The sequence below is a fragment of the Anser anser genome (genome assembly GCF_964211835.1).
Source record: "Anser anser genome assembly, chromosome: 5".
Taxonomy (NCBI): Eukaryota; Metazoa; Chordata; class Aves; order Anseriformes; family Anatidae; genus Anser; species Anser anser.
In genome coordinates, this window is record NC_139725.1 from 12580541 (window position 1) to 12846986 (window position 266446).

Here is a 266446-nt window from a genome sequence, read left to right on the forward strand (position 1 = left end):
CTTGAAGGTCTTTTCCAAACAAAATGATTCTTTGAGTCTATAATTAATTTCATAGTTACTTCCTTTAAGTGATCAGTAGAGTAACAGCAAGACTGGAGCCTTTAAACACTCAAACTTCAGTTCTCTGTGAGGCTGTGATGCCCCATGTCCCTTTCAATGCCTTACTGCCACCAAGTGGCTGTTTTGCAGTGCTTAGGTTCTGTGTTTCATGTATGAATTGAAAGGGATTCCACTAAATGGCAAATTTGTGTCCCTAAATTGTGTATTCCAGTGCACGTTCCGAGAAACTGAAAGGGGTTTGCGACTTGCACTTTGATATTGTAAAACTTCAATATCAAATGTCTCAGAGTAATCTGCCACTGCGGAATTTAAACAGCCAAGACTGATCACAAAAATTGAAGAGTTGTCATAGACCTTATTTATCCACTTAAGCTGTCTTGGATTGTTTCTAGCCAATTCAGTGTATGCAGAACTACTTATCTTGATTCAGCTTCCCTTTTGGTCTTACCCTTTTGGATGTGAATCAGTTCATCCTGTTATTTTCCCTGGTTAGTTGGGCAATTGATTTACTGTATTGTGGACGTTTCCTCTTTACAGGGACAGAGAAGACAAAAGAGCCTCCAAAGTCTTAGGCACTAAATGGAACTTAGGCATATTGCTGTCTTCAAAGCTGTTAATTCTTAGGTCATCCTAGCCCCGGGAGTAGCTTAAATTGATTTGAATTTTCAAAATTAAACATCCAGATAATAATGTTCTGACTCTGGGCATTCAAGATAAAAAGCCACGTGCTGGGCAACACCAGCACTTCAACATTGGTGAAACTTGACATACAAGCACATTTTTTTTCCTACTTACCTCTCTTGTCACAATCCATCTGATAAGTACTTTCAAAGCTTCATGTACTGAGCTGAAGCCTCCAAAACATGCTGGAAGTACTCACATCCTTATAAAGTATATATTTGACTAGAACACACTATCCAGCAACGAGAGAAACATAAGGTCAGGTCCCTCTTTCGTCAAAGATCAAAAATTTGTCCTGACAAAAAAGGAAAAGTTCCTTTCTTGCCTCTTGAAACCATCCTACTTACATATCTGAATTAAAGATTCACTGGTCCCCAGAAAAAAGCAGAAGTGAACTTTACTTCCAAACCTGTTAATTACAGCCAAAATACAAGACATAGCATTCTAGCTCCACTTGCTACCAGGATTATCTGTGTGGTTCATCCAATAGTCAAAATTCAGTGGTGTGAAACTTGAGTTAGGGAGATGCAATCCCTCTAGAGGATCTTCAGAAAACATCCTTGTCCAACTTCTTCCACGTGCATGAAGAGCCTAGCCCGGGATATTCCATTATAGAGCTGAGACATTAAACAATAGCTGTCCTAACATAACAAGACTTTTGTCTTTTGTGGCCTATGGCCAACATTCCAAGGTCAGAGAAAACTTTTGGCAGTGCTCAGTAACACAGATCTTTAAAAATGACTTCTTACGCGCTGAAATGATTTAAAATGCAGTCAAACACCAGTATTTCACCCACTCTCCATTCCACAACTGGGTGATCCTGCCCAGGAAATAAAGAACAGCCAAAGCCATGAGGCTTGCTCCTGCTGCTGAGATAAACAGAGCCACTCTGAAGTTTCACCTGAGACCTAACAGCCTGTTGAAGGAAAGTCCTTAAAACAGCTCTTGATTTCGTAAAACATGTACATTGCTACATATATAGTAGTGCAACTTCTAGGAGTCAGGAATCATTTTTACTTCTCACCATCCTGGTGGAAAAACTGGTATGTTTGTTTTTTGTTTTGTTTTTTTTATAAGATTCATTTTGGTCTATTATTTGTACTGCATACTTCACACAAGTTACAAAGGACAAAGCTAATTAAGTGTTCCCTTCCTCTGAAATATAAACGCTGAGTTTTATGACAGTTCTCTTTCTGCAGCTGTGGACATTTATTCCACATTTTAAGGAGTGATGAATCTTGCACAAATATATTTTACAGTGATGGCAGAAGTAATTAGTAAGATAAGGAATTTTATTATTTCCTCCATCAATAGTTCTAATAAGAAGAGGGAGAAAAACACACAAGGAAAAACAAGGTAAAAGAGTTGTGGGGCCTCAGTTGGGCCTTTGTTGGCCCTTTTTTTTTTTATAGTTTTTTAATCAACCTTTATCAATGATTTAATGATATTTTTATTTTTTCCATTACAATTTTATTCTGCATTTAACAATAACCTTAGCCTGAAGAGATGCATTTCTTCTATTCCCTCACAAGCCATACTCCTTTTTGACACTGACCAGGGAAGGCACCGTTATCTTCCTCAGAATCAACCCCTTTTGGACACTAACCCACTGTTACTGAGGTAACAGGTCATGGAAAGCTGTCAGGCACACTGTATTAACAGTTAGTAGATTGGCAAAGAAGAGAACACCAAACAGGTGGAAAATTACCTTGTTTATCTACACGAGAGACAATAGAAAAAAAAGGATTGGTCCCAGAACACACAGAGAAAAAAGCTAAAGGCTTAAAGACAAAAAGGTAATGAAGACATCTTCATTACTGGTATGCCAAGAGCTATATCCCATTTGGTGTAGTAAAGGAAAAGACACCAGGGAAGGCACTAAGGCTAATTACAATAGATCACATAGTGCATGTCTTTGTGAGGTGTATTTTGAATGCGCATCATCCAACAGAGAAAGTTCAGTAATATTTTGGCTGATGTGTGCCTAAGGGCATGCAGCCTGCTGACTTTTGCTGGTTGAAAAGTTAAAAATAATTTAAACAGTATCCTAAACCCTAACATTTTTACAACTCAATTAAATTTGTCTGCAGGTAAGACAGAAACACCTCATACTCCCTGGTCCAGAAGTTCCGAGTTCTCTCTGCTTAACAAGTCATCCATTTGACCAGAGTTTCAAATATACGTGAAGCTTCAGGTGGCCAACAGACTGATTATCCTTTTGTTTCCTTAGGGATCCCTACATGGGCTGAGTTGTGAGCATGGACGTTCCATATTTCTGTTGTCTCTTCTCACTTTTAGTAATTGGTTCAGTGACACGAAAGTATGGCACTGTGAAGGACACTTGCAGAGACTCCGTGGGAAATTACACGTGGGCAAATAACTCAGAGGCCTTCAGCACAGAAGAGATGTGCAGGGGAGCATTCCCACAGACAAGGGCATGCCCAGCTCTCACATTTACAGGCCTGGGGAATAACCTGTTCTTTCCTGTTTCTCTGCCTTAGTTAGGTCTCTAATTTCTTCATGCTTATTCCTACAGAACTGCTGCCTGCACCTTTTTTTCCTCCTCACCCATGCACATACATATTGGCATGAGCTCTCATATGCTCTGTACTGTCCCCTTGGTTTGGGTACTTCCATTGCCATTGCTAATTGCACGTGGGTTTTTGAAAGTGTAGCACCTACACAATTTTTTCTTTTTGCCTCCACATTTCAGTAACTCCCATCGCATGCTGTCTCAACTTTCTTACTACATTCATAATGAAAGCCACCTCACTATGTTACTTAAGAGACTTCCCTACTATATACTCAGTAAATGCAGTATCAGCAGATAGAAGGCAATCTGTTCCCAGTCCCAAAGAAGCCTCTCCAGCTTGATGGAACATAAGCTCCTCCGTTCTACTTTTCCTTGTAACTCAACCCCAGAGAAGAGAAATCAAAAAAGCACAAGAAGAATTAAGAACACACCTTTTTAAAAAAGTCCATTAAATCACATTCATCACTAGAATTAAGCTGTGTCACCTCCCCACCTCTGGCTTAGCCAGCTCTCTCTCCTTTGTGCAGTATCTTCCAGGTGATCACCACAGGAGGCACCAAGGGTGGGGAATTCCTCTGGAAGGATCCTCTGCTTCTTATTTATGTAGATAGGCATCTAGCCAGAGCTCCCCTGAATCTTTCAAAGAGCTGCCAAGAGAGAACCACATTTCCTTAGAAACAAGATAATAAAATATAGCATCCAGGGAACATAACCTTGTGGGACGAATTCCCATCTATAAATTAAGTAAAAGAAATCCTTAGAGACAAGGCAACGTAGTCTACAGCTCCTTGGAAAACATGAAGAAGAAACAAACCACATGGTCTACATCAGACAAAGACTGGAAGGTTAAAGCAAACAACTTAAGTAGAATTAAGACTAAAGGAGCAAGCATGGCAGAAGAGAAACACATGCTATTGAAGGACAGGGGAAAGGAGGCGGGTTCCCCTCTTCAGGCTTTGTTGAGCACCAGCGTGGCCTCAGAATGTTTTAAGAATGTTTTTCTTTGCTGAGAGGGTGGTCAGGCACTGGAACAGCCTCCCCAAGGAAGAGGTCGCAGCACTGAGCCTCGAAGAGTTCAGGAAGCGTTTGGACAATGCTCTCAGACATATGGTCTGATTTTTGAGTGGTCCTGTGCAGAGCCACTAGTTGTCTTCTATGATCCTTGTGGGTCTCTTCCAACGCAGGATATTCTATTATTTTATGACTTTTCAAGTGAAAAAGAAATATCTGGGAGGATGAGGGAGGGAAAGAAAGGATAACAAAAGAGTATGAATGACAGTTGAAACTCATCTATCTGAAAACATCTCTTTCCCCGGAGCATACTCTGAGATAGAGGCACTAGATCTGGCATCCTACTGACTGAAAGCAGAAGTGAAGAAAAGGGACTCTCCGTTAGGTCATTAATACTGATACCTTCTCCTGCTGCTACTGAAACCAATGCCATGACTGAACAGTTTTCCAGTCCCTTTCACAGCCAGCCATACTGTCTACAGCTATTCACAGGACTTCTGTGATTCAAGTTGGCTGCCTCTTCGCTTCCCACGTGTCTCGTTTGTTCACTCTATAATAATTGGACAGCCCTTCACCTAGGGAATGCATTGGGTTGATACATACTGCACTATATCTGCAAAGGCGGTGAGCAGTGGCTTGCAGTGGTACTCAATGCCATGTTTGGCACACAGGGACTTCACCAAAGGGGCCACCTTCCAGTAATTGTGTCGAGGCATTGTAGGAAAAAGGCTGTGGAAGAGAATATGGTGATTTCAGTGGCATCCATTGCCCCACAGAATTCCTACACCTCTTCTGTACCTAAGCTTAGGATGCACACTCAACCTCCCTCTGTGCCTATAGCCATTAGTGCTCTGTAGCGGTCCCTCTCACACCACTTCACTCAACATCAGCACTAACCAGGAAGCTGGCAATTCTCAATCACTCCTGTGCCATGCTACTCATATTCAAAGTGGTATTTGGTATTTGGTACTCCTCAGTGCTCCAAAAAGTTTATGACCATCATTTGGATTTCCCATTTCCTCCCCACATGAAGAGCACAAAATTTACCCTCATTTTCCTTTGTTCTTGTCTTAGCTGATAGAGAGAGATGGCCCTTGTAGGCTCTTTAGATCTACTATAACGAGCGCTCCCCCAAATTCTCTCACAACCCCAGCCCATGCTTCAACTCACTGGTGCTCAATTTGGAAATTCAGATGTCCACTAAACCAGTCGTTGAATAAGGACTGATGAACATTACAGGTTGCCTGGAGCTGAGAGGAAAATAAAAAAAAGATAACGTTTAAGTGTTATTTTAGGAACGCGCCTTCTCTTACATTTGTCAGACAACAGTAAGCAGGCACAAGTTTCTTATCATCACATGCCTCCTGATTGAATATAGCAACTCTAAGAGCCATCTCTAGTCAACATAGATGGTCATGATGTGGTATATGATTATTAGGGACATAATCTAGGAGAACAGACGACTTCCCCAGTAAGATAAGCAACCAGAACTCACTGTACAGGTTCCTTCACATCTCTCACTTTAAAAAACTGTGTAATGCCTTCAGAGCTGAAATGAGACAGAGCACAGAGAAAGAGAGATCCATCTTTCACACGTGGGAAGATCTCCATCTGAAGACCACTGTAGCGTCTCTGGTTCTTTTCCTTGAGAGATCTGTTTAGCATCTGAAGCTTCCATCCCACTTCCGCCTACTTTCTTTGAACATATCACTCACTTCACACAGTGAGAAGAAAACATAAGCAGCTTGTCTATCAGCTCTCACCCCTGCTATGATCAACTCTCTTGGGCATTACATACCCCAATCAATAACCTCTGTCATTCAAAGTCACAGCTCCCTGGAAATAAGGTCTTACCTGGGTAGAGAACCAGTCCACGTTCTTATCATAATCAATATGCATTGGGATGTGATTCATTTGTGTGATCCAGACAAACCAGTTACTCTCTATGAACCTGTGCACACAAAACACACAAAAAACATCACTAATCTCACGCCTGTGCCATAACAAGTCAGTACAAAACACCTTTATTCATTTAAGATGGTCATCGTTTGATCAAGTTAACACCAGGAACCCCAAACATCTTATCAGTAGATGAGGCCTATGCAGACCTTCTACAGGCACAAACCAAACCAACCACCTCCATCTTGCTGAAAGGAGTAAGGGTGCAGAAGAATAGAGAGCAGATGGACAAGATAACCAGGAGGCTGAAGAGCTGACATGAAGGGAACCGAGTAGAAGAAATGAAGGAATTTGAAGTTGAATGATACCTGACTAACAGATGAAGCCCCAGGATACCCTTCACACCCAGCAAGGGCAGGTAGGTGAGAAAGAATCGGATGTAGAAGGTCAGCATCCAGGCCAGGTCCTGTAACAAAGGAACAGATAAAACTTCATTAATAAAGATATTAAATAGTACTGGTCCCAGTATGGACCCCAGAGGGACAGCACTCATCACTGATCTCCCCCTGGAGGTTTAGCCTTTGACTGCACCTCTCTGGATGCAGCCATCCAGCCAACTCCTTATCCACCAAATACCCCACCCTTCAAAGCCATATCTCTCCAATTTAGGGACAAGACTGTTGTATGGGACCATGTCAAAGAAGTCCAGGTAGATGACATCAGTTGTTCTTCCGTTGTCCACTGATGCAGTCAGTCCATCACAGAAGGCCACTACATTGGTCAGGAACTATTTGCCCTTGGGGAAGCCATGCTGACTCTCTCAAATCACCTCCCTGTCTTCCATATGCCTCAACATAGCTTCATGGAGGATCTGTTCCATGATCTTTTCAGGCTCAGAGGCGTGGCTGACCAGTCTATAGTTCCCAGGGTCCTCCTTTCCACCCTTTTTAAAAATGGGAGTGATGTTTCCCCTTTTCCAGTCAGCAGGGACTTTATGTGGCAGCCAGGACTTTTCAAATATGATGGAGAGAGATTTGGCAGCTACATCAGTCAGTTCCCTCTGGGAACACGTTTTGTTACCCAGCTATGAATGGATCTTTATAGAAGAGAAGGGCTGCATGGGCGGTAGGCTCTCTCCCCGAGCAAACATTATTTCCCTGATCACATACCCCACCTCCTTGACACAGAGACAAACAGCTCAGAGTTGCTCCCAGTAATGCCTCATTTCCTACGCTGAAATGTATGCACTGAACTAGGAAAAGTCACCGCTGGCAAAGTGGAGCTAACTTACCACCCACTGTTTCCTCTGTACCACAAAGTAGAATATGTACCACTGGAAGTAAAGAGGCACCAGAGCTGGGGGACCAACTATAATGAAGAAAGAGATTGCGGAGACGTTAACCATGCCAGTGTGATAAAAACATTGAGATAAACTGGAAAATTATGGGCTTGAGCAAATACTGTCCATAGAACTGCATAAAGGTAGGGTTACTCACTGATGAAGAAGTACTTGTGCTGGTGGTTATAAGGCATGAATTTCTTCTTTTGGACACCAAGCTGTTAAAACAAGTAAACTATTCAGGCCACAAAGACATCTAAAGACATTTGTGTATACACTCCTATCTACTTTTTCAAAGAAGTGTATGCTTAGATACCTCCTAACCTTTAAAACAGCTATCCTACCAAATTGTACCAGCATCCACCATGCCACTGGCTTCATTTTTCACTGGTACTTCAGTCTATGACTATGATATGTTTTCCAAAAAGAACCTCCTCACCACGCGTTGGATGCACAATCGGTTGGGTAGTCCCTTGCACCACAAACAGCAAAGTGCACTGGAAGCTCTTTCCCTACAGAGGGCACAGTTGCTTAACAACATTCACATCAAAAACCACACAAGGCACAGAGAACAGTTTGCTGCCAGGACAGAGCTCCATTAAAAAGAAGAACCTATGATACTATTAACAAAGACAGCGTGTCGAACTCCCACCTACTTACAATTGGTCTCCAAAGCACAGAAATTTGCATCTAGACATTAAACTGTGTCTACAGGAACATGGGTGAACAGATTATCCTCCCTCTAAGACTGCTAATTTTTCAGTGTTCACTGTATAAACGTAACAGATCACATCACTGACTTCCCCGAGGGACTCCAGTACATCCCTGCACATGTCCAAACTCATTCTGAACAGCAGCCCTCTTTTCAACATTTGTGTAGCTGCTACCAGCAGCCACATGTTCCTGCCTCTTCTTTTGTGGTGGTTCTAGTGATCACTTTGATTATGATCCCAATTTGAATTAATCATGAAGACAGGAGGGTTATGTTCTGATTCAGAAAGCATTTTTACAGCTCTGTTGTCAGGTATATACATCACTGTGCTGGCTTTAATGTACTTAACTTAGAGTGTGTAAGGATTCACCTAAAGTTATACACATGCCTGAAGTATTTATCCACATAATGCAAAGCTAAGAACTAAAATGTGATACACATCATATTTTCAGACCCTTAATTTCAATGCAAATCAGAGAATTTAAGCCAGGTGACAATATGCATTCAAATAACTTTTTTTTTTTTTTAAGAAAAATAAAAAAAAAAAAAAAAGGACCAGCGAATGCTAAAACCATTCAACTGATTTCAGAGTTGCACTAGAAATAGAGTTGGACTCCAGGTCGGACCCAGTCTGACACTCACTGAGAGACTGAAACCACTGAAATAGCTTCTTTGATCAGTAAGTGTAAATGTTCCAAATAATCCTTGGTTGTGAACTGGTGCTTCATCTCCCAAAAAAGCTACAATTAGTCAATCTGATCTGGTTAAAGAGAAAAACTTGCAACTTTATCTCCATGCAATTGCAGGTCTCTCATCAGAGATGTATGAACTTGTCATTATGACAAATATTTCACCTCATTTTAAAACAGTTACTTTTACTGAAATTTTAAGACTATAAAAATCTTAGAAGGATTACTAAGGAATATTAGGGACTAGTGGAAGGCAAAGTAGTACTATATAAAAAAGCAGGTCAACTCTAACAGTGTTAATTATATTACAAAAGCCATTTTCTGGATGTACTCATTTTACAGAAGCATGTGGTTTTTTAAAACCTTCAGAGAAAATTTGGAAGATTTCAACCCACAGCAAGAATGTATTAAGGAAAAAAAAAAAACATAGAAAACTGCTGCAGCATTAAGTATATGGAAGTTACTGATGCATCAGTTTCTTCTTGTTTTTCAAAGACCACTAAAGCCAAGACGCACTCTCAACAAATTCCTGAAATACTGAGACCAAACCAACAGGTCACTAGTCTCCCAGCTCTCTGCAGCTTTCCAGAGCTGCATGCTGCAACCTCGCAGACTCTGCCACGTCTCACCTCTACAGAGAGTGTTTTTCCCAAAGCAAAAAATAAGGGGTGCATGTTAACATCAGGGTCCTTTCGGAAGCAGTTGGGTTTAGCATGGTGCTGGAAGTGGAGGTGATTCCACCAGCTGGCTGGTGCTCCCTGCAGGAAGGGATGAGAATATAATACCATTAAAAAAAAATGTATCTTCTGCCCTTAGTCCGCCCTCCCAAGTAGTTCCTTGCATTTCCTTCCTTCTTGTACTGAGATTGTTTTTGACTGTAGAGACTCCTCGGCTAGTCTCTGGCAGTCACTCTCAGCACTGGCTGCTCACCTTCAGATGGCCAATCACAAATTTATGCACCAAGTGGTTCCATCTGGATTCGCTGAAGACTGAAAGATGTCCAAAATCATGCTGGAGCCAGCCAGCCTGGGCCTGGAAGGGGAAGAAAAAAAAAGAAACAAACAAACAAAAAAAACAGTGCTGCCAGGAAAAAAGAAGAGTTGGAAACTTCTGAAAACGGGGCTCTCTTCACTTACTATTCCCACTCTCCTCATGACTTTATCACTGGTTAACAAGAGCACACTGTCACAGAGAAGCATTTCCATTACTAATACCCCATCCAAACAATTATCAATTACTGTATACCAGTGCAGTCCAGACTCTGCCTAATGACTTTTGCTCACAGACAGTTGTTTTCACGAGGAAAGAAAAATCACAAAAAATGTAACGCAGCTAAGAAACAGCTTTTATTCTCTTACAAAACTGCACTGGAATTGGCAACGAAGTTTCCTTTAAGGAACAGCTTGCTGCTGCCTCCTCTGAGTAGTTGTAATTCCAAGAGGATCAGCTGGCCACAGAAGAAATAGCTGGGGCTTTCAGAGCAGTTCTGCTCTCTCTCTAATTCACTGTAGGTTCCCATGGGAACACAGCAACTTGGCTCATGCACAGTTCCTTAGAGTTCTGACACAAGGGACCTCAGAAGTGTAGCATGGCTTACACAGAATGAAGAAGGCTGGGAATAAGGAGGGCTTTGACAGACTACGGAAAGCAAAAAGCAGTGGGAAGCCCACTCTACCTAAAAATCACGTCATGGTACTGTAACTTAGCCCCCTCCGTGGAACTCAGGGAGAAGCAGAATTTTGAGAAGTCCACAAAGATCAAGATTTCCCCTGTGCTTACGGCAACGTGGTCCTCATTCTCAAAGACTAGCTTTTGGTGTTTCTGGGGCTGTTTTTTTTTTTCCCCTCCATTTCAGTGCCTAGTTGCTTACCTGGACAGTGCCTAGAAGCACTGCAGAGATGAGGAAAGGCACTGTGGATGATCCAAAATACCAGATGGTGAGCCAAGCTGCAACATCCAACAACAAGATGTGACAGAGATGCAGCATGAAAAAGGTGCGGTTGGGTTTGAGAAGTCCCATCTTCTCAACAGTTGCACGGAGTTCACGGAAATCTTCTACCAGCTTTTTCTGTAGGGAGAGCCAAGAGTGAGCGTGTGCTGGCCTGGAAGTGCCTCAGGAACCCTAAGAGGAGCTCTGTTTCCCCTCTCAAGGAGCAATGTGGCCGTGGGTTAAAGCTGAGAGTCAGTCACTTAAGAGACAAACCTTCAGTAGCTATTTTATGACCCCTGAGTATGCAAGCACCTCTGTGACAATGCATAGTTTCTTTAGCTGACTGTATTTACCCTCTCAATTCCTACCCACAGGTGACAGATACTGAAATAATAAAGGAAATCCTCTGCCAGTCTGATTTTCCTTTACATACCTGTGATTCTGAGCACAGCTCCTCTGCCACTCTGCAACAGGAAAGCTGCCTAAGAACGTGGCTAAGAGGCCCCAAAACTCTAGGCCATTAATAATGACATTAGGTCAAGGGGAAGCCTCAAACTGATAACGATTCCACAAGACACTATCAATATTATTAGTGATGAAGTATCACTATTTTATGTACAGGGATCTCAGGCTGCCAATAAGAGAAAGTAAACAGCAGAGTTTTGACACAAATAACAGGTTTTTAAGATACTTACATTCTTGCTGGGCTCAAAGCTGGGTTGATCTGGTGCCAACTCCCCAATCAAGAGGGGGCTCATGTACTTTCTCACCAGTGCCTTGTCAGGATGAAATGCTATGAAAGGATCCTGAAATACAGATACAGGAAGAGGATGAGAAAAACATCACTTCAGGTGATAGCAAAAGAAAGGTATTTCATGACGTTTAGTAGAAAGCAACCCAACTAATGGATCTGGCTGGACCAGATATTTCTGCCACAAATTGTACTGCTTTATTCACACCATAAATGACCACTTGTAGCTGAATTCTCTGTATCTGCTTCTATGTGAATGCTGTGATTATGGATGACAGGGCCCCCAGCACAAGACATGGACATACTAGAACAAGTCCAGAGGAGGGCCGTGAAAATGACCAAAGGGCTGGAGCACCACTCCTTATGAAGACAGGCTGAGGGAGCTGGGGTTGTTCAGCCCGGAGAAGAAAAGGCTCCAGGGAGACCTTATAGCAGTCTTTTCCAGTACCTAAAGGGGACTACAGGAAGGTTGAGGAGGAACTCTTTGTCAGGAAGTGCAGTGATAGGACAAGGGGGAATGGCTTTAAACTAAAAGAGGGTAGGTTTAGATCAGATATTAGGAATAACTTCTTTACATTGCGGGTGGTAAGGCACTGGCACAGGTTGCCCAGAGAAGCTGTGGGTGCCCCATCCCTGGCAGTGTTTGATGACAGGCTAGATGGGGCTTTGGGCAACCTGGTCTGGTGGGAGGTGTTCCTGCCCATGGCACAAGGTTGGAGTTAGATAGTCTTTAAGGTCCCTTCCAACCCAAACCATCTGTGCACAGGTCACCAAGAAACATCAGCTCACTTCCATCTAACTTCTGAATCTTAAAATTTCATGTCCTGTTGAATCTCAAGATCATCTCAACCACATACTCCTGTCTCTCTTTCGCCTTAAGTGTCTGTCTTATTTGTACTCACACTACATACCATGAAAAAAAGATCAGATCACAGAGAAGGGGAAAATATTAGCACAAAAACTCAAGTAGCTAGCTGAACTGGGAAGAATAATGGAACAAGCAGGGCACAGATGGTCCTGATAACCCACACCAGTCTCTCAGAAGCCCCACGTTGCTCCAAACGTGCTTTCTTGGCAATCTCCAACGCCCATCCTTCCTTTAAAAGATCTCTAAGAAATGGGTTCAAAAGGAGGCTGATGCGGCTAGCTCCAGGTCAGCTCTGTTGCACTTCAGATGTACCATCACATATGCAAATAAAGAAGGAAAAGAAGTGAATAAGGGAGGAAATGTGAATAAAGGAGGGAAAGAAGAGAGAGGAATGTTCATTTGCATTTTCTCACTGAAAGAGAAAAAAAAAGGGAGGTGTATGTGGGCCGGCCAGAGAAGGATGGTACCACACATTTAGACCAATCATTACAATCAGTGCAGGCTGTAAAACCTGGCAGAGCAGTCTCAATGGGAGGCTGAGAAACGGACCACTACATTCTAGAAATCAGAGCACTGCAGTAGCACTTGGCAAACTAGAAGGAAAAGTGTTCTTTCTTTACTTGTTTTTCAGTGTGTTTTTTTTTTTAAGGGGGGAGATAGCTTTTTGTGTTGTTTTTTTTAATGGAATTTACTTGGCTCAGGTTCCTGAGAGGACAGCAGTTCAATTGCACCCAGCAGCGACACAGATCATAATGCCTAAAGAATGCAGTCGGCTACAATCATACCACCCGGCTGCGTTCAGCCCTACATGCTGGCAGCCAGTACGAGCAACGCGTTTCTGATCACACAACGGCAACGGAGCTTACAAAATGCATGTGCACGTCCTGACCTCGTGAAGTATGTGCAAATTCACATATTATCTTTGGCTTTACGCTACAAAGATATTAAGGAGTGAAGGAAAGCACTAGGTCTCAAGTGCCATCCTTTTCTACTCAGTGCCTAGTGTTAAAAGGGACAAAAAGGAATTGAAAAGTAGTCCAGAAAAGCACTCGAGATGGAGCTTCACATCCCATACCTGCCCCAGGGTCCAGTTACTTACACCTGGAGAAATGCACGCTTCTTTTATTCTGGGGGGGAAAGACAAGCAGACAAACAGAGGAACCACACAGACAGTCTACCACACGCCCCACTTTCAACTCTAACAATGATTACTCACCGTTGGCATTCAGACAAAAACGATTTTTCAAAAAGATTTCGCCCACTTGTAATCTCGTGGAAACACTGTGCTGGCTTTTTGAAGCTAGGGGCTTACCGTGCTCCTACAGTCGCAAGGAATAATTCTTCGAGGAGCTAGGTCTTAGACTTGCAAGGAATAATTCTTCAAAAGCTAAGTCTTATAGCTGCAAAGCACATAGCGGCAAGCTCAGGTGTTTCTTTTCAGATCTGGTCTGTGGCTAGGTGTGTATAAAGTGGGAGCATTTCTACCGTCTGTCTGTGTCCTAAAACCGACTGTTTCTCCCTGGATTTACACAGCCAGCCACAGACACCGTACCTGCACACATCTCAGTTACTCCTTTAGAAGGGAAGGAGTGATGCCAGCCCTTCCACAGCCCCAGCAGCACCCTGCACCCTCGGTGCCTCCAGAGAGGAATCACAGAGTCATTAAGGCTGGGAAAGCCCTCCAGGATCACCTGGCCCCACCATCCCCTACCACTGATGTCACCCACTGACCCATGTCCCTAAGCACCACATCCAACCTCTCCTTGAACACCCCCAGGGATGGTGACTCCCCCACCTCCCTGGGCAACCCGTCCCAACGCCTGACTGCTCTCTGAGCAGAAATGTCTCCTCGTTTCCAACCTGAACCTCCCCTGGTGCAACTTGAGGCCATTCCCTCTGGTCCTATCACCGGTTACCTGTGAGCAGCGGCCGACCCCAGCTCCCCACGCTCCCTCCAGGCAGCTGCAGAGAGCAGCAAGGTCCCCCCCAGCCTCCCCGTCCCCGGACCAAGCACCCTCGGGACGCCCCTCACCGTGGCGTCCTGCCCGGCGTAGTGGCTGATGACCCGCGAGCCGCCGGGGTGCCGCCGGTGGAAGCGGCTGATGTCGTACACCTTCCTGTCGATCACCAGCCACCGCTCCTGCGGCGGCGGCCCGCGGGCCGAGCGCTGCGCGATCTCCTCCCAGGTGAAGCGGCGGGGCTGCGGGGCCGGCCCGGGGGCCTCCATCTTGGGGCGCGATCGCGGCTCCGGGCCCGCCTGGGCTCGGCCACCTCCGAACCCCTCGCCCCGTCCCGCTAGCCCGCCCCCCATTGGCTGCCTACGCGCCGAAGCCCCGCCTCCTCCACGCTCATTGGTCCGCTCCCGCGGTGCGCCCGCCCCTTTTCGCGCCCCGCCCCGCCCCGCGGCCGTTCTGCCCCCTCAGGCACAGGGGGCAGCACCCCGGGGGCTGCTCTGGGGAGCCCGGGGACTGGGGAAAATGGGCCCAAAACTGCTGCCAGCCCGGAGCTTAAAACCACCTCAGGGCTATCGCGTGCTGCTGCTGCGCTGCAGCTGGGGGAGAAATAATTCGGAATGTATTATATGTAACATAAAGTATAACATTAATATTGGTGTTGGTTATCGATATAATTGGTAATTAATAGTAATAATTATCGATATAATTGGTTATAATTTATATTAATTATCAATTATAATTGTTTATATATCAATATATGATTACAATAGAATGTATTGTATGGTTATGTATCATAATATATGTGTAATAATATAATATGTAATAATATAGTTTATGATATTGATAATAGTAATTATTATATAGTATATGCTATATTGTATCATGTATTATTTTATTTTATATATTATATATTACATGGTGTATTATATTATTTTATATAATGTATTGCATAATTATATATATATAAAATACTCAGAATATATTATTTACCTAATAATTTTGGCTTGCTTAAGGACTGGTTGGCTGCAAGTCGCATTCCTCGAGGTGTCGGTACTGGCGCGAGTGCTGTTCGTCTGCCTCTGCCTACAATCAGGAAAATGGGAGAGATGCAGCTTGATCAAATTTGCTGGTTGTGTCGCATCATATCGAGGTGATACGGGGGGTAGGAAAGGGCCCTCCGCAAGCCACAAGGGCAGGCTGGCAAGAACAGCAGGTAGTTTCACACGAGCAAGTGCAGAGTTCTGCACTGCCAGGTAAAAAGCATGGGGAAAGGATCAAAATAGGATCAAAAGGATCAAAGTCCTACACTACTTACTAGTTGGAAAGGACAGAGGCTGGGTGGTCAACGTTATATGCCAGGTAAAGACACAGAAACTGATATTATTTGCTCATTTGAGAAAATACCACGGATAGGATTCGGAGAAAGCAGAAAAGACCAAGGAGCCACGCCAGATGCACAGACTGTGCGGCGCTACCTACACCCAAGTTGCTTCCTAAAAGGAAGGACAATTTTTTAACCTGTTTCTCATCACTTCTGGACTGAGGACACCTCATCACTCCTGCTCCTGCTCGGTTTTGTTTCCCCTTCCCAGCACATCTGTCTCTCTCTTCTGTCTCTCCTGCCTCCCCCTTCAGCCCGTCTCGTCCCCACGGCTAGATGTGCCACGTATCACATTATATCAGATAATATCCCTGCTTGCACAGCTGAGAATGAGTCTTCAAACAAACACCCCCAGCAGCAGACTATTGAATAATCGTGGGAATTCATACATATACATTGCATATACATTGAAACGACTGCCTCCACGTTCAGCTCCCTAATTGCCTTCCCTCGCAAGCCTTCTCTCTGAACTCTCATTGCTGATTCCAAATTTCTTTGTTTTCACTCACACCTTCCCATCTGACCTAGATAGAGCAGTTACTGTTGTCTGTAACCATAGAAACAAGGGATCACTAGGCTGCATCCCCTCATTCTGAACATCACCCTGTTACTACACCAAGTCTTTCCAGCTTGGAATTCTGTGCCTGCACAAAACACTAGATCAAATATCTGTTTTTTCTTCTTTTTTTTCCTTCCTTTAGCAATGCCATGGCTAATACCTCAAGTTAGGCATCTCTGTTTATACACATCTGCGCTGTTGTCCTTGAAGGAAAAGGTTCTCTCCTAATCTCAGCAAAAAACAAATGTCTTTTTTTTAATATGTTGACTGCTGACAGTCTTGCAAACATAACCATAAAAGCATTGATAAATGATGTTTAGTATCTTCTTAAATTCAACCATTATATTCAAAATGGTGCAGGAATAATTTCTACTTCTTTATGATTATCTATTGCACAAATGAATAATTGTCACAAATTTAGTTAATATTTTCAGTTTGGCTTCTCGTTATGAATATGGGTGGCACAGTTTTCTTTTCCTTATATACCACAACTGAAAAGAAAAAAAAAAAGAAAAGAAAAAAAAAAGATTGTTCTTCTTATACAAGTCAAGCCTTGGGAAATTTGTTTTAAGGGATCTTAACAGTTATAAAAAAAATACAACTGAGTTTGATAAAGTGCACTCTTGTTCCCCTTACAGGGCTCCTCTGATTTCAGGAGGACCAGAAGCTAATAGTGACGTTAACAACTTATTTACAGATTTTCCCAGACAAATTATGTAATGGAATTAACATTAAAGCTTTTTCTGATATAAAATCCGTGGCTTTGTTTGTTCCCGCAGTAAATGATTCAGTCCAAGACATCTTGCAGGCTACTTGAACCATCCAAGTGTAGGCAGCGAGGGGTTCAATGTCCTGCTACAAGCTGCCATTTGTCAGCAGTGGCTGGTTCTCTTGCACTTGCCATACCCAGGATCTCAATGGGCCTCACATAGGCAAGAATGAAGTCTTTGTAATAAAGAGTGCAAGGAAAAAAAAGCTGCCATTATACACTTACTAACATCCTACATCCAGCTGTGACTACCTGCATTAACAGTCAGTCTTATATTTAATTTAATTGCTTTTCACCTAGGTAAAAACAGACCTGGCTGCTCCGTTCTTCCAGCAGCATTCCCTCTTTTCAGAGCTCTAACTTGTTTTACCTCCACTACTCCCATCTTCATTTCTCCTTATTGTCATGTTCTAGCCATGACCCAGCTTCCCAGACTATCAAGGACCACTGAACACCCGTGGGAAGATAGATGATCTTTGTTTCAGTCTTCTGACCTGGCTGCAATTCATTCCTAACAGCCTAGATGGCTGGGGATCACCGCAAGTCAGAGAGATATTAAAACTCCTCGTGTCCCTACAATCATGTGGCTGTAGCAGTTTCAGATACCCAGGTGACCTCGGTGATAAGGGATCACTAAGTACATGCATGTGCGCTGTGGCATGTCAGCAAAGAGGCTGAGAACAGGATCAAGGTGTTAAAGGAGAAAATGTTAGGATCAGGAGCAGCTCCTGTTTGAACAGAATGAAAAGCTGAAGATTTACATGATGCAGACCATAACCAGTGCAATTAAAACAGTTACTCTGATGAAGCATATGCAGGAGGAAAGCATCAACTTTAGCATCGCTTTCCTTGCAGGGGAGAGCTTGAAACTCAGGAGTTTCAGATCACTCCGTTACAGCTGACTGTAGCACCCCTCTGCCACCAGGCTTAGAACCCACAGGAACATTGGAAGGATTAGCATAACCCCAGAAAATGGGGTAGATACTAGAAAGATTTCCTTTTTCATTGTCAACTGTACCATTATTGGAAATGAGCTGTAATAGTAGAATAATTTGGGCTAGAAAAAATAGTATTGGACCTGGAACTACTCGTTTGGCTTGCTAAGACTTTAATTATACTGACAATAAATCCTTGGTTTTGCATATAAACAGCGTTTATATGTCCATGTTAATTGCATGGAATATTGCTCTGGTACTCTGCCCTATGAAATATTAAAATTTAAATGCAACAGTTATGCATAACAGAGGGAAAAAATGGATATATTACAGCAGGGACTATTGGAGGAAAGCAGTGATCTGGGAGAAGTTTATATCTTGCCAGAAAAATCATCCAGAAATAAGTATTTATAAGGATGGAAGAGCCAAGATAAAAGTGTGCTTTTGTCCTTCAAAATATGTAAATTATGATTAGTAACTGAGGGAGTAAGACAGTAATTGTTTAGTTTTTCACATTTCAAAGCAAAATCTGAGGAAAGAGAAAATGAAAGAATCCAGCGCTGCTAGCAGGAGAACATCAGTAGGATGGCCTCTTCATTATAAATTATTACAAATTAATTTATACTGATAAGGCAGCACTAAAAACAGAACATTTATTTCCTCTTTCTCATCCTGATGGGTATTTGCAATGCCTGCTGCTTCCCATACCAATTAAGGGTGATTATGTAGTCTGCTTCCTTGGCATGCGGACCAGCGTGTGCCCTGACCTGACAGTCCCACATGGCCAGTCCAAGATCCACTGCAGAAGGTGAAATTGATGCCAGTGCTGGCAGTATAACAGGAGCTTCTGGATTTTTTTGTTTGTTTGCCTTGTAAAGTTAGACAGCTCTCAGCCAAGACAAGAAAAAGTGTCACCAACTCTCTTCAAAATGCTAGCATATGTCAATGGAAATACTAATCATTTTTCTTTTTGTATCCTAAAAATTGCAGTCAGACTGCATATTATGCAACAGTGGAAATCTTTCAGGGTGGTGGTGTTCCTTGCTCTTCAGCACTGTGTATCCTATGCCCATGCTTCATTCTGAAGCTCACACATCCCCAGTCTTTATTCAGCTATAACCAAACATCCTCTGTGCCCTTCAAACGCCTGCTCCATGTTCCTCCCACACGCCCTTCACTCACTGCTCTCTCCTGTCTGCTCCATTTCCCACCAGTTGTTGTGGAGCCTACCAGACTTAATAATTGGCCAGTGATGGATCTCATGCTCTTTGTGTTGGGGGAAAGGAGTTTTCCCAACATCTCTGAGGGCCACTGCACAACTGCAGTGCACTCGTGTGCGCTCATGCCAGGCTGGGTGCTGCTATGCGCCACTGCCAGCCACTCTCAGTGCCAGGAAAATACTAGTAGGGCACTACCAAAGCCATCCTCCAGGCACCCTAATCCTTTCTAAAAGGCAAATTAAAAATATATTATTTAACTTCTCCACTGAGCTCTGTAAAGGGACAAGACAACCAACACAAAACATGTATTTTCTAATATTTTAATTCCTCAGAATCTCAGTTTCTTTCCTTTACACCAGCAAATCAATGCACAACACAGAGCAGATACCTAAACTACCATTCTCTTTCCCCTTTCCATGATAGCTCAGCAAGATGGCCTTCACTTACTCGTTAGCTTATACATTTCTATATTACTCTGAAGAACAGATGTACCCCATCTATGTGTTTCTCCTACAAAAACTTTGCACTCCTCCATATCCCAATTTCCATGCTCTATTGCCTGTTGTGTTTCTCACCATCTTTGCCCCTCTTTTCTGACTACTCTCATCAAACTCAGGGCCTTTGTGTCCACTGCACAAATTCTCCATGCTGTTAAAGCTGCACCACACAACAAATGCAGCCTTTCACCTAGTTGGCCACAGAACAACCCATTCTCTCATTGCCTTGGCTGGTTTTGTGCCCCATGAGCCAAACAAACCCTAGAGCAAGTGCCACATAAAGCCTTGCCAACGTTACAGGCTGTGCTACAGACAGATGATATCACCGGGTTTTTCTGTTTGTTTGGTGGTGGTTTTCTTGTTTAGTTGGTGGTTGTTTGTTTTGTTTTTTTGATAGGAACCTTTCAACAATTTGCCATTAAGTTATTACACAATTATCTGTGAAATATCCAGGGCATCAAATGAAGAGATCAGTATGCAGACTTCGTATCAATGTCCATCTCACAGATACGACAGCCAATTCCAAAATGTACCTACCTTCTTATCAATTCATTTCTCCCAGTGGAGGACGTGCTTAGGTAAATCTACACTTCAAGCCCAGAGTTTCCATCTGTAGCCAGCCCTGCTTTGATCATCCACTGCTTAAAGTCTTCAACTCTGAAGTATGAACTTCCATGGACTACCTGGAAAAGCTTTACATAAACAGAATAATGACTAATAATAAATAGCCACCAAAATACTCTAATACCTTTCTTTTATTGACTAGTCATCTGATGGACTATGACCATCAGTTCACGCTGTGAGCTACAAACAATCCATATCTTTATCTCTACAAGGTCAAAAGAAACCGTGACTTTGAAACCACTTTTGGATACAGAGGACATAACCTTTAATTAGGACACGGAACGAGGAAAAATATTTCATGAGTCTGCAAATGTAAATTCCTTTTAAAAAATCTGGCTTTGTAGTGGATTTCCCCACACACTCTTTCTTTCTAACAATAAAATAACCTTAGGGAAGTCTGAAGAAATGTATCCTAAGATAATTAATCATAGTGTGTTTTCTTATTTCTTTTTTTGGGTTGCACAATGGCCCTCTTATTCTTGTTTGACATCACTATCTTCTTCAGCTTTGCAATTTTCTGTACAGAATTATAAAATAATATAGGTTAGAGAGGAGCTCTGGAGGGCTGCAGTCCAACCTCCTGGCTCAAAGGAGAGCTACTGTCCCTCAGCAGAGTCAAAGAATCTACAAAATCAGATCTTGAGTTGCTATTAACAGGAAAATCATTTGGATTCATTAATTTAAAGCTGTGCAAAATCTCATTCTGCAGAAGCAGCAGGGCAAGAGGTGCTGCAGATCTCTGTTCTGAACTGCTACCTCAAGTGGAAGTGTTAAAGTAATTCAAATGACCCCACAGATACGCTATAAATTAGAGATGAAAACCAAAAATGAATTTTCATATGCACGAAAAAGGTCATTTCATGGTGTGGGGGCTGTACTACCATATTTCTTAGCAAACAACACTTACAACAACCTGACTTTTACAGTTAGTGCCCTGTTTCAGAGCTATAGCCCGAAAATTCAAAAATCCATAGAGAAATTACATTATACTCCCAAGCAGAAACTCAGAATATCAGTAGATACGTCACACAACAGCATCAAAGTAATAAGAGAATAGAGGTGTCTCAGAGTTGCTCCCAAATAAAACATTCAGACATGTTACCTGCCCCTACCTCTTTCTATTCGCCTTCCATGGTGGAGCTCTCTTTTAAAAGATCAGCAGAATGCAAAAGGTGAAAAAGTGTTGACCTGAAAAAAAAAAAAAGCAGGAATATATATTAATGAAAAAAGTATGTGACTCTCACTGCTGATAAAAGCTTATGTTTCTTTATACATAATTTCTCATTTCATTACATTTGGAGTTCTTTAAGTGCAACTTCAATACTAAATTCCTCTATGCTCTATCAGGCAGGGTTCACTAAAAAACATTTTTAAGCCCCCATCCAAAAACACGAGAAAACAAACTAACATGTCTCTGTGCGTTTGATTGACTGATTTGCTGCATTTGCAAATAATTATCAAGCCACTTTATCAATAGGAGAAAGGACAAGAATAAGAGGAAGACAAAGAGGCTAATAGCTTGATAGTTATTCCTTTCACAGAAGTACACCAATATTATTTTTAATGACTACCCCTTCCGACTTCCCAAAGAGGCAATTGCTGGGATATTTGGTTGCTCTCCCCCTCCTGCAGCGACATCCCATTGACTGCACGTAGTTATCAAGTCCCAGCTCTCCCTCACTTACCCTGCTGTGTACCAAAGCACCAGACAAGCTGGTATGAAATCCCATACTTCACAACACTGCTCCTGATCTTTACTGATTCCTGTTGCAAACTCTCAAATAAATGGTGTGCTTCAAATACAGAGAAAAATTTGGGCACATTAACCTAGCCTATGGCATTCCCACGACATCCTTTCCATTTTATATATTTCCTTTTACTAAACAGAAACATTCTGAGGATGATAGCACCTAAATGCAAAATGAATATATCTGAAGTGTTTCTGTTTGTCCCTTTCATTCAGTTCCACTTTTACCACCAGACTCCATCACTTTTTTTCACGTTTCTTTCCCTCTGGATTTTTCTGGGCGAGGGTGCTCTTTTCCTGCAGTCTCAGTCCACCTGTCTAACCCAGGCTTCAGGATCCATTATTTGCTATACAAGTCATTACAGCCCCTGTAATCGGTCATTGAGGCTGCTCAACATCTCACATCACCAAGCCCCAAATCCTCCAGGCTGGATGGATAAATTATTTGCTGGCAGGGTTTCTTCCTAGGAAACAACAATGATTAATTTTGTTTATAGCATCATTTTACAAAGAATGGTGAACGAGGAAAGCTAAGATGGGGTTATGTGCACAGTTTATTTATTCTTAACTAGATCCAAAATGCACAGCATACATGGACCTCAAAGTTACATAAGGGAAAAAAAGAAAAAAGATTGAAGAAGAAAGAGAGAGAAGGAAAACCATATTCTTAATGACCAGACAAGGACAGAAGCAATGGGGTCTTCCAGACAATTGTCTTCTTCTGGACATCCTCTCTGGGAACCTGCTTGGTTTTTAAACAACAGTTTTCAATCAAAGCCACTTAAACCGGTGATCCTGCCTAAGAAGATGTTAGCACTGGTTGAAGCACACTTCATGAGGTCGGGAGCTGCATGCCCAACGCACATGTACACGCACATACAAGCCTTCTTGACGTATGTTGCAGAGTGATATTTATTGGATTTATAAATGATTTACCTACTATATTATCTAGCAGGCTCTGAAGTTATAAACTAAAAGCTACAAGGTAAAAGTTTTTTTTTTTTAAAAAAGGGGAGGGGGGGTAAGAAGAATGAATCACTTATCAATGGCATTTAGTTCCCAGGAGAAACCAGAAATAACAGAAAGAACAAGGTTTTAGAATGCACCTGTGCAAGGTCGCAAAGATAGAAGCACGTGGACTCCACCGAAAAACCACGGCGACGGCAGCCTCCAGGTGCATGATTACGAGCAAAAGGCAGGCTGTGAGGGCACACCCTTAGCACTACAAGGCTTAAAGCATCCAGCGTGCTGTTCGACAAAACCGGTGGGATTGGAATCCTGAAATTCAAAGAACACAGCACAAAAATTAATGGGGAAAACTTTTCCCACGTGACATGCAGCAAGCTTCAGCTCCATTTAAATAGCGTCCTTCTGACATGAATAAATGTCAGAGGTCTATTTTGAACCAAACTAAATAAAACTAGCAAGTCTTAGGAAAACATTCCTTTCATTTCTGACTTCCATTATCCCACACCACAGAAAAGACTGCTTGATAGTCTGAGGTTCTCATGCAGCAATAAGACCAGGCAGAAGCGGAAGAAACCTACAGCATGCCTTGGCACGAGGACAGCACCAAGTGATTCCCACTGGTATAGAAGCGATGCGTGTGTTTTCACTTCAGTTTCCATTCCTATAGCCCATGTAGGGAGTGTAGGTGGGAAGAAGGAGAGGAGAAAAAGATTTTTAATTATTTGGTCACTGTTCCCAGCTTCTTCAAGCCCATGGCAGCAGGCAAAACCAGAGCACTCTTATCTGTGCCTGCTCTAAACTAAGGCTGGTTCTGGACAGGAGCACAACAGCACCATGGCTGGAGATGTATCCTGAAGTTTCACTGAAGGAGGTGGTCTCTTATCGTATGTATAAGCCCCCTCTTTCAGCAGAGACATGGAGTAGAAGGCTAAAGAGTAAATAAATACATAGAATTAAAACATTTAATAGTTTACCATATGGTTTTTTCCTCCTACTTTTGCAGACACGGGGCTACTGAAACACAAGACAAATGAAGGTCCAAGCTACCGAACCCAGCATTGCTCTTGTCCTAAGATTTGATCATACAGCAGAAAAACACTTCCATGCTGTAACTTAAGACGGGCAATCTGTAGCCTAAAACATTTGAACAGCTTGTGTATGAAGTCTGCTTGAAATCAGCTAGTGCCTCTAGAGAAAGGAATAATAAGCCTTCCACTTACTAAAGCAAACAGTCACAAGTAAGGATACTTATTGCCAGGAAAGCTGCGGATCATGACTGCCTTGCCCTGGAGAGCAGCCACGGATATCCCCAGACGTGAGATAGACATCAGCAAAAATGCTGGTCCATTGTTTTTGCTCTTGCACTGCAACGCCTTGCATAACCTAACGGCAAGGCTTATTTTATTATAAAGCGCCCCACGGCAAAGAAAAGACAGCGCTTTCTCCCCTGTTAATAAAGCATTGCCCTGAGCAGGGGATCGTTAGCCGAGCCTGTTGCGAGCAGAACAAACAGGTCTCCTGTGATGGAAGAAACTGTTGAGTCTGACAGCCCCTGAGTCTGTAAGGCAGCATGTCCAAACGGAGGTAAACAACGTACATTTCAGGCAGCATACCAAAATCTCCCTATACCGAAAATCCCCTTTCTAAGTGCACCGCTAGCTAAGAAACAAGGCAGTGATTCTCGGGGGGGAAAAAATAAAAAAAAAAAAAAAAATGAGGGGGAAAAAACGCTCTTTAAAGCAGGAGCCAAAGTCCTGACGAAAAGAAAACAAACAGGAAAAAAAAAAAGGAGCTTTGGGGAGGGGAAGAGGGGGGCGCCGGCCCCACCGCTGCTCGCCCCCCGGAGCGGGCGGGCGGCGCAGGCTGGCCGGCAGCCGGCTTTTCCCTTCGAAAGATCGCCCGGGACCAATGGCAGGGCCCAGCCCGGCCTCGGGAGGGCCGGGATTGGTGCAGGAGCTCTGCTGATGCCTGGGGAAACCTCACCGGTACTGAACGCGGGAGGATGCGGGGGGTGCGGGGGGAATGGGCCGAGCCTCCCACGAAAGGAGGCTACGCGCGAGGTGAAAGTACATCAGCGCCGGGGAAATTAGCCTAGGGGGCACTTCCGAGCAAGCGACGGAGCCGAGAGATCGTAAGGGGCAGGCAGCGGGAGACAAAGAGGAGGGAGGACATGAGCAAAAGGAGAGGGAGAGGACAGGGGATCAGCTGAGGGGAACCGAGCGAGAAAAGCCCTTCCCCTGCCGGCACGTCCCTGGGCAGCGCAGACAGGTCCCCCCCCCCGTTGGCCAGAAGACAAAGAAGCAGCCAGCCCCATGGGGAAAGGGGGGGAGAAAGGCGAGGAGTCGGGGGAGTGCAAGGCGCAGATCCCCCTCTACACCTGGGAGGAGATCCAGAAGCACAACCTGAGGACGGACATGTGGCTGGTGATAGAGCGCAAGGTGTACAATGTCACCCGGTGGGCAAACAGGCACCCGGGGGGCCACCGAGTGATCAGCCACTGCGCCGGGGAAGATGCCACGGTAAGCACCCCCCGCACGGACACACGCGTGGCTGCCTCCGAGCTCCACCAGCAGCCTCTGACAGGTCATTTCCACCCTCACGGTTACTGAGAAGGAGCTTTTATTGCCTTTTTTTTTTTTTTTCCCTGCACAGCCGGCTGCCTGCCGCCCTCTCCCCCCCCTCTCTAACACCTGCAGCTCATCTCTGCTCTAGCACCGAGGAGCAGGGCGCTCGGCGCGCACTGATGCGACTCCTTGGCAGCCAACCCCCCCGAGCCAGGGCAATAACAGCTGGAAGAGCGGGGTGGTAAACATTGCTCGGCTCTGCTTAAGCCCTGCCGCTTGTCTCTGTCTCTTTTTTGCGCTGTCTTTCGACGCCTCGTAACCAAAGTGTCGGGAGTCTTCCCCTCTGCAGTGCATAGTTATGCGAGCTACACCGAAAGCAAACACAAGAAAGGGTTAAAAGAGGCCGGTCCGCGTTTCAAAGATGCTTCTGTTGAACAGGGTGAGCTTGAGGCTTTAAAACAAGGAGCTTTTTAGCTTTTTCCCCGTGGAGAATTCTCGAGAAAATGTTGTTGCAGGTTTCTACAGGGCACAAAAAAAAAAAAAAGTTTGCTGCCACTACAGCTGCTCCTACGCTTCATAGCTGGCTTGTTTCAGCTCCCTCTCGTGTTTCAGCAACTTTTAAAAACAAAAAAAAAAGGAACAAAGTGTTTCAGAAAGTGTTGTCTGCAGTTTCTCCCAAAGCCACCTACTTCAGAAATGCATACAGGGAGCGTGTTCTCACCCCCAATGCCGGCCCTGAGTTAACAAATTTAAACTGCCTCAGAGCTTTTCCATGGGCATGGTAAGCAGCAGAAGGGATCGAGCTGTAACTTTAACTGTTTATCTGCCACGGCTCTTAACACTTTTAGCAAGGAGGCTGTGCATGTGACAGAATTAATCGGCAAGAATTACCTACGTTTTCCTTTCCTTCTCCATTTGCCTGAGGTCTGTGGTTATTTTCCACTGGTTTCCTTGAAGCAGTGAGATGCATTTTGGTGTTCCTGTCCCCTTCCAGTAAAACCTCTGAATGAAAAGCTTTCTCCCTCTAAAAGAAGTAACTGGGTGAGGATTTCCTCTGGGCTACATAAGTGCAGGGACTGCTGAAATCAGAGGAGCTGGGCTCCTGTCCCCAAGAATTTACTTTAATACCTCCACTAGAAATCAAAAAGCATCTGCTATTGTGTTTGTCTCTGATCTTTGCAAGGGAAACTGAAACAGATTTGTGAGTCTGCTACTGCCGATCCTTTTAACTTCTCTTACCACCTCTCCAGAGTACCTTGCATCCCACTATACTCAGAGCATACTCCAACAAGACACAGTCTTAAGAGTGCTCTGAAATTGTCCCTTCCATCCCGAGCACTAAAATGGAATTGGTATCTAGATTCCAACTTCTCTATGGCGAATCACATTTTAATACCAAAAAAAAATCTCGCATTCAGAGTGAGAAATCCTTGTCCTTGAGTCTGTCAAGGCTTTACTAACACGTCTCATTTTGAGTTGCGAGATATCACAAATGGAAGAGCTTAGGAGGAGGAAAAGGCAATGATAAAAACTCAGTTCAAGGTGTTTGCATTCCTAGTTCTCGAATGGCTCTGGCTTTCTGGAATTCCCCTTAGCATTACATGCAGTTAGGACCTACGGTCCACCAAAGGAACTTCAGCCACTTCTCCATTTATCTTTTACCAATGCTCTAGAGGATCAGGCGTACCAATCTATCACAAACTGCCCACAGACAGACTCACTGAACTCTACGCCCACGTTCTTAAATAACTCGGTTGGTGATGCGTGAGCTAATTCATTTCAGGATGCTCACAAGATAGCTGACTGAAAAGCTCCATGACAGCTTTTATGCTCAGCTGATGCTGATCAAGTCAAGAGTGCCCAGGCTAGCTTACACATGAATTTCCCCTACAAGTACTAACAATATTAGGCATTCATTCATTTTAGGCCATACTTTAGGATACTGGTACAGCACACCAGACTGGGAGAACATGTTCTGACATCACATCATGCACAGTTGCTTTCAGTAAATGAACAAGACTTAAAATGTGAGCAGGCACCTTCCAGCCTCTCTGTTTTAGAAAGGTTCAAGGATGTGAAAAAATGTCTTTGCACTGACTGCACTGAGTGCTTCAATGCTTATGTACAGCTCATACCTCAACAAAAGTAAAGCTTTTTTCACAAAAACAGCTGGGATAATTCCCACTTCTCATAAGACACATCAGTTTATCTGGACAATAGACCACCAAACTGAGAGGTCAGGTGTAAATATCTCGTGGCATTTTCCAGAGTCTATCTTACAGCATTTGCTCTCTATCTCCCTCCAATACAGATTTGAGGACAATTCCAAATTTCAGGACCTATTTGTAAAGGAGACACCTGAGATATAGCAAATCAAAAAGCAATTTTTCCTTCACTATAGCTTTCTCTCTGATGATGGTAAGAATATTAGGATATGTTATTCTCTCTCCTGCTTGGAGACTATACTGAAAAATCCCATTCTCTACCCAATATTACTTTTCAGCCACCTCCAGTAAAGGTGAAACTTTCCTACTAACAGCACTTTCGACATGGAATAGGTTCAAGAGGGCAGGGAAGTAGAAGATCGTATATAGTATATACATGTGTATATAGTTTTACGTAACAACCGTGCTCTGACATGCATGCTTACATCTCTGACCAGTTTCAACCTTTACTTTTCATCCAACCAAGGAAGAAGGGTTCAGAGATGGAAGAGACCTCTCCCCAGAAAAGTCATGACAGAGCATGTTTAGAAAACAGATGTGCTACTGCCGGGGAAGCCTTAGGTGAACAGAAATACCTTCTAGGCAGTGAGGCAGAAGCTGCTGTTCTGAGTCACCCTGCCGCTAACACTACACAAACCTGAGTGATCTCCATCACAGAGATAAAGAGGTAGCCAGCCAGACCTCCAAAGATTGTTTTCCTCCATTAACTTGAACAATACTGAGACAATATTCTTCAATGCTTCCTAAGTGTTCACCCTCTCCCTCTTTACCCTTCTCCTTTTTTCCACCTGTCATACTTTTCATCTCAAAATGGTACAACCTTGTAGCAGGCACAGTCAGATACTCACTTCCCCACTATTCTGGTCTTCCCTCCCCTTTCACATCTTCTGCAAATTATACCAGGGAAACTCAAATTGTCTGCAGAACAGGGCTGTAAGTATCAGCTTTGCTGGCCCTGGAGTTTTACCTTCATTTTGGCACCAGTAAGGTAAAACCAATAGACAACAGTGCAGTCAGAAAGCACTGGTCTCACTCATGCTTGAAATTGGGGTAAGTTTTGCCAGTGTGGCAGTCTTCCTGAGTAGAACAGGGCAAACTGATCCAAATTTTCCCCCGTGATAACAGATATCGCTTTGTTTCTGAAATTGTTTCCGAATGGGATGGTTTGGACACTTAGCAATGTCATGAGAGCTGAGAGTAACTAGAAAAGTCCAGTACATTTCAGTTTGCCTCCCCCATGTGCTGTAATGACATTTTTTCTCCTCTTTGCATCTTCCCCCATAGCCTCTGGCATTTTAAGGCTTTTCTAATCTTTATAAATTTTATATATATATATATATATATATAAATAAATAAACCTGTTCTCCCCATCCTTCTGTTGCTCCTCTTCTCATATATTATTTCTTTAACTTCAAGCTAAATGGCAGAGACCAGCTTTCACTCTCCTGCCTCGTACAAGTGAAATGTCTATGGTCCAAGTATTACTTTGAAGCTCAGTGCCAAATCTTGGAATAAGCTGAAAGTTTCAGAGGACTTTGGAACCAAAGTTGCTGGTGGTAATTATGAACACCAGAGCTGGCCTATTAATGGAATTCAGCTCACAGGAAGGTCAGCTAGAAACAATGAGCACTTTCCAATCTGTCTTTCCCATTCAGAACAAGGGGTGAGATTTTAGCTGGTCCTTGGTTAGAAAATGGGACAAAAGAAGAAAGGCTGAAGCATGGTACTCCTGACTTCTTTTTTTGACCATACTTCAGTTCTATTTTACTTACTCATAAAATGAACAACACAGGGATTTCAATACAATGAGAAAAGGAGGTCATAATAGCACAAATCATTAGCCAAGCTGTTTGATGAACCCGTACTTTCTTGAACTACCCCTCCTTTAAAATCATGGGCTTTCTGGACTCCATGAGGTCCATCGGTTTGCGCCTCTATGAGAAATGAAAGATGTCAATGTTTCAACAGATGTGATTGAATCTTACTTGTAGAAGGAGCACAGTGAGCAAAAGAAAATAAGCCTTCCTCATAGCTGGAGCTGTCCTGCCAAAGACCATCTCACAGAGGAGGGCTGTGGTTTAACGTGGGGACCCAGAGAGCAGGCAGTCATAAAACAGCATGGAATTACATCTTTACAGTTCTTCTAGGTTCTAGAGTTAATTCCAGTTCTGTGCAGTAAGGATCGTGTAAGGGTTTCTGACGTTGGTGAACTTTCTGTCCCTGCTGCTACCTTTGGAGTTAAAATCCAAGCCATGCCACGTGAAAGGAGAGATGTGCAAGACTTCACTACTAGCAGCAAATGCATCAAATATATGCTCCCAAGAGGTATCTGCAGGACACAGATACACAAGAAGATACAGAATGAGGAAGGAATAGAAAAAAAAAGATATGGTTAATGCACCAGACTCATAAATGATGTTGCATGGAATAATCAGGGTCTGAGATGATCAATTTTAGAAAATTTAGATGTGAAGAAAAGGAATTAAAAATAATACATAACAGTACCTCGATAGGTTTAAGCTTTTTTTTTTTTTTTTCTGATTTCAGTACAAAAGGACTTACACTTATTATCAATACCCTTGAGGGTATGTAAAAGCACTTGTTCTGTAAAACCAAAACCTATAGTGATCTATTAGACGAATTCATTCTCCGCTTTGCAGTATGCTCTGGGTGAACATCAAATCAAACACACTATAAAAAACACCTCTCCTGAATTGCCTCCAGGCAGCAGACTTTCAAAGGGAATTTATATCCTAGAGGGGATTTGCACAAACTCCTGTTGGCCTGCCTTCCAAGGGAATTAGCAGGACTTAGGTATTTAGGTGCTTAGGAAGTTTCCTGAGGTGCCTTTCTCTATCTGTCTAGATAGCATCCCAGTTCTCGCCGTTTATTTTCTACCAGGTAAGCAAATTCAGCAGCCTCTAGCAGATATCTTCTCTACTAGCAGTACTGCATTGAATCCCAGAGATGGAAGTCAGTCCAGCTAGTCCTCAATCTCACATTTACTCACATTTCTATTCCAGGATGCGTTCCAGGCCTTCCATATCAATCCCACCTTGGTGCAAAAGTTTCTCAAGCCGTTACTTATCGGAGAGCTTGCTCCAGGGGAACCCAGCCAAGACCGAGATAAAAATGTGAGTATTTTTCTGAGCTGGGGTTTATTGTGGGCATGCTCCACCATTTTTTTTCCCTCTCAGGATGTCCTCCAGGACGTGGAAAAAACACCAGACAGATTGTGCAGATGTCTTCACTACAGGCAGCTCCAGAGAAAGGTGCTCTGTTGCTGAACACCTCTGTGCAGCAATGTGCATAGATAAAAATGTGTGTGAGAGGGAGTTGAAACATTCAGACTTCTGTACAAGCATTTGTGCCATGAGTGGCAGAGCAATAGGTACGCGTAGGTGAGGTGAAACAGATGTCTCATTTCACTGGGGTTGCTTAAAAGGAGCAACCCAGCAAGCACCTTTTCCATCCGCTCCATATCCTCAAGCCAGCCCCTGTACCCCTCCCAGACAGTTCATTTATTCATTATTCAGGCATTGTGTGTAGCATGACTGGTTCCTGCTACAAAACTCAATCCTGTTGCTTATGGCTGATCATGATTATCGATATATGTGTATCACTCACAACAGAAGAGACAATGCTAAGCAGTATTAACCCTGGAAGGCTCTTGATGAACAGTTGCATGCCAGCTAACCCACGTATTGAATAGACCACAGGTGCTCTGATATTGGGTGCTCATCACAGAAGGTTTGGAATTATGCTTAAGTAATAGGACTGAATTCTCTCATTCTCCAGCTGTCTCTAATACTTGCATAGCTCATTCAGACTAGAGTCATCAACAGATATGACTCTCCACATAGCAAGGTAGTGCTGCTGATTCACAGAATTCTCCTAGCTCAGGGTGCAAAAGGTCAGGACACAGGCTGAGGCCAGCCAGGGTGTTTATTCATAGGAAAGTACTCTGAAAAGCTAGAAAGCAGTGTGAATACGGAGATTAGAACTTCCTTACTTCTGGAGTAGCCAACCAAAGCAAGAAACAGCCAAGGTCCTTAGGATGGAGCCTTCCCTGGACACATTCAGACTTACTCACAAGCTGCATGCTGTGTCTTACGTGTCCATTTGCAGTCCCAGCTGGTGGAGGATTTCCGGACCCTGAGGAAGACAGCGGAGGACATGAATTTATTCAGAGCAAGCCCTTTGTTCTTCTCTCTTTACTTGGCCCATATCATTGCAATGGAAGCTTTGGCTTGGCTACTGGTTTCATACTTCGGTACCGGGTGGATCACAACTCTCTTCCTTGCGTTCATCCTTGCAACTTCCCAGGTAAGAAGCAGTAGGCACAGAGCATACCGGGTACTCAGTGAGGTCAACGTGCACTGAACTTTTCTTATTAGACCAATACAAATAGGAAAAACATCCACATCTTCCCCCACGGTGCCTTCTGGCTGCCCCTGGTGATTTTTGCATCACACGTTTTTTTTGCCTCTTGGGCCTTTTGTTCTCTAGGAGATGGAGGCACTGATCTCTTCTCCCTGAAGACCATCTATGACACCTCATGCTAGACGTTAGGAAAAGGTTCTTCACTGAGAGGGTGGTCGAGCACTCGGGCTCCCAAGGGATGTGGTCTCAGCACTGAGCCTGCCAACATTCAAACACTTCTCTAACTGATTTATTTTCCATCATCCCAGGCCCAGGCAGGGTGGCTGCAACATGACTTTGGACACCTGTCTGTCTTTAAGAAGTCTTCCTGGAACCATCTTGTCCACAAGTTTGTGATTGGACACCTGAAGGTAAAGGTCACTGGGGACACAGGGCACTGTGGAAATAGCTGCAGTCGCTTTGACTACATCAAAGCAGGAAACTGCAGCTCTTAGCCTTTCCACAGCGAGCAGATGCAGGGAGGAGAAGTTAGGGAGCAATTGCACATGGAGCTGTTGCATAGAAGAGAGAGATACGAGAGCACAACTACAGCTGTTACAGAACACAGTAATTCCACAAACCTCAGTAGAACTGCTCTAATTTATAGCAGCTGAGGACAGAGCTCATTAAATTGCATAAAACACTATTTTAACACCGTCATATTTTCCACATGCTTCCCACTACGGTTTAGTATTTTTTAAGTGTCCCATCCTGATATATCCCATCCATTCAAGGTATTATCAGAATTATATCATGGGCAAGGTCCAAAGCAGACAAGCATTTCAGCACCTACTTGCAGTAGGAACTTAAGCGGGGTAGGACATACCTTTGCCCATTCTCCCAAACCTACTTTGCATTGCCTGGCTCCTCCTGCGCAGTAGAGGGAAAGCAGCATCAACAATCAGTAAGACACCAAGTGGAAATAGCCTACCATTCAGCTACTCATAACAACCTCACTTGTAGGAAGATATTGTGAGATGCAAGTCACCGAGTGTATATTTATGGCCTGTTCTTTCAAATTATTTGATCTTTAGTGAGGGCAAAACAGCCTGGCATAGCTGACATGGGCCCTCTGAAACCAGCAGTCTCATAGTAACTGCCACCATAGCCACCTACTGCTATTATAAAAGCAAATATTAGTTTGGGCACAATCAGAGTGGCACTGTTTTAACGCAACTGCCACTAGAGGAACTGCGCTTTTGCATGGATTAACTCCTTGTATCTGCCCAGGGCGCCTCTGCAAACTGGTGGAACCACCGTCACTTCCAACACCATGCCAAGCCCAACATATTCAAGAAAGACCCAGATGTGAACATGCTGCATGTTTTTGTCCTTGGAGATACACAGCCTGTTGAGGTAAGGCAAAGGGGGAAAAAAGTGGAAAACTATTGTCCTAAAGGGCTTCAGAGAATGCTTGTGCAAAACCAGGAATTTGTCAGCGTTGCTGGACATGACTTACAGAGTCAAGACTTCCAGCAATGCTGAAGAAGGACGTGCTTCTCCCAGGGACTTCATCTATCTATTGGTTTCTGACAGGAGTTTGGCCTTTACACCCTCCCAAACCTTGGGTTGAAGAGCAATATTGACTGTATAATTCCCTATCCATTTCCTACGCTGACCACAGGAAAAAATATCTGGGGATATCTTGGGAAAAGCAAATGAAGATGGGACCATAAAGAAAGTAGAAAGCTGAAAAAGAAAACTTTCTTCTGCATAGAAATATCGACATAAGGGGAAAATGTGGTGTTTCTCAGTACTTCATCAAGAATATTTCAAAACTGATCTTCCATTTCCACATAAAATATCTTCCAATATTACTCCAGTTGTGCTCCAGACAGTCTTGACAACGTCCTCTCCACTGGAGCCTTTGCCATGCATGTGCGGGGATATTGTATTGCTTGCATACACACAGAAATTTCCTCCTGCTTTTTTTTCCCCTTTCCTTTCCTCTTTTTTCCCTTCTTCTATATGAAGCACAATCTGTGGAGATTTTGACTTGATCTGAGAGTGTAAGACACCAAAGCTAATCTGATTTGGGCAGGTGAAGTATACGGAAAGTTTCTGCTGGTATAAGCTAGTCACAAATGATCACACTCCCACCTCACTGTGGAGATGTTCAGACATCATCTAGCCCTGAATTTTAAAATTTACACAAAGACTGGGGTCAGAGCCCAACCAAACGTGAACTCTTCGGGTTAATCTAGGTTACTGCAGTCATCAGCCAGAACCGTTTTCTTACACTATGTACCAACATGCTGCACAATGAATAACAGGCCGTGTTAAGGTATTTTGATTCCACCTGTCCACTCCTAGAGCCAAAATACTTACCGTCTATTTTATAAAAACCTACACAAAGAAAAAAAAACGTTGGTCTTTAAAAAAAATTGAACAAGCATTTCTACCTAAAACAAAACCAACACATCTGCAGTAAGTACAGCACAGGGAAATATAAAATGAAAAAAAAAACTAATGCTTTCTCAGCTTTTACCCTATTAAGAAAGTAACCCCAGACATATGCTGGGGACATACGTGCTGGTGTATGGTCATGTATAGAGAATGTCTTACACACACAATTTTTAAGAGGCATAAAGGTCTCTTGTATATGACTAAAATGGAAGACTTCTGGAGTATACAAAAGCCACTATCTAGAAAATGTAAATCAGTATTAAGCTCTTCACTGTATTGGTACATCCCATTGGAAAATGTTGTGCCTGATAACTGTTTTTTAAAGTAGACTGTGAGTCTACCACTTAAAGGAAGAACTGAGGATGTAGACATTTGTAACAACAAAGAAAACTGGATCTCTCTCCTACAAAATATCAGAAATGTTAGGTCTGTGTATCTCAATATTCTTTCACACTTGCACATAATCTTTTTCTAGAATAAGCCTAGCACACAGCCTTTTAGAGTTCAGAACACAGTGAATTCCTTTTTCAGTAATCTTGTAGTGCCCAAAGTTACTGTTGCCTGCAGGCTACAAGATTTTAGTGGTCACGAATAGACTTAGAATAGAGAGAGACATGGGAAAACAGAATGGAGGAGAATGGACATCATAGAACTGGTGATCAGCCCAGGGAGAAGGATCTGACAAGTGGAGAGGGAAGCAATAGGAGAAGCAAGTCAGAGGCCAAAAGTAAAAATAAAATAAAAACGTCAGGGAGCTCTGCTAGACAATAACACAGTTCAGGTGACTTGAAGTCTGAGGACAGCAGGCAAAACTCATAGGGCCTCCCTGTGCGGGAGACCCACAAGGGCAATGCATGTCAGAGGGCAAACGCAAAAAAGAGAAGCAGCACAGGGACTGTCAGAAACACCAGAGGGGTCAGTTATGTAGTTATCTGCACAGACACTCAGGGAACAGCCAGCTGTTTTGCTTCAGATGGCCAGGAGGTCACCATGACCTTGGCTTTGGAGATGTAGCATAAGTGGAAAGAGTACTGTTTATAGTCCCTGTTCTTTCGGTCTGCTCTGACCAGCAAGCATATTGGAAATTCACTGGGCACTCCAGTCCCACGCTCAACCCCCAAGATTATAAGGAAGCTCTTTCTACTGTATGACCAGAATATCCCATCCCGAAGTTTAATGTGACAGTTGCAGCTGTTCACTAGGAACTATGGGGAGAAATTCAATTCCTCTTCAGTCAGCCATCCCTACTCAGACTTAATCTTTTACATACTTGTTTTCCTGCCACTCTTCCTAGTAGTATATCTTTACTTCCAAAATCTACTGATACCAGTAACCTCCTGATTGCAGCAGACTTCCAGCACAATGCATTACACGATGCAGGCACCTGAATGCACTGCTCTAAGTTCCACATGCTACTGCTTATTTATTGGTGCTACGAGGCTTACATTCACTGCAAGCTGTTATGCTGGAAGCAAAAAATGTGAGCTCACAGCAAATTAGTTCCTTGTATGGACATTGTTAGAGCTCAAAAAAAGACACTTCTGTGTAGCTCTAGATAAGAAGGTTAGGAGACCAGATGCTCTTGGCTCCTTGTTTTCACTGAAGAGAAATGGGCACCTGCAAGAATGCAACAAAGGTCTAAACCTGCCTTTGGGGGCACTTCTCTGCATCTGCTGCCCATAGGTGAACCACAGTAACACAGCAAGCTGCAGAACAGCTCTCAGTGACAGCACTGTAATTCTTATATCAAACTATTGATGCAGACATTGTAGATTTAAACACATCCGTTTGAATTATTGTCATATGAGCAAAGGGCCACACTAGTTTTCCCACTGCTGTTAAAGTAAGGTTTTACAAGCCACCAGGGCTCGCGGGGCTGATGGCTGCAGAAGCCAAAATGGATCAGTGCAGGACATCTGCATGGAAGACTAGCCAAGGTTCACTGCCTTGCTCTGCCGTTGGTATCCTGCATAATGACTTACTAAAGGTCATATTTCTTTATGCCTTACATTTGTGTTGTTAATAACGAAGACAATAGCAGCTCTTAGCACAGCCACAGGCATGGCAGAAGGTGTAGAAATGCATGAAAATGCCCCCAGGCTCACAACAAGAAGTTATCTGAATATCAAGACAGGAGGCTTTAAAAAGGAATTTACACGTAGCACTATTATGAAGTCACGATATTTAACCATAGCAAAACACTTCCTAGCTTTACTGGTGTGGGAGTTCAATCAGAACTCTCCAGACAATAAAGAAGTATTGCACAGAATCTTCTCTTACATGTGGGGGTCATAGTCCAAGACTGAACTTTCTTATCTGTGTCCTGCAGTATGGCAAGAAGAAGCTGAAGTACCTGCCTTACAACCACCAGCATGAGTACTTCTTCCTCAGTGAGTATCTGCACTGTGCTCCTCCTTTTTCCCTTTGGTGAAGGGAGCCTGAAAGTCTGTTGAACTTTCCAGCCCCTCCTGTGTTAGCAGAGCAACTCCTTAAAGTCTCAACTCGTCTTGCCCTTCCTAAGACCTCCAGTCTCATTAATGGTCTACCTGCGCGGGTCTCTAAATCAGTTGGGAATTTCTCACTGATATCCAAGCATCCTTCATGTTGCCAGCAAGGCAAGCAATTGAGACTGGGAAGTAATCTCTGTGTGAGAGGCTCAATGTAATGACTGCATGTGGTCTGTCGATGCTCTTTGATAAGTCAAGATGAACACTTGTGAACCAGAGCCTCCTTTCTTCACCAGAAAGCAACTGCCCCCATCACCAGTACATCACCTCTCTTACCAGTGCTAGGACTTCCCTCGAAACAGTTCCTAAATCACTCAGTCACTCTCATGTCATGCGCTTTTCTGCCTCTCTGATGTCCAAAATATTTCCCTTTGCTTTGCAGTCTTCCCACCTCTGCTCATCCCTGTGTATTTCCAAATCCAAATCATCTCAACCATGATCAAGCGCAGGTTCTGGGCGGTGAGTGAAATGTTCTCTCAGTGTTTGTGGGGTCCAGCTGACTCGTAGGAAATTACACTTGAGTAGGGAGAGAGGCCAGTCATCTCTCCACCACAAAGAGGCCTGGTAAAGGGAGGGTGTGAAGGGATCACACTTTTTTCTGCTAATTTCCCAGAGTCTTCTCCATTACCAGCAAAGCCATGTTATGTGAAATAGCCTAAGAGATGCCTGATGTTTTCTCTCTTCCCCTAGGACCTAGCCTGGGCCTTCAGCTACTACATGCGCTATTTCATCACATACATCCCATTCTATGGCGTTCTGGGATCCCTGTCTCTCCTCACTTTTGTCAGGTAGGAGATACAGGAGCTCCCTGCTGCTCTCCCCTCCCTCCAGCGTTGGGCTAACCAAGTCTCAGCTCTGCTGTGGGGCCCCATGCCTTCCCTGTTTAGGTTCTTTGCAGTCATTTACCTCACTGTGCATTATCCTGAGTATTCCCACTGCCTCATGTTCTCCCTATCATCTCCCAGTGCTACTTCCTCTCAGCAGAGCTGGAGCTGGTGCTCAGCACTTTTGATGGTTCAGCCAGGATTCTCCTTTCTTTCCTCATTCCCCATGATGCCTGATTCCAACACTTCCATGCATTTTCCACATCGTCTGAGGCTGGATAAAGTGCCTCAAGCCTCCCCCTTCCCAGCTCACTGGGAAGGTAATTCACGGGCCCTCTCCTGAGCACTGTAAGTGAAATGCTCACCATTTCTCCCAGTGCAGGAGAGTGCATGGCCTGTACGTTACATGCATACATCATTGCTTCTTCACAGAGGTCACGGCCTCTGGAAGCTGTTTCACACCACAGATCAGTGTTCCTGCCCCTACGCTCCAGTCTGACCCCTTCAAAGCTGCCTCTCACCCCTCAGTATATCTATGGAGAAGTGCTTGCTGTGTATCTTGATTTTTGGCTGGTCTTCTGGCCATTTATCATTAGCAGATCTCATGAAGAGCTGCTCTTAGTATAGAAACAGTATTAATTTGATTACTGCTGTATGACTGATGAATGGAAAATTCAGTGAGAGACACAAAAACATGAACTGCCAAAATGAATCAGGCATGGCAGAACTTTGGAAGCTTACTCACTGGATGGTTACGCTATTCCAGATAGCAGCACTGAATACATATCTCTGTCTTGTATGTAATATCTGCAACTCTTCTGGCTAATACCAAAGAATGGTATTTAGTCCCACAGTCAGTATTAGTATTAGCAAAACATTTCATCACAGTGAACAACATTTTCTAAAAAAAAAAAAAAAAAGTAAAAAGAAATAGCAGCAGATGCACAAAAACCTTCACAAAACATGAAGATTTGCCTCAAAAAAATTTAATGTCACTGTTCATGACTTAAGTTTTCATAGCTTCAAAACACTTCAGTCCTAAGAAAAACAGGAACTACAAAAGATACACATTTGTGTAAATGCATAGCCAACATTTTTGGTCTGGAATCAAGCTGACAAATTGACAACAACTGACCTATTACTTCAAAAATGTTAATGTTTTGATTAAGCTAAAAATGCAAGAAGGAATATATTTCCCCTTGCAAAATTGTTTCTAATTCATCATGAAGATTCATCAGGAGATAGTTCCCTGTTAATAATAGCTCTGTTATACTTGAGTCAGGAAGAGAAGAGCCCCAGGAGCTTTAGGAAACAATGTTCCTTTGTACTCAGCTCTCCCATTGCTCAGAGAAATAAGGATACGTAAGGAGGGTCATCACTTTCAATCAAAATATGTAAGGCATAAAGTTAAACAAAAACATGTCGTTTTGTTTTGACCCTAGACACAAGTAGTTTGTAGAAAGTTAAGATTGTTCTAAATAGCTGATACATGACATAAACAGTCTCATTCATCCTCTAGAAGCTAGACTGAAATACTGAGGAAAAACAAATACCCATCAAAATCCAGACTTCCAAACATTTCCGAAACCACTCTCTTTAATTAGCTTACTCCAGTCTGTGATTATATGCAATTACTGCTGGTGAAAGCAGAGATTCAGATCATCTGCTATTTCAGAAATCAAGCCTAAAGACTAGAACAAAGATGCTCCTGGATAACTACCTTGCCAACATACACCTCAGCCTCAGCATAGAAAACCTGCATTGGATAAAGTGCATTGCTGCAGACTGTTCTACAAGGGCTAAAAATGTAGTTTTAATACCATAAGCAACAAATAAGCCACTTTAAAGTGATTGCCAGCCCAGGTCAGACTTCAGAATTACAGTAAAGGTACAGAGAGAGCAAAGGTGGGACCCCCTAGTGTGATAAAGTTAACACCAATGGGCAGGTGAATTTTGAAAATAATCTGTATCCAGCAAGCAACTGGAAAAATAAAAACAGTTCAGAGAACTTCTAATCAGGGCTCGGTTGTTTTGTTTTGTTTTCAAGTACTTGGATCATCCTTATTTACAGAAAGGCAAAATTAGCAAGATCGATCAATCTACTTCTGAGGAAGGAGAGGGATAGCTCAGTAGGATGTCCTTCTGTAAAGGTAATCATAATTACATTAGTCCCAGAGTTATAAAGACAGACAGAAATTCATTGCAGAAGTGATTCTCTGTAGTTTCCCTAGGTAGAGAGTTGTTTACTTCCATACCTTGGAGTAATACTTTCCTCACATGCAGTATCTCCTGCTGCTCCCTGTAAACCCCAGATTACCTCAGATCCTGGTCTGCAATATAAATTGTTGTGCTTTTTCTCTGTTTGTTTCTATAGGTTTCTGGAGAGTCACTGGTTTGTGTGGGTCACCCAGATGAATCACATTCCAATGGAAATTGATTTTGAGAAACACAAAGATTGGCTCAGCTCCCAGGTAACTAACTGGGAGGGAAAAGAATATCTCTACCTCCACTCACCCCAAACTGGATTAGAAATTTACTCAAAACAATGGATGGATTACCACTATTTCCAAGTAATTCCCCCCCCCCCAAAAAAAAAAATACAAAATACTAGTATAGAGTCTCTATCCATGAACTGTCCCATAAAGTTGTTCTCCCAGAGTCAATAATGCTGATTCAAGACATGAAAGCCCAAACTTCTGTTTTAGCTTTGACAATCAAAAGATTTCTTTGTTGTTCTTTCTCATTTGAGGCAGTATCAGGTTCAAGCACGATTTGACCTTCCTGTGGTATTTGTGGGCACACACATGAGCAAGTAGAAGAGCCTCAATGAAAATCAACTGTTAACTCTAAATGCTGTCTTTGGCTGCTGTAAATCAACGTGTTATCCCTGTGCTGAAAATATAGCAACCCCAGTTGAAGAGACAGCTCAGTATATTTCTAAAGTTTATAGTTTTCTAAGGGAATAAGGACTGAAATAAAAACCAGCTGCTTTCTGAATCTCTTTAACGCCTGGTAAGATAAATGCACTGAAAGTATACTTCTTACTGTAGTGGACCAAGTCCCATTCAGACCCAGAGGACAGTGGCAGTAACTTTGACACTGGCTATATGAATTTGGTATAATTGAGCTGAGAGAAGAAATAACCTCACGTTAATTAGTATAAGCAGTAATTGTAGCTGTTAGTGGGGCCCTGAATACGGGCTTTCAAAGTCTGCCAGGCAATTTCATAGAATTACAGAATCATAGAATCATTTATGTCGGAAAAGACTTGTCAGATCACCTGGTCCAACCTTTAACCTAGCACTGCCAAGTCTGCCATTAAACCATGTCAGTATGCACTATATCTGCATGTTTTTTGAAGACCTCCGGGATGGTGACTCAACTACGTCCCCGGGCAGCCTGTTCCAATAATTCACAGTCCTTTCAGTGAATGATTTTTTCCTAATAACCAACCTTATCCTCAGCTGACACAACTTAAGGCCATTACTTCCTGTCTGATCACTTGGTGGTTGGGAGAAGAGACCAGTCCCCACCTCACTACCTTAAAGCCTCCTTTCAGGTACCTGTAGAGAGCAATAAGGTCTCCCCTGAGCCTCCTCTTCTCCAGACTAAACAACCCCAACTCCCTCAGCCACTCCTCGTAAGACTTGTTCTCCAGACCCAGACCCCTCACCAGCTTCGTTGCCCTTCTCTGGACTCTCTCGAGCACCTCCATGTCTTTCTTGTAGTGAGGGGCCCAAAACTGAACACAGTGCTCGAGGTGCGGCCTCACCAGAGCCGAGTACAGGGGCACAATCACTTCCCTAGACCTGCTGGCCACACTGCTTCTTATACAGGCCAGGATGCTGTTGGCCTTCTTGGCCACCTGAGCACACTGCTGGCTCATATTCAGCCGACTATCAACCAATACTCCCAGGTCCTTCTCTGCCAGGCAGCTTTCCAACCGCTCATCTCCCAGCCTGTAGCTCTGCTTGGGGTTGTTGTGCCCCAGGTGCAGGACCTGGCCCTTGCCCTTGCTGAATGTCATCCCGTAGGCCTCGGCCCATCAGCCCAGCCTGTCCAGATGCCTCCGTATAGCCTTCCCACCCCTATCTTTCCTTCCCTTATGCCATGATTCACTAAAACACCTAAGCAAATTTTAAATTAAGTATGTAAATCATGTAAATCTTAGTAGATTATATACTTATGGAAAGAAAGAGTGATGGGGTGGGCGGTATTATGAAAGCAAAAGATTATGAACAAGAGAAATGTGGCAGGGAGCAAATGCAGGTATGACCAAAAAAAAGAAAAAGAAACAGAAAGAGATAAACCTTTTTGACACTGACGCAATTTTATGAGAACTTCAGGGGTGAGGAGAATATATCTCCTGTGGTAACCATGTAGAAGTCACAGCTTAGCCAGTTAGAAGTCCAAGAGGATTTTAAGAAAGACTACCTAACTTGACAATCAAAGGTATTTTTACAATAGCAGGGGTAGCTAAGAAATATTTCTCTATTATTCAGATCTTACGCTTAAAGCACACTGGACAATAACTAGATGGGATGCGGAAAGTAGGCTTCCTGCGTCCATGTTTTTTTCTTCCTCAGTTTCCCATCCTGGTACTGTTTTTAACCATCTGATCTTCAACTAGACAGGCTGATTTAGGAGCCTCTAGTTGGGCTGATGTGTCACCAAATGGGACTGTCTCCCTGTATTGTCCCTTGACCACTGTTCAAACCTGTAAAGGCACTGTCAGCACAACAGCTGACAGCAATCCCTGAAGGAGGATTAAAGCTCCCCTTGCTGCGATCAGCTAGCTCAGAAGGACAGCCTGCTGCACTCTGACAGCTCAGCAGTGGAGTAAGACACACTTCATTCTCTTACCTGGCACAGAGAAGAGGAGCTTTGTGCTGATTTCAGGGTTAGGCTTCACTAATATTCACAGCTGCTTTCTTGCCTTCACAGTTGGCAGCCACTTGCAACATCGAGCAGTCCTTTTTCAATGACTGGTTCACCGGGCACCTGAATTTTCAAATTGAGCACCAGTGAGTATGGACCCAGAATCATTTGGTCATTACCAGATTGTCACAACACTGTACTTGAGGCAAGGAAAACTCTGCTAAAGACATGTGTGAGATGAGACAGAATCATAGGAAAGCCCAGGTTGTAAGGGCTCAGAGATCATCTGCTCCAACCCTTCACGGTAAAAGCAGGGCCTGGACAAGATCGTCCAGCACCTTCTCTAGCCAAACCTTAAAAGTCTCAGGTGTTGGAGAATCCACCACATCCCTGGGAGGTTATTCCAATGATTGATTGTTCTCACAGTAAAAAATTTTCATCTGATGTCCAATCAGAGTCTCCCCATGTGCAACTTGTACCCATTGCTCCTTGTCTTTTCCACAAGGCTCCTAGTAAAAAGAGAGTCTCTGTCTTCTTTGTAGCCTCCCTTTAGATGCCAGAACACCACAGTCTGTACTACACTCTTGGATTATGTGGCCCCAGGTGCAGGACCTTATATTTGCCTGTATTGGACTAAAAGGACTTCAGTGTTTCATAGCTGGAGGCAGCTGTGTAGGACTGCACACGCTGCTGAGTACTAGGTTTCAGGAAAGATATTAAAACCAGGGCCATGCCTGGTCTTCCCATTACCAGTGACAAATCAAAATATAAAAGAGATGTCTTCTAGGATAAAGCTGACTGTTTTGGAAGCCAACTTAGGAAATCTTCATTGAAAAGCACAGGGCAAGGTGATCCCAGATTCTAATACCTGCTTCTCTGTTCCATAAGCTTCCAGAGGTGGAAAACAGGTTCACTGACTATCCGATTTGGCAAGAAGAATGAGTTCTGCCCAAAGGAAATGGACAGCTATCTCAACAGTCTGGGGCTGTTTCCTCATTCCTGCTCCCCTCGCATTCCAGCTGTGTCCTTTTCTCATAAACTGACTTCCATTATCTCTCTTGAACACAGCTTTGTTCTGAGACACACCAGCAGCAGAATGAATGCATTCAGTTTTCACAAGCTACTTGGAAGCAGAGGACTATAAAGCACGGATCTCTCTCTGCCTCTTTTGTCTATTTGTACAGCTTGAGGAGGAGGCATTAATAATTAGCCCCTATGAGGAGGCAGACAAAGATGCCCATCCCTTGGGATTAGTCTCTAGAGTTTTCTCAGGTTTGTTTTCTCTTTCTCTATTCAAGCCTGTTTCCAACAATGCCACGGCACAATTTCTGGAAAGTTAAACCTTTGGTGAAGTCATTATGTGCCAAGTACGGAGTCCAATATGAAGAGAAGCCTCTTGGAAAAGCATTTGTAGACATAATTGGGTAAGGTCCTTTTAACACCATCTGCAGCCTGCAATTCATTGCTACATAAACATCCTGTGTATTTTCCTACAGAGAATTCAGGACACTATAGATCCTTGAAAGACAGCATGTCAGTATTTTGTAACCTCGTTTCACTAGGGCAATAACCTTCGTAACACAATCCAAGGAATACCTGCAGAAATGTTTTTCAGCAGAAGTGACACAGCTCCACTGATATAGTGGAGCAATGTTAGCTGACAGCAGCTGGGAAGCTGCGTCACTACATCATGGGAGAAGAAAGAAGTAGCCCCCAGAGCAGCTTCTGCAACCAGAGCACTTCTGTCAAAGTGCTTAGTGAAACCAGCGATTAGATCAGCACTAAACTGATTTAATAGGGACTTTTTAAATCATATCCTTTTTAAATGTTGTTCTGACAGCTGGTGATTCTTGCCTTTGGAAGATGGCAGCACATCTTCAGGCTGCAAACTGAGGTGACTCAAAGGGGAATGAATCAGGTTACAGCCCGTACCATTTCCTATTTGAGCCACGCTAGCAGCAAAGGCCTGTTCCCTAAAAGCATGGAGATTAGTCTAATTGAGCATTGTCAGGCCCCAACAGAACTGGAATAGGAGGAACTGCAGATAGTACAATGGGCATCACCTGAAGATCTTGCTCTTTGAGTCTGAAACTTTTTGGGGGCTAAAGAGCAAAATAGCTAGCTCCTCTTACTCTATCTGATATACTGAGGAAAGACATTTAGTATCCTAAGGATTCATGCCCAGATTCAGTAACAGACTAATCCTTTGTAGGAACAAAACGACAGAGGCAAGATCCACAAGCCAAGCAAATTTCTCTTCGTTTTTTTCTTCCCACAGGTCCCTAAAGAAATCTGGAGATCTATGGCTGGACGCTTACCTCTATAAGTGAACATGAATCTTAACGGGGGGTGTGAGTGACTGGGAGGGCTGGGGTGGGTGGTGAGGGGGGGGGGAGAAATCACATTTGTCTTTTACTGCTAGATTTCAGTCTGTATCCACAAGCACAGTTTGAGTGGAGTTTCCTGTCTTGTGAGCTGCTACTGGCATGAGCTCAGGCAATTTGTTAAACCCAGACAGATTTAAAACGTGCTCGGCATAGTCTTCAGAGGATGAGACCCAGTGCCTGTATTGCACAAAAGGGAAGGCTAGGGTAGAATGGAGAGGGGGATTTAAAAAGGGGGCGTTTAACATCTGCCCTCCACCTTCTCCTCACTAAAGATTCATTCTAGCTCTACCTAAAACACACAAGGCCTGATTTACAGACACATATGACTTGCTAGGCTTCAGCGAGTGTTTGCAATCCAAGGACGCTCGTGTCAGCTCGTGCCTTTTTTTAATCCATGTTTGTGCAAAAGAGGCACTCAGAAGAGAGTTTCACTTAAAAATAACACGGTCTGTGATCACCATCACAACAGGAGCTCAGGCGGGCTGTGTTCCCTGCCAGCTCTGCCTGCAGGAATCACACTCCGTGGGGACCAGCAGCTGCTGGATGGTGTGGCTTTCAGTCCTGCTCAGAGCCCTACTGTGCCTTTGTTGGTTTCTCTGTTTTCTCTCCCGCCTTTCTTTCTCTAATCATAGCATCACCTCAGTAAAAGCTGTGATATTGACCCTGAACCATTAACGTCTCAGCACCTTTCGGTCAGGGTTCTTAATACAGGACTGCGTCTGTATTTTTTTTGACTAGCCCTGATTTCCAAGTGTCCGTGAAAGACCTCTGGGCTTACACGGTATAATATCTCCTTTTGGTAGAGGGTCTATTTTCTTTCTTTAATGAGCAACAGGCCTGGCAGAGCATTATAATTGTCAGTAACTTACTCAAAAACAATCAAACTGGAAATAAGACACAAAACTTACTAATTGCCACCCATGCCCCACTGTAACCACAAATGATCTTTTCACCTGCAAGAGCAGCTGGGCAGTGTACTTCAGCAACACCCAGTTCTGCCTGTCTGCACGTGCCTGACACATAGCAAGACTGTTTCTGCTGGTCAGAGGCCCGGACCGTGTATCCTTATCCTGAGACCAAGAAGGAGCTGCCCAACCCCTCGACCTGCTCCCCCCCAGGCCTTCTGGGGAGGGGCATGAAAACAGAATTGACCAGGCTGTGTCGGTGATGTGAAATCTTCTACAGAAAGCTCTTACAACATTTTCTGTCCAACATCTAGTTGCCAAAATCCATGAATGGCTTAACCAGAGGTGTGGTTGAACACCTTCCAGGTGCTTCACTAACAGACAACGAAGCCCACTGCAGAGAAGTCAAGGGCTTTTGATTCAGTTGTAATACAACAGAAGAGATGTATGCTCTAGTTTATGATAAAGGGCCATGGTTTCAAAAGCAGCATTCCAGTTCCAACAGCTTGTCTCAGCTCAAAGCAGTTTCCTAGTACAATAGGGATACAGTAATTATTTGCATGTGTCATTATTTTGTTCAATTCTGAATCTCGATTCTATCAAGTCCTTCAATGCTAATAAAGTCCCACAAAACCAGCAAGGTTCTGCACACAGAGACAACTCCAGGACTGTGGCCAGACACTTCCAAAACCATGTTCTCACCTCCCACTTTGGAGAACAAGATGAGATTCCTGTGCTTACAGAAAGGAAATGCATAGGTAGGACTGCAACCTAACCCAGCTACTAATGGGCTTACTTTCATGTTCTTGTCGCCCCTTACTTGAGTATCACCATGAATAGTTAAGACAAAACCTCGCTGGTGCCTAAAACTTGAAAAGAATTTGAGGAGTTTTTATAGCTGATTTCTAACAGCGTACGCAGTAACATCCTTCTGGCCGCTGTAACTTCTCAGACAGGCAGTAACAGGCAATTGTGGTTAGCTGTATTAAGGCTGCCTTACTATGTCCATTTGTTTCTGACTCCTTGAATGTATCTCACTGCCTCTGCTCCAGCAGGGAGAACCACAAACACACTGTAGCACCAGCGGTGCAATCTTTTAAACACTCAGCTTATTATTCTGATAGCTTGTATTTTTTTTTTGCTCATTCAGTTCTTGTTTCCAAAGCAGATGTTTCCTGAGTACAGATGCTTCCTCCTCCTTAGCTCTGTCCTCTTTTGTCTATCTTACCTTTCGTCCTGGGGAAACCATTTGCTCTTTAACACCTAGAAACTTTCCCGCAGGGAACTTGTATCTCTGCCTAGGTAAATAGTGCTGCTTTAGCAGTTTGGCTTCTGACCTGCCCGCTGGAAGGACTGTTTTTCTGCTAAAAATCCAAAGTACTTCCAACCTAACAGCCTGGCCTAACAGTGCCTAGCAGACAGCAGCTACAACTGATGATGGCTGAAGGAACCTGAGAGGTTCTAGGAGAGCAACCATGCTGCAACAGTCTACAGGACGGACCTTAGGCAAACGGGCTTCAGCCCCCCCAAAGACCTTAGGGCAAGGTACAAAAGAGAAGAACGGAGGGACAGGATAGATCTTGATATTAGCTTTTCTCCCTGCTACTTGATTTTTTCAGACCCTCTAAAATTCCCCTTTCATGGAAAAAAAAAATTGTTCAGTTGCTCAAATCCAAAAATAAAAATAATAAAAAATAAAAAATAAAAGCATAATGTTATAATCAGAAGTGATGTCCAAGTCTCATGCACTGTTCTTGCTATTGCAAGAACAAAGGGTCTGCTCTGCAAAGAACAGGTCACCAACGCTTTTTAACCAGCAGTTTGTTCTTTTATTTATTGTACTCACATGTTCAGAAAGTTTGTCTTGTGAAAACATAAGAAGCTGGTGACTATGTCAAGCAAAGCCTCTCTGGCAGCATTACTCATGTAGTTTCTTCCCCTCCCTCCAAGAAATCCCAGCCCACTATCATGGAAGTCAAACTGTGATATAAGCACATTAACGTACGAGTTCTCTGTCTGTTAGTCAGATCAAACAGACCCCTGACAAAAAAAAAAAAAAAAAAAGGACATCTGGAGAAATCTGCCTTGTTAAAATTGAAAGTAGCACCAAAGTGAAATCTGATCTACAGATGTTTGAGAAGTTTCAGTAAAACTGCAAACTTGGGCTGTGGATGGATGTAAACTTCACATGGCCTTGCATGGCTTTGTCCCCAGGGCAAAAATGCAGCAATCCTGGATGAGCTTCCCTCTGCAGTTTCCAATTAGCCATCAAAATTATATAATCGCTGCAATTTAAGCACAGTTTTGCTCCAGCTGAGGACTAAAACTAACCAGTTTCTCTAAAAATGAGTGGATTTCATTTCTCTCTCGAAAAACCTGCAAAGACTTGCCGATAAAGTCATCTGAGCCACGTCGCTGGCTACAGGAGCACTTGCCAGCATACGGAAGCTGTGAGTCAGAAACACAGCTTGTCTCAGGTCCAGTAACAAAACAATAGTCAGGAACTGACTGGCTTCGCTTCTCTTCAGTCACTTGTTAGCAGGGCCTGGCATACAAGTGGGAGCACCAGCACGTTCAGAGAGGCTTGGAAGAGAAAGGCATTACCTAAAGCAAGTGCAGGGAAGGCAAAAGAAACCTCTGGGCAGGAGGGATATGGGCATGTATTTTGGAAGGAGTAGTACGGAGCTGGGAGAAACGTGTGAAGGGAGCAGGCTCGGCAGCAGTGCATGAGTGGGAGAAAAAGCACCAAGGAGGTGGACAGAGAAGAAAAGGCGACTTGAAACCCGGTGCCCAGTATTCTCCCACTAATTGCTAGTATCTGACTGGCTACAGACACTGGTTCTGCATGGATGCACAAGGTGAGAAACGACTGAGCACAGGCACGAAGAAAATGCTGGAGCCTGGCTGCAGCAGAGGCAGTCGGCATCACTGGACGTCTCGTAGGGAACTGGGTCTTGCACTGAGCTTGTCCTCCCCCAGCTGTGGGAGCAGGGACAGTACAGGGGTAACACACGCTGTGCCCTTACTGGCGTGCCTCCTTCCCCCACAAAGCATCCTGGCTAAGCTTGGTTAAAACCGTGACCTAGATCTTCAGCAAACAGAAATTAATTCTACCCAAGGCCATGGGTCAGCGCCAGCTCTGTGAACTAACAAGGAATGTAGCCCCACGTTTTCAGGGAGAGGCACGATGGGAATGAGGGTACTCACACTGAGATTTTCCTTTAAGCAAGAATTTAACGAGTCTAAGATCCCAACTTTTTACTGAAAAAAAGCTTGGGAGGCTCAGAGCACCAGCAGAGCCTCATCAGGACACAGCTTCAGGCACCATCTCCTTGCTACAGGGGATGTAGAGGATGCAATCTCTTCCCTGATCACACTGACTGAATTTTAGCTCTTCGTTAGGGCAAAGACATCCTTTTCTTTCTGTAAAAATGGCCACGTTCCAGCCATGGCCTCTTCCAGTAGATGCTTTCCTAAGTCCTAACATCTCAAATGTTCTTTAGAAGTTGTTAAAAAAAAAAAAAAAAAAATCAAACCCACATTCCTTGTATGATGGCTCCTGATTATTTCACTCTTCAAAAAACACATTTCAGTAACTCAAAATGAACTATTCTTTTTTTTTCTGGCATATTCTACGGCTCATTAAAATCATAACCATTTGTTGACCATAAAAAATGCTCTATGTGGTTTTTTCAGTCGTGTCCAGAGTCACTGCAGCGCTGTTGTGGAAAGCCTCTTTTCCATTGCACGGGGTGAAATTAATGAAATTACTTTTATGGCATTGACAATAGACAGATTTCTTTGCTACCCTTCACAAAGCCCAGGAACAGTAGCAATGTCTTGGGAACAGTCACCAAATAAAATGATTTATTTCCATTGAGAAAGATTTGTCCGAACATTCGAATACAGTCTCCAGACACTTCAGGGAGGCAGAGGAGGAAAAAATAATTACACGAAAACTTCTGTAGAAGCTTCTTGCAATTTGTCTGAAAGCCATTTTTTTCCTACCCCCTAATGGCTTACTACAGTGTTGTAGCAAGCAGCCTGCAGTGGCTTTTCTAACTGGCAGCTTGATCGAATGGAATCAGTGGGCTTCAGGTCAGCCCAGGGGCTTCAACGCAGTCACGTTTAATGGAACTGGGAGCCTGTCCTTGCAAATAAACCTGCCTGAACTGAATCGCCAGCTGCAGAGGCACATAACAATGGACAAAGTCTGTGAGTAGGAACCACATAGGCTGTCCCAGATCAGACGACAAAGTGATAAGTCAGGGGAGGACAGTCCGTGGTTACCTGTTACATTAAATCAATACCCCTTTCCCAGAGTACACATTAATTGCTTCATAGGTAAACTCATTCTGCAGAGAAAGCACTCCATGAGAAGTCATAGAACTCAAAACAGAAAGTGACCCCACCTTGCTCGATTATTAGGACTTCTATTTGATCCTAGAGTAAACACAATCCCCTAATACAAACAGAAGAAGCTCTTACACAAAAGCAAACTGTTGCAAATTGATACACCATCTGGCTTTTCTCCCTGGTGCAACTGTTCCCAGAACCTCCGAGCATCCCTACGCAGCATAGTTTGAAGGGGAACAAGGACCTGATAATTCTGAGTGCACACCCTGGATTAAGATGCCTACGCTCAAGCCACCTGTGCCAGCCATACTAAAACACTTCCTGATTTTATGCAGTGCTTGTATCTCTGCTGGGAATCCGCAAGCATTAGCTGAAGTGTGGCAAGCTATCCACTTTTCCAAATTTTAGCTTTCACAGACTTCAGCTCTGCTTGTCCAAAGTTCACCTCCTCACTTGTGACTGACTAAACTTTCCCCAGGTTAGCTGAAATTAAGCCTTTCAATTTCTTCCCTCCCTTGCAATGCACGTGCATGGTAAGCAATCTAAGGCACGAAATCAACATAAAACATGCCTAAAACTCTTATGTTAAATACTCGTACGCCAGGCAACCAGATCTTCAGTTCCAGCTCTCTTTAAGCTGCTTAATGTCCTAAGAATAGAGAGATTTATAATTGGCAAGGTCTAAAAAGAAGTTTGTCATGCTGCTCAGCCTCTTGCTGAAGTAGAACCATTACAAGACAGCTGAATGACACAGGGAGGAGAAGATAATTATGAAAAGGACTCATTTATGTACAGAAGTTAATATTTTTACATTTTACTTGCTGACAGAATTAGGATGGGTGTGGATAGACACTAACCAGAAACAACATGAAAACAATTACACAGATAAGAGCTACAGGATAAACTCACTTATTTCCCATTTCAGAGCGAGAAATCTACTGAGTTAAATGTAAATACACAGCTGAGATTGCAGTGTAGGTGATTTATCTTTTCTGTAAAGGAATCGTTTCTACATGTCTTATAGACTGAGCCATGAATTGTCTCAATTCATTTTGTCTGAGCAATAGCAGTGTACTCAAGCTGAAAATCTGAGTCATTCAAAAGGTTTGATTTAAAAATAGTCATCTGTAATCCTGAATAAAGATAGCAGACATCTATTTTTATATGGGTTTATAGGAAAATATTAGTGATGCTAGTCCAACAGTTCAAAGATACAGACCAAGGGCTGCAATATTTACTACATACTTCACTTTTCCCTATAAATATAATGTAAAACAGCCATAGTGCCATTCCAATTATTACTATAGCGTATCAGTTACATTAAGAAACACGTAACTCTACCTCTGGGAACATTAAACTCTCTCTGCTAAAAAACAGACATATCTGTGTTAAACAACGCAGTTTACTACTAGAAACAGGAACAAAGACAAGAAATTTGTTGGCAAGCCTAACTCGAAGGAAACGACTACTAAAATGCATTCCAGCAAAAACACACACCCTGATGTGACCAGCAAGATGAAATGCAGAAAAAAATCTCATAACTGGGACCCTGTTCAAAGATACGCAGGCCGACTCATGACGTGTAAGGAAAGTTAAGTTTGTTTCTTGAAATATCTTGGTGCAAGTCCAGTGATTATGGGTAGGATAAGTTAGCTTTTACGGTAACAAGTGCTATGTGTAAACAGCAATATAAAATGGAACCATAAAATTAATGTTATCCAACTTTTTACCTTTAGTTAATGTGTGTTTTTTTTTTTCTGGACTCATTGAGAGAATGGAGTGCCTGTCAATCAGGCATTAAATTCAAAGCCTTCTCTGATCACTGAACAAATCCTAAATTACAGCTTTGTTCTGTATCAAAAAGCCTTTCCTAGCACCCCAAAGAGCCAGGGGTCCAACAGCCAGCTACAGAATTAGACAGCACGTGTATCCATTTCCAGATGGCCAGCAAGAAGCTGAGAACAAATGTGGAGCCCAAAGCCCAGTTTTGCTGGAGACATTTTTTGCGCAAGCCCACAATAACTTGTACTGCACTTGTTGATCAGAATTAGCCACTTAGTTCAGAGGAATTTCACTCCTGCCTGGGGTTAATTGTGAGATACTAAGAGATAAGGGTATCCAGCATTCAAGACTTTACTGTGAATAACAATACCTTGGCTTCAATCAAGATCCAAAGTCAGCAATCTCTTTTATAAATCAAGGTGCCATCTAACCCCTGCAGAGGTTGCTTGGTTGCAAATATGAGGAAGATCTGCTGATGTGAATGACGGCTTTTTGCTCCACTGAATTGAATGATGGCTTTTTGCCTTAAAGACCGTGCAATTTTGTAGCAGAGCTCTCCCATTGACAGCTCACAACTGATGTTTGAACGTCAAACAGATTACTCAGGTCAAGCCAAAAAAGACAAGGAAGGCTCAGCAGAAATTCAAGACTCAAGAAATGAGTGGGAAAACGGCAAATGAAAGGGAACCTTACACAGAAGCATAACCCTTGCCTGAGGCATCATCCTTAGCACAGACAACTACGCACATTACTGGCCAGGTGCTGAATTTATATGACAATGAGAAGATTAATCACAGTAATTGCTTGTAATTGCACATGTCCTAGTTGTAATGGGTGTAGCCGAAGTTAATGAATGAATCAGACAAGCAAAACAACTATCTTGTGCCCAGATCCACACTCCTCTGTGGCACTGAGCAGTGACCCATCTCATGTAAAACACAACCACCCTACTGTACTGTCTCTCCTGTGATTTTGGCTTACTATCAGTGACCAGTGACCATAACAAAGCCAGAGCCTCTGTGCATGGGTCCTGGGTATTGCACATTTGTGTAACATACAAATAACATCCAATAACTGCACATTTGTATAATATACAAATAATGCTTTACAACTTTTCGGTCTGGCCTGAATCAACCTACTTCACTGGGAATCTTCATATGAGCCCTTCTCTGTGCCATTTTACCGCCCTCTCAGCATAAGTCCATATTGCAGCTTATGAAATCATTTCAGCCCTCTTCTGTGCCAAGAAACATCCCAGATCAGGAAAGCATATCATCTCCAGTGAAGAGGTTTCTGAGTGATTTTGGAAGTCACTGCCATTGTGATGTAAATGTGTCAGCTGAGACGAGAAGAACATGCTTAGGAGAGTAATTAGACTGATTATAATAACAATTAGAATAGTTAAAAAAACTATACTAATAAATAAATGAATCATTGCTTACAGATGCTTGAAGAAGCCTGAAAATTTGATTCCTGAATCTGTAGAAAACACTGTTGGTTTCTCAGCAGGGAGCTGTGCAGAACGGCCAGTTCCTCCTGCCTGGTCCTATAAGTAACTCCAGATCAGGCACTCTGACTTGAAATTATAGCCCCTTGCAAGTCAACAGACCTTTGGGCCATATTCATGACCCCAAATGGACATAAGCAGCAAAGTCTAGGCTTCACCATCAATCCAGGGGAGCAAAAAAGCACAGGCATACTTGAAGGTTCAGCTGCTAATACTGATTCAAATCACTTGCTCGTTCTTGTACCCAGATCATGGTTAAGTTCACATAATATTAACAAAAATACATTTGGTAATGCATGTAACTGAAATTCAGTGCAACATGGCTAGAGGGCAAAACACCTTCAGGATGACTTCAGAATTAGTGCATTCATTTTTCATGACAGCATTCCTCCGTGACCCCTTTCGTATCCCTGCAAAAATCAACAATTTGCCTGAAAACAATGTCTGGGCTTGAATTCTGCAGCATCAGATTCTGCCTTTGACCTTGGACAAGTCACCTGTTCTTCCCTGTTTTGTTTCCCCAGTTCCCATTTAAATATCATCCACTATGGCATTAGTTGGGACTATTTGTTTAAGCTGTGATGGACTTGGGTTTTTTTTGTTGTTTGGTAGTGGTGGTGGTGTTTGTTTTAAATAACTTACCGCAAAAAAAAAAAAAAAAAAAAAAAACTTTTCAGTGATGCCTGATCCTGGCCCATGGAAAACGAGGAAAAAAAGCAAAAGAAATTATAGGTTTCTCTTTTCTGTTTCTTCTCTTTTCTTTATCCCATTAACATTTCTGTCTGTTTAACTGGAAATCCATAAACAGAAAGCAAAGACATGTTTCACCAGTCTACACCGCGGTATGAAATTGAATCACACACAAAACAGGGAGGAGAGATCGGGCCAAAAGGGTGTGTGAGCAAGAGTCAGACTGCTGAGGCAACTCCCTGCCATGCCTGCGGGAAAGGCACTGGGGCGATATACCCCAAATATTGGGGGACACCCTGCCCTGTCACTGTCAGGCAGACAGACAGAGGGGACCTGGGAGATGGGGAGGAATGGAAACAGGTCCCTGCTCGGTGTCACAGGCGAGCCCCCTCCCTACCTGCCTCACCTCCCCAGGTGCCCTTACTCAATAGGTTTGAGGCCCTGGAGCTCCAGGGACAGGATGGTGAGGATGTGGGAGAAAGTCCATACAGAAGGCTGTCTAGGGAAAGGAGGTCAACTGGAAGTTGACTCCACACCTCAAGACTGCCTCCACCAAGAAGGAAAGAAGGGTAATGGTCATAGGCAACTCCCTTCTGAGGGGAACAGAGGGCCCCATATGTCGGCCATAAGTCTGCTGCCTACCTGGGGCCCGCGTCAGGGACATTACCAGGAAACTTCCTGGCCTGGTTCACCCCTCCGATTATTACCCCTTGGTGATAATTCAGGCTGGCAGTTATGAAATTGCTGAGAGAAGCCTGAAGGCTGTCAAAAGGGACTTCAGGGGATTGGGGCAGTTACTGGATGGAGTGGGAGCACCGATGGTATTTCCTCTAGCTTCTGAGCTCCCTTTAATGAGCTGTTTTGGGGGCTTTCTGCTGTTCCACAAATGGCTGTGAACAACTCTTCTGTCTTTGAAGTTACTTACAAGTAACCAGACGTGTACCAACAAGTCAACTTTACCCATTCATCTAACCCAATCTGATAGCTTCTTCTGCATGGGGAATCATTTCAGTTTCTACCTGGCCAAAAGGAAGTTAAAAATTAACATCTCCTTCCCAGACTTTCATCATTATCAGAGTTGCCCTTATTCCCCTCACACCTGTCTACCTTCCTGCTAATCTTTCTTATGAGAAGAGGACACATCTTTTGGTGCTTAGCCAACCTGCCTGCTGCATATGCTTTGCAGTTGTTTTTTTTTTTTTTTTTACCACAGCCCATTCTCAGGCGTTATGCGTGGGCTACAGTACCTCAATTCCTTGTGGCTCACATCAGCTCTTCTAGAAGGGGCTTCACTGCTCACCAAGCCCATTCAACCTCACTATAAAGCACATAACGGCACACTTGAGCCTTCTGCTGGACCCACTCCACAAGAAACAGGCACACAAATGTAGCATTTCACTGGTGACCAAAATCCAAAGGGTATCATTAAAGTCACAGAGCAAGCAGGGCCACAAAGCATCCTGTTATCTGACTTACCTCTTACAGTGAGGGGAATTACACGGGGGCTTATTTTGGCTTCTGACAAGCCTGCAAAATTATGTAAGACAGCACAAAGTCCATCTTAAACAGGCTGACTAAAGTCAGCATTCCAGCTCCTTTCAGTTCAGCCCAATAGCCCTTACTCAAACATGGAAATACTGACGTGATGGATAGCAAAACTGACCTCTTGGCACCCAGCACCAGTGGCACCACAGGGACTGCTCCTATTAGGAACGTGTTGGCTTGGCAGAGCTGATCAGCCCCAGTTCACTGTGCCACGTGCAACTTCAGAGTTGTGCCAGGATATTGACTTCTTCCTGGCAGGGCCACACTACCCAGATACCCAGAATAACTGGAATTTCTCCATGGCTTACAGAACACTGCCTATCAGCAATAATTTTCACTGTTTTAACATATTTGTCACAAAGGAAACTTACTAGTCATCATGAAAGCATTGAAATAGTAGGCTTTTATGAGCAGTTGAGGCCACCTGCTTACCTCCTCCCTTCTCCTTGACTGCACCTGAAACTAGTAGAAAGCGTTTAATTTGTTCGTTCCCAGAAACCTTCATTTCAAAGTGTATTTGAGGACAGCCTGACCTCCCGTGCAAAGGCAGCCTGATTTACGGTCCTTTGCAAACCCTGAGTAACCTCGAAGGAAAGGTAAAGGACAAGAGGCGCAATTCCAGGGAATTCCCAAGAGCAACCATATCTCTAGGCTCCCGATCCCGGTATCTCTCTTCTTGCCATTCAAAGTCCGCTAAATTCTGCACTTAAATGTGTATTAACATCTAAGTGCCAAAAAAAGCACCTCATTGTGCACAACCCTAACCTCCGATATTAACCGACATTAGAGGCTGACGATGAAGATGCTGGTGGCACAATGGACATACTATCAAGGTATGAGTACGTTTGTACTTGTAAATCTACATATTTAAAATACTGCTACAAAACTTCATCACTCAAGTTGGCTAAGGCTCTGCGTGAATCGTCACAAGGACCACTGTTCTTCACAGCACACCCTTCTCTGGTGCACTTGTTATCAGGGCATCTCCAGGACAAATAGACATCCTGCTCCCACCTGTCCTCTTCCCCAACAGCTCTAAGAAGAGATTGAGGTCAAACATGCTTTTCTGTTTACAGAGCATGATAAAGTAAAGGGAATTACACAAAGGCAGATTTGTGGATACAGACCTCCAGATATAAAAACTTCTTTCTTCTTTATTGCAAGGAAAAAGGATTTAGGAGGGAAAGAGGAAGAGAAACGATGGTTTCCTCTCCAGTGGTTTTGCTCACTGTCCTTCAAGCAAGGCAAACACATCTACATAGACAAATGTCTACTACTATCCCTTTGAAGCTGTTTTTTTTTTTTAGCTCAGGACAGACTAGCAGAGGTTGTCGATGCAGATGGACACAACGAGAAATGCTATTCATACAGCAGCTTGCACAAAAGGACCTGGAGACTCTGCCCAAAGGACACAGAAAGCCTGTCCTGCCTTTGAGACTGAATTACATTTAATGCAGCCACCAGACTGTGTAGAAAGCACTGTCAATAAGACTGCAAGGTCAAACCATCCTGTGCAGGACGTGGGATTGGTTGGAGGACCAAGGAAACAAATCCCAGAGAGGAACAAACTTCTCCATAGCATTGAAGAGTTGGGCTCTGGAAGATGGTATTAGAGAAAGGAAAAGGGGATCAAAGGAGGCTCTTAAGGTCAAGACCCAAATTCAAAGCAGTGTGATGGCTGAAGGCCATGGGAGCACAATCTGATGACTGTGCCAAAAAGCTCAGTCTGCTTGCACAGGGAGAGAGGTGTCAGGCATGCGGTTTCATGCCGTTCTGCAGGCACGTTCCTGCAGCCCTGCCCTGCGGAGGGTGGGAGACCATGGGACTCTCTCGTCTCTGACTGTCTGCTTGTGAATTCTGCAGAGTCAGGGCGAGAAATAATACTGAGAGGATGGCCCTGGGCCAGGCAGACACCACAGGTAACAGGCATCGCATACTGCTGCCTAGCTGCTACCTCCCCACAACCATTTTGCCGAAGACATAGCAGCCTGCCCAAAACACAATGAGGAAAAAGGACATTTAGGTGATTCTACTCCTTACCTTCTGTTCTCCACTAGGGAGAGGGTGAGGGCTCTTTATTTCAGTGCTCTTCATCTCAGTAACAGAGGCCTGACAACTAGCTTAATAATACCCTCTCAAGTGTCCCTCAGCAGGACACAACATGGCTTTGGGCACGACAGCAGTGAAGGGGAACCCAGGTGTTGTGAGGCACTCCTGACAAAGCACACTTCAGCAAGGCATTTCAATACTACTGAAGGGTTGGTACTGAATACACAAGAACCCAAAATCAGCTGGGTGCTGTTCTCCTGGGCTAACACCAACTCTTACTGCTGGCAGGGAAGGAAGGCTACAGAAGCACACCTGCCAAGAGGCTGCAGAAGCCAAGCCTGCAGGCACAAAACCTTCTCCAAGGCAGGAAGAGAAGGGAGAAAGGCTCCGAGGATGCTCCTTGCTCGCAGGGAAGCTCTCTGCCCGCCAAGGCAGGGTGCACAGGGGTGGAGGACGGCCCTGCCTGGGCTGCCTCTGCCCTCTTGTGGCTGCCTGACAGAACACCAAGGCCACGCTGCACTGGGAGGGCCAATTACATTACTTTTTAAACACAGAATCCGTAAGATTATTTACAGATCTCCCACTCTGGAGACAGCTCTCAATCCAAACTGCACCCGCTTTAACACAGGACAGAAGTTGAAAAGCACAGAGCAGCCGAGCAGGGCAGCACCACAGGGCTATGGCAGGAGGAGGCCAGCCCTCCCAACTACTCCATCGTACCTGCTGCTGGCCTCAGGGCCAGGCAAGCGTCACTGCTACCTGTCGGTGTTCTCCACGTCTCAGAGGTGGCAGGTCCTTCCCTCTGGGTGACTCTGGAAACTGAGCTGCCTCTGGTGGCTCTCCCTCCCTCCCATGAGATCTGATGCCAATGAGAGTGAATCCAGTCAGGGTAAATCTTACCCTCACCAGCCTAAACTGATCAGAGAAGCCTGAGAGCTGTGGTAATAGACCACTCCTCCTATTAAAGGAAGGCAACACCCCCGTTTATACAAGATTGTAGAAGGATTTTACAAGGAGTAAAGGATGGCAGGGTTATTTGGAGGCCTCACCAAGTGTTACTAATGTGAGGCCTAATGCTGTTTTCTGCTCTGTACCTCTGTTTCGTTTCCCAAAGGCCTTTGATCTCCTGTTTTCCCCTCCACAGTCATCACAGCAATACAAGAGATCTTCCTTGTTAACTTCCACAGGTAAAGAGGAGAGCAAATGATTTTACTGAAGCCAGAGCAGCCTCACTTCCCAACCTGAGAAGTCTGAGGGCTGCTGCCACAGGTCAGGCACACACTGCGACAGCAACCAGCTGCCACCTATCACTTGTGCCTGCCTCTTCTGTACCACAGAGAGCTGCCTGTCATGTGTGTCCACAAATAATGATGACCCAGCCACAGTCCCCCTTCTCCTAGAAGGTTATGAAGGACAAGAAAGGGTCTGCAGGAGCTGTATTTATTTGGAAACGTAAAGCAGGCTCCAGGTAAAGTCTGAGTGGCCTCTCATTTCAACTAATTTCATAGAATGGTTTGGGTTGGAAAGGACCTAAAGACCATCTAGCTCAAACCCCCCTGCCATGGGCAGTGGACACCTCCCACCCAAAAGCCCCATCCAGCCTGGCCTTGGGCACCTCCAGGGATGGGGCAACCACAGCTTCTCTGGGCAGCCTGTGCCAGTGCCTCACCACACACATAGTAAAGAATTTCTTCCTAATATCTGGTCTAAACCTATCCTCTTTTAGTTTAAAGCCATTACTCCTTGTCCTATCACCACTCCCTGACAAGCGCCCCTCCAGATTTCCTGTAGGCATCCTTTAGGTAACAGAAAGCCACTATGAAGTCTCCCCAAAGCCATCTCTTCTCTAAACTGAAGAAACCCCAACTATCTCAGCCTCTCCTCGAAGAATTAATAAATCCCAGCAGCTGGTTCTAGTGGGGATAAAACTGCATTTGGTGTTTGAGTTACCTTTTGGCCCTCCCCAACCTCACAGGATGAAAAGTCACCTCAGCATTCAAGTTAAATCACAGCTCAGCAGGGGAAGGAAACTGAGAAGTCCACTGGGAAAAACACAAGTTATTTCTGCGTCAGCTCTGTGAAGTATTTTGCTGCCCAGTCTCCTGCTCATCAGACTTAAAAACTGCTTAGTGGATGTTTATCCTTGAGAGCCACAGCACCTTTCCAGCTGCTGCACCACACAAGGGCAAGCCAGGCACAGCTAGAAAAGTTAAACATGAACTAGAAAGCTGTGGAGTCCATAGGCCAAAAACCTACCCAGCCAAGTCTTCATGCTATATCATTAAGGGTGCATTTGTAATAGCAGCCTCTGAAACGCACCCATCAGTTCTGTCTTCACTTGGTGCTAGGAAAAGCAGGAGACTGCTCTGCAAGGAAGGAGGAAGATCCTTGAATTAACCAGCCTTTGGGATAGCCAGGGTAACCCATGCAGTGCTTCAGGCCAGTAAAAGAGACCACAGCTGAGCAGACCTCAGTCTCACTTAGCAAGAACCACACAGGCCTGCCTTGTAATAAGAAATGCCTGTGAAAAACACTGCTTGTTACCAAAATACTGTCACTTAGCCTCCTGCTGAAGTCAAGAAACAAACAGCTACAGGAGTAGGCAGACTGATAACAAAAACTGTTGAAAACCTAGTCCCTTAAGAGGCACACTGGCAAAAGAAACAGAGCATATAGCTGCCTGACTGCTGCTTTCAGAGGATCTTCGAGCTCAGCAGCCCTGATAGAAGGCTCTTCGTCACTTTCTTTGGCTGCTGGTATACCATTAAGTCCAGAAGGAAAAGCTAAGTCCTCCCACAACTTCAAGATTGAAGTCAACACATCCCCACACCCCCTCCCCACAATGCCATGCCTTTAGCCATGTTCTAGCACAAGACCTCCCCAGTAAACATGCAGCACAGGGCTTGCCACCATGTCAGCCTTTCCCCTTGGCCTTACTGTGAATACAATCAACCCCCAGCCTGCCCAAATGAGGCAAGGTTTTGGGGGGGGGGGAGAACTCAATACCTTCCCCAAAAACTCCAGCCCGTCATTCTAGATCAAACCACTCAGTCATGAGCCAGCCAAATTTGATTTTTCTTTTGGCTCCTGAGCTCCCACAGACACATGCTCCTCAACCAACCTACCCCTAGAACTGCAACCAGACCTTTAATGAGGTTAATATCAAACGTTTATTTTTCCTTTATTAAAGAGCAGGGTGCACCCATCCTGCTGTTAATGGAGTGACTTCATATTAATTTTCAAGTTGTTCTCTATGCTTTAAATGTAAGTCAACTAAATACATTTCTCTAATTCCTTTTATCTCAAAGTGCTTTACATAGTGACACTGGGAGGGGGGCTGTCCTACAAGCCATTTCCTACATGGAGATCATCTCATTCCCAGTGCTGTAACGTAGGCACATCTGGTGTGCAATGTAGCAGCTCATGGCACAGGATGACATGCAGAGATCAAAAGCTCAGGTAGAACAGATACAAGGAGAAATTACCAGGGCTAGAACTGACCTGAAATCTGCAGCTGGTGAAAGATATTATTATCTTCTCCTCTGCAAAAGCTGACGCCAAATTACATCAAGTCTGCAGACACCAACAAAAGAAACGTAGGGTATCATTGCCTCAAGACCCAGCCACATTCTCACCCGAAGATATATTGTCCAGGCTTTTACTCCACATTTGAAACACATTTCCTCAGCCAAGAGTAGCTGATGCAGGCACTCATCTAGTTAGGGTGATCAGCACGAGTCAGAGGCAGCTCAGCTGTGTTAAGTGAAAACAGAACCAGGGTGATAACAACTGGCACCTGCAGGTCAGCCTTTTCTGAGCTGAAGGAGGTGGATTCAAAGCTATTTGATTATTTTTAGAATGTGTTCTTCCAGCTCTTGGGACAATGAGGACTCAGGTGTCACGTAGCTACCAACCCCTAGCAAATAATACCATTTGTGCTATAAGGAAAGGAGCCCCCTGAGGAGCAACTCAGTGGCATATAGGAAGTGTCTGCTCAGTGACAGGAAAACCTGTGCTCACTAGGGGTCTTCCACAGGAAGGTTTTCTTGGATGTGTCGTGAAGTCACCCTTCCAAACCAAAGCCTGTGTTCCCCAATCTATTCCTCCCTCCCATGGACAAAACCACAGCAGCTCAGATTTCTTACAGCAAAGATACAAAATTCCTACTGCAGCATCTCCCAGGAGAGGATGAAACTTAATGGAGTTGAGGAGAGCAACCTGGTTCTGGGAACCAACATGCTAACACAGCAGTTATGATGACAGCAGAGACAGGGTGACACGCCAGAGTGCAGAAACTCCAGGTGAGATGAAAAGTGATATCCTTCCCAGTGGATTTTGAAACATACAGTCGCATCCCTCACGTGTACATGCAGAAACATCTCAAATTTCCTCATTGGGGATGGCAGCCTGAGAGATGCTGGGTTTCCCAAAGGGACATGCATCTCTAGGTCTGCTGTTATATTAAGGAGGAAATTTTGGCCTCAAGACTATGCCCAGCCTGGGCAGGCTCTTTCTGGAGACAAAGAACCTGTCCTGGAACTGTGATTTCTATCCAAAGTGTGAACAGTGCCCAGAGTAGTAACAAACCAAAGGCATTTGTCTGTGAGTGACATATGTACCTAGGAGCACCATGGGGAAATTCTGCACCAAGGATTGTCACATGGCAACATTTTCCAAGGTCTCCATCTGCCTGCTACAACTACAGCAAATTGTCAAGGCCAGGAGAAAACATCCTGCACTGACTGCAGCCAAGCTGCAGCCAGCTGCAAGTTATACAATTTTCCTTCTTGCTTTCTTCTCCCAAAGGTCCCAGGTGCTCAGCTCTGGTTGTTCCCCCAGCCTGGATTACAAGTTCCCAGTGCCAAATCCCCAGCTAAAAACAGAAACAAACCCCTCTTGTGACTCATCTGGCAGAAAGCTTCTTTTGCAGGCTTCTTTAAAAGGAGCATGGATGAACTTGGAAACAGGTAGTTCATGGTTCTCCATAAGATTATTTTGTGCTGCTGGAATCTATAGGGCTGTTAAAGGAGTAAGTTGTCAGCAGAACCTATGTGTATGGCTAGGCAACAGCACCCTCTGCCCCAAAGAATGAGTGGAATAGACAAACGGACAGACAGCCAGCATCTGTCCTGAAAGACTTGCTTACAAAGAAGGGAGCCCAGGACTCCTGCCTCGCACATGGCTGGCCTCAGACTATGCCAAAGCAGATTGCATATAAAAACAGAAGTTTAAAAACAATGGGTATACACTGCGTGTCTCCGTAGAGGACAGTCTGTAGACAGTCACCCAGGACCAGCAGCCAGGACCAGCCCAGCTCTCAAGGGGTAGCTTCGCAGCTGCACTCCAGTCACAGCTGGAGAAGCGGGACAGCTGGAGGTGGAACTTGTGCTTTTTGCTCCATGATCAGCATCAGGCATAGGGAGGTAGGGGAGGGAACAAGGCCACTGCTGGAGAGGCACCTCATTCTTCTGTTCGGCAGGCTGCATTTGACAAGTCATTCACTCAGGAGCAGTTTCCTTCCAAGCTCCAGGCATCTGCTTATATCTCGTTGGGATAAAACCCAAGTTTGGCCAGAGACATCTCTCTCCGGAGTCGCATAACCTCCCAGAACATCAGCTCCACTACAAAGCAAAAAGTGGGTGGGGAAGAAGAAAAGAAAGAAAAATCAGTAAGAAAGGTATAACTAAACACCACCTCGTGTCACACTGTGCAGCCCCACCAGGCTCATCCCACAACTGAGGGAGGCAGGCATGCTGGAGGGTCCAGCAGGACTGGCCCATCGGGTCACCCCTAACCAGCTCCACCCCAGGGCAATGCTCCCAAGGAGCCAAAGGGCAAGGAATAGGTGCACTTATCCCTTCTACTCGTGCCTCTCTTTTGTCATTTAGCTGTTTCTCAAAGATCCAGGGAGATCCCAAGCTGGCCCCGTTCCTGTCATGCTGAATAGGGCCTCAGAATTGCCCCAAGTGGCTCACAGAAGGCCCCCACTGCACCCAGCTACCTTCCCCTCTTACCGTCCTGCCTCACCAAGCCCTGCTGGATATAGCGAATGTACGTGAAAAAGTTGCACGCTGCTGTGATCTGAGGAAGAGAGAAAGAAAAGGGAGTCAGATACAGAACTGCTTTGCCTGTCAAGGGGCCTGCCACCTGAGAAATAGTACCACGTATCACCAGACAGAAAGACATAGGAAGAAAGCTGATAAAAATATCCAAGTTCTGGGCATCTGCAATACCATACCAGGATATTGCACTACCCACAACACACAGTGTGGGAATTTCTACTGCAGGTTTAAGACGTAACTGGTCACTAACTAATGTGGCAGCAAAGTCTACAAGCTCCCTTCTAAAGCGCTGCTCTCTGACTCAGTGAAAATCTCTGGAGTTAAAAGTTTGTGCAGGAAGTCTGCATGCAGGGAGGTAGGGGAGTTTCTGACACATTATGGTGTGACGAAAATTAAATCAAGCTAAGTCCATGTGTTGCAGGATTGGCTCTTCTGATATACAACTCAAGAAAGCAAGAACTTTTAAATGCTATGTTGAATTACAGCCCTAGTGGCAGCATTAATAAATCATTCACCTTCTCCTTTCCCTCTAAAGGAAAGGACAGTGTGTTCTCATAACAATTTGAGTCAATAATCCGTACCAGAACAGTAACAAAAGCCAGCATTTAAAGAGCAGAAAATCATGGTGTTTTATAAAGGAGAATGATAAATAAATAAATAAAAACCAAATTCCTGTAATGAATCAAACCATGGAAGTGAACACACTGAAGACAGGTTGCCTGAATGAGCATAACCCAGAGCACCAGGGCCTGAGACAGGTCTGGAAACCTCCGCATTAGCCACTCTGATCAAGAGCCACCACAGCTCTGAGAACAAACTCAAGCCCCACAGATCTCTGTCAGTTTGAGGGCTGACACAAGAGCTCCTCCACCTCAAGGCCTGGAACAATTTTGGAGGGCTGACGCACCCTGGGCAGGCGGAAGACTCACCCTGGCCCTGCAGGATGGTGAAATGTAGTAGTAATTTCCAGAATCCCCCAGCATGATGCGGTGCTTGCAGGTCCTGGGGAGGCCGCTTAGAGCACACTTCCTGCAGGGAGAGAAAACACCACTTCAGCCTAGAGCAATCCAGAGGCACAGCAGAACACAGCAATGCCACAACCTCAAGACTACCCCCAGGAGATGGAAGAGGGAGCTCAGAAGCCAGACCCATGTCAGTGAGCATTAAGAAGGAAAAAACACGGCTGATAATGAGCCTTTTGCACCTAGGAAGATCCTATAAATGGTGAGGCTAGGAGGCTAAATATCTGCTACCATAAATTATTCCATGCCCAAGGAAACCAAGGAATTACCCTTCCATGGCAGACAGCCTATGACAGAACCACAGAAAGTATGAAAGAGGTAAAGCTGAAGCATAGTATAACAAGTGTCATCCGGGCTCCTCTTCAACATCCTCTAACATGACGTGCAAGATGTCCCATGAGGTGTCCCTGCTTGGACTTTTTCCATGCACCAAGCCAGCAGCAAACCTCTAAGTCTGCCACACTGCAGGAAAACACATTTAAGGGCAGCCGATAACCCTGAAAGCATTACACGGGAACTCTGAAAGAAAGATTGTAAAAATAAAGCCTCCTCTGATGGAAAACAGAAAGCTATCAGGTATTCTGTATGGCCTAAGGCTTTCACATCACACTTTATCACCACCAAGTGGCACAAACCCTGTTGTCACCAGCTACTCGTACTGAGAACTCAAAACGAGCTACACTGCAGCCTCTATGCTAGGCTCCCCTTCATTAATTTACACCTGATCTGAAGCCTCTCTACTTGAAGCCACATGGGGTGACTTTGTGCTGACTTCAGGGGGCTCTGATAAAGCTTGATGTCCCTAAGAACAAGCCCATCCCTTCCTGTGCTGACAGGGAAAAAGGTTGACTTCACAATTGGAAAGAAATTTCAGACAAAGTGAAGCAAAGTATAATCCTTTCAAGACAATACAGCTCCCAGAAAGATCACAAAAAGATGTGACCAGCAAGGGTGCAGCATGCCTCTACGCTCTTGCCATTTCCTTCCATTATTCTCAAGATGAATGGTTCCCAGTACCAGCCAGTGGTCCCTCCTTTACCATCACTTAAAGCAGTGAAGCAGAATTTTCTGCTGCACAGTCATTACCACGTTTCCCCAGAAGAAGCAGCATGAGGTGGGAAGAGGGACATCATTCCCCAGCTGCACAGATTACTCTGAGAGCCATGAAAGGTGACAACACACACAGGAGCAGATGTGCCAGAGAGCTTCTGAGCATGTCTTGGTGCTAGCTTTCCACTGCTACCAAGAAAATATTAGCTGCAAATATTAGCTAGGAGTGGAAGCATGGGTTGTGAGTGTTCAGATGCATAAGAAGCAATCATTGCCCAAATATTAACACAACTTAAAGGGATTAAATTCTCACAACGTGCAGGATGACCGATACCTTTGTAAACAAGATACCTTTAAGAAATCCTCAGTTGGAGCACTTCAGCATACTAGAAAAAAGAGAATCCCGCTGGTCACTCCCAGCTTGCTTGGTACCACTTCGTGTGACACCAGCTCTCACAACCCTAGCTAGCAGTAACCTAAACCACAGCGTTTGTACCTACGCCCTTAAGCACTCTGTACACCTCAGGGCACTCTGCTGGGCATGCCATCACAAAAGCCAGTTATCCTCAGCGCCTCCTGGCCAGCATTTTGCTTTGATGCTGTGTGGGCAACGTGGCCAACGCAGTCCCTGTCTGTCTAGACTCCTGAAAGCCTTGCACTGAAGTCTGTACAGTAGGGTGGCAAGGACCCAAGCTTTCTCCTTTTTGCTCCACGGCATGACCAAAAGTGCCATAAAAATCTGTATTTTGCATCTGGGGGACAAAGAGGGACAAATCAAATCCCTTTTGGGGCATTTATTACCAACAGCAAGATTCCTTACCACCTTGTCTGGGTGGAAATTAAACATGGTTAAAAGGTTAGCTTAGTTCAGCTCTAGCCTCAAAGCTGCTAAATCACACTAAATTAGTAACTTGTTAATGGATTAGAGATCCTTGATCACTGCCTAATACTTCACTTACATTACAATTTGTGACTGGAACCCACTGCAAAGAGAAAAAAAATAGAAAGGAAGCCGACGAGGATAAATACGGGATGGGTTGTTACGGGCACGTCTGACACGTGCTCTTGGAATAATTTATCTAGAGATGAGAGAAAATGCAGAAGAGAGTGGTAGGAAGCCTGTATGTGAGCAACATTTACTGTTGCAGGAACATCTTTGCCTAGAAGGTGCTCTGCTTGAAGGGAAGGGGGGGAAGGACAGAGAGAGAGAGCGCTGACTGAAATTGAACTCACTAATTGAATAAAGACCCCTATCTTAGTTTGGAAGATCATGTCACTCCTGCTAGAGTTCCTCTTCCCTGAGGCAATCTAAGTTATCTGTCACATCAGACATGGTCACGCAGCTCTGGAGCCATGCCCCCATTCCAATGGCATGGTGAGAGCATCAGGTGGGAAAGATGACACGCAGCAAGACGGGATCTCTTCTGATCTACGCTCAAATCCACCCGAAGCACCAGCAATGTCAATAGTGCAAGGTGAGCTCAAAGGTCTCGCAATTCAAGAACATGAGATAACGCAGCTCCGATTTAACCCTTTCACCCTAGGTTACGCACAAACCTTCAGAGAACATTAAAAGTTTCTTTCTTAAGAGGGAAAAAAACCTTTTCCAAGCTGAAGGTACTAACACATCACTAAGCTATCCCCCAAGCACTCAATTAGAGTAGATCAGCTCAGTTGATCTAATCCTTCTCGCATAAATAAGCTGACCTTCATCACCACTGATCATAGGCTAGTGGCACACTCAGCTGAGCCCTCGTAACTGACTGAGGCAGGCCTGGCCAAACTCTGCTAGGCAGCCAGAAAACACCATTGGCAAAAAAAAAAGCAAGGGAGCATAAGAAAGGTTCCTTACTTTGGCCCACCGCAGTCTTCTGCTGACCCTTTCACCACAGACAGCGCCTGGGAAGCAACCGGCTCAATGGTGAGTGTATTCTGCTCCACGGCCGCTCGTACCAGCTCGGACAGCTGCAGCAAAGAGAAGTGACTGAAGATACAGATGCACAAAGCTCACTTCCCTAAATGTGCCCTTTTAGGTCTGTCAGACCGTGCAGTTTTTTGTCTTCAGTTTCCAGCACTCACCTCCTGCTTACTGAAGTCCAGACAAGGTCCCACATCTTCGCGGTAAATTCTGTCCAGGAAGGAGCAGGATTTATCCAAAGTTGGAGATTCCTTCCAGGACTGGAACTCAGCAAATAAAACGGAGTCGACCTGCAGCAAACATCCAAGAGGAGAAGGAAGACGGAAGGTGGAGGGAGGGAAAGATACCATATCAAAAGGTATCTGTTACTGTGCAGGTAGTGTAACTACAGAACATCTACATTGGCATCTGGAAAGGCTACCACAGAAGTGTTTCAGGGAAGCTGGCGTACTCTGATGATCTTTTGTCTCTCACCCATCTGCAGTTCTGTGGCAGACCCATACAAAGGGCTTCTTCTGCCAGAAACCTGCAGACCCCTCTCTCTCCCACCTTCCTCCAGGACAGGACAGCATCCCTGCTGAAGGAAAGCCACCACACAGCCGCTGAACTGACCGAGCGCCCACTGCAGAAATGAGAGCAGCTGAATGGCAAAGCACAGCAGCAACGACACACAGGACAAAGAACACTTCTGTAAGGAAAGGACTGCTATAGAAAAGGATGAATTGGGAAAAAAAAAACACTATTAATAGCCATCAACAGGTCTACATTCAGTGAGCCCAAGTAACAGGGTATGCCAGCCCTTTAAAGGCCACTCCAAGTCCAGAGCTCTGCTGTCTGGGGGAGCTGCAGATGTAATGGGAATACTGGGCAATCACACAGGCTCGCAGGGACAAGCTGAACATCAAACTCAGCTTTCCCAATATAATAGGAATACCTTTCCCAATTCCAATGCCTGCTCATTGCCTTTTACAGATGGGCTTGCAAGAATTACCACTCCTCAGCAACAAGGGACCCAAGAGTCTGCTCCCACCCCTTGACCAGCAGGAAGGTTGCTCCCTCCAATGCTGCCTGGCTGAAAATTCTTCAGTCCTTGAGACTCTCTGGGACCTGACACTTAAACCTCAGACAGCCACCACCGAACTGAGAGGGCGCATCCTTAAAAGGCCAGCAAATCCTGTTAAAGGTGCTGAAAGGAAAAACAAAACTAAGAAACTACGCTGAGCAGTACAAAGGAGACGAGTGAACAAAACTGGAAAAGGTCTGAGTTCTATCACACTTGCTGTATGCTACGGAGACTGCTTACCTCGCCCCAGAAGAGAGCTCCAGAGCCACAAGACGGAAAACCAAATTCAGAAAAACAAAGCAAAAACGGAGGTTAACATAAAATGAAACTAGAACTGAAAGGCTAGAAGTGTGAGAGGCCGATGGGTCCCTCCCCTCCCCGATCCTGACCAGAAAGGTTACCTGCCGCAAGGACGAGCAAGCCTCTGCCCCCAGTGCCTGCCAGCCTGGCTCACAGGTGATGCGGACAGCCTTCCCGGGGGTGACACAGAGGAGCAGAGAGAGGGCAGCAGGTACCCCAGACTTTGAGGCAAGAAGAAGAGACAGACAGGAAAGGAAAAGGTTTGAGAGAGACAGGCAAGAAAGGGAGGTAAAAATACACAAGACAAAACAAAAGATACAAACAAAGGCTCAAGGCCTCTCTTCCAGGGAATTAAGCATGCTGCTCAAGACATCACACGGTCACAAACCACAGCTTCTGACTTCAGCTTGAGGTACAGAAAGGGAACAAAAACTATTTAAGTTTTAGGCACAATTCAGGATGGGACGTGTTTTCCATAAAGCACCACGTATTTACTCTCTGAATGCCAAGTTCTGCCTTATCACCTCTCATCGCCTCTCAACCAGGCCTTTAAAGAACTCAAGGGACAGAAATGAGTAAATTAGCAAAAATCACCCCACTCCTGATACATAAACCTACTAGTCACTTCAGAAGCTGTAGCCCCAGGACTTTAAACTCCAGGATATTTGCACAATGTGGAAGTTGTTTACACAAATAAATGGAATTGAAAGCATTGACAGGTCCACCTCTTTAACAAGCAAGTCATTTATAAGAGCTAGCATTTCTCTACACATCATCAACACAGGTTTTGCTGAGACTGAGCTAAGAACAGTAAAAATGAACTAACCAGTCAGCAATAAAATTCTCTCTGCTTACAGTAGGCAGAGAGTAACTTCTACCATGTAATCAGCGGTTCACCTAACTGGGTTCTCAGTCTGGAACTCCTCTGTCCTGACTGGAGGAATGGTTAGCATTAGGAGAGGTCACAGGACCTTTAAAAAAAAAAAAAATTAAAACCTTTTTCTTCCTGGCCCTCAAATTAGCTTCTAGCCAACTACGTGTTTGACTCCAACTCCCAGCATATCTCTGAATGACCAAGAGAAACCAGTACAGCAGGGCTTTACATTTACTGAACTCATTTTTTTCCTTTATTTTTTTTCCTCTGACATAGCCTTTGTTCCTCTCTGCCTGTGAAACAGACTTAAAGGTCTTCATCTCTCATTGCTACTGCTCTCAGGGCAATTGTTATAGCCAATGCTGCCTGAAGCATTTCGTTCAAACTAGCAACAAGAGCACCACATAGAAGCTGACAAGGTATAGCCATTGAATTTACTGCCAAAAAGCGAGGTTACCAGTGCTGCCAGCACAGTCCTGTTTGGTGAAAGTATTAGTTTCATTAGCAGCCCTTCTGCATATACGTTCTCCCACAAGCCAAGTGACAAAGTTTCTCCATGTTCTCTTAACAATTTTTTATGACAGAAGCCACAGCTCCAAAAAAATCACTAAGGAGACATGTTCCCCCACCACATTCTCACTCATTTTCTTTCTTACTGATCAAGTGCCACAACTTGCACCCTTTCTGCTCTTCAGGGTAGCTGTGCATACATCTGGCTAGTGGAAAGGTCCCAGCCAGAAAAGTCCTGCTAGCAGAAAAGCATTACACTCATGGTCACAGCAGGCAGATGACTATTAAACGATCATTGAAGGGAATTAAATATAGTTTGGTCCAAAGATATTCACAAATGCTTTGTAGGCTTCTCTGCCCAGTCCTCCCAGTGAGAAAGATAAACATTAAATATACGCTCTGCAAAGAGGAAGAAGTACAGTGACAGGCCCAAGAGCACAGAACAAGAGACTAAAAGTTGATGGAGGAGTCCTGGAGTGCAAATCCAGCTGTGATCATTAAAAGCCAAACTAGTTAAGAGAAAAGGAACAAAAGCAAATCATGCCAGAACAGATAGTGGACTCAACTGCCAAGATGCAGCAGAATAAACTGGCTTCCGCTCAGCAACTGCTGGCAGCAGTGGCTCCATGGCTGATGCAGTGCATGGCCCTCACCCACCTCTTTGCACTCACGACTGACTGGCTCTGGAGTCGCGTTGTGGCTGGCAGCTGTGAAGATTGCACTGCTGGTGCTCTTGTTTCGCGCATGGCCTTTCCTGAAGACAGCTTTAGAAGGGCTCTGGAGCTGAGGGTGTAGCTCCCAGTTTGGAGATGAAGGTGTGGATGTGATCACAAGCGTCTTCAGAGCTGTCACCTCTGCCTGCAGCATGTCAATCTGCGAGAGACAAGGCAAGAGTCAACAGCACCAATCCAGCACAGAGATCAAGTCACAGACAGCACAGTTCTCACCTTTCCCCGTGCCTCCTTCAGCTGTTTCTCTGACGCCGCCTGTTTCGTGTTCGCTTCTCTCACCATCTTGTGTGCTTCCTAGACCAGAAAGAGTTTTAGTCTGTCTGTTGCAGTTCCACCTCAAAAAGCCACCAGGGCAGGCCAAAGCTCTGCCATATCACAAGCAAGCAGAGGGACAGACATCACTGCCACATCCAAGGGTTTTACTCTATTAGATGTGAAGAGTTTTCCCCCAGAATTTCCCAGAAAAAGGGTCTCAGGTCCTGGAGTGCATCCCCCTTCTAGGAGTATACTTGACTAATTTGGCTAAGAGTTTAGCTGGCCAAGTCCAAGGTCGTAATCTTCACTGATAAAAGGTGCTGTGAAGAAAGCTAGAAGCAAGGGCCTGCCCCTCCTTGCCCTTGGGATTTGCTTTAAGGCTGATGCTTCACCATTGGCACCCACCCGTGCTACATCTCAGCCGTGTAGCAGCTGTGTCTGCACCCAGTCCAGTGCTCCTGCAATCCTGACCCTAAGCCAGCGGGTTTGTTTCCTGGCTTGACCTCAGACGTGTGTCATCACTGCAGGCTTGCTGGCTGATCACTGGACTGTTTCTCACCCTGATCACCATCTCTGGCAAAGATCCTGATCCAGACTCCACATCCTTGCTCCTCCGCGGGTGAGGTCACTGCTCTCCTGCTCTCGCCTGACTTGTTATTGCACGCTGCTCCCACTTCCTTCGTGGCGTGGCCAGCCCTCTCTGCTCTGGGCATGGCTGCAACGCAGCAGCGGTAGCTCAGGTGGGGACTAAACAAGACTAGCCTGAAAGCATCTCCCACAGGAAGGGTGAGGTGGGTGGTGTCAGTCTCAGCTGAGGCCACCCCACAGGACTGCCTGACAGCACTTTGTCCCAGGCCACCGAAGGAAGAAATCCCTCGGGTGTGCTGTCTCTACGTTCACTCTGAGCCCGGGCAGCCAGCTGTCCGGAAGGGGGATGCTCTCTGGGCGCTCACACTCAGCACCAGCCTGTGCTTCAAAGCTGCTGTTGGGCTCTGGCTACCCTCACTGTGCAGTCAGATCTAGAGATCAGAGCTGTTGGCAATGGGATCTTGTCAGGATAGAGCTTGACAAGAACCACATCACCAAAAAAAAACAAACTAAAGCAAAACACCACCACCGCAAACAGACCTGAACACTCACTGGAGCTGAGCGTACAGAGGACATCCAACTTGCTCCTACCCCAAGCAAGGGCTGACACGAGCCAGGGTCTCGTCTCTGCTACACAGCAGCTGCTGCTCAGATTGCAAAGCAGGCACAGGACAGGGAGCCATGCTCACCTCCAGTTCTGGGCATCCCCATGTCTGGTTTCGCTTGGGTTTGCAACCATGGACCCACACCTGCTGTGCTATTTATGTCACCATACAGATGTTAGGAGGGGAAAGGAGTGCACGCAAACCCTCCCCAGGAGCAGGTGCCAGCTCCTGTGAGGCTCTGCTTGCAGCTCTGCGCAGCTTTCCAATGAGAAAGAACAACAGAGGGAAGGAGGAAGCTGTGGGAGGTGATACGGGTGTGGAATTCCTTTGAGGTAGACTTGGAGTTGGAAGCGAGCTTAGTTTAAGAAATGATGGGAAAAGGAAGAGGGTGGTACCTCAAACAGGCTTGCTGTTAACTCCTCTAGTTCCTGCTCCAGTTGCTCCCTGACTTTTGACAGTCTCTCACATTCTTTGTCCTTCAGCTTCAGCTCCTGTTGAGGAAGACAAGAGGAATGCACGAGCTCCTAGCAGGCCCCAGCAGTGCTGATGCCTGCCTGCCTGGCCCCACCTATCAATCGCAGCCCTTCTTCCCTACCCCTGCATGGATCACAGGCCCAAGACTCCTGTCGCAGCACTCAGTGCCACCCAAGGGACCCCTCCACAAGTCGTGGTGGGCTTTTCAGGTTGGCATTGCTCGTTTGCCATCAGCAATGTGGCTGCACGGTAAGCACTGCCCCCCTCAAGCTGCTTTCCGCATATCAGAGACCCCTGTAGCAGGTTTCTGGGACTAGTTTGGACATTGGCCCAGGGACTTTGGACCACCCTAGTAACTGCTGTCCCATTCCAAAGCACTTTATGACCACCTCAATCTCTCTTCTGCCTACTCCAGATTCCTGCAGTCACATTCAGACCTTGCTCCCCCACGACCTCTACAACACCCCCCCACTGCTCAAGTCTGTGCCTCCATCCTCAGCTCTTCTCACAAGCTCCAGGCTTTACCTTTTGCGCTTTGTGCAGCTCCTCTTTCAGGAACTCAGATCCCTTTTCACGGATCTCCACCGAGGAGCTGCGGAGACGTGAGACGTTGCACTGCTCAGCGGACTGGCTCTCGCCCCCAGTTCCAGCATCCTGGCACCCAGTCTCTGGCTCCTCCTTGCTGCCTTTGGATGGCATTAGTGGCTTCCAGTACCCCACAGCTGGCTGCTTCTGGCTGCCTTCCTCCAAATGGGTCTGGCTGTAGGGGACCAGCACAGTCGAACTTTATATGGGGGTTATCAGCAAACCTGCCAGGCTGAGAGGGAGCCCCAGAGGCAACATTAAGACACACCAGGCTGGGTTTCCGCAATATTTCAAGAAGGCTGAGCAGTATTGCACCAAACAGGGCATTCAGTAGCGTGCTCTGCTTGCTGGTGGAGCTGCAGCGGGCACTCAAAAGGTTGTGGGCCTCTGTGCTGCAGGAATTTGACTCTCAAAACTGAGACCTGATTCAAAACCAGGACTAGGAGGTGATTCGCAGCCCCCCTCTAACACTGCCAGCACACCTGCCACCAGCCTCCTTTACCCCTAGGCTGGGCTTGCTCACCCTCAGCACAAGACTTTCCAGGGAGGGAAAGTCCTAAACGAACCATTTTCTCACAACCAGTCTTTCAAACGGGAACTGAAAGAACCACCAGGGACACGGCACAGAGCCCAGGAGCCTGTTAGGTAAGACCAAACCACCCAGAAGCACGCACAGCTCTGAAGGACAATCAGAAACCTCCTTTCACAAGGGTACAACTTGTAAACCTAGCAAACACCCAGTCGGCCTAAGTTCAGGGACACTGCTTCCCCAGCTAAGGGGAGTAGCAAGACAAAGACAGCACAGCTCCCACATTCCCGAGCAATACACAGACCCTTCACGGCAAACCCAGCGTTCACCCCCACTCCTCTTTAAACTGTTGTTTTTCCACCAAAGCCCTCCACAGTGGCGCCAAAAGCAGTGTATCCTCACTGAGCAGGGATGAAGCCCTACGTCCTAGCTCCAAAGGCTGGCACGTACAGATGTAACAGAGACAGGAAATCAGAAAAGTCACCCAGGACGCGGCTCCCCAGAGCTCAGTAGGACTTTGTCAGTTGTTGGCAAGCTAACACAGACCAAGACTGATGAATCCAGCAGGCTTTGCAGCTGCTGGGGTCTTACGGGAGGAAAAAGCAGACTTGGATGTCCACGTGGCAGGGCGCTGCAATCACGGGGCTGCCTGGAGCACGTGCATCACTCCTCCTGCACAGAGCTGTCCTCACACGGTCACCTGCCACTTGAAGCCCGAGGGAGTGCAATCAAGCCTTGTGTACGTGGAAGCCTTCTATCATGTCCAGCCACTCGGCAGCACTCGCACACTGCTCTGCAGATTAACCAGCTGCCAGTTATCTGTAACAAGCCTCAGCTGAGCTGTGGAGCCATCCTTTTGCATGCACAGCATCAGTCCCTCCTCCTGCATGCTTCCTGGCTGCTGCCTCTTGCCCACTACCTTCTGGTGCAAAGAAGCCATCATCTCTTCACGTGTAGGGTCACCTACTGTCCTTCCCTTTTTCCAATCTCTACTTCTCTCTCCTGGTCTTGCTCCACCTCCTGCATTCCAACCAGGCCCCGCTCTTTCCCCAGCCCCATACTGTACATCAGAGCACAGACCACAGAGAGCAAGCTTGTGTCCTCAGCCATGCACAGCTCAACACAACCTTGATCTCTTTCATCTCACCTAAATATAGAAAGGCAGTCGAATCATGAGGCCCACCCATGATGCCATGCCATGCAAACTGGGCAGCGTTTTTACTACAGAACTGGAAAAGGGGACATGGCAGTCAGAACCACAGATTTTTGTGGCCTAATTGTAGAGCAAGAACAAGTGAGAATATCAACAGTGCTGGAAGGTAGGAAAGGATACAGAAGGAAATGGGGTCCTGTTGACTTCACCTGTTTTTTTCCTGAACTTTCGCTGGGAAGATCTAGGAGGGGAGGCTCATTCTCGTAATAATACTAAATTTAGAAGTGTAGAAAATAACGTGGGGAAAGGGCACGAAAATAAAAATAATTTTGGTCAGAGGGAAAAAGGACAGAGTGCTGCCACGCAAAGATAATTCATCTCAAGCTATCCATCACACTGGAACTGCTAGATAAAAAACAATACACACAAATGCATACACCTGAGTGAGTGACCCATGACCAACAGGAATTCCCATACTGTGCATGCTTCTACTCCTTTAGGTGCAAGAGAGCAGACAAGTGTGCATTACACAGTGTTCAGACTGTGCAGCACTTGTTTTATCCAGTTTGGCTGCTCTGTTGACACGTTTGGTTCATCAGAGGAAAGGCAAAACTGCACAGAAGAAATAAAATGGTTTAGAAAGGTCAAGATTAGCTAACGTGTATCACGTACCTAAACAGCAACATTGCTAATGGAATAAGTAGGTCTCCAAAGGCTTCACTCAGGAAGGGGAGGTACCAAGCAAAAGAATGACCCAATGGAAAGGAATGAAACCCGTTACAGGAGGAAGACGGAGAGTTGATGAAAACAACTCATCCTTGCCACACAAAAATCAGGGGAGGTTTTCTGCAGTGGATTTGCCATGAAGCAGGGAGAGCATTCCAAACAAAACGGTTTGTTCGACAGTTAAACCATTTCTCAGATGGCAGTGAAAGCCCATTCTGCCATGGACTTCTGAGATTAGGTTGGGCAAATGACAGGGACCACGTCTCCCAAGGCACTCCTGCATTGGACCCAAAACTCACTAGAAGGACCCCAGCTCCTGTGATCAGAAGACAACAAAAAACAAAGCAGAGAGGAAAAACTAAATTCAAACCCAAATGCCTGGAAAAAAAGATGAGGATACTTCAACAATCCACTTAACTACTAAGAGTTAACCTATCCCATATATAACAAGGGGAAAAAAATTGTTTCCTTATGACTTAAGTTCTCAGTTGAAAGTTATCTGTCTCGGAAGACACGTATGCTTCTGTATATACAAGCAGGATGGAAGAAAACTGGAATACAGGCAGGAATAGAACAAGCCCCATCTACACCATCTCCATAATGCCAAGGGACCTAAAAACCTACCCCGAAAAATCATCTCATCTTCTATAATGGAACAGCACATTCTCCACATTGTGCAAACAGAACTGCCAAGAAAGCCTTGGTTATGCTGACTTCTGCCCAGCCAAGCCTTTATCTCCATTCTCCAGCTGGGGTTTGAAATACACACCCTGAGCCACCAAAGGACCACATACACTTGTGCTCTCCTGCCATTGCTGGCCTGACTGGTGGCTGTATTCCTCAGAAAAACGTATCGTATCCTAACGGTCCCCCACATACACAAGAAATGCAAAAATCAGGGGGAAAAAATCCCCAACAAACAAGCAAATAAAAAAAAAAAACTAACAAAACATACATAAAAAAAAAAAAAAGCCACACGCACCACAACCTTCTAAAGTTGGATTCTGTAGAAAAAGCAAAAAAATGTGCAGGATCCGCAGTTTTTCCAGCAGGCCCCACGTTTCCTGCAGTGCTGATTTGACAGGGTTATTTCCTGTACGAACAGCCTGCGGGTCCCTCCAGGTTAAACTCCGGCCCGCAGCCTGGCGAGGAGGACTCGAGCGTGCCGTGCGGGTGGGAGCAGCCCGGCAGCCACTGCGCTGTGCTGCCACGAACCAAAATCAGCCCACGGAGAAGCGCTCGCCTGCCCCACCGGGCGCTCGGCAGCTCGCCCTCTGAAGCTTTAGCCCGGGCGAAACTTGCGGGAGCGGTGTATTGAAATGTAACACACAACTCCTACTTCTTACGTTGGCCTCAGCGGACAGCAATCAGCCACTGCGTTCTTGTGTCTGAGCTGGGGAATGCTCTCGTGTCTGAGCTGGGGAATGCTCTCGTGTCTGAGCTGGGGAATGCTCTCGTGTCTGAGCTGGGGAGCGCTCGCTATCAGCCTTCTGCCTCCTTACGTGAATCTCATCTCGCTATCTGCGCCCCGAGCTGCGTCTCACCGCCTGCGCTAAGGCTTGGCTGCACTCTTTGGACTCGCCCGAGGCTCGACGCTTCCCGCTGCAGGGACACAAGGCGTTAACGGCTCCGGGCGAGCCAGCCGAATGGAAAACCGGTGGGAAACCCAACCCCGATCCCACCGGCCAGCGGGCAGAGCTCGGCAGCCCCGCTGCGACCCCAGCCCGGACCCAGACCCCAACCCCGACCCCGGACCCAGACCCCGGAGCGCCGAGGGCTCCCCCGCCGCCCTGCCAGCCCCACGGCCGCCCGCCGAGAGCCTCGGAAGCCCCCCGGGGCCGCGGCTCCCCGGCACCTACCCCCGCCTCATGCCGCGTCCCCCCGGCCGTGCCGCGCCGCTCCTCACGGCGGTGGCGGCGACGCAGGAAGAGGAGGAAGAGGAGGAGGAGGAGGAGCGGCCGCTGCCCCCATGGCCCCGAGCCCACCCGGGCCCGCCTCAAGGGCCTCGCTCCCGCCTGCGGGGAGGGGACGGGCCGGGAGGGGAGGAGGAGGAGGAGAAGGGAGGACCGGGGGGGCCCCGCACGATTCCGGCAGCGGCGGGAGGAGCGACTGCGCGTTACCGCCCCGCGCCGGGGCTCTGACGGGGCGGGCTCGGCCCGCCCTGAGGGGACGGTGCCGCAGGGGAAAGCGGCGCCGCGGCGGCCCCGGCTGACGGGGGGGGTCTCGTCCTGCAGCCCGGGACCCCCGGGAAGGGTTCGGCCCCGAGGGGTCGTGGAGTGGCGTGGGGGAGCCGTCAGTGCTGAGCCGGGCTCTGTGGCCCCGGAGTGTCATGGGTTTTATCGTCGGTTTTGTGATATGTAATATTTTCGTCAGAGGTCCAGCTTCCAGGGCTGCAAACCGTGCCAGTTACAATAAAAACATGGAATGGAATCACAGAGTCGTTAAGGTTGGGAAAGCCCTCCAAGATCATCTGGTCCAACTGCACCCCTTCCACCAGTATCCCCCACTGACCCATGTCCCTAAGCACCACGTCCAACCTTCCCTTGAACACCCCCAGGGACGATGACTCCCCCACCTCCCTGGGCAACCCGTCCCAACGCCTGGCTGCTCTTTCTGAGAAGAAACATCTCCTCATTTCCAACCCGAACCCCCCTGGCACAACTTGAGGCCATTCCCTCTAGTCCCATCACTAGTTATCTGCAAGAAGATGCCAACCCCCAGCTCCCCACACCTTCCTTTCAGGGAGTTGCAGAGAGATAGATACAATCCTGGACCTTGTGATTATGTGGAAGAGCCTGGAAGTCATGTGGAAGGCCTAGAGGATAGATAAAAGATAAACACTAATTTCAGAGCTTCTGTCAGTGTCCTGATTTGGAGTTCCTGAGTCCGGATGTCAGAGGTCTGCGCTGCTGGGGTTAGCTAAGGTTTGCAGAGGGACAACCTCTGCTGTGATGCTGGCACAGAGGAAGCAGCTGTAAGCAAGTTTAGGTCACTGCAGTTTACATACTGCACGACTGGAGGGCTCCTTGAGGGTTGGTGTGTGCTCAGCGGGGGATTCAAACTGGTACCAGCGACTGCTACCACCCTTACACTGCACTTAAACACATCATCGCTCCCTGGCACAGAGCATGCCCTCGGAGTCTTGCTGAAACAGCTATATGGGCTCAGTAGGAAAGCCAGGGATTTAAAGAAGCCAAAATGTACAGGAAAGTGAAAGGATATGGATTTTTAAATTCAGCATTCAGAGAAAGCACTGGAGTTCCTGTACCCTTACCTGAGTGACTTGAGTTGGTCTCATTGTTACTGAGCTTTGGGCTTTGGATATCAAGGCTCCAGTTTTTAGCTAGCTCATCCTTGTACTTGTCAGCCCCGGGAGGCTGAGGGAGCACGGCTGCTCTCCCGGTAGATGAGAGCAGCCTTGTAGCCACAGATTTACATCCTCTCTGCCAAGCAGCGGGAACACACTGTTCTCTGTCCACTCCTTCTCCTCCCCCTGCATCACCACATGTGCACAGAGGAGCCCTTGTACCCAGGACATTACTGATCTGGAAAGCTTTTTCCTCTCTTGGGCCTGGTCTACAAGCACAGAGGGGCGAAAAGGGTCAGCCCCAGAAGTGAGCAGGTGATGCCTGGGGCATTCGGAAATGACCAATCCACTACCCAGCCAGCCACTGAAATCAAGAGGAGCTACATTTCCAGGAAGTTTACCCTCTCTCTGGGGCATTAACTACAGGCAGAAAGACAGCTGTCACTTAGAGCGTTCCCCAGCAAGGTGCCCAAAAAGGTGCACAGCCCATCGTCCAAGTCACTGAGGGTATGTCTGCCTGCTAGGAACAAAAAGGGCAAAGCATTCCTGCTGTTACCCCAGGACACAATTAAGTCCACAACAGCCTCTGGATTGACAGCACTGCAGTTTTGGCAAGCAGCGCCTGCCCCTGCTCTCATAGGCCACCCTCAGAGCATGTTCTCCAGATCAGTCTTTCCTCCACTTTTCCCATTGCTACCTACCTTGCCATTGCCCAAGGCTCTCCTCCAGGCAGTGGTACCCTCCCAAAACCTTTGAATGCTGTGGATACCACACAGGGGGAAATTCCACGTCCCAGTATCTCCTGATTGTCCATGTCACCTACAGCCCTGCCCTTGGTATCTTCAGGGAACATTTGGAAGGAGGGGGAAGATCTTCAGCTTTGCGAGGCAGCACCAGAACTAATCAGTCAGCACTATTATCTCCCAAGGCCTGGCTGGGAGGGATGGAGGGTCCTCAGATTAGAAAGGCAGAATTGCTTCCAAGACCCAACAAAGGCAGGAAGAGAACTGATAATGCAGTCAGGAAGCACTAAGAGAGGATGTACTGGGGATGCAGAATCCCAGCTCTTTGCAGAAATACTTGTCACAAGGTAGAAGTGGCATGTGTCCTGCCTCACTCCCAGCCCCAAAGGACAGGCAGTTCTGTGGAGGAAGCGTGGACAGACCCTGAGACTTCCCAATGCCCAGATGAATGGGGTGGCCCAGCAGAGCAAAACGCAGCACGTATCACTGCCAAACTGTGGGTTATCATCTGAGCTGCCTTGAGGCAGCAAAAAATGCTGCCTTCCCACAGCTTCTGAGCAAGGCTATCTGTCCCCCAGGCAGTGCTGTGAAGTGTTCCTAAGTGTTTAATTCAGCAGCAAGTGAGACACACAGAGCTGGCTCCCACCTGTGGCTTAAAGAGAAGCCAGCAAACCACCAGACAACCTTGAAGTCTCAGCATAGTTGGAAGCTCTAACCCTCATCTCACACTGTGCAAGTACATTGCTCTCTCCCAATTTGTTTCCCATTTACATTTCATTGAAATTGAAAAATCACTGGCCTCTGGGTCATCCATGTAAGGGTATGTAAAAGGAGAGTGCTGCTTTAAGGGTATCTGGTCAAGGGCCTCTTCCCAAGGCAACAAGGGGTAATAAGAACGGGAAGAAGTGATGAGAACCAAATCTGGTCAGTCACACTAATTTCTGAGAGCATGCAAGCAGTGTTCTTCCAGCTGGGTTATCTGATGGATGACTTCTAAGCTGGGAGGCAATCACAAGAAACAAACCTCCCAGCCACACTAATTGGTGGGCTAACGAGCTACAGGTACCACTTCCAGGAAGGATGAACCTTGCATCTGATAAGATTGTGAAGCAAGGGGCCCCAGGCTGGGAAGGTGCAGAAACTGCAGAGCTCTGCAAACCCATGGGGAAGAGCAAAGAGGAGGGGGTAGGTATAAAAAGGGTTTAAGAGAACCAGTTGCATGTGAAAAGGGACTGGTCAGTATGCTTGTCTGGCTGCACCTGATAGACTGCAGTCTGTCCTATCTTCTTATATCTTTCATTAAATTATTTTCTTAAGTATCTCTCTGTGTCTTTGCACTCTCCTATGTGTACGTGAGCTGCAAGGTTTAAGTGCTAGCTAGAGCTGAGGGACCGTGCAGGCATTTGAGGGATCCCTGTAGGGGGTGCTGGATGGAGACAGGGGCCATGCCAGTACCTGTGGGATCTGGGAAGGATCTGGACAGAGAGAGGGGCTGTGCCTGGTACTCAAAGGATCTGTGAAAGTGTGTGCGCCTGTGAATCTCTAGAGTCATGTCTGTGTGCCTTCACTAATTAACTTCTGTCTCTCCCAGAGGAGGAAGATGTCTCAGCTTTCTGTGTCTGTTTTACATGTGTCCTGTGTGTAAGTGCTGCTGAAGGCATCCCTCGACCAGCGCAGCCTTTATGGCTCGTAGTGTCAGTGCTGTGTCTCTGGGATATGTGGTTTGCTTTGCTACCAGCTGAACCTGCAAATGGCAAAGTGGCAGCCTGGGCAGGGACCCTGGGTCTCTGGGCTGGGTTCAAGTAGCTGGGCAGGAGCAGTCCTGGGACACAGTAGCTGGAGGAGGAAGCCACTGGCTTGTTGCTCTTTACCTCCCTTAACAATAAATTCTACTTTGTCTACTGAAAGTCTCCCAGCAAGGTACATTCCTGTTGTGAAGGCCCTGAAATAGTACCTCCCCGCTGTCGCACATCTTTGGTCACACATTTTATTCCCCATATCTTATCCTTCCCACTTCCACTGCCCCTACTCCCTCACCTGCATCCACTCGTCCCCAGCCACCCACATCGCTCCCCGCAGATCCAGCTCACCTGGCTACTGAACCCCAACTCTTCCCTCCCTGGCCTCCCCTATCAAATGCCTCTCATCCTCTCTGCTGGTATCCAGCCCTGTACAATCCTCCTTCTTTTGTTTCTTGTCCTTCCATCTCATCCAGACAAAGAAACATCTCGCTAATGCTCTCTATATCCTCTTGAGAGTCAGGTCCACTCATGACCCTTGCTCCCACAGCTTCACTTTCACAAAGGAAAGGACCCCCACCTCCTCCCAGATCCTACCTTTGAGTTTCTCAGACCCGGGGATACTCTTGCAGCACCACACTGAGGCCCCACAGAAGGAATTATCTGCCCCAGCTCGGTATCTCCAGCCCGAGCACCACCTCATTTGCCCCGTCCACTTGCACAGCAGACCTCTGTCATTCAGAGGCCCCTACACACCATTTCTTAGTGACCTGCTCTCAGCCCAGGCTGTGTGGTTACCCAGAGGCAGATGCTAACACACATTTACTGGGCAACTATGGAACCACCAGGGCAAAGCAGAAATTCCCCCTTTTTTTGGATGGGAGGTGGGTCGGTGGGTCTGTTTCCAGTGGTCCTGGTTCCTTCGTGTAGACAGCAAGCTCTCTACCTCCACGTCATCCCAACCCCCCATAGTTCCTCCCAGAGTGCTCACATCTACCTCTGAATAGATCATAAATGCAGAATAGGACTCAAAATCCTGAGTTTGATTTAAACAAGTTAAAGGGCTGCCCTACAAAGCAAAAGCTAGGACACCCTGCCAGCACACGTGCTGTCTAGTCGTAGGAGGGGGTTCAAGCCCCACTCCTGGCTGCCTTGTCTGCTCAGGGATTCAGATTTTACCACTAAAAAAATAAAAATGAGAAGGGCAGGAGGGAAAAGGATTGTTTTAGAGGATAGAAAGCAGGACTACATCCCAGACCCAGCAAACCCAGACCAGATGTTAACGCCATGAAATTGAGAACGAAAACAAGGGCCTAACGCTCCAGAATTCATCCACCCACACACTCCCTTCCCTCAAGCCTGTGTCAGAAGGGCTTCAGCAAGGGGACTCCGGAATCCCTGGGTCTAAGACCTCTGATTTTGTGGATGGGATTTGCCTTCACCATCAAACAAACTGTTGCCTGTTTTCCAGGGCAAGAGGGTGAAAGAAGGAGATTGAAAAAGCGTGAGGTACTGCTCACACAATGCTGATTGGGAAGAGACACATCTAGATATATCATGGAATGAGAGCAAGAAAGTCCATTGTGCTACAATCAAAGTACTGAGCTCTTTGTCCAGGGTTCCCAGGCATCCTGCAGTTTGCAGCATCCCAAAAGGCACAGGACCGGGGAGCCTGGTGCTGCCAGATTAGCCACAGAGATGGAAAAAAAGGCTAGACAACTGTAAAAATCTGTAGGGTTGGCAGGGACACGGCTCCCTCCGCTGCAGCAGCGAGCTGCTCCCTCCCTCCGTCAGAAGAGCACACGGTCCATAAAGAAAGAAATTACCACGCCGAGCACGCAGGGAGCAGGCAGCACCCTTAATGCGCCCTCAGCTCTCAGGGTCCTCCCCGAGATGGATTTTGGTGATGAATCCTGCAACATTAAGGGGAAGAGACCTGGGAGGGGGGTCACAAAAGTGAGGCACTGCATCCCTTCCAAAGGTTCACAAACAGCTCAAATCTCAGAGTCTGTCCTGTCCATGAAAAGCAGCACTTCCTCAGATACTTTGTTTTGTTTTTTCCTCATCAGGCTCCAAGGCAGAGTGCCACTTTGAAAGACACCCTTGATGTCTTGCAGCTACATCTGCATTTTTCTTGGCACTGAAGCCGCAGAGGGGAGAGGGATTTCACCAGGCGCTGGCACCCACGGCCTCCTGAGAAAAGCACTTGTTTTCTGGGAGGCTGCCGGGCGGGCACTGCCCCTTTCCCAGAGACAGCTGCGGCTCACAAATTGCATTCAGCACAGGGAAGGGGCCTCTGTGATCCCCACAGGGAGGGATTCGCTTCCTGCCGCAGCAATTCAAGCTCCACATCTGTAAAATGGAGAAGATTGGAAGGCTTCCAGGGCCTGCTAGGAGGCTAGAAAGGCAGCGAGGCTGGGCACGGGTGTCAGCGTCTCCGTGCTTCCCCCTCTGCTGCTGTGTAAGGCAAGCTTTCAGGCAGGCATCTCGCTCCAGACCTGGAGGGACTGAGGCCACGGGGAAGGTGAAGAGATATCCAAGTACTGCTGCCACACTGGTAGCCCCTCAGTTACTGACTTCCATATTAAATTCCACAAATATTTTATACTGTCACAGTAGTTCCTCAGAGCCACATGAACTGCCAGATGAGCTGCTCTCAGAGGAGGGCAGCAGAGCGCCTCAGATGCCAGCATATCCCTCTGTCAAGAGCTGGCCACTTGAGATTTTGCTGTTTCATTTTAGAACCACCTAAACAACTCCCAACAGCTCCAAAAAATCTCACAAGAAGCATTTTTGTCCCCCTGTCATGTAAGGGGACAAGGGCTCGGGCACTGTGGCCTGCTTACTAACTCCTTCTCTCCCAAAACCCATCGAAGGGGGTGCCCAAACCCCAGTTCCTTGCGTGGACAACCCTGCCTTCAGAGATAATCAGTCCATCCCTCTGCTGACCCAGGTCTTCCACATTCACAGAACGTTTTGGGTGTTTTGAGACATTTTCATGATCCTGAGCAGTTACGGGTTTCCGTTGGGACAACAGCCCTGTGATCCTGGCCATAAAAGCACTTTGGGAGCTGCTGCCATTTAGCAGAAGTGTTTCAGGGACCTCGCAGCGAGCTCAGCCCCATAACAAAGCAGTAAGACAGGCAGTGCAATGCACCTTTCAGGAATGATGCAGGCCTGGAGCTGCAGAACCCCACGGGCTGTCCTGGACAGATGCCACCCACACAGGGACAGTAGCCACACCAGGGCCAGAAACAGCCACCCTGCGTCATTGCTGGCCAGTGGTAAGGCTTCAGAAAGGAAGGACAGCTGGGGTGTTTAGGTCCTGGTGACCACTTCTCTTTCCCCTGAGCTGACGTGGTGTTACAACTTTTAGGGACAGGGTAAGTGCAAAGCTGTGTGTTGTATCAGTCAGTCTGACGGCTTTGCTGTGGTTGGGCCAGTGAAACAACCCCTCAGTCGCCAGCGTCTGGCCACTGATAAGAGCCCTATCTAGTTCCACACCTCGAACGGGAGGCTCTCCCAGTGGCCCTCCCTGTGCCTGTGCTCCTCCTGCCAGGTCTGTATCGCACGCAGCAGAAGCACCGTGCTGCCTCTTCCTATCTGCCATGCCTCCCTCCTGCCCAAAGCAGTCGTCCATGGTAGGGGCGCCAGGGCTGTAACGCACCCAGGGATGCAATTGTTTCCACCAAAGGAATCAGGGCCAGAGGTAATTGAACACACCACAGTCGACGCCAGAACTAAAACCTCAGATACTGGCACTGAATTCCGTGCTTTAAACCATCACCTACCCACCGCTGACAGCAACTCCCAGAACTGCACCAGAAATCCCACATCAGACAGCTGCCAGGTAGCAACAGCTTCTGAGAAGAAGCCAAACACCGCCCTCCTCTTGTTGAGGCTCAGCCTCATGGAAAGGAGAAACCCACAGTTTGGACAAATTAACCCCTGCTGATGACACTAAGCAAGTGTTGAAGACATAGGCAAAGACCAGCATAAAAAAAAAGTAGGTTACTACAGGGAACTACCTTCTTCACCTAACTTCACTGAAGCCTTTGCAGCTTTCTTGCAGGAAAGAGCAGTGACAAAACACGCATTGCAATCACGCAGAGCATCCCAAAGGAGACTGGGCCTCCAGGTGCACTGGTCACTGCTAAGCCCACAGAGGTATCACAGCCTGCGCTGTTAGCTCAGCACAGAGGAAGCAGGGTAAGACCAGCAGCGGCTGACCACACACCTGGGGCTGCCTGGGTGCAGGAGAGAGCTGGTTCTCCACAGTCACGCAGCACATTGCACACAGGGGACTCCAGCTCCTGCCTTGCAGAGCAGTCAGCCCTGGGGAAAGGAAAACACACGGCTCTTCTGTATCTGAACAGCATTTAGACCCAAGGACTAGGCTTTCAGAAGCTTAGACAGAGCACTGTCAAAACTGGGGAGCAGTGAAATGCCAAGAAAGAGAGTATTAGAAGTTAAAAGCAACTTGCCCGGTATATTAAGGCAGCATGTTTCCCAGTTGGATCCACCGTAGCCTGCAGAGCAATCCCAGGCAGGCCAGCTCAGCACCTTCCCTCTCAGCTCCTCTCCCCCAGTTAGCCAAACCCCCTGCAGGTATGGTGACAGACCTGTGCTCCCCCTCTATAATGGCCTATAAATGGCTAAATGATGGAAGTCAGGAGGGCCAGAGCCCATTTATGAAATTGGGTCTAGCTGATGAGACAGAGCCACGACTTGGCTTAAGGCTCAGAGCAGCTGTTTGTCTCCAGGACACCGAATGTTGTAAGGGGGTGGCAAAAATTGACAGGGAATAAATGACAGATGCTATTACCTTGGACAACAGAGACAAATTCCCAAAGGAGTGAGCAGAAGAGAGATGGGAGAGCAGACCTCAGGCTGCTGGAAACTAGTTAGTAAGCTCCCCTGGGGATCTGCTTTTGGAGGTATTGGGGACCATCAGTGCTGGTCACTTTTTAAGTGCCATCTTTTAGGAGAATAGGAGCAGGCAATGCTAAAGCGTTGGAAGTAAAGCAGGTGGGGCAGAAGGACAACTTGGCTGAGCAGAGATCTTCTGGAGCTTAGGCAGAAAAGGAAAGTATATGGCCACTGCAAGCAAGGCCGGGTGACACAGGATGCTGTTCACCGTTGTAGGGGGAAAATTCGTGGGGCCAAAGCTCAAGTAGAGTTGAAGCTGGCCGGTACCGTGGGGGACAATAAAAAAGGCTTTTTCAAGTAAAAAGCAAAAAGAGAAAACTTTTATCCATTCCTTGATGAGGTTGGTCACCTCACAGAGAGGGACATAGACAAAATGAGACATTTAATGCCTCTGCCTTCAACACTGATGATGGGCTCTGGGGCTTAGTCCTGAGTGAGAGGGCTGTGGCTGCAGGAACAGTAAACGGAACTCGTATGGGAGCAGAAAAGGGAACAAAGGCCTGAGGGCAGTCCTGCGACTGCCAGCCCTGCAGAGACAGAGGTGACGTGTTCTCTGTCTTGCAAAAGGCTTGAAGGCAAAGGTAAGGAGCTGTGCTTCCCAGGTTGGCATGCAAAAAAGGAGGCTGACAGCCCAGGAGCACTGCTGGAGAAACAAGTAGAAAAAAAAAGTGAACACATGGAAAGAGTCTCAGGGAGCCAGTGGCAGGGTGGAAGTCCCCAGCATCAAAACCACAGCTGGAAGAGACAGTGAGAAGGGAGAGGGATGGCAGAGAAACCTCTGCTGAGAGCCAGGCAGCTCTGGGCCAGGTGTTTCCCAAACCTAGGGAGCTAACACCCAGGGAAGAGGGACCTGCACGGGCTCTGAAGGGGGACACGTTTATAGCACTTGTGGAAAATTCCAGCCCTACTTAATCTCCTGGGGCTTCTGCAAGATCATGACACAGAGAAAGGTACCAAACAGGAAAGAATTAGAGGAAAATGCCTCTCCTCTGGCAGCCACTATGGCTGTGCCAGGAATTAGCAGCAGCTGTGGAGCAGCCAGCCCTGCCTCCCCTCCTCCGGCCGCCTCTATAAACACCCAGAGCTTACTCAGAAGATTAGAAGGGAACGGGGCAAAAGACAACAGAGTCTCTTTTGTAATGAGGAAGGATTATGGCATCAAGTGACCGGCTGCGGCTCCCAAGTGGGTTTCAGGCTCCTTAGCACACCGTGTCTGCCAGGTTCAATCCCCCCACGAGCCAAGAGGAGGCGGGTTGTGGCGCTGGCCACAAAGGACCCAGCAAGGACACGTGCAGGACCAAACCTTCACCGTCTCCGGTGCAGCCCAGGAGCCCATGACTGTGAGTATCTAGCCCTCACAGGATCAGGTAGATTCCTTCAAAGACTAGCCGATCAATCTGCCTGTCTCGTGAACTCATCGCTCCTCTCACTCTATCTGTCCTCTGTATCTGTTCTCTGCATCTGCAGGAGGCGTTTGTGTCTGTTTCCAGTGTTACACGGTGGGTAACACACCTTATACAGGCAAATCTGGCTTGCTACTGTGAGATCTTGATCATTGTGAACTCCATTTGTCTGATTAGTGTCAGTTGATCCCCAGGTGCAACAGCTAGATCGGATGGATCAGCCAGGGTGATGTAGGATCAGGCACAGGGATGGCAGCACCACGCTCTCCTGTGGCCCTATGGGTGGCGTTGGGTTGTGTGGGATCTGCACAGGGATGGCTCTTCGTCCCCAGACTGACCACTTTGCCACCGCCAGTGCTGCAGCAAACTGCCTCACACCATGAATCTCAACCCCAGTCGGTGCCGTGAGTGTGCCAGCTGCCAAGTGACAACCGGGGACGTCCTGCATAGACCAGCAGGCGGGCAGGGAGCGGCCTTAACCACGCAGAGCTGAAGGCAAAATCAGTAGGAAAATCCCCATATCCTGCGCCCGAGCAGGACTGCACAGAGGTGGTGTCCATTATTTACGTGGACAAGAGCTGAAGTTTTCCATGTTTGGTAAAAAGTGGCTCTGTATCTGAATTACGCAACGAGGAGTCTCCCTCAGCAATTTCAAGACCCAAAGCACAGAGCAAACAGTCTGCTTCCTGCAAGCAGCCCCCAACAAATTTATGGGTGCTCCCATACATTTCTCATCTGTATAGCCCGTGTGCGTATAGGGTCTAGGGCGCTTAAAAACCACTATTCACAGTCCTGTGCGCTGGGCAAAAATACACACGGAAAGGACACAAACGCACATGAATCTCTAGTTAAAGGTGCATCTGTGCAGCTCTCAACAGGGTGGGTGCCAGCTCTGTCCCTCCGGTATAATCTGTAAGAGGGGACTCAGGCAGAGTTAGGACAGGGAAACACAAAGGAGGTGCAGCACCGAGAAGCCAAATTCAGAACGAAGCCTGCTGTTTGTTGAAGCAGCCAACAAATTTTGCAGTTTCTCTTCACAGAGCCAGCTCACTGGGAGCTGAGTTTTCTCCACCTAACTGTAGGTCTTTCACTGAGATGCTTAAATAAGGAGGATGGACACAAACTCACCTCTGCAGACCAGTAAGGTCTGAATCATCCCTGGAAGCACTTCTTTGTCTCCGTCATTCAGACAAGAGCCCAAGACCTTGGTGTTATTAACATCAGTGTCACTGCAATGTCTATGTAACATCTGGCGATGTGTTTTGGCTTAGAAATTCCAACAGTTTTCACATTGGATAATTATTCGTGAAACGATCTGTGCTTGCCTGGCACGGATTACAGTGGCTTGTGTTTTTTTACAGCTTCAGGTTTACGTGAGTCTGACAATTAATTATGATTAATAATTATCTATTTAGGGCTAGACAAGAAGTGCAGCAGGGATGCTGCATGATTGGGAAGCATTTCATGAGCCTGAATGCCTTCTTCCTTTCGGCATGATTTATTGTGCAATGTATGGTTGAAAGAGTGGGGAGGTGAAGTTGCTGGAATTTGAGCTCTGTGAGCCTGGCCAAACTCCAAACCCCATCCCTCGGGTCTCTAACAGGGAAAGCTGTTCTGCCTGCAGGATCGGGACCGGCACAGGCCAGATATGCCCCCCAGCCCAAATTTAAAGACAGCAATATTTGTTGGACGAGTGCTACAAAACCCGTGAAATCTCCAGAGGTACCTTCATCTGGATCTGCACCAAGAAATCTCCCCATAAACTTCTTCATGGTTTCCTACCTTAATGACTTCATCTGACCTGTCTTTTGGTCTCAGCTCAGTCTTTCTCTCCTCCTTCCTTCGATCTTGTTTGCCTGCTGGGACACTTGAGGTTTCTCTGCCTCCTGCCCCTGTTCAGGCTTGCTGGCAGCTTCAATATCTGCCCATTTTGTGTTTCTGCCAGGATCTGTGATGACAGTGACATACACCAACCGCGTGGCCGATGCCCGCCTAGGCACCTTCTCCCAACTCCTGCTCCAGTGGAAAGGCAGTATCTACAAGCTCCTCTACTCCGAGTTCCTTATTTTCATCTCCCTCTACTTCGCCATCAGTCTTGTCTACAGGTGGGCATCCTTGCAGCAGCACTAACACAACCCCCCACTCTCAGCCTGTCCCAGAGCATGACAACTGAGCAATACAGTCCTGATAAAAAGGAACTGGCCAGACTCTTGGCAGCCTCTGTTCAGAGGAGGAAAGGAAAGGTCCTTCCTCACCGCACCAGTACGGCTTAGCAGCTGACGGATTTCCTTTTTCTGGCCTGGAGAGGAACAGTTCCTCTTTCTGGGGATGAAGATTTGCATTTGGTGACTACCTGAGAAGAATGGTATGTAGACACCAAGGCTGAACCAGTACTGGAAGTACTAGTAATAGCAGGAAGCATTAGGAGAGAATTTCCCTCATGTACACAGCAAGCAACGCTTCTGAGAGCAGACATCAGCCCTGGGGCTGCAGACCCGTGATAAGGCAACCGTACTCTGTGGCTGGTCTGGTTTTAACGAGGAAAGTCAGGGACCTCCCCTAGCTGGGTCAACGTGCACGGATAGAGCACGGCGGGAGGAAAGCAGCTCTGAGACAGAGGCAGGAACACATGTCAGAACAGCCACTGCTGGCAGGAGCAGAGCTGGGGCTGACGTCAGGCAGGCTGATGCCCTAGGCTGCTCACCCACATCATCGTCAGGCTCACAGAGCGGCCGTGTTGTGGCTGCACATCCTCACCTTCCCTTGCCAGGTTCCTATCCCAGCAGGCCTGGGTCTCTTATGTGAGGCTGATGACTCTCTTTCTCCCTTTTAGGCTGATCCTCAGTGAAAGCCAAAGGCTGATGTTTGAGAAGCTGGCGCTCTACTGCAACAGCTATGCTGAGCTAATCCCCGTGTCCTTTGTGCTGGGTAAGGAGCTCTGACCGTGAGTGTGCAGGGAGGGGAACGGGGCAGCATTTGTCTCCCTGCTTTGTCATAGCTCTGCGGGTAGGCAGGATTCACCAAGCAGTTCCCTCACCCTGCCTCTGTAAAACCCCCAGGCAGAGAGCATCATCCCATGACGGAGCTGTGAGCTACGCACACAGCTTTCACCATCTGGCTGTACTGGCACCTTCTGGGTTCTCCCAGGAGGGCAGGGACCAAGTATCTCCAAACAAACTGAAAGGCAGGCTCTAGCTTTATCACGGAGATCTCAATTGCCTTGCAAGGCGTGCCTTCGCTCATCACCCAGTGACACGAGCACGTACACCTCCTGCTCCTTCAGGGCGGCTAACGTGGTCAGCTCCCCTCTAGGTTTCTACGTGGCCCTGGTGGTGTCCCGCTGGTGGGCTCAGTACGAGAGCATCCCGTGGCCTGACCGCATCATGAACCTGGTCTCCTGCAACGTGGACGGGGAGGACGAGTACGGGCGGCTCCTGCGCCGCACGCTGATGCGCTACAGCAACCTGTGCAGCGTGCTGATCCTGCGCTCCGTCAGCACCGCCGTCTACAAGCGCTTCCCCAGCATGGAGCACGTCGTGAGGGCAGGTCAGTGCTGGCACTGCCTCCTGCACAGCTCTGGCCCCAGGCAGGCAGCACCTTGCTGCTGGGTTTGGGGCCAGGAGCTCTGTAAATGGCCCCTTGACCTCTATATTGGAGTAGAGAAAGTGCTACTACATGCTCTGCTGTCGGTCCTCACCATCTGCTCGTGCACTATCCCTGCTCCTCTGAAATAACTGTTTACGTTTCCCTATTTCACAGCATGCTTGTTCCTACTTGTGGCTGCAGTGCCTATTTGAAACGTGAAGCATCTCTGCTCACTTTTTTTTTTTTTGTGTAAGGGGAGTGGAACTAGCAGGTGTGTGAATGGAGATATGCTGCAGGTCACGGGACATCCCTGACTGATCAGATTCCTGTAACTGTGGTGCAGCGACTTCCCTAGCAGCTGCTCTGCAGTAAGTGACCCTGTGCACAGGCCTACAGCAGAGCGTGAGCAGACCCCTGCCAAGTTTTAAGTTTATCCTCTCAGGGTAAGAGTTTTCCACTGGGCAGGTGAGAATTGGGAGACTCTGACCTAAACAGACCTCAAATGCACGGCTCCCTGAATTCTCTCTGAAGATGCTCCTCACGGTACAACATTTTCCAGTCTGCCCACAGGGAGATGTCTGCAACTGCCCTAGTCATCTGGACTCCCTTCTCAATCCAGGCAGTTCTAGGACACAAGTCATCACGTTCTCTAGGCATTTGCACCCTCAGCAGTACTATATTTCCCCAATGGTGGATGCTCTCAGACATATAGTCTGATTTTCGGGTGGTCCTGGGCAGAGCCAGGAGCTGGACTCAGAAAGGACTCACAGGAATCATCAACTCAGTATATTCTATGAAATGAGATAAATCCTGCTTCTTACACTTCTACAGATCACAGTTTTAACAAGACTTGTTGTCCTTTTATGTCCCCCCCAAAGGTGAGTGCCCAAATCTTTCCTGCAATTATAAGGAGAGTTGAGGCGACCACCAGAAATTTAGATGTTTCTGTTTCCTACCAGATCAGCTCCTTTCCACTCTCTATGGACGTTCCTCTCCCATCTACTCTTTCCCACCCAGGTCTCATGACCCCAGAAGAGCACAAGAAGTTTGAGAGTTTGAATTCCCCCCACAACAAGTTTTGGATCCCTTGCGTGTGGTTCTCCAACCTAGCGGTGAAGGCAAGGAACGAGGGGAGGATCCGTGACAGCGTGCTGCTCCAGGGCATCCTGAACGTGAGTGACAGAGCCAGCAGGCAACTGCTGGAGATCCTTATCCAGTTCTCTGGGAAGAACCACAGGGATTTTCAGAGGTCATGCAAGGAATACTGAAGTAGGAGTGCAGACAGTGAGCCAGGCCTGTCCCTGGGGATATTGCATTCATTTTGATGGGAAATACCTTCACTGCAGCTCTCCCACTCATGACAGGACAGAGCTTTTCATGGCCTGGTGACAGGTTAGCAATGGCACACACAAGAGGAGAGAGGAACGCGACACCTTTCTCAAAACTAGGATGGGAAGGAGCCATGTGGCTCTTATCTAGGAGTAGTTATGGCACAAGGAAGCAGAACACGTATCTGGAAGGGACCATCAGAAGTCAAAAGCACCTTCAACAACCACGGTCCATGGGGAGAACTTCACTATCGACAACCCTTGGATAGTCCTGGGAAGCAGGCAGTGCTCCGCAGGCAGGACCTGGCAGTGATCCCTGCGCAGCTGTAGATTAAAAGAGGCTCCAGAGCAGCTCATCCTCCCTGGTATTTGCGTGCAGAGAACTGCATTGCCTCTGCTGCCTGGAGTGAAATTCATCCCTCTGGGCTATATTTGTCTAGACTCACCATATAATCAGGAGGGAGAGATGGATACTTCTAAGACATTATTTGCCTAACCTGATGAGCTGCTCGCTTTTTGAAGAGAGAAATTCTGCTGTGAAGTGAGCTAGGAAGGGACCCTGGTCTCAAATGCGGACATCCAGGCGGCTTGCCCTCCAGGGAAGCATGAGACCCTGCTGGTTGTCTGGTGGGGATAGGCTGGACATCAGTGGAGCAGGAGTCCCAGCTGAGTCCTACCTACCAGGGGAGGTGTGAGCAGGAGGGGATGGGCTAGAGAACGCCAGGAAAGGACACACAAAGTTGGTACCAACAACATGTTCCTTTTCCCCACTGCAGGAACTCAACACTCTGCGTAGCCAGTGCGGGCGGCTCTATGGCTACGACTGGATCAGCATCCCTCTGGTCTACACGCAGGTGAGAAGGGATCCCCCCACACCTGTGCATGCTACAAGGGAACCCCCACTGACACCCACCCATACCCATCCTACACAAGGACCTTGTAGATGCTCCGTTCACTTCTACCCCTCGCCCACACCTGCACACATAGCCTGTGCTGGCTCTCCTGCATGCGAAACCCAGCAGCACACGCTCAGCCCAGCCTCATTTCTGTAACTCAGGCACAGCCACCTCTACAGAAACACACAGGGTAATTATTTACCCGTGATGTGCTCCACTTGGACACACAGCAAACCCAGATACGTGCAGATCCAACACTGCAGAGCTGAAAGCTGTCTGCCAGCAAATCTGCTCCAGCACACAGGGCAGCTGTGATGCAGTTATGCCACATGCGTGAAAGAGAGCTTTGTGCATGTGCTCAGCTGCCTGAGTTCCCCCAACACAACTCCAGACAGAACCTTTAGTACTAATTTGCTCCTTTGTCTCAAACATACAGCTGCTCAGGTAACACTAACACACGCCACCATGAAAAGGGAGCTGCTTCCATTCCTGCAGTGCTGAAGGTTAACAAGGCACACATTAGGAAACTACATCCCTGCACAGACCCCGCTGCCCTGAAAACTAGGAGCAAAAGCAATACCATAACATGTTGCACCAGCATCCCAAATTTACTTTTGGGGCAGAATACTTTGTGACCCTGACACAGTGCTGCAGCCCCCACCAAGACGCCCATAGGAAGAAGACCTCAGCTCCACCAAAGCCTTACCCCAAGCACAGGAAAGAGAGTCTCAGCTACTGAGATGATCAGGAAGAAGTGACAGAGCCACGTCAGGCTGTAGAAAAGGCTGGCCCCAAATTGGCAGCTGCTCCAGGAGCAACATTCGGGTCTTGAAGTTGTGAGCAGGATTTGCCAGATAGTCTGGACAGGGTCTCTGCCCCCTCTGCAGTGCACAACCCATTTTTCTACAGATGCGCATCCAGATTGCAAAGTCTGCCATTTCAAGTAACCTGCCCACTATGGAACAACCCCCAGCTGCTCACTGCAGGGACAGCTTAAATCTTGTGGTGCTGGGTGTTTGTTTTGACCCCTCCCTGATTGCTGGATGGCAATGAGCCTCAGCTGCTAGTAATTTGCAAAGGGGAAGTTTCCAGTCCCATGATTACTCATTATAGCCTGAAAATCTGGGCAAGCAAGCAGGCACATATAAAAAAAATCCACCATTAGGACCAAAAAGGAGTCAGTCCAGAGCTGGCAGCTATGCTCAGAGTTCCCCTCACAAATTTAACAGGGGCCTGCTGGCGTGGACCGAGCCGTGAGGGGCTCAAGAGAAATACCAGGAGAGGCAAACACACCTTAAATTATCAGCAAATCAACCATGCTGCCATGTGTCAGTGCTGTAAGCTCCTTCCACCCAGGATGTCAAGTGCCACCTTCTCTCTGTGATGCCTACATGCATGGCATTCCAGGGGCAGAGTGGCTTTTCCATTCCATGCAATGTACAAAACAGATGAAGGGCAAAGGGCATAATTAAAGCTTTCTGCAGCAGAAATGCATCTTCCTGGGGGGGGGGGGGGGAAAAAAGCAGAGGAGAAGTATGTTGTAACTGAATACATGGCTTTCAAAATGCTACAGAGCCAGAACATCTGCAGCAGCTCGCTGCTGTTTGGGGTGGAACTAGGAGAGGGATGCTGAGAAAGCAAGTTGGGAACTCAAGGGCCTCTGCTGTGTCCCTTGGCACCTTTCCCAGGTGGTGACCGTGGCTGTTTACAGCTTCTTCCTGGCCTGTCTGATCGGGCGGCAGTTCCTGGATCCGGAAAAAGCATATCCTGGCCACGAGCTAGATCTCTTCGTGCCAGTCTTTACGTTTCTGCAGTTCTTCTTTTATGCTGGCTGGTTAAAGGTAAGTCCAAGAAAACATGCCTGGAACTGGAATCTGACCCAAACACGGGTTTTTCCCTGGTTTGTGCCAGCAGGGGCTGAGCTGTGGGCAACGTGCCAGGTGCTGGGACCCAACAGGGACTGAGGGCACTGCCAAGACCTTCAGTTTCTGAGCACCTCATTCTGAAGACCCACTCCACCTTTGCTTAGTTTGGGGAAAAGAGAGGCAGTGGGCTGCACTTTATCTGCAGAGTTTTGCACGTGGTCTGCAGCAAGCACGGGGCAGTTCCTGTGTGTACCGATGCCTCCTAACAACCGGAAAGGTTCTGGTTTTAACCCACCCCTTTTGGGGGGAAACAGCATTGCTCCAAATTCAGGACACATCACCCTTGAGGGTAGTTCTGGATTGAGCCCCGTGGCCCTTCCTCCTGCAGGGAAAAGGGTGGGTACGACCGTGACCCTTGCTGTGTGCTCTCCACGTGCAGGTGGCCGAACAGCTCATCAACCCTTTTGGGGAGGATGATGATGACTTTGAGACCAACTGGCTCATCGACAGGAACCTGCAGGTACGGTGAAGGCAGGAGCCTCCTGGCCCACAGAGGCAGGAGAGCACCTGAGGGCTCAGCATAGTCGTGATGTTCTGTAGCACTTCTGCCTGCAGTGGGGCAGAGAAGCAGTCCATGACCCTTGTGCTTATCTGAGGTTTCGGTGGCTGTATATTAAGAAGGGGCTCAGGATCTCCAAAAAGAGACAGCTAGGAAAGCAGGAGGAGAGCATAAGGTTCCCCAGCGGATACAAGGGTGAAGGCAACCAGCTCAGTGTTCCTTCTCAGCAGCCAGGGAAACATCCCAGGCTCCAGGAAAACTAGGGCAAGGTGTGTGCCAGGAAGACACACACACACCAAGCAACACAGGGCTTTTGGCACATAGAGCTACATTTGGTACACAGAGACCAGCAGCAGTTCCACCCGGCCCCCTTAGCCCATATTTTGGCACACATGATGGATCCTGACTTGTTTCAGACCCTCGCTGCCTTTCGATGACAAATAATTCCTGCCTCTTCCTGTCTTTTCCCACCCTATGTCTGTACCTAAAACTGCCTCCTCTGGTTTCTTCCATGCAGTTACTCTCCACCTTCAGTCCTTCCTAACATTAAGCTTGTCTGTTCTAGCGAGTGTGTTGCTTTCATGTTCCCTTCAGAATCACCTTCCTTTTAATTAATCAAATCTCTCCATGTGAAAAATAAAAAATAAAAATAAAATAAAAACACATATCAAAGCTAGCCACTCATCTCACCCCTGGGCTACATTGCTCCCTCCTGCATTATTTGTCCACTGACAATAGGCACATGCAACGCCACTCACTGACACTGCTGCTGTCCCGGCAGGTGTCCCTTATGGCAGTGGACGAGATGCATCAGGATTTGCCCATCCTGGAGAAGGACCTATACTGGAACGAGCCCGACCCCCAGCCACCTTACACCGCAGCCACTGCTGAGTACAAGCGCCCCTCCTTCCTTGGCTCTACTTTTGATATCAGGTGGGTGCAACTGCAGGGCGTCAGAGCAGACCACATTTACGCCTCAGATCAGGTGTTGCGCAGGATATTGTGCTTAAGGAGTAAGAGAGCAATAACATCTTCCCCCACGGTCTGTGAAATCCTGCTCCAGTATATTTCAGGCTCATCCAAAGATGACAGCCGATAACTTTCTTGGCAAAGGATGCCTCTGACCTCTCGCTGCCCTCCTCTACTATGAGCACCGCTATTTCGGGGGGACTAACACACAATTAATGGCAACACAGGAGGAGAGGCTTGCCACAGGCAGCAACATTCCCGTGCTGCCAGCCTCCCCACCAAAACACTGCCTGTCGTGGCCACGTTACAGCCTGTCCTGCCTTTCCCCAGCATGCAGAAAGAAGAGATGGAGTTCCAGCCCCTGGAGCAAATTAAAGAGAACGAGGAGGCGAACCACTCCACGCCACTGCTGGGACACCTGGGCCGTCTCCTTGGTGTCCAGTCACCCACCTTCTCCAGGTCCTCCTCCCGGATGAACCTGCTGCGCCGGCGAGGGGAGCCCACCTCCCCCTTCTCCCACTACGCCTACCAAGACACAGGCAAGGCTGTCCCCTCCCCGAGGGGGGACACCACCTCACAGGAGCAGTGGGACGGCGACGATGGAAAGCTAAGGGAGTTTGATGCCTTCATGTCAACCCCGTTTTACGAGAGACCCGGTTTCTACAGCGCTCCACAGACGCCGATCAGCTCCATCCCCATGATCTTCCCTTCCCGGCGCCAGGGCCGCAAGAAGCCCCCTGCGCTCTCCAGCATTGCTGCGTGCTCCAATTCCCTCAGGGACGTCATCACCAACTCCTCGCCTTCCAGGACGAGCGATATGTACAAAAGCCAGAGCTCCCTTGGCTCAGGTACCAAGGAAACGTTTATTTGGCCAACGGAAAGGAACAAAGGTCCTGACTCGCTGGTTGTAACGGTGGAAGAAAAACCCAACTCTAACAGTAGAGGCAGAGAAGCTGCCACCACGGGGAGTCCAGAACCTCTGTCCACAGCATCAGACAGCCCTAAATTCCCCCTCCTGGCAGAGTCCCCGAACCACGAGAAGCAGGGCAACTTCAAGAGCCTGAAGAGCTCGAAAGGCTCCCAGCCACCCTGGCTAACTCTGGAGAACACGACAGCCAGCCCTGGTTCTGAGCAGCTGAGCTCCCTGCACCCCCCTGGCATCAAAGCGCCCACCAGCAGCCCCCCTCCCTGCTTCTCCTTCACTCCTGTAACATCTCCAGCGCTGGAGAGGTCCCCCGTGGGGAATGCAGGCCCCGACAGCCTAAGTTCAGAAGACACAAGCAGCGCGCCAGACCCGTACCCGTCAGAGGTTTCTGGGACAAGAGATTCAGGAAACAGAAGCAGCAATAATCCCCCAACAAGAGAGACAAGACCAGTGGAGAGCCCGTCCCCAAACGATTCTGGCATCTCCCTCGGTGACGGTGACTACGTGGGGCTGATGGAGGTGATCATGGAGACTAGTGAGAGCACATGTGAAGATCTGATGGATCAGTACAGCTAAAGGAGACCAAAAGACACAGAGGTCTGTTAAAATACCTGCCATACAAGTGATACTGCAATATCTTTACACCTGGGCCAACAGAAGAGCAGTGCAGCCAAACCCCAAGCTGCTGGAGCATTCACCAAGAGCCCAGCCCAGGTGACTCAACACTCCTGCCCTCAGGTACAGTAGCAGGCACATGATTTCAGTGTTGCAACAAGAAAAAAAGTGAGGAAAAACCCTACACTTTAGCAAAACCAACAAGACTTTTAGTGTTAGGCATTACAGATGCCTAACAGCAGAACAGTAGCTGAGCTGACAGCATCCTGACGACCCTGGAATTCAGGCGTAGCCCAAAGCAGAAGAATACAGCCAGTGACACCTCCTCACAGCAGGAATTAGAACCCCAAGTTTACATTATTTGCCACAAGGCCCACTACATGTCTCATGCAGGACTTGCACTACTGACAGATACTCCAGGGAAAGAAAGGGACTGAGTCACAGCACCCGTGATACAGACCCACAGTGCCTCACGGAGCCCTACCTACCTGGTACTCCCCCATACTGGGAAAGCCATGGGATAAGGCTCTTGAACAGGTGGCTACAGGCAAAGGTGTTCATGTTGCTTCCATTTCCCCATCGCATCTGCCACTGACCTGAAAGCTCTCAAGGAAGTCTTGTCAATGGCAGCAGACACCACTAAGGTAAGATTTCTAACTATCCTCCCTGAAAACAACAATAAAAAAAGCAAGGCTGAAGTCCAGGACCACTTGTTTCCTCATTTCAGTTTCTGTGCAATAGAAATTTAAAGTGTTAAAGAAAAGCGTTCCTCTTTTCAGATCTTCAGGAACAGCTGCGGAACTCCCCACACCACAGGGAACAGAACAAATTCAGTCCACCTCACGTACTCCCCCCCCCTCTGCCTTTCAGATAGTTTGGCCTCAGCTGGTGTCACCAGCACCCCCAACTCCCAGCATTGTCTTTCGAGGTAGTTCCTGAATCACCACTGTTTGTCTAGCTTAGAGCACACAGACAGCTCTTTACTCACAGTAAGTTTTCTTTACAGACAAGTGCAGTCCCAGTTGCCAGGCAGGCATGATGCTCGGTGAGGCATTAATCCCACCCTTCAGCAACTCAGGAAGCCCAGAGATACCAAAGCCTCCCTTTCCTTGCATTAAAGCACAAGTTGTAGTGGCAAAAGCATTTTAAAACAGCTTTAGTCCCTGAGCAATTCCTGCAGTGGATACTACTGGATAGAAAAAAAGCTAATTTATAAAAGTGTTAAGCAAGAAAAAGTACAACTTGACCCCCCTTATGCATTTCTTCATGCCCAGCTTAAGATAAAATTCTCCCAGTGGAGACTAGGGAGCACAATCCTTTCCTTTCAAGAAAAAGGGAACAAACCACTTTGAACCAAGTCACTTTATTGGATGGAAGGCGATACACAAAACACAAGAGAAAAGAAGGCTGATATTTGGTACAGAGTAAGAGAACTGTTTATCTAGATAGCTGAAGATGCATGCACTGCTGGACAGTAAAGCAGGAATCTTCCTGAAACCCACAGGGTGGTGTTCGTGGCAAGACTTCAGCTCTCATTGTCACTGTGCCCTAGGGTGTGCTTGTCGAAGAGGTACTCTGCCATGCCATACTTGGGTGCCCCCATCTTGCGCAGGTTGGTCACATGGTCGCCCAGCTCCTTGATGGCCTTCACCTGCTCATCCAGGTAGTGAGTTTCAATGAAGTCACACAGCTGAAATGGAGATGAAAAAGAGTTTAGGTCTGCACATGGCTCATCCTGCTGAAACAGGATCTGAAATCATTCTAACTCTGCCTAGTGAAAGATGATATACAAGGACAATTTTAAAGCTGCAGAAGCTATCTGAGAAGTAGCCTTTGATCTTGTTCTTGCATTACTGAGGCAAAACTAAAGTGAGGCACGCCTATCCAGGCACACTTGCTCCAGGAACCTCCATTACGATATCATCATGTTCAGGAAACATTCTTTTCTTCACCACAAGAAAGTTCCTGAACACATTTAGAGCACTGTATAGCCCTTCACGGTAACTAACACCTGTTGCCCAGCATGTTACTCCTTTTAGAGGAACTTTAGCTTGCAGACATTTTCAGAAGTACTCTGAAACCACAGGTTTATTCACACTTGGGAATTGCTTAATACACTTCTCTGAAGTGTTGCCCACATGCCTTCTGTTCTGAAGAAGAGCATCAGGAGGGGCTGAACACAGCCATACACCCACTGCTCTGTAAGGACAGCTGTAACCACCCAAACACAACATAACTGGTCCTTTGCAAGAAGAAAAAAGCACAATAACCCCACCAAATGGGTGCAGTAGGTGCTGACACCTGTGCCCTTCCCTTTGGGAGGGCCGCACAGCTTGTCCATCCCTTTTCTCACCAGTAGGACCAGCAGGTACCCCCAGCTCACCTCCCACCCAGTCACATACACTCCCTGCACAGTTACGTTCTCGCTTCAGTGGCCACTTACATGCGGGTCGTTCTTTTCAGTTGCCAATTTGTGCAGCTCCAACAGCGACTGGTTCACGTTCTTCTCCAGGTGCAGGGCGCACTCCATTGCTGTCAGTCCATTCTCCCAGTCATCACGATCTGGTTTCTACAGGGGAAAGCCCATGACCATATTTTAAGTAACCAAGGACCAATAGAGATCTAAAATGCTTTGCTCTGTCTCAGACTCTGCTTAGAAAAGCAACTTGCTGCATCCTGCAGCTTTCCAGTAAGGGTCTTATACTGGAAGTTTTGAGCACAACCAAGTTCAGGCATTTTGATGTTTTGAAAAGCTTGATAGTGCACACTGAACAGAACTGAATGCATGCTGAAGTCACAGAACAGAGATGCCTGTTCCCTAAGTCCTTCTGTTATGCTCAGTGAAATCTTGCAGGGTAAGACTTAACAGAGCTGCTTTCTTCCTCCTCCCACCCTTGTAATCTAACAGCCTAAGCAAGCAGGTGCCCTGGTTTCAGCTGAGATAAGGTTTATTTACTCAGAGTGGCTGATATGGTGCCATGTTTTGGATGTAGGAGAAAGTGTTGATAACATACTGGTGTTTAGTTGTTGCAGAGCAGTGCTTACATCAGCTCATGGACTTTCCAGCTCCTCATACCGCCCTGCCAGCAAGGAGGCTGGGGGTGCACAAGGAGCTGGGAAGGGACACAACCATGACAGCTGACCCCAACTGGCCAAGGGGATATCCCACACCATATGGCATCACATTGAACAATAAAAAAAGGGGGAGTCAGCCAGGGAGAGACAACAGAACTGCTTGGGGACAAGCTGGGCATTGGTCTGTGAGTCGTAAGCAACTGCACTGTGCATCACTTGCTTTGTATGTTTTGTTATTGTTTCACTTTCCTTTTCTGTCCACTGGAGTATACAAGCAGCTGCTGCTGCTCTCCAAGATCCCTAGGGAATTCCTTCCCTTCCAGCCTGGAGACAGGCCCCGAGTCTAGTTCTGCATTAGACAGGACAACCCAAAGCACTAGTCCTCACCTTGATGTCCTGCAAGAAGATGCGGCCGCCCCGCTGATTCTGCAGCTTCATCAGCTTCTCAGCATGCTCACGTTCCTCGTGGGACTGGTGCAGGAAGTACTTGGCAAAGTTTTTCAGAGCCACATCATCCCGGTCAAAGTAGTAGGACTGAAAAGAAAGAATGCACATGCTCAGAAGCCTAATACTCACTCCAGCAGGCACACAAAGCAAAGCTCATACTGTGACTTCGGACATGTCTGCAGTCAGCCCTACTTCAAGACAGCAAGAGTCCAAGCTAGGGCTAGCCAGCAGCACAACAGACAGCAAGGCAATATGGCAGAGCTCTTCCCTTCATAAGAAGTTCAATTTTCCCAGCCTAGATTAAGTTTTAACCTGCATCCCAATCATTAACACAAATAAATGGTATTTGCAGTTCACTCCTAAATATACAAAAACCCATGCCCCACTGTGTTTGCTCTTCTGCTGCCTTAAACACAGGCTCTAAATGCCTCGCTGTAAACAAGGATGAGTTTTCCCTGTGTTCTTTGTTTACAATGATCACTGGTCAAGGTTCTGACTCATAACACTAGTTCAGAGGGCAAAGAACTTGAAGATAATTCTACAGAAAAGCCCTCATGAGTGTTTCACCAGGTTTACTGGGGAATAGACTAGTAAATACACTTTCTACTTCTGAAAAATCTTCGGTATCACTTTTTAAAAACAGAAGTTTAACTGAAGTGCATGTTCAACAACAAATACAAAGTCATCTCTTGAAAAACAGAATATGTAATAGCTGTTAGAAGTCACAGCTTATTTGTATTTTGGTCTTAAGGAGACTTCAATAGAAAGCTTTGTATCAACTACCAGTTATTTCCAAGATGAGACAGCATGGAATTCTCTGCTCTTTAACCAGCAGTTTGGAGGTTTCATGGCAAGACAATGGTGCTTGTGTGTCACTACTACCACCAACAGTTACATTTGGCTTGCAGCTGAGGTTCAATCCTCCACAGTAACCCAGAAAGAAGCTTTAACTGTACACTTAGGTGCCCCAACTTACTACAGTGTCACTATGAAGTCTCAAGTTACCTGCAAATCTAAGTCACCCGGATTGCTGCAGAGGTCAGAGCCGTGCTCATACCGAGTTACTCAACTCAGCTACGGCTAAAATCGGAGTCTCTTGCCAAGTACAAGAGGCACAGGGCCAAGAAACCCCTGGATTCCTAATTCACTTCACAACTAGGAAGAACCGTGCCTGCGAGAGGAGAACGCCCGCGGGAGAGGCGCCAATCACCTCGTTAGGCAATCCCAGCCATCCAGCCCTGCCCCAAGGGCAGAGGCGCTCGGAGGCTGCTGAGCTGCGCTGATAACGAGGCCGCCCGGGGCGGCGAACAAAGAGCAGTTAACGTGTAACCGGCCCCCGCCCGAGATAAGCGCCTCACCTACGGAAAACCGGCGCAAATAAGCGGCTGTCGCCGTCCCCGGGCGGAGCAAGGAGGCTGCGCGGGGAGGGCCGCCCCTGCCTCCCCGGCGGGGCTGGGGCACCCCGCGGCTCTCACGCCCTCCCTGCCCCCTTCCTTCAGGGGAAAGCCTCCCCCGGGGGCGGCGGGATTTCTCCCTTTAGCTCGACCCCGCGAAGCCCTCGGCGAGGAGGAGGAGGAGGCGGCCCCGCCGCGAAGGCCCGCCTTCCCCCGAGGCTGGCCTCCTCGGGGAGGCCAAACCACAACACCCCCCACAGGCCCCACATCACCAGGGCCTAGAGACCCCCGAGCCCCCCCCCCCCCAAACGCAGCCCCCACCCCCTCCCCCGAAAGCGGCCTTCCCCCCCTCACCATGCTGAGGTACACGTAGGACGCGTAGAGCTCCAGGTTGATCTGGCGGTTGACGGCCGCTTCGCAGTCCTGGTGGTAGTTCTGGCGCACCTGGGAGAGAGGGGTAGCCATCGCGCTGCCGTGAGAGGAGAGGCTGCGGTGTCGGTGTGCGGCTGGTGGTGGTAGTGAGGCGGCGGGCCCGAGCGCGGCCGGTTCCGTCCAAGCACTGTTGACGCAGGAACCCGCTCCGCTCCGCCTCGCCGACGCACTCTGGGCCTGCTCCCTTCGACGCCGTGCCTTTTATAGCGTCGCCGGCGTCACCGCGCGCATGCGCGCCGGCGTGGCGGGAAACGGGGGGGGGGGGGCGAGGAGGCGGGGACTGGCGGCGCTGCCCGCCGCGCTTCTGCTGGCCCAGCGTGACTCAGCACCTCCCCCGCGGCGCGTGACCGGCGGCCACGCCCCTTACCCTGGCCACGCCCCCGCCTCCTCCCGGTCCCCCTCCCCTCGCTGTCCCCCCCCCGCCCGCCCCAGTGCTCGGGGCCGGGCCCAGTTGGGGCGGTTTGGGCCTGAATCCTAGAGTCATTCATGTTGGAAAAGGCCCCCAAAATGACCTGGTCCAACCGTCCCCTACCACCGATGTCACCCACTGACCCGTGTCCCTCAGCACCACGTCCAACCTTCCCTTGAACACCCCCAGGGACGGTGACTCCCCCACCTCCCTGGGCAACCCGTCCCAATACCTAACCCCTCGCTTTGAGAAGAAATGTCCCCTAATTTCCACCTTGGAGCAACTTGAAGCCATTCCCCCTAGTCCTATTGCTAGCTACCTGCAAGAAGATGCCGACCCCAGCTCTCCACACCCTCCCTTCAGGGAGTTGTAGAGAGTGGAAGGAGACCCTGGGGGTAAAGGAGGCCCTGAGAGTAAAGGATTCCCTGAGGATGAAGCAGGTCCTGGGGATGAAGCAGGTCCTGGGGATGAAGGAGGCCCATGGGATGAAGGAGGCCCGTGGGATGAAGGAGGCCCTGCCATGGATGAAGCAGGCCCTGCCATTCTGCCCCCACAGGAGCACAGCCATTTGTGCCTACGCTCCGTAGCCCTGACAATAAAACACACTTGTTTGTCCCCAGAAAACAGCATGCAGCTTTGTAACTTCAACAGGAACGGCTTGAGCTGCTTAGGACAGCGTCAGGAGGAAGAAATCTGTGCCATAGTAGATACTTTCTTCCCGCTTTCGTGTACTCTCCTGGAGCGGAACATCAAGTTCTAGCTCTGGCTTTCCACACCAGCAAACATCGGTGACTCAGAGACGAGGCCCAGTAAGCTTTCAGACTTCCTCCTTTCAGTGACCAGGCCCAGCTTCGGATAGATACCGCCACAAAAATGCAGTGAAGAAATGCAAGTAACCATTAAATAAGGGCCAAAATCCTTGGTTAATCTGGTGAGCCAACCCAAGAAGAAAGAACACAGCTGAGGGGCACCATCTTTCCTCGGAGCTGCTACAAGATAGGGACAGGCACATGCAACAATCACCGCTGGTGTTTGCGTGTGACCTTGGGAAAGAAACTCACTGTGCGTTAGCACGGTTGTCCAGTGATGACTAAAGGCACCGCAAACAAGAAAGACGGCGAGAAACCAAACATTTCCTGCCCTCTGATGTTCGATTTACTCGATGGTGAGATTTAGGACAGGGGCCCGTAAGCATTTCAAGCATAATGCCAAATAATAAAGAGGTAATTGAGAAATCAAAGGTCAAACGGAACAAGCTGAGCCTTCTGATATCGGGACGGTTATTTCAGCTGCTTTTGTTACTACAGTCATTCAGTTTGGTCGTTTATTTTCAACAAATATTGGATTCTTTTACTTTCTGGTTTCTGATCTTTCAAGCAGATTGTAAACACAACTTTGAAGGCTTAGAAATGTCCTATGAGATCATCCCTTAACATCGGGCTCCCAAAATCTTGGCTTTTGTTCAGGAAAACAGAAAATGTTGAAATTAGTCAGAAATATTACAAGTACTGGAACATGGATTACTGAGCCTGCAAACTCTGCTTAAGTTAATTTTTCCTCTAACTTGTCCTTTCAACAAAGTTTCATTTGGTCTTTGAACTTCCTTGTTCTGAAGGCAATGTCTGATTTCCCACGTGTGACTGCTTTCGGGTCGGTCTGCATCAGCACAACAGCACTTTCAGCAGCGTACTGAGTGTCTTAAAGAAACAGCCAACGTCTTCCTTTGACTTAAAGTTTTCTCTTGATTCTGTCAGTTAACCATCAGAAGTAATTAAGATCTGTAAATTAATATGGATCATACTTAGCACTTCTGCAGGCTGCCAGGTACATTTGAAACCCTCATGTTCCCCTCCCACACAAATGCTTATGTAAAAAAAAAAAAAAAAAAGGTGGTAACTTGGTAACTGCTGGGCAGATTTGCATTACTGTTTTCATACTGTAGTATTTTCAACAGTTTGAGGTTACTTCAAAAAAACAAACCTCACATTTAGCTGAAAAGGTTTGTCAAACATTAGTGGTTGTCCTCCTGAAGCATATATACTCTTATATAGCTTTACACTCAGGCAGGCCTCTATATTTGCAGGTAATTGCAGAGTACGATTCAGTATTCCAGAAAGATTAACTTTGAACCTACTACTAAACTTTTTTTTTTTTTATCTTTATTTACATCATGTTCTTTGCTCTTTGTGCTCTCCTTCCACCCTTATGCCTGTGACTGACAAAGGCTCGCTTGGAACTATGAAAAGAAAGTTACCCAGCAGTTTATAGATTGCAAACAATTGTTTATTTTTTTTCCAATCTCCTCATGACCAAAGCTGCATAAATCCTCATTACATTGTTCCATGAAAGGCTGTGCAACATCACAGTTTGTAAACAACTGAGCAAATAGTCTATTAATAGTGGGAATATTTCCTCTGTAGTTTGGACACTGTGCCACCGATGATTAAATGTCAATAAGATTAGTAAAGTGCTACATTCTGCTTTCTAGATCGATAACAAGTTGCACAAACATACACATTAACAGTGATGACAGCAGATTTATTTGGCCAGAAAAGTAAATATTGGGTTGTACACTCATTCGTCATAGCATCTTGGTGACAAATACAAAGATTGTCTAACACTCTGGTCTTAGGATTGTTTAGTTTTAGCTATAACTACAAGTTTTAGGTTGATGGTGCAACTGACTCTCTAAAACTACTGTCACAGTGTCTTAAGTTTTACTATTTTGTACTGTTTTTCTGTGGCTTGGGTCAAGCCCTCTTTTATCTTGTGCCTTTCCTCATCAAGAATGAGCATTCTTGGGAAGCAGCCTGCAAGAAGCATTATCATACTCGGGCTGGACTTCACGTCAAATGGCATTCACATTTGCTAACTGCAAGCTCGTATTTTGGATCTGACAATGCTTTGCAGACTACTTTCTATCATGTAGCTTTCAGTAGCTAGTAGTTAATGGCATGCCTGACCATTATTCATGCAACTGTCCAAAGCAGTAGGGAGATCCTGGCATTTTTCATTCAAATCCAATAGATGAAAGATCTCAGTGCAGTCAGGAAGAGCCTGGTAGTGCAAACTATTTCCTCCAGTACACTTTTGCACACACACATCATAGTGGCCCGTGGACTGATCCGTCATCTTAGCTGAGTGCATGCGCAGCCTTGCTTTGCATCTGTGTCAGCTCTTGGCTGCTTTGTTGATCTAAATCAGAGGCATTCTTCATGCTGCCCACAGGCAAGAGGCGATGTATTGTCTGCCTACACAAGCTTCAGATTGTTGAAGACAATCTCTGTTTTCCCTTGGACTAGATCCCATCTGAAACAATGGAGCAAGATCTCATTTGTTTACAGCTGAGATGTAAACATGCTATGTAGAGCACAGATCTGAAACTCAGCCAAATCAAGGACAGTAACGCTTCGGTTCCTTATATGACAACTCAAGACTTCAATTCAAGTTTGCAAAAATTTGAGCTTTTTTGCTCATAAAAATTAAATGCAAAATAAAATGAGCTTCTTTCCATAGATATACAGAAGGTGGTTAAGTCAGAGAACTGGTTGACACAGCTCAAGGTGTAGCAGGAAAAAAAAACACCAAGGTTCTGTTTTCACACACCTCGAAGTATCTCAATGAGGTGTGACACCCATTGCGTGTGACGCACACACATAGTCTCAGGAAAAAGGAGTCCAACCCCAGGCCAAGGGTAAATCGCTGTTAGATTGGAAGCCCTGAGCAGGTTTTTAAGAGGGCATGACACATAGTTACAGCAAATTTGGACAGACAGGGCCACGGGTAGCATTTGAAGTTGGCAAGGACTTTGCATAGGGTAAGGCTTGGATACGGTGTTAAAAATTTGAAAGTTTCCGTGTCCCTTACACACACTTTACAATCATTCATATTGACTCAACCTGTGCCATTCTTCTGTACAACCTTCCAAATTATGGCAGTGATCTTACTGTGGGATGAAAAATGACTGGACAGTACTTGCAAAAGTAAATTCTAAGCTTGTAAAAATGGAAGTCAGATTTTTTGCTGATAGACTGCCTCAGCAAAAACTTAGTATATGACTTAGGCATCCAGCTAGACCTCCAACAAAAGGGCTCGCTTCACGTGAGCAGAGTTCACTGCAGTTGGGCAAGCCAGATTGTTCAGGAATGCATGTGTCATTTATCATCTGTAGAAACGGTTCCCATCTCGCTTTAAAATGCTTTCTTGCCCTGATATTTTAATAGCTAGAATAATAACAGATCTGAGTTAAAATGCAACACCGCTTCTAAATCCAGTGAGCAAGAGGGAGCTGAATATACTTCAAATATTACACCAACAAAAATACAGTAACCTTTTTTTCAAAGCTCAAAGTCCTGCAAATAAGATAAACCATGTGTCCAGTCAAATATTTGTTATGGAGAACTTCATTCCACCCCCAAACTTCAGTGTAATTCAGCACACAGACTTTCGGTAAATACGAAAGCAACCCCAAAGTTGACTCCAAGCTCGATCACATGTCTGGAAATTTGACACTGATCTCAACTGTTTTGAAAGCCGTTTACTGAAAACATCTGGGCTCCACTTGTGCTGTAAGATATCCTATAAATGGAATTCCAATTGATTGCAAAATCCTCCTGTAGCTCCTTGGGTAAAACACTGCTTAAATTCTTCAGTCGTTTCTTTCAGGTGCCCAGTTTTCTGGGGAAACCCAGGTTTTAGGCGACGGGATTCACTGAGTACTTCCAATTCAGTATGCAAACGCTGGTCAGACAGAACTGCTAATTCCTGGAAACACAGTCCTAGGGCAGAAAAACAAAGGGTGTTGGAAGTTACTCTAGTAAATTTGCTTAGGAGACAGCAAACTGTTCTGCTATGGAAAAAAAATGTCACAACGACAAAATAATCTGTAACAGTCTGTACTATAGGACTTTGTAGGCAAATAACATAACATATATTTCGGACAGACAAACATTTTCTAAGTACTAACAGCTTTTTTTTCTCTCTGTGAAACATTTCTGCACATAGACAGTTTAAACTAAATGCCCCAGGAGATTACAGTTCTCTAATTTGTTCAGAATATCCTTTTAATTAATCTTTTCTTCTTTGGCATGTGTTTGCTTAAAAAGGAAATTAAAAAAAAAAAAGTGCTTAGAGGCATGAGAATGAGGAAGAACAATGTTAATAACACAATAGTTCTGTCTGTTCAGCGCAGCCAGAAGCAGTATTTGCTGAATTTACTGACATGTACCAGTCCCATTTAACCTAATTTGAAGACTGACTCCACCACCTGTGAGTCAAAAGCTCTAGATTTTATTCCAATGACAGCCTGAGCACTAGGTGGGCATAGAGAGATTTGCCTGGTTGCAAAATCCAGAATTAGTTTAACGTTAACAGTCTTCCACAGTTAACACAGGCCACAACATTTGCTATACTGGCATTATCCTCTTCTAGTGTGATCAACTTCTCTCCCCTTTCAGATTTACAAAATCTTTAAAAACTATTCTACTTAATAACTTTTAGCATTTGAGTAAAACGTTGGGAAAAAAAAAATGACTTGTAAATAAAACCACCCTGCTAAAGTCAACAAACATTGGAAAATTTCTCAATAGACCAAAAATCATCAACTTCCTATCACAAATTCCCCTGCAAACCACTTTGAAGTATTCAAGTCTTCACGAATGATCAGGCAGCTCTCATTCTGAGTAGGATGCACAGGCCGTGTCCTTTATCAAAGGTCAGATTTCATTTGGGAATCCATCACAGAGAGAAACTTTAAAGCATATACCTGCCAGCTGAGGCTATCGTTATTTTTGTGAGGATGCCCAACAGCGTGTTTTGGGCACACAGCTGGAACTGGCATGCTTGCAGCACGATGTCTGGCCCCACATGTGACACTGGGATCCCACATGCTCCCAACACACAGTGCATTATAGGCTTTTCATACAGAAATAAGCTGTGGCACTGCACGTGGTCAGCGGGACACAGAGACCAGTGGGGGAAGTGAGACATCAGTGCAGCAGATCTGAGGTGGAGCCATGTAGCTCTCCAAAAGCTTCCCTATCCCATGGCTATGCCCCCAAAACCAGGCTATCCACCTGCCCATGCATGCTCGTATTGGTAGTTACATTTCATCCCTGAGATGCCATTTTGGCAGTCTGCGTAGCATCAAGTTTGAACAGACATGATATAGCATTAAGCCTAAAGTGCTCTTTGCTTTTATATGTAGCCACCCAAAAAGGGGCAGGCAGGCAAATGCGTTCGAGCATGATGAGAAGAAACAAGCTTTTACAGGGAACTGGCCATTAAACACCAGCTTAAAGAACATGCACCGGCCCGATAAAACATCAGCTCTACCACAAAAACAAGCACCAGCCCACATCAAGATCGCTCGGGCAGGGCATGCTGATAGGGGAGGACACTTCTGGACTGCTGTTCTTGAGCAGGTCTCTCCAGGACTTCATTTCATGTATTTTTCTTAGGAATTGAAGAGATTAGGTCTTACTGGCTTAGAAGACCTGGAGGAATTTTCTTTACTGAAGTGAAGCAAAGGTTGGCAAGGTCAAGTGGAAAGTAGAGGCAATTTTCTGGGTCTGGGGGCAAAGATGGTTCCTTCTCTGCTGCTCTGAAACGGGACACTGAAAACATCAATGCCATTTATGCAACTGAGATGCAGCCACAATTCCACAGGCTCCACCTGCACACCCACTTGCCCACTTCTCCCGCTGGCTGTAATTTACTCCTAAGCCATGCCCAGCCTCTCACCATCAGGATAAAAATATTTAAAAGCAGTTCAAAAGGATGAAGGGGGACCTGCTCCTGCATGTACTATCCGTGGAGCAGTCAGCCAGTATTGCAGTGCAGTGCATTTGTGCCTGTACAGTTGCCTCTGAATGAGCTGGACACAACACCAGCAGCAACTGGAGGGGAAGCTGCTTTCCCTGTGTCATAACCGCTTTTGCCCCACTTGCTGAACAAACTGGGCAAAAGGGGAGCCAAGGGCTTAGGAACGGCTTCACCCTTTTCAAACAGTCCAGCACAGCATTTGTGAGGAAAAAAATAAATAAATAAAAAATCAGTGAAACTGGGCAGAGGGAGAAATAAAATGGGGAAAAGACATCAGCAGCCTCTGTTGGGGTGAGACACAACGTGGTATCAATACATAGGATTGGATACGAGGACCATGCATAAGTCTTCTTCTTAAATTCAGCAAATGGTATCTGTGGGCATGGTCCAGTGTTTCAGCAACCGATAAAATGCTTTCAGAACAGGCCACCCTGCCCTTGCAGTCAGCTACACGGAAAGGCATCTACAGGAGCATGTGTTGCTATAGAAAAGAGTATATAAACTCCTTCGCAATCACATCTGTCTATTCCAAGCCATAGCACTTGCTGTGTTGAGAGTTTCTTTGAAAAAACAGACTAGGAAGAATCATTAAACCTAGGTAGACCACTAGACTCTCAAACCTTGGCTTATGTTGTCCTGTTGCTGGAAAGAGACCCCAGCCAAAATCTTTACTACCAGTCTCACGAGGTAGCAAAAACTGTCAGTCTGCAAGGCTCTCAGACTTCTCCAGGGTAGTAGCCATCTTCATTTCAGGTTTAAGAAGGCTGGTGGAACGCTCCACCTGACCTAACGAATCTGTCCCTCAGTCACTCTGTTATGAGTAGGTCTGCTCGGTCATGCATAGCCACACTGCCCCATTGTCTAAATTAGCTGTGATGACCAAGACCGAAACCAGTCAAATCAGGAACTTCCCAGTCAGACAAGAAAACAGATTTCCATTCCTCACTTATTTAGCACAAGCTGGACTCCTTGCCTTCTGTTTGATGGACTTGTTTGCTTCTGAAAGGCATCCTGAAGGGTCATAACCCACAGGACAGCAGTAGGCTGAGCGTAAAGGCATTCACACAAGGTAAGGCTGTCAATAAGGAGAGACTGCATTTCTCACACGTACATCACACACCTGCCCTGTCCCATTATTTTCCTCTTTTCTCTGTCCCCAGCCACTCTGCTTACCCCACACTAGCTTCAATGTTCATCAGGGCATCTATGAGCCAGTTCAGCTCATGAACTTAGTAGAAAACAGAAGAGGAAACGTGAACCTTTTTTGTCTAATTTCCAGGGTTGGATTGCCTGATGGACAGATCTAGCAAGCTCCACAGTCAGAAGCAGCGTGACATGACAGCAGCTCAAGCACTCAGTTTATGTCTCCATGCTGAGGGGGATAAGGGGTGCTGGCCAAGCTCAACAGCAGTGGGAAGCCAGAAGTCCAGGGGATATGGAAGTGAATTGCTTCCAATGCCACTGCCAGATCTTGAGAGCTAGAATACACCCCCAGGACAGTGGAGAGTGATTCCCCCCTAAAAGCTTAGATCCCGTCATGATCCCACCGTAACACCTCTGCAAATGAACTGAAAGTTTCACTCTCTGTGTGTGTGTGTGCAGGCAAAAAAGGGGGGAAAAGCAACAACAAAATGGGAGGCAATTCCAACCTTGCTCTACAAGTCAGTCCATGCAGGTATGATACTTTCTGATGGCAGGAGGGCACTGAGCGCTTTGTGGCAGCAGGGTTAGGATCTTCAGTGTGGCAGGGAATGGAGATAAGACAGCGAGGAGACAGCTCACAGACAGGCATTCGTCAGGGACTCATGCTGGAGTGGCAAAGGCTGAACACTTCAGGAACAAAACAAGGGGACTGAAGATATTCCCATGTGGCAGCTCCTTTCTGCCCTACAGGGACCTTTTTTAGAGGTGACCATTGCAGATATTCATGTGCTGTGCACGTTCTTCCACCATGACCAGAGTTCGCTTACCCATTCATGCCACAAAACAGCCTTTCCCAATGCCATTTCCCTTGTATAATGACAGAATACATATCTTTCCGTGGGTCTAAGTGGATTTCTTGGGCAGCTCCTCCTTGCCCATTGAACACCTAAGATTTAGCCAAGATTTCAGGAGATTAAGCTGTGAAGATGTTAAATCAGGCACAAAACAGAAGTGACTGCAATCAGTTTTCTTACAAAGCATTTCTCCAGTCAGGAGGTGCAGATTGAGCAACAGGCTGACATCAGCTAAAAAAACAGGGTGGTGGCGGGAGCGGCTCAGATGCTAAACCATGCGGATGTTACTTAGGTCATCGTGCATTTCTCCGATTGAGAAGAAAAATAAGCCAGAATTGCAGCATTGTTACTTAATCCAGGAAACTCTGGCAGTAAACTCAGCTGTAGGAACTAGCTCAGCATGACCACACAAAAAAGCCACCAGTCTTTTACTGGAATTCGTAAGTGCCTGCATCCCTGGCCAGAGTGAAGCTTAACTAGCAGTGAATACTATCTGACGTAGGCAATTCCTACTGCTTTCCCTGCCCCTAATACCGTTGCTATAGCAGAGGCTCCCTTGGGAAGACTGCTGTACTGAGTCCAGATCCTTGCCCAGCACACCAGCCCTTTGCTCACTCATTATCTCGAGTGCCTCATTTTCAAAAGGAAGGGTCACACAGATTTGCCATCAAACCTTGTTCTAATTTAACTCCCGCTCCAGTATCACATGCCTCACTGATCAGTCAATTCAGACCCACAGACAAGGAACAGGCTGTCTTGTTGCCCTGTTAAAAACAATTTTGTATTTAAGAAACCTAATGAGCCAGTTGTATTTAAGAAACCTAATGAACCAGAACCATCTGTATATACTTCGCTAGCAATTTTGACTGGTCTAAAAAGAGGACAAGTAACATTTGCTGATCCTACTGTTGAGCCATAGAGTGGCATTAAGGCAGAGCATGAGTCCCGGCAAAATATCTCCACCATTTCTCAGCCTTCTTTATTTGCCCAGAAGCTCACTCGTTAAAAAAATAAATGTTTACAGTGCAGGTCCTCTTTGGTTTCTTCATCTTTTCATATTAATAGAGGAGAAAGGAATAGTTCCTAAACTACTTCAACCTAAACTGGCCTTCAGTCACATCACAGTAACACACCACACAGAGACCTACAAAAACACACCTGAAAAGCCAGGACCAAAGCTGTAAATTCAGGGGACTGAAAAGGAGGAAGAAAGGGGACTGAGGATTGATCTGTTTCTACAGCCACATTCAGCTTAACAAACACCACTGCACAGAAAGGCTGAGGAACTAGAAGAAAAAGTGACACAGCTTTTACTTTAGATCAACTGGAAAACTTCTTTTTGCACCAAGTCCATGAGAAGTGCTTTCTTCTGGAAAGAACTGGTAGGAATATTTCTACTGCTCACCCCATATCACCTCCAACGCAGGACTTTTCATATCAGACAGACCTCTTTTTATCTCAGTCAATTTCTGTTTTCCTCTTAGGTGGGAATATCGAGATTGAGCAACGGCACCTACGAAAGCAACCAGACCCTAAGGGCTAGGAAGTGGGAAGCAGACAGAGGCTCTTCTTCACCAGCATGTGACCTTTATTCATTTTCCTGCTTGAGAAAGAATTAACATTTCATTTTTAGGCAAAATGTTTTGCCTGACGTCTGCAATAACCAAACTAAGAAAGTCACTATTCATTTACTAAGAGCAAATTTTAAAAAGCATTTCCTTTTACCTTTGAAAACTAGTGAGGTTTCCTTACTTTATACCGCAGGTCAGAGGATATATGAAAGCTTACAGCACTTATCTTTAATTTCAGAGTTCAGTTGTCTTGCAAAGAATCCTTTCTAGTACAGCTGTTCCTAGGATGATTTCAGAAACTTTCTATCATTCCCACTTGCTTACACCACCAGGATTACAATCAACAGCTAGCACACTGAGAAATTTGTCAGGAATCCCAGCGCCCCTCATCCTCACATTTCCACCCCTTGCCCTCAAAACACAGAGATTTAAGAGAGTTTGGGAGAGGGAGGGAAGAAGGACAACAAAATGCTGCTGACTGCCAGCGGTGCCCTCCAGTATCATTACCGTTTGCATTGCTAACACACCTGCCTAATCCTGTCATCGTAAAGCAAGAATTTTTCTATAAGTGCTTTCCACTTTGTTGGACTTCATATACATTAGCTCTGCTTCCTCAGGCTGTACTGCTGTGTCATAACTTATCTGACTCTTTCCCATAGCAGAACCAATCTCAGTGACACTTGCAATTCATCTAACTGCCTAAGGCTACCTGTAACGTCAGGGCATTTCCCCACTCCCAAACCTATCCAGCCTGTGACTTACGGCTTTCCCAGCTCAGCATGGCCTCAAATTGCGAAGTGCTGCAAGCAAGCACTTTCCACCTGCCAGCAGGGTCACAGAATCATAAAATCATTAAGGCTGGAAAGCCCTTTAAGATCATCTGGTCCAACAATCCCCATACCACCAATATCCCCCACTAAACCTTGTCCCTAAGCACCACGTGCAAACTTCCCTTGAACACCCCCAGGGACAATGACTCCACCACCTCCCTAGGCAACTCGTCCCAATGCCTGACTGCTCTTTCTGAGAGGAAATTTCTCCTAATTTCCAACCTGAACCTCCCCTGGTACAACTCAAGGCCATTCAAGTCACCGTGCAACCACTTCGCCATCAGAACCAGGCCATGTAAGTGCTCGTGTCTCCACCTGAGCACCGCTGTGGAAGAAGAAAACGTGGGTGAGAGCCAGCCTGAGGAAGGAGGAAATACGCATTTTTGTGCTGTGCTGGTGCCAAACACATTTGTTCCTGAAGTCGGAGAGAGAGGACTGAGGGGACCACAGGCATAGCCAGCTCCTGGGCTGAGTTCTCCAAGTTCTTGAGGTGAGGGCCTCAGCAGCAGCCTCAGAGCCTCCCTCAGGGCTGCCCTGTGCTGAGCAAGGGGGCTGTGGCCCACACATTGCAGCTACTGTGTATGCTTTTCACTAGTGTACCTGTGCAAGTGACAGGCAGGATTTAATAAGGTCCAGATGGAGTGTTTGCATAGGTACTACTGTGGTAGGACACAGAGGAGACTGCTGACCAGGCAGGCCTTGGCCTCTGCCTCCTCCCTGGAACAGATGGGTGCTGCTGGCAAGCTGCCGTCATCCACCAAACCGAACACCAAAATGCTGTTGACAACAGTTCACCGATGACTGGCAGACTAATTCCCTGTTTTCTTTCTGTTTGAGTGTAATTCTTTCTGTGCTGGTATTTTTCCTCTCTTCCACTAACTGATTGTGAACTACAAGTTACTAGCAACCCCAGACTGAAAAGTCTAGCTCCGCCTGTAGTTGTACCATAGCTTTCTATAGACCTTCTCACAGCTCTTTCTGTAAATTAGCTTTCTTTGCAATTCGGGCCAGGCTTACACAGCTCGGCTGTGTTGTAGTTGGACTTTGGACTCCTGACACAGAGGGAAGCTGAAAACTGGGGAAAGGATGAAAGGAGGAGGGTTATAGAGAGTCATTTACAATCTCTAGGAGGAAGGTAGTGCACTTGACTTACCTTCTTCATGGAAACATAACAGTCAGAATATTCTATTTCTCTGAAGTTGCAAGCCTAAGAAAGGTACTTTACCTAAGTAAAGATCTTAAGAAAGATGAGGTAAAGATCATGGCCAGACCTGTCAGGCTGCTGGGGCCCATCCCAGTTCCTGGGCACCTGGGGTCTCTGCGCAGGCTGGGGGACGTGGCTGTTGCTTTCCCCTTTGCAGGTTCAACCAACAAAAAAGCTTAGTACATACCCCAAAGACATACAGACACACAGAGAGAGTTGCTCCACACTTGCCTCACTCACACCAGTCCCTCCCAGGAGCTGATTTGGACACACACGGCTCCCACACCATGTCTGGGAGCAGAAGACCCCCACGTGCTCCACTAGCTGATGCTGGGACCCCACTCGCTCCAGTAGCTGGCACCACAGGCTGGAGGCTCTTACACCCCTAGTCTGACTCCAGTAGTTGGCACCCAGTTCACTCACAGAAGCTGGCATGCATCCTTTAGCATGCATACACAGGGGAGAGAATGTGAAAACACAGATAGTTAAGAAAAAACAATCAGAAAATGTAATATAAAAAAGATAGAACAGCCTATGATAATCAAGCACAGGGTTCAGCCAGTGCAAGAGCACTGGCCAGACTCATTTGACATGTGACTGGCACTTTTATACCCTTTTTTACCTATGCCCTGTCTTGTTCCTCTTGTTCCCCCTTCCACCTGCACATTTCTTGTGGTTTTGCAGAGCTCTGCAGTTTCCTGCACCCCTCCCAGTCTAATCCCTGCCCCTGTTCACAGTCTTACCAGTTGCAAAGTCCAGGTTGATCTTCTTGGACGTGGCGCCTGATGTTTGATAGCCATCAAATTAGCGTGACTAGGTTTGTTTCTTCTTGTTTCCATTTTTGCTTTGTCGGGTCTGCATCCCAGCATTTTGCTTATGGTTCCCCTGTCTTTTCTTCTTGTCATCCCAGTTCAGAAGTCCTCCATCGGATAACCCAGCTGGAATAAACATTCCCACATTGTCACATGCCCTCATTGATTACTGTGACTGATCAGACTTGATTCCCATCACTTCATCCCTTTCTTATTCATTGTAGGATTGGAAAAGGCCCTTTACCAGATACCTTTTAAGAAGCAGACACTCTCCTTCTACATATACGTACATCCAGCCTTTGTGGCTATGAACTGCTCCCTCCCTTCCCTGTTTACCATTATCAGCAGGCTTGCTGAGGAGCCTTCTGTCTCTTTGTGTTGGTCAGTGATGATGGTGATGCTGAACAGCCCCAGCGTTGTTCCTTGAGTGATGCCACCCATAATTCACTCCCCCTGGACTCCAAGGTGTTGACTACTGCACTTTTACGTTCACCTTTACCTTGCCTACCTAGCAGGGGGGCAGCTGCCATGCCCCTCCTCTTCTTGGGCCTTTCTCTAATTTGGTCTGAACGAATCAGTGCTGCCACAGAGGCACCACCACTGCTTCTGCCAAGCCTGAAGGGCTGCTGGTGTCAGCGTCTGATTCTTAATCAGTCATATCCTCTCTACTACCACTCTGCAAGAACAGGTTGCCAAGGGCCAAAGCAAATACAGGAGCATTTCTTGGGCTTACAAGGGATGGGATTAAGAAATCCATCACTTGGCTGCAGATTAGAGTGACAAGGGATGTACAAGGACAAATAGGAGGGGTTCTGAAGATAGCAGCAAGCATAAAACCAGCAAAAAAGTGTTCGGTGCTGAAATGATATGAAATGCTGTGCAGCCAAAGCAGAACCCACTTCACCCATGATGTACTATTATATTCAGCAGGATATAATTACTATTGGCTTGTCCTGAAAGCAGACACCAGTATGGTACAACGCTGCACCTTGACATTGGAGTATTTGTTATGTAAGATCGTATCACTGCTGATTGCATAACTGTTGGGAGGAATGGGTTAAAAGATTGGCGAGGAGGATGGTATCAGAAGGGAAGACCGTGGAGGATTGTAAATACACCCAAGTGACCTTGCAGGTGGGAATGAGTAAAGTCTGGCAAGTAGTAATGTAGAAAAGTACATAAACTGCTGCTGTTTGTGCTCTCTGTGTTTGGCAAGTAGCACATCTGTGTCGAGGTAACAGGTGTTTGGTAGATGTGGAGGTGCCCCGTTGGACACATGAGCTCCTGGCCTTGGTACAGAGAAGATAAAAGCAGCACAGCGAGGATCACAGTATGCTAGTAAAAACAGAGCCCTTGGTAAACAAGTGTAAAGAGCAGGCGGTGAGCTTCTGGCAGGAGCTGAGCTTGGCAGTGCCTGCGTCTCCACTGGTGTGCCTCTGCCCAGGTGCTGCTTTGGGGATCCCCAAGCTGGCGAGGTAACGAGCAGAAATCTACTCTTAGCATTTTAGCTGTGGGGCTGGGGTTGCTCCCGCTGCCTGTGCCAACTCACACAAAACAAAACATCAATAACGTGAGCTGAAAAAACATGACTTTCTGGTGCATTTTGAGATAGAGTGCCTTTATGGACATTGAGGAGAAAGAGATCTTTCCAGGGTGATTCATCTGACCTGGGTATATATTTTATGGTAAGGTGAATATATATTTTATGATAGTGAATCACCTCCAAATTTGACTATTTTTTCCCTATGAATACAAAAATGACCTGGGAAGCTAGTTTAGATGTAGATATTCCTAACAAGTCATCTATGTTTAGTCAAGTGGATCCTATCACTTGTGTTTTTAATATATATTGTACCAGAAACACATTGTATCTTTCTTCAGCATTGAAGAAAATAAGTGAGAAAACACTCAACAACGTCTCTGTTTTTCTCCTTAGGGCTCCCTTCACCTCTTTTTCCTCAGGGCCTAAACCAAGGGGGTGCAGCAGGGGAAAGACAACAATATAAAATGTAGAGATCACTTTGTCTGTGTCCAGAGACTACCTGGAGTCGGGCAGCAAATATGGGAAGAGGAAGGAGCTGTAGAATAACTCAGCAGCAGCCAGAGGGCAGGTGCAGGTGGATTAAACCTTGTGCCTGCAGTCTGCCGCGTGGATCCAGAGGATGGTGCCAAGGATGCAGGTACTGATCAGAAATGGTGACCAGAAAGGCTCTGGTTTGTATAAAGCCACAGAAGGCGAAGAGGAGGACCTTGCTGACATGTGTTGTAGCAGGGGAGCTCCAGGGGTGGGAGAATGTCACATACAAAATGGTTGATAGCGTTGGAGCCACAGAATGGCAGGCTGGATGTGAAAAACGTGTACTAGTGAGGTCAGGCCCCTGCTGAGACAAGACCTGGTTACCATGGAGGGCCCTCGGATACATGGCGACAGCATAGGGAAGAGATCATTTCTCTGAGATCATCCTCATCTCTAAACCTGTTCTTGAAGCATTTGAAACCAGTTCAACCTGATGTTGTCTTTATCCCTGATAAGGACGTAGCCTATCTACCATCAAAAGCTACAAACAGGAGCTTAGGCGTAAAAGCTTCAATTAGACTGCACAAAATCCCACATAATAAAAAATTAAAACACCATAGCTGTGCAGCTGTCCCAATCCCTGCCTGTACTTTGCTTTACAAAAGACCTTTTTGGCCCCTAAGAAGATGGCCAAAGTCTAAACGATAGCTGTGCTTGAAACTAGAAAAATATTGCATGATTGCAAAAGAACATCACACCAAGCAATTCAGCCAGAAGATCATAATGGGAGTAGACAAGTAACTGAAGCTTAACGTAGAATGCATTATTCTGCATTAATGTATTTAGGAAATATGTTATCCATATTATTCAGCTGGTTTTATTTGCTACATGTATGCATATATGTGCACATACATATACGTGTGGAAACACATTTATAACGTCTCATAAATTTCCCAGAGAGCTCATCTCACAACACCTCCTTTCTGTCAAGAAGAATCATGTTGCATGGTTTTGTTTTGTTGTTTGTTTTTTTTGGTCTAGTTTTAGATGGCAGATTACAACAGTCGTACTAACCATGATATTCTGTTTTGAAATAAAAAGAATATGAGCGTTGGAGAGGAGGATTTCCAGAGATGAGGGCAAACCAACAACAGCAGCAAAAAGAAATAGCACAAGATTTAGTAATAGGTTAGTGTTCAGGCTCAAGTTAGGTTACCTTTTGGGTTTGGGTTAGGTTTAAGGTTAGTATTAGTTAAGGTTTGTTTCAGTTAGCAATAAAGTTTATCTTTAGGTCTGGGGAGAGGGTTAAAATTAGGGTGTTGCTAGAGCTGGGGCACTGTTTGTGGATAAGGGTTATTCTTAGAACTTATGATTTGGGTTAGGTTTAGTGTTAGTGTTACTGCTACAGAACACATTTAGATTAGGGGTGAGGTCAAGGTTATAGATTAAGTTAAGGTAAGGCTTCAGTTTATGGCTTAGGTTGTGATTGTCTGATTGTCTTAAGGTTAGATTTCATGGTTCTGTTTCAGTTTAGTGTTTGGGTTCCAAGTTCTGGTTCTGTCTCAAGTTAGAATTAGGGTTCAAGTTGTGGTTATAGGGTTTAGTGTTAGTGTTCACGGAAACAGGCTAAGATTAGAGCTTAGGGTTTATGGTTGTTAGTGTTAGGGTTAAGTTTTAGGACTATGTTTAAGGTTTGGCTTTAGGTTTACAGTTAAAGGTATGGGTTAGGGCTGGATTTAGGGATTGTTCAAGATAAGGTTTTGTTTAGGGTTATGGTTAGGTATGGCTGGGGGGGGATTATGGTTAGGGATTCAGGTAAGGGTTAGTGGAGAGGGTTGGTTTATGATGAAGTCAGAGAGAGAGAGAATGCGCAGTCTTTTTCTGAGCGGGGTTATGGAAGGACTGTCAAAGGATGTTGAGGGCTACCAAAATTTTTCCATTGTGAGAATTATTTCATGGGAGCTCTAAACTGGGTGGGTGTTGGACCTTGGTACTCTCTAGGGTCAGTGTTTGCTTTAGGGGAGTGCTTTAAGTTTACAGTCAGGGTTCAGTTTCAGATCCAGATTAGTGCTCGTGTTTGGCTTCTGGAACAGTCTCAGATTATTGATTAGGGTTTAAGTTTGTTATAATTAAAAACAGGAATAGTAGACAGGGTCAGGCTTGGTATATACAGGTTAGGGATTCAGGGTAGATCTACAGTGAGGTTTCAGTTGACAGATAGGATTAGGGTTAGGCTAAGGAGGGTCAAGGTACAGCATAGGGTTTTGCATTAAGGTTATTCTTAGGACTGAGTTTTAACCATAAGGTTAGAGTTAGTGTTTAAGGCTTGAAGCTTATGTTTGCTGGTCAGGTTCAGTGTTAGGGTATGGGGAGTTTGTTAGGGTTAGATTTATGGTTTGTGGTAAGCATCCTTACACAGAAAAGAACTGCTGCCAGAGAGGAAGCTGGGGATTGCACAAGAAGCTGGGAGAGAACAGAACCAGGATGGATGAGCAAAGGGAGCAAAGGGATATTCCACACCCTGTGACGCCCTTCTCAGCAATAACAGCCAGAGTAACGAAGGAGGAAGGGCAAAGAGTGATCACGTTCATCTTCCCAAGAAACCCTTACACACAATGAGAGTGTACACTTGGGGAGAGTAAGAGAGCCACTCTGTGGTGCTTAGCTGCCTGCCACGGTTAAGCTACAGTGCTCACCACACTCCAGCTGATGCCCAGCAGGTTCCTGAGCAGCCCCTGCAGCCAGCTCCCTCGGGGAGGTGTTGGCTTTGCACAGCCAAATGCCAACGGCTTCATTCAGTAGCAAAAAGAAAGCTGCAAAAGAAGAGAGAAAGCAGGACAGTGAACTGCAGCTGGGTCTGTCTGGACTCTAGCCCAAGTTTTCTAGGAAGAGTTCCCATAATAGAAAGTCTGTTTTCAGAGCTTTGTAGCTGCAGACAAGCAATATGCTGACAGCAACGTCATACCTGGATTTCTTCTACTCACAAAAGATGGAGAAATAAACAGTATTTGGGGTACAAAAATGTACCAAATGTCTTCTCTGCCATACCGTAACATCTTACTGTGTAAGTACACGAACAAGCAAGGAACCTCGTATCACCAAGCCACGGAGCGGGGCCGCATCCTGGCTGGGGACCCTTCGGCACAGGGAGTTTGCAGGAGAATTGAGTCAGCGATGCTGCTGACTGCAGGGGGTTGGGTGGGCATTGCCACCACGTCCAAGATGCAGGTCCTGGTCTCCACACAGAAAACTACATTGGCAAAGCTGGTCCAGAAGTGGAGTGGCTGGGGGATGGAGGTGTCCCAGGTGCATAAATGTCACCTGGGCTGAAAGCAAGGCAGGTGGGAAGCTGCTGAGGACAGAAGATGCGATCACTGACCAGAGATTTGCCTTTGTTTTTTTCTCTTTCTTGTTAAACTGTCCCTTTATCTCAACCATGAATTCTCACAATTTTTTCATTTCTCTCCCCCACTCTCAGGGAGAGTGAGAGACCAGCTGTGTCGTGTTCAGCTGCCTGCTGGGTTAAACCACAAGACCACACCAGCAGGGAACAAGGCTGGGCCCAGCTCTGAATCCTTCCACTCCCTCCACAACCTCATCTTCTAGGGACAACAGTTTTCTTCGCATGGAAGACATAAATAGCACAGGCAGACTTTTCATGGGCACTCTCTCATGCTGGCACAAAGGTGGCCAGAGCGTACTGCCAGTATTACGAGTTGCAATTCATCCAGGGCTTCTCTGTGGTATTTCTTCCCTTTTTTTGTCTGCCTTGGGCCATGGTTTGTAAAGGGGAGCAGTTATTTGTCTCTCAGCTTCACCAGAACAAGCTCCTGCGGCTTTCTTTAGCTGCAAGGCACTATCCTACAGAAAGGAAACAGCAGGTGAAAGAATGGACAGGTATCACCTGAGATGTTAAGGCACGAGGTACGGTAAGCATAAAACACCTTATGGGCCACAAAGCAGCTCCATCCTGAAACTGCTGTGCTGTATTCGTGCCAGCAGAGAGCAGTGGCAGTACAGCAAAGCATCCTGCCTGGTTCTGGCGATGTACCAGTGCATCGTATTCAATATCTTGGCTGGTTTAACATTAATGTCTCCAAGTCACACGTGGAGGCTTAAGCAACGTTTTTGGCTCTTCAGCATACTCAGGCACGACCATAAAATCAGCCTGCTCACAAAACAGTTAGGAAGGTATCTTAGGATGTCTGTATGCAAGCCTCAACAGGTTCAATATCCTGGTTAGGGACAGGGATTCTCCATTTTCTTGGACACCTCCAGGGACAGAGGCTGCACAGCTTTGCTTCCAGGCACCTCTTCCAGCATCTTACCGTCCTCTGAGGGAAAAAAACACTTTTTCTGCATCATGACAAACCCACCCTTTTCAGTTTATGACCACATCCCTCACCTCATTGCTGCTTACCTCAGTAAGGCACCTGTTTTTGGCTTCTTGATAGTCTGTGTGTACCTTCACTGCTGTAGTGTTGCCAAGCTTCTTCTCACCAGCTGAGTGCCCCTGCACCAAACCTTCTTGGTGGTAACTGCTGAGCTTGCTCGAGGTGAGGGCGTGCAAGGCTGATTACAGCTATTACAGCCTATTGCTGCCCGCAGGTCTGTGACACAGACAAGCTCCTGACAAATCCCATTTGCAAGGAGGCTCTAAGCTAATTAGAAATAATTAACCACTCTCCTTTAAGCCTAGTGACCTAGTCACCTACTGTGGTGACAGTATTTTCTAATGGCACTGAATTATTTCAGGGTAAGGTCTGAAATTAAGGTCTGAATGAGAAAAGCAAGGCTCAAGTGGTTAATCAAGCTCTGCCAGGCTTCCCAGCTGGTGGTGATAGCCTCCACTGCAAAGGTGCTTGCAGCAGCATCTTCACCTACATTGGGTGACCCCTGAACCAGGGTTTTCAGGTCTTACTAAATAGCTGGCCTGTGGTCCTACTTGCCATCTCCAGGGCATGGGTTATCTTTTTTTTTTTTTATTTATTTTAAACTCTGCACATTTTTTTTCCCATCTTTTAAATGCAGATTGTGTTTTGTGTCACATTTCAGCATCTGCAGGAACACTTTCTGCTGACTGCTTGAAATATCTTACCCGCATCCAGTTGGGTCAATCCTGCAGCAGGACCAGCACGCTCCCACCCAGGATATTAATTAACATGTCGAGGCATACAAATACTGCCTATGTGCTGACCTCAGCGCAGGAGATGGCCAGAGGATTGTCTGAGATGGTCCAAAATCCCAACCAGGAGACCTGCTACAACAGGTAGTGGCTTTGTGCAAAGCCAGGTAGAGGCTGAAGCCATGCAGCTCCTCTGATCCATCTTCCCTCAGTCCACACTCTCATCTCTACATCTCAGTCCCTCGACCACTCTGGAAACTGAAGACAAAGTGTCCTCAGTATGCACACAGACACAGCCTCTATGCACAACAATACCTTAATTTTAAGTATATCCAACCTGAATTTCACCCTTACACCTCAATTATCACTCAAATGCCATAGATCATGCCACAGACCAGGAACGAGCAAACTCCTTTTTACTTACCCTGTGTTTGCTAGATGTTTATTCTCTCATCCCATGGTCCCATTGGTGGTGTCACAGGAAAGAAAACCGATCCCTTCTCTATATGGCAGATCTGGCAACATTAACTCAATGCCCACCAATGTTCAAATTATGGGAGCCATATCCCAAGTTGCAATGGCAAACTGGTGGGCATAGCAGAGAACAGTTTTTACACACCCAAATAAATGCATATAAAGAAAAGAGAAAACCTAGATACTCTTGTCCCCCATCTCTCTTTTCATACGTACAGTAAAATCAGAAGAAATATAGAAACTAGCAATTTGGCAGAAGGAAAAAGCAGTTTTCTCCTGGTGTAGCCCACCTGTAACTAGTTTCTCAGCTTTTGCAAGAGGCAGGTGGACATCTGTAGAATTGAAAACCTTTGCGTGGAAAAAAGTTGTTAACCTTGATAATAGTTATCCACTATTTCTCACAAATCTGTGAAAGATTTGGGTGGGGATACTTTGGAGGAAGCTAAAAAACAAAACAAAAAAAAAAACCACAGTGTTTCAAAGAATCAAAGTCAGCAGCAGAACTTGGCACTAAGGATGGACAGAGAGGGTACTAAACAGAGATATCTCAACCAGTTCAGAAAGACCTTTTTCATTTTCAATGTAGAAAAATGTGGAGCTATTTCATTTTGACACAAAACACCTGGCCCATTTTGTCTGCACTAGAAATTTAAACTTTGGTCTAAAATAATTAATTTTAAGTTGCAAGTGAAAGAAGTTTGGTTTGGATTCATAGAAATGCTCTAGAAATAGATCTTAGTGCAAGTCCCTGCTCAGCAAAGGTATTTGGAACCAGTTTGGGGCCAAGCAGTTTCTCTCACTGAGACAAATCTTTTGCAGCTCTTCTCTTGCAGAGCCCCATGCGGTTCCTGCAAGAAGCACTTCCATTTGCACATGCTCTTCCTGAGCATCTGAAGTGGCCCTTACTCTGTACCAGGTGCACAGTAACCTGTCTGAAATACGTGTTTGTTTTTCCAAAGCTACTTGTGTTACTAGTTTTTCTTCTTCACTTGTGATTGAGGCTGTTAAAAAATAAAATCAGCAGCAACTGAGATCCCCATTAGCTCTAATTTTGTAACCTCACTGATCCTGCCTTTTTTTTGTAGAAACGTGCTCCCTTTAACACCAGGATGAACTTGTTATTTCTGCAGCATTGTCCTAGTTTCGCCTGGGATCAAGTTAATTTTCTTCCTAGTAGCTGACGTGGTGCTGTTTTCAATTTAGGATGAGAACAGTGCTGATGACACACCGATGTTTCAGCTGCTGCTGGGGACTCCTTACACGAAGCCAAGGACTTTCCAGGTTCTCACCCTGCCCTGCCAGCGAGGAGGCTGGGGGTGCACAAGCAGCTGGGAGGGGACACGACCAGGACAGCTGACCCCAAACTGGCCAAAGGAATATCGCACATCATATGCTGCCATTCAGAGCAATAAAACGGGGGCAAGTTGGCTCGGGGGCTGCTGTTGATTAGGGACAGGCTGGTTATCAGTTGGTGGTGAGCAATTGCATTGTGCATCACTTGTTTTGTTTCTTATTTTGTGGTTAGGTTTTTTTTTTTCTTTTCTTTTCCTTTTTTTTTTTTTCCCTCCTTCTTATTAAACTGTCCTTTTATCTCAACCATGAATTCTCACGCTTTTTTGATTCTCTCCCCCACTCTCAGGGAGAGTGAGAGACCAGCTGTGTCGTGTTCAGCTGCCTGCTGGGTTAAACCACAAGACCACACCAGCAGGGAACAAGGCTGGGCCCAGCTCTGAATCCTTCCACTCCCTCCACGACCTCATCTTCTAGGGACAACAGTTTTCTTCACATGGAAAACATAAATAGCACAGGCAGACTTTTCATGGGCACTATCTCACTGCCAGCACAAAGGTGGCCAGAGCGCACTGCCAGTATTACAAGTTAAAATTCATCCAGGGTTTCTTTTCTGTTCCTTTTTTCCTCTTTGTTCTGCATCATTTGTTTTTGTTTGTTTTCCTTTTCTCTTTCTTATTAAGCTATACTTATCTCAAGCCACAATTTCTCACGCTTTTTCTTATTTCAGTTCTCTTCCCCCATCCCACTCAGCCATGCAGGGAGTGAGTCAATGGCCCTGTGGTGTTTAGTGGCCTAACAGGATAAACCACAGAAGACATCTCATACACAAGGTACACTTCATGTGATTTTTTTTTTTTGGCTAAGAATCATGAATTTGTATTTATGTGAATCCTGCAATCTAGTCCAGATCTCACCTGTCTTGACAAAGAGTCATTTCTATTGATCCTAACCCTTCTTAGCTCATTCAGCAAAGTCAAATAGCAACAGGTATGTGAGAACGTAATGGATGAATCACTTAGGAACCCATATATCTTAGGGTTTTATTTTTCCTCAAAGTGTTTCAACTAAGAGCTGTAGCCAGTTTAATCCTTCTTTGGTTGTGGGGTCACCTAAAAGCCCCCCGCTTGGACGACAAAAGATCTCTAAAGCCATTTGTAACCGCCTGCTTTAAAGAAACACTCGAGACAATTTTAAGTAGTCCCTTGATGATCATGAAATAGTAAAAATTGCAGGAGAATGCCCCAGAATGACAAGAGCTGATTAAAGTAAAATAAATAAGCAAAATGAAATGTTTCAAGAACTAAAATTAATTGCAAATTGTTTCATTTGCTTTAAAGGATTATCTTCACTTGCTTTCTTTGTAAGCCTCCAGGCTTTCTGTGCAAAACTTGAGTATAACTTTTCACAATAAATTAAAATAGAGAATTTATTTTCACTTACAGTGACATGGCTCCCTGAATCAATGCCATGGGAAACAAGTTCCAAGAACTGCAGGCCTTATTATTGCCGTGGGTACTACGACAGCCACTCCCTGATATGGGCACTGAGCAGCGCTCACCTTATCCATCAAGCAGCATCTCCTCTCTCTGCTGGCATCTGAGGGCTAAGAATAGCACCACCTGAGGGCTATCTTCACATCTTCGGTTTCCCCTTCTGCATTTCTGGCAGAAGGCTTCTCCTGGCCATTTCCCAGGCTTTATTCTAGGCTTCCTCGCCATGCTGTTTTTCACCATCCTCACTCTCTTACAACGCACCTTGTTACAAGCCAAACACCAAAAGGCAGAGGGGCAGATGAAAGATTCAGATGTAGAGCCAAGAGAGAGAGAAAAAAAATGAGTAGCAGATTCATTTGGAAAACGCAACTTAAAAAAAAAAAAAGGAGCTCAGTTTAAGGGATGTCGTCATGTTGAGAAGAACATTTCCTGATTCAACAGAAGAAAAGCGGGCTGTGGTCCAGAGCAACCCAGATTTCTCTGCTTCTGTCCGCTGAGCCCAGCACATGCGGCACCATCCTTTTGCCAGGCATTTCAGGCTTGTTTTGGCCTCATGCGGGCAAAATGAAAACATCTTTCTTGCTCACTCTTCATTCTGTAAATCACATGCTAAGCTTCCATGAGTCTTTTGTGCCATGCCCTGGTAGTCACCATATCTGGCACATTTCAGTCCAAATAAAGAAGAAAATTTTTGAGAAATCATTAAAAAATAATAAAATGGCAAGCCAGTCTTCATTTTCCATTAAAAACAGCATCTGTTACTGTGTTTGGTGTTGCAATATATTGGCCCATTAACCAGGTCCTCTGTGAGCATCTGCTCATAGTAAAAGATCTTGGCAACTTGTAGCTACAAAAGGTCTAGTTTGCAGGCTGCACAAAGCTTTGGGATCAGAAAAAAAAAATAGTAAAAGCTTGTGGGTTGAGATAAAGACAGTTTAACAGGGCAGAAAAGAAAGAGAAGTCATAATAATAACAGTAGTAATAATAAAAATATGTACAAAGCAAGGGATGCACAATGCAATTGCTCGCCATCCACTGACTGATGCCCAGCCTGTCCCCGAGCAGCAAACCCCAGCCACCCCATATTAATTGCTCAGTGGAATTGCTTAATATGGTATGGGATATCCCTGTGGCCACTTGGGGTCAGCTGTCCTGGTTCTGTCCCCTCCCAGCTCGTTGTGCACCCCCAGCCACCTTGCTGGCAGTAGAGCACGGGAAGCCAAAAAGTCCTTGGCTTAGTGTAAGCACTGCTCTGCAACAGCTAAAATATCAGTGTGTTATCAACATTATTCTCATCCTAAATCCAAAACACAGCACCATACCAGCTACTAGGAGGAAAATTAACTCCGTCCTAGCCAAAACTAGTACAATGTAAAATGTCCGTACAGGTAGAGGAAATCAGTTGCTCTTCTCTTGTCCACTGATGTGTCACTCCAGGATAGAAGGCCAATAATTTAGTCAGGCTTACTTTGGCTGTAGTGAGGTCACGTTGGCTGTAATCTCCAAATCTGCTTGGTTTTGGAGTCCCAGGTCAGTCCAATCTTTGATATGGATCCATACAAACCTTTTGTTTCCAATGAGCACGAGCATCCCCTGCAAAAATCTTTAAAAAAAAAAATACAGGCATCAGCAGATTATAACAATTATTTTTCAAAAGTGGAAAAAAAAAAAAAAAACCTCCCAGTGGTCAGAAGAAAAAAGAAAAGAGAAGCAAACAGGGGGGGAGCCCTCCACTGTTCTGTCTTTGCAGGTAGGTCTTTCTAGCCAAGCTTGATAGCCCAGTAATTCAGCTGCCTTCTGGATTATAAATCCCCAATCTGCTTCAGATCCCCAGAAAATGGTACTCTGTAAACATATATCCACACCTCGGCAGCAGTTTCTGCTGCACTGAGGGATTCCAGCTCCTTTCCAAGTCGGTGCCCACCCTGTTGCCACACGGCACTGCCAGGAGGAACCACCCCATCACCACTTTTAGTATCATCCAGGGAAAGAATGGGAGAGGAAGAGGTGCTAGAGGATTACTGCTCCTAAAATATTCACTATGTCCTTTAGCATCGGTAAAAGAGGAGTGAAATCATTAACATAATTAATAAGATTGCCATGATTAATTAGCTAGCCAATTAACTGCAGCAGTTGTGATAGCAACTGACAGTTGATGGTCCTTAACTAGTTAAGTATCGTAATATTTAGAAGTTCCTCCCAGGAAAAAAAAAAAAGAAAAAAATAAAAATAAAATAAAATAAAAAAAAAGAAATCCCAAAGGTCACAGCTAACAGAAACTAGCAGAGCTACGAGCAGCCAATAGAGGTGACGCCCACCAAGATTTGCTTGAGGCCACCCAACTCAACCCATGGACACGAATTTCAGCTACTTGAAAGCCATGTGGAGGGTGGCCAGTGCAGAAGTAGGCCCTTAATTCACCTCGTCATCCCAGCGTAAAACCTGAACATACAGCAAAAGAGGAACAATGATTCAAGCCAGTCATCGTTTCTGCAATTGGATTTTAACTGGGTTTCCAGCACAGATACAGCTGGCTTGGGGAACACCTCCTTTCTCCCAAGATAACTTATTAGCCAACTAAAGAAAAACAAAGAAGCAAACAAAACAAACAAACAAACCCACTACTCTGATTTGGAACCTGCCACTAACTTCACAAGGATGTAGCCCATCCCACCAAGCCGTGCCCAGACGTTTGCACAGAGGGCTGTATTGCACAGTGCCTGCAGTCCCGAGGGTAGGTTTGATGACCCAAGTCACCGCCTGACCTCTGTTCTAAAGCAAGATTCCCACAATGTCCAAGACTAGAAATAATCATGTTGCAGTTTAAGTACGCTGTCCCCTGCTGTGACAGTGTTGTTAACAGTAAAAGAGCATCTGTATAGAAAATAAAGTACAGAGAAATTTGGCAGCCTCTATCAAGGAGCAGCAAGGACCAGCTGCTCCCCAAGGGACGGCAGGGGCAGGGATGGTCCCCAACCCAGGCTGGTGCTGTGCAGGACTTGGGCACCCTGGGCAGAGCTGGGGCTGGGAACGGGGGAGCTCTGTGGGTGCCCCAGCCAGTCACAGAGGGGCCAGGTGAGGCTGGCCAGAGAGGTTGTGGAGTTCCCCTCCTTGGAGATATTCCAGAGCCATCTGGACGTGGTCCTGGGCAACCAGCTCTAGCTGACCCTGACTGAGGGTCAGAAGAGATGATGTCCAGATGTCCCTTCCCACCTCAGCCATTCTGGAACTGTGCGATTCTATCCCATTCCTCGTCCCCAGCCCTGAACGTTTAAATTGTTCTGTTGCTTACAGAGTAGGGGAGGAGGGAATGGGAGGCAGACTGCTCTTCCCCCTCCTGCTGCATCGCCTGCAGCTCAGCTGATTGCCACCCTCCCTTGCTTCCCCTTCCCTTCTCTCCCCCAGGGAAGCACCCTGTCTAGGGCTCTGCCTCCCCTCCCATTGCCCACTGACCCCCTTCACCATTTGCTCATTCCCTGCAGAGATCAGGCAGGAGATATATTTTGGGGGTTTATACCCAAGCTGTGTGCACTAGCCAGATTTTGCCTTGCTCTGCTGTGTCTCAGCCACTACAGGATGAGATGTCCCCCAGAAGCAGAGATGGCACGGAGAAGCCCCCAGTCTCCGTTTTGGCTCTGCTCCCACATGGCAGAGGGACGAGGTGGCTCATCCACCCCGTGAGGCTGTTCTCCTCTTCCCGTCCCAGAGACCACAAGCATTGCCAGCCGCAGCTGTCACTGTGAGGGTCACCATTCAGGCTTCAAAGTCGGACTTAAAACAGTCCAAGATGCAGACAGCCTCCAGGTTATTGTGGGAGCCTCCTGGGACTGCTGGCTCCTCCAGGGCCCCACGATGGGGCTGGGTGTCTCCACCAGCCTTCCCTCTCCCCTGCATCGTCAGTGGTGGTGTCCTACAAAAGGCACACACACATGTCCACCTCTCCCCACCGCAGCTCTCACTTCAGCCTCGTTTTCTGCCAGACTTGTCCTGGAAAGAGGAACTTACCAGCAAAAATAGGGGAAATGAACCAGTCCATATGGAAAGAACCATGGCTATGTAAGCAGCTTTCACAGTAGAAATGGATTTAACTGTTTATTACCCAAAACACGCAGCTGCTCCTCTGTATCTCTGAAAATGGTGCCCAGCCAGGCTCAGGCACCCCTGGGCAGGATAGGAGCAGCACCTCGGGTGACCGGACTGCTGCGGCCAGAGGCCACCAGCGGTTCTGCAGCCCCATGCAGGAGGTGCCCTTCTCAACCAGAAACACCAAGGGAAGGATCCGTCCCTCAGGGGAATTGAGTACAGGTGGCTGCAGAAGGCCTTGATGTGGATGGGGATGATGGAGAGGGCAACATTGAACCTGGTCACCATGGAGGGCCCCCCCCCAAAAACACCAAGGCCTGTCCCAGGGGCTCGGGCAGCCGTCACGCCAGGAAACACAAGCAGCGTGCTGTTCCCCCAGTTCCTCCTGCTTCCTCCCCTGCATGGCCAGCAGCCTCGCCTCTCCCCTGCCATGGGGAAAAGCCCTGCAGCACAGCTCATGCGAGCAGGGCCGGATCTCACCCCACTGCATGAGCATGGCTGCGGTGCTGGGGCCAGGTCTCGTGTGTGGCACGAAGAGCCAGGGTCATTTGGGGTGGCCAGGTGCTGATCTGGAGAATCACTGAAGCATCAGTCAAGGGAGATTCACACAATGGCATTGCGTAGGTGCTGGTACAGTGCTGAAAAAGAGATTTTTCCTTGATCCATCTCCAGCAGAGCAGCTTTCACAGGGAGAGGGAACTTTCGCTTTAGGGAGGCAACAATCTCCAGGCACCTCTTTTCTGCCCCTCACTCTGTTTTCTCAGCTCCGCTCAGCCCTTTATCACGTTCACCAGCTCTCACTTCTCCTTTCCCCTTGTTAATTCAACCTCCTCCCAAGAGGAGGAACCACCCGGCAGCTGCACCCCCGACTGCCTCATTTCCCCAGCTCCCTCCTCAGCAGCGAGACGTCTGCCGCGGTCCCCCCAGCTCAGCCATGATCCGGGTGCTGAGGGTGGTCGTCCTCACCTGGGCGCTGGCAGCTGTGAGTAGAGGGGTCGAGTTGTCCCAGGAGCTGTTGCCCTCTTCAGGGCTTCAGGACTGCAGGAAGACCTTGAAGGTCCCGAGTCTGGAAGTCCTCCCTGGTGGGGGCTGGGATAACCTGAGGAATTTGGATATGGGCAGAGTCATCAATCTGGGCTACTCGCTCTGCAAGACCACTGAAGATGGGTCCTACATCATCCCAGATGAGATCTTCACCATCCCTCGCAAGCACAGCAACCTGGACATCAACTCCGAGATCATCGAGTCCTGGAGGAATTACCAAAGCGTCACCTCTTCCTCCATCAACCTGGAGCTGTCCCTCTTCTCCGCCATCAACGGCAAGTTCTCTCAAGACTTCCACCAGACCAAGACCCACCAAGTACAGGACCAGGCTTTCACCACCCGAGTGCAAGTCAGGAACCTGGTTTACACCGTCAAGATTGACCCAGGAGCGGTTCTGGACAAGAGCTTCAAGAAGCAGTTGATGGTGATTGCCAGCCACCTGGAGAACAACCAGACACGGATGGCTGATTTTCTGTCTGAATTGCTGGTGCTCAACTACGGCACCCACACCATCACCTCTGTGGATGCTGGAGCCAGCTTGGTCCAGGAAGACCAGATCAAAACAACCTTCCTGAAGGACAGCTGGGGCATGCGGAATGCCATCACGGCCTCGGCCGGCATAGCCTTCCACAGCATCGTCAATATGAAAGCCGAGGGCTCCCTGGACACCAGCTCCTCCTTCACCAAGCAGTACCTGGAGAACCGTACCAACTCCAGGGTGGAGAGTGTCGGTGGGATCCCCTTTTACCCAGGCATCACCCTCAAGACCTGGCAGGAGGGGATTAGCAACCAGCTGGTGGCCATCGACCGCTCGGGGCTGCCCCTGTACTTCTTCATCAGCCCCAGCACCCTGCCAGAGCTGCCCACCCCCACGGTGAAGAAGCTGGCCAAGCGAGTGGAGGCAGCCATCCGCCGCTACTACACCTTCAACACCTACCCCGGCTGCACCGATGCCACCTCGCCCAACTTCAACTTCCACGCCAATGCTGACGATGGCTCCTGCGAGGGGACCATGACCAACTTCACCTTTGGGGGAGTCTTCCAAGAGTGTGCTGGGCTTTCTGGCCCTGACGCCGGCGCTGTGTGCCATGCGCTGGAGCAGAAGAACCCCCTCACGGGGGATTTCTCCTGCCCTTCTGCCTACACCCCGGTGCTGCTGGGCAAGCAGGAGCGCGAGGAAGGCCACAGCCACCTGGAGTGCCACAACAAGTGCACCCTGGGCATCTTCTGCCACCGCGTGTGCCAGGACGTCTTCTGGCTCTCCCGGGTTCAATTCAGTGCCTACTGGTGTGCTGCGAGGGGCACGGTGCCCCCGGACTCAGGCTACCTCTTCGGGGGGCTGTTCAGCAGCCACAGCGCCAACCCCATCACCGGCGCCCAGTCCTGCCCTTCGGGGTACTTCCAGCTGAAGCTCTTCGACGACCTCAGGGTGTGTGTGAGCCAGGATTACGAGAGCAGCATCCAGTACGCCGTGCCCTTTGGGGGCTTCTTCAGCTGCCAGGCGGGGAACCCCCTGGGGGGGCAGCACCATGGCACCCCCGAAGACCCCTACGCCAAGCGCTGCCCCGCGGGCTTCAGCCAGCACTTGGCGCTGATCAGCGACAGCTGCCAGGTGGATTACTGCGTCCAGGCCGGCATCTTCACGGGGGGCTCGCTGCCCCCGGCTCGCCTGCCGCCCTTCACCCGCCCCCCCGCCAACCTGCCGGCCACCGACACCGTGCTGGTGAGCAGCGGGGACGGGGAGAGCGCCTGGGTGAGGGACGGGCAGAGCCGCGTGTGGCGGCCGGCCCAGCCCGCCGAGATCCAACGCGCAGCCGAGATGGTGAGGGGCCGGCGGCTGACGGGGGGCGAGGTGGCTGGCGTGACCGCGGCCGTGCTGGTGGGGCTGGCCACCCTCCTGGCCATGGTCAGCTACGGCCGCTGGAGGTACAGGATGAGGGGGTACCGGGCGATGGGGGAAGGGGACAGCCTGCCCGTGGGGAGCCCTGAGGACAGCGCTGTGGTGAGCATGGGTGAGGGGTACCAGCAAGAGACGGAGGGGCTCACGGCGTGAGCATCCCTCAGGTCCCAGTGCTGGGCAATGCTTTGAGCCCCCAGTCTAGGCAAAGCCCCCCCCGCCCCTCAGCCCCTATCCCCACAGAGGCCCCAAGGTTTCCCCCAGCTCCAGCCTCGAGCACCCCCGATGCTGCACAGCCTCTCTTCCCGCTCCAGACTCCCTGACTGACTTCTGACGCCATCTCCTGGGGCTGTCCCATCACCGAGACCCACCACGACATGCGCCTCCACGTTCCCTCTCCCAGGCAGCTGTTGCTTGAGAACTAAACAACCCCATACCTCATCGCAGGCCATGCCTCCTCCCTCCCCCCGGAGACAGCAAAAAGGGCCCTCCAACCAGCCCCTGAAGCCTGTGGGGTGCCAAAGGACAAGGAAACCCCAAGCTGCCCCCAAAGAGCAGGGGGAAGCCATGCGACACCCCCTCCCTGACCCAATGGGACACCAGCAAGTCTCAGCTCCACTGCAGAGAGTACCTCCGTGTAAAAGCATGGGCTCAGGATGTATGCAGTGCCCGACCCCTTGGACCACCCCCCATTCCCCCATAGAGCCCCCCCAGCTATTTTTGACACCCAAGGCCAGCACAGATAGCATTAGCAACGCTCGGTCTCCCGGGAAAGGAGGGAGCGAAGGGACAGGAGGACCCCCCCTGACTCCATGTATATCTAGCGTGGTAGATATACACACACGTAGAGAGGCACGGATCAGTTTTATTTCAGCCAGCAACTAATTGCATAGGCAACACGGCATTAAAAAATAAAAGGAAAAAGTGATGTTGTTAAAAGGCTGCGTCATGTTAGAGCCGGCAACCCGGCACCGTGGGAGGGTGGGGGGGGTCCCTTCCTCTCTGAGATCACACAAGGGTTTTGCATAGCTCCAGCTGGGGTTTTTCTGCAGCAGGGGAATCCCGGGGCGCAGGCAAGGAGAAATCACACTGCTGCACAACTGCCCAGAAGGGGATTTCCTAGGGGAAGAGATCTTTCTCCCTTGAGGTAGATGTCTGGCCACCCTACAGGGAGGGTGGCTGCAGGACAAGAGGTGCCTGGCCCTCCCCGTGGGTGTCCCCTCACTCGCCTGGCCACACAGACGACGGACAGAAGACAACAGAGAGTCCAGGCCGCGCAGGGACAGCGAGCATCCTCCGCCATCCGCTTTTATTGATCCCCTGCGGGGTGGCCGGCTGGCGGCGACGGGCCCGCAGATGGGGGGAAAGAGGAGAAACAGCGATGACAACAGAATGACGCACATCAGGACAGACCCCACACCGCCAGCCTCCGGGACAGAGGGCAAACCGACCCCAAAGGAAAAGCAGGAGGGGGTCGAGAAAGGGGGCTAAACAAAAAGGGACTACGAGGACCTAACCCCACAGGGGGCAGCTTGGGCAGCCGCAGCGCTGCCCCTGCCTGGCGCGCTGAAATGGGGTCTCTCTCGCGGGGTGGGGGCCAGAAGTGGGCACAGAGCAATGGGGAGGATTTCCCCAATGAAGCCCCCCAGACACTGGGACCCCTGTCCCACACGTGGCTCTAAGAGGCCTTGTGAAGTCCCCGGGGCTGGTGGGGACCTCAAGATGCCATGCAAACCCCCTCCCCACCACCGCCCTACCTCCCCCCCCCACATCAACCCCTTCAGCCCCAAAATCAGTGTGCCAACCCGCTGCCAGCCACCCTGTCCTCCCCCCACCAGCCATGTCCCCCCTGCGCCCCAAAAAATTTCACCAGGGACCCTCAAGTCTTGGAACCCTGCTGGGATACAGCAGGGAGGGGATGGGATCCAACAGAGACCCCCAGTGGGGGGCACCGACTGCTTCTGGGCCACCCCCACCCCACCACGAGCATCACCAGGCTCAGCCCCTGCCCCACGTCACGTCCTCCCAGCCGCCAGGCTGCCACCCCAAACACCACCAGCCCTATATGTACATATATACGACAAACCCCCAAAACACGAGGTATATAAAATTTGACACGGGGACACCCCCATACAAACAGTTCAAGGAACCCACTACTGTGGGGGGGGAGACATACTGCCCCCCCACACTCGGCTTTCTACCACCCTTCAGCCCCTTCCCAGCACAGGGGCAGCCCGGACAAGGGGACCCCACAGGACACAGCTCAGACACAGCCAAGAAGAGAGGGGATATGGGGTGGGGGGTCCGGTTAAGATGGACCAGGCCCCTCCCCCTCCAACCTCTGTGGACAGAGACCACCCAGGAGGTACCAGACGGGACAAACAAACAAACAAATGGGTAAGGGACGAGGCAGGGCCAGAGCGAGAGGGACCCCCATAGTCCCTGCGCCCACCCCACAACCCCTGCTCCCACCCCTATCCGCCCAGCACCAGGATGGGGTCCCAACCCCAGGTGGGTGCTGGGGGGGGATCAGGGACCCAGGCGAGGAGAGGGGAGAGGTCTGGCCTGCCCATGGCGACCCCCAGCTCCCCGGGACAGCACACAACAGCGGCTAGCTGGCAGGGACGGCCAGGCCCGCTGAACCCCCGTGGCTCAGAGCACCAACCGGCTCTGCCAGCAGGGAAGGGACGTCCCAAAAGACGTTCTCCCATGCCCCCAGACAGCCTGGAGATGCCCCTGCTTGAGGGGGTGCTGCCTTATCCGCAGGGGGGGCAGTGGGCAACCCTCCCCGTGGCGGTCTCAGTCCTTCTCCTGGGCCAGGCTCTCCTCCGTGATGCCCTGGGCCGCCAGCTCAGCCAAGACATTGTCCAGGTAGTTGATGTCAGGGTAGCCGTGGCCGGTGAGGTTGGAGCCAAACTCTGTCTTGTGGTGGATCTCGTTCCATATCACCGTGTCCGACTCGCCTGTGGTGCTCGACGTCCCGATGGCAAAAATCAAGCGCCGGTCCCAGGCCACCAGCAGCAACTTCAGTACCTGGGGAGAGGGAGATAAGGCAGGCAGCAAGGTGGGTGCAGGGGGCTGCAGTCAACACCCACATTCGCTCAGGGCGTGCTTATCATCCAGGTAAGCCCAAGCAAACCTCCATCTGGATTTGGCTGTGTAAGCCACGTCTGCTTCTCCCCATGCCCCAAAGAGCTGCTCCCTTCCCTCTCCCCCTCAATACACCCCTGAGGACACTTTCGCCAGCTCAAGCCACCCCGGTGAGCCCCTCTCACCTTCCTGCCCTTCTCGCTGTCGGGCAGGTAACAGTGCCGGGGGAAGCCGCGGGCAGTGAAGCTCTTCCCTGGGTTTGGATGCTCTGGTCCCTGCAGCGTGAAGTGGGAGAGAAATAAAAAATAAATTAATTTAGAGCTCAGAAGCATGCTCTGGGTGCAAGGCAATACTCCGACAACAGCGCTAAAAAACACCGTGTCCCCCTGCCACCAAGCAGACGGTGTCAACACTTTTGCAGGGCTTTACCCCCGATTTCCCACAACACGCTCACAGACAAGCAGCTCCACCACCACGCTTCCCCAGGGGCCGCACCTGCACCCCTGGGGGGATGTTGTAGATGATGCGGATGGTTTTGCAGTCCGAGTGGCCGGGCAGCGCGTGAGGGATGATGTGATACTCCATTTTCCCCGGGGGCTGCGTCCCCGTCTTCACCCCATAGATGGTTTTGCAGGTCGGACACTGCAGGCTGCCGTCCTGAGAGGAGGAAAGGAGTGGAAAACAATGAAACCAGCACTCCCCAGCACCACCCAGAACAACACTGAGCACCGTTTTCATCATAAACATCCAGTCGTTTCAAAAACACTCCAGCAGTGGTGGGGGAGGGCTGGGAAAATTTACAGACCAGCTTTAACGAAAGACCTGAGGTCTGAATTTCTCTTCCTCATCAGTTTTGCAGTCCTCACTGCTTTCCCTACCTCTAGTTTTTGTTTTAGTTTGACGGAGAGAGAAGGCATAATAAAAAAAAAAAACTCTAAGCGATGTGAAACATTTTCCAGGGAATGCCAAAAAACCAGCCATTTGCAGAGGGCTCAGAAAAGCCCACCTGCAGCTGGAAAAGGGGGGTGCTGTGCGTCTCCACTCAAACCCACGTGAACCAAAGTTCACTGCCACCAGCCCCAGGAGAGAAGGCAAGGACATCGACCACGGTGAGAACCAAAATACCCACGCAAACCTCGCTTCTGAATCAGCGCTTCCAGCAAAGTGCTGATAAAAAATTAACTCTGCATCAAGGCAGGGGGGTAAGAGCCCTCAGCACCTTCCCAGCAAGAACTATTTTATCTCAGGACGTGGCTATGGTGTGCACCACGGCCCCGATTCGCCCACCACAGCGCAGGGGTCTTGGAATTAGGGGATTTGGGCCCCCCCAGGGCTGCAGCCTCGTACCTTGTTGCCGTTGTTGTACATGGCCACCAGGCAGTGGAGGTGGAAGATGTGGCCACATTTCGCCAGCTTCCCCACCAGGTCGGGTTTGATGGCGGACTGGGGCCCCTTGTAGCCGGAGGGTGCCGAGAGGCGCTCCATGCAGATGGTGCAGTCCTGCAAGGATGGGGAGAAGGGTCAGACAGACAAAAAGACAGACAGACAGACCTGATTGAGCCGGCGGCGCCAGGACACCGGGCCAATGCCCTTGGTGGGTGCCCCTGGATCAACCTCCCCACCCCGGGGAGGGCAGGGAGCCTGTGCCACCACAGGGGACAGCCACCATAGACCCCCATTGCCCACGTCCCCAGTGACTCGCCCCACATAAAAATGCCCTGTGGACATCCCAAATAGACCCCGGACAGCCCCTGCTGCTCGCACCTCATCGGGTGGATGCCGCACCTTCTGCAGGTATTTCTTCAGTACCTCCTCGGGGGTTTTACCTGCGGGGAACAAGAGTCGGAGGGCCTGGAGTGAGGCGCTGGAGAAATCCCCTGCTGGGGCAGAAGACGGGGCCCACAGGGCACCAAAGGTGAAAAAGAGGCCAAGCGTGTCTCACCCTTCTTGGCCTGCTTCTTGGTGGTCTTGCGGCAGGTGTGGGAGATGCCAGGGATGGACTGGATCTCGCTTTTGCTGACAGGCGGCGGGTGCAGCACCAGCTTGGGCGGCCGCGTCAGGCAGACGGGCAGCCCCGCCGCGCTCATCAGGATCCCTGTGATGCCTGCGCAGGGGAAAAGGGGGGAAAAGCACTAAGCAACAAGACCCCAAACCTCCAGAATCCCCCCAGAAACCTCCCCGGCAAGCACCCGCCGGCCCCCACGGCCCCATCCTCACCTGCCAGCGCGGGGTTCACGGGGCTGGAGCCGTTGAGGTTCTTCACGGGGACGGTGGGGACCCTGTGGAGAGTCCACGGAGGCCACGTCAGGGCCCACAGACGGCGTCCCCATCCCTCACCCCCCGAGCCAGGCCCGGCACCAGACAATAGTTGCCTGAGCAACTGAGCAGGCCCTGGCTGGAAATAGAGAATCCCCCATGGTGGGCAACGTGCCCCCCCGGCCCCGCCGCTGCCTTTTCTCCGGCTCTTTAGAAACCCCGCCTGTGTCTCCAACTATTCACGGCCCCTTTTTGTCGCTGCTTGCCAGGCTGTTGTGTTGTGGTTTTTTTTCCCCTCCTTTCTCCTACAGCCACGTAGCTGTGGCTGCTTCCCCCCCCCTCCTCCCCGAGGCTTCTCTTCCATGGGAAAGTTTCCTGGTGGGTCAGGAGTAGGGAGGGAAGGGGGGGACAGGGAGGGAGAGGAAAGGGGCCAGGCTGTGACAGAAGGCTGCTGGCAGGGCCAGACAAAGGGGAAAAACAGGCTCATTAAATGATCCCAACCCCCCCAGGAATAAAAAAAAAAAAAGTGTCTTCTGTAGGCCAGGGGCCTGGCAGGACCCCTTCTCAAGGAGCCCTGAATGCCTTTTCTTCGGTATTTGTGCTGCCCCCCACGCACCCCCGGCCCCTCATTGAGATGCAGCACTGTGCTCCACCAGGCGCCGCGGTGCTCAGGGCTGAGCGGGGGGCTCGGCAGCGCCAGGCCGACAGTTGGACTCGATGATCTCAGAGCTCTTTTCCAGCCTGAATTATTCCACCCACCCCGCGCAGGGTGCTGGGGTGCCCCCAGGAGGGGCCAGCAGACCCCTCTGCCCACGGGACACCTCCCGTTCAGGCTCAGGGATGCAGGAAAACGTCAGAGAAGGACACATCCCCCGTTCTCCCCGCAACTACCCCCTCGCTCGCACCCGGCGGGACTCACCCGGAGGCGATGAGCACCCGGGACTGGGCGATGGCCAGGCGCTGCAGGTGGCTGCGGTTCAGGGTGCCGAGGCCGGGGCGGGGTGCCTTGCCGCTGCCGGCGCCAGGGCCGGGGGGGCTGGCGGCGGAGACGACGGAGCTCAGCGCCGGCGTGCTGGCCGCCTGCTGCCGGCCCCCCTGGGAGGCCAGCACCTTCAGCGAGCCGCGTGCCGCGGCTGTTCCGTCGGCTGCCTTGGCCCCTGGGGCTGGCGCGGGGGCTTTGGGGGCTGCGGGGGGTGCGGGGGGGGCTTTGCGAGGCTGCAGGGTGGCAGCCCCGAGGCCGCCCGCGGACACGGCGGCTTTGACGCTCATGACCAGGAGGCACTGGGGGCAGGCGCAGGTGGGTGCCGGGGGGGCCGCGGCCGCCCCCGGGCTGGCCGGCCACGACTGTGACTTGGGCAGGGTGCCCGAGACCAGCGGGTAGACCATGTCGAGGCGGCGGCGGACACGGCGCTTGCGCTGGGTCTGCCGGTTGATCTGGCCCATGGTGGCGAAGTCAATGACGTAGCAGAAGCCGATGGTGCTCAGGTCCACCCAGGGGTGCTGCTTCTCGTAGGCGCGCTGGATGGTGATGCCCACGTCCATGTCGTAGGGCGTCCACGAGCCGCTGTCGTTCTCCCACTCCCACACGACGCCCTTGCCCGGTGCCGACGACGGGTCGTAGTAGCTGCGCCGCACCGGGCGGATGGTGCCTGCCGGGGGGGTGACACAGATGCTATCAGGCACCGACCCGCAGGCAGGGAGCGCCACGAAACCACCCCAACCTGCCCTGCTGGTGCTGCTCCGTGTGGGGACGGGACGGCTTTCTGGCGTGGCTGCTGTCCCCGCCCTGCCTCAGTTTCCCCAGGCTCAGGTTCGCAGAGGCACAGCCTCGATGGGGACACACAACCACAAGCTTAGCAGCAAAACCTGGTCCAGGAGCCTCCCTTAGAAGCTGGGTGAAATTAGGAATGCCCCAGGCTCCTGACGGGCACGACACAGCCCCGTCTGCCTCTCAGCTCTGGGCCAGGAGAGGGAAATAAGAGCTTTAGGAGCCAAGAGGCAGCGCTGAGCCCCACGGCACGGCACCTGCACCCAGAAGTGGCGATGTGCACCAGCAGGGGAGAGGGGCTCAGGGCAGCCCCACAGTCTGCAGCTGCAGAAACGTCCTGCAGTGAAAACCCAGCCAGCAGCACGAGGAAAACCCCCGCAAGGCTGAGTAAAGGAGCTGGAGCAGGGCTCTGTGCCTCAGCCCCTGCTCTTCCGTCAGCAAGTGCCCAAGTGGGGCTGGAGAGCAAAGCACAAAGGCTTTGTGGCTTGCACCTACTCTCGCTAGGTATTTCCTTTCCACTGCGCTAAGTCAAGGGAAAAGCCTTCCTCTCTGGGTCGTTTCGCAGCAGCACAAGGACAGGCTGGACGTGGCTGTCCCCAGCCTCGGTGTCCTGTCCCGAGCACGCCTCTAGCTCGCCCCTGACCCAGGGTTGTTTGGTTAATAAATCGGGTGAGCTCATGAACATCGCTGCCCCCATGCCAGTGGAGTCACGACACCCTTCTGCAAAATCCCATCGCTTGCTCCCATAGGAACGCGGAAGCTCAGGGAGCAGAAATCACTAGCCCTGTTCTCCAGCTTTCCACCACGAGGCGGTGAGCCCACGGCACCCTGGCACCGGGGTGAACCACGAGCATTCCTGCACTGCTCTTCCCCTTAAGTCCCGCAGGAATTTCAGTCCCTTTTAAACCCCAGCCCTCCACTGGAAATGCCCACTACCATCAGTCCCCACGCAGGACCAGGTCCCCTGAAAAAAAACGGGCTAAAAATAAGCAAAGCGGGCCACCTGTCCCACCCTGCCAAGGGGCACCCGGGGGAGAAAGGCTGCCAGCCCCGGTGGCACAAAGGAGGGCCGGAGGGGAGCAGGGCCTCGCTGCACAGCGGTGATTTATCCTAATCCGGTGCGGTGCGAGCGATGGCATGCGGCATCTGGCGGTCCCTCCCCGGCCACGGTGTGGGAAAACCGCGCGGCCCCCCCAGCCCAGCGCAAGGCCGCCAGCCTCCCATTCAGCGGGGGAAGAAAGGGGACAATAGCTATTCAGGGCCTGCCAGGGTCACGACCCCCCCCCAAATCAGAGCTGTTTAATGACCCAAAATACCAACATTCCCGGCAACCCGGAGGGAAGCAGAACAATCCCCCTTTCAGGCCTCCTCCCCCCAGGCGACAATAGCCCTCAGACGGATGGCGCTGAAAGCTGTCCCCGGGCAGCAAAGGTCCCTTGTCCCCACGACCACGACCCCCACCAGCCCCCAGAGCAGGCTGTCCTCCGCCCAGGGACAAGGGACATTGCCAGGCCCCCTTCCTACTATTATTATGTGGGTGCCTGGGGAGGGAAGGGGCCCAAACCCCTGTGACAGCCACCCCCAAAAACCTGTGTCCCTAATTTCATGCACCTTGCGCTCACCCCCTGGGTATCTCCTAACACCTGTCCGTGCTCCCCACCCTGGGGACAGCCACGCCTGCTCACGTTCCCCCTGTATGTCCCCCCAAACCTGCCTCTGCCTCAACCGGGCACAGCCCCACCTGCCCGTGCCCCCAACCCAGGCACCCCCCGTGGCATGCCATGCCCCAAGGCAGGATTTGTCCCCCCAGCAGCACGCAGCGCCGGGTTCAGGGGAAGCACAGAGACAGGCACACGGGGCAAGGCCAGAGGAAGGGTCTGAAGGGGGTGGGCATGATCCTGGCAGCACAACGGTGGCCGGCTCAGCGCTGGGGGAAAAGGCAGGAGGTCGCAACAGGGCAGAGGAGCAGAGGAGGCCGGGAAGCACGACCCAGCGAAGGGCTGCAGGCACGCAGGTCAGACCAGGCAGCACCCAGGGACCGGGGGGGATGGCGTAACGCAGGTCAGCAGCAGACAAGCCTGGGCATCACCAGGCCAGCCGGCAGCAGGGCCAGCAGCACGGCGCCAGGCAGCGCGAAGCGGAGCTGTGCAATTCTAGGTCAGGCAGGGCAGGGTGGTGCAATGCAAATCCAGAGCTCAGCATGATGCAATAGGGGGCCCGGCAATGCAACCCCCCGAGCGGGCAGCGCGACGCAGCACAGCACCCGGGAGTGCAGCAGGGCAATAGCAGGGTGGGCAAGGGGATGTAACGCAGAAGAAGGCAGCACAAAGCAATATGGGACTTAGAAAGGCAGCACGGTACAGCAGAGCTCCAGATCGGGGCCTGACAACACAGCGCAAAGCAATTCCAGGTCAGGGAACGCAGGACCTGGCAGCAAAGCACCGCCCGATGCAAGCCGACGCTAAGCAGCGCGATGTAAAACAGCAACAGGAAAATGCAGGGCGATGCCAGATCAGTCGGGCCGGGCAGGAAAGCACCTGGCTGAGCGGGGCAGCCGAGAGCTGGCAGCACAACCGCAGGCAGCTCGGTGCGGGAGGGCCTGGGCAGGACCGGGCAGCGCCGGATGGGACCCGGCAGCAAGGCACAGCGCGATGCGGTGCGGCTGCAGGCGTGGAGCACAAAGCAGGGCGAGACCGGGCAGGGCTGGAAGGGCCTCGGTGACACCGTGCGGTGCAAAGGGAGCGTGGGGAGGAGCGGGCGGTGCTGGTGGTGCCAAGCAATGCAAAGCAAGGCGGTGCCAGCCCGGGGAGGACCAGGCAGGTGCTCGCAGTGCCAAGCAATGCCGAGCAAAGCAACGCCAGCCCGGGGAGCCCAGCGGCACGGTGCAGCCGGGCTGTGCAGCCCCTCACCAGGGTGCAAGGAGCGGGTCCGGTGCGTCCCGGGCTCACTCACCGGTGTCCTGGCGGAACTGGTGCATGGACTGCAGGTCGATGATGTAAGGCGCCAGGCGGCTGTCGGCCTGGCCCAGCACCACGCTGCCTCCCGCCCGCGGCCCGGCACGGGCCACCGCCTCGATGTGGTGGCTGACGGCCGGGCTGTAGGGCCGCCACCGCCCGTGCTCGTTGAGCCATTCCCACACCACCACGGCCGAGGCGAGCAGCATCGCTCCTCCGAGCCGCCTCAGCCCCCTTCCCCGCCGCCTCAGCCCCCTTCACCTCCTCCCGCTCCCCGCCGCAGACGCCCCGCCGCCGCTGCAGCCCGCCCCGCCGGCTCCCGCATGCTCCGCGGGGCTGCCCGCCCGCCTGCCCCCGCCCCGGGGCCGTCCGCCGAGGGGGCGCGGAGGGGAAGGCCGCGGCTCAGCGCCGGGCCGGAGCGCAGCGCCTCTCCCCGGCCGGGCGGCGGCAGCGGCGGCAGCAGCGGGAGGCGGCTCCGCTCCGCTCCGCTCCGCTCCGCACCGCTGCGCCCGCCCCGTTCCCGCGCCCGCGCCAGCGCGCGGCGGGGCGCCACGGAGAGCCACGCCCCCCGCCCCCCGTGACCACGCCCACAACCCCTCGCGGCCACGCCCCCAGTGCCACAGCGCCCCGCCCCTAACGCTCCGTGGCCACGCCCCCGTCGGCACGTGACCACGCCCCCACTGCTACGAGGCCACGCCCCCCGCGGCGCCGACCATCTCGCCCCGGGGGGAGCGCAGCCGGGAGGAGCCATTGCTGGGGGGGGGGGGGCGGCGGGGTGCAGCCCCTCTGTGACACCCCAAAATCCGCCCGGGACACTGAGGCAACGCCGGAGGTGTCCCCAAATTAGCCTCGCACCTCCAGGGGCACCCGGGCTGGGCTCCCGCAGCCCGCCAGCACCAGCACCGGCACCCACCGGACTTCATTTTCCCATCCTGGCCCATTCTGGGGAGAATCACCCCAAAAAAATAAAGGAACGCTGCCCCCACGCCTTGTACCCGCAGGATTTTGGCAAATCCCATGTCCCACACCGCCACTGTCGGGGGTGACCCTCCCCCAGGACACGGGGACCCCGGGGGTGCTGTGGCTGTAGGGCATCACTGAGAGCTCAGCTCCTGATAAATTCTGTTTTCCAGGTGATAAATATTATTTTCCAGGCGATAAATATTATTTTCCAGGCAATAAATACTGTTTTTCAGGCAGTAAGTACTGTTTTCCAGGCACTGCCCAGCCCATGGAGTGTCTGCCGCCGCCGCCTGCGATGAAAAGCCATCAGGGAAGATGTAACTAGGGGCAAAAAGAGGGAATAAAGCAGGTGGGGACTGACTGGGGCGATGCTGAGCTGTGAACATGGGACAAATAGGGGGGATGGAAAATGATGAAGGTGGAGCAAATCGCCCCATCGTCCCTGGGAGTGCATTTTCCTGCAGGAACGGGGGGCTTCATGGGATGCTGGTGGTGCCACTGCGAGCCCACGCTGGGTTTTCACCTGGAGCAAGGCAAGCACCCCCTGGGGAAACCGAGGAAATCCTTCCCACCTACAGGTGGAAAGCCTGTGCAGGTTTAAAACCTACGCAACTCGCCCCCAGGCACACCCAACCCAAACACAACACAACCCAAATGTTTGGGTTTGGGGAATTAAACACATCCTTGGGGTGGTTTGGGGGGGGCTCCCCCCCTGCTGCAACACAGGGCTGCTGCTGGAGAGGCCAGAGGGAAGCAGCGCCACACAAATGTCACCCAAAACCCCAAAATCTCACGTACTGAGTACGAAGAAAGGCTTTTTGTGCCTCCTTGTGCGTCTGGAAATGCCACCATAGAGCTTGGTGTCCCCAAGGAGGGTGAATCCCGACCCTCCTGGCTTCATTCCCTTGGTGAGGGCGCAAACACCTCTCACAAGCCCTGCTCAGGCAAAAAATGCACCCGAAGTGCCCCACCATCGTCACCCTGCCCGTGGGGGCTCCCCCAGTGCTGCAGAGCCCACGGTGCAGCCCCCAGCCCCCCCGGCCCACCTCCCACTGCCACCAGCACCGCAAATCCCTTCTCTTGTCCCAAAGCACGATCCTGGTGGGTTACTGTTAGCCACGTGGCTACCGCCATCCTGGGAGGCTAGCCACGAGATGCCTCCAGATCTCGCCAGAACCGTTTACTTCACGGTCCTCATCTGCGTTTCAGCTGAAAACATGAAATTGAAACCCGAGGGGCTCGGGTGTCACCACAGCTGTGCCGCGCTTGGGGCCTGCTGGCAGGGAGAGCTCCGGGCTTGGGGCCGCTCGCCCAGCTGGCAGCGAACATCAGCCGGGCCACGGGGGGGCTGGTGACAGCTCGATTTTTCACGCCGGCTCTGGTTATGGTGGCAGCCACCTCGAAGCATCGCCAGCACCGCCCTGGCTTCGTAAACCAAACCGTGCTCCAGAAAGGTCGAGTTGCAGGGCCCCATGCCAGGGCTGTGGGCCCCCCCCACGGCCCCCAGGGACATTAAGGTGCTCGGGCAGTGCAGGATGAAAGGGAGCTGTTCCCACCTGCTGTCCATCCCGTGTCCCAGAAGGAACATGGGATCGGAAGTGTGGTTCCTGCCTGTGGGGGGTGAGGGGCAGCGGGAGGGGACGGTGTGAGCCCCTGGCCTCTGCTGAGCTCGAGGGGGCACGAGGAGAAAGGAAAGTTGGTGACAAGTGCACAGAGCAAACAAGACATAGCAGAGAGAAACATCTGCTGGAGAAGGGACTTTGACTAATCCTGGAAAAAAAAAAAAGCCAGAAATTGTTGTTCACAAGTGCACGGCGGTAGAAACATTGCAAATAATCCGATCCGAGCTGCAAAGCAGATGTCAGGCAATAAGCAGCGGTGAGGAATGTGATGTACGAAGCAATTTATAACATGGAAGGTGCACATCCTGCCTTGTGGCTGCCACCCACCAAAAGCGGGCGCCCTCCCACCCCACACGCTGGGCACCCTCGCCCCACGGGGCAGCCCCAGCCCCGTGGCCCCATTTGCCCTGCCCTTTGCCCCCCCCGCGGTGCCCCCCACGCCCCTGCAGACGCCACTGGTGCTGCAGCAGGCGCTGTGCCCGGCGCCTCCACCGCCCGCGGGGACAAAGCTGCTTTGTGCAGGGCTGGCTGGGCATTTCCAAGCCTCGTGCCCACACCACGCTCCCAGGCTTTCCCCCCGCACCCCAGGGAACAGGGACCCCCTGCTTTGCTCTCAGGGGGCAGGGAGGAAGGCAGAGGCACACGGGGACAGGGCACGATGCTGGTTATACCTCCCTGGTGAACTCCACCACCTCTGCCAGTTCCTTGAGCTTCCTCCCAGAGCATCCCGTCCCTCCCAAACCCCTCACCCCACAGGGAGGGACCCTCCCAAGGCCACCCAGGCACGGAGAGAAGCGCTGGCTGGGATAGGAGCAGGGCAGCGCACGCAGAGCCTGGCGAGGCTCAGTCCCACTGTCCCTCCTCCTCCAAGAAGTCACGGCTCCCCAGGAGATCTCCCAGGCACTTTATTCACTCAGCAGCCAACAGCCATCATAGCCATAAAGGGAAAAACAAACAAAAAAACAAAAAAAAAACAACGGCCAAGGCAGCTGAGAAGCCTCACGGCTGCTCCCTTCGCAGGGTATGAGATGCAGGTTGGGGCTGTTAGTTTCTCCAAGCCATCTCCAGTCCTAATTGTGGCCTGGAGGCACCAACATCCTTGTGGAGGGTCTTCCAAGTCAGCCTTCGGTTAACAGATCCTCTCTGTTGTATTGTCGGAGCAGCTGAGAAATGCCCCCCTGCTCAAACCCCCACCAACCCCTCCCGAGCGAGCCCCCAAGCAGTTAGCGCAGAAATTCAACGCACAGAGAACACAAATTGGGCAGGAGCAGCTGGCGGGGAAGGAAAAGGAACCACCTGAAGGAGGCAAAGCCTTGGGTTTTGCAAATGGGGCACAATTCCTTTCACCAGGTGCTATTTTCACATCCCTTTGCTCCTGCCTTGCCTCTACAAGAGCCCCACCACAGCTCCCCTCCTCGTGAAGCAGCATCAAGCCATGAAAAGAGGCAGCAACCAAGCAAGTCTCACGGCACAGGCTAGCCCTGTCCTTGCTCACGAAGGACCCCGGCCTCTGGGACCTGCAAACCCCTGGCACGCAGAGCCAGACTCATCCCGAGCCTTGTCCTTCCAGGGCTTCCCTCCCCGTGCCTCTGCTTCCCTAGCTGGGAAAGGGAGCCCCCAGGGAACGGCACCAAAAGCGTGGGGGCTCTGGGGTTAGTGGCGTGCTCTCCCCCGTCCGCCCCCCACCCCAAAATCCCCTGTGACTGTGAGCAGCCCTCGGCAGGGGTGGGAAAGGAGTCCTGCTGGATTGACCCCCCCCTGCTAAACCCTAACCAGACCCAGGCTCCCTGCTACCCATGCGGCCATCATTGGCCCTCGGCCAGGCCAGGGGCTGAGCCGGTGCCGGTGCCGGGCCGGGCGAGCTGCCGCAGGTCCCTCACGGACCTCACGGCCCACTGGGCCAGCTCCCGCAGCACCCCCAGGCCCCGCAGCTTCTGCTCGAAGAGGCTGAGGCGAGGGGGCGCGGGGGGCCCGTCCCCTTCGTCGCCGGGGGGCCCGCGGCTCTCCAGCTCCAGCAGCTCCTCGAGGTGGTAGGCGAAGGCCGAGACTTGCAGCAGGACGGCCGCCAGCGCCCGGCCCAGCGCGGCGTCGGCGTCGCCCAGCTGCTCCCGCTGCTCCTCCAGCATCTGGGCCAGCAGCGTGCGGAAGGCCCGGTACGCCGCCAGGTTGTCCAGGAGCCGCTGGGTCCCCGTCTGCTCGCTCCAGTGCTCCGCTGCCGCCGCCGGCACCCCCTCCACCGCCGCCACGCTGACCGAGGCGTCCAAGCCCTGCCGTTCCACCTGCACGGGGAAAAAAACAGCCGGGGCTCAGTGGTGCCGGGAGAAACGGGGACCCTCAGCAGCCCCCCGCCGCTGCCCCCAGCCGTGGTGCATGCCAAGGTGATTTTGGGCACAGGGGCAGATGCTGAGAGGCAGGGGATCACCCAAGCATCAGTCCACAGCGTTGAGACCCCAAGGCCGAGGCGTCGGCAGCATTTCGTCCCACAGCTCAGCAGCTCGGCCGCGTGCCAGAGGCCCCGTGCCCCGTCACAGCCGCCCGGCGTCAGACCCAGACCCCGCTGGCAGCAGCCTCGGGGCGCGGGCAGAGATGAACTCACGTAGATGTCCAGGAGGTCGGCGACGTCCGAACGCATCTTCCTGGCCAGGCGGATGCCGCGGCTGCACAAGTCGCGGCGCCGGAGGGTGGTGGCCGAGGGGGTGTCTGCTGCTGCCATGGCCCAGGCGGTCGTCCCGGGCTCCGGGCTCACGGCGCGGCGCCCGCCTGGCCCGGGAAGGACAATCCCGTGCTGAGCTGGTGCATTCCAGCCGGGAGCTCTGCTCACGCGTCCGCTGGCCCGGCTCTCCCCCTCTTCCGCGCCTGGGGCCTGGCACGACGCTGCAAATTCCCGCCTCTGGGATCAACAGCGACAGATTATTTCCCTAATTCCCCCCACGCTTTGCCACTCTTTAAGCCTATTGCCCGGAACAGGCTCGCCCAGCAGCAGCAGGAGGTTCTCCCAGCCCCAGCTCAGACCCTCTCCAGCCTCCCCGCAGCGAAATGAGCACCGGGCTGAGCCCCCGGCCCCGGCCCCGTTCCCCCTACTCAGGCCGGAGCGCAGGAAACCACTGCCGGGAAGAGGCGAGCAAAGCCGGGACGTTGCTCAACAGCTGAGCGGGGACTGCAGCCTGGGGCCTGAGCAGGGCACAGGGGACACGGGGACACCCGGCCCCAGCTGTGGGATGTGGTGCTCTTCATCCCAAAGCCCTCAGGGCTGCACCCCAAAGCCCTCGGAGCTTTAGGGTCCTGCCTGCTGCCCTCTTCTTGCTGCGTGGCCCCCCCAAACCCAGCCACCATTTCCTGCAGGGGCCTGCCCTGAAGCAGAGCCACGGAGTAGGAGGCCCCTGATCCACCCCCCCCCAAACACGAGCACCACACAAAAACCAGCCCTTTTTGGGTTTATTTGCTTTTTCCTCAAGATGTTTATTTCAGTTACGTGTTACCCAGATTAAGAGAAAAATGAGAGTTGAAAAGCAGCTTCCCTTTACAACCGCACCGCTATGAGCCCTGCCCTGGCTCAGGGCTACCAGGGGGACTGAGGGCCACCGGGGGGGATCTAGGGGCTAGTGGGGATGGGGGCAACCCCCAGCTTCCCCAAGGCCAGCCCAGCAGCACCGGTGCCACCTGGTGGCTACTGCAGAAAGCACTGCCAAGGCCCCTACCCCCAGCCCACCCTGCTGCAGGCCCTGGCTTCCCTCCCGGGGAGGAGAAAAAAAAATGATAATAAATAAATACAGGGGAAAATACAAAAAAAAGTTTATTGCAAACTACTACAATAATTTATTGAAGCAAACTGCATGCGAGTGAAGGAGAGACGCTGAGGGAAGGGGCAGCAGGAGGGCTGTGTCAGTTGTAGGGCATGGAAGGGGAGAGGGAAGGAGTTACACCAGTCTCTCCTGCAGCAGGGCGAGCAGGCTGTGGTTAGAGGACAGACAGGCAACCCGCCGAGACCAGAAAAAGAAAAAGGGAAGCTATGAGGGGGCGCACGGGAGGGCGAGGCAGGGATCAGAGGTCTCAAGGCCAGGAATGAGGTGGGAGGCGAGCAAGCTGCTTGATCCCGCAGCCGCTGACAACTGCGCTGCTCTGCTCGGGGCAGGCGCAGGACGAGGCAGCCTCCCTCACCTCCCAGCCAGGTGCTGAGTGTTGCAGCACCGGTAGGGAGCGAGCTGGTGGCCCAGAAGCATTTTAGTGTCGATCTCGGAGAACAAAAGCCCAAGCTCTCCCTTTAGTTTAGTGTTCTGTGCAAGGCTCTGCCTGCTCCGCACCTCTTGCGGGGGCAGTGGCAGGGCATGAAAAGCAGCAGAGGGGCTGCAGCAACCTGGGGGAAAATAGCAAAACCCTACTACAGTGGCACATCCCCTAGGGGCAGTGGGATCCCAGGCAGGAGAGGTGTTTGCCCCCACTCACACCCACCGCCCTGGGCAGGAGACCCTCGCTGCCGGTGGGTGAAACCATCATGGTTGGGTCTGATCCTCTTTGGGCTGTGCGGTGACCCTTTAGCTAGGAAGGGGGGTGTGGGGAGGGGGAAAACTAGCTGGCCACCCTAAAACTCCCCCCTGGAAATCACAACAAATTGATCCAAGCACGAGGTTGTATCACCCCAACTAAGGAAACTGGTTTGTGTGCTTCACCACCACCCCACTGCGTGCCTGTCGTGCGTGCTGTTCCAGGAGATGCCTGCCCAGGGGTGCTGCAGCCCTCCTGCCTACCCCCAGGAGAAGCACAGGAGCCACACTCAAGGAACAGGGAGGGGATGCTCACACCCTGGATGCTCACACCAAGACGCCAGGGCTGCGAACTGCCCGAGCACAAAGCACCCCACCACCAGAAGCGTTTTGGCTTGTTCAGAAACAGACTTCAACGTCAGTGGAGAAGGGAAAGGGGAAATCAGGACAAGTGACCCCGTAAAAGCTGTCAGGCTCGGGCCACAGCTGGATTTCCAGGCAGCACAGGGGACAGAGTGGGTGTTTAGAGTCAGTTTCCTGTAAAAGCTTCCAATTGAATTCCACATTTTATTGCTGTTCTCCAGACCCCAGATACCCGATTTTGCCTGGCTGCTGTTACAGACCGATTTTGCTGACCGTGCGCTTGGACAAAACACTTGGGCTCTGTTCCAAGCACATAAACCCAACCAAAAAAAAAAAAGAAAACAAGGAAACAAACAAAAAGCCCAGGTTATTTTTCACCTCTTCCAAAAAAAACACTAAGAATTCAAGGCCACTGAGTCTCCACACACAGTGTCAGAGAACAGAGCGAAAAAGATCCGAGTCTAAATACCAGACGTGTCACATCCTATGCGAGCCTCTCCGAGGGTTCAGGTCTGTCCCAGCTACGCCAGCAGGCGACACTCAAACTACAAGGCTCCGTGGAAAGCAGGGGCGTTTTGTGCCGAAGCGAGGAGCTTTGAGCACACAGCTGCACAACGCTCCCCAGAACGGAGGCAGGGAGCGAGCCAACGGCCCCTTCCTCCTCCCTCAGCCTACTGCCTTGGATAAATTCGCCTGAGACGACCGTACCCGGTCTCTGCTCCTGTATCTTTTGTCTACACCCGGAAAGGAGAGGCAGAGGTGGATGAGGAGCACAGCATCCCCCACCACCAAGCGGCTCACAACAGCCCTAAGTCACGAGAACAAGTTCCTGGCTAACGATGTCCTTCCCTGCGAGGCTACGGAGTCAGGGGACGCAGAAAGAGCACTTAATGCGAGGAGCTGGGAGGGAAGGAGACCAGAGCCAGCTGTTCCAGCACTCACCTCATCCTCCTGCTAAAACGCTGCCGCAAAGACTCCCACTGCAAAACAGGCTCTTCTCCGGGGGCTCTCCCTCTACTCTGGAAAAGCTACGAGAGAGATCTGACTCCCGAACACTGCCTTCCCTCAGCTCTCCTCCCAGCGGCTGTCAGGATGGCACGGCATGCTCCCTGCGACTCCCTAGCGTGAAGGAGCCTCCCGGGGAACAGCCCGAACCCCTTCCACCCCCACCCACCGAGAACAGAACTAAAAAATACCGACCCTTTTTAATCAATAAATAAGGAATCTCGTTACCACAACACAAAAACGAAACATGTTCAAAGTGCAAATTACTGTCGTCAAACTGGGATGCTCCTCCTTGCCTCTCCCACGCAGGGCTCCCGTAGCCCCCGGGGCCTCTCCAAGCAAACATGATCTACGAGCCAGGGCGTTCCCTCAACTTCCTGCCAGAGACAGAGCAGAGGAGTGCGGTGAGGCCGGGGACGCGCGCTCCTCCACAGCTCGCCCTGCCGAGGGGGCCTAAAGTGCCAAGCCAACCTCCCAGCCCCAGGAAGAAGAACGAGACTGCAAGGACCAGAGTGCAGTGATGCATAGAAGTTGGGACCACGGGGCGGAAGGGAGTCCTAAGAAACTCGTCCAGAGCGCATCGAAATGCTTTCTAGTTTCCAAGTGGGGCCACGTCAAGAAAGGCATCTGCTTTGGGGCAGAGCGAAGGGTTTCGGCCATTCCCCCTCCCTCGGAGAAATCCGTCGCTCGGTCCAACTTGCTCTGGTAACGGCAGCATGTGCCCCTTTCCTACAAAGGAGCAGTGACAAGACAGAAGTGGTTGGGAGAAAGAGGACGTGCCGTGATCCACGCCGGAGGAGAGCAGACCCTTCGGTTATTTACTAGTATTTTAAGTTTTGCTTTTCTCTCTTTCAATACGCGTCTCCATTGTTTTTCCTTTTAAATACAGAGTCCGAGCTGTCCCAGCACCCACGTGCTCCCCACCCACTAGGGTCCAGTGGAGTCTGAATCTTCGATGAGCACCTCCGTGGTGGCTCCCAGGATCTCTGTGTTCATGACCAGCCCTTCTGGGTTTGCGCTGCTGCCGCTGCCCACGAAGAGCTTGCCGTCAGCCACCAGGCTCACGCGCTCCGCCCCGCCGCAATACGTCTTGGGCATCCCGTCGGGGTTCAGCAGCAGGCAATCCGCCGGGGCAGCGCTTCCCAGTGGGTCGGGAAGAAGGGGGAGGCCCTGGCCATCAGTGGGCGGCGCGATGGCCTCGGGGTTAGTGCCCAGGATGTCAGTGCTGGTGATCAGGGCACCTGCGTTGGCAGCCAGTGCTTCAGCGATAAGCACTTCGGGGTGGCTCTTGGCTTTGTGGGCCACGACGCTGTCCTTCTTCTCGAATTTCTTGCCGCAAATGTTGCAGGAGAACTGGTAGAAGGAGTCGGCGTCGTGCTTCTTCATGTGCCAGTTCAGGGAGGCCTTCTGCCGGCAGGTGAACCCACAGATCTCACACCTGGGGAAGGGGAGAAGGGGGAGGTCACAACAAAGGGACATCGGCACGCGTTGGTGTAGACAGGGGCAAAGAGGCGGCCCAGGAAAGCAGCGGGGGCTCGTTAACATGGGATGCCACCTCGGCGCCAGCCCTTCCAGAGATATTTACAGGGGCTTACTCATGCTCCTCAGATCTGAGGCACTGCCTGAAGGAACAGGTGAGACAACAAGCAGCAATCCAAACACTCCTACAGCTGCGTGTTTAAAGGGAGCTGGGACTCCGGGAACAGGGTCCAGCCCTGCCTTCAGAGCTGCTCTCGGAGCAGTCCAAGGGCAGATATATCCACGGGTCACTCGGGAGGGTAAGAGAGAGGCAGAGGTACTCACTGCAAGGGCTTCTCGCCTGTATGGATCATCCGGTGCACCGCCAAGTTATGAGAACTCTTAAATGCCCGGGCACAGTACTCGCAGATGTAATCCCTTTGATCTGAAAAGCAACACCAGTCGCAGCGTCACTCTCCTGCAGACCTGCTGGCCCTCCCCGCTCTCATGCTGTAGGCAGAGCTGCCCAGGAAGCAGCAGAACGAGAAGCGCTGGGAGGCCAGCAGACAGCAAGGGAGGAGGTGTCCCACAAGACACCACAGAAACTGATGGAGAGTTAAGGCATGATTAAGACTCTACGAGTTAATTATCCATTCTGACCAGTGCTGAAGGGTGGCAAATTAGGATAAAGCTTGGCTCGTTTTATCCCTCTACAGAACCCCTGACTGATACTTGCCAGAGGGTGAATCGAGAACTCTATAGCCCATTTCCTTTCATTTCCTTAAAAGATTGCAATCTAAAAGTGAGTAATATTCTTCCACTGCTGCAAGTCTGTACCATCTGCCTTAGCTTCACTCCCTCCTTAAGCACCGGAGGTTTCCCCCCCACCCTCCCTCTGTTCCACGACCCAGGGAGGAGTTTGGATCTGTTCCCCACCTCCCTGTACCTGTGTGGTGTTTGGCATGCCGCAGGAGCTGCTTCTGGAGGCGGAAGAGCCGACCGCAGGAGGGATGGGGACACACGTATTTTTTCTTCAGCAGGTGCTGGTACTTGATGTGATGCTGAGAAAGAAGAGCGAAAGGTTGTAAGCTCTCTCTTTACACGGCTAAGACGACGGCTGAAGCACTCTGATCCCAGATGGCCCCCCTCCACAGTGACAGGCCCTGGTGCAGGTGGCCCTCCCCTGCCCTCACACGTACGCCACCAAGCAGCAGAACATCTCAGCCCACCTGCAGGTAACGCGGGTGAGCCAGGACGGTGCCGCAGCCTTCCATCTCACAGCGGACGTACTGTATCGGGGGCTTCTTCCTAAGAGACCAGTAAGGAAACGAGCAGAGAGGTCAGCTGAGAAATCCAAAGCTAAGGCAGCGCAAGATAAATGAATGTGAGTGCAGTTCAGTAACGTGAGAGCAGTTCAGTAACGTGAGAGCAAGGGATCACTGCTCCAGTATTCCTGTCTGGGCTATGCTTATAGAGATTCTGGCCAAGAGGCTGCTCTGTTCCTAGAACTATCTGAGGGCTCTCACCAGAACTGAAAAAAAAAACAGAGGCAAAGCTCCCCAAAACCTTACCTCTGTAGGCTGCCAAGGTAGGGATCAACTCAGATGAGATTAAAAAAACGGCTGGGAAGAAATCAAACTTAACACCCACAGGAAAAAAGGGAAAGAAAGCAGGGAAGTCAATACATGATGCTATTTTTTTTCTCCCTTTAATGCAGATTTCTGTACTGTGTGAGAGAGATGCCTCTAAGACAGTTAACATCTGTGTAGGACACAGAGGAAGCAAGTCTTCAGAACCCAACTGAGTAGAGGGGTGTCACTTACCTTCTCTTGGGCAACCTCGGGCTCTTGTCATCCTTTCTTCTCCTTCCCCTCCTGTAGCAGTTACAGAGAGAATTGAAAGAGGCTTCTTTACATCAGTACTGCAGCAGCGTGCTACAACACTACAGAGCTCTTCTGCAATTTTAGGCTGAAAAATAACACTGCACCCAGCAAGTCAGAATTAAACAGGCACCTGCTCTGGATCAAAGTGGCTGATGAGCTTCAAAGGAGTTTCAAAGGAGTAATTACTCATGGGGTAGATGGGCAGATCCCCTAAGGAAAGCAAGTAACCAGGCCCTCATGTGAATTGTCCCTGCAATTTGCACGACTCCTGCATCATGCAGAAGAGCAGTCCCTGTGAAACACCCTCACATTTTTGATACCTGGGTCACGCTTTTTTTTTCTGCGTGACATTTGGTGGCTAGTGGCAGATCTCACACCACTCTGCCACTCCCGATACAGCCAAGCGAACTGCGGCTGCAAGACTAGGGCCAAACCTAGCAGTAAGAACATTTTCCCACATCGCCCACCATTCACAACCCATCAAACACCAGTGAAGAGGTACCAGGCAGCCACAGCCCAGCAGGCTGTGGTTACAAATTACCAAGTCTTCTGCCACAATAAAGCGAGGAACTGCTATTTTAAAAACCCTCTACCAGGCGTGACATGCTTCACATTTTTCTTTCAAACCTGCGACTGTCTAACCAACTTGCAGCCCTTGATTAAATTCAGACCTTTCCAGGCTGCACGTGAGCACACAAGATTCTGCTTTTATAGGTTCCTGCTGCAGACAGTTAGCAAGCTATCGCCTCATTAATGCAAGCTCTAGATAAATCAATAAAGACCAAGTTTGATGCAGATTCAGAGGAAGGCAATATTCTTGAGAAATAAATGCTTTATGTGGTTTGCTCTCACAATCCCTCTCATTTCCTAATGAATTTTTAATAAACATATAATTTTGCCCACACAGTCCAGAATTGATAGTGCCTTTTATTTCCTCTGCTCTATTGGGCAACATTTCATACCACGTGAAACACATCAGTCTGGGAGGCTAGGAAGAAAGCGATTGATAGTCTAGCAGCTATTTTTCAGTTGTCTGAATTAACTATAACAGCTTACACACCTGTCAAGACAAAATAAAGTCTGTGCTCTGAGCAGACCCGCGTTTACATGTAAAATACAACCCCCAGCAATAGCTCTACCCCGAACAATGCGCCTGCTTGATCACACTGCTGCACCAAGACACTTAACAGCAGGCTGATGGAGTCTTTTCTAGACTGTATTGAGACATCTTTATCGATAGCGAGACCATGCCAGTAAACAAGCTGAGCAGGCACTCAGCATTCAAGCCAAGCCTTCAGAAGCTGCACAGGTTCTTATGGGCAAAAGCAGCACCAGTCCAACAACACAACCACAAGTCTCTGAAAGCTACCTTTAGGAGGAGAAAACCTTCTCCAAAATACAAACATCTGTACTTCCCTCCACAATAAATTGGTCCTGCTACAGCTTGGAAACAGCACCAGAAGTTCAAACAGAGGTGTGCAAAGCCCCGCACCGCAGGCCAGCAGACGGAGCCACATTTGCTCCCATTTCTCACAGATGAGATCAAGTACAAAAACTTTTTTTTCCAGCCTACCTGAATGATTTTGACCCTGACACAAATCCATTCTCTCTCTCATTTGCCAGAAGGCAAGCTTCAGGATTGAGTTCAAGTGAGAGGACAAGTATTTTGAGGCTCCACTCAAAGTACCAGTGACCAACTAGGCAATGTAAGTTTGTTCTCTTATTTTCTCCAAAATAAGGGAGAACCCAGCTGTTTTTCCTGAGCTTTGTTGTGTAAGTCCCAAACGTACTAAAATGACACTTGATGTGTACAGAGTGCTCTCCCATCCGTCTCTAGGCACACAGCAGAAGAGAACTGGCCTTCCCAGACTGGCTTTCTAACAGTCTAATAAATACATGTAAGCCTAACACACTTCAGACATCACAGCTGAAGCCTGTTTTTTTAAAAACTCTCTGAAGTATTTCACAGGATGTGGCCATATCCAGGTAGGCTGACTAAACCACAGCATTGAAAAAACTTTGCCGAAACTAAATGAAAACATTAACTCTTTTTCCTTGCCAAACACAGGCAAGACACTAGGAAGCAGCACTTCTGTAAGAACAAGAGGCTCTGCCCTATTGTCTTTCAGACCCAGAAAGGGGAAAACAACAATAAAAACCACTCTTGTACACTAGCAAGAGTGCAAAGTATATAATACACAATGGTACGTATAGTTACAGAATTTTACTCACTTCCTTGGTGGCTCTTCATCTTCATGAAACTCACTCTCTTCTTTTACCTCTACTTTAATCTCTTTCTGCTTCTCTTTTTCCTCCTTTGCCTTGCCAGCTTTTCTCCTTTGCTTTGGGGTTTCCCTACAGAGACACAAATACAGTGCATTACTCCGATGTTAAGTGGCCACCTGCATGTATTCAAAGATACCCTCATGCCCCTCTCTCCTCTTAGCCTCTTCTGAGCACCTCTGGCTGGCAGCGTCTGGTTCTTCATCATGTTAACACCAAGGGCTTCTCTCCTTCCACACTACTAAAAAGTAGTGTCTGCTTTTTACACAGATTTAAGCAAGAACTGGGTAGTAGTTTCTATTTTAATCAAACCCCATTTTTCTAATCAGGAAGTAGGATCAAAGAAGAACCTGACAGCCAGCAGGGCCCTAATAGCTCTAGACCACTAGAGAAAAATGGTCCCGATAGCTGTAGGGAAACAGTTCAATGGGAGCCATTCCACCTCAGCAAGTAGCACAGGTTCTCTGGGTCATATTAAGCTTGTTCAACTACGATGTCACAATTGTTCTTGGCCTACAAACAGTAAGTAGGTAATCTAATATACTTTTCTAGATGGGGCTTGTAGGTTTCATCTCTTGGATCATCTTTGAAGGGAACTTCTTCCTCGCTGACAAGGATCTCTTCCTCATCATCGCTGCTGGGAGAAAAGGAGAACAGAGGAGCTTAGCGGCAACAACTTCAGCACTACTGCAGGAATATTCATGCACCACCCCACAGGATGGGAACGACACTTTTACACTGCATTTTTTCATCCCACGTGACTGGGGAAAGCTAACAGCTTGCACTGACTAAGGAGCATAATGACAGCCAAAGCAGACAGGCGAAGCAGAGCAGCCCCTTCTTGTGAGCCCAACCAATTACAGCACCTGCTGCAGAAGGAATAAAGCTACAAGGTGAGATGCCCACCCCCCTACCAAATACATTTCAACCATACTTCCTGACACCTGCAGTCCATCAGCAACCCAAAACAAAAATATAAAGGGTCAGGACTGCATGAGAACAACTTCTACTCTTCCCACAAACCCTGTCACAAGCATTTGAAAAGCTTGAGATTGTATTTTTCCCCCTTCTTGACATTAAATATGAAGAAATACCACAAAGCAAGAGCTTCCTACCTGATTCCAGCTGGAGACTGATGCTCTTCTGTGACCTCTGAAAGGAAAAGTCACCAGTGAAAGTTTCAACCTGTGATCTCTGCAGTGAGCTCATCTGTCTCGAGATACCTCCACCAACACTCAGCGCCAGGAGCACCGGTGGCAGAAGGTGCTCGTGACACAGAAGCACCACGCCTGTACCAGGCGCGTACAGCTCCCCAAGTTACACCCACGTGCAGCTCCCTTCAGAGGTCCCCAGGATCTGCCTGTCTTCAGGCACCGCCTACCTTCCGTGCCAGGGCTGCCCACGTACCGTACTCGAGCTGGTCCACGTTTGGTTCTGACTTGCAGACGAGCTGCAGGGAGCCGGTCTTGGACCTGGAGGCACGCGAGTTCTCGGTGTCGCGCTGGCGGGCCGCGGCGGCCGACCTGCTGCTGCGCCAGCTTCTGCTGGGCCGGGCTGTGCTGGCAGTGGAGTCATGGCTGAGGAGGCTGGAAACCTCCTCCTCTTCCTTCTCTTCTTTGGGATCTGAAACACACGTTGCAATCTCGTTAGTGCTAATAGGAATAAAGGTAAACCCCACGGTTGTTTCACGCCCCTTGCACGGTGTGGAACAGCACAGCCTCCAACTGCCTCTGAGTAAAAGGCACAAATATTTAAAAATAGCTCACATTTGCCTCTGATAAAGGCGTGTAGGATGATTATTTGCTGGCTCCGATCTCCCCTGAGCAACACAGACATTTGTAAACCTCAGCAACTGTTTAATGACAGACTGGTTTCAAAATTGGTCTGTATTAAGAGTTGTGTTTGGAAAATCCCCCAAACACGTATTTAACCCGAAATGTACACCTGGTAATAATCCAGAGGAATCCAAACTGGATGTTTCTGATCTCGTGCTAGAGCAAGAAGCATCACAAGTACCACTAGCCTGAGGTCTCTGCACTCAGTTATGGCTTCTGCAGGTGGTTTTTTTTTTTGGCTGACCTCCAGATACGCTTTGGCAAGATAACAGAGCTGCCTAAAACGTATATGTGAGCAAGTTCATCCCTTTAAAAGCTAAGACTTCCAAGTACGGTTCACCCGATTTCACTTTCTGGTGGCTGCTGGAACACCAGGCCTTGATGAACTCAAATGCTTTTTGATATTTCACCAACGACGTGCTAAGGAAATCCATCCCAAGCAGCTGGCTAGGCTCGGTACTCCAGGTTTGTCTCTGCATTAGCACACCAAGCACCCGCAGTGAGGCACAGGGCCTGTGCTCTAGCCTCAGCTTGGACTCCCTCCTTTTTACCTAAATCCCTTTCCACAACTGTCTGGTTTCGGGGGGATTGTGCTGCCCAAGCACCAGCCAGCAGTACCCCTGATGCTCAGGAACTTTCCAAGCACCTGCTTGCAAATGCAGGGCACAGTTCTCTAAGGACGGGCTGGGGAGCAGCCCTGGTGAGGAGTAAATCCCCAAAACCAGGCTCCCCGAAGCACGCAGCAGGGAGATGAGGTCATAAGCTGAGACAGGCGGGTTTGTCAGGACACAGGAAAAGCGGTTTTCCCCAAGAGGACAGTCAAGGGCTGGAAGAGGGGCTTGGAAGCACGGCTGTGTGACCTCCATGCTTGGAGGGCTTCAAGACCTGGATGGAAAAAGCCCCTGAGCAACAGGATGGGAACTCCAGGTTGAACCCAGGACCAGAGACCTGCAGAGGGACCCTCCCACCTAAATTCTTTGGTTTTGCTTCAAACCTTTTGAATTTAACTTCCAGCATGTTGTTTGGTATCCAGCCCTTATTAACTGAGCTGGAATCACCAACCTCTGAAAAATCAGGAGGAATATAGGATACAAGGCCTCACAAGTTCATTGTAAAACAGCAACCAAGTCTGATGCCTTACACGTACGCAGCCAAGTCCATCATCAAAGCATAAATTACAACCAGGAAGCCAAAAAAGGTGTATGGATCTCATAAAACAGAGTTCATGTTGGTTTCAATCCTAATTGTGATCATCCTCAGTTTTGAATGGCAAATCAAACTCAAAACCACTTTGAAACCATTCTCTAGGAGTTTTCCCATCAAGCACTACCATTCTACCAGCGTTAATATACACTGCTGCTCTCAAAAAGATGGCTATTCCCTTGAAAGATCTTTCATTTGGTGATTTCTTGGTAAGAGCTAGTATTTTATAGTTCACGCTTACGGAGTTGAAGCAGACCTCCCTCAGAATATATTTCTACAAAGTACACCTGAGGCACCACTCATCTAGCAACTTGGCTTCGTTTCTCTGAAGTCAACGTGTTTAATATTAAAGCCTTTCCTCATGACCTCTCATTTTTACTTTTACATCTACTTCAGTACTGTCTACAAGTTGTTGGTTTTGTTTTTACATGCTGTGTTTTCTGGGAGGCACGTAAGTATTCACAGGTCTGAGCAGCACTGAATACTTCCTGTGCACCAGAACCTGTAAAGCAGTATGGAGTTATATATATGGAGTTATATACTCACATCTGCATCCAGGTCAGGGATCGTGGCTGTCCTCGTCTCTGTCATCCGTAAGAGATGCCCACGTCTCCCAATTACCTATACCTTGCAGTAGTTAACCTTACAGCTATTTTCAGTCTTGTCTTGGGTACCACACTTCATCTGGTTGAGCCTAGGCCCTGTGGATGAATACTGCGCTGCCCCACTCCTCCCACAAACATGCCTGCACTAAAACCCACGTGCTCCTCAGTTTACAGGGTTTGGCTAATCACAGAAAGGAGCAAGATAAGATAAATGGAGTGAGTGTTGTTACTACAGCTAATCAGGCTCCGTTCTTTCTGAAAAGGAAGATACTGCTCTAGTGCCTTGAGACTGAAACAAAGAAAACCTTAAATTAGAAAGGCTGCAGTTGATTCTGCACTTAGAAGTGGTGGAAGTGGTGCAAGTGTCAACAGCAGTGCTGGACACCAGGCCATACGAACTCAGACCACAGGAGAAGGAAAGGGTACACAAGACAATACCAAGGCGCCCCCAGTGAGAAGCACAAAAAAGCAAGGAGCATTTGCTTGCCGCATCAGCTGTTGCAAAACCAATTACGTGCTTCCCTTTTGGCAGGACCTGCTGGCCAGTCAGCACGTGCAATCCCAGTTAAGACGCAGCACTGCTGTCTTCTGCCCAAATCACGGGGCAAGGGGGGCAACAGAAGCTCTGAGCTGGCAGAACTCACCGGCCACGAAACGCCCCTGCACTCACGCTCCCCTGCAGTCCCTCCCATGCCGATACTATCTGCCTCTTCCAGCTGCCTCTGCAGGAGTCAGTTGCAGGCTGGGTGGGTGCCAGCATCTTACAGGAAGCCAGTCAAGAGATACGGGGAAAAATCCACTTCTTGAAATCCTACCAGTCCTTTTGATCCTTTGGTCAAACCCTGGAGTTTCTCCTACCTTGAGCTCTCCCTTAACTAAGTAACTTCGTGATAAAAGCAGCTGTCATTCTGGGGTAGTTCTGTTCATCCTGGGGTAGTTGCACCATCCTTCCCAGTTGCCTTTCAGCGAACAGTGTCCAGGGCAGAAAACACATCGTAGTGAGGAAGGTACATTAACATGAGAGTCAAACACCCTTTAACCCTAAAGTTTGTGAAGGAAACACCCGTCAGTGACAGAAGGGAAAAAGAGAAGGAAACCTGGGAGGAAATTCGGTGCAAAGCTGTAGCTCTGTTGTAGCAGCTTGGGTTACCAAAAGCACAGACTCTGGGCACTGTTACACTTCTCTACAAGAGCTTACCCAGTAGCATTCCATCCTCACTCAGCGTGCCAGGCATCCCAGAGTCCCACACCATTCATACATATAAATATAAAAGATTTATATCCTCAAGTTTGCCCTCCGCCTTCCACTCCTGGTAATAAGTTCACCCTTACAAGCCTCCGCTCCTCCCCGTACCAGAAACCCACCTCACAAGCAGGATACTCTCAGGAAGCAACAGAGCAGCTCTCAGGCTTCCTTGTGCCTCCTTTCTTGCTTCACCTTACAGCCACGTCACTCCCCGACCCCACAGCATTTGCTTTACAGGCGAATCTTCCCAGCAGCAGGTGCTTACTGCCTTGGTTTTTATAATCACTGCATGCAGCAAGCGTTAAGAGCGTGCCTGTGTCAAGGACCGGAGCGGTGAGCACACGCATCCCACAGCCTGACCTTCCTCCTGGGCGCTGAAGGAACGCAGCGCCGCCCAGGGACGTGCTGTCCTCGGGTTTTGCCGGGGACGAAGGACGTCAGCCCCTGGAAGCAGCGCTTCTTGCTCACCCCTGTCGCGTGCTGCACGTCTCCCAGCGCTGCACAAACCAGCCTTCTGTAGCGGAGGTACCGCGCGTTGCTGCCTACCGGCTCTGCCCGACCAGCACCTGAAAATCCACTCGATTACACCCAGAAATGGGAGCTGCTGGTACTCCGCATCGGCTTTTCCCAGCCACACTTGTTCAGATGTTCAAGCTTTTATTTACCAGCCTCCTGTAAGGCTGCAGCAATAAAATATTAACCTTTCTTTAGACAAAGAAGTTAAGGGAAAAGAATATACTATGAATTATTGGGTTTCAAGCCGACTGGTATAAAAGCAACTGTATCACAACATGTATACATCTCTGACCGCAGCTTTAATTTAACATAGAAAATGTATTTTATATGTTTAATGCCCCACGTTGTGATGGCACAACCAACAAACAAGTCAGGAAAAAAATCCTAGTGTAAGTCCCTATCTGAATAGCTTTTTCCCCTCTAAAATATCTGTAAAATTCCGTGTATGGGACACAGGAAAATCCTCATAGGAGTCAAAGTAGGCTCGGGCAGCCTGAGCTGTTTAAATTCAGCACATTTTTAGAAGGCTTGATTATAAGTCATGTCATCTCTTTCAAAACAGTGACAAACGCCTCAAGAAAAGCAGTCATTACCAAAGAAGCGTGAAGCTTTAAGAACACAAATAGCGAGGTATAATACGAATTATCTATCCTACAACACAGCCTTCTACAATTCGAGCCTGAAAGTTTTCCGTCTCTTCTGAATTTGCAGACTTGTGTTGTTTCTCTAACAGTTAGAAGCAGGCTGCTAGAGAGCAGCCTTGTCTTCCCCACACCATTCCACAGTCCTTGAAGAAATGCTCTCTGGCTTCCCCTTCAGCACAGCCCGAAAGCCGGTGTGATGGGAGAACAGCTAAAATACCAGCCACCCACAAACTGCATTACAGTAGCCTCATACCGGCAGAGCAGAAAAAGAAATCGCGAGGAACAGATCACCAAGACAGCTCTCCAAACGTGGGAACACCCAACAACCGCGTCCCCCTCCCAGCTCCTCCCAAGGCCCGCTCTCTGCGCCCGCACACTGAGGGAACGCGCAGATTGTGCTGGCATCGCCCTCCAGCCCGTGCTGGCCTCACGCTTTCGGTTCTCAGCAGCGGGGGAATCCCACGTGAGCCTCCACGTGTTAAAGCTGCGCCCACGAGTGTCAAACAGGCAGCTACAAAAAGCCTCTGGACAGCTGACTCCACGCACCTCACCTCTCCCCTTCTCTACCTCTCAAACTCTTTACTTTTTTTCAATAAAAAAGGAGGGTTAGAGTCAGAATCTAGTTAGGCTGTAAAATTGTATCTGACAAGCAGGTTTCGTTGGACTGCTACCACAACGTAAAGAGCCACGGTAAGCACCTGATTTTCAATTCAGTGAGAGAAGGACATGGAATATATTCATTAAATCTATATTCCAGTAATTATTCAGGCCTAAGAGAAACGAGAATTATTTCCACGGGAGCACATGGCATCGCAGAAAGTCAAACGTGACTTATACAGCTGTATGAATCCATTTTTAAGTGGAGACTAAACGTCGTACTTATATCACCAATATTTTCTAGGAGCACACGAAGGAAATATTGCAATTGCATGACTAAGCAGGCCAGGCAGGAAACGCTATCGGTACGCTGACTTTGCAGCGGCCGCGGCGCACACCAGCAGGGCACAGCCGCACGCCAGCTCTGACACAACACACCTTCGACTTTACCCTTCCAGTAATCTTCCCATGGGGCCTGCGCAGACGGACCTTTGCGCCCTGCTCTGCGGCCAACGAGCAGAAAACCCGCGGATCCCACGGCACCGCGCGAAGGAGCACAAACCTTGGCGACTTGCTCTGCTGTCACGGCAGCTCGGTTATGACCGACGGCACAAATCGGCTGGCATCACAGCCATCGCCTCTGGGCTTTCTTCACTGAGAGCAGCAGCGGTGATTTTACTTCGAAATATAATGTATAAGACCACAGATCTTACTGGACAAGCTTTGGTGCAACAGGTTTTCCATCTCCAGCAGATGCTCGGGATGTCACGGTGCGCCTCACTCGCACAAACTGCTCGCCCAGCATGCAGACACCAACAGCAACTGCTGAGCTCGAGCAAATTGAATGTTCTAAACTGGATATAAAACTTTGTAGTAAAGGACAGCAGCATAATGCAAATTGCCACGGAAGGAGAATTAATTCCATGTCAGAGCGCAAGCCGGTAAATGCAAACACTAAATTCCCAGTCTTCACCAGACCCACCCAGCACTTTTACTGTGACGCCGGTTTGCACACAAAGGTTCATGGCATCTATTTTGGCTGCGAGTTTAACAATAATAACAACGACTTGAGAAATTTAATAAATGTTTTTCTTCATCTCGTGTTCAAGGACGAGTGAATCTCTCCGAGGCCAAAGTTTAAGAAGGCACTCTCCTAAACAGAGGCCAAACTTAGGAAATAACAGACAGACATCTGCCACTTCCACCAGTGTCATGAGAAACCAGGGTAAAAATGGGATGATTCAGCAAGGTAAACGTTTCCACTTACAGGTATTGAAAACAATGGGAATCACCGTTAAAATATTTCAAGACAGCACTACTTTGTACGCATATTAAGTGGCAACACCATGCCTTTCTTTTTTTTTTTTAAAAACACATTCCAGCAAAGCTCAACCTAGAGGGATGAAGTTTTTACTTGGTAGAAGGATGGACAGAGTATTGTAAACAGCAAACGTGTGTATGTTTGTGGGGTCTGAGCTCAACACACGCTGGTCAATTCTATTTTGGTCTGCAAAAATACACCTCACCAACTAGATTTCTACACCTGAGCTGAAAAAAGTTATAGACTTGTAGGAATAAAGTCAAAGAGTTATAGAATTACAAGAACAAAAGTGACCTGTAAAGTCCAGGCACAAAAGCCAGCAAACAACAACTGAGCAGCTCCAGCAGAAAAGGTGAATTCATTTGCACAGGTCTATGATTTTCCTTGCTATTTCATCCTCTGTTACGATTCCCCATACCAGATCAAAACCAACACTGCACAAAACCTATTTATTTATGGGGGGGTAGGGGGGGGAGGCGAGTGTTTCAGAAGTCACTGGGTAAGTAGCAAGGCCCTCTAATATTTTTCTACAGAAAGCTGTTACGTAGACAAACAGAACTCAGAGTGGAAAAAAGTAAGTTCTGCTCCTGGCCACTGTTCCCCGTGGTTAAGGCCTTCTTGATGAGACTCGTTAAGCCACTCCCACCTCTCTCCCCCAATTTCTATCTCACCCCTAAGGGATGAGGCATAAGGCACACGGCATAAGATTCACCACCCGCTCAGTACCGCGAGGCTACAAAAGGACAAGTGTAAATATTTGAGTACTCTCATTTCCATACACCTTCCAGATGTCCCTTGAGCACACACACCTGTACCCCTGACAGCAGCAGAACAGATGCGAGCACGGATTTTACTAGCTGCTCGAGAGCTGTCAAACCGTGGCACCGTATGGTCTCAGCTTCTGATAGCGAAGTAACACCCTAGTGGTTATTTAGAATAAAGTTTTTGCAAGTCGGGCACATGTAAGCCTCATTGGCAGCTTGCTGCAGTTCCACAATCTTGGGAGAGACCTTGGAAAGAACCCGCACGTCACCAAGCAACAGAGCTTTCCCTGGAAGGGCGATTCAGCAGATGTTTGGCTACCTTCATGGGAAAGCCCTGACTTTCTGGACGGAATACAACTGCACGAACAAGCATCGAGCCCTTACCTTTACCAGCTGCTTTATCCGTGCACCTGAAAAAAATACAAGAGGTAACCGTAAGAGGGAGCTCCTACTGCGGGGCAGCAGAAACAATAAGGTGTGTTAGATGGAGATGTTCTCAAAAGGCTGTTTCCAGCCCCTCATACCAACGCGGGTTAGTTCATCTGGAGGAAGCTGAAGCCAGCTGAGGCTTATACCAACGGGGACTGCTTCACCCAGAGGAAGTTAAGCTGCGGGATAACAGCACAGCAACAAGCCCCAGCCCTACCCACATTGGTCACACCCAGACCCCAGGGACCCCGCGGTCAGGGGGGCACAGGAGAGCCCTGATACCGAGGGCTGGGGGGTTGCACGGACACCCAGCCGGCTGCCAGCCCCCAAACCCATCAGGGCGGGGCTGCAGCCACCCCCCTGCGGGAGAGCGGCCCCAGCACACCCCTGCCTCGGGGCCCGTGGGCACGAGGCAGGGGAAGGGTGCACGGGGAGGGGGCGGTGCCCCCGGGGGGTGGTCCCAGGAGGAGACCGAGGGGTAACGGGAGGCTGCCGGTGCCGGTCCCGGTACTCACCCGAGGCGGGGGGCGCCCTTCCTGGCTGCAGGCGGCGGCTCGGCGGCGGGCTGCTCGGCGGCGGCGGCTGCTCCTCGGGCGCCGGGGCTGCTGCGGCGGCGCCGGGGATACTCGGCCTTACGGCGGCGGGAGGCGGCGGCTGCCCCCGAAGCCGAAGCGGCGGCGGCGGAGGCTCGGCCCCGCTCGCGGCCGCCCCGCAGCACGCGGCTGCCCCCGGAGTCCTCGCCGGGCTCGGCGGCGGGCGCGGGGCGGCGGCGGCCGGGGGGTGCGGCTGGCGGGCCGTGCCCGGGGGTCCCCTCCTCGCCGCCCGCCGGCATCGGGCCGGGGAGCGGAGTGGCTGCGGCGGCCGCCCCGCGCTGCTTCCCGCCCCGCCGCCACGCCCCCTCGGCGGCCTCGCCCAATCGCCGCCCTCCTCCCCGCCTCCGCGCCGCCAATCGGAAGGCGGTGCGAAGCCCGAGCCCCGCCTCCCCCTCCTCCCCTCCCCGCCTCTCCCCGCCGACTAACCAATCAGCGGCCGCGCTGCCGCAGCGCCCGCCCCCTCGGCGGGCCGCGCGGCCAATCGGCGTGCCGCGAGCCGCGCAGGCGCCGTCGAGCCCGCCGCGCTCGCGCTCGCTCCCCTCACGCACCCCCCCTCCCCTCGCAGCCCCCCCCTCCCCCGGGACCGGCCCCGCCGCCCCCCGCCCGGCCCGGGCCTGCCCCGCTCCCCGCGGCGCCTCCTACCGCCGCCGCCTGCGCCCCTCCGGCTGCCCCCGGGTGCCCGGGGCCGGCGGGCGAGGCCGCTCGGGGGGGGCAGAGAGCGCTCGCTGCCCCCCCGGCCGCCCCCCGGCCGCTCGCCGCGGCGGTTGCCGGTAGGGCCCGGCCCGGCGCGGCCCCGGCGGCGGGGCCCGCTTTGTGCGGCCGCTTCGCCTTTAAGAAAAAAAAAACGCCCCGGCGGGCGGCGGGTGAAAGTCGGTGACAAAATGGCGGCCGGCGCAAGGGGGGCGGGGCCGGCGCAAGGTGGAGACGCCCCGCTTCCGCCGCGCCTCCGCGCATGCGCGGAGCCTGCCGGGAGCTGTAGTCCGCCTGGGGCTGCGTAGGGACTCTGCGGTGTGCTGGCCGGAAGTGGCCGCGGTGCGTGCTGGGACTCGTAGTCCGACAGGGAAAATGCTTGTAGGCGCTCTGCGTGATGAACGTGGCCTCACCGGAAGTGGCCGCGGGGCACGCTGGGAGTTGTAGTTTCCGCCTTGCTGGGCTCGTTGTGTCGCTGTGGGGTCTCCCATGGTGGCTCGGCCCGGCCCGGCCCGGCTCGCCCAGCACCCTCTGAGCCCCCCCCGGCCGTGGAGGGCCTGTCACCGTCCTGGCCGCTCCGCCCGCGGGCTGCAGAGCGGCTGAGGGGAAGTCCGCCAAGCACCCCAAGCCCCTGGAAGGGCTGTGCTGCAGGACCCTCACTTGTTATGTCCAAAAACTTGAGTTATTTCCCCCAAACACACGTTCTGTAGTGCTCCCCACACAACAAGCACACAAGAAGCAAAGCCTCAAGGAAAGGTTCAAGGAACCAGTGCTGAAGCCCTCACCCTAACGAAGTTCTGTGTCCAAGTCTTCTCTCAGTCCCCTCCACCTATCGTCAGGGCCATGCCCCAAGTTTGGGGCCCTCACTGGCACCCTGTGCTCTCAGACCCAGCCAGACCTACCCTTTTAGTGGCTGAGGCTGCCTCCAGAGCCGGAGACCCTCCATCACTTGCTGCAGATCCCTCGGTGAGCTCCAGAGCATCTGGGATGTGTTTGGAACTGAGGTTGCCCCCAGAGCCGTCTCACCAGAAGCAGTTACCTCAAGCCAAGCACCCCCAATACCAGTGGTATTTGCACTACTGCTGGCATCCACCTGCAAGGCACTTTCCCCTTGCTTTCAGGGTTGGGGATTGTTGCTATGAATCTTCATATCAGGCATGATTTGGCTGATCCCCCCTCCTGTTCTAGAACAGAAGAACAAGATGATACTTCCACAGCAGAAAACCCATCTTTCCCTAAGTTCTTGAAAAGATTAGCTAAACTGGTTGGGTTTCGTTTAATTCCCTTCCAGGATTCAACAGAGAGTCTCCTTGATCATCATCTTGATCAAAAGCCCTCCTGCAATAGAACTGCCATGCATTGGCACCTATTCTTAGACAAGCTAATAAAGAAAGTATGGCAGACACACTTCCTCCCAGGTCAAAGGAAACTGAGATAAAATACATACGCCCTGAGGATGCAGTTCAGGATCTCAACCTGCACAGGGAGCATGGCAGCAATGGCAAGGGAGAAGGGAGGCAGGAAGCGTGGTACTGCACCCCAAAACCTGGAACTGTAATGCCTAGATTCAGTTGGCCAGAGAGTTTCCCAGTCAGTGGCCACAGTCCTCCGTGTCATGGGTTACCGAGTGTCTACATGGCCCGAGGGCAAGCTGAGCTCTGGGAGAAATTTCTGTGCTAGCAAAACGTCTTCCACAGGGGCAGCATCAGGCCTTTCGTGCCGTTGTTCTCTGGGGCATGGACTTGACCAGGCATCAGGTGCAAGCAGCCCTTGATATGGGATATATGGTGGTGAGAGCTGTTGCCTCGGGAGTGGCTGCAGAGCGGTCTCCTTGGCTGCAGGCTTCTGGCTTCCATGAGGAGGAACAAGCAAAACTTGAGAACTTGTCCTACACAGGGGAGATCCTATTTGGGGAACCTTCTGGGCACCCTTGAAGAAGTGCCCTTCTGGGAAGGGTGCCCCATCACGGTTGAAGAATGAGGTATTCTTCATCCCCTCCCTTCAAACAGAAGGGAAAAAAAAAAAAAAAAAAAAAGGGAATTCAAAGAACCTGAGTTATTTAGCTGGTAAATCATGTTTGATATACGGATGCCCATCAGCGTGATGACTTGTTCTGCCTTTTATTCCCACCTGCTTTTGAGGTTCAAGTCCTGAGCTTTATTATGTGTGACTAGAAAACAAAAGTGCTTCCACATTTACGTTCCTCGGTTCTTGAGAATGCTCTAATAAACCATCTTATTGTGGAGAAATGCGTACAGTCTGATTCATCTTGGCAAAGACACCAGGCCATGGGGAGGAAGTGTATGTCCTAATGCAAAAAGTTAAAGAACCCGAAAAGTTCAAGATACTTGCAGAGGGATTCATTCCGTGCCTTCCAGACCGAGGCAAGAGGCTGCTGATTCAGCCTCCTGCCAAAGCGATGGCAGCCCGCTTTCTTGGCAGCAGCATTTTTTAACGATGATATACAAACTTTCTTCGGAGTTGGTTACTTCAGTGGTTTGAGGCTCATTTTGAGCAAGGAGGCAGTCTGGCTGGCTCTTGCTTTTTGTCAGCCCGATGTCACTCTGCTCAGTTTCTTTCAGTTAAAAAGTTTCTTCGTCTTCTCAAGAAAAATCTCAGGAAGAATTTAAGTAATGTCTGCTGCTGCTGTTTGTATTGTAAGTGGGTGAAAATATTCCTCCTCTCCCCAAGGACCCGTCTAGCTGAAAATCTGATTGACATCACCTTCCAAACTAACTGTTCTGCTGCAGTTAACCCATACTTTCCGACATGAAATGACTTTACATCTATTCTTAAATGAAACTAGTTTTATTTAAAACTAGGGAGTCTTGATGTGGGTGGTTATTCTCAAGTCGCTCTCTGGCTTGATTTCTCCTTCGTAGGCAGGGCATGGGATTGCTTAATTCTTGTTAAAATGTCTCAGCTAAACCACTGCATGGAAATACAGCTCAGATCATCAGGACACAGCTCAGCCATCTGCATCTACTGGGCTTGAGTTTTATAACGTGAAATTTTATAATCTGAAGTTACAGCTTCAGGTACCTATTTACACAGGGGGAAGAGGGGGGGGGGAAGTAAATCAATGAGGAGCCTAAAAATAACCCAAGACCTTCCACAGAAAGGCAGATTCTGTTATCTGCAGAAAGGGAAGTGTCTGATGCAACGGTCCTGCCTCAAAGAAGCAGTAAGGGAGTGACACAAGCTAGCACTGCCTCATCTTGTCTTTGGGGTAGCTCTTGGTATCACGGGACTTGCAGTTTGGCTTCCCACGTGGCTTTTCCAGAGACAGTGCCCGGCTGAATGTCCTCACTGTGGGCAGATAACAAAAGAGCTGTCACCACTCTGGAGAGCATCAGTAATTAAATGAACCGTGGTGTGCCAGCTTGGTACAAAAGAGCTTAATTCGAACCCGTATCACCCCGATGGTGCAGATGGGATCAGCGATGTGTGAGAAGGGGGCAAGAGTGCGTCAGCATGGCTGTGCAGCAAGCGCTCAGTCCTTGGCTCCGCAGGGCACTGCAGCACCCATGGCACAGGGGGTGAGGTTATCTGTGGAGAGGATGAACCTGGAGGAAGATCTGGCTCCACTGTCCAAAAAGAAACACGTGCATTGGTGTTCCTGAGGCCGTGCTGCCCCTGAGGATGTTGCTGCTCCCACCAGCAGCCCGTTGCTCAGATGGCCCCAGGTCCCACCGGCACGCTGCCCCCAGAGACCCACCTGCTATTATATGACCCTGAGCTCCTGCCTCAAGATCTGAAGCAGCTGCACGTTTCAAGATCTGAAGCAGCTGGGACGTTTCATGTCAAATCACACATCTGCAGGCAAGCGCGGCGCTTGATTGCAGCCATTTCTTTGAGGATCCCCTGAAAGTCTGCCCAGCGGGGCTCAGAGGTGCCATGGAGAAGCTGCACGCTTCTGGAGGCTCTTCTCAAGCGGAGAAAACCTGGGGCCGAGTTGCCTTTACCCGGAATGTTTTTTTTTTTCCAGATCATTTTTCCAAACCAGCCTCTTGCCTGGCGTGAGACGGAGGGGGTGGCAGTGGTGAGGTGATGCCAGGGAGTAGGGGAGGCAGACCAAAGAGCCAGCCGTGGCACGGCACGGGTGGCAGAGGCGAGGCTGCTGCTGGAAGAGCCGCATTCCTGCAGCAGGCATGGGCTCTGCTGACACGGCTGGTATCGTTTGCTCCCAAGGCTTGCGCTTCTTCACGTCCCTGCACCTCACCCCCAGCCCCACCAAATTACTAATTACTAATCAGCCCCTTGGACCTGCTCCAGCAGCTGCTGGCAGCTCTAGGTGGTGCCAAAAGTTTTCGATGCTAAAAAACGAAGCCATGAATACTGCCGGGTCGCCCCCCAGCAGCAGGGCACCGGGGATAATTGCAGCAGGGAAGGGTTTTTGTGCCCAAACGGGCCGAGCAGCGGGGTGCTGAGCCTGCTTCTCTGGGGCCGGGCAGGCTGCCAACACACACCCACGGCTTGTCGCCTCCGGAGGCACGCAAGGTGTTGTGGCACCACCTGAAATGGCCGCCCACGGTGCCCGGAGACTGAAGCGGGCTGGCTGAGAAGGAGCAGAAATGTCCTGGTGGTGGCTAAATCACTCAGACCGGTAATCAGTGCTTCTGGTAGAAACACTGATGGCTCTGCTGGGAGTCGAGCCTGAGGCTCAAAGAAACACCCCTGAAAAGGCCAGGCTGTGCTGGAGGAGCCGGATCAGCCTTGGGCCCGTCTCCATCACAGTGCCACGCTTCGGTCCTCTCTGCACGGCGATGCCACCTCTTGTCACGTACATCAGGTGGCTTCTGGAGGGCGCTGAGCCCTGCAGGACACCAAATCTCTGGCTTGTGGGATGGCTCCACCAGCCAGGAGCCCCCCGAGCTCCCCGCTGGCCATTCACAGGCCCCAGCGTGGGGTCTCTCCTGGCTGCGTGTGCCCCAGCCTCTCTCAGGGCGTGCTGTCTGCCGCCTCTCACCCATCGCACGCGGCGCACAGCCCACAAGGGAAAAACCCCGAGAGACAAACCCCGGCCTTGGGGGCGGAGGCAGGGTTGGGGAGCGGAACCGAGAGCCCGCAGGGCCCAGCCTGCCACCAGCGCTACCCGGCGGAGGCAGGATGGAGGATTTGGGTGAGCCGGGGCCCTCGGGTACCGGGGAAGGCCGGGCCAATTCCGATCCCGAGCTTGCGGCGGGGTTGGACCTCCAGGAGGTCGGGGCCTCCTTGGGGATGCTGCAGATGGGATGGCGGTGGGGCTTTGGGGACGAACCTGGGTGTCTGAGCGAGCGCTTTGCCAAAAATGGAGAGACTTGAGGCAGGAAATAGGCTCCTGCTGTGAGCGGCGGTGATGCAAGCCCAGCTGCACAAAATGGGGCCAAACAGCCCCAACAAGAAGAAGGTGGCACCGCATCTGAGGGTGCCGGGGGTCGGCCCCGGGTGGGGAGATGGGGCCTGGGAAGCGGCCACCCTGCGTGGGGTGTGCAAGGCCAGCTCCTGCCGCGAGGGCAGCGAGGTGCTGAGGGAAAAGCGAAAAGAGAAAGTGCTGTGCCCTCCCTGCTGTGTCTGAGGGGCTGTGGTTCGGGGAGGGACTGACAGTCCCATGCCCGGGGTGAGGGAGTATAGGGTCCCTGCAGCCCCTCCGGGCCCTGGCATCCGGCTGAAAAGCAGAAAGTGTGATGGCAGAAAGCGCCGTGCTGCTACTTCTGCTCCTCAGCCCTCAGGGCAGACGCGGCACAGGACTCTTGTGCCTGGGGGCAGGAGGGTGGCTGCCGGGGTCCCAGCTCCGGTCTCCCCCTGCAGATGCTTTGCTGGCAGAGCTGGAGCAGAGCTCCCGGCCGGCCTCCACGGACTACACGCTGCTGGCGCCGAGCTCCGGGGAGCAGGACGCAGCCCTGGCTGGGCCCTCGGCCCCCTGCAGCCAAAAGCCACGCGCCTCGGCAGCCCCAAAGGTAATGCTGCGGGGCCATGACAAGCGGGACAGATCCCGAGACCCTGCTCAGCTCACGGTGGCGGTGCCCGCCGGGTGCTGAGGGGTGCTGGGGCAGCGTCCTGCGGGCTCAGCTGCAAGCGTGTGTCCTCCCAGGTGCAGCTGCCACCCCGGGCTCAGCCTCCGCGCAAGGATTTGGAGACTGTGTACAGGTAAAATACAGCCAGAGGATGGCCAGGCTATTGGGGCTACCTCTTCCTTAGCTCCGCCGTGTTCTCCAGCGTCACCCGGCATCCTCAATGTCCCCGCAGCAAACCGGTCCTTGTGCAAGAAGGCCGAGAGGGTGTGGGGGGTGAGGAGGGGTCCTGCAGGGCGGGGGACGTGTTCCTCGTCTCACCCTGTGAGCAGCCCCCCTGCCAGCATGCCCCCTGTCGCTGCTTGTGGGGAAAGGGCAGCTCTTTTGGGGTGGAGGGGGGATGCTTGGTCCCGGGTGCTCCCCAGTCCCGCGGCAGAAGCTGCAGCATCCCCCCCCTCTGTGCTGCCCCCAGCAGCCCCGTGCTGACCCCACAACCGCTGCCCCCCTCGCCCACGCCCACGGTGGCTGCCCGGCAGTTGGATGAGCTCCTGGCCGACCTGGGCCACATGCAGAGCAAGGTGAGTCCTGCCCCTGGCTCCGGGGGGGACACGGGCAGGCCAGAATCCGGCCCTCACCGCCCTTTATCCCGGCAGCTGGCAGCGACGGGGCAGGGGGCCGGGGTGCCAGCAGGACCCGAGCCCTCCCTGGACCACATGCTGGGCGGCCTCACGCGGGACCTGCAGGAGCTGGGCATCACGGCCGCCCCCACCGGCGTCTGCGCCTCGTGCTGCAAGCCCATCGCGGGCAAGGTGAGCCCCCCGGCCCCATCCCTGCGCCCCCCCGGCTCGCAGCCCCCCGGGGAGGGGGACCCTCACCTGCCCCCACCCCGCAGGTGCTCACGGCCCTGGGCAAAGCCTGGCACCCCGAGCACTTCACCTGCGCCCGCTGCGGGCAGGAGCTGGGCGGGCAGCCCTTCTTCGAGCGGGGCGGGCAGGCGTACTGCGAGGAGGACTACCACCAGGCTTTCTCCCCGCGCTGCGCCTACTGCGCCGGCCCCATCCGCGAGGTAAGACCCCCCCCCGAACGCCCCCCTACAAGCACACACACCCTGGAGCCTCATTTCACCTCTCCCCGCAGAAAGTCCTCACGGCCCTGGACCAGACCTGGCACCCCGAGCACTTCTTCTGCACCCACTGCGGGAAGGTTTTTGGGGACGATGGTTTGTTCTGGAGGGGACGCAGCAGTCCTGTCCCCCTGCACACCCCTGGCCCTGCCCGGGGCTCTCCCCCTCCCAGACCCTCCCCACAGCCCTTCCCCAGCTCGCCCCCTTTCCCGGGCACCCCCCGGCACCTCTCCCACCGGGGGGGGTCCATCCCGGCACCCTCCCCGCAGGTTTCCACGAGCGGAAGGGGAAGCCCTACTGCCGCCAGGACTTCCTGGCCCTCTTCGCCCCCAAGTGCCAGGGCTGTGAGCGGCCCTTGACGGACAACTACCTGTCGGCCCTGCAGGGCGTCTGGCACCCCGAGTGCTTCGTCTGCGCGGTGAGTGGGTGCGGGGCCGGGGCAAAGCAGAGCGGGCGCCCCCCACGCCGTGCCAGCGCCAGCCTTTTCCCCCTTTCCTCGCCCCCCAGGACTGCCTGAGCGGCTTTGCCAGCGGCTCCTTCTTCGAGCTGGAGGGCCGGCCCTACTGCGAGACCCACTTCCACCAGCGGCAGGGCAGCGTGTGCCACGGCTGCGGGCGCCCCGTGACGGGCCGCTGCGTGACGGCCGCCGGGCGCAAGTACCACCCCGAGCACTTCATCTGCGCCTACTGCCTGGGCCAGCTGCACAAAGGCTCCTTCCGCGAGCGCGGCGACAAGATGTACTGCCAGGCCTGCCACGACAAGCTCTTCCTCTGAGCCCCGGGTTCCTTTCCCCGGCGTTAGCCCCCCCCCATCAGCATCGGCATCCCCCCCGTGAGCCACAACCCCCCCCGGATTGTAACCCACTGCCATCCCTGGCATCGCCCCCGCTGAGCCAAACACCCCTCATATCGTCCCACGCATCAACATCCCTGGCATTACCCCCTCTGTGAAGCAATAAAACACCCGGTCCTGCCTTTGTTCTGCTTGCTTTGGGGATGAGAGCGGGCAGGAGGCTGGGAGGAACGCCTCTGTAACTGGGGGCAGCCACAGGTGCTCCCCACCGCATCCCAGGGCACTGCCCCAGCTGCCTTCCCCCTTGCAGAGCAGCTCGAGCTGTGCTGTACCAGCCAAAAAAACAACAAGCACAAAGCCACATCCCGCTGCTGCCCAGCCACAGGGCAGGAAGAGCTGCTCTGAGCCGCAGCGAAATCTTTCTGATGGCATTACAGCTTCCATGAACACGGGGCTGAGGCAGAAACTTCTGTCCCAGAAGGGCAGCTCCGCCAACTCACCCTCCTTTCCGTGCTTATCTTCGCACCGCACACAAGGACAAAGCAAACTCACAGAGGAGGTCAGTGTTACCTACAAAGGGATAAGGGACGATGCTAACATCTGTTTTTGCAGCCGAGCTTGCTGCAAGCGTGTTTTTTTGTTTAAGGGATGCTCTTGGCACTAGATAAAAGAGCAATTTTTACGTTATATTACTTCTGAACTTGTGAAAAGCAAACAAAAACAAACCAGGGCTGGAGCACGGAGGAGGGAAAGGCACAGCAGCAGGAAGCCCTGTGCTCTGGGGACACGGGAGTCCAGCTCCTCCCCCCTGTTGCCGTTTTTCAGTAGATCTACAACTAGGAGGAAACATCCCACCAGCCCTGGGGGCATCCTTACGAGCAAATGCCAGCGGTAAGACAGCTGAGCAAGATGCAGCCCAGGAGGTCAGCCTCTAGGGAACAAAACAAAGAGGTTATTTGCAAATAAATCTAAAAGACAGAAAAAGGGGCAGCCTGCTAGGAAAGAGACGCACCCACACTTTAAAAACTTTATTTATATAAAAAAATCATTTTGTTTGAAAAGCGTTATAAGAGTGTGCACAGGAATCAGACAAGGAACAGCAGGGTGCTCCTGCCCCCCCTCCTCCCTCCCCCCGGAGCCAGCTCCCCTGCCCACGGGGAGAGGAGGGAAGGGGGAAGCTGGGCTGTGTACTTGGGTGGGGTTTTTTTGGTTCATCTGAAATTACAAAATTAAAAGGAATTAGTGTTTTACGTAGTCAAAGGAAAAGAGAAGTTAGACCCCCGAACAGAACCAAATCAACGTGAGGGGCGCCTGGAGCCAGAGGGGGCTCAGCCCCGGGGCTGGGAGGTGTTTTGGGGCCAGGGGGGAGGCACACGGGGGCCTCCCCCCTTCCATGGGGGCACTTGGGGTGAGCTGCAGCCTGGCGAGGGCTCCGTGGCCAGTTCGTAGCCGTGCGGGGAGGCTTCCAGTTGCACAGGGAGCCTCAGCCTCCCCACTTCACCCCCACCAGAAACAAAAAAAGAAGAGAAAGTCACAGCACGGAGCGTGCTCCCCACCACCGCAGCGAAGAGGACAAGGCTGCGTGCCCCCAGCACAGCCCGTCCTCCAGGGGACAGGGCACGGAGGAGAGCCCTGCTCCCCCTGGGACTCCCAAAAATTGGGCTTCCAGCATCGCTGCGGACAGCTGAGGCTCCCGGCAGGAGCTCAAGCCCACCGGTAGCCCAGCAAACACCCCCTCACCCCAGCCAAGCTGGGCAGTACAATTCAAAGAGCTATTTCACAGTGGCAAAAGAAAGGCACATGTCAAGAGGAGGCTGAGGGGCACTGCCGCAGGCGCCCGGGGTGCAGGGGGGGTCCTGGCTCGCCCCGCTGCTCGTCCCCTGGCAGCCCGGCTGGCCGGCCCGGCGCACAGCACTCCGCTACTTCAGCCAGTTCCCTAAGAAACCTCGCCCCCAAAAGCCCTGCCGCATCTCCTCCTTCCTTCCTTCCCCTGGAAGGATCGCCCTCGGGCAGGGGAAGCCCGTCCCGCTCCCTCCACACCAGCCTTCTTCACACCTACGGGTCCCTGCTGGCACAGGGGGCCCATCCAGCCCCCCCCCCCGACTCAGATCCTTCTTCCCACGCCCCCAAAGCCTCCTATCTAGAACAAAGCGAGAAAAAAAGTTATTGCTGTTTCTTCTTCGCCTCACACCCCCGTGACTCCAGCCTCCTTCGGACTCCAGTCCCACCACCAGCGGGGAGGGAAGCTCCAGTTGTCCGCGCAGCCCAAGCTGCGGAGCGATCCCCCCCGAAATATCTCCTATAGGCAACAGAAGGAGGTCGCGAGGCCTCTGTCCCCGTCCCCGCAGTCGACTCCAAACAGAGGGAAGGTGTGGGAGGAGAAGGCAGCTCCTGGTCAAGGCAGAAGGCTGGAGTCTTTGCAGCATCGGCGCCGGTCGATCCCGACGGTCAGGCGGGAGGGTTTGGGGTTCGCTCTCCGGAGGGAGGTGGCAGTGAAGGACAGGGAGGAAGAGTTATCGGTAAAGTCGTCCCAGAAGAGGGAGGTACAGCTGCCGAGAGGAGGCAGAGTGGCCTGGGCTGCCCCTCGCGGGACCAGGCCCAGTCATTTGGCTGGCTAGTTGGCACAAACAGTCCAGCAAAAAAAAAAAAGGTAAAAAAAATCAGTCCAATCCACCACGAAGTTATATATTTATATATATATAATATATTATCAACCCAAAGTGAACGGAGGAAGGGATGGCAGCTAGATCTTCTGCTGTGGAGAGAGAGAGAGGGAGAGATGTTAGCACACGCAGGGCAGGGGTGGGCGGCAGAGAGGTGTCCGTGACCCCAACGGATCGAGCAGCAGCAGCAATCAGAGCAGGATTTGGCTGGGCAAAGCACCCCTACGAGCACAGCAGGATCTGCCACCGCTTCAGATTGGGCAGGGCACCGCGGGACATACCGACACGGGGCAAGGCACAGGGGCATCCTCCTCCGCCTCCTCTGCCTCGGGCCGCGGCTCCTGCCCCTCGTCCTGCTGCAGACACACGGGGTTAGTGGGGGGAAGCGGGCAGGGTTAGTCGCGGGGGCCCACATCTCCCTCCTCGCGGCGTGCCGTCCCCCGCACCCCTGCCCAGGTGGCTCTTTGCCCCTCGAGAGGAGCTGCTCACCATCAGCGGCGCCGCCTTCACTGGCTCCGTGTCCCCGAGGTCGCCGGGTCGCTCCAGCGTCCTGCTGTGCTCCATCTCGTTCAGCGTGGAGTAGTTGTCTGCAGCGGGACAGGGCAGGGTCAGGGAGCGGCCTCCTCCCCGCAGGAGGAGAGGTCTTCCCAGCACGCCGGGGCAGCGAGACACCCTGCTTCCAGCCCCTTTCCTACCTGGTCCCATGTTGCTCATCTGGATCTCCTCCCGGGAGGATTTCTTGTCTAGAAGCGGGGGAAGACAGCAAGTCAGGCACGGCCCCTGCAGCCGCCGCCCACCGCGGCTGGAGCAGCCCAAACCCAGCTGTGGCCTCAGCACTGTTGGTCAGGGGCGCTCTAGGGCCTACGTGAACCCCAAGCATCATTTCTAGCCCCAGCAACTCAAAGCTCAAACTGACGGCCTTGTGTGAGCTCCCAAGGAACCTGGGGTGAAGAGCAGGAAGGGAGCACAGCCCGGCTGGGTACTGACAAGGTGTCTGGTGACAGGGACAGGTGCCAGAGGTGTCCCTACCTGTTTTTTGGTTTCTGTCGATGAGAGGCAGGGTGCTGTCATCAAATGAGTTGCCCCCCTGGGTCCGAGAGGCGCTGTTCAGGTTCACCTGGAGCACCAGACAGTGACTGCTCGTACTTGCCCAGCACGCACCACCCCCCTCCAGCCCCTACACCACCAGCCCTAACGGTGCTGCCCTCCCACAGCCCTCGAGCAAGGGGCCTGAAACAACCAGAGGGTGCTCCACAGCCCTTGGGCGCACCCACGTCACCCGAGGGTGGAGGTGGCCTGCCTGGGCTGGGCCAGGGCAGCACCTGGCCCCAACGAGAGGGACAGCTGAAGCTTTTGGGAAAGAAACTGAATGCCAGAGGTGGTGCAGACTTCTCTACTGATAGATTTTAACACTCCGGGCTTAACAGTTTGCAGTTTACCCCACATACACCCCAAAGAAATAGGGGAGATCTTCAAGGGTCTCCATTCCCACCAGCAAGGCAGGAGCTGCAACCAAGCCTTGCAGAGCTCCAGGAGCCCCTTCTCCCTGCTACAGGACCCTACCCGTTGCTCCCACCATAACAGGGCACTCCCCCATCAAACCCCATACCTGGAAATCTGACTTCTTCCAACCTTCCTTCTCCAGGGGCTTCCGCAGCTCTTTGTAACCCCAAACCGTCTGCAAGACGAGGGCAGCCGCTCGGACCTCCCTCTCTGAGCGGTTCCTAGGAAGAGGCAGAGGAAGAGAGGTTTGAACAGCCACGGCCTCGAGGCCCCTGGAGGAGCCCCTCTCTGCCCCCACGCCGCCCTTCAGGCAGGGCATACCCAGTTTTGTTGATCAGCACCAACTTCTCGATCCCCTGCGTTTCCCGCAGCTTCTTGGCGGCCTCGAGGTTCTCCGCGATGACTTCGTTGATGGTGTTGAGGATGGACACCACGGTGTCCTCGGAGAGGTTTTTGGCTGGGGTCTGCTGGCCTCCAGGCAGGTTCTTCACTAGGCTAGGGATCGCGTGTTTACCTGCGAAGGGGAAATAACTGGGCGTAAGTAAGCAAGGAAAAGGACAACGAGGTGTCAGGAATGAATTTTGATGCGCAGGTTGCTCCGGAAGAGGAGCCACAGCCCAACACAGGGCAGCCACCGTGCGCACGCTCAGCCACCCAACCCAGAGGAAGCTCCTGCCCATGCCAGGTGGATTTGGGGGGCAGGCTGGGGCTCCCCGGCAGCCCTCACCTATCAGCTCTTTGTTCCGCGAGTCCACAGCCAGGTTGCGCAGGGCTCCAGAGGCCGCCTTCACCACGCGCTCGCTGTCGTTGGTCAGGAGGTCAGCGATGGCAGAGAGCCCCTTCTCCTGGCGGAGCGCCGAGCGGATGTACCGGCCGTACTGCGGGGCGAGCACAGCACCACGGCGTGAGGCTGGGCAGGCGCAGCCTCATCCTGCTCCCGCGGCGGGGGACGCCGCTGGGAGCTTTGCTTGTTGCTCCCCGGTGCCAGACTGAGCCCCCCCAGCCACACCAGGGGGACGTGCTCCCCACATCCCCCCCCAGCTCCGTGAGGCGCTCACCGTCCAGCTGCCAGCACACAGGTTCTGGATCGCTCCCGCCGAAGCCTCTAGAATGGCTGGAGTCTTGCTCTCCTTCAGCAGGGAGATGTATATCCGCACCACCTCTGGCTGGAACAGGAGCTCGTAGCCTGCCGGGGACACGCGGGGAGCAAGGGCTCACTGAAGGGCTCTGCCAGCAGCTGAGACCGAGCAGGCTCCTCGTTCAGAGGGGTACTGCTGGGACACCAGGCCTGGAGCCGTTACGCACGCTCCTTGCTCCTTGCTGCTGGGATTCGTGGTGCACAGCAGGGCAGGCTGTCCCCCAGCATGGGAAACCACAGCCCAGAGCAGGGAGGCCTCAATTTCAGCACAGCAACAAGCAAGGGGCAGCCGAGAACACACGGAATAAGCCTGGTTCGGCTCACCCTCACGGCCTGCAGGCACCCCAGCGAGCAGGCAGGAATCAGGTCTCCAAGCATCAACTCTTTGTCATGAAGACATACTCTGAGAAGGGGCTTCTAAAGCAGTGTTTGGTTTTCTTCTCGCCTCACCTCTGATATAAACTCACTACACAGCGGCCAGGCAGCAACGGGGCTGCTATTTACACCTAGGAAGCCAGATTTTCCATCTTGCTGTGGAGTTTTCCACCCATCCTGTCTCCAGCTGTGGGGAGGGATGATGCCAGCCCCAGAACACAGGTGGCTGCTCAGCTTTCCGGCAGATGGCTGCCAGTTCTGCCCCCAGCCTAGATCAGCCTAAGGAGTGACCACCGCTTCTTGGAGCTGCTCACCAGGTCAGGTCTACCCTAAGTTTCCTTGTGATTCTTCTGGCCTGAAGCTTCACTCTCCCTGGAGACACCAGGGTACCCCCAGGAAACCCAGGGGGTTTGGGGCAAAGGAGCTGAACTCAAGCCCTAGGCCAACAGCCCAGAGAACGGACGGGATCTGCAGCCCTCGAGGTCAGGCACCTGCCTTGGAACAACCCATCCCCACGTTCACACTCCTCGAGACAGGATATTTTGGCTTTAAGTCCTGCCTGCCCTTCATGCCCAGGAGAAGAACAAGCAGGAGAATCTGCGAAGTCTGGGAGCACAGTCAAGGGGACCTTTCCCAGGGCTGTGTCACCACACTGTCCCTCACTTAGTTCCTCGGGCAACGGCTCCCTCCACAGCCCAAGAAGCCAGCCCTGACCTCCACCAAGACCAAGAGGCCTCCTCACGGCTGCCTAGGGCAGAGCTAGCGCACGTGGGCATCCACAGACGCACTCTGCCCATCTGAGAGGCTCACTTCAGCGGGAAATCGATGCTGCTCCTTTCCAGACTGCTCGGGAGAAGCAGCTCTACGCACTCAGGCCCTGTGCAAACACCAGGCAACATACCTTTGGCTGGAGTTGTTCTTTTGGGAAAATCCACTGTGTCGGCACCAGGGTCTTCCGGGAGCTTTTTACCTTCAAAGGGCAAGCACAGGGGCATGAGACACCTCTTCCCACCCACGTCAGCCCAACAGCTTTTTGCCTTTCTTTTTTTGCGAGAACGAGCCCAGAGGCGAGCTGCTGAAGCTACCAGCGTGTACCAGGAAGGGCCACCAAGGGCATCAGGCACAGTGCAGGCAGCGCGTGGCCAGCTGAAGGGGGACAAAGAGCCAGGAAAAGCACCCAATCGAACCAGGGACAAATTAAAACTGAGAGCACTCACCTCTGGAGAACCACTCGTCTATTGGCGAAGTGGAGAGGAGGACAGGAGAGAGAGGAGGCAGGAGGAGAGGAGTGCCAACAGCGTCATGGGGCAGATCATTTGGCAAGAAAGCGAAGGGGAGGGACGACACAGGAGAGAAGGGAAGGCGTGGAGTTAGCAGACGTCCATCCACCACCATCCCACCACCACAGAAACCCGCCAGGGCGCCGTTAGCTTGGGCCAAACGCTTTGGGCGAGCCGAGCAGCAGCTCCCAAAGCCAGGGGAGGAAGGAGCCACCGCATCTCCAGAGAAAGCCGCGCTTTAGCCTTCACACGAGAGATGCCAGAGGAGGAGCGCAGAGATCCCAGACCACCCTCGAGCCCCACTGGAGCCGAAACAAATCCATCATGCCACCTCCCAACGAACCTTTGCCCTTCTTGGCACCGAAGCAGCTTGCGGCGTGGGGCCCGGTGTTGTTGGTGGGGACCAGAGGTGTCTCCTGGTAGCGCTCGGCGTGCGGGATCTCACGGTGGACTTGGTAGGACAAGTTCCTCAGCAGGCACACGCAGTTCTCCACCAGCTAGAGGGAAAGACGGAAAGTTTTACTCACAGCAGCACGTGCCCAGCACAAGGTTACCAGCACAGCTTCCAACCCAGAGCTGGCTAAACTGGGGCCAGAGGGACGTGCAGCTCCATTTCAGGAGCACACCCCTGCCCAAGGGGGGCACGGCCGGTCCCTGCTGAAAGAAGTTCACACCCTGCTGGGCCAAAAAGCTCTCTGCCACAAGGAAATCAGTCCAAGGCAAGGTTCAACAAAAACTCAAGCCAATGCCGGCTCAAGGCAGATTAGGGAGCCCTGAACCAGGGGGTATCAGCGTGGGAGGAGTGAGGCACCACAGCCCCATTGGAGGCCGAGTATTCCCAACACCAGCTGCGGGCTGAGAGCCGGGCACCTGGTCACACAGCCAGCAGGGCACACCCCGCACAGGCTCTCTTCCCAAGCAGAGATCACAGGAAGGTGATCCTGTTTGGTTTTTTTTTTTCTTCTTTTTTTTTCCAGCTTGTCCCATTTAATTCCTTCCCCAAATCCCTTCCTTGGGAGGAACAAACCCAGCTTCAGCCACCACGAGCGGGCAGAGCACTACGGACACCGGCCCCGCTCCGCTGATGCTGGTAGCACCCCACCGTGGTACCTTGCTGTCCGAGTCCTTCTGGCCGATCTCAGACTGGATGATGTATATCAAGGCGTCCACCAGGCCGTCGCATTCCCGCAGCTTCCGCCGGGCTTCGCTCCGCTCGGAGCTCACGTTCCTGGCGGGCAGGAGAGACCCGTCACGGGGGAGGGCAGGCAAGGAGCAGCACACACCCAGCAGAGCTCAAGACCCCCCCGGCTTCCCTCCACCGAGAAGAACTCCCCCAGAATTAAGGGCTGCATCACCAGTAGCTGTCCCAGGAGAGCAGCCCCGCTGCAGAGAGCACGGCTGCTCTCATTTGGCTTTGTGGGACTGCTACTTCCCAGCCGGGGAGCAGCGTTACAGCAGCCCAGCCCGCACCAGCTCTCTTCCAGGAGCCTGCAGCCCCCGTCCCGTACCTGAGGCAGCCGGCAGTGTTGGTGAGCACCGACTCCCACTCGATGTGGCGGGGTTTCGAGTCCTCGTTGGGCTCTCGCTCCCAGCCCGAGCGGGGAATGACCACCTCGTCGGTCAGGGCGTGCAGCGCGTTATCCACGATGGCCATCTTGATGGAGTCGTGCGAGGACAGGTTCCACAGCGTCCCTGCAGGGGCGCACACAGAAGGGGCAGTCAGACCACGGGGGCTTTAAAAGCCTTCCTTGTGCCTCCCTCCCCCTACAAATCGGCCCCTCCCCGCGGCCGTTACCTGTGATGACCTCCGTGAGGTCCATGTCGTGAGCCTTTCGCAAGAGGCGCACGAGGGCCGGCACCCCGTCGCAGTTCTTGATGGCGATCTTGTTGTCCTGGTCCTTGCCGAAGGAGATGTTCTTGAGCGCCCCGCAGGCGCCGTAGTGCACCTCCTTCTTGGGGTGGTCGAGCAGCCCCACCAGCACCGGGATGCCCTTCAGCTTGCGCACTTCTGTCTTCACCTTGTCGTTGCGGTAGCAGAGGTGCTGCAGGTAGGCGGCGGCGTTGGACTTGACGGCGTCCAGGCGAAAGCTCAGCATGGCGATCACCTCCGGCAGCTCCGGCTGGCGCCAGCTGCCTGGGGCCGGGGCCCCTTTCCGCAGGCTGTCCAGGCTGGCCAAGCTGCCCCGCTCGTGCTGAGCCAGCGGGGCCCAGTAGTACCGGTCGGGAGCCACTTCGTCCACCAGCATGTCCTCGTAGCTCCTAGGAGAGGGAGACAACAGGCATCAGCACGAACCCGAGGCGCTGGGGGCTGCCGTGGCCTCCCTGGCCCTGCAGGAGACGGGGGAGCACGCGCAGGATGCAGTCGGCCTCGGAGCTGGAGGGGTCCAACAAGGGAAGGGAGCCGGGCTGCAGAAGGGCGCTGTGGCACCCTCCTGGTCCCCTGAGCTGTACGAGGCCCAGAGGGAGGAGAGAGGGCACCCCCAGGACCGCTCAGAAGGTCTGTGAGCAGCCCCAGGAGCAGTTGCAGTCACTTCCCACCCACCAGACTTAGTTCCTGGGCCAGACACCGGGTCCCGATCTGCGTAACCTCTACAGCAGCAAGACCCGGTCCTGAGGTGGGGGCAGCTCGCGCAGCGCCGCGGATACCGAACGCGGGCCCGTGGCCACTAGAGGGCAAGTTGATCCCACACCAGGACTGCTGGGAGGGCAAGCCACACCGAAGCGCCCAGGCCTCCAGCGCAGCCCCGTGCAGAGCCTGCTGCGAGCCAGGCTGCGACACCAGCGGGCACGGGGAGCACCCAGCCCGGTCCCGTGCCACCCGCGTCCCTGCCGTGCCACCATCGGACCTGCCCCACAGCACTCGCGGGCAAACGCGTGCCTCCCGACTGAACCGCTGCCCTCGTTTCAAAGGGCAAAGCCTCACCGGAGCTGGGCTCGGACCGCTTGGCCTGCAGACAGCTGGCAAGAGGCACGGGGGCTGTGCCGCGGCCCCGAGCGGGTTCGGCACACCCCAGAACCGCCGGCACCGGGAGCAGCAGGCAGAAGCTGCAGGGACACGCAGCCAACCCCCCACGCCTTGAGGGGGCACTGAACACCCTCCTCCACAGCCCAAAGCACACCCCGCACAAAATCCTCCATTCTCACCCCATTTTTAGTCTCTGGCAAGCCAGCCGTGGCCACCTTGTGAACACCATCCTTCCCCCAGCCAGGCATTCAGCCATTTCCAGCAGGCGGGGATGGCAGGAGACTTGGGGCTTTAACAGAGGGGCCTGACCACTGCTGGCACGCCGGCTGTGCCACGGCGATGGGGGTCCCCGAGCTCACATCTGCCCAGCCACCCCCAGAGCTCCCTTCTGAGCTCCCCAATCCCATAGAGGAAGCTCCAGGACCACCGAGCAGGCAGGGAAAGTCACAACCAAGGACGGTGACAAGTTCTGCTCCCTAGGACACCACTTCCCCTGCAGCCTGTGCTACGGGGCTTGCCAAAACCACACGCTGAGAGCTGCTCAGGGGAGCAGCCGCCTGCACAGCCACGTCCTCCTCAGGTGCTGCCACGCAGCAGCCACCCGGCCGGGCTACCAGGAGGGGCTCGGCAGCCTGCAGAGCACCACGCTCAGCACATCACACCAGCACCGACGCCATGCCCGCAGCTAAAGGGAGGTGTGGGGGGCTGGGGTCAGCCTCTTTTCGCAGATAAGCAGTGATAGGACTAGAGGGAATGGCCTCAAGCTGTGCCAGGGTGGAAATTAGGGGACATTTCTTCTCAGAAAGAGCAGCCAGGCACTGGGACGGGTTGCCCAGGGAGGTGGGGGAGTCACCGTCCCTGGGGGTGTTCAAGGAGAGGTTGGACGTGGTGCTTAAGGACATGGGTGGTAGGGGGATGGCTGGGTGATCTTGGAGGTTTTTTCAAACCTTACTGATTCTACGAAATAAGGCAGGGGCAAAGCAGCTGCCAGCACCACAAATGAGCCACCCCAACGCTCGCCAGCACAGCCCGCAGCCGGCCTCGCTCCATGCCAGGCCTCCCGCACCCCAAAAGGGAGCTCCTGCCCGGCAGCCAGGGGCATTCACCACCTCCCCCAAACGATACGGGGCAGCGAGGCGAGCGGGAGCAGCGCTGCTTAGCCCCCTTTTCCCCCTCCCCTGCTGGCGGGGGGCTCCAAGCCAGGCCGGAGGGGACGTGGGCACCCCCCAGGCAGCGCACGCCGCGCCTGGCGAGCTGCCTACCTGAAGGAAGCCATCAACAGCCCGGCCCCGGCTCAAGACAAACACCTGGGAGGCAGGGGGTGGGATGCTGAGCCCGCCCGTTCCCGTTGCTGCGAGCCAGGCGAGGGAAACTGAGAAGGCAGGGGGCAAGCCAAGCTCAACAGCCGCTGGATTCCAGGGATTGCTGCCATCGTTATCGGCTCGCGCGGGGAGGGAAGAGCCTGCGACGGGCTGCGCCCATCCCCTCGCCCTGCGCGAGGACAGGAGGTGGCCTGGAGGGGCTCGAAGGGTCCTTGTCCCCCCCCACCCCCCCGTGGCTCGAGCCCAGCTCCCCAACTCCTTCCCTCCAGGATTTAGGGGGCGGATGGCGAACAGGCAGCCCCAGAACTACCAGCGCTGCCTTTCTTTCCACCGGCGGCTCGAGTCGGCGGGGGCAGCGCCGTGCCAGCTCTCCTGCAGCCAGCGCGGGCTCGGCAGCGCGGGGCGGGCTGGGGAGACAAACCCCGGAGCACAACCGCCCCGACTGGTTCCACACAGCAGCAGCAGCAGCAGCGCTCATGCTGGCACAAGCCAGAGGACAAAGCTGCTCCTTGAGTCACCGCGGCAGCCGAGGGCTGCCGGGGATTTACGGGACACGCCTCGAGAGACGACGGATCTCTGTCAGGGGCTGGCAAACGCCTCCTCTCCCTCCCTCCCTCCCTCCCCAGCTTCTCCTGCACGTCCTGGGAGGCTGCGACCAGCCTCTCCTGCCCACCTGTGGCACCCAGACGTACGCACGTCCTCCGGTCCTGCCTGGTACGTGCCACGAGCCCGTGGCAGCCGCGGCACCAGGCAGGGAGCACCACCGGATGCCTCCAGCGCGCCCGAAGCCCACCGAGCCCCTGCTCTGCTCAGCAGTCAGGCTGGAAGAGCTGCCGATCCCCCCCAGCAAAACAAAACGAGGGCGAGAGGAGCTGCGACTGCCGAACAGGTCGAGCAGCCTCTCCCACCCTGTGGGAGCGCTCCCCAGGGCGCCGCAGCGCCTCCATCGCCCCGGCACCGCTCCTGCGGGGCTGGCTCGGCGCTCGCGGCTCGGCGAGAACGCTGCTGCTGCTTCCAGGACGGGGATTGTGCCCCAGAACCGGTACCAGGCACGGTGACAGGTGTGATAAATGAAACGGGGCATGGGATCGATGCCCGATCCCACCGCCCAGCTCCCTCTGGAGCTGCCGCCGCCGCGCCGGCAGAACGGGTAGCATGGAGGAAAGGGCCCGGAGCTACGTCCAGCCACCCCGCGGAACTCCTCGCTGCAGGACGACCAGCTCAATTATCCCTGAGTTTTAACCACCAATTAAGCACGCAATTAGAAGCGGATGCAAGCTCTCCTGCACGAGCTGTGCTCCTGACTCAGCACATCGCGCGGTCCCCGCGCGCCTCCTTCGAGCGCAAAGGGAAGGAAAAGGGACCCCACGGAGACCCCCGCCCCAACACCCGCTGCCACGCGCGCGGTACCCCGATACCTGAGCCGACGCCGGGGATCGGACGGGGTCCCTGCCCTCCTGGCCGTGCCGTAGTCCGACATAAGCCCGTAGTCCACATCGTCGAAGCCCACGCTGCGCTGGTCGTCCTCCAGGCCGTAGGGCTCGGGGTGGAAGTGGTTGAGGTCCATGTTGCTGCCCCCGACGCGCACCTGGGGCTGGGGGCCGTAGATGTCCTGCCGGCTGGGGGCCCGGTAGGTGTCCATGGAGGGGCGGTAGCGCTCGTCGATGCGGGTGACGCGGGACAGGCTGCCGTAGCTGTGGTCGCTGCCCGGGTAGCCGCCGTCGTCGTAGGGGCGGCCGTAGCCGTCGGGGTAGTGGTAGTTACGAGGCAGCGTGGCCGTGCCCGGCTGGCTCAGGTAGGTGCCGGGGCCGCCGTTGCCGTTCTTGCGGAAGTTCCTGTCCATCGTCTGGACGTAGTTGGTGCCGACGGGGGAGGTTTCCAAGGGTAAGCCGTCGGGCCCCAGCGGGACCTGCTGCACCGTCCGCGTGGTCACCGTCTTCACCACTTTCTTCACCTAGAGGGACGGGCAGAGGGCACGTGAGGGAGCGCTGTCCCACGCCACAACCCCACATCCCCAGAACCCTCCCCCAGCACCTCGCCCCGGGCAGATTTCACAAGCCGTGGGACGGCAGTCACCCCAGCAGGACACCAACCCACCCAGGCACGCCCCAGGCCCGTACCGTGGTCTCCGTGCGCCGGGTCGTCCCGTCATCCGACGTCTCCACCGACACCACGGACATGGCTCCTTCGGGGTCCTCCTCCATGGTGTAGGTCTCCTCTACGATCTGGCCCGGGTCCTGCATTCTGGGGATTGTGCTGTACAAGAGGTGGCTGTGGTCCTGGGGGAACAGGGGCGCGGGGTCAGACCCCAACACCAGGCACAAGCCTTTCCCTGGGAGACCTGACCCATCGGGGGACTCTGAAATCCCCTTGCACGGGAGGGTGCACCAACAAAAACACACCCCACACCCATTCAGGCCAGGGTGGCTGCCTTAAAACCACAAGCGTTCCCTGTCCCAGCTAGGTGTGGGACACGGCCAGCCCTGCCCCAGCACCCCCCGTGCCCCCACGCAGCGAGGAGGCTGCCTGCAAACAGAGGTTTCCCCTTACCTGTGGTCCGTTGAGCTTCAGATCTGGGAATTTCTGCCTTTCCAGGTCAGCATCGCCCAAGAAACGGCCGTTCTGAAAGGCACATCGTGACGGCAGGCCGGTTACTCAGCTGCTGCCCCCTCCCCTGCCAGGACCCCAAATATCCTCTCTCTTTCCTCCGAGGCCCTGAGCCGGCCGCCTCCTGCTCCCGACCCCGCAGCACACCCCGCACGTCGCTGCCAGGAGAGGAGCACGGCAAGCCCCTGGGAGCACCCCAACACCAGAGCGTGTGTCTGAGAGCACTGTCCGGACACGTCTTGACCTCCAGCAGCTCGGTGCCGCGACCACTGCCCCCGAGAGCCCGTTGTAGTGCCCAACACCCTCTCCGAAGAGCCTTTGCTCCTGGCAGCACCGCCCTTCACTGCCAGAAAGGCAAATGCCTCCCGCACGACACCGCGCACAGCCCTCTGAGAACACCCCCAAACAGAGCGCGGGAGAGGAAGAAGAGGACAGAGCTCTCCAGCCGAGGCAGACTGACACATTTCAAGCCCTGCGGAGAAGAGGCCTCCCCCAGCCCTGGTTTAGCTCCTCCAGGCACAAAAACCGAGACCCCAGGAACTCGCCCACGGCCACGCAAGGAGGCAGACACGCGGCCCTACAACAACCGCCTTCCAAGGAGCCAAGCGGGGAAGATGCCCGGGTACTGACCGCGGCCAGCCTTCAACGCGCACCAAGAGAGACCAAGACCTGAGCCGACCTGGTGTGAGACCCCCCAGGCCACCTCCGCGTCCCCAAAAAGACACCGTTTGCCCAGGTCTGTCTGTTTGCACGTCCCCAGTCACTCGTTCCCAGCCACGCGCAGCGCCAGCAGCGTCACAAACCAGGCCAGCCCGAACCATCCTCACGCCCCACAGAGGGAGCCGGGCCCGGGGCTGCCCTCCTGGAGGCAGGCTCGAGGCGGACAGGGGGCTCGGGAGCCTCCGGGGCCGCCTCTGCCGAGGTTTGTTTTTACCTGGTGCCGCCGGGTGAGCGTGCCGTTGGCCAAGCCCGGGCCGGCGTCCTGCGGGGAGACCCGGACTCGTTCCAGCTGGGCCGAGACATGGCGCCGCTCCTCCTCCAGCGCCCGCGTCAGCTTCTCAAACTGCGCCTCCTGCTCCTTGACGGAGGCAAGGATGCTGGCGGTCGACTCCACTTCCGAGTCGTCCATGGGTGCCGGGCGCCCAGGGTGGGCAGGGAGGGGGCGGAGGGCGCGGGGAGGCGCAGACGGAGTCGGCTCGGTGTCAAGGTGCGGGGAGGAAAAGGGGAGCCGGCAGGGGAGGAGCCCCGCTCCTCACTGCGTGTGATTTGGGGGGGGAAAGGAGGAGAGAAGAGAGGGCAGGAGAGACTGATTTTATTAAGGCAGGTTCTGAGAACAGGGAAACACATAACTCATGTCACTAACGCCCCTTCCCGCCCCGCTGCCAGGTCGGAAGAGGGTCTCAGAGCCGCACGGCCCCAGGCAGCACTCGGCCGCCCCGTGCCCAGCACTAAGCTTGGGGAATTGGCACGTTCGGGTCAGGCAGCCCTTCTCCCCGGCACACCGCACGGGTTCCATATGGCCACGGTGTGCTGGGGTTTCTCCTTGCCGTGAGGGCTGCAGGAAGCTTTCCCCACCCGCAGCCGCTGCCAGGAGAGCAGGGCACGTCCTGGGCCCGGAGCAGAGCAGGGACAGGGCTCTGCAGAGGGAGCAGGGCTCCATCCCCCCCCGCTGCCGCCTCCAGGACCGAGGGACACGGCTGCTTTTAGCACGCTCCCTCCTCCCCAGGGCAAGCAGAGTGCGGTGGGGAGACAGCCCTGGCTCTACAGCTCCCTCCAACCCAAGAAAGGGAGCACAGGGGGGACAGGAACCCCAGAAGGGGACCCTATAAACCCCTGTGACGGCTGCCAAACCCCTGCCACCCTCCAGGTGCTCAGCGGGGCTCTCAAACCTGCGGCCAACCTCAGCCCGCTGATCTAGGGACAGTCGTGGACCCCTCCGACACCCCCTCCCGAGGGAGAACAGCGAGCACGCAGACCACAATCAACGTGTACTGGCAGAGAGAGGCAAATTTGTTCCATACAGACCTGTCGGAGGAGGAAGCTCGGGTGTGATTGGCAAAGGCACGGGACAGCCAGGTCTAGGCGCAGAGAGTCATGGCAGAGAGAGCCCAGCCACCACAGGGAGGAAGCAGGAGGGAAGAGAGCTGCAGGGACAGCAGGAGAACGGGGTCAAATCACAGGGAACTTCCAGCACGAGGCAGGGCAGGGGGCACGGGCTGGGCAAAGGGGCTCCTCTCCTCCTCCCTCCCCTCCGACGGGGGCCAGCACGGCCGCGGGGTCGGTGCCGGTCCCGCAGCACCCGGCGCCTCCGCCTGCTCCCCGCTGCCGGGGAACGGCCCAGCTGGGTCCCGGCAGGCCCACAGGAGGCTCTCCCAAAGCCACGCAGTCACGGCAGGCGTGTGGGGACTCGTCGAAGCCAGGCAGCCGGCACAGGAACTGCTTTCCCACGGTCTCCAGCGCGGCTTCGGCTCTGCCCACCCTCCCTCGCAGTGAGGCAGCACCCCGGCACCGAGGGGACGGGTATCGCCGCCCTCCGCAGCCCCCCAGGACCAAGAGGACGGGTGTTGCTGCCCCCCCGCAGCCCCCATCCCGCCCAGCTCCTCGTTCCCTGCCAGCCCCTGCAGCAGACGCTGGTTCAGGAGCCGAGAGTTGTTTTTCCCCCTCCCTCCTCCTCAACCCTTATCTATTTCCCACACTATGTCAAGCGTATCCAGATGAAACCCTTCCTAAAATGCCTCCCCCGCTCCCCAAAAGCCCGCGTGGGGCGGGCAGCAAGCAGCTGCCCTGCCCGGTGCTGCCAGACCCCGTGGCACCGCCGGGACCGAAACAGGGGGGAATTTTTTCTTTTGTTTTCCACGCGCTTCGCAGGCTGCCCGCAGCACATCTCGCCATCTGGCTGCTGCCACCCCGTAACCTGCCCTCATCAATACAAAATTCGCTGCTTCCACCCGTGCCCGCGCAGTGCCCAGCGAGGGGGAAGCCGTGGCGCACGCGCACAGGGCTCCGTGCCCCAGCCCACGTCGGCTGGGCGCTCAGCGGCCTGCCCACCGCCACCCCTCCTGCCCGGGGAGCCCCGCCAGGCCCCAGGAGGCTCCCCGATGCGACTGCTGGCTCCGGCACGCAGCTTTCCGCCCCTCCCACCTTGCAACAGGGATGCCCTAAGGGTTTTTTTTGCAACAGACCTGCTGCCCGGACCTTGTAAGGCAGCAGCAGGCAGCGCTGCCCCTGGCTGCCCCGAGCTCTCACCCGCCCCAGATTCCCAGCAGATCTCCGAGGAAGGTGTGGTGCCGCCCCAAACAGTGCCGCCCCAAATTCCACCCCCAGATCGAGCACCCCCCATCCACAGGGGCTCCCCAGCCCCTAGGGCTCTGCAATGCCCGCGTGGGTGCTGAGGTTTGCAGGGCTCAGCCCCCGCCGCAGGGGCTGGCTGCGTCCCCCGGGGGTGCGAGGCCCCCAGGCACCAGCCCCAGAGCAGGGCGAGCGTTTCCTTGCCCCGTCCCACCTCCACGCGTCCCCTGGGAGCACGGCCCGTAACGGGGCCGCCAACAATGGAATTTGTGGGGCTATTCAGGGCCCCAGATAAGGGGCCAGAGCAGCCGTGCGATGTTTCCTTCCTGTCCCTTCCACAGGGAGCGGAGCACAACAGCAGGGGGAAGGAACAGCACCGCTCCCTCGCCCGCCGCCTCTCCTTTTTTCCCCCCCACAAACGCCCCCCCAGCCCCGGCAGGGGGCTGCGTCCATCGATCCAGGGTTAATCCCCAAACCGAGGGGGAGCAGGAGGGAAGAGGAGATGTGACCCCAGCGGCCAGCAAGCCGCCGGTGGCAGCTCCGAGCCAAGCGAGCCGCATCCCGCGAGGCAGAGGGTGAAATTCCAGGCATCGCACTGCGCCCGGACCCCCCCCCCCGGCCTCTGAAGATAAAACTACAGAGCGTTTTTCCAAAGCCAGACCGTGACCAGCTCCGAGGACGGCTGCAAGGAAGCCTTTTCATCATGAGAGAGGCACTCGCTGACACACCCGTTACTTAAAAACCCAAGCAAGCCAAAAATATTTCAGCTGGCTGGGTTCAGGGCAAAAAACAAAACAAAAAAAAACAAAACGAAGACAAAACCCACCCCGGGCACAGGGGGCACCGCGGGAGCGACCCCAGCGCCGTCACCACGAGGCGGTTCACGTGCAGAGCTTCCCTCCCCAGGGCCCACAGCAGCCTCCCCGCTCCGGCCGAAGCGCTGGGACCAGCCGGGAAGCACCTGCAGCGCTCCCTCCGGGACGGAGCCCCCGGCCCTGGGTGCCAGGCCGCTGTCCTGTCCCGGGGGGGGGGAAGGCGGCTCTCGGGGTCCCGCCTGCCCGCCGTGACGCGCTCGGTACAAGCAGAAGCCCCGTTAATAATTCGAGCCCGCCACGGTCCGAGCACTCGCGGTGCATTACGCTCGCTCCGCGCTGCTTCGCGTCCCCGCTAATTCACCGCAGGCTCCTGGTCAGGCTCAATTAGCTAAAAAAAATGAGTAATAAATAAATGAACCAGCATCTCCAGCATCTCTCCATAGCCCCGAGAGCAGGGTCCGGGCTCGGAAACCAACCCCAGAGCTCGCGCCCGCCCCAGCGCAGCAGGATGGCACGGGTTTGGGTACAGGACCCGTGGGGATCCCGATTAGGGGGTGGCCCCACGGGCTGGTGCGGGGCCGGCTGTGCCCGAAAGCAGGCAGCAGGAAGGAAGCAGAAGGGACTTTGGCCAGGCTGCCGGCCGGCCCTGCCCGTGCGGGAAGAACCAGCTCGTCGCAGGCGGGTCAGCCACCGCCCCGGGCGCTGCCTGCGCTGGCACGGACCCACCCTGCCCCACAGAGAGCCCGGCCCGAGCCACGGTGGGAGGGGAGGGGAGGGGGGGGAAAAAACCCCGCAAGGAGCGGCCGCCCGGGGCTCTCCTCGCCGCTCTCCTCCCTCTGTCGCGTGCAACTGGTCCGACCGGCAGCGGGATGCGAGGCCTGGCCCACCTCGCCCGCCGCCTCGTTTGTAGGGCCGCGCACCTAAATTAGGAAAGCCTGGATGGGGAGAGAGAGAGAGGAGAGAGGGAGTTACCTGCGGAGATGCAAGCAGAGACACACCAGCAGGCCCTATAAGGGAAAGGGCCGGCGGCCAAGGCAGGATAAGGAGGAGAGAGATAAGAGGCAGGGTGGGGCCCTGCGCCAGGCTGCGGGGAGGAAGCAGCCCTGACTCCCCCCAGCCGGGGCAGGAACGCACGATAGGGATCGGGGCCCGAGGACGAGGCTGGGAGACCCCCCCGGGGGGCGCGGCGGCCCGAGAGCAGCAGCGGGTGCCCTCTGCCAGAGCCGGGGCTGCCCCCGAGGAAGCGGCGAGGAGCAGCAGGGCCGGCCGCAGAGGGCAGGGCTCGCCGCGCTGGTATGCCAGCCATCCGGCCCCGCAGCTGTCCCCCGCACCCGCCGGGGGGGCCACCGCCAGGAGCCGCCACGGCAGCGGGGACGCGGCCCCCGAGAGGCTCCATGGCCCGGCCCGGCACAGCACGGCCTCGCAGCGGCCGGGAGGCCCGAACCCGAGGCGGGAGGCGAGGACGAGCGGCCCGTGGGGCAGGACCACGCGAGGCTCGGGGCAGAGCCCCCCGTCCGCCTGCAGCCCCCACCCCGTGCCCGGCCTCGGCCCCTTTCCCGCCAGCAGCACCCCAAAGGGCCCCGCTGCTGCGTGCCCGCAGCCCGTCCCCGGGGGACACCGCGGGGGCGCCAGGCCCGGGCTCTCCCCCGTGCCGGTGCCCCGGGCCCAGCGGTTTGGCTGTCGGGAGCCGGGGGCAGCACAAAGGCGGCTCTCTCCTCCTCTCTGTGGGAATTCGCAGCTGAGCGCTCGGCGGGGACAAAGGGATTTATTTCACAGGCACATCCCCAGCCGGCCTCCCTCCCTCCCCCCGGCCTTCCCGCTTCCTGTCACGGTAGCACCAGACCTCGGGGGCACAGCAAACAAACAAACACCCAGCGCCGGAGTCTGGGAACGGGGCCAGAGCATTCCTGGGACAGGCCGCGCTCCGGCGGCCAGCGGGCTCCGGCTTCGCCCCAGCGGCTCCCGGCCCCCCGAGGAGCTGGGGGTGAAGCAGCGGGACCGGGGGGCCTCCCCCCCGGCTCTCCATGCCCTGCCCCAGCACTACGGGGTGTCCTCCCGCACGCCGGGCCCGGTGCCGCGTGCCACGCTCCGGCCGCCCCACGGCTCTCCCCGCACCGGGCTGAACTTTCCCACCCGGCCGCCTCGCGCCCTCTCGCCCTCCCTCCCTCCCTCCCTCCCTCTCTTTCCCCCCCCAGTAAAAGCAAACAGCAGGCTGGCGGCGAGGAGATAAGGGCCGCGCCGCAGGGCCCAGGGAGCAAAGTCCCTCTGGGTGAAATCACGGAGGGACCGAGCGCGAGCGCAGGGGCAAGGGCATGGCCCCCGCCCGGGGGCACAGCTGGGTCCTGGGGGGCTCGCGCCTGCCGCTGGCTGGCCCCGAGGGGAGACGCTGCCCCCAGGGGCTGGCGTTCCCCGGGGCACGAGGGGAATTTGTCCCCCGAGCCACAGGCACGGGCATCCCCGCCCGGGCCACAGCGCGGCACGGCGTCCCTGAACGGGACAATGCGGATCTCGCCCCTTTCCCATGTCCCGGCCCTCGCCGCAGTCACGCTTCCCTCTTCCCAGCGAAGCCACTTGAGATCATTTCCTCTCCCGACACCTGCAGCCGCGGGTCCCCGAGGGGCTGGCCCTGCCTCCGCGCCGCTTACCCGTGCCCGAGGGCTGGCCAGGGCACGGAGGGACAGGGGGGGAATTAACCCGGGGGGAATTACCCGGACAGTGCCACGCGCTAGGAGGACACCGCACCTAAAACACCAGCCAGCCCCACCAGGAACACCCAAATCACCGCAAAACCAGGACGGTGGAGGGGGGCAGGAGCACAAAGCCCCCCTGCGGACCCCGACGGGGTGCCCCGTCCCCCCCGCCCGCCCCAGGGCCGAGCCCCGCACCCCTGGCCGGGCTCAGCAAACAGGCAGGCGCTGAGCTCATGTTTGGCGTGGGAGCGGCGCGCGAGGAATCGCCGAGATTAAGGCGAGCAGCTCGATGCCGGGGGCGGCAGGACGGCCTCCCCTCGCTGCGGCCAGCCCCGGCTCCCCGGGCAGGTAGGGCTGAGTCACGGCACCCGTCACCCGGGGCTGGGCAGGAGGAGGCGGGCGGCGAAAAGCCCGGCGTGACCTCATCTGCTGCCCCTGCTCTCTAATTGCACGCGCACATCTGCTCTCCGAGAGGATACCGAGGGCCCTGCCAAGAGGGGTAATGAATGGGTGAGGGAAAACCATCAGGGAAGCGTCAGAGCCAGGGATGGAAGCACGGCGGGGGGACGAGGGCTGTGGCAGGGTGAGGGCAGGTCCCGTGCCGTCCCCTCGCCGCATGTGGGGTGCGGGGACTGGCACGAGCCAGCACTCACACGAGCAGGAGACAAAACCAGGCAGCAGCCTGCACCCTGACCACGCTCGGAGGGACCGCGGGGCTTCGTCCTACCGCTGGTGGTGCTCCTCGGGCTGCCGGCCCCCGGGTCCCGCCGCCGAGAGGCAGCTCCGCAGGCTGCCGCAGGAGCTGAGGGCAGGAAAGCTGCGTTTCCTGGTCAGACAGAAGTGACGCCACGGCTTCCCTTTCCCGTGAGCTGCTAAACACCGCGTCCTGCCAAGGGCCGCTCCCCGCCGCCTCCGCCCCGCACGCAGGCACCGCCGGGGGCACGGCACCCAGGAGGGGCACGGTGTCCTGGGGCGTCCTGGGGGGTCCTGGGCTCGCCCGCGGTGGCAGCACGCCCTGGGGCGAGGAGCAGCCTGCAGGGACAGGGCGGCAGGTGCCACAATCCAGCCCCGAAGAGTCTGCCGCGGGGACAGGGCTGTGCCCGGCAGGCCCTACAGATGGGCTCGGTGTCCACGGGGCTTGGGCGGTGATATCGGGACCCCCTAACCGTCAGCGGGGGCACGTGGGGCTACCAACACGCTGTGGGGTTTGGGGTGGGACAGCAAGAACTCAGCTCTGCTGGCAGCACCGCAAGCGTCCCTCACCGCCGCTTGAGACAGGAGCCGGGCAGAGAACGGAGCCACGCAGACGGGGGAGGACCCAGCCCGCCTGAAGCAGGGGATTTCCCCCAAAAGCACGCCGCGCCGTCCCCCCGCTCACCCCGCGGACCCCGCTGAGCAGCAGGCAGGAGGACGAGGTGCCCCCGGCTCGCCGCAGGCAGCGCGCGGCGAGGCAGGCCCGGCAAGCAGCGACACGCTCCCAAGAATGCAACGCGTTGCTCCGCTGGGCAAGGGGCCTGCCAGCAGCACGCAGACGCGACCGGCGACCCACCCTCACGGGTCAGAAAAACTGGTCTTGGCGGTCCGCCGCGCTCCCCGGCGCTGGGACGGCAACTGGGAGCACTGGTGGGGAGGCAGCCGGGGGATCCGGGAGCACTTCTCAGCAGGACCGTGGTGTAAAAGGAAAAAAAAAAATAGGGAAAAAAAAAACTAACGCGTCAGCTGAGGACAGAGAGACGCCTTCCTCCTCCTGGCCAGGGTGGGAAGGGGTTCTGCGTATTCAGCCCCTCCAGGCCGCCCTGCTCCCGGGGGGATCCCACCCCTCAGCCCAGGTCCTGCTGCACGGGACGGGGGTAACGCAGCCCGGCCTGCTGCCTGCGCCCTGCCTCCAGCCCCCCGACACGTGGGGAGAGGAGGGCCGCGTCCCCCAGGCTCCTCAGCCGGGCCGGGCAGGGGAGGCGGTGAACTTTGAGCAGCCTGCGCTGCGATCGGGGCCAACGCCCCGGAGGAACGGGAGCAGCCGGGGCTGGGATGCGGCCGGGAGGGCAGCTCCTGCCCGCGGGAGCGAGCCCCGCGTCGGCGGGCAGCGGGTGAGGGCCGCTCCGTGCCCAGCGCCACGCCTGGCACCCTGTGCTCCTTACTCACCCCGGCCACCGCCCCGCCTCACCCCGCCGTGCCGCGGGGTTTTGATACGAAACCAGGATCTGTCTGCACTTCCCCCCCCGGGGGGAAACTGGGGCAGGGAGCTCCCGAGCCCACAGCCAGGGCACAGGAACGGGACGGAGCTCGTCCACCCCACGGCTCTGTCCCCGCGGACACGTGGCCCTGCGCTCAGCCCGCGGTGGCAGCAGGCGAGACAATGCGAGCATCTATTTTGGGTGGAAAGGCGGGCAGATTAGCAACAGACACGAGACACGTAGGAGCCAGACGCGCTCATGATCCAACGCTACAGTCATCGGCCTGCTGCTGGGAGTCCCCGGCCTCTGAGGAAACGGTGCTGAGCCCGTCCATAGGAGGACGGCAGCCCCGAAACGGCCTCGGCGGGGGGCACGAGAGCTAACAGGGGGTTGTGGCCACCTCGGGGAACTCCGGGACTTTGTTCTGCAGGCTGTAAATCCAGCCCCTTTCCAGCAGCCTCGTGTCGAGGCGCATTCCTGCGCTCCGTGCCAGAGGACAGCTTCCTCCGCCCGCCGAGCCCCGTGTCACACACCGCCCTCGGTCACCCCGTGGGTTTGGGGCTGTCACCGCGGCCAGGCTGCACCCCGCTGCTTTTAGGGACCCCGACCGGCCCCAGTTCTGCTTCTGGCCGTCAGGGATGGCGATGACGGGCGAAGGCAGCAGCAGTGCAGGGACCTGGGTCTCGGAGGCTAGGCTGGGAGCGCTGTACGCCCCTCGGGGCCACCAGCCCAGACAGCGAGGGACCATTACGAGGGGGTGTTGAGAAACTCAAGCAGCACCCTAAGGTCACAGGGGCTGGTAAGCTATCTCGAGAAGCCAACAGCCAAGATCAGAGGCAGTGTGGAGACGGTGACCCGCTGCATGGAGGGGCTGGGCCCTTCACCTCCACCTCCCAGACCATCCTGAGCGACGGCAGGACCTCGAGGGCTGCTGGCCCGGGGACGTGGGCCCAGCCTTGCAGCCAGAAGGAGGCGGCTCACCCCTCTGCAGCCCACTGAGGAAGGGCTTTCATCCTCCCACCCCTTCCAGGAAGGCTCCGCGCACGGCCCCGGCGCATCACGCAGGACAGTCATTCGCATGCAACAGCGTCCCGGCCAAGTTCAGCCAAGTGGAAGGAGAAGGGCTTTACCAAAGGGGGAGGGGGTTTTTAAGGGCGGTCTTTTTTTTTTTTTTCACCACCACCAAGAACCTGCCTCAGGAGTGCCAGGAGCAGGATGGAGCAGGCAAGGTGAAGCGGGAAGCCCGCGGAGCCCCCTGCGTGGGCTCCAGCACCTCTCCCGGGGGGCCTGGAGGTCGGGGTCCCACAGCAGAGCCCCGCAGAGCCGTCACGCACAGTGGCACACGCCGCAGGAGCGAGACCCACAGCCTCCACACGCCGCCAGTCACCGGCCAGCCGCTCACCCCTGCGTCCACGACAGCTTCTTGGGGGAAGAAGGCACAGAACCAGCCGCCGGGAACACAGCTGCACCCCGGCTACGGGTTCCCAGCGCACCCAGGTCCCAGAGGTGCTAAGCTTCACTTCTCTTCTCCACACCAGGTGGAATACAAGCTTACTCCCAATTTTCTTATTTCCACACCGAGGCAGGAGGCCAGGCAGCTGCACTCCGACACCGCCGCCGTGCCCAGACACCCTGCTCTCACCACCCAGCGGCGGGGCAGAGGACAACCCAAAATCTAGGTGCCACGGCCCCGGGACAGCAGCGTCCCGCCACATATCCTCACGAGGACAGCGCGGGCCTCCCACGGCTCCTCGCTACCCCCATCTCCCAGGCCGCACGGCCGAGCTCGGGCACCGAGCCCTTCCCGGAGAGGGAGGCACCTCGGCGAGACCCACCCCTCGCTCGAACAATCACAGGAAGCTTTGTTGTCCGAGCCGCCCCCCTCCAAGCCCAGGGGCATAACGGAGATGCCCCGCTCCCAGGCGGCTCGGAGCTCGAAGCCCTCCCACCGAAACTTCCACGCTTTCGCCCCAAAGCGAGCCTCCTCTCCGCAGCGCTCCGCCGGGCACCCACGGTGCGGGAGGCGGATGGTTTGCGGCACAAAAGGCAGGGGGAGGCCAGGCAGGAGGGGAGGCCGCTGCCCTGCTGCTCGGTGACAGCGCAGCTCCGGGAACTGCGAGCCCAGGGCCGCGGGACCCGGTTCCTGGAAGCGCTCCAGTGTCACTTGTTAACCCGTGACCCCAGCGGGGGTGTATATGTGTGTACGTATGTGTGCATGTTGGGTTTTTTTTTATTGTTATTGCCCAAGACGGGAGCTACGCGGACCTGCCGGGGAGGACGGGGAGCCGCTGCGCCCCACCCCGCGTACTTGACCCTCCCTAGGCACACAAGTCCCCGGCCCCGCTCGAACAAAGGCGCGGACAAAGTGCCCGCGAGCAGCGGGACGGGGAGCGCTCCCCGGGCCGGCCGCTGCTCCTGGGGGACGGGCACGGCCCGGGGGTCCCCCCGCTGCCCCCCACACCCCCCCCGGCCTCCTCCCCACACAAAGAGGAGGAGGAGGAGGGCGGGGGGAGGAAGGGCGCGGGGTCCCGCTCGCACCGGGCCGAGCCCGCACGGTCCCGGGGCAGCTGGCACGGGGCGGCCTTTGTTGGGCGGCCCCAAACCGGGGGGGGGGGGCACCGGGGGGCACGGCGCGGGGCCCCGCGGCACCTCCGGGCCCTGCCCCCGTGGGACCGGGGGCAACAAACCGGGGGGGGAGGGGAATGAAGCGGGGGGGGCACCGGGGGCTGCCCCCGCCCCGCACCGGAGGCGGCGAACGGGACTTACCGCGGCCGGGCTCCTCGAGGGGAACGGCACGGGAACGGCCCCGGTGACGGGGGGAGTCCCCGGGGGGCGAGCAGCGGAGCGGAGCCGGAGCGGAACCGAATCGGAAGCGGAGTGGAGCCGGAGCGGGCCGGGCCGGGCAGGGCCTCGCCGCCGTGCGCCCGCCGCCGCTCCCGCACCTAAAATGGAAGGTGCTGCGGCGGGGCGGGGGGCGGGGCGCGGCGGGGGCCGCCCCCTGACGTCATGGCGCCGCGCGCCAATGGCGGCGGCTGTTGTAGAGGGGTGAGGGGCTGAGGCCGCGGGGGCGGGGCGAGGGGCGGGGGGCGGGGCGAGGGGCACGGCCCCGGGGTGGCGCCGGGGGGGGGCGGGAGGGCGGTGGCTGCCGGGGCTCGGGGAGGGGGGTACGGGGGGGTCAGGTGGGAGTGGGGGGACATTTCTGCTCAGAGAGCAGCCAGGCGTTGGGACGGGTTGCCCAGGGAGGTGGGGGAGTCACCGTCCCTGGGGGTGTTCAAGAAAAGGTTGGATGTGGTGCTTGGGGACATGGGTCAGTGGGTGACATCGGTGGTAGGGGATGGTGGGGCCAGGTGGTCCTGGAGGGCTTTCCCAACCCTAATGATTCCAGGATTCTAAAATTCAAGGGATGAGGGTCTTCAGGAAGTGGAGGTCTTCAAGGGTCGGAGGTCCTCAAGGGTTAGAGGTCTTCAGGGGGTGGTGGTCTTCAAGGGTTGGAGGTTTTTGAGGAGTGGGGTCTTTGAGGCATGGGGTCTTCAAGGAGTGGGGTCTTCAAGAAGTGGGGTCTTCAAGGGTTGGAGCTCTTCAAGGAGTGGGGTCTTCAAGGGTTGGAGCTCATCAAGGAGTGAGGTCTTCAGGGGGTGATGGTCTTTCAGGGGTGAGGTCTTCAAGGGTTAGAGGTCTTCAAGGGTTGAGGTCTTCAAGGGTTGGAGGTCTTCAAGAGTTGGAGGTCTTCAAGGAGTGGAGTCTTCAAGGAGTGGGGTCTTCAGGGAGTGGGGTCTTCAAGGAGTGGGGTCTGCAAAGACATGGGTCTACAAGGGTTGGAGGTCTTCAAGGAGTAGGGTCTTCAAGGGCTGGAGGTCGTCCAGGGGTGGAGGTCTTCAAGGGTTGGAGGTTGTCAAGGGGTGAGGTCTTCAGGGGGTAACAGTCTTTGAGGGGCGGAGGTCTTCGAGGGGTGAAGACCTTCAGGGGTGGAGGTGTTCGAGGGGTGCAGTTTTCAGGGGTTCCCTGCTGGGTGCCTGGGGCCGTGCTCCCCCACCTACCGCCCCCATCCTGCCTGAGCCGGGCGTTTCACCGCACCACCCAGACGCGGCTCCTCACGAGCCGATCCCAAGCGGGCCCCAGGACTGCGGCTGGAGGTTTAGACCTGGGGGGCCGACACCCAAGGACCTGGCCAGGCGGATTTGGGGAGTCCCCATGTGGCCAAGGCCGTGTGGGCAGCCGAAGGACTGCAAACATGGGGACGGGCTGGGGCGAGCCTCCTGAAGATAAGACTGGTGCTGGGGGGGTCTCGGCAAGGTGCTGGGGCGATCGTGCCTTTCCCGACACGCTGGGAGAGGAGCGCACACAAACACACCCCGGCTGCAGCAATCCTGCCCTGCCCGCCTCCCAAGGCACTAAATCAGGCGGTGTTGCAATCCCCGCTGGGCCACAGATACCCTGCGAGGGGACCTGGGGAGATGCAGCGAGCCGGGGCGGGGAACAGCGGCGAGATATTTCATTATCACACCTAATGTGGCTGCAGCAGCGTAACCCCCGCAGAGCAGAGCACGTAAGGGCGGCTCGTGCGGGAGCCTCCGTGCTGTCCCCATGCTGGAGAGTTTCCCCCTTCCCTGCAGAGGGACACGGGTCCTGCCCCTTCCCCAGCCCGGTGCTCCCACCAGAAAGAAGTCCTGACTGGGCTGAGAGCGTGCTGCCTCACCTCCGGATCAGGGCTGGCGAGATCCAGGCGCTGGAGAGGATCCTGCCCGCTCCCGATTGCCACACTCTTACTAAGATAATGACAAGAGGAAAAGAGTTGACGAATGTTTTGGGTGGGGACAGGTGATTCCAGGGGTAAATATGCATTGCCCGGTTAGGCAAGGAGGAGGTGGGGAGGACGTGATAGCTGCCTGCAAATGTTTGAGGAAGGCAAATCCCCCAGCCAGGGGTGGGGTTTGCTAAGGGTGATGCAAAAATAAATAGGATTAAATTAAGGCGAGGGACAAATACAGTCAGATTGTTGTTGCAGCAGCCCCCCAGACCCTCCCTGAGGTTGGACTGGGGTAGATCACCGTGCTGGTTGTGAGCAGCAGGCACGAGGACAGCTGGCCTCCGCCTGCCGCAGCCAGCGGGGAGATTTCTCTGTCCCCAGCGTGGGGAACCGAAAGTTTCTCCTCGCACCCATTTCACCCTTGTGGTCAACCAAAACGGGGCCCCTCGCAGCCCTGCGGCTTGAGTGAGAACTGTTCTAGGTCACCATCATCCGCGACGCCCTCCTTTCCTCTTCTCGCCCCGGAGGGGGATCGGCACAGCCCCGGCCCCGTAGGTACAGCCGCCAAGCCTGGGGCAGCCTCCCGGCGTGCCCTGCCTGATACATCCCCGCATCAGCGCTGCTATTTCAGTCAGCCCAGGAATTTTGCAGCCTTTCAAGTCTTTGGAGGATTTCTTCAAAGATGAACCGCGCTGCTGCGAACACGCCTGTGCTGGGGCTGAATGGGAGCCCCAGTCTGATCTCTTTGAAGCCTCTTGTCCCGAGGGCGGCAGGACCGAGCCGGCTGGGACCTAATAGCACCCCGTCACCTCTGGCTCCTGATTCAGCGGGGCCGGGGCAGCAGGCAGGACACCCGGTAATGCAGGCTTACTTGTGAAGGTAGGCTGAGCCCCGATCTTCTGGCTCGGGCTCACCCCGCAGCAGATAATGTTTAAATCGTTTAAGCACTGGGGCAGAGGAGTCCGTCCCACCGCTTCCTGGGAAGAAGAGATGTGTTACTGGCATGGGAAAATTTTCCCTTTTCCAGTAATTAGGTGTAATAACATCTTGCACGTCCCCTTTCATCCTGCAGCGCTGTCGATGCCTTATCCAGACGAGACGCCCAGAACACCACCGGAACAGAGCAAGACAACTTGTTTACAGGAGAGGCGAAGGCTCCCCAGCAGCGGAGGGCAGGAGGAAGAGGAGCTGCCGTCCGCAGGCCCAGCATTGTTCTCAGGCAGCATAACAAGGCGCTTCCGCCACCCCTTCCTATGGGAATCCCGACAGGTTGTCGTCTTCCCCCTGCGAGAGGGGAAGCGTGGCACCAGGGGAGGGGAATCGGCTCGTTTATCAGGCGCCTGCGTGGAGCAGGAGGGGGGAAGTTGGGGCTACCTGACCTTTTCATCCCTAATTCTGAGACGCCGGGCAAGAAGGTGAGATTTCACCCGTGTCCGCTGCCCTGACGCTTCCTCGAGCGGCCCCTGGCAGCTCCGGGTGCTCTGCGTGGCACCGAGGCAGAGGACAGCGAGGTACCTGCGTCCTGCCCGGGCCCTCCCGTCCCTGCCCACCCGCCTGCTGCTAGCCTTTGAAACCCGACCTGGCTGCATCCCCCTGTGCCCTTGGACCCTCAAATTCCTGTCACATCTTTTCCCCGACTGTGCAAACGCCTGAAGCGTGCGGAGCAGTCCCCTGCCCTCCCAGCCCTGCGATGACCTGTCACTATTTACTGTCTGTTCCTCTTCCTCCCTCCACCCGTAGTGCTTTCCCACCAGCCTTCATCCCTCCAGCTGCCCCTCTGTGGCAGGAGCAGCAAACCCTGAGACTCCTCCTGAGGACTGGGAAACGAGGGGAAGACCCAAGACAGGAATTTCCTTTCTCTTAAAGAAATCGTCCGGGAATCTGCTGATTTGAGGGCTTGGGAGACGAGGGAAAGGCCGTGCCTTGTCCCCTCCTGTCAACACAGAGCAAGCCTGGCTAACCAGCACGTCCTTAGGCTATGTCCAGGCAGAAAGACCCGACCTTCTCCTACCCTGTAAGTCTCATAGGGAGATAAACCCCGCTGGACACTCATCCACTGAGTCACCCACCAAGGACAGGCTCTCAAGGAGAGCCTCTGAGAGGGCAGAGGCCCTACAGCGCCCACCCAGCACAGCAAGGACCTGGCCGGGGCACACTGCCGTGTTCTCCTGGGCCTTGTTCCTGTGGGTCTCCCTCCACAGAGAGCGAGGGTTAATAATGAAGGAGGGTGCAGGTACAGACCTGGACCTCATCCCCGTCTGGCTTTGGGTATATCTGGGGTGCCGGCCCGCTGCCAGGAGCAGGGTCACTCCTGTACCGGGTACAGCCCCAGGAGCTGATTGCTGGACACCTAAAGGCAGGTGGGAAGAACGCCCAGTTTGCTGGCACGGTGATGAGAGGTACAGCCACATATGTCACTCACATATTAGTAGCTGGCACATTCTGGCAGCAAATGTGGACGCCGGTATATAAAGAGAGGGGTCGTTGGGACAAAAGGGTGTCGGTGCTTTTTCCAGCGGTACAATTATTTGGCTTTGAGCACCAGTAAAAGTTACACTAATAAAAGGCCTCTTTTGTGTGCAGACTATCTACAACAGGAGTGTTTGCTGGTATTGCCAGGTCGTATATCAGAAACTTTTTAAGGGCAGACAAGGCCATGGGAGAGGAGGGAGAGGCAGCACCAGGGGCTGTGGCTGAGGAGCGTGACCGGGATTAGCATTTTTTGCCTCTGCGCAATACTAAAAACGCCTCAAAGCGAAGGGCCTGTCGCCTGTGCCAGGCCCGGGGCTTTGTGTCACCGCCTGAAGGCGGCTCTGCCAGGACAGAGCGCCCTCAGAGGCACGGGGCTGGGGACAATGAGCGGGGGGGCCTGGAGGCAGCCCCTCGGCCAGGAGGACCACCACCACCAGCGGACCCCAGAGGCAGAGGGCTGCCTGTGCCATGTTCCACACGAAAAACTCTTTTTGTAGGCCGGGGCAGTTCACAAAACAAGAGCGGACTCTGCCCTTTAACGCTTTGCTTTCCCCTTCCCGGGCCAGCACCAGCAGGAGGATGCAGAGGAGCTGCTTTGCACGGCCTGTAACTAACACCCTTGGAGCCGAGGGGCTTTGTCCCTCCTGTGTCACCTGCAGCCTGATCTCGGTCAGCTCGTGTCCCCCAGAGCCTCCCAAGCCCCCGTGTTGTCTGCCAGGAGCACAGGACGTGTTTTCACTCCTCCTCCAAGCACGCGGCCGTAGCTCCCAGCTTTCTGCCCCTCCTGCAGGCAGAGCAGCAGCTGGTAGCCAAGATTGCATCCTAGGACAGGGACAGACCCGGGTCACCCACCCTTTGATCACCCCTGCTCCTGGGATGTCCTCCGGAGTGGGAAGAGGGTGGGAAGCTGAGCGACACAAGGAAGGGAAGGGAAGAGCCCAGCCTCGCGTGGAATCCTCCTGAGGGTGGACGAGCACATGCTGCGCCACCAAAGGCTCAGGCTGCTCCAGTTCTTGGGATTTTTGCCTCACCTGCTCGCCAGCCGCCCGGTCACAAGGGGAAGTCCTCTGATATCAGCGCCTTGGAATTTTTTAATTTAGCTTTGCCCTGGCTCCGTTGCTTTCCCTTGCTTTCTCCACCCTGGTCAGCTCACCCAGCTGAAAAGCAATTTGCGGTGTTAACGTCCCACCTGCAGGCTCCCTGTCAGAGCTCCTGCTTTACAAGGCAGGTTTGGGGTCTTTCCCGCAGCTCCGCTGAATAAATTCCCCCTCTCACTACTCTGCGGCACCAGCATGGTCCAGGCATGGCATAAAACATCACGAAGCGGCGGGGAAGGCTGGACCCCTGGTTATATTCTGAAACCCACACAAAGGGATGCCCCTAAATCAATAACTGCACCCATCTGCTCCCAGTGAATTCAAGCTTTCTGATGTACAGCTTCGACTATTGTAATTCCAGAAGACTGCAAAGGGTGGGGGAGTAAAGTTCTCTTTTTTTTTTTTTTTTTGTGTCTATTTTTATGAGCATATGATAGCACTTTGATATGAAATTACGCGTTTTGCTGTTTCCCCTGGTATTTAGAGCTGGACTCAAAGCCACTCGAGGTCAGTGGAAAGACTGCCTCTAACCTCAGCAGCCTCTGGCCTAGACCTATAATCAGTCACTTTCCTCCTTGGTTTGTGCCAGCTCTGCACACAGCAAAAACTGAGAAAAACACCCTCACATGTTGAAATGCATTAAAATCCATCTGTAAAGCCACAGGAAATATCAGGGGATGGCACCGCGTTTAACTAGCTACAGAAAACTTTGTAGATTTAAAATCTATAGCGTCACTTAGACTCCTATTCTTCCGCAGCTCTTGAAATTTCCACCCACTTCGGTTGTTTGTAGGAACAGCTAGTATCTCCAGGCAATTGGGCTGGGATTATTATAATTGTTGTTCATGTGTGTGGAGTGACTGACGCAGATGTTTTCACAATGGATGCTTTATAAAGCGACAAAACGCAGTTCAGACTCTCCTAAGTAGGCAGCATCGCTTGCACGAAGGCCAGTTTCCAAAATACCCGCTATCAATCCTCCCCTTTCTGCCTGGTGTTTATGTGTACGGCTGTCTTCCCGAGGGGCGTCAGTAAGCCCTGAAAGCGCCGTTTCTCACATGCAAGGCCACAGAGGGCCTTGGGAGTCCAAAACAAGGCCCGGAGCAGGGCTTTGACACTGCTGAACTCAAGTGCCACCACGCCAGGAAAGCCTTCTTTGCAGACAGCATGCACTCTGCTTGTTTCTCTCTTGCTTGTGTGTTCAAACCCCGTAATGATTGTGACCGCAAGCAGCACGGAGCTTTTCCCAAATTCTAGCTGGGCTGTCTTGCACGGCCTGGTCATGGTGTGTGACCGGGATGGGGCAGGCAAGTGATCTCTGGTGCCTTCACGTGTCGTGGCCCTGCGAGGTGGTGGCTGGGAGGAGCTCAGCCCTCAGGTCTGCCACCTTAGGTGTGCCGAAATCTGAGGGCTGGGTCCGGCAAAACCCTAACGGAGATGGGGTTTTGCAAAAAAAACAACACGTTTGCCTCCAGACTCCCATCCAACACAGCTCGGCGAGCCTGGGAAACTACGAGGGGCTGAATTTGAACAGGAGCCTCTTGGTGCAAGGCCAGGGTGGCCGCTGTGGGGCACAGACATGGCGAGGGGCATCCCGGCGGGCGCAACACCCTCCCCTCCCCTCAGCCCCTTCCCTCAGCGCCCTTCCCGCCAAACCCCCCGCCGCGCCGCCATTGGCTGGCGGGCCGGACCAATGGCGGGGCCGTTGCTGGGCAGGGTAGGGCCGGGCGTGGCGCGGGCGCACGTGGCGCGGGGTCGAGGCGCGCGCGCGCGGGAACCGCAGCAGCCGCCGGGCGCGGGCGCGCCCCGTCCGTGCGTCCGGGTCCTGTCCGTGTGTCCCGGCCGCGTGTCCCCATCCTGCGGCTCCCGGCACCCGCATGGGCAGGTACGCGGCGGTACCGGCCCTTCTGCGCCACCGGGCCCGTGGCCGCGCCCCGCACCCGGCGCTTCGTGGCCGTGGGGCAGGCTGCGGGCCCCAAAACCGCCCGGTTTTGCCTCGGAATCGGCGCGGCCGGTGCCCCCTGGCGGCCGGTGCCGTGTTTGGGGCTGGGAGGGAGGCCTTGGAGGTCGGTGTGGCCGTCGCGGGAATCTGCAGAGCGTAAAAACGTGCGCAATGGAGTCGCATGCACGCGTGCTGCGGGATGTACCTGCGCCCATGGGGGCTGCAGGAGGCGGGGTGCTGAGCCCCGGGTCCCCAGCGCCGTGTTTGTCTCCCCAGGGATGTCCCCGGGCTCGCCGTCGTCGGCCGCCCCGCGGCTGCTGTACCGCAGCACCCGCCTGCTCCATGCGGCCTTCCTGCAGCTGCACCAGCAGCAGCAGCGGGAGGACGTCTTCTGCGACGTGGTGCTGCGGGCGGAAGGTGAGCGGGCGGCCGAGCACCGAGGGCTGGGGGCGTCCAGGGTGGCCGGGGGGCGAGGAAAGGGCTGGGTGCAGCTGCACCCCCCTTGCGGGGCTGGCAGGAGCGAGGGGTCCCGCTGAACTCCCGTGGAGCTTCGGGGGGGGGGGGGGGGGTTGGGGAGGGCAGCACCCCCGTGGGGCCTGACGGTCGCGTGTTGTTCTGCAGGAGAGGCGGTGGCAGCCCACTGCTGCGTCCTCTCGGTGTGCAGCCCCTTCTTCATGGAGCAGCTGGCCCGGGAGCTGCCCCCCAAGGGGCGCAGGGTGGTGCTGGAGCTGCAGGGGCTGAAGATCGGGGCGCTGCGCAAGCTGGTGCACTTCCTCTACACCGCCGAGCTGGAGGCGTCCTCGGAGGAGGCGCAGGAGGTGCTGGCGGCCGCCCGGCAGCTCCGCGTGGCCGAGCTCGAGTCGCTGCAGCTGCAGGGGGGCTGCCTGGTGCACCCTGGGCCCCGCTGGAGGCTCGACCGCAGCTGCCTGCGCGCCCCCCAGCCCGGCTCCCCGAGGCTCTGCCCCATAGCGGGCAGCAGGGCTGAGCCTGGGCATGCTGGCAGCCCCCCCAAGGGTGCCCCGCGCCCCAGACCTCCTGTGGGGCGGCTGAAACTGAGGAAGGTGGAGGGTGGGGAGCGCTGGGAGGTGGTGCAGGAGGGGCAGCCCTCTTTGGTGCAGGCCCACAAGGGGATGGCGGTGGGTGCTGGAGGGGTGTCGGAGCCATGGCCCCCACCGGCAGCCTGCGGGAAGCAGCCCCCGGTGCCCCCCAGGCCCCAGCAGGGCTGCAGGCTGGAGGAGCCGCAGGGGAACAGCCTCGGGGAGGACGAGGAGGTGGACGTGGGGGTGGCGGAGCCATGCCTGCCCCCCGGTGCTGTCTGCGCCTGGCCCAGCCTCTCATCCGAGTCCGAGGGGGAGGTAGATGTCCTGGGCTAGGGTCCCGGGAGCCCCCTGCCCCGCACCCAGGCGACAGGCCACCCCTGCAGGGCCACGGAGACCACGTGTTGTTGAGAAAATAAAGTTCTGGAGCCAACAGCCTCGTGTCGTGGAGCTGCAGCGCTTTATTGGGGAACTGAACGAGGGGTTGGGGGGCTGCAGGGGGGAGCGGGGAGCTGGGGGCTCAGCACTGGCTGCCCACGGGGGAGCTGCGGCATCGGAGACGGGACTGGGGGGGCAGGCGCCCCCTCACTTCGTCACGCCCCTTCATGGGTGCTCGCTCCGCGGGTGCTGATCCCAGCTGGGCCGGGGGGAGAGGGCGGTCGGCGTGCGGTGGTCCTGGTCCCGTTGCTGGGGTCTCTCCTCACCTTGGCGCCTCCTCTAGGCCAGGCTGCTCTTCAGGGCCTCCACCATGGCAGCGGGGTCGGGGAACTTCAGCTTGCGGGGCGGCCCCTTCCCGATGCCGCTCCACAGCTCCACGGCTGGGGGGGGAGGACACGGGGAAGGGTCAGGGCTGCCGGGGGGAGCCCTCACCCCGACCCCCCACTGGCTGCGGGTACTCACTGCTGCCGTCCTCCTTCACCAGGGACACCTCGAAGCTGTTCCTGCGGGGCTTCTCGGGGTTGATGTCCACGGCCAGGTTGGCCACGGCCTCACGCAGGGCCTCGCTCACCGCTGCGGCATTGCGCCCGAACACCCGTCAGCTCTTGCTGGGGGGGGGGAGGAAGGACGGGGTCACTGCTCCTGGTCCCATCCCAGTCCGGACCCCAGCCCAATCCCAGCCTTGCTCTTGGTCCCATCCCAGTCGCACTCCCAGCTCTATCCTGGCCCCAGTCCGGTCCCACTCCCAGTCCCACCCCTGACCCTGGTCCCAGTGCCATCCCGGCCCCATCCCACTGCCATCCTGGTCCCACTCCCAGCCCTATCCCATCCCCACTCCAGTCCCGCTCCCAGCCCCGGCTCCATCCCATCCCGGTCCCGTTCCCGTTCCCATCCCCGTTCCCATCCCCGTTCCCATCCCCGTCCCCACCAGTGCTCGATGACGACCCTCGCCCCGCCGCCCCCGGGCCCGCCCTCGGCCCGTGCCCGCAGCCGCTCGGGGCCCTCTCCGCCCTGCCCGGCCGCCGCCGGGGCGCGCCGCTTCCTGCCGCGGGGCGCCATGCGGGGAGCGCGGCGGGAGCGCGGGCCGCGAGGGGGCGGGGCCGCGACGGACCCAACCACCGCGGGGGGACGGGGGAGGGGAGCAGAGCAGCGCCGCGCCGCGCTCCGCCCGCCCCCCCTCCCCCCCCCGCGGGGCGCGCAATGGTTCCGCCCGCGCCCTCCTGCCGGCGCGGGAAACGGCGGCACGCGGAGAACCAATCGGGGCGCGCCCCCTCGAGAAGACCACGCCCCCTCCCCAGGCCCCGCCCCCCCACCCCGTGACCACGCCCCCTCCCCAAGCCCCGCCCCCGGCGCAGGGAGGCAGGCGGCCGCCACCGGAGCTTTATTGCCCGCTGCGGACACGCGGGACCGGCGCCGGGACCCGGCCCCCAGCCCCACCGCGGCGGGCACGGGGAGCCCAGAGCCCGCCGGGAGCTGCCGACAGCGCTGCGCGGTCCCCGGGCGTGGGGACGGGGGGGTGACGGCGGGGTGCCGGCGGGTGAGCGGGGTGCGGGTGGCTTCTACTTGTCCTTCTTGGTCTCCCCGTTGGCCAGCCCCGCGGCCGCCTGCCCCTCGGGAGCCTCCTCGGCGCCGTCGTCCCGCGGCTTGGCCTGCTTCTTGGCCTTCTGGTAGAGCTCGTTGAGGTTGAACTCGCGGATCACGTTCTCCTGCAGGCGGGGAGCGGGGTCAGGGGCAGCGGGGACATCCCACCGCGTGCTGGGAGCCGCACGGGTAACACCCGGGGGGGACAGCGGAGGGGGCCGGCGCACCCCCTCCGTCCTCACCCACCTCCGAGAAGGTCCAGGACACGGCCCGGCCCTTCTTGTCGATCTGCGGGCGGCGCATGACTTCTGTCCCACCCTGGAAGAGGATGAGGGTGGGCAGCTGCTTGGTGAGGGGCGAGGTGCTGACCTTGTACCTGCAGGAGGACGGGAAGGGAGGGACGGTGACACCCGGGAGGCCTGGGGGGCTCCCAGGGGCTCCCCGGCGCCGTCCTAGGCTGGGGGAGCCAGCCGTGTCCCTGCAGACCTGGTGCTGACGTCTGTGTACCGGCCGACGTCGACCTTCCCGAAGTGCAGCCCCGAGCAGTTGTACCTGGGCAGGGGGGGCAGAAAATTACCCCAAGCGCCGTGACCCCACACCACACGGCTCGCCGAGGCCCCCGCCGGGCACCACTCACTTGAGAGAGAGGTCGGCGAAGATGGGGGCGAAGGACTGGCACTCGCTGGACCAGTTGGCGAAGAACTCGACGATCCAGGTCACCCGCTTGTCCCGCTCCAGCTCCTCCTGCCGCGGGGCCACGGGGCTCGGCGGGGGCCGGCAGGCAGAGCCCCCCGGCCCCCCGTGCCAGCCCGGCGCAGGGAGGAGATACTCACGTCTATGGTCTTGTCGCTGAAATACTTGATGTACTCGGGGCCCATGTAGAGCGGCGGCTTGCACGTCATCAGGAAGACTGCAACGACAGCGAGCCTCAGCCCGCTGCCCACCTGGGGACGGGCTTCTGCCCCCACCGCACCCCATTCCCGCTCCTGAAGCACCCCAAAAGGCTCAGTGTGGAGGAAAGTTCCTCCTGCCCCAGCGCCCCAAGCCCACAGAAACCTCTTGCACCTTCAGCAACGGACACCGCAGGTCAACGGCCCACGGCAGAGCGCTCCAGCCCCCTCCCAGGCAGCTGGCACGCCACCTGCTCGGGGCAGGCAAAGCCACACCAAGGGGCGCTGCGGCAGCCCCCGGCACCTCGGGGTCCCCTCCCTGCATCCTTGCGGCTCTCACCTATGCAGAGCGTGAGGTAGAGCAGCCCCATGCGGATGTCAAGACGGAAGAAGAGGATGGCGTTGGCCACTTTGCTGAACATGAAGATGTTCCCGATGTGCTGCTCCACCGTGACTGGAAAAGGGGCTGAAGGTTAGGAGACAGGGCCAGGCACCCCTCAGCCCCTGCCCCAGGTCCCTTTCCCTCTGCTCCTCCAGCCCCACGCAGCTCCCCAGGGCCGCACCACCAGCAGCCCCCACCCCGCGGCCCCAGCCCCGACTCACTGGAGCGTCGGTTCTTCATCATCACGATGGCGCTGAGGAACATGAGGATCTCCACCTCCCGCTGCACACAAGAGACGGGCCATGAGCAGCGGGCACGCCGCGGCCGCCTGCAGGGCCCGGGAGCAGCCAACAGCACCGCCGGCACTGCATCGCCCTCCCCGAGGTGGGGGGGCTGCTGGCACGAGGCCGAGCTGCTGCACCACAGCCCGCTGGCCCCAAATCCCTGTGCCTCCTCCCCTTCCCCATAACCGGGAGGGGCTGTGGGTGCCCCATCCCTGGGGGCGTTCGAAGCCAGGCTGGATGGGGCTGGGGGCAGCCCGGGCTGCTGGGAGGTGCCCCTGCCATGGCGGGGGGGTGGAGCTGGGGGGGGCTTTGAGGCCCCTTCCAGAGGGGTTGGGAGTTAAGGTCCTTCCAACCTGAGCCGCTGTGTGACTGACTGGCCGCAAGGACACGGGGCCTTGCCGACAACCTTCACTGATGCCCGGGAAGCCCTTCAGCAGCGGGAGGCGGCGCCGGGAGGGCAGTGCCAGGAGCTGCCGGGCCTCAGCCGTCCTGAGGGGGTGGCGACGGGCCCTGGGGGGGCTGACAGGGCCCTGGGGGGGGGCTGAGGGGCCCTGGGGGGGGGCTGAGGGGCCCTGGGGGGGGGCTGAGGGGCCCTGGGGGGGGGGCTGACGGGCCCGAGGCTCTCACCCAGTCGAAGTCGCAGGGGTTGCCGTCCTCCCGCTGCGAGGGCAGCCCGCGGCAGAGCGGCGGCAGCTTGCGGACGAGCAGGAAGGCGGTGGCGAGCAGCGCGGACAGCGGGTAGTACGGGCGCGCCAGCCAGCGGCACAGCCCCGGCACCGAGTACAGCAGCGCCAGCAGCGGCGCCACCACCGCCATCTTGCTGCCCTCCTCCTCCTCCTCCTTCACCGCCCGCCTCGCTACGATTGGGCGGCCCGCTTGCCTGTCAAAGCGGGGCGGGGTGTTCGCCGCGGGCTGGCCAATAGGAAGCCGAGCCGCCGCGTTCTTCCACAGAACCGCAGGGAGACGGACGGGCGGGGCGACCAATCGAAAAGCGGGGCTCGGCGTTGCCTCGGCAACCGAGACGGGTGCTGGGCGGCGCACAGCCAATGGGCGCGCGGCGGGGCGGGGCGCGCGGGGCAGGCTGGGAAGATGGAGAACTTCTCGGCCCTGTTCGGCGGCGCCGAGCAGCCGCCGCCCGCCGCCGCCGCCGCCCTGGGCTTCGGGCCCGCCAAAGCGGCCGGGGCCGGGGCCGCGCCGCCGCCCGCCGCCTCCGCTGCCGCCTCCGCCGCCCCCCCGGCGCCCGGCGAGGGCAAGGCCGCCGCCGCCGGCCCCTTCTACCTGCTGCGGGAGCTGCCAGGTGCGGGGCGGGCGCTGCGCTGAGGGGGCGGCCAATGGGGAGCGGCGGCGCGCTGACGGGCGGCGCGGCGGGCCAATGAGCGGGGAGGGGGCGGGCGGAGAGGCGAGGAGTGACGGCGCGGCGGGCCAATGGGCGCGCGGGCTGTGTGTGTGTTGGGGGGAGGCTGGGGGGGGGGCAGCGGGAGGGAAATGGCGGCGGGGGCAGCCCCGGGACTCGGCGCCCGCCCGCCGCAGGCAGCACGGAGCTGACGGGCAGCACCAACCTGATCACGCACTACAACCTGGAGCACGCCTACAACAAGTTCTGCGGCAAGAAGGTGAAGGAGAAGCTCAGCAACTTCCTGCCCGACCTGCCCGGCATGATCGACCTGCCCGGCTCCCACGACAACAGCAGCCTGCGCTCCCTCATCGAGAAGCCCCCCATCTGCGGCAGCTCCTTCACCCCGCTCACCGGCACCATGCTCACCGGATTCCGCCTGCACGCCGGCCCCGTGAGCCCCGGGCGCTGGGGGGGAGCCTTCGGGTGCTGGGGGCACCCCTTGGGTGCTGGGGGGGAGCCCCTTGGGTTCTGCAGGGGAGTGGGGGTGCTGGGGGGGGAGCGAGGGCACCCCTCGGGTGCTGGGGAGGGAGCGGGGGCACTTTTGGGGTTCTGGGGGCAAACGGAATAAGGAGAGGGCACCCAGCGCCCTCTGACCCGCCCCGTCTCCTCCCCTAGCTGCCCGAGCAGTGCCGGCTGATGCACATCCAACCGCCCAAGAAGAAGAACAAGCACAAGCACAAGCAGAGCCGCACCCAGGACCCCGTCCCCCCCGGTAAGGGGCCGCACTGCGAGGCTGCCGGCTCGTCGTGTCCCCGCTCCCACATTAATCCTTGTCTCCTTGTTGCTCCAGAAACCCCCTCGGACTCTGACCACAAGAAGAAAAAGAAGAAAAAAGAGGAGGATCCTGAACGGAAAAGGAAGAAGAAAGAGAAAAAGAAAAAGAAGGTAGGGGGGGAGCGGGGGAGAGCCGGGGAGCCGTGCTGATCCCACTGGTCCCTCACGGGCCGTGTCTCTCTCCTTCCCCCGCAGAACCGGCACAGCCCCGAGCACCCGGGGGTGGGCAGCTCCCAGGCCAGCAGCAGCAGCAGCCTGCGGTGAGGCCGCGTCGGTGCCGCCCCAGGGGGCTCTCGGGTGCCACCGACGGTCCCGGCTGACCCGCGACGGACTCGTCCCTCCTGCGGAGCGCAGCGGGGAGACCCGGGCAGGCGCGTCCCCACCGCGGGCAGCGAGGACGAGCCCCACAGCCCGCGGAGGGCCGGGACCAGGGGAACGCGTGGACTGTGCTGGAGCTGGGGTCGGGATGGCTGCCCTCAGCCCCTCGTACCGGAACAACCCGCTGCACTGAGGGCTCTCTTTTTTTTTTTTTTTTACTCACCTTTTAATTAAAGTCTCTGCTCTAAGGAGGGGCTGGTGGCAGTGGCTGCTCTGTCGGCTGGCAGACTTACCCGCAGTGGGAGCGCTGCCCCAAGGCGCCCCAGGAGCTGTTTCCTACAGGCTGGCTCTGGCCCGGGACTGAAGGCACTGCAAAGCCTGGCAGCACCGGGCTCGGCCCCCCCCCGGCCCCCTTTTCCTTCCCTCCCCTGAGGAGGGAGGGAGAGCCGAGACACGGAGGGACACCAGGAGCCCTTCTCGGGAGCCTCTGTCCCCGGACACTAAAATAAAGCACACGCATGCCTGCTGGGATGGCTCATTAAATATCCTTTTATTCCTCATTTTAAAATGGCTAATAATAATAATAAAAAAAACCAATGGCATGGCCCTGCGCAGGCCCCAGGAGAGATATTGCCGTAGAGAACGAGTAAAGTAACGCGTGAAGGGCTCCGGGCCCCAGGGCGGGGGCCCAGGCAGGGGCTGGGGAGCGCTGGGCTCCCCATCTGCTTTTGTTTTTTTTTTTTTTGGCATGATGAGAAAATATTGCTGTGGGGGGCTGCGCCCCGCCGGCCTTCCTCGTCCCCACCTGGAAACAGAACCAACTGCGTGACCGCCAGAAACCCCTCCTACACCCGTCGGGAAGAAACACAAATGGAAAGCCCACCACAGACCCCGGGGAAACGGATAAAAACCAGCAGGCGCCACGGGGGCGGAGCGGCTGGAGCCCACGAGCGGCTCTCCAGGCCCCCCCCGGCGCCCCCCGGCCCTGCCGCGGGTGCGAGGGGTGGGTCTGGGAGGCGTGCGGAGCGCCAGCTGCCCCGGCCCTCGCCCTTTATCCCACCCTGCGCCCTCGGGGGCTGCAGGAGGCGGCTCCAAAACCCAAGAAACGGAGCGGGGAAGAGCCCCCGGCCTCCAGCCCAGCTCGGCAGGGCAGGGCGCCGTGCCTGCCCCCCCCGCTGCCCCCAGGCACCTTCCCCTTCTCGTCCCGTGCCCGCAGGGCCTGTGCGGGGGGGGGGGCAGCAGCAGCCCCGGGGCGGTTTCTCCCCCTCTCTGGGTCAGATATATAATTTCTGCTTCTTTTTTTTTAATATTTATATTTATATATATAGATATTTATATATACACACACCTGGTAACTCAGAAAGAGAAAAAAAATAGAATCCGGTAACAATAATAATAAAAAAAAGTTATTCTGGTTTTAAAAACAATCCATTCCTACCACACTAGGCGAGCGAGTGATTGCACAAGGCCCACAAGTGGCTGGCCCGGGCTGGGGGGCCGCAGGACGGGGCCCCCCCCGGGGTCCTCGGAGGGAGAGGGGCGCTGCTGGGGTGCGAGGCAGCACCCGAGTCCTGGGGAGGGGGGGGGGAAACGGGGAGGGGAAACCAAAAATCAGGGAGGGAAGCGCCGCCAGCCCGTCCGCCCCTCGTCCCCGGGGGCTGCAGAGCGTCCGTGCCCGCGGGGAGGCCCCTGGGCGCCCCGCTGGGAGGAGGTGCGCGGGCCGTGCCCCTCATACGGAGATCTCGTAGGTGGTGCCCCCCACGCCCGACACCTTCTTGACTCCGCCGCGCGTGGGGCTGCTGAGGGGCACGGGCCCCGCGCCGGGGGCGGCCGGCCCCAAGCTCTTGGGCTGCCCGTTGGACTTGCTGTAGGACGTCCTCAGCTGCACCTCGTCTCTGCGGAGGGAAGCGGGGACACGGCGTGAGCAGGAGGGCGCGGCGGAAAAAGTGGGGGAACCCCCCCCAACTCCCCGGGGACGCGCGCACTTACTTGGGTGCCAGCAACGGCTGCAAGGCCACCTCCTCGGCCTCGGGGACGCCGGCCTGAGGCGCTGGTTTTTGGCTGCTGTAAGACACGGATTTGCCCAGGTGGGGGGCCGCGGGCTGCTCGGGGGAGCCGAGGGAGCGCGCCCGCAGCGCGTGCGGGGGCTCGGGCTTGCCGAAGCGGGGAGGGGCCGGGCGGGTGAGCGGATTCTTGCCCAGGGGCGAGCGCTTGGAATCGTCCGAGGAAGAGCTGCTGCGGGGGGCGGCGCTGCCGGAGCCCGGTGTCGCCGACTGGACGCCCGAGTCCGCCGGCCCCGCATCGTCCTCCCTGCCCGGCGCCGCCGGGGCGGGCGGCTGCTGGAGGAGCCTCTCCCGCTCCTGGATGGAAGCCACGATGTGGCGGGAGAGATTGTCATAGCGCACGGGCGAGGGCTCGCGGGGCGGCGCGTGCTTGGGGGAGACGGCGGCGGCGGCGAAGCGGCCGTGCAGGTCGCTCTCCCTCTGCTGGGCGATGCGGGCCGAGAGGAAGGGCGAGGTGTAGCCCACCGGCGCCTCGGGCTCGGGGCCGGCCTGCACCGACTCGAAGTCGGGGCTGTCGGAGGGCGTGAGCAGGCTGTCGTAGGACAGGCTGCCGTTGCGCGTCTGGTTCACCAGGCTCTTGTAGGAGGTGGAGGTGGTGCCCTCGGAGCGGATGGACTGCAGGTGGCCCAGCTCGAAGCCCGTGCCCTGCGCCGACTTGAGGCTGGAGGAGCGCGAGCCACTGGACAGCGGGTCGAAGTGGAAGCTCTTGCCGAAGGTGGGCGAGCGGAAGCTCTCGGGCTCCAGGCTGGGCTCCGAGCGGTAGCTGGGCTTGCGGCCGCCGTCGCAGATGGAGTTGGGCTCCTTCAGGCTGTTCACCCGGCTCAGCTGGGGGAAGGACGCGGCGCAGTCACTCCTGGGAAGGCGGCGACTCCCCGCCGAGCTCACGCAGCCCACCCCGAGCTTCCCCCCCTCAGGAAGCCGCAGCCAGGGGCGGGACGTCCCCTTGTGACCAGAGCTCGCCGGGCGGCCGAGCGCTGCGCGGCGCCGGCCCTGTTCCACCGCGGGCACGGCCTTACCTTGGCGCTGGTGGAGTGGGGCAAGGCGGCCGAGCTGCTGCTGCTGCTGTAGCCGGGCCGGTACTTGTACATGGTGGGCGTCGGGGGGCTGTCCTTGCCTAGCAGGCCGCTGTCTGCGGGGGGAGGGAGAGAGAGAGAGGCTCAGAGGCGAGGCCGCTGCCCCAGGCGGTGCGCAGGACGCGTTGCCCAGCGCCCTCCTCCCCCCAGAACCGGCTCTGAGCCTGGGGCGGACGGACCACGGAGGTGGAGACGAGAGGGATGGGCTCGAGGGGAGGTGCTCCAGGGAGGGCTGAGATGGAGGGGGATGGAAATGGGTCCCCGCAGCACCGGGGGGGGCACTTCCCTGGCCCTGCGGCAGCCCCAGCAAGACCTGAAGGTCAGCGGGGCCGGCAGCACGCGGAGGGACCTGGACGCAGCGGTGTCCGAGCTCCTGCTCTCATGCCACCTCTCGTGCCGAGCCCACGCCAGCGGCTCTGAGCGGCGCTCTCTGCCTGGCGCTCAGGGGAGCGGGCAGAGCGAGCCGTGCGGGCTGCAACAAGCGCGCTCCTTGCCACCGCGCCAGGCCTGCCGCTCCTCCGCCCAGGCCGTGCTCCTGTGCCTGCCTACAGCACGGCAGCCTGCAAACCTGCCCGCTGCCTCTCACGGCGGCTCCCGCCAGCCACCACGCTGCCGAGGAGCGGTCTCAGCTCGGTCCCTGCCCTCCTCCGACGGAGCAGGGCTGGCCGTAAGCAGCCCCCAGGCTTCCTCGAGTGCCGGGGCCAGAGGTGCGGGCGCATCCTGCCCCACCGTGCGGCGTGCCGACGTGCTTCGGGTCTGCCCTGCAGCCTGTTCCTGCAGCCCTGGCTCCTGGCGTGCTGGGCGCAGCCCTGGGCTCCCCTCCCAGCGGCTGGCCGGGGCCCTGCTCGCCTTCCTTACCCTCGGTGGTGGCCAGGGTTAAGTGTGTCCTCAGGCCCGTGTAGCGGCTGAGGTCTGGCTTAGGTGGGGGTGGCGGCTCGGCGTCAGCGGACTGGCTCTCTGTCACCTCGAGGCTTCCTTTGGACTGCAGAGACAAAGCGCGGGTGGTCAGGGGGGGCCGAGGCCCCAGCTCTACCCCGGCGGGCGCCAACGTGCAGGAGCGCCGAGCGGGCTCTCGGTGCCCCCGGGCCCATCCGAGCGGCTCTGCGCTTGAAGGGAGTGCGTGTCCCGGGTGCCGGTGAGTGCGGAGGAAGGGGGACCTCCGAATGACTGTGAGGGCGGAGAACGGGACGGGGAAGGGCAATGGAGGGTGCAAAGCCTCGTGGGGTTGCTGCCGCATGGGACGGGCGTGGTGTCTGTCCCATGGGGACGCAGCACGAGACGACATGGAGGGCGACGTGGGGCGTGACAAGGCTCACTCGGTTCTTTACTCACGCATGCAGGCTCGCGCCCCTGGGCTCCGCGGGGGAGTGCTAACCCCCCACTTTCCTCACCTTCGTCCTCTTCAGCTCTGTCTGGATACCGTTGTCCATGATCTTGACGGTGATCTGGCCGTCCGACACGTCGGGCCGCAGGAAGGGGGGCCTCACCAGCACCGTCTGCTCGGCCCTCGGACGCCCGAGGTACCTGGTGAACGCCAGGGAGAGGGCAGGGAAGGTGAGGGCCCGCAGCTGGCGGCGGTTCAGTCTCCCCGGGCATCGCGGGGAAAACGCTCGCCACGCTGCACCGCGCTTACCTGGGGGCTGGGGAGCTGCACAGGACCCGGCTGACGTTCTTACAGCAACCGTTGGTGAAGGGGTTGACGCCACCCCGGAACTTGCCCGTCACCTGCAGGACCAGGAGCATCATGCCGGGACGGGCAGCAGCCGCGGGAGGTCCCCGGTGCAGCCCCTGCCCCGGCGAGGACGGCCAAGGTCGGGCTGCTCGGGGTTTGCCCGGCCCTGCCGTGAGTGGAGCCAAGGACGGGCACTGCTCGTTTCGGGCCCCTGTTCCTGTTGGGAGGGTGGCGTGGGACTGCCCTCGTGGGGAAAGGTCTCCCCCTGCTAACTGGGAACTGCCTTGTTTCAAGCTGCCCATCGCCTCCTGCCCTTCCACCACGCGTTCCTGAGAAGAGAACTGCCCGGCTCCTTCTCCACAAGAGCCAAACGACAGCAGCAGATCCCTTTTCTCCTGGCTGCGCGAACGCGGCGCGCCCAGCCTCCCCTCGCACACCTCTCGTGCTCCATGCCGGCCATCCCCGTGCCTTCCCGTGCCTCAACCCACCCTGCCCACGTCTGCCTCGTCCTGGGAAGCCCCCCGAGGTACCCGGCGGTGTTCTGACACGAGCTGAGCGCCCCCGCAGCAGCCCGGCACGCGTACCTGCTCGTTGGTGGTGCGGCCCCTCGCCACCAGCACCACGTGGAACCCGGTAAGGCCGGCGACGGGGATGAAAAACAGGCTGGCCACACACATCACGGCCATACTGCCAGCAGGCCGCTAAGGAAGAGCCACAGCCCTGCTCCGCCACGTGCCACCCCCGGCCCCGCCAACGCCCTGCCCCGTAAAAACCCCCGTAAGGATACGTGATGGCCATGCGGACGCCGGAGAGCTCCACCTGGTAGAGCACGTAGAGCAGGCCGAAGCCGAAGACCCCCATGATGTGCGTGGTGAGCGACAGCAGGAAGAGGAAGAAGTAGCGGTAGTTGCGCCGCCCGATGCAGTTGTTCACCCAGGGGCAGTGGTGGTCGAACTCCTGGGGGCAGGGAGGGGCCGCGGTGAGGGGCCGGGCCGGCGGCCCCTCGTGCCCGCACGCTGGGTTTAAGGACCGAGGGCTCACGGCTGTGCCGAGAAGAGGCCCCGGGGGCCGGCGGTTGCTCACCTCCACGCAGTTGTCGCAGACGCTGCAGTGGGAGCAGCGCGGTGGCCGGTAGAAGCGGCAGGTCGCACACCACTTCATGCGTACCTGAATGCCCTTGATTTCCACCGTCTTGTAAAGCGGGGCTCGGAAGTCGTCCTCCTTGTCCTCGTCTTCTTCAGCTAGCGGGGAGACGCCAGCACGGCCACGCGTCAGGGCACGGGGCGCGCAACGCCACGCCCCCGCCGCCCTCCTGCGCTGAAGACCCCTGGCAAAACCCTCCTCTGCCCCACCACAAACGCACACCGGGCCCACCCCATTGTCACGGGGACCGCTGAGTGCAGACAGAGGAGGGAGGAGCTCCCCCACGCCCCGCCCCAAGCCCACAAGGGGCCAGGATTTAGGGGACTTTCACCACTCGATCCCACCAGCTGGGCCGCGAACCCAGCGCGACCTTCCCGGCGGCGTGCCACCACCTGGTCCCGGCCAGGCGGGGAAGGGAAGCTTTCCCCGACCCCTTTCCCGTCCCGTAATCCTCTTTACCCCCGGGGAAGGACCTCGCCCTGTCCCAGGTGATTCCCGACGAGGGCCGCGCTCACCTCGTGGGAATATGCCTGGGTCCATGAAGGTGGCCATGCTGAAGTTGGCCAGCACGAAGAGGAAGACGACGGCATTGTAGACGGGAATGACCGGGGACACGTAGAGGCTGAGCCACGGGCACCTGCGTACACAAAGGCTCTGAGACACCCGGCACGGGGCTGCGCGCCGCCACAGCAGGAAGAGGCCCGGGGGTAGCTGGGCAGCTTTGGGGCAGCGAGGGGGCTTGGCTTGGTGCCCCCCAGGCCCTCGCTCTTCCTCACCCCCCAAAACCATCCCCCTCCCTTTCGCACGGCAGCGCGTGCAGGCAGCCCCACGAGGGGACGTGAAATCAGCCCCAGCTCCAGAGCTCGTCCCGCTCCTCCTCCTCGCAGCCAGGAGGGGGAACCCGGCCTGGAGACGCTGCCCGGTGCCCCAGCCCGCACCCAGCTCCTCCGTGGGGCGAGGGAGCCGCCGCCCACCCGGCCCCGCTGGGTGCAGGCTCAGGGCAGCGGGCTTCCCCCTCGGAGGCGCCAGAGTAATTCCCTAATCTGCTTTGCTGCGGGCAGTTTAATCCCGCGGATCTAGGGCAGCATCTGTCCCTCTCTTTCCCCCGCAGCACCGACCACGGATGGATTTAGGCAGCGAGAGCGGAGGGGGCGGCGCGCGGCGCGACATAGGGCGGCGGGTCCTCCGCAGCCCCCAGCAGGCAGCGGGGAAGGGGCAACGTGCTGGCCCCAGCCCTCCGACACCCGCCAGGACGGGCGGTCCCGGGGCACCTGGGGACTTTGCTGCTGCGACGCCTCTGCCGAGAAGCAGGGGCGGAGGGTGACAGCTTTCCACGCGGGGCAGCGCCGCTTGGGAACCTCGGGAGGGGAGGAGGGAGCCTCGCCCCCGGGCGCTGCCTCCCCGCCTCCACCTATCTGCGGCGGCATCGCCCCGGCGTTTCCCCACGAGCTCTGCGGGGCAAGGAGCGGCTCCCCGGCAGCCCGCGCAGCACCGGCCGTGCCGGCTCTGCCTCCCGAGGCAGCCCGCCTCGCCTCGCCGTGCCGCCAGCCCAGCGGGGCAGGGTGCTCAGGAGGAGGAGGAGGAGGAGGAGAGGCGTCTGCACGCAGAGCTTCGGCCCCACGGGAGCTGGCCCGCCTCGAAGGACGCACGGGGCTGCCCTCTGGCCTCGCTGCACAGGGTGTTTCCCACCCCACGTCCTCGCACGGATGGTGCTGAGGGCACGGTGCCCCTTCCTAAGGGGACTTTGCCCCGAGGGAGGGCAGGGCCGAGCTCCCCATCACTGCACCCAACACCCCAACTCAACGGGAGGCTCCCAGCCCCGCTGAGAGGGGCGGAGGGGCGGCGGCAGGTGGGAAAAGCCCTTCCGGGAGCACAGGGCAGGGAGCCCCTCTCCCCAGGAAAGCCACGTCCGAGCCCGGTGCCGCCCTCTGAGCTCCAGCCCTGGGGACGGCGCGCCTCGGGGCCGGCCCGTCACCCCCGGCCTTATCAGCTGCAGCGAGACCCGGCGCCCGCAAGCGGCTGGGAGCGCTGCCAGGGGCCCTGCTGCGCCCAGGGGACTTTAAACCCTGCCCGGCAGGCTGGCGGTGCGCGGCCATGCCAGGCTGGCGTCTCGGGGAGGATCGGGGGAACGGGGCACGGGGACCCGCCCCGCAGCTTATAGGACCGGCCCGAGCCCCGAACGCCGGGCTGGAGCCTCCTCCCCCGCCTCTCCCCAGCTTACAGGTCCCACAGGAGGCACCAAACCCTGCGGGAAGCAGGGATCCCACGTCACCCAGACCGTACCTAAAACCCATGGCCCCTCACACCGGGCGCTGCTGCGCGCCCTGTCCCAGCACCGGGACGCCCTTGGAAGGAGGAGGAGGAGGAGGAGGAGGAGGAGGAAGAGGAGGAAGGCTGCTCCCCGCTGCAGCCATGCACATCGCGGAGAACTCGGCGGGTCTGCTCTCCGAGCTCGGGCGCGCAGCACGCCCAGCTCTGTCGAGACTTGTCCCTGGCAGCACATGAGAGAGCTCGGGGAAAGGCAGAGCCCCGGCCTGCCGGGCGCACTGAGTCACACCGCCAGCCCAGGCGGGCTCCCCGCCGCTCGACAAGTCCACCTCTCCCCAGCCCGGCTCCTCCTGCCCTCCGCGGGCACAGTCCCCCCCCCGCAGTCCCCAAACCAGATCCCCGTGAGTGCTGTGGGAGTTCGGGTCCTGTTAGGACGGACGGCGCGTGCCACGGGGCGCCACAGCCTCCCGTCCTTGTCCAGGGGCCGGAGGTGGTGCCAGCTCCTTCCAGTGCTGGCTCCTTGGCCACAGGGAGCGGGGACCTCTTCCCCTAAGAGGGGCAGGGACGGGCAAACTGACCCAGCGGGGGAGCTCCTGCCCTGAAACAGCGTTAAAGCTGCTGGGAGGGCGGGAATGCCCCTCATCCCCGCCGCCTGCCCCAGCGCCTCGAGCTCCCCGCGCAGCCTTACACCTCCCTCCCTCCCCCCGGCAGCCGCGCCGAGCCGGCCCCAGTGAAACCCGTGTGAAAGCGCGCTGCGCTCCAGCCTCCCGGTGGTGTTTCGAAGTAGGTTAACCGGCACCCGCTGCCCTGCAATCAGAGCCACCCTGCCCAGGTGCTCCCGCTCCCAACAAACCTGCTCTGCGGCACCGCGCCTGGCCGCGGCCGTGCCCGCGGGGCCGCGCCGATAAGCGGCTCCCGGCCGGGCACGGCCGGGCCGCGGGGGGCCATGGGGCAGGGCTGCCCCTCCGAGCCCCCTCGGACCGGCGGCAGGGCAGGAAACGCGCCGTGCACGCCCGCTCCCTCCCCTGCAGCTCCCTGAACCGGTGGCGCAGCCCCCGCTGCTTTCGGCGCACCCCGCTGAAGGACGGCGCCAGCTGCCCGCCTCGCTGCCGGCCGTGTCGCTGCCCCCCGGGGCTCCGGCCGCAGCCCCTAAGGCCAGCCCCAGCAGCCCGCTTCTCCCCCGGCCCGCCCTCAGCCACCGGCCGGGGCCCCCCGGAAGACCAGGCGGACTCACGTGAAGGCGAAGAAGAGGGTGGTGGCTCCCACTAGGAAGATGGCAGCGGCCGAGACCGGGACGTACTTGCTGGGTTTGAACCTCTTTCCGGACGCTGCTGGCATGGTGGAGCTCTGCTGGGGAATCCGCCCTGCAGCATAGCCCAGGCCCAGCTGGAGTCAGAGCGAGGTGAGAAGGGGAGGGGAGGAGGAAGGGGCCGAGGCGCCGCCCGGCCTCCCCGAGCGGGCTCCGGCCGCAGCAGGAGGCCTGGAGAAGCCCGCTGCGGCCTCCGGAGACAGGCCCCGAGGAGCCCACGCCACTCTGCGCCCCGAGGGTTCGCGGCACAGGGAGTGAGAGTTAAAAAAAAAATAAAAAAAAGTCAAAATTAAAAACTCAGAGCAGAGAACCGGGTCTGGATTTAAAGCAGCCGTCGGGGCAGGAGCGCTGAGAGCTCCTACGTCAGGCGACGGCCTCCGAAAAGGTCCCCACGTGGCTCGGGCTGGCGTCGAGGCGAGGAGCCGGCTGCGGGACGTCGCTCAGCCCCTTGCACAAAGCCCCGCCGGGAGCCGCTTCTCCCTCCCGAGCTCCGCAGCCCCCCGGGTGGGTGCACGGGAGGAGGGGGACGTCTCCTGAGCGACCCGCTCGGCCTCCTCCTCCTCCTCCCCCTCGCCGGAGGCGGTCACAGCAGCACTCTCCCTGATTCCTCCGGGCTGCGGGGCTGCCTGCCCGGCGGCGGCCGTTTAATTTTATTTATTTCTCTCTCGCCCGGTAAAGCCGAGGAACAGCTGGTGCACGGCTGAGCTGCAAATCCTTTCTCCGCGAGGGGGGCCGCAGGGGAAGGCCCAGCGGATCGCGCTTTCGCCCTCTTCCTACTCGTTCCTTCCTCCCGGCCCTCCGGCCTTCCAGCAGGCTTCGCTTCCACCCGGCTGCCGCCAACCGAGGGGAATTTCATCAAATCTTTCCTGCGGCGACCATTTCGGGCCAGTTCCCGGGGAGAGCTGTCCGGGAGCGCTCTCACAAGCCCCGCAGCCCGTCGGAGGCGAGGGCTGTGCTGCACGGCTCCGCCTCGCCCACGGCCCCAGCAGCGCGGGGGCAGCCCTCAGTCTGCTCCATCCTGGCCGCGCGGAGAGGAGGTGAAGTCGCCCTTCGTTAATCCAGAAGTTTAAAAAAAACCAAAACGCATAAAACCATGAAAATCGGACGTCAGGCACGGCGCGCCTCACCTGGAAAAGAGGAGAGAAAGAAATCAGCACGGCAATCGAAGCGTTCAAGTGGAAACATTCACCAGAACCCCACCGGGACGGCGAGAACGCCGCTACCTGGAGAGGGAGAGCGAGGCTGGCGGCGAGCTGCTGCCTCCCACCCGCTGCCCGTCCTCGCCTCGCGCCGGCGAGCCCCAGCCCCGGTGGTGTGAAACGCCTGCTCCCCGAGGGGAAGGGGCTAATCAAAGGCTTGGAGGCTTAATGGCAGGGCGGAGGCTGCAGGAGGACGGGAATCCCGTCCCCTTTCCCCCAGGGGACGCCCCGCGGCGAACGCCAGTGTCCCGAGCAGGGGAGGAACTGGCGGGACCTGCGCTGGCAGCGGGAGGCCCCGGCTGCTGGAGGAACCGGCCGAAAAATAGGAGCGGGAGGCAGCGACCCGCCCCAAAGCCCAGCCCCGTCTCCGCTCGGGGACCGGCTGCAGCCACCTCTCCTCCGTTCGTCGCACGCTCGCTGCCCCCTTGCTCCCTCACGGATCCCAGAGGCGCAGCTCCTCATCTTCCTGCCCCCGGCCTCGTCCCCTGCTGCTGCTCCAGGTTTTGTCCTTCGGGGCGGGCAGGGAAACTGTCCGTGCTGACTAAACGCTCACAGAGGCCGGGAGAGCCGCGGCACGGAATTAGAGGCACGCTTAATGACACGAAGGCGTCGCAATTAGCCGGGCTCAGTCACAAAACGAGGCGTCAGGCACCCGGGCTGACTAATGGAGAGCCCGCTCCCGCTGCGGGGCAGCTCTCCCCCCGCAGAAAGCGAGCCGAACTTCGGAAACCCAGTTTTTTTTCCTGCCCGTGGGACTGCGAGGAGCCCTGGCAGGACGTGAGCACGGCGCTCCCGAGCCGCCGGCAGAAAGCTCTGCTTCCACCTGGAAACTCTTCCCGGGGCCGCCCGGGAGCACGAGGCGAGGGCCGCCTTCCCCGGCTTCGCTCGGACACTGCCCAGCGCCAGGAGGAGACCGCCGCCACGCCGCCCGCTGCTCCGGACACCCCGCCACGAACACAGCTCCACCTGGGAGCCAGACGGGTCCCGGCAGAGCTCAGCTCGGCGATGGTCCTCCTGCAGGGACCGCCGCGGCTCCGCTCCCCACACCGCGCTGTCGGTGCTCTGCTTCCCCCCACAGCTCGGCCAAACCCGGCGCGGGGCCGTGCAGGAGCGAGCCCCCCGCAGAGGGGGGCAGGGGAGAGACCCCAGAGCGCCCCGAGCCGGAGGGGACCCGCAGGGATCGCCGAGTGCAACCCCTGGCTTCACGCGGGACCGTCCCAGTACCCCAACCCCACGTCTGAGAGCGGTGTCCAGAGGCTTCGTGAGAGTCCCTCGGGCTCGGGGCCATGCCCAAGTCCCTGGGGAGCCCGTCCCAGTGCCGGCCACCTCTGGCGGCCACCCCTCCTGACACAGCCCGGCCTCCCGCAGCCGGTCACGGAGGAGCTGCAGGAGGGCCGGGATCCCCGTGTGCGCTTCCCCAGGCGCCTCCTCCTCCCCGGGCCGAGCCAGGCCGACTCCAACCCGCCTGTCTTGTCATCGCCCCGGCGCCCAGGAGAAGCCAACCGCGCGCAGCACCCGGCCGGCTCCCCACGGGCGGTGCCGATCCAGGCCACGCTCACGCCAGCTCTGCCAAACCGCCCCTTCCCCGGCTCCCTCTTCCCGCAGCCCATCTCCTTCGACCTCTCTCTTCTCTCCCAGTTCTTCCCTACCCCCAGAGGCCACCTGCACCCCACTCACCTGAGGGACACCCGCGCTCTGCTCCTGTCCCCAGCCCCTCCTTCCCACGCCTCTCGGGCCCTGCCCTCCTCCCTGCTCCTCCCAGTCAAGCTTTACCAGGCTCGTGTGGCACCGGGGACTCCCTTTCCCTCTCCTCTGGGGCCTCTGTCTGTTTTTCCAGCCCTAGCACCTCTCTCAGTGTATTGTCCTGGCTCTCCTCGTTCACCAGCCGTACCGCCTGGCAGTGCCTCATGGGGACTCGGCGTAGCTCCCAACTCCTTCGCCTCCCGTTCCTCCTGCAGCCCCAACGCCGCCTCACTGACCTCCTCCTCTCCCAGCACTTGCTCCTCGGAGCCCTGCGCCCTTCCCGCCGCGCTTCCCCCTGCCTGCGACAAGCCCTGTGCTGCCTCGCCCCCCGTTTTCTCCAGCGATCCACCCGCACGTCGCCTGAAGAGTTGGTTTATTGCTGCGTGGCTCCATCCTGCCACCGGACAAGAGCACAAAACGCGCTTTGCCACGCTCTTCCCGTCCCGGTTGGGCAGGGGAACACCGGGGAGCAGCTCTCCCCACCGCCTCGCGCAGCCCGAGCGCCGCGGGTCCTCGCTGCGCCGGGAGAAGCCCGGGGAAAGGAGCTCGCTGGCACGCGGCGAGCGCTCCCCCTCCGCTCCGGGTTCCCAAACACCCGCCGGCTCCCCAGCTACCTGCCCGCCCCGAACCTGCCCCGCCGTGTCTCCGCGGCGCGGGCCGGGCGGCCAAACCATTCCTTCCCAGTGACGCAAGCCCGGGACGGCGGAACGACGGGGTGTGCTCTGCCCCGTCCCCAGCACGCCTTGGCTGCACCGCCCGCACCCACGAGGCGCTCGGAGAAGCCGGTGCCAGAGCCGCCTGCTCCCTGCGGCCCCAGCACGCTCCTTTTCCTCCACGGCCCCTCGGTGACGCCAGCTCCGCCCGTTTGCCACCTCCTCAGCCTTAAACGAAGGCCGCCGAGTTGATCGGCTCTCCTCGCTTCGCTCTAGACAAGGCTATGGCCGGGTTTCGTACCCCAGCAGAAGACCTGTGGTGTCGGGTGCGGGCGGGCAGCTCCCCCAAGCACCAACACCCAGAAGCTCCCGAGGACGCCGCTTCCCAGGGAGTCACCACCAAGGAGCGCCGGGAAGGCCCGAGTCCCTCTCTCCTGAATCAGCGAGATAAAGGGGGTGGCTCCGCGGGGCTTTTATCTCGTCACAGGGAGACGCGGCCAGCTAACCGGGGCCAGTAATTTGGGATTAACAGGCTTCACGGCGACAATCTGGCCCCGCTTAGCGAGAAGTCAGGTTGAACACCTGCCAGCGCAGCCCATTACGTCAGCGGGGCCGGAGAACAGTGAGGAAACGCGCTCCGAGGAGCAGTTCCTCTCCGGGCAGGGCAGCGACGTGTGGCCGGGACCAGGCGCTGAGCTTCTGGTCACCGCCAGGCCACGAGAACCAAAACCCTGCGAACCCACACGCGAGCTTTTCACAAATAACGCTGCCAGAAGCACGCCCGCCGGAAGGTTTGCTGCTCCACCTCGCCCACCCGGCCGGGACGGAGCCTTTCCCAGCCCGCACAGATCCCCGCCTCACGTCCCGCTCCTCTCAAACTCAGTCACCCCGGCACTCGCAGCGCCGCTCCCCTCAGCAACACGGTTGTGCCGTTGGAGCGAGTCCAAAGGAGGCCGCGAAGATGATCAAAGGGCGCTGAGGAGCTGTGGCTGCCCCGTCCCTGGAGGAGCCCAAGGCCAGGCTGGATGGGGCTGGGGGCAGCCTGGGCTGCTGGGAGGCGCCCCTGCCGTGGCAGGGGGGTGGCACCGGCTGACCCTTACCGTCCCTTCCCACCCAAACCCCTCCGTGACCGTACGGATCCCTGCCAGGGAGCGCTGCAGGAACCGGGCAGGGACGGACCGGAGGCAGGGCAGGCGCAGCAGGAAGCGGCCACCTGGGCCGGGCACGGGAGGAAGCTGCCAGGGGGGGTGCCGCACGCAGACCCCGACCAACCCCCCGCCACCCCCAGCCCCGTAACCCCCCCATAACACCCCGATAACGCCCCCAACACCCGGGCAGGGCCGGCCCGCGGGCGACGGCAGGGGCCGGGCAGCACCGGGGCCAGCGGGGGGCCCTCCCGGGGAGCAAACCGCCGGTACCGGAGGCGGCGGCGGCTCGAGGGAACGGGGGCACGCGCGGGGCCGCACGCCCGGGGGGCGCCGGGACCCAGGCGGAGGGGCCGGGGGCGGCCCGGTGAGACCCGGTGAGGGGGGAGGGGAGGCCCGGGGGGGCCGCAGGCGGTCCCGGGGGCGCTGTGGGTGCGATGGGGGCGGCCTCGGGCCCGCCGGGGGCCGCCAGGGCCGGCGCGGGCCCCCCCCGGCACTCACCGGCTCGGCGCGGCCCAGGCGGCGGCGGGGCAGCGCTCCGGGCCCACACCGTCGCCGCGCTCCGGCGGCCGGGCCACTACGTCACGGCCGCGCCTGCGCAGCGGGGCCGCGCGCCGCCCGCCGCTCCCCATTGGCTGCCGCCCCGGGAACCGCCTGGAAGGAGCGGGGCGGGGGGGTGCGCGTGCGCAGAGAAGGAGGCGGGAAGGTGGGGCGGAGTGTGGGCACGGGGGTGGTGTCGGGGGGGCCGCGGCGCATGCGCAGGGGGAGGAGGGAAGGAAGAGCGGACTGCGGGCATGGGGTTGGCTTCGGGGGGAGAGCGGCGCATGCGCATGGTCCTCCATGTTGGGATGTACCATGATGGAAGGGGGCGTACCGTGGTGGGGAGGGGGACGCCGCGCTGGGGGAGCCCCGGGCATGGAACTGGGGCGGGGGGGGGCACCCCAAAGCCCAACCCCGGGACCCCTACATGGGAAAAGGGGTGCCCAGGGATCCGCCGGTCACACGCGGCCCGGTTTTGGGTGGTTGTCCTGGGGCTGGGGGCTCGCCCTGAGCACCCCGGGGTGCCCTCCCCGCCGCCGGGGGTAGAAGGCAGCAGGAGCCGGAGAGCAAAAGGCAGGGATTTAATAACAAAAGCTACAAAAAGTATAAAAGCGGGAGGCGGGCACCGCTCACCCCGCGCGTGCCGTGGCGCACAGCCACCGCAGTGGCCCCCCAGTGACGCCCAGCCACCGGGAGCCCCCCGTGGGACGCAGGGCACAGCCCCCCGCACGCCCCCACAGCAGCCCGCGGGCGCTACTTGAGGTCCATGAAGCGAATGTCCATGATGAGGAGGAAGTTCTTGGGCAGGGGGCGAGGCGCGGGCGAGAGCACGGTGAAGACCTGGCGCTCCAGGTCGACGCCGGTGACCACGATGAAGCCGGCCACGCTGGTCTCGGAGATGTTGTCGTCGGCGCTGTCGGCCATGCTGACGCTCAGCAGGTGGTGCACCATGTCCCTGCCAGGCGTCACCGGCACCAGCTTCAGCTGGTTGTCCTCCTGCGACATCCCCAAGGGCAGGCACGAGTCCGGGATGGTGGGGGCCCCCACCTTGTAGATCTTCACGTCGGAGAACTTGACGTCGAAAGCGTGCGGGTAGAAGCAGCCCCGGAAGCCGTAGAAGTACTCCCGGATGCGGTCGTCCCTGCACTCGCGGCGGAAGTCCTTGGAGCGCTCCACCACCCCGCCGGATTTGGGGAGCAGCACGGTGCGCACAAAGTGGGGCAGGTCCCTCTTGAGCTCGTTGTAGAGCCGCTCCTGGTCCAGCACCACCACCACGTCCACCTCGAAGGCGGAAGCGGCGTGCACCAGCGCCTGGTAGCCCGAGCCCTTCACCCAGCCGCACGTGTTGATGACGCAGCCGCTCACCGAGGCGCGGCGGTTCACCTCGCACCGCTGGTTGAAGACGTCGGCCAGCCGAGACGTGATCTGCAGGGGAGACGGGGAGAGGTTTTGGGGCACAGCGGGAGCTGGGCTCTTCCCCCTGCCCGCCTTGCTCCCCACAGCATCATCCCAAACAACCTCCTTTACTTCAGCATCCCAAAATTCACCCCCCAAAAAACCCTCACCATCACCTTTGGGCCCCGTTCCCGGGGTGCACAAGGCAAACCGCATTGATTCTGATGGGGGGTGGCCAGGAGGTTTTATTCCCAAAGTGGCAGGAGGCCACACCACGCGGCCCTGCCCTGTTCTTAGGGACACGCTGACCATCAGCAACGTCCCTAAATGCGCTTGGCAGGTTTATTTACTGACACAGGAGCACTGCCCGGCTTGCGGGCAGCCCCCTGGGGGGAAATCCATCCTCCCAGTCAGCAGTCAGGCTCAGTGCTGGAGCCGTTCCTAAAACACATTACGAGATCTTAAGGGTGCTCAGCCACACCAGGAGAGCTGCTCCCTGGTGTCCCACAGATGGGACGAGGGCAAGAGGGGGCTGAGAATGGCTGTGGGCCAAACAGGGGCCTCCAACTGTCACCAAGCAGCAGGTGCAGCAGGACGCTGCAAGTTCAGATCGGCTTCTATGTGCTTTTGTGGGACCTCTTTCTGCCCGGGGGGTCTCCGCGCACAGACAGCCTGGCTGGGGGCAGCAGAAAGGGCAAGGAAGCTGTGCAGCTTCAGTCCTAACAGAGCTGGCGGGGCCAGGCTCCTCGCTGCGAGCTGACACCCGTGGTGAGCCTCGTGTCGGGGCTCACCCAGCTCAGCCGGGCACAGCCGTGGTGTTGTACGGTACCAAAACCAACTGGGTGACCCCAGACTCACGCAGGCAGGCAGGGAACCCCTGCCCTGCTGCAGGCGGGGCTGTCCGCGGGGTGAGGTCCCAGGGGCTCACCTTGTTGTAGAGCTTGATGTTGGTGCCAGGCGTGGTGGAGCCGAAGTGGTAGACCAGCGGGGCCTGGAGGGAAAACCCTTCCTCCACGTCCGCCGGCCGCTCGATGTAGAGGGCACCCATGGTGCCGGGGATGGAGACGGAGCCCTGGCCCACGTCCAGCTCCACGAAGGTGGGCCGGCGCCCCAGGCGCACGGCGTAGTTGAGCAGCAGGCGGCACACGGTGGACTTGCCCACGTCCGTGGGGCCCACCACCATGACGCGGGGCCCCCGCTCGTCCTCGCGCTCCGCCTGCCGCCGCATCTGCTCCAGGGCCGTGTGCGTGTTCAGGTAGAGCAGCATGGGGGTGTCCTTGGACACGTAGGCCACCTCGGTGCGCCCGCTGAGCTGCACGGTGCAGCCGTGCCAGGTGAAGACGGCCACCTTGGCGCCGGCGTCGAAGGTGAACTTCTTGTTGCGGGTCAGCTCGGTGCCGAACACCTCGGCCATGCCGGTCAGCAGCTCCATCTGCACCGTCTGCGAGGCCTCCACCTCGAAGCGCAGCTCCGTCTCGCGCTCCAGCTCGAACTTGGCCACCTGCTTCTTCTCCTCGCCGCCGTCCTCCGCCATCTTGGCGCCGGCCCTGACGGGACGCACCGGGGGGATGCAGCGCCGGGGCCTCGCCCCTCACCCGCCGCCCCCGCCCCGCATCCCCGCCGCCCCCCCGGCCCCCTCAGCGCCCCCTCAGCGCCCCCGGGCCCCTCCCGGTCCCCCCGCCCGATTTGGGGTCCCGGCCCCCCCCAACATGGCGCCCGCCCACCCGCCTACCGGCGCCCTGCGGGGGCCGCGGGACGCGCCGGAAGTGAGGTCACTAGAGCCCGCCGGGAGGGGCGTTGCCATGGCAGCCGCGCGGGGCATCCTGGGTGTTGTAGTCCAGGCCTGCCTCAAGGAACAAGGCTCTGCCCCCCCGGTTAATTAGCATCTCATTTGCATATAACTCCCCACCACCACCACCGGGGGTCTATAGTCCTGATAGGGACTGCCTATCAGCGTGTGGCCCCCCCCCGGCGCCATTCACCTTGTGTTTGCACGCCACTTGCACGCAGCCCTGCCCTCCCTGCACCAAACTCATTTGTATCTCATTTGCATGCCCCTCCCCGGGGGGGCCCTCTGCGGGGAGCCGAGGCTGGGGGGGGGGGGTGGACCCCGAGGTGACACCCGCCACCCTGTCTCTGTGGTGGCCCCCTCGGGGGGTGACATCACAGCAGTGACATCATGGCAGTGACATCAAGGTGGTGACGTCACAGTGACGTCACGCGGGGGATGAGTCACGGTGCCGTGATGCAGTCCCCGGGCGTGCGGTGCCCCCCCCATTCCCCCCCCCCTCCATCCCCACCCCCCTTCTCCCGCCCGGTGCCGGCACCGGGGACGGCGACACCGGGGACAGCGGGGACAGCGGCAGGCGGTGAGCGCGGCACCGACCCCCCCGCACCCCCACGGACCCCCCCGAGCCCCCCCAGACCCCCTCAGACCCCCCCAGACCCCCCCAAACCACCCCGGACCTCCCCATCCCCCCGACCCCCCCAACCCCCATGTCCCCAGGGGGGGCACACCGGGGACTGCCCCCCCCCGAGACACTTGAGGGGGGGGCACAGCGCTGCCCCCCCCCCTCACTTTTCTCCCCTTTGCAGGTCGCCCCCCCCCCCCATCTCCAGCCCCTTCTCCCCTGGGGGGGCCCCGGCGCGGGAGGAAAGACGGCTCTCAGCACCCTGCTGCGCTGCTTCCCCTGCGAGCGGCTCTGCGGGGGGTGCACGGTGCCCCCCGCGCCCCCCCGGCCCCCCGGGGCCCTGCCACCCTCCGTGCCACCGCCGCCGTCCCGCCGCCACCTGCCCCCCGCCGCCTGCCTGCCCCCCCGGACCTTCCACAGCTACCTGCCCCGCTCACACCGCACCTACAGCTGCGTCCACTGCCGGGCACACCTGGCCAGGCACGAAGAGCTCATCTCCAAGGTGCCCCCCCACGCTGCGCCCATGTCCTGCCCCCCCCCCCAAATGTCCCCCCTGGGGCCCTGAGACAGCGAGCATCCTCCCCTGGGGGGGGGGCTGGTATATAGCGAGTGTCCCCGGGGTGCTGGGCGTCCATTTTGTGGGTCCCCGGGGCGGGGGGCATACCCGCGTGGGGTCCCCGGGGTGGTGGGCATCCATTCCGTGGTGTCCCCGGGGTGACGAGCGTCCCCATGATGCCCCTTACCCCTCCACGGTGCCCCCGTCATGGTGAGCACTGCACCCCGGTGTCCCCAGGGCACCAAGTGCCCCCCCTCCCGCCCGCAGTGCTGTGCCTGGGGTGGCAGGGATCCTTGCTCTGACGCCCTGGAGGTCACCGTACCCCCTCCATGGGTGTCCCCCCCCCCCCGTGGCGGTGCCCCCGGGTGGCGTGGTGGGGCCGGGGGTGGCCCCGCGGTGACTGGTGCCGTGTCCCCGCAGTCCTTCCAGGGCAGCCATGGCCGTGCCTACCTCTTCAACTCCGTGTGAGTACCGCGGGGCCCGCAGCGTGCCGGGGGGCGTCCCCGGGGCCAGGCTGTCCCCCCGGGGCTCTGCTTTGTCCTGAGGGGCGCAGGGGATGGGGGGGACGCCCCCGGCGTGCCCACGGCTCCTGGTTTTGCGCAGGGTTAACGTGGGCTGCGGCCCGGCCGAGCAGCGGCTGCTGCTCACCGGGCTCCACTCGGTGGCCGACATCTTCTGCGAGAGCTGCAAAACCACCCTGGGCTGGAAATACGTGAGTTGTCCCGTGTCCTGGCCCCCCCCCGGATCCCAAATCTTCGGGGCGGGCACTGCCCCCCGCATCCCAAAGCCTTAGCGTGGGCACCCCGGCACACCCCCAGCACCCCAAAACGTGCGGGGTGGGCATTGCCCCTGGCACCCCAAACCCTCAATACGTGCTCAGGGTGACCCGGGCCCCCCCGAGCCGCAGGGGAGCCGGGTTGGGGGGGGTCTCAGGCTGCCCTCCCCCCAGGAGCAGGCCTTCGAGAGCAGCCAGAAGTACAAGGAGGGGAAGTTCATCATCGAGACGTCGCACATGGTGAAGGAGAACGGCTGGGACTGACGGCACGGCGGGGGCACCCCGCAGCACCTGCACTGGGGGGGCCCTGGCGCCGGGGTGCTGGCGCGGTGTCCCCCCCACTCCGCACCTTCCCGGTGCCCTGTGGTGGGGGCACCCCGTGGCAGCCCGTGCCACCCGCCGGGGGAGCACAGGGCCCATCACCAGCACGGGGGGGGCTGCGGGCAGCTTTTTTAGGGGAATAAAAGCTTTTTTTTTTTTTTATAGGAAGGTGCCAGGTGTCACCCCCCCGGCACTGCTGCTCTCCCCTCGCTTAGCCCCGGCCCTCCCGGGGGACACCTGGCACGTGCCCAGCGCTCCCCCGGACGTGCTGGTAGCGATAGCCCCCCCATTTGCCACCCCAAATAGCCTAATAGCCCCCCCGGGCTGCCTTCCCCCCTCCAACAGGAGCCCTGCAGGGGGTCAGAGCATTTATTGGGGCCCCAGGCCCGGAGCTTATGGGGTGGCTGGGGGCCAGGGGCTCGGCGGCACCCCAGGGGGCTGGGAGAGGTGGGGGGGGGGATGAAGGGGGAAGGAGAGGGAGGGAGGGATGGGAAGGGGTAAGAAGGGAGGGATGGGATGGGATGGGATGGGATGGGATGGGATGGGATGGGATGGGATGGGGTGGGATGGGATGGGATGGGATGGGATGGGATGGGAAGGGGGAGAGAGAGGGAGAGGAGGAAGCAGGGAGAGAGGGAGGGACAAGGGAAGGAGGGAGGGAAGGGGAGGAGAGAAGGAAGGAGGGAGGAGAGGAAGGGAGGAGTGGAGAAAAGGGGTAAGAAGGGAGGGAAGGAAGGAGGAAAAAGGGAGGGAGGGATGGGAAGGGGGAGAGAGGGATGGAAGGAGGGCGAAGAGAAGCAGGGAGAGGAGGAGAGCAAGGAGGGAGGAGAGGAGGGATGGAGGAAAGGGAGGGGAGGAAGGAGGGGGCCATGCAAGGGCCTCCATGAGGCAGGTGTCAGGGCTGGGGGTCGCTGAGGCGCCCCATGAAGAGGGGGATGGCGCCGGCGTGGTCCCAGATGACGAAGAGGAATGGCTGCAGAGCCTCCAGCAGCAGGGCCGTGCGGGCCACCGAGGTGGCCATGGCGCCCGCCGCCTCCACGCCGGTCTCGTCCAGCGTCAGCACGGCCCGGTGCTGCGCCGCGTCCACCGCCACCGCCGGGCCCCGCGCCAGCCCGCACAGCTCCGCGTCCAGGAACAGCCCGTAGTCTGCGACACCCGGCCTCAGCACCACCACGGGGACACGGGGGGGACGCGGGGGGTCGCGGGGACACGGGGGGACACCGGGGGCAATGGCAGAGAATGGGGGACGCTAAGGGATTTGGGGGACGCTGAGGGCACGGGGTTGTTGGGGCTGCCTGGGACAGAGGGGACATGGGGGCGGTGGGGAGCTGGGGACATCGGGGACTCCTCCCGGGTGTTATAGGGCCGGGTGTTGGGGGATGCCTTACCCATGTCGTGGACCAGGGACACCACGTCCATGGTGAGGTCGAGGTGCATGCGGGGCAGGGCGATGGCAGTGGCGCGCGTTGGGGTGCTGGCTGCCCTCTGCAGCAGTGCCAGGAAGGTCGGGGGGTCCAGCGCCCGCTCCACGGCCCCCAGCGCCTCCGGGGCTCCCCGCGGCACCAGCACCACCAGGCTCAGCCCCTTGCTCAGGTCCAGCCGCCCCACCTGGGGGACGGACCCGCGTGTCACCGCGGGGGTGACATCCCACCCGGATGTCCCGTGGGATTGATGTCGGGGGTGGGGGTACCTGGACCTGCAGGTGGGAGTCGGTGAAGGAGGCCACGGGGTACTTCTTGCTGGTCATGGTGGGCACGGGCACGGGCGGGAGGCCGGGGCGCAAGAAGGGCAGCGGCACAGTCTGCTTGGCCTTGAACGGCGTCTGCCACTGGGCTGTGGGGACATGGGACCCGTGGGGACGGGGGGGTCGTGGGGATGGGGGCCTCCAGGTTGCGGGGGGTGAGGGTCCCAGCAGGGCAGCTGCTGCATGAGTGCCCTCGGTCCAAGCCCTGCACCAGATCCTGGGCAGATCCCCGGGGCAGATTTGAGGACAGATCCCAGGACACACGCCGGGTGGGATCCCAGGGTGGGCGCTGGGCTGACTGCAAGGGCTGGAAACTGGGATGGATCCCAGGGTGGACCAAGGGAACCGGGGAACCCAAGGACAAATCAAGGGAACCAAAGGGAACCCAAGGACAAATCTCAGACAGATCCCCGGGTGGATCCCGGGTGGATCCCAGGTGGCAGCAGCATACCCTGGAAGTGGACGGCGCTGAGCAGCACCAGGCGCGGCTCGTGGGGCAGCTGGGCCAGCAGCTGGGGCAGGCGCCCGTGGGTGGCCTGGCGCACCCAGGCGTTGATGCTCTGCAGGTCCAGGCTCTCGTTGCCGCTCAGCACCTGCGGCAGGGCCTCGTAGAAGCGCAGCGACTCGTTCAAGAAGCGGGGCCGCAGGAACAGGTCTGCACGAGAGGCGCATCAGTCCCTGTGTTCGCCCCCACCACGGCTCCCCCCCCACTGACACCCGGCTCACCTGGGTGGTGGAAGATCTGCGAGGCAGCCAGCAGCCCGGGCACGGCGGCCAGCTGCTGCAGGGCTCCGTGCACGCACGCCAGCCCCGGCGGGTAGCCCAGGACGGCGGCCAGGCGCTCCTGGGTCTCACCCCGGGCACCTGTGGGCGACGGCGAGGCTCAGCGGGCACCCATGGTGGCACCCGTGGGTGCCAGGATGGGTGGCGGTGCCCCACGGAGCCCCTCACCCAGCAAGAGGTGCGAGAGCCCCAGGGCCACGTTGAGGGGGGAGAAGAGCAGGTTGGCGCCGGGCTCGGCCGTCTCCGCCATGTGCCGGTAGAAACGCACGGCGAAGGTGCCCAGGGCCTCGGCCACAGCCGCCCTCTGCGCCCCCGTGGGTGCCCCGCAGGCCTCAGGGGGGTCCTTGTCACCGGGGCACGGCGGAGCGCTTGTGGTTGGAGTGCCGGAGGGACCCTCGGTGGTCCCAGGCGTAGGTCCTGCTGTGCTCCCGCTGGCGGTGGTCCCGGGCTCCTCGGGTGCTGCCTCTGGCTCCTGGGTTCCCGGGGGCTCCTCGTCCTTGAGGGTGACATCCAGGACGGGCTCCTCCTCAGGGCTGGGCGCAGTCGGGGACGGCGTCTCCACATCCCCCAGAGGGCCTGGGGTAGGACGTGGGGACACCGTCCGTGCCGGCTGCAGTGTGACCAGGCTCAGCGTGCTGGAAGAAGCCTCCGGCGTGGGGACCTGGGCACGGGAACCCTGGTGAGGGTGGGCAGGGGGGCACCCAGGGGTGGGGAGCCCATGTCCCTGGGCCACACTTACCGGGGTGACAGCGGCAGTGGCTGCGGCCACCACCCACAGCAGGGGCAGGCAGAACTTCACGGTGGCCATCCTGGTGGGCAAGCACTGGTCAAGGCTTGTAAGGGCACCCAACGCCCCCACTCCAGCCCCCGGCACCCCCCCATTTGGCAATGCCCTCACCCCTCACCCCAGCACCCTGTTCCTGCACCGCCTGTACCCACAAACCGTGCACCCCCAGCCCCTCGTGCCCCCTGCCCAACATCCCCCACCAGCCCTGGGCGATGGGGGAGGCAGCCCCCCGTCCCACCTGGGTGCTGGCGGGGTGCTCCCCGAGTGTCCGGCCGGGCGCAGGGGGGAACTGGCCGGCCGCAGGCCCGCGTGGTTAAAGATTAAGGAGGGCGGGAGGCCGGGGAGGCTTCCCGTAAATCAGCCCCGGCAGAGGGAGGGTGCAGGGGGGGCTGGGGGCCGGGCTTGGCGGGGGCACCCGCGGTGAGAGGTGCAGACCCGGCATCGCCCGATCCACCCCGCAGCGGCTGGAGGACCTGCCCCCCTCACGGAGGCACTCGTTGGGAGGTGGGGTAGGGCAGCCTAGCCACTCAACTGCCCCTTCTCTATGACCCCTGAGGTGACCAGGGGCTGTCTAGCCACTCAACTGCCCTGTCTTTATGCCCCTTGTGGTGACAAAGGACAGTCTAGCCACCCAACTGCCCCTTCTCTATGACCCCTGTGGTGTTCTAGCCACTCAACTGCCCCGTCTTTATGACCCCTGTGGTGCCAAGGGGCTGTCTAGCCACCCAACTGCCCCCCTCCATGGCCCCCGCAGTGACACGGGGCATTCTGCCCACTCAGGCTCGGGATCGAGCTCCCTCTCCGTGTCCACAGCAGACTTGTGGGGAGGTCTGGGTGCTGTGCCCCCCCCTCCCCACGCATCTCTCCACGTGGTGTAGGGGCGTCGTAGCCCCTTTAGGGGTGCCCGGGGGGGGATTCCATGCGCCGTAGAGAGCTGCTAAGTGCTCTGGGGGCTCTGGGGGCTCCTGCCTCAAGGCCCCCACCCCTATTGCCCCCAGGTGCCCCCCCCAACCTCCATGTTCAGGGAGGGGCTGGAGCCTCCTGCCCCACCCCTGAGGGGGGTGGCCTCGGGTGAGTCCCACCCCAAGGTGCTCCAAGGGACACGGGGCACCAGGCACTGGGCACTCGATGGCCATGAGCAGGAGACTCGCGGTGGTGGGTGGGGGCACAGGGGGTGGTCTGGTGGGTGCCCACCCTAATGGGGCGGGGGTCCCGGTACTGGGGTGCTGGGGGGTGCAGGGGGTTGGTATTTGGGGGCAGGGGTCGTGGGGGGATGCTGGTGGCACTGGTGGGGGTGCTGGCCTCGAGGTGAGGGCGCGGGGGGGATCCCGGTGCCGGCGGGTGTTGGTGTCGGTGGGTGTCAGTGGGTGCTGGTGGGTGTCAGTACCGGTGGGTGCCGGTGCTGGTGGGTGTCGCTGGGTGCCAAAGGGTGTCGGTGGGTGCTGGTGGGTGCCAGTGGGCGTCAGTGGGTGCAGTGCCAGGAGGTTCCCAGTGCCGGGGGGTGTCAGTGGGTCCCGGTGCCGGGAGGTGTCGCTGGGTGCCGGTGGGTGTCGGTGGGTGCCAACTTCCAGTTTCGTTTCCCCGATGGGGCGTGTATCGGGGGTGACCCCGCCCCTTATCTCGCCTCCCCCCCCCGCAGGAGCTGGAGGAGGCGCGGCAGTGGAAGGGGGTCCGCGATCTGCAGCTGCTGGGGGGCGACGTGCTGCGCTGGAGGGGGCTGCTGCTGCCCGTGAGCGGGGGGAGCTGGGGGGGGTCCTGGCGTGGGGGGGTTATGGGGGTCCTGGGGGTGGGGACGTCTGAGGGGGTCTTGGGGGGGATGCCCTGGGAGTAGGGGGTGTCACAAGGGGGTCCTGGGGGCAGGGGGTTCTGGGGGTGGGGAGGATACAGGGGAGGTCCCTTGGGGACGACACAGGGGCATGAGGGGTGCTGGGTGCACAGGGGTGCCATGGGTGCATGGGGTGTCCCAGGGGTCCTGGGGGTGCACAGGGGTCCTTGGGGACACGGGAGGGGTGTATTGTGGGAAGCACTGGCGGGGGGCTTCCCCTGGGGACACCGTGCAGAACCCAGGGGGCTCTGGGTGGGGTTCCCACCCCTCCGTGGGGGCCACGGGGCTGCGGGTGCTCTGTGGGGGCTATCCCAGGGGGATCCCCTCTGTGCCTGGGCGGCACTGGGGGGCTGAGACACCCCCCTTTGTGCATCAGAACAACCCCCCCTACAACATGGGCGCCTTCCGCTTCGAGCTGGCCTTCTCCCCATACCACCCGCTGGCCCCCCCCCGTGCCAGGCTCCTGACCAGCATCTACCACCCCGGTGTGGACGAGGACGGCCACGTCTGCCAGCCCCTCACCTCCCCTGACCACTGGCAGGCCACCACCCGCGCCGTCCACGGTGGGTGCCGGGGGCTGGGGGGTGCCAGGGTGCGGTGGGTCCGGGTGCTGACCCCCCCGTGTACCCCCTGCAGTGCTGCAGGACCTGCTGCTGCTGCTGGACGGCCCTGACACGGAGCGGGTGATGCGCCTGGGGCTGGCCCGTGAGCTGAGCGAGCAGCCTGAAATCTTCTGGCGACGTGCAGAAGAACACACCCGTGGCCACGCGGAGCCGCGGCCCGAGCCTCCCGGGTCCTGAGCTGAGCTCAGGACCCCGGCCCCGTTCTGAGCCCCCCCGGGGCCTGGACATTGCCCCCACCTCGGTGAGCTATGGGTCCCCACACTCCATCCATAAAGTAATTAATTTATTGCTGCTCCTGCTTCGTCCCCATGAGCCTTCAACACGATGGGGTCCCCCAGAAAAAGAGACAAGGCCGGGCACTGCAAACCTTTACTGCCGGGGATCCACGCGGGGGGACGAAACGCTGGGGTGGGGAGCGGGGTGGGTGCTGGGGGCCGGGGAGGGGGCTCAGCGCTTCTTGGTCTTCACCAGCCCCTTGGCCACCAGGCTGCGGTACAGCTCCTGCACGTAGGTGTAGATGCACTTGGCATCGGGCACTGCCAGCCGCAGCATGTCCTCCACGTCCAGCAGCGGGGCGCAGTCGGCCCGCGCCCTAAAATCACAGAACCAGAGTCATTAGGGTTGGGAAAGCCCTCCAAGATCATCTGGCCCAACCATCCCCTACCACCGATGTCACCCACTGACCCGTGTCCCTCAGCACCACATCCAACCTCTCCTTGAACACCCCCAGGGACGGTGACTCCCCCACCTCCCTGGGCAACCCGTCCCAACGCCTGACTGCTCTTTCTGAGAAGAAATGTCTCCTCATTTCCAACCTGAACCTCCCCATGGGGCCAAATATCACTGTCCGGAGGGGACAGGGATGGAGACGGGGACGGGGACGCGCTCACTCTGCGGTGGCGAAGGCCAGGGTGAAGTTGTGCCGGCGGTCGTGGGGCTCCAGGCCACTGTAGTCGAAGGCGTCGGGGAAGAAGCTGTGGACGAGGGCGCAGAAGGCCAGGCCGCTGCCCCAGCTCCCCGAGAAGTTCTGGATGTCCACGTGCTGGGTGGGCAGCGGGGGGTCAGGGTGCCGGCAGCCCCCCCGTCCCCCCGCCCCGCCGCCCCTCACCTGGTAGCCACGGGTCCTGGCGCGGCACCACTCCAGCAGCATGGCCTTCACCGAGCCGGCGCCCCCCGGGCGCTTCAGGTGCGGGGCCGGGCCCTTGGCTGCCCTGTGGCCGACCCGCTCCGTGGGGCAGCGCCCCGTGTCCCCGCGAGTTCGTTTCCCTCACGGGGCCCTTCCCCAGGGGCCCGCCACCCCGTGCCCCACGTCCCCTGTATCTCATCCTGCCCCGTGCCCACCTCCTTACCCCAGGGTCCCCCCCTCGCCCTGTGCCCCCACAGTGTCCCCTGCTGTCCCACGTCCCCCCGTTGCCCCATGACAACACTGTTCCCTCCCCGACTACTTCATGCACCCCGCTCCCCCCCGGCCACCCCATTGTGCCCCCATTGCCCCCTGCCCCCCCCCCCCAGGCCCTACTCACCCTCCGAACTTCTCCAGGATGGCGCTGCGCCCCTGTGCCTTGGCACTCGCCCGTGGCCGCCCCACGGCCACCACCCTGGGGGGCGCCCGGTCCCGCGGCCCCCCTGGGGACGCACCCCTGGGGACACAGGTGCGGCCACCGTGCGTGGGGACGGGGGCACCACTGGGGGTGCCACCTACGGGGATGGGGTGGCACCCGTGGGGACAGCTGGGTTTTGGGGTCCCACCCACCGGCTCTCACCTCTCGCTGCCTCCCGAGCCCTCAGCACCAGCTGCGGGGGAAATCAGAGGGGTCAGCGGGGTGGGCGGGGGTGCCAGGCATGGGGACACCCCCTGGGGGCACCCTTGGGTGGGGGATCCCAGACTGAGGGGCATCCCTGGGCTGGGGACAGAGGAGACCCTACAGGGAGGGGATGTGGGCATCTATAGGGGATCTATAGGGGGCTCCAGTGTCTGAGTACGGCCCTTACCTGTGGGGGATGTGGGGGACACAGGGGACAGGGGAGATGTAGGGGACATGGGGGACACAGGGGATGAGGGAGAGAGGGGGGACGTGGGGCTGGCGGCCCCCTCTGTGGTGGGTGAGCACGGGGGGAACTCGGGCCACAGCTCGTCCTCCTCGTCCTGCAGCCAGGTGGGCTCCTGCCGGGCCTGCGGGCACAGGAGGGGTGGCAGCGGGATGTGGCACCGTGTCCTGCCCCGGCCCTGTCCCCCCATCCTCCTGTCCCCCTGCTGTCCCACCGCAGCTCAGCCGCCCTCCCGTGCCACCCCGATGTCCCTGCCCCGTGCCACCCCCCTGTCCCTGCCCGTGCCACCCCAATCGTGTCCCCTCTCACCTGCCGGCCCCGGGGGCCGCCTGCTGCCACCGGCTCAGCCTTCTCCTGCGGCGCGGCCTCCTCCAGGCCCCTGGCCTCCGCCTCGCCCCCAGCAGCCTCTGCCGCTGGAGGCTCCTTCACAGCCTCCTCCGCTGCCTCCCCATCGGCCTTGCCCCCGGCAGCCTCCGCTCCCTCGGCCTCCCTCCCGGCATCCTTTGTTGCCTCGGACTCGCTCCCGGCACCTCTCGCAGCCTCCACCTCGCCCTCATCCCTAGCAGCCTCCGTTGCCTTGGCCTCACCCCCAGCACCCTTTGCTGTCCCCCCCTCAGCCTCACTCCCGGTGTCCTTTGCTGCCTCCGCCTTGGCCTCACCCCCGACATCTTCTGCTCCCTTGGCCTCCCCCCCAGCACCCTTCGCTGCCTCCACCTTGGCCTCACCCCCACCGTCCTCCGCTCCCTTGGCCTCCCCCCCGGCACCCTTTGCAGCCTCCCCCCCCGCCTCCCCCCCAGCCTCTGCCGTCCCCCCGGGTGGCTGCGTGGGGTCCCCCACGACGGGGGCGCTGGGGCTGGGGTCTCCGGGGGCAGGGTCTCCTGGGGGGGCTCGCTGGGGCTCCATGCCGCTGCTGTAAGGCCGCAGGGCTGTCACCGGGGGGCTCGCTGTGCCCCCCCAGCCCCTGCCCCCAGCCTCCCCCTGTCCCCACTGCCCACAGTTTCCGCACTGGCAGCCTCACCCCCCCTGCCTCCCCCCATCCCGGGCTCTCCCCCACCCCAATGCCCCCTCTCCCAGCCCCTCTTCCCCCCCCCCCCAACCCCCCCATCCCAAATCCCATCCTGTCCCCCTCCCACCTGCCCCGATCCTCTCCCCATTCCCCCTCCCGGCCTCCCCTCGGCCTCCCCATGTCCTCACCCTCACCCCATCCCAATTCCGCTCCCCATCCCCTTCCCCACTTCCCAACGCCCCCGTTGCCCCCCGCAGCTCCCCCGGCCCCCAGCCCCCTGCCCCGTATCCCCCCCCAGCCGCTCTCACCGTCCTCCAGGCTCCGTCCCAGCCTCCCCAGCCCCGTCCCGGCCCCCGGTGCTATTTGAGCACCGCAGGTGCCGCCTTCAGTCAGCGGGGCCGGGGGGGAGCGGGGGACACGCTGTGGGACGGGCGAGGAGGGGACACGGACGCGTGGGTGGCAGCAGGATGGCCAAACGGGGGGGGACAATGGGGACACACGGGGACAGCGGTACCCCCATGGGGTCGGGGAGAAATGGCATGTGGGGGACATGGGGACAGGAGGCGCATAATGGGACACGGGGGGACACAGACATGTGGGGGGCACGGGGGGACACAGGGACAATGGGCGCGGGGGGGATATGGGGCACATGGGGGACATGGGGGGGGTCACAGATGTGGGGGCTTGGGGGGACATGGGGACCACGAACACATGAGGGGACACAGGGGGACATGGAGTGCACAGGCACATGGGGGACATGGGGGACACATGGGGGGGGACACTGGGGACATCGGGGGGGACACGGTGGATATGGGGCACGTGGGGGGACACAGAGGAAGACGGGGGGACGGGGGGGACACAGGAGAACGTGGTGGGACATTGGGGACACATGCATGGGGAGACATGGGGGGGGACATGGGGGACATGAGGGGACATTGAGGGACATTGGGGGACATGTGGGGACATGGGGGACATGAAGGGACATGAGGAACATGAGGGGACATTGGGGGACATGGGGGACATTGGGGGCACACTGGGGGACATGGGGAACATGTGGGGACATGGGGGCACACTGGGGACATAGGTGACATTGGGGACATGGAAGGACAGGGGGGACATGGGGGACCCAGCCCCATGCGGGACCCAAGGCACACGCGTGGGCCGAGCGCCGGCCCCGCCCCCGGGGCTGAGGGCGGGCAGCGCGCCTCCCCTCCCGCTTCACCTCCCCCGCGCCCCGCCCCTCATTCCCGCCCTCTCATTGGCTGGGCCGCGCGCCGGTCCCGCCCCTCCCGGCTCCTATTGGCGGCGAGCGGCGGCGGGGCGGGGCGGGGCGGCGCGGCGTGCGGGCGGAAGCGCGTGTGGCGGCCGCTTCCCGCCGGGGGCCGCCATGGACCCGCTGCGGGCTCAGCAGCTGGCGGCGGAGCTGGAGGTGGACATGATGGCCGACATGTACAGCCGGTGCGAGCTGCGGGGGGCTGCGGGGGCTGAGAGGGGCTGGGGGGGCTGAGGGGAGCTGGGGGGAGCTGGGGGTCCTGGGGGCTTGGGGATTTGGGGGGGGCTGGGGGGAGCTGGAGGTCTTGGGGGGCGTGGGGCCTGGGGGGGCCTGGGGGGCGTGGGGTCTGCAGAGATCTGGGGGCCTGGGGAATGGGGGGGGGGCTGAGGGGGTCTGGGGGGGCTGGAGGAGCTAGGGGTCTGGGGAGCTGGGGGTCTTGGGGGGGTCCTGGGGGGCTGAGGGGTGCCTGAAGGGGGCTGGGAGGGAGCTGGGGGGGGTCTTGGGGGCTGAGAGGCCCGAGTTTGGGGACGCTGGGGGTGCCTGGGGAATGGGGGGGAGGGGGGCTAGGGGTCCTGGGGGGGCTGGTAGGAAGCTGGGGGAGCTGGGGGTCCCGGGGGGCTGGAGGAACTAGAGGGGCTAGGAGGGTCTTGGGGGTCTTTGGGGGGGCCCGATTTAGGGGACACTCGGGGTGCCTGGGGAATGGGGGGGGCTGGGAACATGGTGGGGGGAAACTGGGGGGGGACTGGGGAGGATTCTGGGGGAGCTGGGGGTCCTGGAGGGGCTGGAGGAACTGCAGAGTTTGGGTTGTCTTGGGGGAGCTGGGGAAGGGGGGGGGCTGAGGGGGTTTGGGGGTCTTGGGGATGATTTAGGGGACATTGGGGGTGCCTGGGGAATGGGGGGGGCATGGAGGGGCCACTGGGGAATTGTCTGTATCTGGGGGGGGCCTTTGGGGGTGTCAGAGGCTCCAGGGGGTGTCGGAGTTAGGGGACACAGAAGATGCAGGGGGGGCGGCACAGCGGGTGCCTGGGCGTGTTGGGGTGCGTGTCGGGGCTGTGACAGCGCGGTGCCGCGCAGGATGACGCAGGCGTGCCACCGCAAGTGCGTCCCCCCCCACTACAAGGACCCGGAGCTGTCGAAGGGCGAGAGCGTGTGCCTGGACCGCTGCGTGGCCAAGTACCTGGACGTCCACGAGAGGATGGGCAAGAAGCTGACAGAGCTGTCGCTGCAGGACGAGGAGCTCCTCAAGCGCATGCAGCAGGGCACGGGCACCGCCTGACCCCCCCCACTCCGTGTCCCCCCCCTTCCCCTGTCAATAAACTGGAGGCCTTGGGGCCAGCTGGCTGCTCGCCTCGCCCCCCAAACCCACCCTGCAGTGTTTTGTCGGGGGTCTGTGCCCCCACGTCCAGCTGGGGGTCTGTCTGGGGGTTCCCCCCCCGTGGTGTCCCCCAGTGCTGTGTCCTTGAGGGGGGCACCCGGTGTGCCCCCAGCCCCACCCGTGTAATCCCTGGGATTAGGCAGAGCTGGGCTGAGCCCCTCGTAATCCCCTGCAGGGTGGGGACGGGTCGCTGCCAGCCCCCGACTGCTTGGGGGGGGGGGGGACAACAGTGGGGGATGGCTAGGAAAGACCCTGCGGGGACACGCAGGGAAATAGGGCAGGCAGAGAGGGGCATCTGGACAGGGACAATCCCCACAACACCACACCGGGACAGAAGTAACCCCGATACACCCACACCTGGGCAGGGACAACCCCAAAACTCCTACACAGGGACACCTGCAGGGGAATAACCCCAATATACCACACCTGGACAGGAACAACCCTGAGACACCTAGACAGGGATACCTGGTCAGAAACGACCCCAATACGCCCACACCAGGACAGGGACGACCCCAAAACACCAACGGGGACACTGTGGGGGCAGACACCCGAACACACACACGCAGGGCTGGGCCAGGTGACGGACACCTACACGGGGAAACTGGGACAAGAAACTGGGAGAGGAAACCCCCAGAGAGGAACCCCGGCCCGGAGAGACCCCAGAAGAGGTGCGGCCAGTCCCAACCCCGTCCGTCCGTCCGTGCTGTGCCGCAGCGAGCCGTGCGTGCGCTGTGGCGCCCTGCGGGCCGGCAGCGGTGCCGGGGCCATCAATATTTCACGAGCAGAGAGCGCGCCGTGACCTGGAAAGGCAGCGCCGCAGCCAGCCGGGCCCCAGGCTCCCAAAATAAGACCATTTTTAATAAATAATTCCCAACTGCTCGGTGCCTGCGGGGGGGGGTCTTTTCGTTCAGGGCGGGTGGAGGGCCGAGTCCTGGGGACCCCCCCCTGCTCCAGGTGCCCCCAGCAGCTCAGGGAAACCCAGGGGGACCCCCCCCCAGGGATGAGGAGGGGTCCGGATGCCCCCCAAATGGGGCCGAGCCCCCCCCCCAAAGGGCGGGCTCAGAGGTTGGGCAGGAGCAGGGCCAGCAGGGGCAGGAGGGCAGGGGCCAGGCGTGGGGCCGCAGCCAAGGGGACCTCGTCCTCGGGGGGGCCACGGGAGTCACGGGACGGGGGGGGCGGCCGGGGCTGGGACCCCCGCAGGTCGTGGGGGGGCAGCCCGTCGCGGTAGAAGGCGGAGGGCGGCGCGGCGGGCAGGGTGCCGGGGCGGCCCAGCGCCCGCCCGGGGGTGCCCACTACGGCCACCGCACCACCACCACCCTCGTCCTTCTCCTCCTGCTCCTCCTCCTCCTCCTCCTCCTCATCCTCCTCGGGGCAGGCGTCGAAGTCTTGGGGCCGCAGGTGGCGCAGGTCGGTGCCGCGGCGGTGCGGGGGGCTGGCGCAGGGCACGGGCGAGCTGGAGACGCGGGTGCGGCGGAACCAGGCCCAGAGCGGGCGCGCGCGGCAGTCGCAGGCCCAGGGGTTGGCGTTGAGGCGCAGGAACTGCAGGGCGGGCAGGGCGGCCAGCGGGTCCCCGGGCAGCGCCGCCAGGCTGTTGTTGAACAGGTAGAGGATGGTGAGGCGCGACAGGCCGCGGAAGGCGCGGCGGTGCACGGCGACCAGGCGGTTGGCGTGCAGCAGCAGGCGGTCCAGGCTGGGCAGCCCCCGAAAGACGCCCTCCGACAGCGCCCGCACCCGGTTCCCGTGCAGGAAGAGGTGGCTCAGGTTGGCCAGGTCGGCGAAGAGGTCATCCTGCGGGGCGGGGAGAGGGGACGTGGGTGGGGGGCATCCTGGGGGGGCCACCGGCCCTGCCCCGGCCCCACGGGCATCGCGCATCACCTTGACCTCCTCCCATCCTGGCCCCATGGGTGTCACCTGTCCGTGCTTCGTGGGCATCACTCAGATCCCTGCCCCATGGGCACCCCTCATCTCCTTGCCCCATGGACATGCCTCATCTCCCTGCCCCAGGTTCCTGATCCATGGACATTGGACATCCCTCATCTCCATGGCCCTGCCCCACGGACATCCCTCATCTTTGTCCCACGTCCCCGTCCTTCAGCCATCAGCCATCGCCCTCTCCCCTGTCCTTGCTCCATGGGCACCACCACGATCCCTCTTCCACATCCCGTTAGTGCCCCATGACTCCACCTCACACCCTGTCCCCACACCCCGAGCACCACCTATCACCCTGCCCTGTGGGCATCCAGGAGAAGGTCCCGCTCCCTACAAGCTTCCCCCACCACCCTGCTCCAACTCCCCCCCCACAGCCAACCCCTTCCCCCCTGCCCCACGGGGCCACCTCCAGCGGTGCTGTCCCAGGCCCCTGCCCGAGCCGAGGCGGACCTGGAGGTAGAGCAGCCCGTTCTCCTGCAGGTAGAGGTACTGGAGGCTGTGGAGGCCACGGAAGATGCCGCTGGGCAGGCTGGCCAGCTGGCACCGGTAGAGGTGCAGGGCCTGGAGGCGCCGGAGGCCGTGGAAGGTGTCGGGCGCCAGGACGCGGAGGTGAGGGTTGTCACCCAGGTCGAGCTCCTCGAGGGCGGGCAGGTGGCGGAAGGTGCCCGGCTGGATGGAGGAGATGTTGTTGGAGTAGAGCCAGAGGGTGACGGTGCTGGGCCCGAAGGTGCCCGCCCGCAGCGCCCTGATGACGTTGTTCTGCAGGAAGAGGCGGCGGGCGCCGGGCGGGAGCCCCGCGGGCACCGAGGAGAAGTTGTTGGCCTGGCAGCTGACGGTGGGCGGCGAGACGTAGCACGTGCAGAGCGCAGGGCAGGCGGGTGCCCCGCCGGGCACCCACGCCAGCACCACCAGCAGCAGGGCCGCCAGGCGCCCGCCTGCGGGCACAGTGGGGCATCAGCCCGGGGGCACGGCCTGGGGCAGCGCCCCGAAGCCCCCAGCCCAGCCCCGCACACCCGCTGCCCCGCGCAGCGCCCTGAGCACCCCACGGCACCCCGTGGAGGGCACCCCCAGGAGCACCCCAGGGCGCGGGCTACCACCAGTCTCTCTCTGACCCTAGGAGCTCCATGGGGCCGTGCCCACCCCGCATGGCTGTGCTCATCCCATATGGCCAAGCTCATCCCATATGGCCATGCCCAACCTTGGGTCATGCACCCAAGGAACTCTCCATGGCCATGCCCACCCCATATGGCCATGCTCATCCTTGGGTCATGCACCCAAGGAACTCTCCATGGCCGTGTCCACCCCGCATGGCCACGCTCCCCTAGGAGCCCTATAGGGCCATGCACATCCCATAGGGCCAAGATCCCATAGGAGCTCCTGGGGCTGTGCCCACGACCGTTTTATAGGATCACGCACCCCAAGAGCTCCACATCCACCCCACACAGCCCCGCTGCCCCAGGAGCTCCTAGGGCCATGCGCAGGCTCACGTTCCCATAAGAACCTCCATGCCCACCCCACACCCCGGAGCACCCCAGGGGGCCGGGCGCTCCAAGGAGCCCTCGGGGCGCCCCTCGCCGTCCTCGCACCCCCTCCGTGACCCCGTTCCCGTGGGGTCCGACCCCCCCCGGGGGGTGATGCCCCCCATGCGCGCCCCCGGCGGCAGGGCGGCGCCACGTGCACGCGTGCCGCGGCCACGTGCGGGGCAAGGCACGCGTGGGCGCGGGCTGACGCGCGCACCGGTGACACGCGTCGCCGCCGCTCCGGGTGCGTTTGCGCCCCCGTGTCCCCCCCCCCTTTCCTCGTCCCCCATATCGGTCCCCCCCCCCCCCGGGTGCAACCCGAGAGCCTCATCCATAATTCAGCCCCGCGGCCTGGCCCCGGGCCCGGAGAGGTGGAGGGGGGGGGGAGGTTTTTTTTTTGGGGTGTGGGGGGGGAAAGCGCGGAGCTGCCTTCACCGGGGGATGGGAGGCGGCTCTGTGTGTGTGTGTGTGTGTGTGTGTGCGCGCCCCCCCCGGTACACGGAGAGGGGGGGGACGACGACGAGGAGGCGTCCGGCGCAGCTGCTCGGCGCCGCCCCCCTCCTCCGGCGCCCCGTGCCGGCGTGCGCCCCCCCGGCGCCCCCCTCCCGCGCCCCATCTGTCACTCCCCCTCGCCGCGGGCTGACTCAGTTTAGCGCTGAAGTCACCGGCTCCCGGGCACCGCTCCCCGTGCCAAACGCTCCCCCCCCCCCCCCCCCTCAAACCCACCCCCCCGTCCCGCTTCCCTTCCCCGAGCGCGGCGTCCCCCCCCGGGCACCCACCCGCGGGGTACCCGCGTCCCCGGGGTGCCGCGGGGGGGCTGTAGGGGTCTCAGGGTTCCGGCTGGCCCCGCGCCCTAAATGCGCCCCGCGCCCTTATCGGGGTGCCCCCGGCCCCCCCCGGCTCCCCCCGAAGGCTCCCACCCGAGGGGGCGCACCCCGGGGTGCTCCTCGCACCCACAGCGCGCACCCCGGGGGGGGCGCACGGCATCCGCAGCGCACCCCGGGCACCCTTGGGTGCCCCCGGGCTCCCCGCTCGCCCCGGGCCCCCCCGCCCCGAGCGGCGCGCTCGGGGCTCACCCCCCGAACCTCGGGGTTCCCCAAAATCCTGGGCCGCGCCCCCCCGACGTCCCCGCAGCCAGCGGGAGGGGGGGGGTCGGGGGGTCCCGGGGCACCCCCGAGCCGGGCCGTGCGCCCCCCCCGCGGCGGGTCCCTGCCCCCGGCCCGCCCCACGCCTACCTTGGGGCAGGTCCCGAGCCGTCGGGGGCAGCATGGTGGGGGCGGCCGGGACCGGGAGCGGGCGCTCAGGCACTGCCCGGTGCACGGGTGCTCATGGCCGGGACCGGGGGGGGGGCTGCGCGCCCCCCCTTACCCCCCGTTACGCCGCCGGGAGCGACCACCGCCACCAGCGCCGCCGCCGCCCCGGGGCATGGCACGGGTGGGCACGGCTGGGCACGGGTGGGCACGGCTGGGCTCGGTTCTCCCCGCGGCTCCCGGAGGGGCTGAGCCGTGCCCGGTGCCGCGCCTTATCCCGGGGCGGCCCCGCTCCGCCCCCCGCCGTTTAACCCTTCCCCGGCCGGGCCGGGCCGTCCCGTTCCGCCTCGGGGGGGGGGGGGCGCCACGGGGGGCGCGCACACCCACGGGGGAGGCGCCCACCCGCGGGGGACAAAAGGGGACAAAAGCGGGACGCGCGGGGAGAAGGGGGGAGAGCAGAGGGTGGGCAGTGCCCGCTGGGCGTGTGGGACCCGGGGGGGGCGCCCACTCGGGACGCGGGGACTCGCGAGTGGGTGCAGCGAGAGTGGGGTCGGGGGGGGCGCACCGCGGAGGAGCCTCCCCGGGATCTGGGGACTCGCCGCGGGGGTCCCGTGGAGCCCACGGGGGTCCTGGGGAGGTCGGAGGGGACGTCCCGAGCGCGGGACACAGGGGGACAGCGGGGGGGGGGGCTCGGGAGGTGGCCCCGCTCTGTCCCCACGCCCACGCGGGACCGTGGCGCTGTCCACGGTGCCGGAGCGGGCGCTGTCCGCGGTGCCAGCCTCGGCGAGGCCACCGGGGTTGGGTGGCTCCTGCGCCACCAGGCTGTCCTGCGTGCGTCCCCCCCCTCCCGGCGTGGGGTGACAGCGGCCCCACGGGTGGGGAGGGGCACGCGTGGCCGTGCCAGGCTGCGGCGGCACAATCTGGCACCCGCCGTGTTTGCGGTGCCGTCTCCGGCGCGGCTCCCGGCGAGCGAAATATCACAAGCTGGAGAGACAGACGCTGGCGGGGAGCGGTGGGCGTCGCGGGCGGCACGGGGCTGACTCAGGGGCTGCCATCCGCTCGCTGTCCCCCCCCTAATTGTGTGTCCCCCCCCCCCCGGATTGTGTCCCCCCACCCAAATTCCCCGGCGCAGCCCCCACGGCCTCTCCTGTCCCGCAGGGAGCCGGGCACCCCGTTGTGCCGAGGGTTGTCCCCGTCCTCTAGGCCCTATGCGTGCCTGTAGGGTGCTGGGGGTGCGCGGCGTGGGGTGGGGGCACCCGTGGGCGCCCACCCGTGGGGACATGGCGTGGGGACATGGGGACAGGCCCTAGTGACCCTATAAGGCCTAGGGACGGGGACAGGGTGGCAGTGGGGTGGCGGGTGGGTAGGGTCGGTCAATGAGGGATTGGGTTGGAGGACGGACAGAAGGCAGATGGACAGACGGACGGGTGGGGAGGGAAGGGCGGACAGGAGGTGCTGGGGGGGCCGGGGGGGGCAGCGACATCGGGGGACGGCTGAGCAGCGGGACAGATGTCGGGGTGAATGGGTGGACGGATGGACGGGTGGAGGGGGCCAGATGGTGCTGGACGGACAGACGGACGGGTGGGTGCTGAGCAGCTGAATGACAGCGGGGGGGGGACGGGGGGGGATGAATGGCCGGGCGAGGGATGAATGGAGCTGGGGGGGGGCACACACACACTCGGGGGGGGGGGGGGCTTGGGGACAGGGAGGTGACACCACGCCGGGGGGGGGACACCGGGGGATGGCCGCGGCAGAGCGGAGCCGAGGCAGGGCGCAGCCGGGGGGGGGCGCGGGGGCGTCGGTCAGGGGATGGCGGAGCCGGGGGGGGGACACACACAAATCCCCCCCCCAGGGGGAGGGCTCCTGGCACGGGTGACCCCCGGAGGTCGCCGCCCCCCCCCGCCACGCCCGGGGGGAGGCTCCGTGCCTCGGCGGTCCGCCCCTCCGCCGCGGAGGACGGGCGGCAGCTGCCGGGGCCGGGGGTGAGTGCGGTGTCCCGGGAGCGTCCGAGCCGGGCCTGAGCCCGAACCGAGCCGTGCCGGGCCGTGCCGGGGCGGAGCCGCGGCGATGCCATCCCCGGAGGGATGCAGGAGGGCGCCTCGGAGACGAGCCGTGCTGGGCTGGGCCGTGCCGAGCCGTGCCGGGCCGTGCCGGGCCGTGCCGAGCCGTGCCGGGCCGTGCCGAGCCGGGGGGGGGCTCGGAGGGGTCGGGGGGTGCAGATCTTTGAGGGGGGGCGAAGCCGGGGGGGTGGGAACTGGGGGGCTGCGGGGTGCTTGTGGCGGTGCCGGGGGGGCTGCGGGGCTGATCGGGCGTTGGGACACCCCCACTCCCACCCCATGCTCGCCCCCCAGCGTCCCCCAGCACCCCAGGGCCTCGTAGGGTGCTTTGGGATGTGGGGCAGCGTTGGGGGCCGTGGGGCAGCTCCCCACATCCCAGCCCCAGAGCAGCCTCTGGAGAAGCCACATCTGCCCCCTGGGGACCCTTCTGCGCAGGGTGCCCCCCACCCCCCGCCCCTCGGCGGAATAATTTGCCTTCATCCACATTAATAATTAAAACCGTCCTGGAGGAGCTGGAGCCAGGCCAGACCCGGCCGTCCAGATCCCTTGCTGTGGGGGGGTGTCGTCCCCACCTGCCCCATGTCACAGCCAGAGGTGGCACGGGGTGACAGAGGGGATATCGCCCCCACTGGCGATGACCTGGTCACCCATGGGGTTTTTTGGGGTGTCCCGTGTCGGTGGGACGCACGGCAGCAGGCTGTCATGCCAGCACCGGGCAGGCACCGTCCCCTTCTGTGCCATGCTGGGACTGGTGGCCGCGGACACCCCGTGCCACCCCTGCCCGCGCCCCAGCCCCACGAAGTCCCTGTGGGGTGGCTAAAGGCAGCGCAGCTCCTCGGCCCTGGGACGCATCCGGCACCATCTGGCCGCAGGGCCTGGGTTAATCTTTAGCTGCTCTGCCCCTGGCCGGGCTCGTCTGCCGTCCGGCGGTAATGAGGCCTCATTAGCAGCCATTACGCGGGGCCGCAGGACAGCTGAGCCAGCGCCGGTGACAGTCCGGCGACACGGGGGTCCGGTGACACGGGGGGTCCGGTGACACGGTGACACAGAGGTGCGGTGTGGGTGCTGAGCGCGTGGGGCTGAGCGGTGGGGGGATGCAGGGGACACCGGCCAGGGGGTGGGAGCTTGGTGCTCATGGCAGCCGGCCGGTGACACCAGTGACACCGGTGGGACCAGGTTGTTGTGGGTGTGGTGGGTCCCCAGCAGGGGGACGGGGTCCTCAGGGTAGTGGTGGAGTCCCCGGGGGGGTGAGGATGTCCCCCAGGGGTGCATCGTGGTTCCCAGCGGTGTGCCAAGGTCCCTGGGGGAACGATAGGGGCCCCAGGGGATATGCCAGGGTCCCCAAGATGTGACGGTGTCCCCAGAGGATGTGCTGGGATTCCTGAGGGGGCATCTGACGGGGTTCCTGGGGGTGTGCCAGGTTTCCAGGGGAGTGACAGTGTCCCTGAGGGTCACACCGGGGCTCCCAGCACTGTCCCAGTGTCCCCAGGGGCTGTGATTGGGGTTCCCCGGGCACCCAAGGGTGTGGCAGGGCCTCCACAAGTGGTGCCAGCGTCCCCATGGGGGTGTGCCAACATCCCCGGGGGGGGTGCCAGCACGCCTGTCACGGTGCCATTGTCCCCAGGGGGTGTGACAGCTTCCCAGGGGCTGTGCCAGTGTCCCTAAAGTTCGTGCCAGGGTGCCTAACAGCGTGCCAGGTCCCTGGGGGGTGTGTGCGTGTCATTGTCCCCAGGTGCTCAGCAGCACGCCAATGTCCCCAGGGGCTGTGCCAGGCCCCCAGGGGACACGCCGGGCGCCCAGGGGAGGTGGCAGCTCCCTGGGACTGGGTGGTGCGGGGAGATAAGGAGGCGGCGGGGCAGGGTGGGGTGGCGGAGGGGGGCCGGTGCTGCGGAGGGGCAACAAGTGCCTATCGGCGCCGGCAGCCCCGGGGAGCCTATGGGTGCCCCCGTGAGATTACCGCGGGTGTGCGCGGGGCAGCCGTGCGTGCGCAGCGGGGTCCGGCCCAGGGTCCAAACTCCGCGGCGGTGGCACGAGGTCCGGCCTCGCGCAGGTGGGTGTGCGGGGGCACGCGTGCGCACGGGGGGGGTGCCGGTGCACGGGGGGTTGCAGGTGCACGGGGGGGTACCAGTGCACAGGATGCCTCCGGGGGACAAGGGGCGATTTGGCCACGCGCCCTGCAGGGTGCTGCCCACCCCATATCCCTGCTCTGGGTACCGGGGCGGGGGGCGGGCAGCACGTGGGTGCCACCACGCCGGGCTGTGACACCCCCCGCCCCCATTTGCCACCTGCAGGCGCAGCGGGAGCCCCGTGCCCGGCAGCATGGCAGGAGGGGGCGCGGGGCGGGCCAAGCGGCTGGGCACGCTGCTCTCGGGGCTGCTGGAGTGCGGGGCCTTCTGCGGCATCATCTTCGGCTGGGCATCCCTCGTCTACGTCCTCAAGGACCTGGACTACTTCAGGGAGCTGTGCCAGCCCTCGGCCAGCTCCGGCCCCAACAGGACGCTGCTGCCCGGTATGGCCCCGGGGACACCGTCCCCATCCCTCCTGGCTCCCTGTCCCCATATCTGCTCCCTGCATGTCTTGCTTGCTCGTTGTCCCACTGCCTCGTGTCCCCAGTGTCTGGTGCCCCGTGTTCCCATGTCCTCGTCCCTGCATCCCCACTGCCAGGGGATGCCAGCTTCCCCAGTGCCCTGTGTCCCCACTGTCCTGGTGCACCATGTCCCTGAAGCCCTGCTGCCCGCTGTCCCCCTGCCTGGTGGCCTGTGTCCTTGCTCCTGCCGTGCCGGTGCCCACGTCCCTGCTGTCCCCGTGTCCCCGCTGCCTTGCAGACTGCAGCGGGCAGGACGAGCAGTTCTCCCTCGTCTTCACCATCGGCTCCTTCATGAACAACTTCATGACCCTCCCCATGGGCTACGTCTTTGACCGCTTCGGCACCGCCGTGGCCCGCCTCATTGCCATGTGAGTGGGTGTGTCGGTGGGCAGGGGCAGGGCACCCGTGGGTGCCCCGGGACCGAGGGCCTGTTAGCAGGGTGCTGGCGCCGGGGGGGCGTGAGGGGGGCGTTATCGGGACTGGGGCGGTTATCGGGGCACCCAGGCAGGGTGGGGCTGGCAGGGCCCTGCCTGCACAGGGGAGGCACGGGTGGCAGCCCCAGGACACCAGGACAGCCACCAAATGTCCCTGGTGTGTCCCGTGTTGCCCACGGTCCCAGGACACCCCCCCTTCCCCCAGACCCGCGGATGTCCCCCTTGATGTCCCCAGAGCACGCCTGCTTTGTCCCCATGTCCCTCAGCCCTGGAGGTGTCAAGTGAGGCAGTGGTGGGGCACCCAGGAGACGTCAGGGTGCTGGGTGCCACGTGGGCACAGGGCTGCCAGCTCTCCCACGGTGCCCTGTGCCCACTTTGTCCCCGCCGTCCCCATGTTTCAGCTCCCTCTACACCGGTGGGACCCTGCTGGTTGCCTTCTCCACGCCAGGTGAGACCCCGTGGTCACTGGGTGCTGCTGCCCCCATGGGGGCTGGGGGGACACCCGTGTCTCCGAGCCCCGCTGACACCGGTGTCCCCAGACCTGGCCGTGCTGCTCTTCCCAGCCATGTCCATGCTGTCGGTGGGCGGGATCCTCCTCATCCTCACCAACATGCAGGTGAGATTCGGCACACCTGGGGCACCCTGCCTGGCACTGGGGACACTGGTTTTATGGGGGGGGGTCTCTCTGCCAGGTGGGCAACCTCTTCGGGAAGTACCGCTCCATCGTTATCACCCTCTACAACGGGGCCTTCGACTCCTCGTCTGCCATCTTCCTCATCATAAAGGTGGGCGTGGGGTGCTGCGGGAGGGCCGGGGCACGGACGGGGTACAGGTGGCGGCACGACATGGCCAAGGGGACAGCTGGGACACAGCTGGGGCGGTGACACTGTGTGCATGTCCCCAGGTGCTGTACGAGCGCGGGCTGCCCCTGCAGGCCATGTTCTTCTTCATGGCAGCCTGCAGTGCCTGGCACCTGCTGCGCACCCTCTTCCTCATGCCCCGCACGCGCATCCCCTACCCGCTGCCCCCGGCCTACAACTACGGGTAAGGGGGTCCTGCTGCGTCCTGGCGGGTGGCAAAACCCGTCCCCACGTGGGGCTGTGCTGTTCTAGTGGCACTGTCTGTCCTGGGGGTGGTTGGGGGTGCCCATCCTGGGGTGGTGGATGTGGTCATGGTGTCCCTTCCGTGGCTGGTTCTCCTGCCCGTCCCATGGATGGTGGTGGTGGTGCCCATCCTGGGGTGGTGGATGTGGTCATGGTGTCCCTTCCGTGGCTGGTTCTCCTGCCCGTCCCATGGATGGTGGTGGTGGTGCCCATCCTTTGGGTGGCGATGGTGGCGGTGCCCAACCCGCGGTGGTGGCAGTGGGGCGCGCTGCCGGTGGGGTGACGAGGTGAGCGTTCCTGCAGGCTGCAGTGCCCGGGGCGGTCGCAGTCCTACCGCACCTACGAGGAGAAGCGCCCGCCGGGGGGTGAAGGCCCCGAGGAAGTGCCCCTGGAGCCCAGTGCCCCAAAAGGTGACGGGGCACCAGGGGCAGGGGACGTCTGCGGGGGGGTTGGCCGGGGGCGGTCAGGGCCATGCTGGTGACTGAGCATGCTGGGGGTGGGCGTGGCCAAATGATATGCACGGGATATGCAAATGAAGGGGGCGTGGCTTCGGGTTGGGCGTGGTTGAGCAGATGGTGGGGGCGTGGCCGCATGGACACCAGTAGGCGTGGCCATTGGGCCGAATGTGGGTGGGCGTGGCCAAGTGGGTGGGCGTGTCCCCGGGGGGCGTGGCCTATCGCTGCGGGCGTGGCCATGGGCAGCCCTGCCCCTGACGCCCACTGGGTTTGTGCGCGGGCAGGCGGCACGGCGGCGGTGCCCTTCCGTCCCTGCGTTCTGTCGTGGCTCTTCTTCTGGCACGTGGTGTGGCTCTCCGTCATGCAGCTGCGCCACTATCTCTTCATCGGCACCCTCAACCCCCTGCTCGACCACCTGGCCCGCGGCGACGCAAGCCTGGGTAGGGCACGGCGGCCACGCGACGGGTCCCGGTGACCCCAGGGGAGCTGGGCACCAGAGCCCCCTCACTGACCCTGCCTCCCCACAGTGAGCACCTACACCAACGCCTTCGCCTTCACCCAGCTCTGCGGGGTGCTCTGCGCCCCCTGGAACGGCCTCATCCTCGACCGCCACAAGCGGGGCAAGGCGCACCTCCCGGAAGGTAACCGCCCCCGTCCCCGCGAGCCCACCCTGGGGACTCAGCACGGCGGATGTCCCTGCTGTGCCCATGTGGCTGGGGGCCACCGTGGCGGTGCCCTGGCCCCTGTGCTCCTTGGGGACAAGTCCGCCAGTGCCTTGACCCAGCTGGGCTTGGGGGTGGGTCCTCACAGCCCCCTAACCCTGCTCTACCAGGGGATATGGCCCCAATGCGTCCTTACCCGCAGTATCCAGGGATGCGTCTTCAGCATGTCCTGACCCTGCTCTACCTGGGCACCTGTCACTACCATGGTGTCATGCCCCCACCATGTCATGTCCCCACCATGCCCTGAACCCACTGTGTCAATGTACACGTCCCCACCATGCCCCGACCCTACCATCCCCATGGACATGTCCCCACCATGCCCTGACCCTGCTCTACTTGGGGACATGTCCCCACCGTACCGTGACCCAGCCGTGCCCATAGTCATATCCCCACCATGTCCCAACCCTGCTGTACCTGGGGACACGTCCCCACCGCGCCCTGACCTTGCCATGCCCACAGGAGCCCGGGGGGCGCTGGCCGACCTGCAGGCATCTGTGCTGTCACTGGTGGTGACAGTGACACAGTGCGTGCTGTTCTCCATCTGCGCGGCCGTGCCCATGCTGCCTGTGCAGTTTGCCACGTTCGTGCTCCAGGTGATCAGCCGCTCCTTCCTCTACGGGGGCAACGCCGCCTTCCTGGCCATCGCGTGAGTCCTGTGCCCCGTGAGAGTGCTGGTGCTGGGGGACAGAGGGGTGGTGGCGAGGGACACGGCAGTGGGGGACAGTGGGGCTGTGGTGGGGACAGGGCGGTGGTGTTGGGGGACAGGGCGGTGGCACGAGGGTGGAGGGGGCATAAAATGGTGGAGGGGTGGTAGTGACGTGTGGGGTGTCCTGGCAGGTTTCCCCCGCAGCACTTCGGGAAGCTGTATGGGCTGGCCATGGCACTGTCGGCACTGGTGGCCCTGCTGCAGTACCCCTGCATCACCCTGGTGCGCGGGGTGCTCAAAGGGGACCCCTTCTACGTGAGTGCTCGCCGCAGCCCCTGGGTGTCCTACAGCCCGTGGGGGGCTGCTCTGTGGGGGTATGGGGGTGGTGCCCCGTGGGGTATGGGGGGCTGCCCCATGGGGGCTTGGGGATGCTGTCCCGTGAGGGTATAGGGCTCCTGTTCTACAGAGGGGTGGTGGTAAAGGTCCATGGATGGATGGAGGTCCTGGTCCGAGGCTGGATGGGGTTCCTGCCCGAAGGGGGGGATGGAAGTACTGGCCTACAGAGAGACGGAGGTCCCATCACATTGTAGGATGGGGTTCATGTTCCATGGCAGGAGTGTCACCCCAGTCCATGGCAGCATGGGGTTCATGCCCTATGGTGGAATGGAGGGCTCGATATAAGTTTGGATTGGCCCTATAAAGGGTCGGGAAGCCCTGCCACATGGTGGGACGGGCCGTGGGGTGCTGCCTCTAGCACAGGCAGCCTCGGGGAGGCTGAGGAGCTGGCACAGGGGCTCCTTGTCTGGGTGAGGTCAGCCCCTGCCCCGTATGCCCAATGCCCCTTGCCCTGCACAGGTGAATGTGGGGCTCATTGCTGTGGTGCTGGTGGCCTTCGTCAGTCCCGTGGTGGTGGCCCGTGAGTGCCGGCGGCGTGCCAAGGACCTGGAGGCTGTCAGCAGCCCCCTGGATGCCCCCCCCAGCGCTGAGACCCCTGCCCAGACACCGCACTGAGCTCCACAGCCAGCACCAAGCACCTGCTGCAGCCGTTTTCTACTGGACTTTGGGGGAGGGATGGACCTGTGCCAGAGGGCACAGTGGGAGATGGGGGTGTTTCGGGGGGGAATAAATATTAACAACCTATTGTGCTACTCCCTGTGGTGTCCCCAGTGTCTGCTGTGGGTTTGGGTCCCCCCTGCCTCACGGGGCTGGGGGAACAGCCCCTACACATCCCCAAAACACATGGACAAGTAGCGCCAGGGCTCTCGTTTATTGGGACAGCACCCTCAGTACTCGCAGATGAAGGGCAGCCTCTCGCGGCAGTTTGTGCTCCTCCAGCGCCCATCTGGGGAGAGGAGTTGGGGTCAGACCCCGCACCCAGCAGCACCCCCAGCCCCCCCGTGCTCCCCCACACCCCCAGCCCCACACGCCCGGGTTCAGCCCCACAGCCCCCTCCCATCTCCCCGCCACAAGACCCCCCTGCGGCCCCCGGTGTCCTCCCGTCCCCCCCAGCCCGGCGGTTCTCAGGGCCCCGGCTCCCAGCACAGCCCCCGACCCCCCGCACGCCCCCCGAGCCCCCCGGGCACTGACTTGCGGTGCAGAGGGTGGTGCAGAAGCGCCCCGTGAGCAGCGGGTAGCCGTGCAGCCAGTACGCGTAGTTCCAGCCGCTGTTGTCAGACCAGTGGCAGAACACGCTGCCGCCCTGCGGGGTCACCGGCCTCAGGCGTGGGGACACCGCGGGGACACCCGCAGGGACACCCGCGGGGCTGAGGCGTCCGGGGATGGCGGGACGGGGGGTGCCGGGGTCGAGGGGAGGGACTGGGACCCCGGGACAGGCCCGGGGCCGTGCGGACACGTGCCCGCGGCCCCTTACCACAGGACGGGTGATGGCCCCGATCCAGACGCGCCCGTTGTTGACGCGGGTGCGAGCCCTGCACTGCAGCAGGACGTTGGCGTGGTAGCTGTGGATGGAGGCCAGGCGCCCGCGGTAGCAGCGGGAGCACACTCTCTGCGGGGGGACGGCGCTGGTTACGGGGACACGCCGGGGCCGGGCGGCACCGGGAGCCCCCAGCCCAGTCCCCGAGCCCTGCCCACCTGCGCGGTGTGGAAGTTCTGGCACCGCCGCACGATGATGTAGCGGAAGGTGCGGGCGCTCTGCGGGTCCGTGATGTTCAGCGCCTTCGTCTCATCCTCCAGCGGGCACTCCACGTCCTCAGCCTCGGCCTCCAGCTCCGGCTCGGCCACCTCGGAGGTGACAGCGGCTGGGGACAGCGGTGGGCGTCACTGTGGGTGTCCCCACAGTACCCTCAGGTGTCCCTCCTGTGTCCCCGGGGCACTCACCCAGGTGGCGGGCAGAGGCCGTGCCCAGCAGGGCCAGGGCGAGGAGCAGGCAGGGCTGCATGGTGGGGCGCTGCAGGGACACGGGAGGACTTGGGGGGACCCCCTTGTCCTGGGGACCGTCTGGCCCTGGGGGACGTCCCCAGAGACCGGGGACCCTCAGCTATCCATGGCACCACCCCCACAGCCCCAGTCCCCTGTGCCACCACATGCCCCTCGCCACCCCCGGCATCCCCAGCACCACCCCGTCCCTTGCCCCCAGCCCTTGGCCCCCTCTCACACCCCCACGTCCCTGGCCCCCACCACCCCTGGGGACACCCCATTCCCCGTGTCCCCATGCCCCCGCTGCCACCCCTTACCCCTCAGCCACCCTCGCGACCCCCCACTTCCCTCGTGCCCCGCTGCCCCCCTGTCCCTGCTTCCCCGCTGCCACCCCTGCGGCCACCCCTGGCCCCGTGCTGCCCGTGCCACCACGTCCCCCCGCCACATCTACGGGGCACTGCAGAGCCCCCCGTGCCTGACTCAGGGCTGCAGCCCCCAGCCCCCTCCTGGCAGCTCAGGGCTGCAGCCCCCCCCGGTTGTCCCCGTCCCCGCTCCTCACCTGGGGGCTGGGGGAGCTCTGCCTGCTGCGGCCCTTATAGGGGTGTCGGGGCCACGTGTCCCCGCATCCTTGCGCCACCCCAGCCCCAGCCCCGCCGCAGCCCCAGGCCACCAACCGCCAGCGGCTCTGACCTGAGGGGACAGTGGGGGGGACCCCGGGGGTGCTGGGGACACGTTGGCCGCTTGCCCAAGGCCACTTCCTCCCCCGGCGGCCGCTGGCCCCGCAGTGGCTGGTGCCAGCCGTTGGCCCCAGAACCACTGCCCTCTGGGGCACCCTGTGCCTCCCGCCCCGCGGAGCTGCGGGGGCCAGCACAGGGCCCGTGCTCCCCCCCAGCCCTGTCCCAGCCCCAGGGGCCCGGGCAGGGCCCACTCGGCCTTGCCCCCCTGTGCCCCCAGCCCCACACGCCCGCTCTGGGGGCTCAGCGCTCCAAACGTCCCTGAGGTGCCCGCAGCGGGGGCCACCTCTGCTCCTGGGGACATGTCCCCTCCGTGTCCTCACGCCACGGTGCCTCAGATGTGC

At 55.6% G+C, this 266446-nt stretch overlaps 25 protein-coding genes and 1 long non-coding RNA gene across 68 annotated transcripts in view; 10 read left to right on the top strand and 16 right to left on the bottom strand.

Annotated features, from left to right (window-relative positions):
* Positions 1-2012: 2012 nt before the first annotated feature.
* On the bottom strand, positions 2013-14791 carry FADS1 (fatty acid desaturase 1). Its single transcript, XM_083840367.1, has 12 exons — positions 14506-14791; positions 11550-11660; positions 10795-10992; positions 9855-9956; positions 9554-9682; positions 7681-7741; positions 7476-7552; positions 6553-6650; positions 6140-6236; positions 5456-5535; positions 4889-5014; positions 2013-3921 (listed from the first exon to the last, which is right to left on the bottom strand). The coding sequence occupies exons 1-12, from the start codon at positions 14782-14784 to the stop codon at positions 3870-3872; spliced, it is 1410 nt and encodes a 469-aa protein (XP_083696493.1). The 5' UTR covers positions 14785-14791; the 3' UTR covers positions 2013-3869.
* On the bottom strand, positions 11550-79104 carry RAB3IL1 (RAB3A interacting protein like 1). Of its 13 annotated transcripts, none has more exons than XM_083840380.1 (17): positions 78481-79104; positions 74154-74412; positions 73550-73645; positions 71923-72000; positions 71633-71848; positions 68390-68518; positions 68163-68275; positions 65168-65267; positions 64191-64257; positions 58897-63797; positions 42941-43078; positions 23267-23438; positions 22099-22624; positions 21526-21601; positions 20327-20481; positions 15419-15511; positions 11550-11660 (listed from the first exon to the last, which is right to left on the bottom strand). In XM_083840380.1, the coding sequence occupies exons 1-10, from the start codon at positions 78489-78491 to the stop codon at positions 63715-63717; spliced, it is 1152 nt and encodes a 383-aa protein (XP_083696506.1). In that variant the 5' UTR covers positions 78492-79104; the 3' UTR covers positions 11550-11660; positions 15419-15511; positions 20327-20481; positions 21526-21601; positions 22099-22624; positions 23267-23438; positions 42941-43078; positions 58897-63714. The 13 variants fall into 13 exon arrangements, with proteins under 13 accessions (XP_083696506.1, XP_083696508.1, XP_083696509.1 ...); XM_083840382.1 differs by adding an exon at positions 23708-23790 and having other exon boundaries at positions 22099-23438; XM_083840383.1 differs by adding an exon at positions 38819-38978 and having other exon boundaries at positions 22099-23438.
* Positions 25141-49922, top strand: LOC310901189 (acyl-CoA 6-desaturase-like). The gene is made up of 12 exons (XM_083840371.1): positions 25141-25648; positions 30942-31052; positions 32047-32244; positions 32610-32711; positions 33571-33696; positions 37076-37136; positions 37636-37712; positions 37944-38041; positions 40452-40548; positions 43022-43101; positions 44254-44379; positions 45234-49922. The coding sequence occupies exons 1-12, from the start codon at positions 25442-25444 to the stop codon at positions 45283-45285; spliced, it is 1335 nt and encodes a 444-aa protein (XP_083696497.1). The 5' UTR covers positions 25141-25441; the 3' UTR covers positions 45286-49922.
* An 8942-nt stretch (positions 79105-88046) lies between the features above and the next one.
* On the top strand, positions 88047-101174 carry LOC310901181 (bestrophin-1-like). 2 transcript variants are annotated; one of them, XM_083840358.1, is made up of 10 exons: positions 88047-88679; positions 90688-90847; positions 91576-91670; positions 92055-92288; positions 93345-93499; positions 94432-94509; positions 96240-96392; positions 96856-96936; positions 97757-97908; positions 98275-101174. In XM_083840358.1, exons 2-10 carry the CDS (start codon positions 90696-90698, stop codon positions 99443-99445), a joined length of 2271 nt encoding a protein of 756 aa, XP_083696484.1. In that variant the 5' UTR covers positions 88047-88679; positions 90688-90695; the 3' UTR covers positions 99446-101174. The 2 variants fall into 2 exon arrangements, with proteins under 2 accessions (XP_083696484.1, XP_083696485.1); XM_083840359.1 differs by lacking the exon at positions 88047-88679 and having other exon boundaries at positions 88686-90847.
* On the bottom strand, positions 100832-105141 carry FTH1 (ferritin heavy chain 1). Its single transcript, XM_083840398.1, has 4 exons — positions 104755-105141; positions 102947-103093; positions 101928-102053; positions 100832-101174 (listed from the first exon to the last, which is right to left on the bottom strand). The coding sequence occupies exons 1-4, from the start codon at positions 104863-104865 to the stop codon at positions 101010-101012; spliced, it is 549 nt and encodes a 182-aa protein (XP_083696524.1). The 5' UTR covers positions 104866-105141; the 3' UTR covers positions 100832-101009.
* A 1998-nt stretch (positions 105142-107139) lies between these two features.
* On the bottom strand, positions 107140-131662 carry LOC310899802. The gene is made up of 7 exons (XR_014584675.1): positions 130745-131662; positions 130348-130482; positions 126384-129759; positions 124915-125877; positions 123191-123307; positions 118409-118603; positions 107140-110019 (listed from the first exon to the last, which is right to left on the bottom strand). It is a non-coding gene; the product is annotated as an uncharacterized lncRNA (long non-coding RNA).
* A 2160-nt stretch (positions 131663-133822) lies between these two features.
* On the top strand, positions 133823-137028 carry MPEG1 (macrophage expressed 1). Its single transcript, XM_083837234.1, has one exon. It carries the CDS (start codon positions 133897-133899, stop codon positions 136057-136059), a length of 2163 nt encoding a protein of 720 aa, XP_083693360.1. The 5' UTR covers positions 133823-133896; the 3' UTR covers positions 136060-137028.
* Positions 137029-137169: 141 nt separating this feature from the next.
* Positions 137170-146468, bottom strand: DTX4 (deltex E3 ubiquitin ligase 4). Its single transcript, XM_083837235.1, has 9 exons — positions 145970-146468; positions 142169-142898; positions 141211-141272; positions 140936-141097; positions 140758-140819; positions 140341-140493; positions 139489-139650; positions 139179-139268; positions 137170-138936 (listed from the first exon to the last, which is right to left on the bottom strand). The coding sequence occupies exons 1-9, from the start codon at positions 146178-146180 to the stop codon at positions 138703-138705; spliced, it is 1866 nt and encodes a 621-aa protein (XP_083693361.1). The 5' UTR covers positions 146181-146468; the 3' UTR covers positions 137170-138702.
* A 2977-nt stretch (positions 146469-149445) lies between these two features.
* Positions 149446-154481, bottom strand: CNTF (ciliary neurotrophic factor). Its single transcript, XM_083840396.1, has 3 exons — positions 154343-154481; positions 151153-151446; positions 149446-150835 (listed from the first exon to the last, which is right to left on the bottom strand). The coding sequence occupies exons 2-3, from the start codon at positions 151267-151269 to the stop codon at positions 150362-150364; spliced, it is 591 nt and encodes a 196-aa protein (XP_083696522.1). The 5' UTR covers positions 151270-151446; positions 154343-154481; the 3' UTR covers positions 149446-150361.
* On the bottom strand, positions 151991-170167 carry ZFP91 (ZFP91 zinc finger protein, atypical E3 ubiquitin ligase). Of its 2 annotated transcripts, none has more exons than XM_083840363.1 (11): positions 169705-170167; positions 169145-169170; positions 161437-161652; positions 161145-161181; positions 160574-160666; positions 159979-160101; positions 157687-157737; positions 157093-157171; positions 156810-156924; positions 156209-156308; positions 151991-155843 (listed from the first exon to the last, which is right to left on the bottom strand). In XM_083840363.1, the coding sequence occupies exons 1-11, from the start codon at positions 170019-170021 to the stop codon at positions 155333-155335; spliced, it is 1668 nt and encodes a 555-aa protein (XP_083696489.1). In that variant the 5' UTR covers positions 170022-170167; the 3' UTR covers positions 151991-155332. The 2 variants fall into 2 exon arrangements, with proteins under 2 accessions (XP_083696489.1, XP_083696490.1); XM_083840364.1 differs by having other exon boundaries at positions 160574-160663; positions 169705-170165.
* Positions 170168-174751: 4584 nt separating this feature from the next.
* Positions 174752-178562, top strand: LPXN (leupaxin). 3 transcript variants are annotated; one of them, XM_083840389.1, is made up of 9 exons: positions 174752-175594; positions 176263-176411; positions 176546-176601; positions 176941-177043; positions 177119-177274; positions 177358-177531; positions 177603-177684; positions 177858-178006; positions 178096-178562. In XM_083840389.1, exons 1-9 carry the CDS (start codon positions 175582-175584, stop codon positions 178360-178362), a joined length of 1149 nt encoding a protein of 382 aa, XP_083696515.1. In that variant the 5' UTR covers positions 174752-175581; the 3' UTR covers positions 178363-178562. The 3 variants fall into 3 exon arrangements, with proteins under 3 accessions (XP_083696515.1, XP_083696516.1, XP_083696514.1); XM_083840390.1 differs by having other exon boundaries at positions 174755-175594; positions 176938-177043; positions 177421-177531; XM_083840388.1 differs by having other exon boundaries at positions 174769-175594; positions 176938-177043.
* An 831-nt stretch (positions 178563-179393) lies between these two features.
* Positions 179394-204166, bottom strand: CTNND1 (catenin delta 1). 19 transcript variants are annotated; one of them, XM_083840356.1, is made up of 21 exons: positions 203967-204166; positions 194259-194377; positions 193168-193488; positions 192177-192248; positions 191747-191905; positions 191045-191580; positions 187135-187598; positions 186848-187031; positions 186450-186567; positions 185683-185836; positions 185277-185294; positions 184961-185029; positions 183605-183732; positions 183274-183424; positions 182868-183060; positions 182653-182767; positions 182073-182160; positions 181739-181786; positions 181533-181630; positions 181325-181396; positions 179394-181132 (listed from the first exon to the last, which is right to left on the bottom strand). In XM_083840356.1, exons 3-21 carry the CDS (start codon positions 193360-193362, stop codon positions 181124-181126), a joined length of 2871 nt encoding a protein of 956 aa, XP_083696482.1. In that variant the 5' UTR covers positions 193363-193488; positions 194259-194377; positions 203967-204166; the 3' UTR covers positions 179394-181123. The 19 variants fall into 19 exon arrangements, with proteins under 19 accessions (XP_083696482.1, XP_083696481.1, XP_083696480.1 ...); XM_083840355.1 differs by having other exon boundaries at positions 179394-181135; XM_083840354.1 differs by having other exon boundaries at positions 181325-181399.
* A 7078-nt stretch (positions 204167-211244) lies between these two features.
* Positions 211245-212932, top strand: BTBD18 (BTB domain containing 18). Of its 2 annotated transcripts, none has more exons than XM_083840392.1 (3): positions 211245-211401; positions 211735-211875; positions 212080-212932. In XM_083840392.1, exons 2-3 carry the CDS (start codon positions 211737-211739, stop codon positions 212829-212831), a joined length of 891 nt encoding a protein of 296 aa, XP_083696518.1. In that variant the 5' UTR covers positions 211245-211401; positions 211735-211736; the 3' UTR covers positions 212832-212932. The 2 variants fall into 2 exon arrangements, with proteins under 2 accessions (XP_083696518.1, XP_083696519.1); XM_083840393.1 differs by lacking the exon at positions 211245-211401 and adding an exon at positions 211437-211622.
* Positions 212933-213212: 280 nt separating this feature from the next.
* SELENOH (selenoprotein H) lies at positions 213213-213992 on the bottom strand (the record flags this gene model as incomplete). The annotated part of the gene is made up of 3 exons (XM_083840258.1): positions 213213-213313; positions 213396-213506; positions 213905-213992. The coding sequence occupies 3 exons, from the start codon at positions 213990-213992 to the stop codon at positions 213213-213215; spliced, it is 300 nt and encodes a 99-aa protein (XP_083696384.1).
* A 307-nt stretch (positions 213993-214299) lies between these two features.
* On the bottom strand, positions 214300-216946 carry TMX2 (thioredoxin related transmembrane protein 2). Its single transcript, XM_083840391.1, has 8 exons — positions 216698-216946; positions 216008-216068; positions 215745-215858; positions 215348-215424; positions 215152-215258; positions 215001-215066; positions 214761-214890; positions 214300-214639 (listed from the first exon to the last, which is right to left on the bottom strand). The coding sequence occupies exons 1-8, from the start codon at positions 216884-216886 to the stop codon at positions 214493-214495; spliced, it is 891 nt and encodes a 296-aa protein (XP_083696517.1). The 5' UTR covers positions 216887-216946; the 3' UTR covers positions 214300-214492.
* A 76-nt stretch (positions 216947-217022) lies between these two features.
* MED19 (mediator complex subunit 19) lies at positions 217023-219159 on the top strand. Its single transcript, XM_083840397.1, has 5 exons — positions 217023-217367; positions 217601-217857; positions 218082-218178; positions 218257-218351; positions 218436-219159. The coding sequence occupies exons 1-5, from the start codon at positions 217160-217162 to the stop codon at positions 218502-218504; spliced, it is 726 nt and encodes a 241-aa protein (XP_083696523.1). The 5' UTR covers positions 217023-217159; the 3' UTR covers positions 218505-219159.
* Positions 219091-233481, bottom strand: ZDHHC5 (zDHHC palmitoyltransferase 5). Its single transcript, XM_083840360.1, has 12 exons — positions 233328-233481; positions 228012-229213; positions 225025-225146; positions 224450-224607; positions 224154-224323; positions 223951-224053; positions 223328-223419; positions 223086-223218; positions 222553-222676; positions 221638-221750; positions 220548-221446; positions 219091-220453 (listed from the first exon to the last, which is right to left on the bottom strand). The coding sequence occupies exons 2-12, from the start codon at positions 228113-228115 to the stop codon at positions 220288-220290; spliced, it is 2184 nt and encodes a 727-aa protein (XP_083696486.1). The 5' UTR covers positions 228116-229213; positions 233328-233481; the 3' UTR covers positions 219091-220287.
* Positions 233482-233932: 451 nt separating this feature from the next.
* CLP1 (cleavage factor polyribonucleotide kinase subunit 1) lies at positions 233933-238333 on the bottom strand. 2 transcript variants are annotated; one of them, XM_083840372.1, is made up of 3 exons: positions 238179-238333; positions 235690-236308; positions 233933-234791 (listed from the first exon to the last, which is right to left on the bottom strand). In XM_083840372.1, the coding sequence occupies exons 2-3, from the start codon at positions 236293-236295 to the stop codon at positions 234120-234122; spliced, it is 1278 nt and encodes a 425-aa protein (XP_083696498.1). In that variant the 5' UTR covers positions 236296-236308; positions 238179-238333; the 3' UTR covers positions 233933-234119. The 2 variants fall into 2 exon arrangements, with proteins under 2 accessions (XP_083696498.1, XP_083696499.1); XM_083840373.1 differs by lacking the exon at positions 238179-238333 and adding an exon at positions 236494-236624.
* On the top strand, positions 236471-239688 carry YPEL4 (yippee like 4; the record flags this gene model as incomplete). Its single annotated transcript, XM_083840259.1, has 6 exons — positions 236471-236532; positions 237013-237130; positions 237357-237674; positions 238149-238192; positions 238332-238440; positions 238678-239688. The coding sequence occupies 6 exons, from the start codon at positions 236471-236473 to the stop codon at positions 238765-238767; spliced, it is 741 nt and encodes a 246-aa protein (XP_083696385.1). The 3' UTR covers positions 238768-239688.
* On the bottom strand, positions 239180-242522 carry SERPING1 (serpin family G member 1). Its single transcript, XM_083840366.1, has 8 exons — positions 242377-242522; positions 242091-242160; positions 241520-242012; positions 241295-241432; positions 241020-241223; positions 240515-240657; positions 240213-240432; positions 239180-239970 (listed from the first exon to the last, which is right to left on the bottom strand). Exons 2-8 carry the CDS (start codon positions 242157-242159, stop codon positions 239720-239722), a joined length of 1518 nt encoding a protein of 505 aa, XP_083696492.1. The 5' UTR covers position 242160; positions 242377-242522; the 3' UTR covers positions 239180-239719.
* A 635-nt stretch (positions 242523-243157) lies between these two features.
* On the top strand, positions 243158-244881 carry UBE2L6 (ubiquitin conjugating enzyme E2 L6). Of its 2 annotated transcripts, none has more exons than XM_083840401.1 (4): positions 243158-243293; positions 243778-243867; positions 244340-244526; positions 244600-244881. In XM_083840401.1, exons 1-4 carry the CDS (start codon positions 243267-243269, stop codon positions 244761-244763), a joined length of 468 nt encoding a protein of 155 aa, XP_083696527.1. In that variant the 5' UTR covers positions 243158-243266; the 3' UTR covers positions 244764-244881. The 2 variants fall into 2 exon arrangements, with proteins under 2 accessions (XP_083696527.1, XP_083696526.1); XM_083840400.1 differs by having other exon boundaries at positions 243252-243320.
* A 61-nt stretch (positions 244882-244942) lies between these two features.
* On the bottom strand, positions 244943-248167 carry SMTNL1 (smoothelin like 1). Of its 3 annotated transcripts, XM_083840370.1 has the most exons (8): positions 247950-248167; positions 246945-247545; positions 246579-246759; positions 246350-246380; positions 246110-246226; positions 245695-245797; positions 245477-245628; positions 244943-245178 (listed from the first exon to the last, which is right to left on the bottom strand). In XM_083840370.1, exons 2-8 carry the CDS (start codon positions 247536-247538, stop codon positions 245034-245036), a joined length of 1323 nt encoding a protein of 440 aa, XP_083696496.1. In that variant the 5' UTR covers positions 247539-247545; positions 247950-248167; the 3' UTR covers positions 244943-245033. The 3 variants fall into 3 exon arrangements, with proteins under 3 accessions (XP_083696496.1, XP_083696494.1, XP_083696495.1); XM_083840368.1 differs by having other exon boundaries at positions 245477-245797; XM_083840369.1 differs by lacking the exon at positions 247950-248167 and having other exon boundaries at positions 245477-245797; positions 246945-247652.
* A 774-nt stretch (positions 248168-248941) lies between these two features.
* Positions 248942-250275, top strand: TIMM10 (translocase of inner mitochondrial membrane 10). Its single transcript, XM_083840399.1, has 2 exons — positions 248942-249099; positions 249989-250275. Exons 1-2 carry the CDS (start codon positions 249029-249031, stop codon positions 250188-250190), a joined length of 273 nt encoding a protein of 90 aa, XP_083696525.1. The 5' UTR covers positions 248942-249028; the 3' UTR covers positions 250191-250275.
* Positions 250276-251126: 851 nt separating this feature from the next.
* On the bottom strand, positions 251127-255285 carry RTN4RL2 (reticulon 4 receptor like 2). Its single transcript, XM_083840374.1, has 3 exons — positions 254974-255285; positions 252669-253153; positions 251127-252077 (listed from the first exon to the last, which is right to left on the bottom strand). Exons 1-3 carry the CDS (start codon positions 255005-255007, stop codon positions 251349-251351), a joined length of 1248 nt encoding a protein of 415 aa, XP_083696500.1. The 5' UTR covers positions 255008-255285; the 3' UTR covers positions 251127-251348.
* A 1607-nt stretch (positions 255286-256892) lies between these two features.
* Positions 256893-264130, top strand: SLC43A3 (solute carrier family 43 member 3). 3 transcript variants are annotated; one of them, XM_083837373.1, is made up of 13 exons: positions 256893-256970; positions 259337-259554; positions 259871-260000; positions 260468-260514; positions 260606-260682; positions 260759-260851; positions 260971-261110; positions 261473-261579; positions 261909-262064; positions 262152-262265; positions 262806-262992; positions 263184-263307; positions 263848-264130. In XM_083837373.1, exons 2-13 carry the CDS (start codon positions 259365-259367, stop codon positions 264001-264003), a joined length of 1521 nt encoding a protein of 506 aa, XP_083693499.1. In that variant the 5' UTR covers positions 256893-256970; positions 259337-259364; the 3' UTR covers positions 264004-264130. The 3 variants fall into 3 exon arrangements, with proteins under 3 accessions (XP_083693499.1, XP_083693498.1, XP_083693497.1); XM_083837372.1 differs by lacking the exon at positions 256893-256970 and adding an exon at positions 257337-258096; XM_083837371.1 differs by lacking the exon at positions 256893-256970 and adding an exon at positions 258932-259095.
* Positions 264131-264158: 28 nt separating this feature from the next.
* LOC310900067 (uncharacterized protein) overlaps positions 264159-266446 on the bottom strand; it is a gene marked incomplete at its 5' end in the record, with an annotated part of 2336 nt that continues 48 nt past the window's right edge. Inside the window, 6 exons of one of the 2 annotated variants that reach the window (XM_083837379.1) lie at positions 264159-264334; positions 264580-264691; positions 264863-264997; positions 265084-265250; positions 265330-265399; positions 265928-266446. The exon at positions 265928-266446 is cut by the window's right edge and continues 48 nt beyond it. In XM_083837379.1, coding sequence (XP_083693505.1) covers positions 264276-264334; positions 264580-264691; positions 264863-264997; positions 265084-265250; positions 265330-265399; positions 265928-266446 — 1062 coding nt within the window. In that variant the 3' untranslated portion in view covers positions 264159-264275. Of the gene's footprint in view, positions 264335-264579; positions 264998-265083; positions 265251-265329; positions 265400-265927 lie in introns of both variants that reach the window. The other variant, XM_083837378.1, reaches the window with a different exon arrangement.

Coding starts and splice junctions, on each gene's coding strand:
- SERPING1 (XM_083840366.1), bottom strand. CDS start 242,159: ATGGCCACCGTGAAGTTCTGCCTGCCCCTGCTGTGGGTGGTGGCCGCA. Junction 241,224..241,294: donor GCAGATCTTCCACCACCCAG/GTGAGCCGGGTG, acceptor CCTCTCGTGCAG/ACCTGTTCCTGCGGCCCCGC. Junction 240,658..241,019: donor CAGCGCCGTCCACTTCCAGG/GTATGCTGCTGC, acceptor ATGTCCCCACAG/CCCAGTGGCAGACGCCGTTC.
- TIMM10 (XM_083840399.1), top strand. CDS start 249,029: ATGGACCCGCTGCGGGCTCAGCAGCTGGCGGCGGAGCTGGAGGTGGAC. Junction 249,100..249,988: donor ATGGCCGACATGTACAGCCG/GTGCGAGCTGCG, acceptor GGTGCCGCGCAG/GATGACGCAGGCGTGCCACC.
- LPXN (XM_083840388.1), top strand. Junction 177,532..177,602: donor GCGCCGGCCCCATCCGCGAG/GTAAGACCCCCC, acceptor CTCTCCCCGCAG/AAAGTCCTCACGGCCCTGGA. Junction 178,007..178,095: donor CCGAGTGCTTCGTCTGCGCG/GTGAGTGGGTGC, acceptor CTCGCCCCCCAG/GACTGCCTGAGCGGCTTTGC.
- BTBD18 (XM_083840392.1), top strand. CDS start 211,737: ATGTCCCCGGGCTCGCCGTCGTCGGCCGCCCCGCGGCTGCTGTACCGC. Junction 211,876..212,079: donor CGTGGTGCTGCGGGCGGAAG/GTGAGCGGGCGG, acceptor GTTGTTCTGCAG/GAGAGGCGGTGGCAGCCCAC.
- LOC310901181 (XM_083840358.1), top strand. CDS start 90,696: ATGACAGTGACATACACCAACCGCGTGGCCGATGCCCGCCTAGGCACC. Junction 91,671..92,054: donor CCCCGTGTCCTTTGTGCTGG/GTAAGGAGCTCT, acceptor GCTCCCCTCTAG/GTTTCTACGTGGCCCTGGTG. Junction 94,510..96,239: donor TCCCTCTGGTCTACACGCAG/GTGAGAAGGGAT, acceptor CACCTTTCCCAG/GTGGTGACCGTGGCTGTTTA.
- CNTF (XM_083840396.1), bottom strand. CDS start 151,269: ATGGCAGCAGCAGACACCCCCTCGGCCACCACCCTCCGGCGCCGCGAC. Junction 150,836..151,152: donor CCGACCTCCTGGACATCTAC/GTGAGTTCATCT, acceptor TTCCCCGTGCAG/GTGGAACGGCAGGGCTTGGA.
- SMTNL1 (XM_083840368.1), bottom strand. CDS start 247,538: ATGGAGCCCCAGCGAGCCCCCCCAGGAGACCCTGCCCCCGGAGACCCC. Junction 246,381..246,578: donor GTCCCCCACATCCCCCACAG/GTAAGGGCCGTA, acceptor TTTCCCCCGCAG/CTGGTGCTGAGGGCTCGGGA. Junction 246,227..246,349: donor GGCTCGGGAGGCAGCGAGAG/GTGAGAGCCGGT, acceptor CTGTGTCCCCAG/GGGTGCGTCCCCAGGGGGGC.
- LOC310901189 (XM_083840371.1), top strand. CDS start 25,442: ATGGGGAAAGGGGGGGAGAAAGGCGAGGAGTCGGGGGAGTGCAAGGCG. Junction 37,137..37,635: donor GCATGAGTACTTCTTCCTCA/GTGAGTATCTGC, acceptor TTTGCTTTGCAG/TCTTCCCACCTCTGCTCATC. Junction 37,713..37,943: donor TCAAGCGCAGGTTCTGGGCG/GTGAGTGAAATG, acceptor CTCTTCCCCTAG/GACCTAGCCTGGGCCTTCAG.
- RAB3IL1 (XM_083840378.1), bottom strand. Junction 68,276..68,389: donor TGGACTTCAGTAAGCAGGAG/GTGAGTGCTGGA, acceptor TCTTTGCTGCAG/CTGTCCGAGCTGGTACGAGC. Junction 64,258..65,167: donor CACCATCCTGCAGGGCCAGG/GTGAGTCTTCCG, acceptor TCTCTTCCTCAG/ATCACAGCAGCGTGCAACTT.
- DTX4 (XM_083837235.1), bottom strand. CDS start 146,180: ATGCTGCTCGCCTCGGCCGTGGTGGTGTGGGAATGGCTCAACGAGCAC. Junction 141,098..141,210: donor CGTGAACCCCGCGCTGGCAG/GTGAGGATGGGG, acceptor TCCCCTGCGCAG/GCATCACAGGGATCCTGATG. Junction 138,937..139,178: donor ACAGCGAGAAGGGCAGGAAG/GTGAGAGGGGCT, acceptor CCCTCTCCCCAG/GTACTGAAGTTGCTGCTGGT.
- TMX2 (XM_083840391.1), bottom strand. CDS start 216,886: ATGGCGGTGGTGGCGCCGCTGCTGGCGCTGCTGTACTCGGTGCCGGGG. Junction 216,069..216,697: donor ACCCCTGCGACTTCGACTGG/GTGAGAGCCTCG, acceptor TCTTGTGTGCAG/CGGGAGGTGGAGATCCTCAT. Junction 214,640..214,760: donor TGTCCTGGACCTTCTCGGAG/GTGGGTGAGGAC, acceptor CCCCGCCTGCAG/GAGAACGTGATCCGCGAGTT.
- ZFP91 (XM_083840363.1), bottom strand. CDS start 170,021: ATGCCGGCGGGCGGCGAGGAGGGGACCCCCGGGCACGGCCCGCCAGCC. Junction 161,653..169,144: donor GGATAAAGCAGCTGGTAAAG/GTAAGGGCTCGA, acceptor CGTGTGTTTCAG/ATCCCAAAGAAGAGAAGGAA. Junction 156,309..156,809: donor GCATGCCAAACACCACACAG/GTACAGGGAGGT, acceptor GTTGCTTTTCAG/ATCAAAGGGATTACATCTGC.
- CLP1 (XM_083840372.1), bottom strand. CDS start 236,295: ATGGCGGAGGACGGCGGCGAGGAGAAGAAGCAGGTGGCCAAGTTCGAG. Junction 234,792..235,689: donor ACATCAAGCTCTACAACAAG/GTGAGCCCCTGG, acceptor TCTCCCCTGCAG/ATCACGTCTCGGCTGGCCGA.
- FTH1 (XM_083840398.1), bottom strand. CDS start 104,865: ATGGCTACCCCTCTCTCCCAGGTGCGCCAGAACTACCACCAGGACTGC. Junction 103,094..104,754: donor CCTACGTGTACCTCAGCATG/GTGAGGGGGGGA, acceptor CTTTCTTTTCAG/TCCTACTACTTTGACCGGGA. Junction 102,054..102,946: donor TCTTCTTGCAGGACATCAAG/GTGAGGACTAGT, acceptor TTTCCCCTGTAG/AAACCAGATCGTGATGACTG.
- UBE2L6 (XM_083840400.1), top strand. CDS start 243,267: ATGGCCATGAGCAGGAGACTCGCGGTGGTGGGTGGGGGCACAGGGGGT. Junction 243,321..243,777: donor GGGGCACAGGGGGTGGTCTG/GTGGGTGCCCAC, acceptor CCCCCCCCGCAG/GAGCTGGAGGAGGCGCGGCA. Junction 244,527..244,599: donor CACCACCCGCGCCGTCCACG/GTGGGTGCCGGG, acceptor TACCCCCTGCAG/TGCTGCAGGACCTGCTGCTG.
- MED19 (XM_083840397.1), top strand. CDS start 217,160: ATGGAGAACTTCTCGGCCCTGTTCGGCGGCGCCGAGCAGCCGCCGCCC. Junction 217,368..217,600: donor CCTGCTGCGGGAGCTGCCAG/GTGCGGGGCGGG, acceptor CGCCCGCCGCAG/GCAGCACGGAGCTGACGGGC. Junction 217,858..218,081: donor TCCGCCTGCACGCCGGCCCC/GTGAGCCCCGGG, acceptor CTCCTCCCCTAG/CTGCCCGAGCAGTGCCGGCT.
- FADS1 (XM_083840367.1), bottom strand. CDS start 14,784: ATGGGGGGCGGGCTAGCGGGACGGGGCGAGGGGTTCGGAGGTGGCCGA. Junction 11,661..14,505: donor ACGCCGGGCAGGACGCCACG/GTGAGGGGCGTC, acceptor TCTGTATTTCAG/GATCCTTTCATAGCATTTCA. Junction 3,922..4,888: donor GCCTTTGCAGATATAGTGCA/GTATGTATCAAC, acceptor CTCTCTTGGCAG/CTCTTTGAAAGATTCAGGGG.
- MPEG1 (XM_083837234.1), top strand. CDS start 133,897: ATGATCCGGGTGCTGAGGGTGGTCGTCCTCACCTGGGCGCTGGCAGCT.
- ZDHHC5 (XM_083840360.1), bottom strand. CDS start 228,115: ATGCCAGCAGCGTCCGGAAAGAGGTTCAAACCCAGCAAGTACGTCCCG. Junction 225,147..228,011: donor ACCCTCTTCTTCGCCTTCAC/GTGAGTCCGCCT, acceptor TTGTGTACGCAG/GTGCCCGTGGCTCAGCCTCT. Junction 223,420..223,950: donor GCCGCACCACCAACGAGCAG/GTACGCGTGCCG, acceptor CTGGTCCTGCAG/GTGACGGGCAAGTTCCGGGG.
- CTNND1 (XM_083840351.1), bottom strand. CDS start 193,362: ATGGACGACTCGGAAGTGGAGTCGACCGCCAGCATCCTTGCCTCCGTC. Junction 187,032..187,134: donor CCTCACGGAGGTCATCACAG/GTAACGGCCGCG, acceptor GCGCCCCTGCAG/GGACGCTGTGGAACCTGTCC. Junction 181,400..181,532: donor TGAAGGCGGCGCCGCTGATG/GTGAGCAGCTCC, acceptor GTGTGTCTGCAG/CAGGACGAGGGGCAGGAGCC.
- RTN4RL2 (XM_083840374.1), bottom strand. CDS start 255,007: ATGCTGCCCCCGACGGCTCGGGACCTGCCCCAAG. Junction 253,154..254,973: donor GGCTCGGGACCTGCCCCAAG/GTAGGCGTGGGG, acceptor CTGTGCCCGCAG/GCGGGCGCCTGGCGGCCCTG. Junction 252,078..252,668: donor ACGGGCTGCTCTACCTCCAG/GTCCGCCTCGGC, acceptor CCCGCCCCGCAG/GATGACCTCTTCGCCGACCT.
- SLC43A3 (XM_083837373.1), top strand. CDS start 259,365: ATGGCAGGAGGGGGCGCGGGGCGGGCCAAGCGGCTGGGCACGCTGCTC. Junction 259,555..259,870: donor CAACAGGACGCTGCTGCCCG/GTATGGCCCCGG, acceptor GCTGCCTTGCAG/ACTGCAGCGGGCAGGACGAG. Junction 260,683..260,758: donor TCATCCTCACCAACATGCAG/GTGAGATTCGGC, acceptor TCTCTCTGCCAG/GTGGGCAACCTCTTCGGGAA.